This window comes from Diospyros lotus, chromosome 6 (genome assembly GCF_014633365.1).
Source record: "Diospyros lotus cultivar Yz01 chromosome 6, ASM1463336v1, whole genome shotgun sequence".
Classification (NCBI taxonomy): domain Eukaryota; kingdom Viridiplantae; phylum Streptophyta; class Magnoliopsida; order Ericales; family Ebenaceae; genus Diospyros; species Diospyros lotus.
Genome location: NC_068343.1, coordinates 9,652,808 through 9,939,197, shown reverse-complemented (window position 1 = coordinate 9,939,197; position 286,390 = coordinate 9,652,808). Strand labels below are relative to the sequence as shown.

At 36.7% G+C, this 286,390-nt stretch overlaps 26 protein-coding genes and 2 non-coding genes across 50 annotated transcripts; 13 read left to right on the top strand and 15 right to left on the bottom strand.

The window, feature by feature from the left end:
• Positions 1-12,498: 12,498 nt before the first annotated feature.
• On the top strand, positions 12,499-15,404 carry LOC127803165 (S-adenosyl-L-methionine:benzoic acid/salicylic acid carboxyl methyltransferase 3-like). The gene is made up of 4 exons (XM_052339218.1): positions 12,499-12,646; positions 13,823-14,227; positions 14,424-14,678; positions 14,764-15,404. Exons 1-4 carry the CDS (start codon positions 12,572-12,574, stop codon positions 15,127-15,129), a joined length of 1,101 nt encoding a protein of 366 aa, XP_052195178.1. The 5' UTR covers positions 12,499-12,571; the 3' UTR covers positions 15,130-15,404.
• Positions 15,405-24,615: 9,211 nt separating this feature from the next.
• On the top strand, positions 24,616-27,886 carry LOC127804969 (probable methyltransferase TCM_000336). Its single transcript, XM_052342100.1, has 4 exons — positions 24,616-24,844; positions 24,958-25,362; positions 25,530-25,802; positions 25,958-27,886. Exons 1-4 carry the CDS (start codon positions 24,770-24,772, stop codon positions 26,306-26,308), a joined length of 1,104 nt encoding a protein of 367 aa, XP_052198060.1. The 5' UTR covers positions 24,616-24,769; the 3' UTR covers positions 26,309-27,886.
• A 2,264-nt stretch (positions 27,887-30,150) lies between these two features.
• LOC127803741 (uncharacterized) lies at positions 30,151-30,888 on the bottom strand. The gene has a single exon (XM_052340181.1). It carries the CDS (start codon positions 30,886-30,888, stop codon positions 30,151-30,153), a length of 738 nt encoding a protein of 245 aa, XP_052196141.1.
• Positions 30,889-35,663: 4,775 nt separating this feature from the next.
• On the top strand, positions 35,664-40,661 carry LOC127805043 (lipid phosphate phosphatase epsilon 2, chloroplastic). Of its 2 annotated transcripts, XR_008023805.1 has the most exons (5): positions 35,664-36,149; positions 37,360-37,585; positions 38,810-38,883; positions 39,363-39,917; positions 40,008-40,661. XR_008023805.1 is itself a non-coding variant. In XM_052342217.1 (4 exons), exons 1-4 carry the CDS (start codon positions 35,847-35,849, stop codon positions 39,588-39,590), a joined length of 831 nt encoding a protein of 276 aa, XP_052198177.1. In that variant the 5' UTR covers positions 35,664-35,846; the 3' UTR covers positions 39,591-40,661. The 2 variants fall into 2 exon arrangements, 1 of the variants encoding a protein (XP_052198177.1); XM_052342217.1 differs by having other exon boundaries at positions 39,363-40,661.
• On the bottom strand, positions 40,135-42,217 carry LOC127805042 (mannan endo-1,4-beta-mannosidase 7). Its single transcript, XM_052342216.1, has 5 exons — positions 41,891-42,217; positions 41,592-41,786; positions 41,395-41,517; positions 40,990-41,195; positions 40,135-40,898 (listed from the first exon to the last, which is right to left on the bottom strand). The coding sequence occupies exons 1-5, from the start codon at positions 42,215-42,217 to the stop codon at positions 40,442-40,444; spliced, it is 1,308 nt and encodes a 435-aa protein (XP_052198176.1). The 3' UTR covers positions 40,135-40,441.
• LOC127805041 (uncharacterized) lies at positions 42,118-70,560 on the bottom strand. 11 transcript variants are annotated; one of them, XR_008023799.1, is made up of 6 exons: positions 70,412-70,560; positions 68,781-69,526; positions 67,837-68,265; positions 44,574-45,133; positions 44,331-44,428; positions 43,636-44,255 (listed from the first exon to the last, which is right to left on the bottom strand). XR_008023799.1 is itself a non-coding variant. In XM_052342214.1 (5 exons), coding segments are annotated over exons 2-5 (1,212 nt in total). In that variant the 5' UTR covers positions 69,523-69,526; positions 70,412-70,560; the 3' UTR covers positions 42,118-42,482. The 11 variants fall into 11 exon arrangements, 3 of the variants coding, with proteins under 3 accessions (XP_052198174.1, XP_052198172.1, XP_052198173.1); XR_008023800.1 differs by having other exon boundaries at positions 43,636-44,245; XR_008023798.1 differs by having other exon boundaries at positions 44,372-44,428.
• On the top strand, positions 45,837-45,966 carry LOC127805424 (U11 spliceosomal RNA). The gene has a single exon (XR_008024150.1). It is a non-coding gene; the product is annotated as a U11 spliceosomal RNA (small nuclear RNA).
• Positions 70,561-72,770: 2,210 nt separating the features above from the next.
• Positions 72,771-73,402, bottom strand: LOC127803304 (uncharacterized). Its single transcript, XM_052339429.1, has one exon. It carries the CDS (start codon positions 73,355-73,357, stop codon positions 73,004-73,006), a length of 354 nt encoding a protein of 117 aa, XP_052195389.1. The 5' UTR covers positions 73,358-73,402; the 3' UTR covers positions 72,771-73,003.
• A 933-nt stretch (positions 73,403-74,335) lies between these two features.
• LOC127803174 (pentatricopeptide repeat-containing protein At5g66500, mitochondrial) lies at positions 74,336-77,290 on the bottom strand. Of its 2 annotated transcripts, none has more exons than XM_052339231.1 (2): positions 75,112-77,289; positions 74,336-74,994 (listed from the first exon to the last, which is right to left on the bottom strand). In XM_052339231.1, exons 1-2 carry the CDS (start codon positions 76,725-76,727, stop codon positions 74,979-74,981), a joined length of 1,632 nt encoding a protein of 543 aa, XP_052195191.1. In that variant the 5' UTR covers positions 76,728-77,289; the 3' UTR covers positions 74,336-74,978. The 2 variants fall into 2 exon arrangements, with proteins under 2 accessions (XP_052195191.1, XP_052195190.1); XM_052339230.1 differs by having other exon boundaries at positions 74,343-74,498; positions 75,112-77,290.
• Positions 77,291-87,227: 9,937 nt separating this feature from the next.
• LOC127804809 (dihydroflavonol 4-reductase-like) lies at positions 87,228-89,461 on the top strand. Of its 2 annotated transcripts, none has more exons than XR_008023745.1 (5): positions 87,228-87,665; positions 87,755-87,952; positions 88,049-88,208; positions 88,625-88,872; positions 89,020-89,163. XR_008023745.1 is itself a non-coding variant. In XM_052341834.1 (5 exons), exons 1-5 carry the CDS (start codon positions 87,369-87,371, stop codon positions 89,219-89,221), a joined length of 1,050 nt encoding a protein of 349 aa, XP_052197794.1. In that variant the 5' UTR covers positions 87,231-87,368; the 3' UTR covers positions 89,222-89,461. The 2 variants fall into 2 exon arrangements, 1 of the variants encoding a protein (XP_052197794.1); XM_052341834.1 differs by having other exon boundaries at positions 87,231-87,665; positions 88,625-88,817; positions 89,020-89,461.
• Positions 89,462-89,610: 149 nt separating this feature from the next.
• Positions 89,611-92,544, top strand: LOC127804808 (dihydroflavonol 4-reductase-like). Its single transcript, XM_052341833.1, has 6 exons — positions 89,611-90,311; positions 90,798-90,967; positions 91,331-91,525; positions 91,600-91,759; positions 91,837-92,038; positions 92,130-92,544. The coding sequence occupies exons 1-6, from the start codon at positions 90,188-90,190 to the stop codon at positions 92,332-92,334; spliced, it is 1,056 nt and encodes a 351-aa protein (XP_052197793.1). The 5' UTR covers positions 89,611-90,187; the 3' UTR covers positions 92,335-92,544.
• A 472-nt stretch (positions 92,545-93,016) lies between these two features.
• LOC127804807 (auxilin-like protein 1) lies at positions 93,017-107,615 on the bottom strand. Of its 2 annotated transcripts, XR_008023744.1 has the most exons (9): positions 107,076-107,615; positions 99,335-102,857; positions 99,185-99,251; positions 98,843-98,913; positions 98,672-98,737; positions 98,499-98,588; positions 96,415-96,591; positions 94,253-94,489; positions 93,017-93,614 (listed from the first exon to the last, which is right to left on the bottom strand). XR_008023744.1 is itself a non-coding variant. In XM_052341832.1 (8 exons), exons 1-8 carry the CDS (start codon positions 107,435-107,437, stop codon positions 94,454-94,456), a joined length of 4,392 nt encoding a protein of 1,463 aa, XP_052197792.1. In that variant the 5' UTR covers positions 107,438-107,615; the 3' UTR covers positions 93,017-94,453. The 2 variants fall into 2 exon arrangements, 1 of the variants encoding a protein (XP_052197792.1); XM_052341832.1 differs by having other exon boundaries at positions 93,017-94,489.
• Positions 107,616-111,191: 3,576 nt separating this feature from the next.
• LOC127804886 (gamma carbonic anhydrase 1, mitochondrial-like) lies at positions 111,192-119,239 on the bottom strand. The gene is made up of 5 exons (XM_052341970.1): positions 118,969-119,239; positions 115,761-115,904; positions 112,408-112,533; positions 112,157-112,308; positions 111,192-111,786 (listed from the first exon to the last, which is right to left on the bottom strand). The coding sequence occupies exons 1-5, from the start codon at positions 119,081-119,083 to the stop codon at positions 111,508-111,510; spliced, it is 816 nt and encodes a 271-aa protein (XP_052197930.1). The 5' UTR covers positions 119,084-119,239; the 3' UTR covers positions 111,192-111,507.
• A 621-nt stretch (positions 119,240-119,860) lies between these two features.
• LOC127804708 (soluble inorganic pyrophosphatase) lies at positions 119,861-131,608 on the bottom strand. 4 transcript variants are annotated; one of them, XM_052341657.1, is made up of 10 exons: positions 131,442-131,513; positions 131,030-131,093; positions 126,995-127,144; positions 125,975-126,003; positions 125,447-125,512; positions 121,404-121,511; positions 121,239-121,304; positions 120,515-120,635; positions 120,217-120,298; positions 119,861-120,105 (listed from the first exon to the last, which is right to left on the bottom strand). In XM_052341657.1, the coding sequence occupies exons 3-10, from the start codon at positions 127,125-127,127 to the stop codon at positions 120,063-120,065; spliced, it is 648 nt and encodes a 215-aa protein (XP_052197617.1). In that variant the 5' UTR covers positions 127,128-127,144; positions 131,030-131,093; positions 131,442-131,513; the 3' UTR covers positions 119,861-120,062. The 4 variants fall into 4 exon arrangements, with proteins under 4 accessions (XP_052197617.1, XP_052197615.1, XP_052197619.1 ...); XM_052341655.1 differs by lacking the exon at positions 131,030-131,093 and having other exon boundaries at positions 131,442-131,608; XM_052341659.1 differs by lacking the exon at positions 131,030-131,093 and having other exon boundaries at positions 131,420-131,498.
• A 5,079-nt stretch (positions 131,609-136,687) lies between these two features.
• On the top strand, positions 136,688-139,283 carry LOC127804103 (protein RER1B). Its single transcript, XM_052340835.1, has 4 exons — positions 136,688-136,979; positions 137,362-137,715; positions 138,521-138,701; positions 138,860-139,283. The coding sequence occupies exons 2-4, from the start codon at positions 137,369-137,371 to the stop codon at positions 138,908-138,910; spliced, it is 579 nt and encodes a 192-aa protein (XP_052196795.1). The 5' UTR covers positions 136,688-136,979; positions 137,362-137,368; the 3' UTR covers positions 138,911-139,283.
• A 3,759-nt stretch (positions 139,284-143,042) lies between these two features.
• On the bottom strand, positions 143,043-151,958 carry LOC127804952 (uncharacterized). The gene is made up of 11 exons (XM_052342072.1): positions 150,067-151,958; positions 149,762-149,872; positions 149,632-149,664; positions 147,461-147,638; positions 147,199-147,380; positions 145,798-145,934; positions 145,581-145,676; positions 145,010-145,079; positions 144,511-144,585; positions 144,396-144,441; positions 143,043-143,661 (listed from the first exon to the last, which is right to left on the bottom strand). Exons 1-11 carry the CDS (start codon positions 151,486-151,488, stop codon positions 143,597-143,599), a joined length of 2,415 nt encoding a protein of 804 aa, XP_052198032.1. The 5' UTR covers positions 151,489-151,958; the 3' UTR covers positions 143,043-143,596.
• Positions 151,959-158,174: 6,216 nt separating this feature from the next.
• On the bottom strand, positions 158,175-164,030 carry LOC127803257 (pheophytinase, chloroplastic). The gene is made up of 7 exons (XM_052339357.1): positions 163,772-164,030; positions 163,582-163,683; positions 163,034-163,172; positions 162,323-162,493; positions 159,878-160,118; positions 159,163-159,254; positions 158,175-158,639 (listed from the first exon to the last, which is right to left on the bottom strand). Exons 1-7 carry the CDS (start codon positions 163,869-163,871, stop codon positions 158,366-158,368), a joined length of 1,119 nt encoding a protein of 372 aa, XP_052195317.1. The 5' UTR covers positions 163,872-164,030; the 3' UTR covers positions 158,175-158,365.
• A 282-nt stretch (positions 164,031-164,312) lies between these two features.
• Positions 164,313-172,766, top strand: LOC127803256 (uncharacterized). Its single transcript, XM_052339356.1, has 4 exons — positions 164,313-165,204; positions 165,515-165,617; positions 171,908-172,107; positions 172,300-172,766. The coding sequence occupies exons 1-4, from the start codon at positions 164,576-164,578 to the stop codon at positions 172,571-172,573; spliced, it is 1,206 nt and encodes a 401-aa protein (XP_052195316.1). The 5' UTR covers positions 164,313-164,575; the 3' UTR covers positions 172,574-172,766.
• A 539-nt stretch (positions 172,767-173,305) lies between these two features.
• On the top strand, positions 173,306-176,934 carry LOC127803260 (phosphopantetheine adenylyltransferase). Of its 2 annotated transcripts, none has more exons than XM_052339361.1 (6): positions 173,306-173,493; positions 173,581-173,655; positions 173,755-173,814; positions 175,995-176,089; positions 176,233-176,324; positions 176,430-176,934. In XM_052339361.1, the coding sequence occupies exons 1-6, from the start codon at positions 173,374-173,376 to the stop codon at positions 176,432-176,434; spliced, it is 447 nt and encodes a 148-aa protein (XP_052195321.1). In that variant the 5' UTR covers positions 173,306-173,373; the 3' UTR covers positions 176,435-176,934. The 2 variants fall into 2 exon arrangements, with proteins under 2 accessions (XP_052195321.1, XP_052195320.1); XM_052339360.1 differs by having other exon boundaries at positions 173,309-173,493; positions 176,233-176,302.
• A 3,745-nt stretch (positions 176,935-180,679) lies between these two features.
• LOC127803259 (syntaxin-112) lies at positions 180,680-182,635 on the top strand. The gene is given in 3 exon segments (XM_052339359.1): positions 180,680-181,255; positions 181,341-181,617; positions 181,620-182,635. Coding segments are annotated over 2 exon segments (894 nt in total). The 5' UTR covers positions 180,680-181,255; positions 181,341-181,520; the 3' UTR covers positions 182,417-182,635.
• A 148-nt stretch (positions 182,636-182,783) lies between these two features.
• On the bottom strand, positions 182,784-196,765 carry LOC127803258 (putative glucose-6-phosphate 1-epimerase). The gene is made up of 10 exons (XM_052339358.1): positions 196,598-196,765; positions 196,311-196,445; positions 195,474-195,584; positions 195,093-195,144; positions 194,348-194,485; positions 188,749-188,847; positions 188,342-188,439; positions 183,494-183,601; positions 183,320-183,401; positions 182,784-183,067 (listed from the first exon to the last, which is right to left on the bottom strand). Exons 1-10 carry the CDS (start codon positions 196,675-196,677, stop codon positions 183,002-183,004), a joined length of 969 nt encoding a protein of 322 aa, XP_052195318.1. The 5' UTR covers positions 196,678-196,765; the 3' UTR covers positions 182,784-183,001.
• Positions 196,766-197,416: 651 nt separating this feature from the next.
• LOC127804110 (laccase-11-like) lies at positions 197,417-200,597 on the bottom strand. Its single transcript, XM_052340846.1, has 6 exons — positions 200,417-200,597; positions 200,094-200,245; positions 199,157-199,401; positions 198,930-199,061; positions 197,878-198,801; positions 197,417-197,775 (listed from the first exon to the last, which is right to left on the bottom strand). Exons 1-6 carry the CDS (start codon positions 200,528-200,530, stop codon positions 197,645-197,647), a joined length of 1,698 nt encoding a protein of 565 aa, XP_052196806.1. The 5' UTR covers positions 200,531-200,597; the 3' UTR covers positions 197,417-197,644.
• Positions 200,598-204,879: 4,282 nt separating this feature from the next.
• LOC127804111 (tubby-like F-box protein 5) lies at positions 204,880-208,088 on the top strand. The gene is made up of 5 exons (XM_052340847.1): positions 204,880-205,195; positions 205,774-206,167; positions 206,350-206,437; positions 206,938-207,067; positions 207,158-208,088. Exons 2-5 carry the CDS (start codon positions 205,817-205,819, stop codon positions 207,828-207,830), a joined length of 1,242 nt encoding a protein of 413 aa, XP_052196807.1. The 5' UTR covers positions 204,880-205,195; positions 205,774-205,816; the 3' UTR covers positions 207,831-208,088.
• A 2,679-nt stretch (positions 208,089-210,767) lies between these two features.
• On the bottom strand, positions 210,768-214,514 carry LOC127803018 (anaphase-promoting complex subunit 10). The gene is made up of 6 exons (XM_052339003.1): positions 214,199-214,514; positions 214,046-214,106; positions 213,853-213,945; positions 213,289-213,359; positions 211,289-211,393; positions 210,768-211,189 (listed from the first exon to the last, which is right to left on the bottom strand). The coding sequence occupies exons 1-6, from the start codon at positions 214,375-214,377 to the stop codon at positions 211,120-211,122; spliced, it is 579 nt and encodes a 192-aa protein (XP_052194963.1). The 5' UTR covers positions 214,378-214,514; the 3' UTR covers positions 210,768-211,119.
• Positions 214,501-214,574, bottom strand: TRNAN-GUU (transfer RNA asparagine (anticodon GUU)). The gene has a single exon. It is a non-coding gene; the product is annotated as a tRNA-Asn (tRNA).
• A 380-nt stretch (positions 214,575-214,954) lies between these two features.
• Positions 214,955-243,114, bottom strand: LOC127804829 (U-box domain-containing protein 5). Of its 5 annotated transcripts, XM_052341864.1 has the most exons (7): positions 242,743-243,114; positions 225,880-225,960; positions 219,375-219,560; positions 218,134-218,241; positions 216,786-217,942; positions 215,858-216,133; positions 215,540-215,727 (listed from the first exon to the last, which is right to left on the bottom strand). In XM_052341864.1, the coding sequence occupies exons 2-7, from the start codon at positions 225,934-225,936 to the stop codon at positions 215,685-215,687; spliced, it is 1,827 nt and encodes a 608-aa protein (XP_052197824.1). In that variant the 5' UTR covers positions 225,937-225,960; positions 242,743-243,114; the 3' UTR covers positions 215,540-215,684. The 5 variants fall into 5 exon arrangements, with proteins under 5 accessions (XP_052197820.1, XP_052197822.1, XP_052197823.1 ...); XM_052341860.1 differs by having other exon boundaries at positions 214,955-216,133; positions 242,743-243,105; XM_052341862.1 differs by lacking the exon at positions 242,743-243,114 and adding an exon at positions 233,959-234,111 and having other exon boundaries at positions 214,955-216,133.
• A 22,975-nt stretch (positions 243,115-266,089) lies between these two features.
• On the top strand, positions 266,090-267,804 carry LOC127804278 (protein RADIALIS-like 5). The gene is made up of 2 exons (XM_052341115.1): positions 266,090-266,615; positions 267,512-267,804. Exon 1 carries the CDS (start codon positions 266,341-266,343, stop codon positions 266,578-266,580), a length of 240 nt encoding a protein of 79 aa, XP_052197075.1. The 5' UTR covers positions 266,090-266,340; the 3' UTR covers positions 266,581-266,615; positions 267,512-267,804.
• Positions 267,805-272,924: 5,120 nt separating this feature from the next.
• LOC127804846 (uncharacterized) lies at positions 272,925-282,081 on the top strand. The gene is made up of 8 exons (XM_052341891.1): positions 272,925-273,362; positions 273,452-273,547; positions 277,171-277,281; positions 277,789-278,098; positions 278,427-278,517; positions 279,712-280,051; positions 280,473-280,621; positions 281,229-282,081. Exons 1-8 carry the CDS (start codon positions 273,078-273,080, stop codon positions 281,737-281,739), a joined length of 1,893 nt encoding a protein of 630 aa, XP_052197851.1. The 5' UTR covers positions 272,925-273,077; the 3' UTR covers positions 281,740-282,081.
• The last annotated feature ends 4,309 nt before the right edge of the window (positions 282,082-286,390 follow it).

Below are 286,390 nucleotides of genomic sequence, written 5' to 3'. Positions count from 1 at the left end.
GCAGAAAGCGAAGAGACGAAAGAATCGTTGGTTGGGAAAGACAAATCAGTCGAATAAACAATTGGTTGTTGCTACTGAAAAAGAAGACTGACGATCACAGGCATCACCGACTGATTGTCAATCTTCTCATGTTAATTGACCTTTTACTTCGTCTTCCCACTCAACAATGCCTTTGATCATCTATCTCATTTAAAATAAGTCTAAGATTTTTGCAACACCAACTGCTGCCATCGTCGCTCATTCGCATCTTCTTTTGCCGCCGATAACCTTGGTTGCCAATTATCCATCGATTATATGCAACATGAAACTTTGTCTTCATCAGTTGCTCAACATGCTCATTGCACATTGTATCTTCATGCTTGTCGCAAATAGCAAGCCGAAGGCTTATTGCGGTCGTCATCAAAGAAGAAGAAGGACCGTGATGGAGACGGACGGTTGGAGGTATCATCGATTGACCATTAGTCTTCTCCCATCGATTGATCTCTTGCACGTGAGTGAGAGGTAATTTGGGCATTTTATAGTGCGTGTATTGCACGTTTTTACTAAAGTGTGCAATTGACATGAAAATATATAATTTAAGGGTGTAATTGAATAACAAAAAAAAATAAATTACTGTAAAAAAAACATAAAAAAGTATAAAGACAAAAATATATATTTTCTATAAAATCCCCTAAACAGCAATTAAACTTCTCAAATCTTACAGTACCCAACGCTTCTCTACATTGGTCCTATCCCGAAAAATACAATGGATAAGGATGGAATCTTCTAAACTCTAATTAAACTTCTCAAATCCTACAATACCTAGGGCTTCTCTACATTGGTCATGTCCCAAAAAAATATAGTAGATAGGGATGGAATCTCTTAAACTCTATTTAAACTTCTCAAATCCTACAGTATATATAGGGCTTCTCTATCTATATTGGTCCTGTCCCAAAAAAAATACAATGGGTAGGGCTGGAATCTCCTAAACTTTAATTAAACTTCTCAAATTTTACAGTGCGTAGACTTCTCTATATTGATTCTATGTTGAAAAAATACAATGGGTAAGGATAAAATCCCCTAAACTTTAATTAAACTTCTCAAATCCTAGAATTCCTAGGGCTTTTCTACATTGGTCCTGTTCCGAAAAAATACAATTGTTGGGGATGGAATCCCCTAAACTTTAATTAAACTTCTCAAATCCTACGGTACTTAGGGCTTCTCTACATTGGTCATGTCCCGAAAAGATACAATGGGTAGTGATGGAATCCCTAAACTCTAATTAAACTTCTCAAATCCTATAGGATCTAGGGCTTCTCCTCATTGGTCCTGTCAGGATGGATGAATTAATAATATAGATAATGTTAATTATTATTTTAAAGTAGTAGTTTAAATAATTTAAACTTATTATATTTTATTTTTAATTTCAAACATTTTCTATTGATTGGCAGTGTTATAATAAATGCATTTGTTTTAGCACAATTAAATAAAAAGAATTAATTCAAAATAAGATATAATAAATATACATTATCTGAAAAATTAGTATAAATAATTAGTATTACCCTTATATGGGTAACATTAAAAGAGTCTCTTATCGGCATTTGTTAAGTAATTATAAATGTATTTTATTTTTTAAATATGTATTTGTTATATTTTCTTTATTACTAAAGCTTTATTTGGTATAATTTAAGGTGAAACATAAGTTTAAATTTATGAGAATTTTTTAAAAGCCAGCTTTTGAAAAGTCTTTTTAAGTGTTTAGTTTATTAATGCAAAAAATTGCTCTTTTATCAGTTTAGAAACCAAAAACTCAATAAGAAAATATTAATAAAAGCCAAAAAAATGGACTAAACTTTCAAAATAAAAAAACTTTCGAAAATTATACCAAACACGGGTTCTTTTTATGGTTGACGATACATAAAACAACCAAAAAGCCCATACTAAATAAAACATAAAAATAGATATAATAAATACATTTTAAATATGGTGCATTTACATTAAATTCCTTTTAAATACATTTTAAACATTTTCAATAATTATAAGACGGGTATTAATTTTAGTAGACGACAAATTAAATACATACGAAATTTTTTAAAAGAATGATAAAAAAGTATAGTCAAATATATTAAAATAATTTTTTTATTAATGAGAAAGAATTTTTAGGATGATTGTCTTTATGCGGCTTTTTATGTTCATGTTCTTAATTACGTTAGAGAAGATAAATAATAAGTTAGGTCTTTAATTTTTGTGCAAGTAAAAATTGAACTTACAATTCATTAAATTAATATCGATATATTATTTATTCAGTTACTCTATCTATATCTTAGAGGTAACGAGAAATAATTCTTACTTTGGAGAGAATGAGTCCATTGAAATAGGAGACTTGGGGCAGTGTCACATCTATTTTTATTTTTATTTATCACAAGGGTACAATTTAATTTAATAATAATAAAATATTAAAATATGACTCTCAAAAGGTGTTAAGAGTCTTTAGGTCAAAAAAGGAAACTTGGTGCGAGTAATTATTCTATCAAAAGTATACGAGTTTTCTTACAATATAATGATTAACTACTGAAGGGAAAGGAACATAAAAGAAATTTAATTCATTATTATAGAAACTCTTCCAACAACCATTTGATCTGAGAAATCCAAAATAGGGGTATTTTGGTCTTTTTATTATACAGCTAAATATAAAAAATAAATAAAAAATCATCAACGATGATGATTCAGGCTTTTTATATATACGACAGACGGAATTGATAGCGTCCATGAAAGTCGCCTGAAAGAAACGGAAAACATATTTTCCAGCCACCCCACCACCAAGTCTGAAAGCATCTCTGGCACTATTCTCGTGTCACATAGGAGAAATTTTTTGTTCACTTCAACGTGTGAAACATCAAATTCGTACAAAAAGTATTTTTTTAAAAATATTCTATAAATAATTGTTTAATTAATATTAATTTATTTATTTAACTTAAAATATTATTATTAAAAATAATTAGTCACATTTTATAAAAAAAATTAAAATTACTCTCATAATTTTTTTATATTCTATTTTTAATTTAAATTAATAAAAATATTATTACTTTTCATTATATTATTAAATTTTTACATTAAAAATATTATATTTCTATTAAGTAATTATTGAAATAAAATTTTTTTATATACAGAAACAGAGTTACTTCATTTTATATTAACATGATTTTTATAATATATATTAAATATTTTAAAATATATTCAATATTATACTAATTTTATAGATCTTAAAAAAAATATTTTCATCGGTATATATTTTTTATAATAATTTAATTTATATTTCTAATTATTAATCAAAACATATAAATATAATAAAAGTAATAAACAATATAAAATGAATAATTTATTTTGAAGTGATAGTAAGAAGGGAAAAATTGAAAAAAAAAATTTTAAAAATACTATTCATCAACTTCAAATTTGGTGATTGAAGTTTATACGCCAAATTAGTATATTTATTGGAGTGTAAAAATAACTCTAAATTGGTGTCGGGCGCCAAATTTGGTGTTCCATTGAAGATGCTTTGAGACCTGATTAGCTCACGGAAATGACAAGCCACCCACGCAACCGTGGTGGCTTTGTCAACAATGAAATTTTTGAACAAATATACGAAATGCTTCTTAGATCTAATCCTTTTATCTCTTATATTTTGATTAACGATAAATCTATTTGGATAGAATCTATCCTGATAGAAAGACATTTAATGCTTGTTTTATATTATTTTATAATATTTTAATTATATTAAACAAAATAGAAAGACAATTTTAACCTTTAAAAATTCTAACTCTTCACTCGTTTAAAATTTCTGCCTAAAATTTCTGCCCAATTTATTAAAGTTGCACATTTCCAAAGCAAAAAAAATTAGTTATGAAAATGAATAATGACAATCACGACACTTAGGTGGCAGCACACCATTGACTGTAATCAATGTATTCTCTTTGCATTCTTCTTCTATTTTATTTCATTCATGGATTATTTTACTTTGTCCGAATTAATTGACGCATGGAATGACTAAAGACATCAAATAATAAAAATATCTTCATCTTAAAATTATCAACTTGCCTCGAATTAAACTGGTAGACTTCATCATAGATGAAGTCCGCCTAGCATCAGCTAGCATATGCAGCCCGCCAGCAGACTGCGTCTGCTGGCGGGCTGCATCTAAATCCGCTGGAGGATGCAGCCCGTCAGCGGACTGCATCCGCCAGCATATGCAGCCGGCCAGCGGACTATGTTGGGCTACATATGCATGCATATGCAGCATATGTAGCCCAACATTTCTATAGAATCCAAAGTCAAGTCTCTAAACGACCATTTCTATAGAATCCAAAGTCACTAACATCATTTCTTGCCCTAGGTCAGTCCAAAAACCCTCGAAAATGGCCCCCAAAACTCGATTACAATGGCCAAACTCTTGGCCACTTTCAGCCATGATTCCGACCATTTCACTTCTTTTTGTCGGCCATGGATCGGTCCAACCCAATCCCTGAGGTCCCTTAACCCTTTTCCTCGAGCCTCTCATAGCCGAAAGTAGTGGTCAAAGGCAAACAAGGTGGCTAGTCGACCATGACAGTTTCCTCATTGTAAGGTTTTGCAAAATTACACTTTGATCCCCTTACAAATTTTCATTTTCATTTTGGTCCTTTCCTTGAAGCCCCTAAAGTTCCCAATAGTTCCATTTCAACCCTCAAGCTCTAAACTTTTCATTCTATCTCCGAAAATTTAGGAATAACGTCATTTCGACTTCCCTCGGGCAAAATTAAAAAATTATACTTAGGCTTCAATCTACATTTTGACCATAAACCTCTTCATTTCAACCAGAAACCACTGAAGTATTGTTTTACATACTAAATATGAACTTCCTTGGAGTTCCGTTGATTTCCTGGAAGTCAATTACAACAATTCGATTTTTTCAGACCGAATCACAATTGTACCAAAAATTGTTTATGATCAAATTTCTTTTGATGCCATAAATCATGCATTGATACGTTTGTTAATACCATATCATTTTCCTTAGATATCTCGGCTCCAGGGCACTTCCTGCAGTTGATTCGATTGCTCATAACTGTACCAAAATTACCTTATAACCTTAATTTACCTAAAAATTACATTTTTGCCCCAAGATAAATTACTCCGAGTTCTTTAAAAATTCTTGGATATTACAAGGAATATGGATGGCAACATAAGAAGTTAATCAACTAATTTATTGTGTATTTCTTTTTTAGCTGGGATGGTCTTGACTAGATATATTTTATAAAGAAAGTGTCAACACTTGTATTGGATACTGTCCATATTAGTTCATATGGACCACAACCAAGATGGTTGTGTTTTTGGAATACAATGGATATGAAATACTTCTTTTTTTTGTAACACTTTTATTTGATGCTGTTTGTATTGGTTTATGAATACATTACATATGAAATACATTATTTGTATTGGTTTTATGAAATTTATGAAATATATTAGAGAAGAAGAATGTAAAATAATATGAAATAGAAAATGACTTAGCTAAGTAATTTAGCACCAAATCCTTTAAAATACATTAAAGTTAAGTAGAACAAAGTTGAAAATATTTTTAAAGTTTTGTTGTTTCCAACTACAACATTTTTAATACAAAAACAACAACAGTTACAACTATCACCAATATTGTACAACAACCAAAACCACTCATTTTCCCTTCTAACTCTTTTACACGGTTCTTCATTACTTGCATTTCAACCTTTGTGTCAACAATTAGAGCTCGTAGATATTCCATTTCCATCTTTAAGTCTTTCTTATTTTCATTATTCTTCTTCCTTTCTATGTCCATTTCTTCATTTAACTCTTCAATCTCTATAACAATAGACTTCATACGCTCTCCTTCGAGGTTTTCATCTTCCAACCATCTCCAATATCCACAAGCATCCACCTAAATAGCCATAGGAAACCATTTACACAACTTACAACTTTCAAACCAACTAAAACCATTCAATCACTTCACACCAACCTTCCAATATGAGCAACAGACAAACCTCTTTCTCAAATTCTTCTTACTTCATGATATGTAAACATTGATTGTTGTACTATGTTTGCACAATGGAGTCTTCAAAGGTGAGGAATTGCATTGTGATGCTGAATTCATAGTGTCCTAAAACATGACCAAAACAAAAACAAAAAATGTGATTCATAACATATGTAACCGAGAATGTGAACTTATGAACTCAAATCTTTATCAAGTTGTCAATCACAGAAAACGTTCAAACGTCTACTTTTCACTCCAAATGCAAAATCAAGAAAACAGTCCACTTAAAATTTGTTAAGTTATCCAGGAAAATAAAAGAAAAGAAAATTAAAAAAATTATTGAAACCCTCAAAGTTGCTCATTTCAACAAGATTTTTGTTTCCCCATAAAACATTAATCGGATAAGAAAGAAATGGTGGAGAAGGAAAATCAAAGAAGAAGGCTTACGATTTCATTTAGGAAAAAGACTGAGGTCGAATGCTGGAGAAAAAAGACAAACGCTAGAGAAGAAGAAAGGACGAGCGTTGAAAAAAAAGGACGAACGCTCGAGAAGATAACTTATAAAGGAACAACATCGTTTGAGGACTTTAAAAAGATATATTCAGCCTGCGATGTCATTTTACTTCATAACGTGGCAACTTCTTTCTTATTTAACATGATTTGAAACTAACATAACAAAACCGTTTACTCGCATTTAAAATTCTATTCAATCATGGAATTTTGAATTGTGACTAAAGAGGGTATTGTTGGTAAATAAAATATTAAATGACATAATTATTCTAACATTAATAATTAAAATAACAAAAAAAAGACAATTTTATATGGATAGATTCTATCCAAATAGCAAGGTCATTTGATTAATTAATTAATAAACATGAAGGCACCGCAAGCTTGTACTTGGAAACTGGGGCACGCAATGAGGTGACCTCACATGCTGGACGTTGGGTTGAGTAAGAAGAGTAGTTCATTGAATCCTTAATTTTAGTGAGCTCATAATTAATGGGGGCGGCAACAATCCCCATTTTGTCCGCTATTTGCATCCATCCTCATCGTGTTTCATGATGCACCTCTGTTTTTCTTCCACAAAATTAGGTCAAGCAAGCAAGGGGCAACCGCGTATATAGAAAGAGATTCACTTTTTATTGAAGCATTTGGATTTATTGAAGCAAAAGACAAAACAAACTACAAGTAATTCTAGAAAAAATATTTGTTTTCAATTTTTTAAAATAGTGAAAATGTATTTACTTGGATAATTTTAAAAATATATCTTTTTAAAAAATATAAAAAAATTAAAAATAACAAAAAATCATTTTATCTGCTTTCATTACAAATAAATTTAAAATTTTCAAAATGTGAAAAAAGCTACAAATAAAAAGAACTCATTTTTAACAATTTTAAAATAAACACTCAAAATATAAAACTGAAAATAAATTTAAAGTAAAAACTAAAAGTTGAAATACGAAGAGAATAATCCCTAAGGGCCTGTTATCTTTTACTGTTTTCAATCCGTTTTCAGTTTTTAATTTTTCAAAACACTAAAAACGTGTTATTTTTAAAAACATATTTTCGAAAACAATAAAAAAATTTGTAAAGAAAATCCAAAACAATATTTGTTGTTTTGAGTGTTTTAAGTGAAAACACACTTAAAACACAAAAACACGAAAAATGCACATAGCCCCCCAACTCTCCAATCTCGCATATCTCTTATCTCTCTCTCTCTCTTCGTCCCCTATCTTTTTTCTCTCTCTCAAGCCTCGGGCAAACACCGCAACTGCTCATGCCATTTTCTCTGTCACTGCCCCTCTCTCTTCTAGGCTCACTCTTTTCCTTGTTGGCCATCGTAGCGCCTGCCACTGCCATCGTCTACGTTATTCGCCTATGTTGCCACACGCCGTTATCTCTTCCAAATCCGTCACGCCTGGCCGTTCTCTCTTCCAGATCCACCATCCACGCCCACCACCGCCCGCCATGCCCAGATCCGTCATCGTTCGTCGTTTCTTTCTCTTGCCTTTATGTCATTTTTTTCTTCTTTCTTTTGCCGTTTCTTTCATCTACCATCGCCATCTCTCCACACCCAAATGGTTCTTTGCTTTAATTTTTTTAATTATATTTTTAAAATTTTAGATAAATCAATATTTTGTTATTTTATGATTTATAATTTTTTTTAATATTTATGTTATAGTTAATATAATAGTTGAGTTAAATTAAAAATAATTTTAGAAAGTATTTTGTAGTTTTAATGTATTATATATGGTTAGATTATCAGTTATCTCTTATATTATATTTTAATTTTTTTGAATTAAATTTATAATTTATTAATAAATATTTACAACTTTGAATCAAATTTATTAAAAATATATTATAAAATAAATTTTCTCAAAATTTCAAAACAAACGCGTTTTCTAATTTTCTGTTTTAAGAAAAAGTTTTTCAAAATGACCAAAAAAAATGTATTTTTTAAAATCTCAAAACAAACACTCAAAATACAAAAATTAAAATAAATTTAAAATTCAAAACTCAAAATTAAAATACAAAAAGAACACCACCTAAGGTTCAATAGTTGTACTTGTCTGACAAATTTTAAAAATATTTTTTATTTAATTTAATTAGCAATTTTTATGTTATAGTTAAGTTTGATTTTTATCATGGAGTGTTAGTTAATTATAATTTTTTTTTTTTTTTGTGTTACTAGTTAATTGATAGTGTCTTTAAATGACAGTTAAAATTATTTTTTAATAGATTATGGGCAAGTTTATTAAGAGAAATACGACATTGAGAAAGACATCTCTAGGAAAAATCAATTCCATAATCAGAGCTGTAATAGTGAGAGGAATGATTTCTTCGTCATCGCATACATTAATAAAGCGACTGGGATCGATTTGCATCTATTTGGAGATAAAATGAGATTTTCTTTAAGTTTAATTAAGAATTGATATATTAAGGTCAATGATTATAATTTTTATTTTCTCAAATCATAAATTGCCGTCACTTTACCCCCACTTAAGAATAAATTTGAAGTTTTTATTTTAATTCATTTATAATAAAATATTATAATAACAAATTAGTTAAAAAAAATTATGCCAATTGCACGTATCACTTATGAGAAGTTGATTATATTACATATATGTAATAAAGTACGTAATATATGTAATAATTGCATTACTTAATTTGTGGCTTCACAATTAATATGAGAATTATTCTTAAAAGAAGTGTATCTTCATATTTAGGGTCGAATCTAAGAATTTAAAATGTAAAAATTAAAAATTAAGAACTCAACATTGGTGATCTGAATGTGAAAGAAGAGAGAGAGAATGAAAATGATTTGATGAGTTTGAGTAGAGATGGCAAAATGGGCTTGGCCCGACAGGCTGGCCCGTTAGGGCCCGACCCGGCACCGGGCTAGGACCAGCATTTTGCTGGCCCATTTAAGGCCGGGCCGATTTGGCCCGGGCTGTTTGGCCCGCTAATCGGCCACACAACCCCCTCCTCCCAAATAGCCCTCTCCCGCACCCAGCTCACCGGTCGCCGCCCTCGTCCTCGCCCTCATCTCGCCCTCGCCTGCGCCCCTAGCTCTCGCCCTCGTTCGCCCGCGCCCCTCGCTCTCAGTCTCTGGGCTGGCCCATTTGGCCCGTTTGGCCCGCGGGCCCGTGTAGGGCCGGGCTAGGGCCAACAATCTGCTGGCCCGTTTTTAAGCCGACCAATTTGGCCCGGCCTGCTTGGCCCGCGGGCCACTTAGTGGCGGGCCAGGCCGGCCCGTATGCCATCTCTAAGTTTGAGTATTGGGTTAATATATTTGAATTGAAACTTAAAACATACGAGCTAATTAAAAAAAAAAAAAAGTATGAATTGATAATTTAAAAATTAAAAAAAATAATTTACATGAGTTTGAATTGAGAACGACACGTGCTGAAATTCAATTCAATTCAATTCTCTTGAGATTCGCCCCTTTTCACACTTAAATTAGTTGAACATTTAATAATATTAAATAAAACATGATTTAAATTATACCATTCTATATAGAGATATATAAATCATGCTAGATGTACAATTATTTTGTACATTTTGAGCTACATAAAAGAATATTATGATCAAAATATTCTGCGCCTCACGCGTCTCTATGCGTCTCATGAAAGACTTTTTTGTCATTAGTATACTTTTATGTAATCTAAGGTGTACATAAAGATGTATCAATAGTATTTTTTTGAGATATATATACTATTTTTATTCTATTTAATGTTTACAGGATCGAATTTAATTTCAGCCAGGCGATGGATTGGGATTCAACGTTGGAGAGTCCACACGTTAACTTGACGCCATTCCATGGACACAACTTTTTTGTGGCCTTTTCCTTTTTATATTTTAGAAAAATATTTAAAAAATTATATAAATTCTTCATATTATTTTATGTCAGGAATTATTATATTATTAATTAATTATAAGATTTTTTTTTCTGTAAAAATTCTATCATCAACTCCTCGATTTCTGGTATTTTAATAGATCGATCATTGCTATTAAATTTAATTAAATTGTGTTTGAATAAGATGCTTTGATTAAAGATGGATAAATTTTATTTTACAAGTTAAAATTTAAAATGTTTGAATTTAAACGTAATCTTAAATTTATTGAATTTGAAAAATGACACAATGGCCGGTGCTGCAGATCACGTGTGGCTCCCTTGAATTTGAAAAGCTACGTACATCAGATGCTGGGCTGGTGGGCCCAATATTATTTATATCCGTTGCATTCGACAGTGTCTGACAGATAATATGTGGTCAAGTCAAATTGGTTTGGGTGAGATGATTGGATGCAATATTTAACTTTTTGTTTTAAAATGATTAAGCTTAGATATTTTACAGTTCCATCAGATTCAAAATGGCCGAATCATAGTCATATTTTATCTATTACATACATACATGGTATCAAAACAAAAGCTTTGTGACTTCCAGGGTGTCTGGCTTACCGATTAAGCGATTCATACAGCTTATAAGTGGGGGAGGTTTTTTACAAATTAAGACTATTTATATATAACCTGCGTTGGTTGATTAATTTATCACCTTCTTCTCTTCATTTTTGTTAATTTTCAATTCTACCTTTATTCTTTTTCAACTTTTGCCTCTCGTCGCATGTCGCCCCAACTTTTTTGCCCTCCACCATTAGTCATTGCCCTTGCCCCTACCAGCTGTTGCCCCTATCGTTCCCATCTACTTCAACTTTTCTTCCGTCGCCCCATCGATAGTTATTCGTCATTGTCCCCAGTCTCGTCTTCTTTTTCTGTTTGTGTCTCCATCGCCCGCTGTGTGTATGTATATATATATAATAATATATATTATTGTTATATATAAGATATATAATGCATATACTAATATTTTATTAATATATTTTTAATAATTATGTATAATTTATCAACATTTAATGATAAAATTTTACATCATGCAACATTATGTTTATTTTAGTCTTTTTGTCGAGTTCTAATAGTTTATTAGTTTTCACAAACCAAACACATAATTATATATTAACTAATAGCTTAAAAGTATATTTATTCAAACACATTATCGACTTAAACGCTATATAATTTTTATGCTAAAAATTAACTAGCTTAAAAGCTCAAATAAAAAAAGGCAGCCAAACAACCTTTTCATTAGTTAAAAGAGTGTTGTACAATCATAACTCATAAATATTTGAGTACGTTTGTTAAAATTTGTAAGATAAGATTAAAATATTTTTTAAAATTAAGATATAAAATGATTAATATAAGACTGTAAAATATTTTAATATTTTTATAAAATTATTTTTTAATTTTTTAAAAATACACTAAAAGATATATGCATAATTTTTTTTATATCTATAAGATTCAAAATATGTTTATCTTCTTGAGGGACAAAGAGATAAACATATCTAAGAAATGTCATATAAGAAGTTATGTGACTTTTTTTTAAGGATTATCAGATAAATTTAACAAATATATTGAAAAAGAAAAAAATTTAAAATATTTTTTATATCTTATATTTTTTATTTATATCTTAGTTAACAAACACTATCTTGATAAAACTAAAAGTCGATATAATACAACCCACAAACAATGCATATACGGATGAATGTGTTTATTTTTGGACGATAGGCTTTTCCAATATATAAAAATTATCTAATAAAAATATTATTAGTTTAAAATCCCTCAATTAAAATCAAAATTTTAAAAATTTAAAAAAACTTATACACTTAAATATTATCCAAAACATTATTAGTTTAGCTCTCCAAATTAACTTAATTTCATGGGAAAGCTTAAGTGGAAAATGAATGGAATGAGAAGGCAATCCAATGGTGGTTACTTCAGAGAAGGTTTACGTCACTTAGAACGTCACCCTAAGACGTCATTTATTTATTATACGGACACTATTATTAAGCACAATATATATAAAATGGGCTCAACAACCATACGTACGTGGACTTGAGAGTTTCGGCTATAAATAGGTGGCAATATTTCATAACCAAGCATATATCATCAGCAAAGCAAATACCAGTGACAGAGAGAGAGAGAGAGAGAGAGAGAGAGAGAGAGAGATGGAGGTTGCTCAAGTGCTTCACATGAACGGAGGAAATGGAGAAGTTAGTTACGCAACCAATTCACTGGTTCAGGTATACATACGTACATTAATGCATTCTTCCTTCTTAATATCTATCTGTACAAAACAATATTAATATTGACATGAAGATCATATCACTCGCGTCACGCACCGGCACCGCGCGCGTTGTTGATGCATGGAGCCTCGATCGACTATCTCGACTATGATCTTCTTCTTCTTCTTCTTCTTCACAGTAAATTTAAGCTAGCTTAATGGTTATTGCAGGCAGTTATATATAGGTGGACTCTTCCTTAATTTCATTCATGGCTGTCAATTCCTAGCTAGCCAAACGACGTAAAGATTAAATCCAGAACACCCAGACAAAAGAAACTGATCAAATATTTAAACAGCAACAGCAACTAATTAATTAATTTCTTGTTTCTTTATTATATATATATATATATATATATATGCACAGCTACAAATTAATTAACTTATTGATCCAACCGACCGAACGTCATCTTCTGGAAACAGGTTAATTTTAAGTGTCGGAGCTAGTGATAGAAATCGCGCGTACGTTGTCGTTATTTGACTTGCATTTATTTATTTATTTATTTATTACATATACACATAGCATTAGCTAATGAATCATGTTAGGTGTACACCCTTTTTGTACATCTTAAGCTATATAAGGGAGTATTATGACCAAAATACCCTACGCCTCACGCGCCTATATACGCTTTATGAGGAATTTTTTTATCATAATACTCTCTTATGTAGCGCAAGATGTACAAAATAAGTATACCAATAACATTTTCCTTAGCTAATAGCTAGCTCTTTCCATTTATTATTCTATGCATGCACCCGTCAGGGTCGGGTGTTAGTGGTATCTATGTTTAACTCACAAAATTTAGTAATAATAAAGAATTAATGTATTATTCTAAGTTTCGAATTTATGGTTTTTAATTGACAATCATGAAAGAAATGAGATAATAAATAATATATACATGCAGAAAAAATGAGAGAATTTCAATTAATTTATTCATAATCTCCATATAATATAAAGTGGCATAGCCTTATATATATAGCTATATATCCACAACAACTATTTACTGTGTAATTATTATTATTTAAATATATTATTAATAACGGTTATCACTGTAAAATCAACTGTGATTTTCTGCTCTCTCCTAATTCTTCTCTTCATTTTTTGGGTGGACATGCGTACTTTTTGGGGTGGGTTGCGCAGAGAATGGCGATTTCAGTGACAAAGCCAATAACAGACGAAGCCATGGTTGAGCTCTGCAGCGGAATCGCCGAGAAGACTCTCTCCATCGCAGACCTGGGTTGCTCTTCTGGACCAAACACTCTAATGGTGGTCTCTGAACTTGTGGAAACCGCTGTCAAGAGCTGCAATAAACTGGACAAAAAGACCCCAGAATTTCAACTCTACTTGAATGATCTCCCCGGCAACGATTTCAACTCCATTTTCAAGTCTCTGCCCAAATTCCAAACCAAATTGAAAAAGAAAACGGGGCTCGGCTTTAGCTCATGTTTCCTGACTGCAGTCCCTGGTTCATTCTATGGCAGGCTCTTCCCAACCAAGAGTCTCCATTTTGTCCACTCTTCCTACAGTCTCATGTGGCTTTCTCAGGTGCTGCTAGCTAATTAACTTTTGTTTTCTTCTTTCATAATCTGGAAAATTAAACATAATTAAAGACAATTTTTTGTAATAATAATAATAATACTCAGAAATATGTTTTTCTAGCTAGGTTAAAAAACCAAAGAAGAAAAAATAATAATTATGGAAGGCTAACAGCTGACTTGACATTGTTTGTTTTGTTAATCAGGTCCCCAAGGGAATAGAAAACAACAAAGGCAACATTTATATGTCAGAAACTAGCCCGGCCAACGTTCTCCCAGCGTACCATAGGCAATTTCAGAGAGACTTTTCGCTGTTTTTGAAGTGTCGTTCGGAGGAACTGGTCCCCGGCGGCCGTATGGTTTTAACCATTTTAGGAAGGAAAAGCGATGATCGTTCAAGCAAAGAGTGTTGTAAGATCTGGGACCTTCTGGCCATGGCCCTCAATGAAATGGTTGCAGAGGTACAACTTAATTAATATTCAATATGGCTCTAATTAAACAGCCGGCACTAAATTAGACTTATCAATAATGAACTGAGAAATGCAGGGGCTGATAGAAGAAGAGAAGATGGATTCATTCAACATCCCTCAATACTCACCGTCGCCGGCAGAAGTGAAAAGCGAGGTGGAAAAGGACGGCTCATTCACCATCAACCACTTGGAGGTTTCGACCGTCAGCTGGTTCGCTTGTGGGGCCAAACTCTACGGCCTCTCCGACGGCGATGAGTCCGAACGCGGAGGCTACAACGTGGCCAAGTGCATGCGAGCCGTGGCGGAGGGCTTGCTGGCCAGCCACTTCGGCGACGCCATCATCGACGAGGCGTTCCAGAGGTACCGGAAAAACCTCGTCGATTGTATGGCCAAGGAGACGACGGAGTTTTACAACGTCACTGTTTCCTTGACAAGGAAATAGAGAATTATATATACATATATGTATGTGGAGGTTATTTAGGTACGTTAAATGGCTTTCTGTGCTTGTTTGGTCGGAAGATATGTATGGCCATAAATAAAGGGGTGAGAAATGAAAAGAACAAATTGAAACAGCGATTTGAGATAAAGTTAGTGAATCTATATATATGTTCTTCAGATAATTTGTACGCAACTTGTCGGCGCTTGCTATTTAAGTAAGTTGATACAAATTGCCCCATATATCTCCTTAATTCGGAAGTCTCCTGACTAGATTTTCTATGTTTCTTGTGCCTTACTAGTTGGTAATATTTCGACATGCATCATAGACTATGAACAGTATACAATCAGTGACACAACTTGTGAGATTATAATAAAGTGTTTTTGTTGATTAGCTATATAAACCATCAATTAAAGTGCTCACCATTAATTAATATTGTATGGGTAAGTAAGCAATTAAACATTCCTTAATTATTCTTTCTTATATAAACTACTGTCAATCCAATAATATATATATATATATAGTCTTATCAAAATTTCAAACCTTTTGAGTTTGATCAATTACTATATATAGAGATCTGATCATTTAATCTTTATCTCCTTCAACTAAATAGATGTATACTATATATATGCATTTCAGATCAAAAGGCTCGTTGTGGCATTTTCAACCAATAAATGCCGTTTTTGTTTGCTCGAGCTTAGTTTGCATTATATATTTAATTTCTCTTAATTAATTTGTTGTCATAATAACTTGATAGAGAAAGACTTTAATTTGCGGTATAAATTTTTTCAAATATATATATTATTTCATTTGTTTTCTTTATGATTTTAGATTGCATTTCAATATTAATCAATTACAAATCAGTAAACCATATCAAATATAGAGAGCAAAGAAAGTCTAACATAAGTTGCAAAAAAAAAAAAAAATTAAAGATTTCAAGACATCTGCCTTTCCACTTTCATTTGTTACTAGCTAGTATCTTGTAATTAGTACAGCCAAAATCCTCACAATTTGTTCATTTAATATGAAATCCATAAGACCTTAATTTTGGTATTTCGATAAAAATTCATAGAAATGATCATTGGGCCAAACGGTAAATCAAGCTGGCACCCCCAGTGAAGCTGGCAACTATATTTTAATTGAATTACAACCATGACTTCGTTTCTGGGCTCGATCAGCCCATGAGACAGAGCCCCCCAACAGGAGGAAGCTTGCTTTTTGTTGAGTTTCATGCATCAAGGCCAGAAAATTAATTAAAATGACATTTTGAAAGTTTTGTATGCCGTACATACAAAGCCAATAACTCCTATTAATTATTTGATAATTGAGTTTGAAATTTAGGGTGTGTTTGATTCAAAAAGGATGGAAAATAAATTTTTTTTTTAATTTCATGAAAAACAATTCTCACCTCCCCTAATTGCAATTTTCTATGAAAAATGGGTCAAAATATGCTTTAATGTGTTGTATCATAAATAAATTTCATGAAAAATATTAAGCAATCAAACATACAAGTATGAAATTTTTTTTATTGATGTGACATTTTTCATGAAAAATAATTCCAATCAAACACACCCTTAATGTCTTACATTCACTTTATGATACTATTTATTATATTATATATATTGTATGAAATAAATTTGGTACGTAATAGAGATTGCTAATGGGAAACATTACTTTTTTTTTCCTTGTAATTTTAAAATTAATTCTAAACAATATTACTTTTATCTTAGTCACATGTTGTACTACTATATGTGATAGAGCGGTGTGTTTCAATCACTAGAGAAGATACTTTTATTAGCATGTGAATATTTATAGAGATAAATATTGAATAGGGTCACTATAATTATGAATACTCTTAGATTTGTATTGTTGTAATGAAAGAGTATTATTAACGTTATAAAAAGTCTATCGACTTAAGAATGTTGCAAAATATATATATATATATATATAGGCTTGATCATCTTATTAACGGATGATGCCTAGCTAATAGATGGTAATACCCAGACATATCGGGTATATAATAAGAATATAAGATTAGTAGTCATTCAATAAGGGTTTCATCACTCTTTTGTATTAATAATTAAGAGATAATATTTATGTTTGTGTTTTTTGGATTTTAGAAAAATCTGGACGGTCAATTTGTAATTTTTTTTTGAAAATATTATTTTGTATATAGTAAATATATATAATAAATATTTTTTATTTTTAAAATTATTTTATTATTTAAAATATCTTAATAGAGACACGCATATAAATTTGGGAATAACAATGATTGCATTGATAATATATCACATCAACTGTATGGAATCTCATGTTAAAGTTTTTAATCCTTTATTATTAAAATTATAAATTTGTTAATAAACATGATTAATGTAAATACGATTAACACATGAACTAATTATTTGAAATAAAGGATTATAGCCCAGTGGGTCCCATACTATATATATATATATATATGCCATACCTTACGTTTATATATATAAATCCTCATAGCAATGATCAATTACGTACTTACTGGACACACAAGGTTATTAATTCCTAATTAAGCTGTCAGGGCAAAGCAAGAAGCAATCTATCGATTTTAGAATAGACTGCATGTGATGGGAGTTATTGCGTGCATGTGAAGGTTTGGAGAATTTTGCGCTTAAGATAACTCTATAATTGATTCGTGTCTTTATATATAGACAGAACTAATCATGGAATTCAAAATGAATTCTTTCACATTTTTTTTTTTTACAAAACCAAGTTTTAAGCATAAGACATTTGATGTCATGTTGAAACAAATGTAGAGTCTTGAAAACTAATTTCCTAGTGGCTTAATATATATATATATATATATATATATGTGGAAAGCATACTAACTAGTACCTACGTACATCTATATATATATGACGTGGATAAAAAAGCACAACAGAGTAAGTTGACAAATCAAACTAATTAATTTTGATTCTAATAAACTGATGATCATTCCAGCAATGAATGCTGTAAGCTCTGGAAACTTATGGCCATGGCTCTCAGTGAAATGGTTGCATGCAGAGGTGAGGTGCTAACTATCAATTAAACCCATATATAGTAGTACGTATATATCTCATGATCAATATTGTTATATACTTCTATATATGTGATTTGTTTACTCTTAATTAACTAACGGCTGGCATGGAGCAGGGACTGGTAGTAGAAGAAGAGAAAGTGGATTCCTTCAACTTCAACTAATTCCCTCAATTCTTCAACCCATCGTCCCCGCCGGAAATAAAATATATAGGAGGTTGGAATGGTGGACGACTCCTCCATCATCAGCCGCGCTTGGATCGGAGGACTACGTACCTTCGGAAGCCAATTCATTTCTGCGGCCTCTCCCACGAGCGAGGAAGAGTTCGATCGCGGAAGCTACGACTTGGTCAAGTGCATGCATATGCGATCCATGGAGGAGCCTTTTTCTGGCCAGCCACTTCGGAGACCGAGTGTTCCATTCCATACGTGGAGTCGCACATCAACTTGGGACTTAGCCTTATTAGGGTTATCAAGTGTTAAATCTAGTGTGTGCCTGCAGGGGACTATATATATTTTTAAAACTAAATATTAAATTAATCATAAAAGGCAGAATTCGAGAGAGAGATAATGAATTAATGTTTGCAATTTTAAATGTTAATTGTATTTGTTTTTTTAAAAGTAATTTTATTTATTTTTATTTATCCTGTTGATTCACTGTAGAAGTAGAAGCTTTAAATTATTGGTTCGGCAAAAATTCAAGTGTAGTGTTGTATTTCCCTATAACATCTTAATTTGGGTATTTTATTAGGCCAAACAGTTGATCAAGCCTTTGGTGCTGGAAGATCGGCCCGGTATCTGAAGAAACAATTGGACTTCATCTCTAGGCTCAGCTCATGACCAACAAAGCTACACCCATTGCCATTCCATTGAATTGAATTGGACTTATTCAACAATGGAAGCCCAACAATCTAAGATGTTTTTGGAGCAATTTTTCGTGTTTTAAAAATTTTAAATGTATTTGTGATGGAAATAGTATAAATATTTTTTTTTATTATTTTGAGTTTTTTTTACAATTTTTTTTTGTTTTCAAAAATACGTTTTGAAAAAATAAAAGTAAACATGTTTTTATTATTTTAAAAAATTAAAAATTAAAAGTAACCTAAAAACAATAAAAAGTATAGAGTCTAATATATTTAGGAGACGTTTGTTAAAATGAGCAAGATAAGAGGTATCAAGATAAACTTGAAATGCATTCCGGATCAAGATATGGAATGATCAAGATAAGGTTGGAAAACATTCTAAGATTTCTATTAGAATATTTGTTAAATTTTTTGGAATCCATTGATAATTGTATTTTTTCTTTTTATGTGTTTGTTAAAAAGTAAACATTTTTTCTTTTTATTATTAATATGAATTGTCAAAAAAATAAAAATAAGAAATAAAAATAATATTTTATTTTCTAAATTCATGTTAAAAAATAAATTTAAAAGGAGTTGAAAAGTAGAAATAATTATTATTAGAATTACAATAATTCAACCTAGATAATTAAAAATGGCCAAAACATATTTTAATAATAGATAATAAAATATAAAATTAAATAAAATAATTTAAAAATTGGTGAAATGAATTATATTAATTAATAAAATATATATAGAGAGAGAAATTTAAATTTTAAAAATCAATGAAATGAATAATATCATTTAAATTTTAAAATATATTAAATAATATTAATTATAAGACATAAATAAATATATTTTTTAATAAATTTAAATATTTAAAATGCATTAACTATCCTATAAGGGGCATATAAGTAATTGAGCCTTATCTTGAAAGAGTGGGAGAGGTCGGATAAATTTATCTTGAAAGAAGGGAATAAGAGATCACGTGAGATTTTTTCGAAAATGGTCAAACAAATTTAACAAACACGTTGGAAAAACAAACATCTAAAATGCTTCTCATATATGACATTTTCTTCCTCTTATCTTGATTAACAAACACTCCCTTAGCATTTTTTAGTGTTTGCACGTGAATTATGGTCAGCAATATTTCATAGAAAAACATTTTTCATCAAATTCATCCAAAACAAACTTACAAATTTAATGCTATTAAGTTATTTTTCTAAAACTTCCTATTTAAAATTGTGTCTCAGCCAGCCAGTCTAAGTAATCACGACTCACTTGCAAAAATATTATAGGTCTAAGAATAAACAAGTTCAAAAGATAAATGAGGAAACCACGAAGGATTGGGAGACCATCTCGTTTATGTCCTCAACATAGCTTTTGAATGTGATTTTGGTCGAAGTATCTCAACTCACTTCTAAAATTGCTGATTTAAAATTTAGAATAAATAATTTCAAAAAATGCGAATACTCTCCCTTTTGTTGGCGTCAATCTCTACAAATATAGATGCCTTCCCACTCCAAAACATTTTACACAAGTTATCTAAGTATTTATCTGTTTTTTAGTTGAGATTGATTTAGATATTAGAGGGCCAATGCAGGAGACACTTTCTGTCCATAACTATTTTCTATATCTTGTAGTCTCTTACGAACCTATAGTCTCTAACAAAAGACTAAAAAACTTTCAACGGTTATAAATTTATTTTGTATTTTGACAAGTGTTATGAGTATTTTTTGGACCACATTTTTTATGGGTTAGATTCGACCCATCAGGCCGGACCAATCTCCTGAAGCCCAACAGGTCCAAGGTCAAGGTTGTCAAAGCAAGGTTGTACGTCGCTGAGACCCGAACTCAGACCGCAGAACCAAGCGAGTTTCCAGCGGTACTTTCAGCTCACATCACAAAAAGACCGTGGAATAATCGGAGACGACACCCACTATCTTATTTAAGGCAAACCAGACCTTTGATAATGCGGAATCCATTCCCGATTTTATGAAATTGATAAAGACATCTTGTCTCTATAATATTATCATCTTATTTTGAATTTTATGAAAATTGTAAACACCCCACACTATAAATAGGGGTCAAAGACAATAGTATAAAAGATGTACAATAATGATATACTGTTATTCTGTCGAAAAAATTAGAGAACAGTCGTGAACTAGGTATCATTCTGGTCAAACCACGTAAAAATTTTCTTGTATGCGATTTATTATTAGTTTATTCTCTTTGCATTTGTGTTCATTCTCATATTACGGGCCTACGAATCACGGTCGACCAACTTCGAACGTCGATAACAATAATATTAAAAAATATATATAAAAATAAGAGTTGGCTTCAAATGATTTTGGGGAAAAAAAATAAATTCTCAATCTGAATATGGGAAAATTAATTAAGAATAATTTGTATGCAAAACAATTTTTTAGGGAATACTTTCAAGAATAAATTTATAATATTATTTCTTAAAACTTATTAAAAATTGAAGTTGGTGATTTAAAGAGAGAAACCCACGAGCCATGTCAGCATCGCTAAGAGTGGGATAAAGAGCAATAGAGAAATTAGAATCCAATTTTGGTCTCAATCCATATATAAGGCGCGTAAGAACAATATATTATAAATATTCCATCTAATTAAAGACCCAATGATATCCTAATTAATATATATATATACATATGGACTGGATATAGAAGGAAGGAACGAACGTGTTTTGTACGTAGCCGTCATAATCACATTAAAAGCAATAACACTAAGTGGATGAACGTTAATAATCACTCACGTAACCTTAGTGTCGACATTCAAAAAATATGAATTAATGTTCATGAATCTCATAATTAATGCATCATCATCATCAACAGAGTAATTAAAGATATATACGCAGCAGCACATCATCATCATCATCATCAAATTAATTACACAAGATATAAGTGCTAATTAAAATTAATATATATATATATTTATGTTTTTGAAAATTAATGAATACTTAATACTTTATTATGCTGCTGCTGCTGTTTTATTTATTTATTTATTTATTATTATTATTTAATTTAATTGAAATCTTATATGCAAGCGCATATATAAGATATATAGAAAAATCCATCCGTCATGGTATTAATTAAGCAACCACTACTGAGACGTGTTTGTGAATTTCTTCTGTAATGAAGTGTCATTAATCAAGAAGAAGCTAAGCCAATACTAATCGATATATATGCACGTAAATGCATTGGGGGGTCAAAAGTAACTAAACATGTCATGTGCTGAATACACGAGGACAGCAATTAAGATACATAAATACATACATACATACATATATATACTCCAATTAATTAATTAATTAATGGGTATTATAATTTATTTCCAGATTTCAATATTCTCCACTAAAACCAACAGACACCCACACAATGCACCAAATGATTTAAGAAAAGAAGATGTAGTTTTTTTTTTTTTTATGTTTCATATAATAATAATATTATTATTATTATTTTAATTCAGATGTATGCATATATATTATATATATATAGTGAGGTTTCCATTTTGGGAGAGTTTTTCTTTCTTTTTCATTTTTGTGGTTTCTGTTCTGTTTGATTGAGAGAGTGGCGTGAAGTGTAGAGATCGAGCTTTAGTATCTTTTATAAATAATGGAGCAGTATGCCATCCATCATCATCACGCGTGCTTCAGCGAACCACCTACCTGCCTGCCTGCCTGCTTTGCCTACTCCTCCACCCCCATATACATATATGTATTTATTTATATATATATATATATTTATTTATTTGGGGTTGGGGGGACGTCTAACTGGGTTGCGATGTTGCCAACCTCACTCACTCACTCACTTCAATCCCAAATTAATTATAATTAAATACTCTCTTCTCTTTGATATATATATATATATATTTAGGATCTTAAATTAATTAATTAGCTAGAAGATGGTTTGAGATCGATGTCAAATTCAATTTAGAAATATATTTTAAATAATTATTCTTGGCGACCTTAATTTAATCACTAATTAACATAACATGTTATTAAATTTGATTAGTTTGAGACACTAGTTTTTGTTTCACTGAAACTGGCTGCACTGTTTGCTGTTTGAGAGGGGCGGGTGGGGGTTGAGACTTGAGAGGGAATTAATAAAATATTGATTACAAATTGTCAACGGCTGGCTTGGCCGCCTCCTGGTTTTCGACACGTAGCCAAATTTATGCACGATTGAAGTGGGTGGGGGGAAGGGGAGGAAGGAAGGAAACTACAGTCCGCAGGAGAGAGAGAGAGAGAGAGAGAGAGAGAGCAGAGGAGAATAATAATAATAATAATAATAATTAAGAGCAAAAGAAGTGAAGTCTCCTTTAAAAGCAAGCAATTGCAAGGTGGTGCAGCACAGCAGCTACGGGGCAGGGGCACCGGGAGACAAGGACCATCATTATTCTCACGTTTAAAGTAAAGACTAAAGAGCAAAGCAATCCGGCCAATTCCAAAGGGGCAGAGATGAGAATAAAGTAGTTGCTAAGTTCAAGTCTAAATGAGAAAATAAAAATTTCTGGATTAAAAAGGTGTAGTCTGTAGATGAAAGAAAAATGTATTTCTCTCTCTCTCTCTCTCTCATTCACTCGGGGACAGATATGGGAACATATTTAATATCATTAAGGGGGGACGCACGGGAGCTGCTCTGAATGTGGTGAAGTGGGTAATTAAATAGGGTTAGGGTTAATGTGCTCCTCTTCGTGCGATCTAAGCTCGATGCCAGTAGTAGAAGACCACCAACGAGCTCTCTGCTCTCTGTCCCTTGCCTATGTGGTAGGGAATTAGTCATAACATATAGGCGTGAGTGGGGAGGCCACAGAAGAGGGAAAAGCAGAGGGAGTAGTACACTGTATACAGGACAGCCAGGCAAGCCAGCCTTATCCTCATTTTGACTGCCCAAACAAGAGAGCAGGGAGCATTTTAGGCCCCCAAAAGTAGGAGTCGGCCGAAACAAAACCGTACGAGTGGGCGTAGGCGTAGGCGTGGGCGTGGGTGTGGGTGTGGTCGTGGTCCTGATGTGATGACTCAAATAAAGATTGGATAATGGGCACGGAACGGATGGCCCCTCCCTCCAATGCATCCATCCATCAATCCCCGTCCCCTAGCAAATAAATGGAGAGTGGAGTCCAATCCCATTATTCATTATTCATTGTTTGCTTCATCTCATCTCCCTCCAACTCTCTAATCCCCGCCCACGTCCACAACTCAATACTCCATTCAATTTCATCATCTCATTATTTTTTTAGTACTTCATGTATTTGTACATTCTTCACAAAGAATTTTAAAATTGACATTTCTTTAATGCTTGACTTGCTGATTTGAAAATAGAGATCACTAATTCTAATCACAGAGAGAGAGAGAGAGAGAGAGAGAGAGAATTGGCAGACATGAACAATTGGGAGTATACGTAGTAGCTACCTACTATTAGCTAATTAAATTAGTGGGTGCTCTCTCAACTTGTGTCCGAACATGGCAAAGTTAGTCTCCTCCTCCTCCTCATCAACTTGGCCTCTATTCTTGATTGTTGGACAACAATAATGACAGATTCTAGCTAGCTACCAAAAATGCATTCTCATCAGCCTTTGACCCTCCCTCAAAAGCCAAAGCCAAGACGGAGACAAAAAAGTTAGCAACAAAAAGCAGAGTGCATGCAGCACAAGAGAGAAGACCGGACCGTCCGTCAGTGCCTATAAAAGGCGATATCCCAACAACTTCCCCCCCAACAATTCATTCATTCACCATGGATGTCGACAAAGTTTTCCACATGACCGGCGGTGTCGGCGATACTAGCTATGCCAGAAACTCTTCCCTTCAGGTCTCCATCCCTCCCTCTCAAAACTTAAACCAACATACCCCCCACAATCCAACTAATTAATTATCGTCCTCTTCTTAATTAAACATTTCTTATCATTTAATTCATTTTTGCAGAAAAAGGGTTCCGATATGGTGAAGAACATAACCCTGCAGACACTCCAAGAGCTTTATCTGGCTACTGCTCCCAAGAGCTTGGGCATTGCTGACCTGGGTTGCTCCTCCGGCGGCAACTCGTTTGCTATCCTAAGAGAAATGGTGGACGCCATTGAAGAGGCCAGTCGAAAGGTCTTGCTGTCGGTGCCGGAGTTCCGGGTTTACCTCAACGATCTCCCCACTAACGACTTCAATTCGATTTTCAAGGCCGTGCCAGAGTTTTACAGGCAGCTCCGGCAAGGAAGAAGAGACGGCGGTCCCTCTATATACGTTGCAGGCTATCCGGGCACTTTCTACGGCAGGCTGTTTCCTAGCGAGTGCTTGCACTTCATCTACTCTTCTTACAGTCTACACTGGCTTTCTAGGGTAATTAACCTTCGTCAACTTCACCAAGAATACATACATATATATATATATATAAACCAAAAACTAACTTCACGGATCAAACTACGCATAACATGAATTCAAGCTCGTAATTTGTATGGTTCTTATAACTAGTACCACATCTAAGTGTTTTTTACTAAGTTTTTCAGATTCCGACGGCTCTTTACGATGAGCAAGGCAGTTCAATTAACAAAGGAGGCATTTACATCTCTGAATCCAGCCCCCCGGCGGTTTCGAAAGCATACTTCCGGCAATTCCAAGACGATTTCTCGTTGTTCCTTGGATCGCGTTCTCAAGAGCTCGTTGCCGGAGGCCGAATGGTGCTGATCTTCCTGGGAAGGATCGGTGCAAGCCATGCCGATAAAGGCAACTCCTTTTTGTGGGAGCTTCTCTCTCGATCCTTCGCCATCTTGGTCTCTCAGGTGGAGGAAACGAGACCTATATATATGAATAGTAATATATATATATATATAATATACCAAACATTTTTTCCATAGCTTTTGGATGTGAGTGAGGTCCAACTTATTATTCATATTTATGTATGAACTTATTTTCACGAAATTCATTGTTTTTGCAGGGAGAAGTGGAGAAGGAGAAGGTGGACTCCTACGAAGTTCACTTCTACGCAGCAAGCAAAGACGAAATAGAAGAGCAAGTGAAGAGAGAGGGTTCATTCGAAATGGAGAGGCTTGAAACGTTCGAAATAGGCGAGGAAGTGGAGGCGGATGGGGGTAATAAGATCCTCAGCTACGGGACGGTGGTGGCAAGGACGGTGAGGGCGATCCAGGAATCCATGATAAGGCACCATTTCGGAGAAGGAATATCGCTGGACTGCTTGTTCAAGCACTACGCAAGGCTGGTGGATGAAGAAATGGCCAAGCATGAGATAAGACCCATCACTTGTTTTCTCATTCTCAGGAAAATATAAAAAAAATAAAAAAATAAAAAAATAGATTAATTAATTCGTTAATTAATTAATGTGATAGATTCAGAGAAGAGAACCCAAAACAAGTACGTATTTATTATTAACTTGGCAGCGAGATGATGATGATGATGATGATGATGATGATGATCACTACTCCGTGTGTGTGTGTGTGTTTGTGTGTGTGTGTGTATACATATATATATGTTGTTAGTTTGATGCTCAGCTGGTCATCGCTTTGTCAATGGAAGTTTGCTTGTTGAGAAATGTGCCAAAAGCCCAAAGCAGCCGCAGTTGACCAGGGCCCGAGGCCCAAGACTTGCGCGGCCTGCTGGATTCACCCGAGTGCAAAGATTCTATACGAGACTTTCAAATTGGACTGGTCATTGAAGTGGCGATTTTACCAATTTACATGGATTTGGAAGTTCAAAATTAGACTATATTAAGTTAACTTTTAAATAGTACTTATATTTTTTTAAATATAATAAATGCATGTATTTAAACACCCACAAGTTCTGTTTATGTTTTCTTCATAAGGATTAACTCACGCATTTATTTTTAGAAGTCAGGGACAATTTAACACTTTTGAATGAAATTTCAAATTAACCAATGTATTTGGTTTTAGTTTTACCAGTTCATGAAAAAACAAGCCAATTTTAACTCGTTTGTATACATTCTCAGTCCCTTCGCCTCTATTGACTAGGTTGCTTTGGGTGGAGGGTTAGTCTTGTAATCCTTTGCTCGGCTCTAGTGAGCTAGCGTTAGTCTTGGCATCTGTGCTTGGTGCATGCTCTCTTCCGGGGCAATCTTCTTCTTGGTGGTTGTCAATGCTTTGGTCGTCATCTACTAAAAAATGAACACAAAATGATATAATTTTTTTAAAATTTTAATTTAATGTACAACAAAGATAGAGAACATGGCAAGAGTACTTGATTTTGAAGGAGTGGAGAGTGAGGACAAAGCAAACTGAGCGTGGCAATGTGTTGGGTGTAGCCGTTGCCAATGCTTTTGTGCAGAAAAAGAAGTGGATTTTGATTTCTACCGCTGGAAAAGCTTGATGTGCCGTCAGTTACAGCGCTGTCCATCAAACCACCAAGCCTACCTAACCCTAATTCTAACCAAACTGGATAAGAGCTCTATTTTATTTTATTTTTTGGTCATATTCACTCGCTTGTGTGTATGGCGATCTATAGATAGATACATGTTGGTTATTATATATAATCATAACAAGGCCCCTTGCCGTCTTCTTCTTCCTTGTCTCCTCCCTTCAACATGGGGGACCCTTCCCCTGCACTCAATCTGTCATTTGTCTCCTTCCACTTTCTTACACTTGTACTTGTCCTCAATCTTTGTCCAGTGTTTTTTTTTTAAATAAAAATTAAGAGAAGAGAGCATTATAAGGATTTTTCAGTTTTCTCCTACAAAAATATATTTTAATTGATTTACTGGGTTATCTTTATTGTTGTGAGATCATATATAGAGATAAATATTAATGTTGAATTTTATATTAATACTGTCTGTAATGTGTGAAATACGATGCTAATAAAAAGTGGTATTTTGAATGTATTGGCACATAATTTGTATATGGAAGTTCTGGTAGTATTAATCAATATAACAATATTACCTATTGCCTCATCCTCTCATGATATAGACTTTTGTTCAAAGCTTTCAGAAATTGAGGCGACCGAGAAATGTGTGAACTATGGCAGGCGTAGGTAGAACTCTCTCTTTTCTCTCTGGCAGTGTCGTGCTCTTTGTTCCCATAGATATAATTGAGCACATCTTGACAAAGTCCTCAGTAGCATTCTGGGTGTAGCCAGAAAGATAGTCTCCTTGAACTTGGAAACATATGCAAAACTCCAATACAACACTGTCTCAAGCATCATTATGCGTTAGCTTTTGAGGGCTGATATTTGCTAAGATTTCAAGTAAAGATGTACCCACAAGCTCATGTCATAGAAAAATTGTGACCCGTAAATTGGAAGGGATGGCTTGCATTTTCGAACAAATTAGATGAAGAATGGGGGAGCCTATAGTAGCCAATTCGGTTGGATTTCATTGCGATGGTGGAGAAAAATTGGAAATGGGTATATATACATATATGTATATATATACATATATATTAAAAATGTTATTTGTACAATCATTTTCACTCCATCGTACATTTCATTCAATCAAAATATACTTTTCTCTTAAAGAAGAAAGGCCCAATCAATGGATAAGAGCAGGCAGCCGAGATTGGGATAAACCGAAGTGTGTGTGCCTCCGAGAACAAAAAGCATCGTCTTTCGGCACACACCACAAGGCGTGCCATTAGAGACACATAACCATTCTTGGGTGCACATGTGAGAGACAGAGAACGCAAAAGAGAATTAAAAGCTAAAGGAAGACCCAAAGTGATTGAAAGTCTGCCTTTAGAGAGCCCATTATTGATACTTTTTTAGCATCCCATTAGACAGCTAAATTGCTTCAAAATTCCCATTTGTCATTGGTAGTGGAATTAGTAATCATTGCGCGAACAACAACAGTAGGGAGGAAACAAAAAGAAAGAAAGTTGAGCACGAAATCTTCTCTCTCTCTCTCTCTCTCTCTGTTTGTAGAAAAGTAAAAGGTGCTTTTCTTTTCTTAAGATTAGGGGAGGTATAGTAAAAAGTGAAGGAGACAATGGTGTAATTATAGGATAAATTATTATTAACCGTACTTTCAAACAGAGAGGTGGGCTGCTTTAGCCTAATTAATTTAGATGGGTTGATGGGCTCTCTTGTGAAAATCATGGTGTGACAGGTTTGTTATCAGTCGCTTGGGGGTCTAGAAAATTAATGGGATTCTTCTATAATGATGAATGAATCTTTCTCTGTTATAAGTCAATGATGCCTGTAAAAAGAGAAAACATAGCAGTAGAAAGAGGTCGATTAGCCCTGAAATGATGGTTTAACTTCCCATTCCTTCTTACAGAGGTTTCATGATTAGTGTCATTTCCAATTAATTAGACCCACTTTCTTTTCTTTTCTTTTTGGTTGTTATTTCAGAAGAAAATCCTTCCATGCCTGAAATAATTGAACTTCAACTTGTTCTAAAATCTCAGGTCTTAACGTGGCACCAGAAATGAGGTGAGCCACGTATCCGAAAGTAGACATATATATATCAAAGTATGGGCAAGCAAGCTATAAGAGTACTGGGTAGACAAATTGATCACATCATGTTGGAATCATGAGCTTGTATTTGAAATAGCAATGGTGGAAAAGCATATTCAGGCTGCTTGTCACTTCCACTCCAAATTTGGAATACATTCCATTTTCCTCTTTTCCATCACATAGCACACAGCCAAGCCAAGAACAAAGCCATAATGTGAATGAGAGATCATGTCAGCTGTTCCAGTAGTGAAGCACTGAGAATTGACAGTCCAATTGAGCGTGTGAGCGAGGTTCCATCATCCATGATCAACAACATTAATAATTAGTCCTTTTCAATTAATGCTCTGGCGCATCTATATATATTATATATCCAACTAAAATAAACTCATCGATGGGCAGAAGAATGAATGAAGAAGAACTTAATTATTATAGTTTGGAGGAGAATTTTAGGGAAAAGTATGTATAATAAAATTGAGTTTGAAGATGGAAACACAACCATTAACTCTAGATCATCATCTTAATTCTTTCTAACACAATATTGGTTACTGGCAAGAGAGTTTAGTACTGCATGTGCATGGCATTAATTAACATTTTATAATTAAGATAGAAAGGAAAAGGAAAGGAAAGGAGAGAACAAGAGAGAGAAATTAAAACTAACTGAAAATCCAGTTCTCGCTTCTCTCTACTCTGCAGGTTTTTGTTATTTACTTTTTATTAACAGGTAACAATGGCCAGCTTCTCCTCTTGGTGAAACTTGACTTGCTTGGCAATGAATTCTTCTACTGCACGCTGGAATTCCTCACTGCTCAATTGGTCCACCAAACACACCGTTTCCGGTGGAAGCTGGCCGCAACCTACAACTTTCCGGCATTTCTCGGTCTCCGACCGGCGGAGCTTTGCTCTAAGCTTCTCCGGAATCTCTCTCTTCAGGCTCTCCGACTGGCTCCTCCGATAAGGTTTCCCATCCGAAACCTTTGCAGCGACAACCGCGACGTGGTTGCTATCAAGAGTGACGGTGTTTACTTCAGAAATGACTTCTTTTTCCTGGTACACGATCTGCTCCGGTTCCGGAACCGGAGGAACCTTTAGCGGTCCATAGATGTCTTCGCTCTCTCTGTTCTTGATCAGTTCCTCGTAGAGATCGATATCGGCATTGTTGTCAGTGGGAGTTTGGCCCGATAACTTACCGGACTTGAAGAGGAGAGTTAAGACGATGGCGTTTCCGACTAAGAAGATGAAGAGCGGGCTAACGACGACCGCGAAGAGTTGCTGGAAAAACAGGCCGGAGATTCTGACGGCGAAAGGCAGTCGAGCCGAAATCCATGAGAGAAGTACAAGACCCAGGCAGATCTCGACGAAGCGAAACAGTTTGGCGACAGTCTGGAGGCGATTGTACCTTAGCATGGCCTTCGCCTTCTCCGCCGTCACATTATCGAAGTCGAAAGCGTTCATTCTCTGGAGAGAGAGAGAGAGAGAGAGAGGAGAAACTTGAAATCGTAGATCGAGGACTGATTTTCAGGGAAAGTTGAGGCAAAAGAAGGGAAATTCTGAGCGTCGTGATAGAGAAAGAATGGAGAGAGAGGGAGGGGTTTGAGGAAAGTACAGTAAAAGCAGCTGAGTGGAGCTGTGGCCTGAGACTGAGAGTGTCTTGGCAGAACTGAACTGAGAGTCGTCACCTCCTCCTGCTGGCTGGCCCCTTTTTATAGAGGGGACCGACCGTATGGGATCCCAAATTCCACCTGTTCGTGGACAGTATGACGATGTAATTTTGAATTTGATTTGTGTATTATAATTATTTGACTGATTTTTTAAACAAATTACATTAACCATAAATCACATGACAAATAATCATTTAAATAAATAAGTAACCAAATATATATATATATATATATAGTTCTAAACAAATAATAATCTTAATTTGGATGGTGAAGTGATCAAAATTGAAATGCTATCTCTCCAGTCAGTCTCCAACATGGATGGAGGGATACCAACTATAATAAGTAACCATTGAGTTGACTGACATTAAACTCATATATTTGAAATATATATCATGTGTTCAATACAATTATTAAAGTGGTATTTTTAATGTTATTTTTTCTAGTAAATTAAATATTTGTCCAACCACTTGACTTGGCGGCCGACTAGAGGAAATATTAATTTAAATATTTAAATAAATAATATTATGCAAAAAGAAATTAACTTCTATGTAATTAAAATGTGTTTCTTTATATATATATATATATATATTAATTCACAATGGTTAATAAGTAAAAGAAATGGTGGTTGGTTGTGATTTGATTTATACAATTAGAATATATAATAATAATAATAATTAATATACTAACACGTACGTACGTCACTAGCATTCTATATATTAATACATATACTTGTGTTGGGTATGAAAATTTTGTCAAAGTTGTAATATATATATATATATGTAGCTAGGGGATGAGCTAGCTAGCTAGCTAGCAAGGCCGGAGATCAGCCAAGAAGATTCATTCATTCATTAAATTAAATTAATACTTGGGCATAAGAAAGCCAGCAAAAAAACTTAAAAAAGACTAAACTAACATCGATCGTAGCTAGAAATTAACCCTTTCCAAGCCAATCATATATATATATATATGTATAGAAGTCTACAAAATTAATCAATCAGGTAGGTACGGTCACAAGGGTTAAATAACTTATCTCTATCTTCTCTAGCTAGTGCAAGTTTAATTTGCAACTTATCTCTTGGTGCAATCATTGGACTTTTCTGCACAATATATATATATATAATCAACTGTGAAACGGCCTCCTTCCATAGTAGCCATGCATGGTGTGTGTATATATACATAAATCATCCAATATTCCCTTCATCTTTCTTTCATTTCATGTACAAAGTAAACTCATTCTTATTCATTTACTGTACCAAAAAATTCATCTACATGTACAGCTCTTTCTTTCTCTCTCTCTCTCTCTCTCTCAATTAATTGCATGTTGTTTTGATATCGTTCCTTCCATGCATCATGCATGCCTTCCGTTTGTGCTTAATCATGATTATAATAATTAATCAAACTTACTTACCCAAAACGTACATAAAAATATAATCGACCTTAATAATTATGATCGATATAACAATTAATAATGTACATAAATTGTTGGTAATAAATGAAAGCATGCCATGGATGGACTAAGTGAATGTTCCAATTTATGGGATATATAGTTTGGTCATGCGCATGGTTTCACCAAGTAGAAATTAAATTGAGAAATATTTAAGGGCAGGCAGAGATGTGTAGAGCTAGCTAGCGGATATGAAAGGATATACAGTTAAATAAATAAAGGTTGCGTTTGCGTAGACATCAAGGCCTCAGCTAGCCCACCAGGCCTTTCCCACCCACTCCTCACACTCAATTAATTACAATAAATAAATTAATACATATCTTTCTGTAATTTCCTTTATGGTATTTTATTTTTTAACTAATAATAATATCTAATAATAATAATAAACCCTAGCTAGCATCATCGTTTTTCTTATAATTAAAAATAATTTCTTAAAGAAAATGACACAAAATTTTACCACTGTTAACTGTGATATCATCTCAATATATATTAATTGTGCGTATAATAATATATACGAAATTATAAAGTTTGTTTGTTCCTACAGCGTGACATTAAGGTTATGTTTGGCAGTCCCAACAAAAAGTTTATAAAAGGAATGAATTGCGGAATTTAATTAACTCCATGTTTACGAGGAAGTAGAAGACAATTGATCAATTCCTCCCTTTATTTGAGAGCTACAAATGAAAATAAAAAAGAGTTATAGAATATATTTTTTAAAATTAAATTAAAATAAACTGATAAAAATTTAAAAGAATGAGAGGCCGGGAGACAAAGGGAATTGTCTTGGTCACCCCTCCCCTCTAATCCTTAATAAATTCCTTCCCTTCCGAAGAAATTATTTTGCATTGTCCTTTCTTTCTTGCTTTTCCCCCTCTCAGTCCAAACACAGCCTAACCATATATATATATATATATATAGTCTCCTCTCCTAAAAAGTAAGTAGATGATATCATATGGGCTACGGCTTGACAGGACTTTGGTAGTCTGTGCTGTTGAACAAGTGGGACTCCTTGCTGTCGGCGCAGCGTCAAGTCTTTCGTCTTGCCCGTACTACGTGCACCCTTTGTTTCCGGCCGGGACCCCCACTCGGTTGCTCTTGAACCCCCTGTGCTTGCTTCAGATTTTAAACATCTGTCCTTGAGGCAAGCATCACTTCCTCATCTGTGTATGCATGCATGTACGTTCACTCACGTGCCGTAAACCCTAGCGCTGAGTTTGAAATTAGGCCTTTTTTTGTGAGAGAGGAATTTTTGAAAATTCTCCATCTCCCTGGGTAATTAATGTTAATGCTTTCTTTCTACAGGAAGGAATGAATGAAGCAGTTAGTTCTTCGGGAAACAGGCGTAATCCAGCCAAATTTAGTAGCCATTAGGGCCTGGCTTTTTTTTTTTTTTTTTTCCCGACCTCTGCGAAGAGAAGGAAGGGAAGGAATCATGACGAAATAACTAGGAATGGGCTCCATCCATTTGTCCCATGATTTCTGCGCCCGTCCTCACTCGCGCGCGCTGCTTTATTCTCCCAAAACCAGTATGCAACGAAACGAATTTCATTGTTTGGATAATCCGATACAATAATAATAATAATAATAATAATAATAATAGTGGTGGGATTCCTGAAAAGATTGCTCTAATGGAGGAAAATGGCTCTCCTCTGGAATCTGCAATCACTGCCCACTTGTGCTGATACTGCTGCTGCTGGATAAATCATATTAATTTCATTCACTCTCTCTTCTTGTCTTTCTTATTCTTTGTTTTTAAGGCGATGATCATTCAACTTTCTTGGCTGTAAAGTACGTGGGGGAAGAATATTTGAAAAGGCCTTTATGGGTGCTTAGTCATAGAGACAGCATTAAGTAAACACCCCCCTCATGCATTGAGCATTTGCTTCATTTTCATGGATTCTGCCCTATATATCGCTTTATATGAAAAATAGGGCAATGATCCACTCTATATGTGTAGTTTTTTTTCTTTCTTTTCTTTTTGGATTCGAGATTTTTTATTATAAGTTTTTTTTTTTTTAAATAATTATTGTTAAATAATTGTGTACAATTATTATCTGAAGAAGTAGAATGTGACGTGATCTCTCAATCTGTTCTATCCACTTATAAAAGGAATAAAGGTGTGCTTATATTTTAAGAACAATTATTTGTTAGGCACAACATTTTATGTACCCACCTGATGCTTCATCGGCTAATTGATGCGAGACATAACACATCACCATGGAATCAACATTTAATTTCAAACGATGCAAACATTGGCATATATTCCAAAACTAGCTTCTCTATTGACAGCATGGAGCACAAAATCTTGGCGAAAATTTCATTTCAACTTTAACCAAGTAAAGTAAGCAAGCACGTGCCCAAGCCAATTTTGGTTTAGTTTGGTTTTGGTTTTTTGATTGGATAGGTACTACGGATGGGCCGTAAAATGTGCTTCGGCCTGCCTAACTGGCCCTTATATGGGCCTTCTCCTAGAGTTTTGGGCCGTCACTGACCCATTAAGTACAGTAATACATTATTATAAACTTTTGCATATGAAGTGACTAATTAATGATGTATAATAGAAAATTATGTGTCAAATTAAATATATTACCACTTTCTTTTGGAAAAACTCAGCCAAGCCCAACCCAACAGTTACTCTATTAGTATTGGTTTTGGCTGATTTAAAACATCAGATTCGTACTGTCATTACAAATTCTTATGTTTGCTTGTGTCGCACACACTGCTAAGTCTGCCATCCAACCAATAGATTTAATTAAACCCACTACTTGTTCTGTAAGATTGTCTTTGTCGAATCTTTGTTCTAATATTATTCCGAAATTGTAGTTTCTCTAAAGGGTAATAGGCGAATATATATAGAGCATATTTAGATGATGTGGTTTTCGCAAGATTAGACATTTAATTAAAATAAAATAAAAAAAAAGCAGATTAACAAGGCTAGGCATCTATCTACTTGACCGTGTTCCCCATTATTTTTGTTACAAAATGTGGTCTTCTCATGGCAGTATAATGAATGATTAGTTAAACTTATCCCAAGTTCGAGCTTTGAAACATATGGACGCTACAAATACGTCGCAGCCAAGCTACCACCGAATGATTAGTAACACGTGTCTAAGCTTTATCCCAAAGTTCTCAACATATGGCCGGATTCCAAGGTTTGAGCTTGCGAGAGGCGGTTGAGATGCTAACTTTGGAGTTTTCTAAGCTTAAATATTGGCTTAACGAAATTATTATTGATTTGATTATCAGAATCCCACGTGCCCCCACGACGATAACCTTTTGATTGTGGCATTGACGCAAAAGGGAAGAAAATGTCAGCCATTTTCTACAAACCCACCGCTACTTTCACTTTCACTTGCCTTCCCAGTCTCAAATCTCCGAAACCCTTTTCCGGTTCCCGGTTTCCCTCCTCAAAGTTGGGTTATCGTGGTGAATTTGTTTCCCAGAGAGCTCTCAGAAATGCCATGAATGGGTTGATTCCAACCGGTGCTTTCGGGAGCAGTGGTGGCGACGAAGGTGGTAGGGCCTTTGAACAGGAAGCTTTGGCTCAAGGGTCTTCCGATTTTCGCCCAAATTTTGGTGCTTCTGGGCTCGAATCCACACTCAATCGTCTGGTTAGCATCATCTGTTCTCAATACCTATAAAATGTATCTTGAGAGTTCCACTGCATGGACGAAAGGTTAAGTTAATGAATTTGGATAACTAGATTCAAATTTGGGTTTTATGCGGCTTAAATTATCCAGTTCCAGTTTCAAGGTCTGAAAATTTAGTTTCTTTTTCGCTTAACTAGTCATATTTCAGAACAAGAAAACCCAAATTAGAAACAAACTGAGAAACTGTAGTCCATTGCCGTACAACTAACCAGAAGAAGAGTCTTCTATATCTATATCTGAAGGCCTGGTTTTTGTGTATATGAACATGTGCATACAACGATGAATGTTTGTCTTGGAAGGCTAACTTGAATTCTAGACATTGGAGAGCTGGAATTCATGATGGTGGTGGAAAGGCCTTTCCTTGTTCAATTGAAAATTTCTCTGAAAAACAGCAGAGCAAACTTGTTTGTCTTGCCTTTCTTTTGGTTCAATAGGATTGCCTAATTGTGGCCATTGTTTGCAATTCTAGTAGTCACTAGAAGTTGGTGTATCTTTACACAGCACAAACATCAAATGAAGTAGTCTTGATCATATGTTTTGTGCAGTGCCAATATGAAATGTTCCTATTCCATAATCTTGCTTGTAATTCAAGGTGGAGGAAGTCAGATTATTCTGTTCATTCCTGTTCTTTGTTGAGTCCAAGCACCATTCAAGAAACTCCTCATTTTCTTTCACTTTGGTGATGTTGCGATAGTGTTGACTCTGGTTTTCACCCTCAGTTAAATCCTTTCTGTCTTCAGCCTTTCAATTTTGTTTCCTAATGAAGGCCTTAGTAATTCAATAAAAGAATGAAACAGCATTCTTCATGGTATCTAAGTTTTATCCTTTTTTTTTTTTGTTTACAAAAATGTGTTTCCCACGTACTCGGATTAAGACTTGATATGTTGTTGTTATTGTTGTTTACAAAATGTGTTTGGCATTTATTGTTATTTTCACTTTCATTTATAGTAGTTCTTTTCATCAGCTGTCCATTGTGTCTTTGGATCTTGGTTAGTGTTTCAAACTCAAAACATTGTTTACAAGTATAATTGTGCTTAATTTGGTCAGAACATGGACTTAAGTTCTGCAAAGTTGGGTTTTGCCTTGTAAGAAATATACATCAATATTTCCATCTGTATCTGAGTTTGATGTCTTTTCTTTGATATTTAAGGCTTTACTCTGTTGGTTGCAGAGCAAGTGGCTTGTGACGGCACTTTTCAGTGCAATTGTACTCTGGAGGCATGATGCTGAAGCTTTATGGGCTGCTATGGGCTCTGTTATAAATGTTGGGCTCTCAACCATACTGAAGCAGATACTAAACCAAGAGCGTCCCGTTTCTACATTGAGATCTGATCCTGGAATGCCATCTTCACATGCACAATCCATATTCTTTACTGTCATATTTACTGTCATGTCAAGTAATTTCTTCCTCAGCCCCTCTCATGGATGATCTTAAAATTGAACATTATTTACCTTCTAAAGATAAACTACTAATTCAGTTTTTATGGACTTCAGCCTCTAGTTGTTTCATTTCCCTAATTTTGGTTTGGCTTAGTGAAGGAAAAATATCTCTTGATTCCATAAGATATGTGTCACGTTCTGCTTCTTTATGTGTATTGTTCTGCTTCTTCAATTTTTTGTTATAATTGGTTACTTGTTTTTTTTTTTTAGCCTCAAATTGCTACTGCCATCTTCAAAACAGCATAGTTTTAAGTTTAGTATGTTCAATACCATTCCTGAGAAGTTTTCAGTATGGTACATTCCGAACCAGTTTCAAGATTTTATAGTTGTAGGAAGTTAGTAGGACTACTCTGATTAAATTTTTTAATGCTTCTTCCCTGGCATGCTCATATTCCAGACTTGCCAAATCAGCTACTGTAGGCTAGTAATAGTTTCTCATCAAGAATGGAAAAGAAAAAGGAGGGGCAAAAAAGATCAGGAATAGGTTCTGACATTTGATGGAATTTAAATATACAATTATGAGAAAGCAGTGTTTGAGATCCTTTCTATTTCCTCTCTTTCTTTTTTGCCATCTGATCTAGTAGGGTAAGATTTCAGACTCTGGGATTCAAAATCTTCAATTATTATAAACATAGAACTTCACATGGTGCTTCTTTTTCTCCTATTTTCATTTTAGTAGCTTCTGGAACAAAATATGTTGTTGCCACATGTATTACTAGAATTTTCATTTTAGGATTAGTTAATGACGCCATTTTTTTTTGGGTATAATCAGAATGTTTCACCTAGAGATTCAATTTTCCCATTTTCTGGATTTGTCTCGTCCCCCCTTTCTCAAGAGCAGATAAAATGATTACTTCTAGAAGACTCTGCCTTTCTGAATAGTATGTGACACATAAATGGAATGATTTGACACATGGAACATCCAAACAAAGACATCCTTAACGCATTTGCACTTCCTTCCCAGTGTACTCTACTTATTCTTCCTCATTTTGTGCTTGCATTTGCCTAGTTTGTAGAGAGATGAATAATTATGGGGCAGGGAGTGGGATGCAAGTCAGTTTTCCAATTTCTAGTAGATGGTTGTTTTCTTCTTGCAGCTGCCTGTAGTAGTGATACCAATGATCTATCTAGCCTTCCTCTAGTTTAGATTTGTAATTCCTCTTTTGGCATGGCTGTTGCAGTGTTTCAATGGCTTGGAGCTAGCGTCCTTTCAGTAACTCTTAGTGGCCTTGCTTTTGCATTCGGCTCATATCTGGTAAGTATCATGGAAAGATAGTTTTAATAATGAGATACCCTTGAAAGTAAGTTGTATTTGGCTTTCTCATCACATAATCTGTTAAATATACCTGCAAAATAGACTTGTGAAGAAGACACTTACCAAAAACTATGTCCCGCTTCAGGACACCATTATAAGGCAAAAATTAGCTTGGACACTGGAACTCGTCTTCATGTAAATACAAACAAAGTTGTTTAGTACTTCAGATTAGTTTTATAAGCTACCCTATTTTTCAGTCAAATATTACAAGTTTATCCATCTTCTAATTAAAATCATTAGCCGGTTTCAACCGAGTCAAGTAGCTTACTTCTCTGTCCTGTCAGAAGTTCAATAACCTTTTGCAGTACTCATAAGATGAGAAAGCCGATTGCCTTTAACCGGAAATGGATGTAGACATAACTAATAACATATAAAAGGTTACTTACAACATTTTTATTCCCTTCTGTGTTTTCTTTCAGTCATGGCTGCGAGTTTCACAGCAACTTCATACAATCAGCCAAGTGGCCGTGGGTGCCATGTTAGGATCTGTGTTCTCATTTTTGTGGCTTTGGTTATGGGATGCAGTTGTGCTCAAGGCATTTATCTCCTATTTGTGGGTTCGAATTATCGTGGTATTTGGTGCAGCCGGATTTTGCTTGGGATTTCTTATATACACAATCCGGCACTGGGTTATTGACAGAAGATGATCATAGTCGTATACATTGACTACTCTTTTAGATGAGTTGCTTTCTTGTTTCTTTGTTAATCTGTATACAGCACCCTAATTCTTTTGCAGGATCAGTATTATTTGAAATAAAGTTTACATTTCACTGTCTGCAAGGGTGTGAAAATGCCATCTGCAGCCATGTCGTGCACAGTAAACTAGTGGCTAATCAAAACTCTTCCTTTACAAAGTTTACATGGTGGGAGAAGGAACTCGAAGTCCTTGATACAAGTGCTGTTTTTCTTAGTCATTAAATGACGGTTGAAGTCTAAAAAGGGTGTCCCAAATGCAGGGTTTCTGCTTTCCAAATGTGAGGGTTGTATATGTGCTCAGCTCTCTCTTCGCTTTTATGTAGAGAGCTTATTTTCGCAATTTAAATGTGTGACCTTTTCGATCACAGAGAGCATCCTTGCTATTACCACATAGGCAAGAAGAAGTGCTAGGCTGGTGGTTTTTATTCTACCTGGATTTCAAGTTGGGGACATGTTTGGAAGGAAAATGAAAGGAAAAGAAAGGGAGACGTATGATGAATAAAGTTGCTTGGTCATGCCTTTGTTTAATTTATCATAACATGTTGAATGGCCATATTTCACTACTATTTTAGTAAAGCAGACACATTCATCATCTTCAACAAGCACATTACAGGACTCAGATTAAGCAAGAATTTTGCTTAATGCAGTTGTCCTAATTAAGCACTCATGACTTACCCTCCTGGATGAAACCATTACTCATCTCTAGAAGAGAAACCATTATCTAAAAACCTTAACAAACAAATACCCTTATAACACGAACACATTAACTCAACTTTGGCAAGCTCTCCAAGTCTTCATCTTCCTAGTTCCCAATCCTCTTCCCCTTGTGCCTGGCCCGCCACTGAGCCCTTCTGCTAGCCCTGGCCCTCTTCCACCTCTGTATGTTCCTCAGCCGGGCGAAAATTTTCCGGATTTGGTACAGCTTGTGGGACTGTTTGGCTATGACATTTGCAGTTGAAGTGTCTTGGCTGAGGACTATCTCATAGCCATCCCGGAAGGAGTCCATCCCTCCGGCCAGGAGCTGCCAAAACAGGCCTCCGGCAGCTGCACCGCCGTGCTTGGCCGAGAAGTATATTTTGTAGTAGACAGTGCTGAACAGAAGGTCCCTCTGGTAGGTACTAAAGCCCGGATCTTTCCGGGACTTTCCAAACTCTGTTAGAAGCAATGGCTTCTGAAGAATTTGCCGGGCATCTTGAATGTGGGTGTTGAGCCAATTGTCCAGGAAAGCAAGCTGGGATTGATCATTTGAATTGGATAGCCTGATCATGCAAAATTGCAAATGAACCATCAAAACAATATTGGGAAAATTAACTCTTCAAAGCAGCTGCTAAATAGTTTCAAGTGGCTTACCATTGATCAGGGTAGGAGTGGACAGTAGCAAAATCAATTCCAGGGATGCGATTGTTGGCAATGAAATCTGTTCCTATATTATAACCCGAAGGATTTAGTCCTTTCTTTTGAGGTGTGGCTTGTCCATAAAATCCTTCCAGACCAGCTTCCAGCAAGTGATTTCTGTCTATGGACTTCACAAAAGAAGCCATTTCTGCTATCCAGGCCTACCAGACAAAGCAGCCACCGGTACAGTTTAGCATGGATTCATTGCACCATATATGTGAAAACAAAGGCTGAAGGCAGATTACTAAAATGGTCAAAATAATCATCCATTTGTATCCAACTATAGTGATAATAGTTAGATCTGAAGAAGTGAAGGGAGAAGTTAAAGAGTCACCATGTATAGTTGAATGTGAGACAAACCTGAATGGTTCGTCCTGATGGATCTGAAGTGCATCTGGGCTCATTCATAAGCTCCCAGGCCATGATTGTGGGGTCATTCTTGTAGACAACTCCAGTGATGGCGTTGTACCTGTTGAGAACTGTCTGCCAAATGACAAAACACGGTAATCAAAACCCAAATGAGAAATAGTAGCAGAGAATATGTTTTGTTGCTTTACCTTGACATGATCCTTGTAAAACCCTTTAACAAGAGGGTTTCTGAAGAAATCATCATCAGATGTGAGATACTGCCCTCGGCTTCTAGCCCAATTCACATACTGTTGTTTGCCCCCAAAGTTCTCATAGTTGTTCACTAAACTCAACACAAGCTTAATCCCATACCTTCTGGCCTCTGCTATCACAAAATCCAACCCCTTCAAACCCAGAAAATAATTGAAGGCAAAATGGTCAGGAAAATTCAAAAACAAAGCAAACTAATTGGTGGGTTAGAGAGAGAGAGAGAGGCAATTAAGGAGACCTTGAACATTTGTTCATTGTAAGAACCGGGAGAGTACTGGAGAGGCCTGTATCCACCATCACTGAAGGCCCAAGTTCTTGCAATAGAGAGGCCATGGCTTGAAGCTTCTCTGAACACATCTGAGACTTTGCTTCTCTGAGATGGGTCAGAAGCCTGATACATCAACCAGTAGGCATTGAAGCCATTGGCATAGTAGGGATTTCCATTCAACAGGAAATGCACCCCTCTGGTTCTGATGAAGCCATCTCCTCCCTGAGCTTGAACATGGCACCATTCTTGCTGGGTCAAGAAATTTAGAAGGAAAAATGCCAAGACCCACTGCTTCATCTCTCTCTCTCTCTCCCTGACAATGCAAAGAAAGGTATATTTTGGGAAGTGGGAGAGGAAGAAAGAGATTATAAAACCGAGAAGGGGAAGGTGGGTCACTATAATTTAAGGCATTGTCATTTAGTCAGAAAATGAAGTATGTGTCCCAATTTAACTGCCAAAAAGGGGGAGAGAGAGAGAGATTGCAGGAGCAACTGTCGTAGATAGAAGAGAAAAGATGGAGAGAGAGAGAGAGAGAGTCATATGAAAATGGAACCAAATCCCATCTGCAGGGCACCAAACAATCTGAATGTAAATGCTTCTTACCTAATTCTCCTTTTAAGATTAGTATAATGCGTTACATGAATTTATAAATAGAAATTCTTAATATAAATATCATTTTAACGTGTCCGGTTATAAAAATCTGGTAATTGAAAATTTCCGTTAATTGCAATGGAGAGGACCGCTTAATCAGCTAACCTGTGTTGGTCAACAAGAGAAACGAAGCTCGTGGGTGGGGTTGAAAGTGCCATAGCAGCCATAAAAGCGTTTTAAGTGGGAGTAGAAATTGGAAAGAAACGAAAGAAGCGAATAATTAAATGACAAGAGAAGAAAAAAGAGGAGTGAAGGGGTCTCCTTTTCACCACTCTGGCCCCAACCCATAATAATAGGTATTGCATGGTCGCAGCCAGCCCTTACCCGTTACCCAATCCAAATATAATCCCTATTCATTCATTCATTCATTTATTTATTTATTTATTTATACTAAGCCCTTCATTCAGAACAGGACATTCGTTTCTCAACAGGATGCAATGAACTTTTTTATGTCCGTGCGTGTTCAACTTCAACCATAATGCATAGGCAATTCTTTTCATTATGATGATGATGATTTTATACATATATAAAGAAAAAATTATCGTATTCGTTAACCACAATAATAACGTGCCAGTAAAAAGATATAATAATTTTATTATATGCCACAATATATTTGATAATGGTTATTATTATCACATTCACAGTCGCAAGTTTCTGATAGAGTAGAATCCACAGGCAAAATTACTTAAATAGCCTTACCTGGCTGGCTACGGTATGTGTACTAGGAAGACAAGGGTGCATGAAAGTGTGGATTGCGGGCCAAGTACCCATGTGATTTTGCCATCCGCCTCGTAAATTAGAATCTGCCCCCCACGCCGCTCATTATCTCTTTGGGCCCCCAAGGCTAGGCCCACCCGATTTGTCTTCCTCGGACACTGTTATTTTGTCTCATTTTTCTCCTTTTTCTTGCCGATACATGTGCCGCCAATTAAGTATTGAATGTAATTAATTTATCTACTCAAGCCAATTAATTTATACTTAAAAAAGGAGCTAATTGAACTTCTTCAGCATAATAAAAATAGTTACATCACGTAAATACATATTTTTAACGCACTTGCCAGCACTACTTGCAACTTTTTGTTCATTTAACATTTTTATTGGATATTGAAAATTACAAAAATATATGTACAATAACTAGTACAGACCCGCCGGGTGGTCCACAAATTTTCTTACAGGATCTTCTTAGGTTCAAATAAAAAAGGAGAAAAAAAATGGATAATTACGAAACGATCTAGTCTTATCCAAAATAGCTGACGAAAAGCAACCATAAACTTGAAGACATGCGGCATGGCGTGTATGGTCCAATCTCTATCTCTAATATTACAAGGAAGCAAAGCCCCACACGAAACCCTTTGTTTAGGGCCGTGCGTGTGTCGGCAAGGCCCATGGACTGTCAACAAGATGACGAACTGTCCCATCGCTAAATGGATTAGCCCCGACATCCCAATCTCACTTAGAATCAAGCAACAACTGAGGTGGCATATAATAAAGAGTTAAAAAAATAGCAACCACCAAGCTATTAGACTAATTCCATTAGCAAGTCAAAAATTGAATTAACAAGTATCGGCAAGCTTTTCGCTAGGCTTCACCCACACCAATCAAGATCACATAGTGAGTTTGAAAGGTAAAAATTCCATAGGCCTACCGCTTGTACTGGTCCATCACCATGTGCACCTACACAATCCTACCCCAAGCAGGTAAGTCATAAGTGCATAGTTATGACAATCTTTCATGACAGTTTTTGTTCTATCAAGCTTACTTGCAGTAAAAAATTTGCTCCACCATTCGATCTCAACATACCTGGAAGCATATTATTAGTAGGTCAGCTTCCAGGACAGAGATATGGACCCCACTGACCTGTGTCAAACAAAGAAGCACAAATCCAAACTTTGGGGTCAAGAAGATTTTACAGTAGTAACAACCCCCATGTTCGGGGGATTTCCCAGCAAGCTAATGAGAAAAAAGATACAGATTGCATTCTCCTACAAGTAGTATTCCAAACCTGTTCCATGGTTACGATGGCAGAGCATTCGCAGCACATGTCCAGCTGGCCTGAATTTGCTAGAAACTTGGAATTGTTCCTTGTGCCCCCTTCAATTGCCTATAGTCTCAACATCACAGGAGCACAAGAAAAAGCCTGATTTTCATGCAAAAAAATCAATCAAATGTATGATGCATTCATCACCTCATTCCCGTTTGGCAGCTCAAGGCACTACCATAATTATTATCATTATGGAACTATACATCCTGGGAGGTAGCAACTATGCAACCCTCAAGAAAGTAATATATCGGGGTATCCACAAGATGGCATATTCAACCTCTTGCATTCTTATTTTGCTTCATTGTGTTGCATTCAGCAGTCTACTTGATCATCAGCAATTCATCAATCGGCTGCATGGTCATGCTCAGGAATGATGGATTTGTTGGTACAAGATGACCCTCTTCCAGTTGAAAGGTAAGACCATGCCAAGGCACCTGTTCCAAGTGTAATTGCAGCAGCAATTGAACCCCAAAGCCACCTCTGCCTTCTCTTCCTCCTTTGCCTAAGACGCCGTGACATTTCTACTCCAGCCAAAAATAAGGAAAATTAGAGCTGCCAACTGCATGCCAGTCACAAATTGAAGGCAAGCACATCCGTAAACATGTAGCAAACAGTTGGATGGAAGAGCAGAAGTATTTTTAGGCAGAAAATGCAGAAAGGAATGGCAATTTCCCTTCAGTTTTTCTCACCACCTAATGCAATCTGTATACATCACGGTCAATAATAACTAGGAAAAGTTGAAGTAAAGCCAATTGTTAGTCGTCCTAACAAACTTCTTTTCGTTTGCTCTGCACAGATTCCCCACTAAAACCAATACCATAAAGTTTAGTAGTCAGTGTGTTCTGCTGCTAGTGGAAACAACTTAGTCCATGAGCATTCCCGCTATTAGACTAAGAAACCACATTGAAAATAAGAACACACTGAACACTTGAGATTTTATGAAAATTATAAGGAGTACTCCTTAGTCTTTACATTTCAGAAATACATTGACCACACGGATGTTGAAAAATAAGTGTAGTTACTAATGTATTTAATTAGAATAGCAGATATTTTCAATCAAGTTAAAAGGACCAAATTTGTCTTTAATAAACCAAGGGCATCAATCAATCCCAACTCTCCTGACGTTCTTTGAAAATAGAGTACTCTTCACATTTCAAAAATTTATTAAAAAAAATGGGTTGTCATAGAAACCAGAAAAGAGGGTTTCAACTTATGCTGTGTTTTAAAAAGGGTCGGTTGGCTAAATATGCCACATCCGCACTCGCTAGGCGGGTGCTGTATGGCTATCAAGACATATGGCTGACATAATTTGTGGACACTTCTACAGGGTTGGCTCGCTTTGGCCAACCCTCCATTCCATCTAAAATTCTAAAAAACTTATGCTGTGTTTTTCAACCAGGAAAAATCCAAGATATGTGATACAAACAATTTTACAGTAATCTGAGTATGGGCATGCCTGCCTAATAATACTCCTTTTTGGCTGTACCATCCAAACCCAAAACCCATTTCAAAGTTTTTGGTTTTATAAAGCAGAGTTCAAAGATTTATTGTTGCTCTATGCTCTTCAATCCAGGCAAAGCTGCCTCTTGTACCACCATCCGTTGCTTCTTCCCAAACTCCATCTCTTTAAGCAGTTGAGGCTTAGGCTGCTTGTACCTTTTTGGTTAAGTAGTTACAACCGAAAGGAGGAGCCTATAAAAGGGCTACGTGTAAGAGGATGGGAATTGTGTGTGAAAATATACAAATTCTTTCCCTCTTTTCACTCTCAGAATTCTCCATCCCAATTCTACTTCTCTTCTCAGTCCTTATAATTCTAGAATTGGCCTAAGTCTCAGATTGGAGGTTTGACATTCTGGTATCAGAGCTGGAGATCCTGGGCGGCAGAGTTGTGGTTGGTGCAGATTGAAGGTGCCAATCGGATCGCTGCTAATTGCGAACAGTGGTCGGGATTGCGAGTCACCATCAGTCTGTAGGAGAAGTGATCAGCGGGACGAAGGTGAAGGCCACGGGGATAACAGAGTGATGGCAGAAGGAACTCATTTGAAGCAGCTGGAGATGAGGATGGAAGCACTAGAGTTTGGGATCTCAGACGCATGCAGCGGTGACCTAGGGAAGGGAGGATCTGGCTGCATCTCGGGAAAGCATGCAACGAGAATTGGAGAGGCACTGAGAGGCGATGGAGCAAAATGGCCAGTGGATTAACAGTACGGTCAACATGCTGTCCTCACTGCCTCATTTCAGGTTACCCCGTGAATTCCCTCCCCGAGCAGTTTCTGATTCGATCCTGCCCAGCTAGGGCATTCTCCCTAGGCCTACTAGAGTTCCAGAGGATGAATTGCAAGATGATGATCAAGTGGTTCAGGTAAGAGGATTTACTCCTCACACTCCTAATCACACACCGATGTCCGGTTGGAGATACCTCTATTTGACAAATCCAAGCCTAGATGGTGGATCTGTTGATGTGAGATTTTTTCAATTCTATAATGTAGCTGAAGGATGGGGAATCAACTTGGCAGCAGCCTATCTAAATGATATGGCTGATTCGTGGTACAAATGATGGGTTAAAATGAAGGGAATTGAGGCGGGGTGGTCTGAATTCGCAGAGGAGTTATGTGAACGCTTTGGAGAAAGGAACATGTCTAATGTGATTGAGGAATTTAACAAACTAAGGCAGGAGGGATCGGTGATTGATTATCAGGACAGATTTGAGGACCTTAGGGCCTTAATGTGGAGCTCTCAGCCAGCCCTAACTGAGCACTATTTTGTGTCAAGCTTTATTAGTGGCCTGAAGGACAAACTAAGATTGATGGTTAAAATGATGATGCTGGCAATCGTGAGGCAAGTGGTGAAGAAGGTGAGATTGCACGAGCTTACCTTAGAGGCCATATTTAGGAAGAACAAGGCCATGACTAAACCAGGCCCTATCACCAATCAATCAACAAGAGGTAACTCGTGGGTGACAGTTACATGGACTGCTCGTGGGTGACAGTTACATGGATGGCTCAGGTTTCCCTAAGACAAGTACTAATCCTAACACAACCAAGAGCCCCACAGTGGAGCTGAGGAGGCAATCGGGGTTTTATGCTGTAAGTGCAGGGACGATATAGCCCTGGCCAGGGGCGGATGCATAGGGGGGCTTGGGACTGGGCTATGCTTAGGAGTTTATATATTTATATATATATATATATATTACTATTTATTATATATATTTTTACTATTTAATTGGGGCTGGCACGGGCTGAAGCCCGTGCCAGCCCCCCCCTACATCCGCCCCTGGCCCTGGCCATCAGTGTAAAGAGGCAGCTGCTGACGATGGAGGGCATGGATGAAGGAAAGGAAGGAGAACAAGAAGTCATGGATGAAGATACATGCAATACCCTGGAAGAAGAGCATGCGGACAAGGGAGGGCAGATCTCCTTCCATGCATTGAAGGGAGGCCCCCCTGGAAAAATTATCAAGGTGAAGGGACAAGCAGGTAAAAAGAGACTTATGGTATTGATTGATAGTGGTAACAGCCATAGCTTCTTAAATGAGGCAATTGCCACCGAGTTGAAGTGCAAGATGACGGCCACTCCACCTCTATCAGTGATGGTAGCTAATGGGAACAAGATGTACAACCACTATAAGTGTGCTGATTTTGAAGTGGCTAATGCAGGGGCAAGAGTTTACAGCTGATTTAAGGATCTTGGAGTTAGGAAGATGTGGTATTGTCCTGGGAGTAGATTAGATGAGGACGGTTAGCCCCCTAACATTTGATTTCAATAAGCTGGAAGTCATAGTGGAAATTGAGGGCAGGAAACTAACCCTGGTTGGCAACCTTGAAACAAGGGAATGTAAAATGATACCAGGCAAGAAGTTACAAAAGTTGTTGCAGAAGAACAGGGGCAGATTTCCCAGATGTTTTCCATCCAGGCCTCAGACCTAGAAGGAGAAGAAATCAGTGAAGTGAGACACACTTAGGGTGAGAATTCTATCCCCCTGCAGCCCTACACTGAGGTATCACACTTTGACGCTTTACAACTACTTTTGATAGAATTTAAGGATCTATTTGTTGAACCCACATCCCTGCCCCCTAACTGAGCCTTTGACCACTCAATTCATCTCAAACCAAACTTGGAACCTATAAAGATTAGATCATACCGATATCCTCCTATACAAAAGACAGATTGAAAGACAAGTCAAGCAAATGTTAGCCACTTCAATCATACAACCTAGCCAAAGCCCCTTCGCCTCACCAATTCTATTTGTAAAAAAAAAAAAAGAAAAAAAGAAAAAAAAAATGGCACCTAGTAGTTGTGTTGATTACTACCAACTTAATACCCTCACAATCAAAAACAAATTCCCTATCCCTATTATAGAAGACTTAATGGATGATCTCACCAGAGCCACCATCTTTTCCAAACTCGACCTTTGGTCAAGGTACCACCAAATTAGAATGAACCTTGCCGACATTTCTAAGACAACCTTTGGCACTAACCAAGGCCTATATTAATTCATTGTCATGCCATTTGGGCTCACCAATGCCCTAGCCACCCTTCAAGCCTTGACGAACCACCTCTTTACTCCTCATTTGAGAAAATTTATACTCGTTTTCTTTGATGGCGTACTCATCTATAGCCCAAACTTTGATCAGCACCAATCACACCTAAAGACAGCCTTCAAGATCCTTAAATCAAATCAATTGTTTGTTAAGCTGTCAAAGTGCACCTTTGCCAAGGGGGAGGTGGAGTGCTGGGGGCATGTGATTTCAATGGAAGGAGAGAGCACAAATCCAAAGAAGATATCAGCTATGATTGAGTGGCCAAGACACACCACAGTTAAGGAGCTAAGGGGATTCTTGGGGCTAACAGGGTATTACTGGAGATTTATCCAACATTATGGCATAATAATGCAAACCCCTGACAGAGCTGCTAAAGGACAGCTTTCATTGGAATCCTAAGGCAGAGGCAACCTTCCTAACATTGAAAAAGGCCGTGACTCAAGCTCCAGTCTTATCATTACCTGATTTTTCAAAAACATTTGTGGTGGAAATGGATGCGTGTGATAGTGGAGTGGGAGCGGTGTTAATGCAAGAGGGGAGGCCCTTGGCATACATTAGACAAGCCCTCGCCCCAAAGCATTTGGGATTGAGTGTATTGTTTAGTGTATATTGTTACTGCTAGGCTGTGACAATGGATGCTTTACTAATTCAGTGAGAATCAGGAAGTCGCAACCAGGAAGAAGCATAGAAGAATAGAGAGAAAGAGAGTTAGGGAGAGACGAGAGAAGGTTGAGAGAGAATCAGAATTTCCTTGATGATATTCGTTAATCCTCTCCAAGAGTGCCTTGGAGAGTATATACAATCTTGTCAAGGGCGGTGCCACAGCAGATCATACCCTTCCTTGCGGTTACAACAACCGTCTTTGTCCTATTCTAGCCCTTGCCCGTGTGCTCTCCATAGGCTAACCATTTTGGTAACAGAATTACAGCAGTAAAGTAATTACAGTGGTAAATGAAATAAGAAATGATAAAAGTTACAGCAAGGAAAAAATCAAAATTGCGGTAACTCCAGTCGCGACTTGTGACATATATGACAAGGAGTTACTCATGGTGCTGATAGCGGTGGACAAATGGAGGCACTACCTTGAGCTGAGCAGCCACTTCATTACCAAGATTCAAGATCGACCATGAAAGTCTTAGATTTTTGTTGCAGCAAAGACTACACTCAATTGCAAAGAAAGGGGGTTTCAAAGTTGTTGGGCTTGGATTAAACCATCCAATATTGGCAAGGAAAGGAAAATCTAGTAGCTGATGCTTTGTCAAGGAGAGAAGCAGGAGGATCCTGTCAGGCCATCACTGCCATAATTCCAGATTGGATGAAGGATATAAATGAGAGCTATGAAAAGACTGATTGGCTTAAAGACCTGCAAACCCAACTAGCTATCCAACCAGCTGGGAACCAGAGCTACACATTCTCAAATGGGTTAATCACATTCAGAGGAAGGCTGGTACTGGGTGATGACAGGCTGCCGAAAAACAAAATTCTACAATCCCTCCATGACTCCCTTAGGAGGACACTCAGGAATTAGGGCCACCTATTATAGGGTACGACAACTATTTTCCAGGCCAAGTCTAAAGAAAGATGTGATGGAATTCGTGCTGACATGTACCACTTGCCAATGTTGCAAGCATGAACAAGTGGCACACCTAGGCCTACTCCAACCCCTTGCCATCCCCGAGCAAGCCTGGGAGGGGGTTTTGATGGATTTCATAGAGGGGCTTCCAAAATCCAAGGGGAAAGATGTGATATTGGTGGTGGTGGACTGACTGACCAAGTTTGCCCACTTCGTAAGCCTAACTCACCCCTATACAGCTCGGGAGATAGCCAAACAGTTCTTGGATTCGGTAGTTAAGATCCATAGAGTCCCAAAGTTGGTTGTATTTGACCGAGACAAGATCTTTGCCAACAATTTCTGGCATTAGTTGTTGAAAAGCCTGGGAGTAGGCTGCATATGTCCACAACTTACCACCTCGAGACTAATGGCCAAACAAAAAGGTCAACCAATGCCTTGAAGCCTACCAAAGATGCATGTGCTTTGCCAAACCCAAGAGCTACAATAGGTGGCTATCTTTGGCACAATGGTGGTATTACTCTAGCTACCATAGTGCCATAAACGGGGCTCCATTTGAGGCCCTGTTTGGGTATAACACCCCCCCCCCCCCTAACTACCGCTATGACAAACTCACCAAGAGCCATGACAACAGTAGATGAGTACCTACAACAACGCGAGGAGGTCTTACAATTACTCAAGAAGGAATTCACTACTGCCCAAAACAAAATGAAGCAGATCATAGATGTTAAAGCATTTGCCTTAGATTAGTCTTGAGGCTCGAGAGAGAAAATAAACAGAAAAGGATACGAGTATCAAAGGGGTTTCTAGAAGACCGTTAGACTGTCAGTTACATGTTGTAACAATAATCGCCACATGTATAAGGCGGCTACCGATTCTGTCCTTGTAAGTTTGACCCTCTATGGTTTATAAATAGAGCGATGAAAGAGTGTTGGAGGTCTCATTCAATACACTGATTTTCATTCTATCTTGAGAGAAAGAGTATGTGTTGTGTATAAGAGAGGAAAGTGTGTACAGCTTTGTAATCTCCAAGATTAGACAGCTTGTGTATAGGGTTGTGTGAGAGTGCAATACATGTAATATGTTCTTGCGTTTTTCAAGATAGTGAAAAGAAAGACCCTCATCAATCTGGACGTAGGTTCTCCCAAAAAGAGATCCAAACCAAGATAAATCTCCTTTGTCTCGTGCGTACGTTGAATTCTGTGTTATTTCTTGTATCCTAAATTATGTCCTTTTTTTCGTGTGTGTGTGTGAGCGTGCAATTCTTGAGGGATATCCTAGAGTGTGTAAGTGTGGGAATTGTTTCAACAATATGGTATAAGAGCCTACCGTCTTTCACACTCAAGATTTCAAGAAAGACTCAAAGGGGGAGACTCAACTCAATCGGCAATCATGACCTCTACTTCATCCGCTTCTAGACATGACAGAGAAAAGTTTGACGGCCAAAACGACTTTTCCCTCTAGAAGATGAAGATGACTGCACTCCTCGGCAATCTTGGCCTTGAGGAGGCACTAGAGGGAGAAGCAAAAATGCCAAAGACTTACACGGCAGAACAAAAGGAGGAGATACTCAAGAAGGCGTATAACACTCTTATTCTCAGTCTTGAAGACAAAGTGTTTAGGAAGGTATCCAAGATGAAGATGGTTGCGGAGATATGACTCAACTTGGAGAGACTATACATGACGAAGTCCTTGTCCAACCGTCTCTATCTTAAGGCAAGATTTTTTACTTTTAAAATGCATGATAGTCAAAAGCTTCAAGATCACATAGATGAGTTTAACAAACTCTGCTTAGATCTTGAAAACATAGATGTTAAGTATGACGACGAAGACAAGGCATTGGTCTTGCTTCACTCCCTACTTATATCATATGAGACCTTTGTTGACATTCTAAAACATGGTAGAGATACCTTATCATTAGATGATGTAATAGGGGCCCTAAACTCTAGGGAATTGCATAACAAAGTAGAAGGAAAATCCTCTCTAGGAGATGCCTTAACTGCTAGATTTAGGAGTATTAAACAAGATCCTAGGGGAAGGGGTAAATCACGGTCTAGATCAAAAACTAGAAAGAACCCTATAAAATGCTATTATTGTCATGAAGAAGGCCATATTAAGAGGAATTGTCCCAAGAAAAATAAAGATCTTCATGATAGGGGTAATGCCGATGGTGGAGTTAGTGTGTGAATTTGGATATGACAGTGCCGATGCATTGGTTGTTTCAGAAAGAGCTGAGAGTGATGATTGGGTTATGGACTCTGGCTGCTCATACCATATGACCCTAAGAGAGAGTGGCTACAAAATTATCAAGAAGTAAATGGGGGAAATGTTTTGCTAGGCAATGACCATGAATGTAAGGTATTAAGGATTGGTGACATAAGATTAAAAATGTATGATGGATCATACAGAACCCTAACAGCAATAAGGCATGTCCTAGAACTTAAGAGAAACTTAATTTCTCTTGGTGAATTGGACCGGAATGGCCTTAACTTTAAGGGTGAGGCTGGAGTCTTGAAAATCACCAAAGGATCCTTAATGAGGGCAGTGCTGTAGAATGGTATATGCATTCTGCAAGCAACCACTTTGAGTGGGGAAGCTGTTATAGCAAGCAACAATGCCCAAATGCAGGCAAGGTTGTGGCATCTAAGGATGTCACACATTAGCGAGCAAGGGCTCAAGGAGCTCGCCAAGCAAGGCATTCTAGGTCATGGCCAGGTTGCAGGACTCTATAAATGTGAGTCCTGCATCTATGGCAAAACTATAAAAGTCAAGAAAGCAATTCATTCCTCAAAATCACCATTAGACTATATACACTCAGATTTGTGGGGACCATCTCAAACCCTAAGACATGGAGGCTCTAGGTATTTCCTATCAATTATTGATGACTACTCTAAAATGTTGTGGGTTTATGTCTTAAAGTCAAAAGATCATACCTTTGAGGCCTTTAGGACATGGAAGAAAATGGTAGAAAACCAAAAGGGGAGGACTATCAAAACCATTAGAACAAATAATGGGCTAGAATTCTGCAATAAAGAGTTCACTCAAATGTGCAAAGAGAGTGAGATAATTAGGCACTTAACTGCCCTAGGAAACCCTAAACAAAACGGATTGGCCGAAAGAATGAATAGAACATTATTGGAAAGAGTGAGATGCATGCTATTCCATGCAAATTTGTCCAAATCTTTTTGGAGGGAGACAGTATCAACTGCAGCTTATGTGATCAACAGATCACCATCAGCTACAATTGAGTTTCAAACGCCCTATGAAGGCGGACAAGTCATAAGCCAAGTTTAGAACACCTTCGGGTATTTGGTTGATTGGCCGATGCTCATGTGAAGCAAGGCAAGCTGGAACCTCGGGCTAACAAATGCTTATTTGTAGGATATCCCACCGAAGTCAAAGGTTACAAATTGTGGAACCTTGAGACTAAAGGGCCAAGAACTATTATCTCAAGAGATGTCACATTTGATGAAGACTCTATATCTAAGACAGTCAATATAGAGGACCAACAAGACTTAAAGAGAAAATCTAAGCCCATAGAGTTAGAGGTCCAAGGCATAGTGCCTGAAAATGTCCTAGAAGAACCTCATGATTAGGATTATGCACAATATGAGGAGAGAGGGGAAGAGAGTGATGCAGACTCTAGTTTAGGTGACCAGCTAGATACCTCAAGGTATAATGTGGCTAGAGATAGACAAAGGAGTCGTAGGCCACTTATAAGATACGAATTCTCAAACCTAGTGTCCTATGCCCTTACAAGTGCAACAAAAATGGTAGGAGAAGAGCCTCTTACATATGAGGAGGCAGTGACCTCTAAGGAGTCAAAAAGATGGAAAGAAGCCATGGAGTCTAAAATAGAGTCCTTGAGAAAGAACCAGACCTGGATTCTGGTTGAAAAACCTCAAGGGCAGCAAGTAGTAGGATGTAAGTGGCTTTATAAGATAAAATAAGGGGCTAAAAGTAACCCTAAACCTAGGTATAAGGCTAGGTTGGTGGCTAGGGGTTTTACTCAAGTCCCAAGTATAGACTTCAATGAGGTTTTCCCACCTGTGGTGAGACACACCTCAATTCGAGTGTTACTTGCCATAACAGCCCACTTAAATCTAAAACTAGAACAAATGGTTGTAATCATAGCTTTTCTTCAAGGAGACCTAGATGAGAGGATACTAATGGAACAACCTAAAGGTTTTGAATCTTAAGAGGAAAGGTGGAGAAGGTATGCTTGCTTAAGAAATCACTTTATGGGCTTAAGCAATCTGCAAGGCAATGGTATAGGAAATTTGATATGGTTATGGTAAACCAAAGGTATATTAGAAGTTCCTATGATTACTGTGTTTATTTTAAACATATCTCACCTAGTATCTCAATTTATCTACTCCTTTATGTGGATGACATGCTCATAACAAGTCAATCTGATTAAGAAATTCACCAACTAAAGCTGAAATTAAAGTCAGAATTTGAGATAAATGAACTAGGGGAGGCAAAGAAAATTCTAGGGATTGAAATCACTCGAACTAAACAGCAAATAAAATTGTACTTATCTCCAAAATCCTATCTAGAAAAGCTAATAAAAAGGTTTGGAATGGCAGATGCTAAGGCAATGAATGTGGCATTTGCCTCTCATTTTAAGTTATCCTCGGATCAATCAACTAAGGATGAAGAGAGTATGAAAGAAATGGATAATATTCCTTGTTGATATGTTTGCCTCAAGTCATCCTAGAAGATCAGTGAAGTCAACAGTGGATTTATCGGTTAGAATGCAATTAGACAGTTAAGAAAATACCTGAATGTTATTAGTACAAGTTTAGGGGTTAAACTGTAATTGTAATATCCCAATCGGTTGGGATGTTCGCCTTCTTCTATTATAAATAGAGGGCAAGGGGGTAGCTGAGAGAGTCACACACAAGAGAGTCTCATTCCTATTGTAACGAGCATTATTCTATTCTGAGAGAGAAAGGCTAGTGATTGTGAGGTAGCTTGTAATCTTGAGGGAACGAGGGCTTGATGTACTCAGGAATAGAAGGGAGGAAACTGGTTGTATGCTGATCGCACAAACGGAATAACAAAGCTGCTCAAGGGGTGTTTTGACTACTAGATGTAGGGTTGCAATTCTTGCAATCCAAACAAGGATAAATTGGTGTCTTATGGTTTGATCTTTCTGGTTTATATCTTGTATTGTGATTTCTTTACTTTCTGTTTGGTTGATATACGGTTACTTATTAATCCGAGAGCGTGAAAGAGTATTCGAGAGCGTGAAAGAGTATTTGAGAGAGGTTAAGTTATCTAAATGTGCTTAAACTGGTAAGTCTAACTCAACAATTTGGTATCAGAGCCATACCCTAGGATCAAGAAAAGCTTTCTTTTCCATTTCTTTTTATCTTTCTTTTGCAATAATATCAAGAATGGCTTCGACAAAATATGATATAGAAAAATTCGATGGCCAAAATGATTTCGGTCTTTGGAGGATTAAAATGAAAGCTCTACTAGGGAATCTAGGACTAGAAGAAGCTTTAAATGAAGAGAAGTCAATACCCAATACACTTACGGAAGAACAAAAAATAGATATAAGAAAACATAGGCAAGAAATCAATAAAAATGCATTCAATACTTTCATTTTAAGTCTAGGAGACAAGGTGCTTCGGGAAGTCTCTAAGACGACTACAGCGAAAGCTCTTTGGAAGAGACTAGAAACCTTATACTTGACCAAAACCCTATCTACCCAATTATTCTTGAAAACCAAGTTCTTCTCATTTAAAATGGGAGATGGTCAGAAATTGCATGACCACATAGATGAATATAACAAATTATGTGTAGATCTTGAAAACATAGATATTAAATACAATGATGAGGACAAAGCTCTAGTCCTTTTACATTCATTACCTAAATCGTATGAAACATTTGTTGATATCCTAAAACATGGAAGAGACAAGTTGTCTTTAGAAGATGCTGTAGGAGCCTTAAATTCCAAGGAATTACAACAGAAGGTTGAAGGCAAGAATTCCATGGGTGATGCCTTTGCAATTAGGTCAAGACCAGAGAAGAAGGATCAAAGATCTAAGGGTAGGTCAAGGTCAAAATCTAAATCAAATAAAAAACCTATCAAATGTTTTTTATGTCATGAAAAAGGTCACATCAAACTCAATTGTCCTAAGAGAAAAGGGGAATTTCAGGGTAAAAAGAATGCTGAGATATCATCTTCAATATGTGAATTTGATTATGACAGTGCTGATGCACTGGTTGCATCCAATATTGAGGATAAACAAGTTTGGGTGTTAGATTCTGGTTGTTCTTTTCATATGACTTCACATAGGGATTGGTTCCTAAGTTATAAGGATATCAATAGTGGTAAAGTGTTGTTAGGGAATAACCATGAATGTAAAATCGAAGGGATTGGGGATGTTAAAATAAAAATGCATGATGGGACAGTGAGAATACTGTCAGCAGTAAGGTATGTTTCAGACTTAAAAAGAAATCTAATATCTCTTGGAGAATTAGATAAAAATGACTACTCCCGTAGAGGAGTTGATGGAGTCCTTATGGTATCTAAAGGCTTTCTTATATGCATGAAGGAAACTCTTCAAAATGGCATATATGTACTGCAAGCATCCACAGTTGGTGGAGAACTCGCAGTAGGAGAGAATAAATCCTATGAACATACTAGGTTATGGCATTATAGGATGGCTCACATTAGTGAGCAAGGGCTTAAGGAATTATCTAAACAAGGGATTGTAGATGCTGGAAATATTACATCATTAGATAAATGCGAAACATGCATTTTTGGAAAATCAGCTAAAGTGAAATTCTCTTGAAAGGCTATCCACTCCACTAAAGCCCCTTTAGAATACATACATTCTGATCTGTGGGGCCCTTCCCAGACCCCATCTCATGGTGGAGCTAGGTATTTCTTATCAATAATTGATGATTTTTTTAGAATGGTTTGGGTTTATGCATTGAAATCAAAGGATAAAACTTTTGAAACATTTAAAACTTGGAAAACTATGATAGAAAATCAGAAAGATAGCAAAATTAAAATCATTAGGACTGATAATGGATTGGAATTTTGCAACAAGGATTTTACCCATCTATGTAATCAAAATGGTATCCTTAGACATCTTTCGGTCCCAGGTAATCCCAAACAAAATGGTCTAGCTGAAAGAATGAATAGAACCCTATTAGAGAGGGTAAGGTGTCTGATAATTCATGCTAGATTGCCTAAATCTTTTTGGGCTGAAGCAGTTTCTACCGTAGCCTATGTAATAAATAGGTCCTCATCCACAGCTATAAAGCTTAAAACCCACTTTGAAATGTGGACAGGTCATAAATCTAATATAGACCATGTAAGGGTGTTTGGATGTATTGTTTATGCTCACACTAAGCAAGGTAAGTTACACCCAAGAGCTATTAGGTGTCTATTTATAGGATATCCAGAAGGGTTAAGGGATACAAATTGTGGAGCCTAGATCCTAATATGCCTAAGACCTTTGTAGAGATGTCACATTTAATGAAGGGTCTACTACAAAAGATTTTGAAGAAAAAGGTAAAATCAAAGGATGCAGAAAAACCCAAGTCAGTCGATGTAGAACAGCTAGAAGAATCCAGTGATCAAGGCTTAGGAGACTCTCTAGATCAGGGGTTAGAACATTTAGAGGATTATGATGAATCCTCTTATAGACAGCAGGAGGAAAATGAAGCATCCTCCTCTGGGGACCAAGAGGATTATGAAGAATCCTCTAGCTCAGATAATTTCCCTGATCCAGAGAGGTATAATGTTGCTAGGGATAGACAAATGAGGGTTTCAAGACCTCCTGTGAGATATGGATATTCTTATTTGGTGTCTTATGCACTGTCAAGTGCAACTGCTGAATAGGGGAAGAACCCCTATCATATGATGAAGCAGTTAACTCAAAGGATTCTCAGAAATGGCAGGAAGCCATGAAATATGAGATGGACTCTCTTAAAAGGAATAAGACTTGGATACTTGTAGATAAACCCATAGGAAAAAGGGTGGTTAGCTGTAAGTGGTTCTTTAAGATTAAGGAAAGTGCTAGAAAAGAAGATAAGCCTAGGTATAAGGCTAGTGGCTAGAGGGTTTTCCCAAGTGCCCAGTGTAGACTTTAACGAGGTTTTCTCACCTAGGTATATAGCTTAAAACAGTCACCTAGGCAATGGTATAAGAAGTTTGATTCCTTTATGTTGTCTCAAGGTTTTAAGAGAAGCTCCTATGATAGTTGTGTGTATTTTAAACGCATGCCAAGAAATACATCCATATTCCTTCTCCTATATGTAGATGATGTGCTGATTGCTAGCCAATCAGCCATAGAAATTGAGAATCTTAAGCTGAGATTAAAATCAGTGTTTGAGATGAAAAAATTAGGAGAAGCCAAGAAAATACCAGGCATAGAAATCAGAAGGAATAGACAGAAAAGGCAGCTGTCTTTATCTCAGAAATCTTACCTAAGCAAACTGGTCAGGAAATTTAATATGTGTAATGCAAAGGATGTTTCAGTTCCTTTTGCACAACATTTTAAGTTATCCCATGAGCAGTCCCCTAAAGATGAAATAGACATTAAGAAGATGAGTAAGATCCCTTACTCTAATGCAGTTGGGAGCCTATTGTACAGCATGGTCTGTACAAGACCGGACCTAGCTCATGCTATGAGTGTTTTTAGCAGGTTTATGGCCAATCCGGGTAAGGTCCATTGGAATGCTGTCAAATGGACCTTTAGGTATGTTAAAGGATCCCTAGGTATGACTTTGGCTTATGGTGGAGTTAATATGGAAGGTAATCCCTGCATTTTTGGATTCTTAGATGCAGATTTTGCAACTGATATGGATAAAAGAAGATCCTCAACAGGCTATGTTTTTCAACTTTGGGGTTCTACTATTAGCTGGAAAACTAACCTTCAACCGATGGTGGCCTTATCCACCACCAAAGCTGAGTATATTGCATTGACAAAAGCAATTAAAGAGGGTCTTTGGCTTAAATGTATTATTAGTGAACTCCAAGGCATAGATGTCAAAATTACATCATTGTTTGAGGCTTTTACACATTTATATTTGTGAATGATTAGTTGTTTGGCAGATCCAAGAAGAGAGCAAATTGATGGAGCTGGATTCTAGAAGATAATCATGCAAAAATGGTGGAGATTTGTTGGGTTTTTGCATGGAGTCTAGAAGATGAAGATAATAGAACCTGTTAGAAGAATGAGTGTGCGGCTGGATTTTTTCTAAGTTAGATTAGTTAACTTAGATGTTATATTATGAAGGATATTTTAATCTTTGTATAGGCAAAATAGTTAGTCTTGTAATTACCACCCCTATGGTTTATAAATAGGAGGCGGAGGGCTGAAAATCGGGCATAACATCATTCACTCTTCAAATTGTTTCTCTGGATACAAGTGAGATTGCCGAGAGAGAAAAAGGCTTAGAGGGAAAGTTTGTCTTTGTATTCTCTTGTGAGAGGGCAGTGAACTTGTGTGAGAGAGAGAAGGAGAGTTCTTGTAATCTTGTTCATCGATTTCTAGTGGATTTTGCTCTCGGGATCAAGTCTAGATGTAGGATTGCATATTGCAATCCGAACTAGGATAAATCAACGCCTACTGCTTGGTTTGATTGCTCTTTTACTTTAATTTATTTGTTGTTTTTCATTTCTAGTTTTATATAATTTGTTGTGGGTTGATTTCCGGGTGAGGAGTGGTGAGAGATTGGCAAACTAGAGTATTGAATTGAGTTTCTAAGAGCTCCTAATCCTAACAAAGAAAATAATAATTCAGCAAAAGTTGTGGGAGATGAGAATGCAGCAGGTATGTTTACCAAAGTTGTTCCTAAATCTAAATTACTGCATTGTTTAAAGATTCTTACTGTTTGTTATGTTTGAGTGGTCAAGTATGTCAAGCATTCCCGGAGTGTGCAGGACCTATTATCGAGTGGAGGAAACTCAAGGCAAATGGTGGAGTATTGTTGATATGTTTGCCTCCAGTCATCCTAGAAGATCAGTGAAATCGACAGTGGATTGATCGGTTAGAAAGTAATTAGACAGTTAGGAAAATACCTAAATGTTATTAGTATAAGTTTTGGGGGTTAAACTGTAATTGTAATATCCCAGTCGGTTATATTGGGATGTTCGCCTTCTTCTATTATAAATAGAGGGCAAAGGGGTAGCCGAGAGAGTCACGCACAAGAAAGTCTCATTCCTATTGTAATGAGCATCATTCTGTTCCAAGAGAGAAAGGCTAGTGATTGTGAGGTAGCTTTGTAATCTTGAGGGAACGAGGGCTTGATGTACTCAGGAATAGGAGGGAGGAAACTGGTTGTATGCTGATTGCACAAACGGATTAACAAAGCTGCTCAAAGGGTGTTTTGACTGCTGGATGTAGGGTTGCAATTCTTGCAATCCGAACCAGGATAAATCGGTGTCTTATGGTTTGATCTTTCTGGTTTATATCTTGTATTGTGATTTATTTACTTTCTGTTTGGTTGATATATGGTTACTTATTAATCCGAGAGTGTGAAAGAGTATTTGAGAGAGGTTAATTCATCTAAATGCGCTTAAACTGGTAAGTCTAACTCAACATTCCCTTTTCTAGTGCTGTGAGGAGTTTAATGTATAGCATGGTGTGCACAAGACCTGATTTGGCTCATGCAATGAGTGTAGTGAGAAGATTCATGGCAAATCTGAGCAAAGCACACTGGAATGTTGTTAAGTGGGTGTTTAGGTATTTAAGAGGCTCTTATAGCACAGTTTTGTCTTATGGTGGAGCAAATATGGGAGAACTAGCAAGCATCCTAGGGTATTTGGATGTTGATTATACTACTGATTTAGATAGAAGAAGATCCACAACCAGGTATGTATTTAAGTTGTGGAATTCTACTATCAGTTGAAAATCAAGTCTCCAACATGTGGTGGCTTTATCTACAACTAAGACAGAATATATAGCAGCATCTGAAGCTATAAAAGAGGCTATGTGGTTAAAAGGCCTAATCAATGAGCTCCTAGGGATTGTAGTAGATGCCACTCTGATGTGTGATAATCAAAGCGCCATTCACTTGTCTAAGAACCAAACATACCATGAAACGACAAAACACATAGATGTGCGACACCACTTTATTAGGGAAATAATAGAGAAACAAGATGTAAAGATAACTAAAGTTGCAGGTGATGAGAATGTGGCTTGACATGTTCACAAAGGTTGTACCTATTGCAAAGCTAAAGTATTGGATAAAGCTACTGCAGGTAGTTCAAGATGCTGAATAAAGAAGAGCTTGGCGAGAATAGAAGGGTGCAGGTATCTGTCCTAAGGAAGCCTAATCAAATGCAAATGGGTGGAGAATTTGTTAAAGCATTTGCCTTAGATTAGTCTTGAGGCTCGGGAGAAAAAAGAAACAGAAAAAGATGCAGGTATCAAAGGGTTTCTAGAAGACCGTTAGACTGTCAATTACATATTGTAACGGTAACCGCCACATGTATAAGGTAGCTATCGATTCTGTCCTTGTAAGTTTGCCCTCTACGGTTTATAAATAGAGGGTCAGGGATCTCATTCAATACATTGATTTTCATTCTATCTTGAGAGAAAGAGTATGTGTTGTGTATTTGAGAGGAAAGTGTGTATAGCTTTGTAATCTCCAAGATTAGACAGCTTGTGTATAGGGTTGTGTGAGAGTGTAGTACATGTAATTTGTTCATGTGTTTTTCAAGATAGTGAAGAGAAAGACCCTTATCAGTCTAGACGTAGGTTCTCCCAAAAGGAGATCCGAACCAGGATAAATCTCCTTTGTCTCGTGTGTGTGTGTTGAATTCTTTGTTGTTTCTTGTTTCCTAAATTTTGTCCTTTTTTTTTTTGTGTGAGTGAGCGTGCAATTCTTGAGGGATATCCTAGAGTGTGTAAGGGAGGGAATTGTTTCAACAGCAAACAATAGGAGGAGCGACAAGGCCTTCAATGAGGGAGACATGGTCTTTCTAAGGGTGAAAAGATTCCTACAACATTCTTTTTCGGCCACCCCCGCATCTAAGCTAAGCCCTAAATACTTTGGACCATTTCCTATAGTGGCCAAGGTAGGGAAGGTAGCTTACAAATTGCAATTGCTGGAGGGAGTACCAACTAACATGGCATTCCATGTGTCATTGCTCAAAAAGTTAGTGGAACCAGATGCAACCATCAGTCCACACCTTCCATAAGTGGAAGAAGATATAGAAGTGGAAGTCGAGCCCCAGGCCATTGTGGATAAGAGAGTGATCTACCAAGATATTGTTCCCCTCACACAAGTCCTAGTACAGTGGACTCACCTACATCCAAACAACACAACATGGGAATACTTACCGGACTTACTAAAGCAATTCCCGCGAGTAGCCCAACCACTATCCTTTCTTAGGGATAAGAAAGCTTCCAAGGGGAGGGGATTGTGACAATCCTAGGGGTATATGGGGTATATTTGTAATTGGGATCCTATAGGATAAGTTTTTGTACTAAGAGGTTGAGGACTTAGGCTGCTTGTACCTTTTCGGTTAAGTAGTTACAACTAAAAGGAGGAGCCTATAAAAGGGCTGTGTGTAAGAGGATGGGAATTGTGTGAAAATATACAAATTCTTTCCCACTCTTTTTCCTCTCAGAATTCTTCCTCCTTTCAAATTCTCCCTCCCAATTCTACTTCTCTTCTCGGTCCTTATAATTCCAGAATTGGCCTAAGTCTTAGATCGGAGACTTGACATAGCGGAAGTCTTACTAAATTTTTATTTGTCTATTATGTGCATTGATACCACACAATCAAAAGATAATATAAGAAGTTTAATTTATTAAATGTACAATACATATGAGCCACATCATATGCCATTTCAAAGTAGACCCCATATAGTTTAAAAGTGTATTTGAATGTCACTGTGGTTTTCTTCTTTTCCGTAGACCCCACTCATAGTTTTCAAAGGCATGCACAAGCATGAGGCACAGCTCTATCCACCTCATTGAGGCGCTACCTAGGAGCATGAGGTGCATTCCTTGTATGTGTAAGTGTATTAAAAGCCTATTTCTTGTCCATTTCTCATCTTAGATCTTATATCTTGTTGATTTGATCGCATATTCTTGCATATTGGTCAAAGGCAAACCTAGCGGTGTAAGCCGGAGGTTAGCTGGATCTCCCACTCATCTGGATCCTTAGGAGATGATGTTCACTCGCTAGAGAACTACTCATGTCTACGTTCTGCTTCATTTTTGTTTCTTTCTTCTAATTTCTTCGCAATTTAGAAGAAACTAATTTTGTGTTATAATTGTTTTTCACTCTGTGTTCTACTCTTTTTTTTTTTTCCTTCTAATTTCAGTTGTAATTTAGAAGAAATTAATTGCTAAGAAACAAATGTATTCATTGTGTGATCTACTATTTTTTTTTTTTTTGTCTTCTTTTTTTTTTTTTTGGCAATTTTAAAGAAGCTAATTGTTTTTTTGTAACTTTTAGTGTTGTGTGGTCTGTTGTAATTTTTTTTTTCTTTTTTCTAATTGCAAAAGAAATTAGAATAAACTAATTGTTTTCTGCAACGTATTCTACTATAATTTTTTCCTTCCTTTAATCTCTTTTGCAGTTAGAAGAAACTACTTGCAAAAAGAAACTAATTGTTTTTTTGCAGCACTATCAGTTGTGATTACAGAGTTGGTGACTTGACATTTATGATTTTGAGTTTGCATCTGTCTCCTTATAGGTATATATTGAAAAGAATTGTGTATAAGTATTTTATAAACATTTTAAAAAATGTATACCTCATGTGCCCGAGGCTCACGCTTCACCTTGTGCCTAGAGCCTAGGCCCCAAGCACTAATTCATGCCACAGTGCACCTTGTGCCCTTGACAACTATGGCCCCACTCCATTAACTCAAAAGCTCCCATAGAGTCCCTATGGTTTTACTTTAAATTCCACTCAATATGTGTGGTTTTAACCATTTTACACAGACCCCCTATGAGTTACTTTAATTTTTCATAATGCAAATCTAACATCAAAGACGACTTGCTATTGACTTAACGGAAAGGGATTTGTGCAAACAAAGGGAAAACCACAGAGACCTTCAAAGAAATTTTTAAACTTTATGGATTCTTCTTGCAAATGGCCCAAACCATAGGGGGTCTAAGTGCAATTTACCTTTTGAAACTAGTTAAAACAGAAAAAATCAAAACATGATTCACATCCATCTTCTGCCAACAGTCTAAATGAAACTGCTTTATATATATATATATATATATATTGTTAGAATTTGTATTAGTATAGCTGTTAGTTACTGTAAAGGGCAGATTTGTCTGTTAGGAAATGTTTTTTATTCTTATGTTTTATGTGTTTAGAATATAATGGAAATATCTTTTAGGTTATTTCCGATTAAGCCTTGTATTTCCTTTTATTGCATTTCAGTCCTTAAGTAGTAACTGTCTCTATCTTTTATAAATAGTGGCGGATAGGTTCTGTTGAAGGTAGGAGAGAATCCTTCTATTGTATTCGCACATAGGAGTTGGCGAATTGAGAGAGAGCTAGCGCTTGGTCCTTGTTTTCGTTGAGAGAGGCTATTGATTATTAGCCTAAGTGTGTGCGAGGAAGAGATTAGAGAGGAAGAGCTGTATTCTTGTTTCTTTGATAGTAGATTCTGTCGGCATCATCTGGCAGTCTAGATGTAGGGCAACTTCTTGCCCGAACCAGGATAAGTCTTCTTGTTCTTTACTGTTGTTGCTTGTTATTCTGATCTGTTTTACATTTCTTTTGTTTCTATCTCTATCGAGTAAGTGTTTGGGTGTGAGAGAGTGTTTAATTGTGTGAGGAATCAGATCTGAGACTCAACATATATATATATATATATATATAGACAAACACAAATTATGAAACAACAAACTCATAATTTTGATACCTTGGCCTAGTGGCAAAAAAACAAGAACATGTTTCGTGCTTTTCTATAGATATTAAGGTGTTGAACCACAAAAGGGTGAAGCTGACAACCAATACAATGGAGATGTGTGCATGTTTCAAGGATTTGTTAGATGCAGAGGATCACCATCAATAAATTAGTACTTCAGACAATTCAAGCCATTCCTGTGTAAAAACCATTGGCTCATCCACAACAAACTACACAAATCCACCAATGCAAGATGAGGCCAATGATGATTAAATTGTGTACAACTTACTTACTAGTTATAAACATTTGTCAAAATTTTGAAAATAACAATAAATTGAGATATTATTCATTTATAAGCCTTGTCACCTTGTGTTAGATAGGTGTATTTTTTTAAATTATGTAGATTATACTTGTAGGATTTATTGTAACCCTTCATTTGTTAACATATTAAAACAATACAAATGACATGAGTAACTGCACACTACATAGATTTTTAGTGTATTATAAGAAAATTAGAATAATTTTTCAATTTTTATAAAAAATAAAAACAAATGGGCTAAGGTAGCCCGTTAGGCCTGTCAAGCCTATGGGTTGCGCTGGGTCAACTCCCTTCCAAAATGGGCATTGCTTTTATAGTGCGGGTTGCCCATTTGACACCTCTATTTAAAGCTAGAAGGGAAGTTTTATTAGACAACTCTGAAGCCATCTTTGTCCCATGGATCAGAATGTGGACCATTAAATATCAACATGTGCAAAATATGATAAAACTAAAATGAGGATGTTATAGTGGATGTGCGACCATCTAGGAAAATATAAAATAAGAAACAAGATTATACATAATAAAGTTGGATTGATGCCTAGTGAAGATAAAATGAGGGAGGTGCAATTAAAATGGTTGGGACATATGAGAAGAAGAAAGATATACACACTTGTGAAGCGAGTAGATGAAATGAAAAGAGTTTGTAACAAAAGGAGAAGGAAAAAAGAAAAGAAAAAAACAATGGTGGAAACTCTTAAACATGATTTAGGGGATATAATGGCCTTACAGAAAATATGGACATGAATAGAGATAAGAGGACCAGAATTAAAGTAGTCAACCCCACCTAGAGGGATCAAGGCTTGTGATTGTTGTGGTGGTTTTTAACTCGCGATAGCTAATGAATAAAAAATTTCAAGTTTGGGGCACACAGTATAAAGAAACATAAATTCATTTCAAAGTGAAAAGATTCACATACCACACAAAAAAGAAGAAGAGAGAGAGAGCAAATCAAAAGAAAAATTTGCTACATGAAATGACTTCCACAAGTATTAAAGAGTTCATAAAGATTTAACTTCATGGTATAACTTCATGGTATAAGTATCATGTGGTAATATATATTATATATGTAGCTATAATATTTTTATGTTTTTTGCATGTTATACATACCACACAGGGAAGAGCCAGGAATTTGTGTCCAGGAGGTCACCTGATAACATATAATGGTAATTTTAATATTATAGAGGTTATTAAGGGTACCCCCATTGGATAAAGGTCTGATAATTTACGCAACTTCATTACAAAAAATTATAAACCAAATTCATAATGAAGTTAAATTATAACAAGAAAAGTGAACAAAGAAACTTTCTACTCTCAACAAATGTGCATAACCAAAGCATGTGTTGCAAATATCTAATTCATATGAATGAAAACTACCATACTAATTTAAAATGGTTGTTTCCCAATAATGTAAATTAAAGTCATATGCAACTTTTTAGCATATATGAAATGAACTTAAAATATCAGAAATAAGGATCTGTGTTAATTCTCTTACTTCCTTCTATACCTGAAGAAAAAACTGTCCACAACACAAATGATTCCATTTGCTAAAAAGCTTTTCCACTTTGATCCTATATTTGAGCTTCTTGTAATTCAGAAATGAAATCAACAAGCTTAATCACTTCAAATGTGTCTTTGAATCTTTGAAATGATTTTTGTCAACAACACCCTATCAGACTTGTATGCAAATACATTATTTGGGACTGGCCACTCCATAATATTTTCAAGTATTTAACAAAGAAACAAGAGAAAATTATTTGTCATTTGAGCTTTTCAAACAAGCAGTCCAAAGATTTCAGCATGACAAATCCCCTCTCAACAATATGTAGCTTACTCAAAATACCAAAGGCCATCATGCATCTGACTATTTATAAACTGAAATATAGCTCGTCAATGAGGAATGAAAGGAGCTGGGATAAAGATTGAAAGGAAAGAAACCTTACCTATAGCTTCCTGGTTCCTCTGGGACATCTCCCTATTCACCACCTCATAGTAATGCAATCTGTCCCATAAACGAGCAATCTCAAAGTTCTTTGACTCCATCAGAGCTTCCATTTCCATCTCAGCCTCAGCCTTAGCAATACCCCTCCCAATGGAATTTGACACAAACCTCACGATATGGAGTTGGCGGCACAGCTCTTCTGCAGGATCCATGCTTGGTTGCTCATCAGTAGCAGCGGGGTCTGCAGGAAGAGTCAATCCTACAAGAGATAACTGCTGCCTAATCCTCAGCCACTGGTTTTGCATATTATGTAGAACTTCTTCTGCTTTCTTCCGCTTTTCTATCTCCATCAACAAATTCAGCCTTATTTCACGCAATTCAGCATTAACATCATGCGGAGGCAGCTGAAATCCACTGTCAGAGGATAACTCTACAGCAAACAAGAGCAGGTAAGCCACCAATATTGTACTAAAGTGTGTGTGTGTGTGTGTAATCATGACAAACAAATTCTGCATGAAAAATTAGGTAGTCAATCATAATTACAATACCTAAAATTTTATGCAAGTTAAAAACGGAAAAAAAGAAAGCTATATTTGAAAGGTATGCCCCAATATTAGACAGTTAATTCTAGGCAAATCCAATTTGGCAATAAATGATTTAGACCAAACACCAATGCATGTGCCTGACAAGTACTATATCTTCATTGACAAGGTAAAACTTCTGATAGGCCATAACTAAAAAAGTTAAAATAAAATAAAATGAAACAAAGATAGCACATGAGCATAATTAATCATATTCAACAAAACAAATACCTGAAGAAATGATATAGAGTATTTAAACTCTAGATAATAGGATATATATACATAATAAGTAAAGAATAAGTTAAATGCAAACATACATAAACACACACACACACATATATATATAGGAAGAGAAAGCAAGTACCTTCCCAAGCATCAAAAAACTCAGCTACAGGTGTACTTTGACACAGAGACATGTCCAGCCCACCATTGCTCTCAGCCTCAATATGGCTCTTAGCACTCATTGACTCTTGCGGCTCAAGAAAATCTTCAAGCTCAGCACCTCCCTCCAAACTGAATTCGACAGCCTCTATTGGACTAGTTTGCACGGTCAAAGCATTTTGTGTAGCAAAACTTCGGCTCAAGTTGCTGCTTCCAACTTCTCCATTGCCAATAGCATTTACATGATCCACTTCAACAGGGCTAGTAACAGCAGGACTAATATCCTTGACCAAGTCAGCAGCCTCCTTTTCTGCAGTGTTTGCATTTTCATTTCCTTTATTTTCCTCTAGAGCTTTCTTCCGAGCACCAACATCATCCTCAGAGAAACGTTTGAGAAGGCGTGGCCCACGACGCTTGTGATTGATGATGTAAGGTGAGGGGGGAAAGGAGGATGGAGAATCAGGGAGCGGTGTTGACTCAGGGGTGGCATAGAGTGCTGGCGTTATCTGAGTCCAGTGATGTTTCTTATCTATTGTTGTTGTTGATGTACTATTTCTCCTCTCAAGCTTTGAATTGGAAGTATTTATTCCCTCATCTGTATTTGTACTAGGCATATCGTTTCTCCTCGGCAGCCTAGAATCGGAAATATTCTTCTTAGTCATCATGGATTTTGAAGTCCCTGGTTCAATCAACCTATCCAAAGCTATTGCTGTGAATGTCGGCATGACTCTGCGCCATCAAACAAATCTAACTAATTTTTAAAGTGCAACCAACTTAATCACCCTTAGTGGCAAATCACATGCAGTAAACAAAACATGACAAGCACAACAAATTAAGCTCTGCAAAAAGTTACAGAAGAAAGAAAATAAACAATAACTTGTTTGTCCCTAAAATCGAGAATTTACTAATTGAATTAGCTCATTTATTCATGGAAGGGAAAATTTGAAGGAAGTCAAAAGGCCATAGATTTTTTTTTTAAAAGAAAAATAAAATAAAAAGTAAGCCTAGAAATTATGATCATGATTTGATGATCGACAAACTAGAGCTTTTGTAACTGATCCTATCTAATGGGATTAAGGTTTTGTTGCTGCTGCTGTTGTTGCTATAAACTTTTCATGCTTAGTACTTTCTACAACAACATTATACAAGCCTTTGTTGCATAGGAATTCAACAAAATATTTCAACATGCGCTGACATTAATCTTGAATTAACTCTTGCAAGTAACTGAGAACCTGCACATAAAACTCGATTTGAATTCTTGACATAAAGAAATCAAGCAAAAAGAAAGCTAGAGCACGGGAAGTAGAAAGAAGAGTAAATAAACAAAAGGCGTGGAAAGGAAGGTATGAAAATCCAAATTGGAATCTCCGAAAGGACTGCAGACTTTACTTCGATCCGAATTCAAAACCCCAGCGGCACCCCACGTTAAAGGAAGATCCTAACGAGCTCTTTTATCCATCAGAGGAACATATTCATGAGCTAACAAACCAATTCGAATCTCAATCGTCCGGGGAACCCCGAACGAATCCATCGAAACGAACAAATTCACGAGAGAAACAGGAAGACACAGTCAGGGTGAAGATCGAAAGGAATGGACAATCCACACGAGCTCACCTTTGGGCGTGAAGGAAGATGGAGTGGAAACCCTAAGCTGCGAAAGGATCAGGAGACGGATGAACGGAATTCGCGGGAAGCGGGCATCGTGGTGGTTTCGTTGGCGTTGGCGTTGGCGATAATTCTGAGATTCGGGAGGGTTTCGTTTTGTTTCTTCTTTTCGTCTTCTCCAAGACCCTTGGAAGAGGAAAGACGCACGCAGCCCATCCCAGGTGCTTTCTAACGTCACGCCATGGGCTCTCGATCTCTCTGGCTGTGATGGGGGCCACCTTTATCACCGCAGCCCAATTATCTGTTGCGTCTATTTTCTATTTTCTATTTTCTATTACGAGAGCGGTTTACCTGTTAATATAATATATATGTATATATATAACTTGGGTAATTTTATTAATTAATTAATAATAAATACTTCAACATTCATTCAATCAATCAATATAATTGGTTAATATTTTAGAATGAGATTCAACTTGGTTGATTAAGTCCAATTTAGGTTGAGTTTGATCTTTATTTTAAAATTATTATATTCAAATTTTGACTAAAACTTAAAATGCTGTTAGCGTTATTCTTGAGCTTTTTAATTGTCAAAATTATTAAGCTATTAAAATGCAGTTGAAGCAATCAAATATTCTACTTCAACTACACCTATTTTGTTGGTGCAAAGAGGATGGGTATTTGTTGGTTAACCATTTCATTCTTTCAAAGAACGTGTACTATATTTTATTTTTAACTTTTAAAATTAAGAATTGTAAACTTTCAATTTTAGTTTTTGTTTTTATTTTTATTTTTTTTTGTTAAAAAAATAAAAATTAAGTAGATTGTTCAATAATAATATTGTTACTTTCAAAATTTTGAAAAATAAAAATTTAAACAAGTTGTTTTGTGTAAAATGAGATTAAATCGAGAGTTAGAAATAAGTTGAATAATACATAACAATTGAATCTTGATTTATTAGTTAAGCTTAGAGATGACAAATGAGTTGACATGCACCACCTAAAATTTATAATATTATTTATGATAGTAATTATCTTAAAAATTAGAGTATGATTAATTTATAAGAAATTATGCTCTTATCGGTTGATGATAATACATAATGTTTTGAAATTTTAATCAATCAATAAAATTACTTTATAAATTAAAAATAAAATACATATAACCTAAAAATATATTTATTACAACTAAATTATTATTTTTAATACAATAATTAATATTAAAAAAATAAAGTTGGACGCGGAGGAGCATGATATGTTATGGTATGGATGAGCAGTGTGATTGTTAAGAAAAGCATAAAAGGCGAGCAACCAATTGCAAAAGTACCGAGTCTATTGAGCTATATAATAATTTTAAAATAAAGATTTAAAATTACTTTTAGTCTAGATTCAGGCATATATTTAAATCATAAAAAATTTAAAATTTCACAAAAAAAAAAAAATTCTGAAATATAAATCTTATAGATCATGAAGCGAAAACAAAAAGTTTACTTTAAATTATCTAATAATAATCACAATACCAACCACGCTTTATCTTAAATAGATACAAAAATTCATTTTTTCACTATTGGAGTTATTGTCTAAGTAGTAGGTGACATTGGTGAACTCAAAGTATTAAATTTGAGTTTCATGAGTCTCAATTATGAACAAGGGCAAGAAGGATACGATTGTGTGTTTACATCCAAATAAATAGAATCTTTTTTTTTTATATATATTATAAATAGAGTGTTTACAGTGTATAATAATCATTATTTAGATTAGTCAAGATTGAATAGTTTTTAATTTTTTTTTTTTTTTTTTTTTTTTGCAAAACCATTATAGCGATAGGGTTTTATGATTTGTTTATAGAAAACTGCAACTAATAGATTATCCTTTGTGATGTGATTATGGACTTAAACATTGAAGACAAATCACATTAAATTTGTGTGTCACTTTATTTTAAATTTTGTGTGTGATGTGTGTGCCATAGATAATCAAGAGAATTATGTGGTTGAATCCATCAATCCCTCATGGCTCACAATTCTTTTCAGAATTCATGAGGTAAGGCAACACCTAGGTGTCACCTACAAATCTAATAACACTATTAATCCCTTGATGCCTCAAAACAAAACATTGCATAGCCACATTAAAATTGGTATATCGTTAGGGCATATTTGCCCGGAGCAAGCGAACGAAAAGTATTATTTGATTGAGATGATCAATGTTGGGCTACCATTTGATTGAGATTCTTTATTTCCTTTAAGCTAGCTTCAACAAACGAAGCCCCTGCTATGCTTAACATCTCTGATACTTGGGGGAATTAGAGATCCCATCTTCTTCATCCAGACACTTGAAATTAAGATAGTTCATTAGGTTAAAACTCAAGGTTCAAATTAAAATAAAATATTATGCGTCTCTGTGATTGAAGTAATTTTCAGAATCGATTTGATTTCAAACATTTCAATCTACATACCCAGCGTAGCCATGATTGTTCTAGCTGTCAACCAGAGTTGATTACTGTCCAGATTGGTAACACGAAACGAACAACAAATTCTTAAGTTAAACATCCACTTTATTGGCCAATTTTAATGCAACAACTAACACACAGTGCAAAATTCAAAATCCTTCAAGCGTAGTACATTACAGGCGCATTTGAATTCACGTCCCACGATCCCCCTTCCTTCAAGTACTCCATGTACCTCGCAAATTCCGGCTTCGCTGTCGCCGCCTTCTTCCGCCGCTTGTCCACAAACAGGCTGAACAGCGGGTGGATCTTGCTCACCTTCTTCGCCTGCTTCGCCGGAGAGTTGGCCGGAGCTTTGGGCTGATCTCGAGTTGATTTTCTAAGTGAACCGAGAAATTTAGCCGGCGAGCTCGTGACCCTCTTCAACTTCGCCTCCAAAACAGCAGCCGACGACGGCTCCTCGCCCAGCCGCTCGTACCCCCTGCTGCTTGCTCTTCTGCTCAAAGCCCTCAACATGTCTGCTTATGCCTCTGCAAAGCCGGCCCGCAATTTAACTTGCAATTGATCTTTCGAGGTCCCTTCATATGTTCCGATGGCTTATCTTGGATTTGACTGCTTTGATTTGTCTTCTTGCGTATTTTTTTTTTTTTAAAACTGTTTAATGGCAACTTATTCTTCATGTGTGGTTGAATTGGTCGTTTGAAGGATTCCCAAAGCAACCCGGCCTTATAAAACAATTAGGTTCATGGACTTTTCTTGTTTGACTTCTTGGCGCGAACTCAGCAGCCGCGTGTTATTATCAACCGTTCAAGAAGAATATATATCAGCCTTCTATCAACTAAATGGGTACTAGCACGCTGTGTTGCATTATATTACACAATAACCGTCTGAAACCAACCACGTAAAATATCACCAGTACTAAATAAATGTTTTAACTAATTCTGACCAGAATTTTAGATTTCTCCAGCCACTGGTATCATCATAGGTAAATGTTTGGGAGGACTATCCAATACTTAATTAAGGGAGAAGAATGCTAGAGTTTAGTGAGAGAATTAATTAATAGTCTCTACTTAATAAGAGCTTATACAATAACGGTGACTTGATCATTGTACGAGTTTTTGATTCTTGAATCTCCGAATGATCATTACCTATTCAAGTTATGATATATATTGATTGTCCTATCCCATATTTATGAATTATGATTATTTTTTATTAATTTGTTATAATAAATGTTAGTTTTCTTATTTTATATTTAAAAATTATGATTCTGTTATGATAAATGTTGATTCTTTTTTCATATTCATGAATTATGATTCTCGAGATTACAGCCCTTGTATGATTTCTCGTCGCTCGTGTTATCAATTTTAATAGAGAAAGTAAATCGTATGTAGAAATTTTATCTCAATTAAACTCACAACTTAGTGAATCTCAATTTATCATGATCAAATAACTTGACTTGTGTCATAAATTATGATTCTCTCGAATTAGTTTAGTATTCATTAAATATTTATCTGACGCTTGACGACGGCCTATGAACGCTTGCACCTCTCCCCTTTGGGTGTAAAGTCTACGCGAGTGCTTTGGCAGATTGATTAACAGACCGTCTGCCACATTTCAGCATTGTCAACGAAATAGGTAGACCACGTGTTGCATTATCCTAAACAATAAACAGAGAGAGAATTCAGACGTTTCAATTATGTACACGTGTTGCATTAAATAATGAAGGGCCGCCAAAGACTGCCGATCCCCCATCTAGAAACGTATGAAATCCGGTACTACGGTCGTGGTTGTGCCATGGACCACAATTTGTCTCTCGTTTGGTTCTTTAGTGATCATCGGAAAATTTAAGGAATAGGCACAAATGGGCGAGGACTATGGAGTTAAAGAGCATGGGACCGAAGTTTGTGATAATTTGTCAGACCACCAGCGTCAGTTATAAACTTATAATTGCCCCATGCATGCCATGATCCAACTCGGCGCCATCTGTCTGGTGCTTGGGGATGTTACGTGCCGCTACCTACCTACCATTTGGCTGTTCGCCTTCCCTTCTGATCACGTGGCGGCGGATGACCAATTGCCCAAGCTAGATGAATTAGTTTGTTGATCATTGGTTGGGGATAGTAGGCCACCCACTTGACTAAAAGGAAAGTGAACTGTAGACAATAATCAAAATTACAGTCCAACACTTTATTTGAAGATATTATCATTCATCGAATTAACACAAATAACACATTCTACAAGAATTGAAGTCAAATGAACAGTTAGTTCACCTTAATAGACCGTTGCGATTTTTGTTGGGGCTGGACAGAGTCACCCAGCTATTCCCCGCTTCCTTAGCAATTCCCCTGTCTTTCATGATGGTTCTCAACATATCAACAGAATCCCACCTTCCAATAGCTGCATACAGATTTGATAATGCTACATAATGTGAAGGGTTATTAGGTTCCAACTCAAAGAGCTGCTTTGCAGCAAGTTCGCCTCTTGCCACATCCCGGTTTAGTCGGCAAGCATTCAGTAATGCTGCCCACACTGCTGATGTAGGCTTGACACTATTCTTGACCATGTTATGGAAGAGATACCATGCTTCTTCTATTTGTCCAGTCCGGCCCATTATATCGATGAAACAGGCATAATGCTCTGGACCTGGGCTAACACCGTACTTATCCTGGGACACGGCAAAACAGTCTCGGGCTTGCTCCACAAAACCCGAATGCCCACACGCAGATAAAACAGCAAGTAACGTCAATGAATTAGGCAAAACATTGTTCCCCTCTTCCCCCATTTTGTTGAACAGCTCGAGAGCTTCATTTCCATCCCCATGGCTTCCATGAGCATCTATCATGCTTGTCCAAGAAATTACATCTTTACAAGGGATTTGATCAAAAAGCAAACGGGCATTCGAAATCTTCCCGCATTTTGCATACATGTCCAGCAATACATTGCATAACTGGGTGTCTGAGACAAGGCCCCACCGGATGGCCACCCCATGTATCTGCCTCCCAATCCATAGATCCGAGTTCTCAGAGCAAGCCGCAAGGATGCTAGTAAGCGCAATTATGTTCGGTTTCATGGTACTCATGATGGACATAGCTGCATCATACTTGCGATTTTGGACACACCCAGAAATCAACGAATTACGAATCACATCATCTCCTTGGCAATTCAAATTTCTATAGACTTTAATTGCTTCATCCGCATAACCAACAGTTGAGTAAAAGTCAATCAGAGCAGTGCTCAAAACAACCAAATCACGGCCTATTACAATCACAAGAGCGTGAACTTGCTTACCCTGTTGAAAGGCATTCAAAAAGGTACAAGCTTTAAGCATGGAACACAATGTGAACTCACTGAATTCCACTCTTTCCTTCCTCATTGCCTCGAATACTCCAAGTGCCTTAACAGGGAAGCCATGCAGCAGAAAGGCAGATAACATGGCGTTCCAGGCAACCACATCCTTGAAACCAATCTCATCAAAGACCCGAACCGAGTCACCCAATTGGCCATACTTGGAGTACATGTCAACTAGGGCAGTTTTGGTTATAATCCCTGAATCCAAGCCTAATTTGATCATCAGAGCATGGACTTGCCGGCCGCGGTTGGAGTCTGGAAGAGCCGAACAAGCCCCCAAGACCGGCGTAAACGTATAGGCAGTGAGGTCGGAACGCATGCGGTGAATGTCCACAAACAAATCCCACGCTGCGAGAGGATCGTCGTTGCGAAAATACGAGGCGAGACGGGAATTCAGAGAATAGAGGTCTCTCTGGGACGTTTCCTCGAACAGGTGGTGAGCGTGGACACAGCAGCATTGCCGCTTCACCGTGGCGGCGTCGTTCAAGATACGGTTGAGAACTCTTTTGGCGGGTAGAAAACGACCAAATGGGGACATCAACTGCGAGTATCTGAATGCGGTAAAGCAAACTTTTGTGCTAAGAAACAGAGGAAAAAGAAGAGACGAACCGTTTCATTTTACTGTTCGTTGGTCCAGACCAAGCAACGGAAGAACAAACTTCTTCTTCATACGAATCGTGCTTCTGCTAAAACGCAGGCCATAAAGCGACGCCAACACTACCAAGTTAAACTTCAACTTGAACTAAAAGTGAAAGCCAATCAAAGTTATGGTACAGATGTCGGCACGACAACCGCAATCTCTCATGATGAAGAGGCGCCGCGTCCGTGCTCACTGCTCAGTAGATGTTACTGTAAGAAAGGATGCTTGGCTGCATGACGGTGAGTCCTCAAGAATCGACTCGAATTGGCTGCAACCCTCCTCTCCTGTAACCTCTCGCATGTCGAACTTTTGTGGATGCCTAAAGGATTATTAGAGATTTATGTGAAACCACTTCGATACTTTTTAAGTTGAAGTTGTGACTAAATACAAAAGAGAAAATCGAGCAAAGAAATTGATGCTGGTGAACAAGGCAACATTAAATTGCTTAACCCCCCCCACCCCATCTAAATCGTGATCTTTCCAAATAAATTATCAATTACAGTTTGATAATTTTAAAAACAATCCTGGTGGTTTTATTTGAATTTTAGGTTTCAATAACTGACAAAATCAACTAACTGCCTGAATAAAATTAAGATTTCATTATAAAAATTTATTGTAAGATCAGGTGTTTACTACCACATCAAAATATTAAAAAGTTATTAGTCCCAATATTTTTCACAACAACTACTCATTGCAGTACAATTCAACCATAACTCAAACCAAACTTGGTCTACGCTCAACACATACATGCAACCTATTAAGGCAATCCGATATAAACAATTATCAATAAACGCATGCACACAACAAACATAATAATAATACATAAATAAGCAACACAATACACGCAATAAACAAATAAACCCCCAGAAAAAAAAAATGTAAAATATACCCGCTGGCAAGAGACCTAGCCTCTGCCGATAGGGGACCCAATCATTGCTGGCAGCACAAGCAACAGACCAAACGAGGTGTTGAAGGTTGAAACTTTTGCTGTTGATGGTCAAATGTAATGACTACTATTTTGGTTTGAAGTCTAGATTAATTTGTGAAAAATTGTTGGACAATTCTTCTAGAATGATGTGTCGCTTGTGGAAAAGCAGAAAATCAAGTTAAATTAGGTTGTGTTGTTATAAATTTTAAGGAAGCAAGTTTTGTGCTTTATGATCATGTATGTATATAGTTGTTCTTGATAAATGAAAGAAATGTTTTTTTTGCCTCCTTAGGAAGTTTCATGTCCTTGAGGCAAAGGATGATTCAGTTATCTCAAAAATCCTATCATGAGAAACTCATTAGAAAGTTTCATATGCTTCAGGTAAAGGAAGTTAATGTTCTATTTGCTTAGCATTTGAAGTTATCCCACATTCAATCACGATGTGATGAAAAGAGCATGATAAAATATTTGCTCAGTATTTTTTTTATTCTTATATATAGAGATTTGTACAAACAAGTATTATGATGAAATTTTCTAAATGATTTTTTCAAATATTAGTTTTGAACTATTGGATAAATGAAGCAAAACATTTTCAAAGGCAAAAAATCATGCATGCTCTTTGTAGATTGATGTTTTTGTTTTTGACATGATTTTAATGATGAAATTCAATTGTATTTTATGATGAAAATATTTTATTAATTTTCATTCACTTAGTGCTCTAAATTTCTTTTATATGATTTATTAAGAACTAAACTTAATTTCATCATACAATTAAATGTCAATTTTTTTTTATAAATTTCTTGATTACAATTGAAATATTATGTTTTTATTTGATCAAAATTGTTGGATGAAAATTAAATTCAATGCCAAAATATTTTGTAATAAAATTCTTATGGAATTTTGGAATATTGTGTTTGTTTTTTTATGCAAAAATGTTGATTGAAATTTTTCTTGTTCTGTCGACTAATTTCAAGCAATCTGTTGACAAACAGAATGCTAGTTTTTGATATTTTGTCTTGATTTGTCGATTAACTCATTTAATTTGTCGACTAACTCATTCTCATATGTTGACAGTTTATCTCTGACAGCTTTCAACAGCTAGTTTTTCATTCTCTAACTGCTACAAACGACTAATTTTCACTTGAAGTTCTTGAGATGCTTATAAATACAAATCAAGAATGATCTTGAAGAATAGAATGGATGAAAATGAAGAGATTTGAGCTTACATTTTATACTCATTTGTATTTACATTGATTTAGCTTCATTTTTCTCTCTTTAAGGTTTTGATTTTAATTTATATCAATTCATTCAAGTCTTGTTTGTATTTTGAGAGATCTTGTAACTAAGAGATTTATCTCTGAGATTCTTACTTATTATACAATTCTTGTATTTTCTAGATTTGATAACTACATGACTTATTTGTCTAAATAGGAAGTTTGTATTTTCTTAGCCTATTGCTAGAAGGCCTATTCATAGTGATAGAAGGATTTTTAGTAAATTGGTTTAAAATCCTTAGTGAGGAGATAAGGTAGTGGATTAGGTTTGGTTTAAATCGAACCACTATAAATCTTTTGTGTCATTTATTTTTCTTGCTTTATATTATTTAAGTTTTGCATTTATCATTTTATATGTTTTATGCTTTAAATCCCTAAAACCTCATTTTGATCAAAAAAAATTTAAGTTCTATCATATTTTTTTTTAAATTACTCAATTCACCCCTCTTCTTGGATGTGTGCTATACCATTTCAAACCTATCAAATTTAGCCCATGCTATGAGTATGGCTAGCAGGTTTATGATTAATATGGGAAAAAACCATTGGACAATCGTTAAGTGAATATTTAGGTATTTAAAAAGAAGAATCAATATGGCATTAGTTTATGGTGGAGTTAATTTAGATGTAAAGTCTAATATTCAAGGGTTCATTGATGCTGATTATGCAGCAGGTATAGATAAGAAAAGATCCTCTATAAGATATGTGTTTAAGCTATGAAATTCAACCATTAACTAGAAAATCAATTTACAATTTGTAGCGACTCTCTTCACCATTGAGGCTGAGTATATAACTGTTATTGAAGCGATAAAAGAAGTCTTATGGTTGAAGGGTATAGTAGGTGAACTCTTAGGGAAAAATATTAAAGCTTCTTTAATGTGTGATAGCCAAAGTACTATACACTTATCTAAGAATCAAACTCACAATGAGAGAACTGAGCATATTGATGCGAGATATCATTTTATTAGGGAGATACTTGAAAAAAAAAAGAAGCAGGCCTAATAAAGGTGGTTGGTGAGGATAATGTAGCTGATATATTCACTAAAACAGTGCCTATGGCAAAATTATACCATTGTTTAAGACTCTTCCAGGTTATACTATGTAAATGATTAGTTTTATGCAGGTTCAGATGATGAGCAGCTTGATGAGGGTAGGTTTCACGCAGCAACTCAAGCAAAATGGTGAAAAATTGTTATTCAAGTTTTGCATTGAGTGGCTGAAAATTCTAGAAAGACTCGTATATATTTAGTTTATATATGGTAGTGACAAATTAAGAAATAAAAGGCTAATATGTAAATTTAAAGTGAGGGGTAGATAGGGTATTTATCCAAGTATTCTCTCATTGTAACTAGAGATGGCAAAATGGACCTGGCCCGACGGGCTGGCCCGTTGGGGCTCGGCCCGGGACCGGGCTAGGGCTAGCAGTTTGCTGGCCCATTTAAGGCCGAGCCGATTTATCCCGGCCCGTTTGGCTTGGCGGGCCAAATGGTGGCGGGCCAGGCTGGCCCACTTGGCCCGCCGGCCCGTTAATCGCCCACAAAACCCCCCACCCTCAGCCTCGCCTCTCGCCCTCGCCCTAACCCTCTGCCTCGCCCTCGCCCTCACCCTCGTCTTGCCCTTTGTCATCCTCGCCCTCTGTCGCCCTCGCCCTCGCCCTCTGCCTCGCCCTCACCCTCGTCTCGCCCTCTGTCATCCTCGCCCTCCCCTCGTCTCGCCTTCTGTCATCCTCGCTCTCGCCCTGGCCCGCACCCCTCGCTCTCGCCCTCGCCCTTGCTCGCCCTCGCCCTCGCCCTCGCCCGCGCCCTTGTTTCGCCCTCGCCCCTCGCCCTGGCCCGCGCCCCTCGCTTTTGCCCTCCAGAAATTATGGTATCAAACAAAAAAAAAAATTGGGCGGGCCCGTGGCGGGCCGGGCTAGGGCCAGCAATCTGTTGGCCCGTTTTTAAGCGGGCCACTTGGTGGCGGGCCGGCCCGTTTGCCATCTCTAATTGTAACTCACACCCTTATGTTTATAAATAAAAGGCGTGGGGTAGTCTGTCAAGGGCCTAATAGACTGATCATACTCATTGATTGTAAGAGTTGTAATGTTAGAGAAAAGATAGAGGATATATCTTTGTAATCTTGCAGTGAGGGTTCTTGATTTTTCAGTAAGAATTGTAGAGTGTGTGAGTGATTGATTTTTATATACTGATTTCATCAAGTTTCTAGTGGATTGCTCTCTCTATGAAGGCTAAATGTAGGATTAATTTCAATGAGTCCGAACCAAGATAAATTTCAATGTATATTGTGGTATGATTGCTTTAACCCTATTTTTTTGTCAATATTTTATATTTTATTTATGCTGTATGGTTGAATCGGTGAAAAAGTACATCAAGAGTGTTCAAATTTGTTGGTTTATTAGATAAATTCATAGACCGACCATAGTGCTCCCAATTATAACAAATAATAATTATATATGATTTAACAATTACTACTATTGATTAATTTCTTTCTTTTTATTATTTTTTTTATAGAAATTGGGAACCAGTCTCTATTATTGTTAATGAGAATCTTTGTTAAAGATTGAAAGTTAAAGTTTGTGAATGGATTAGTTGTTGTTGCTTGTTTTTTGTTTATTGGTTTGATTTGGACTTGTAATTTTGATTTGTAACTTTGTTATTTGTTGGTTTGATTGGAGTTGTAATTTGGATTTGTAAGTTTATATTTTGTTTGTTAGTTGTTAGTTTGGTTGAATGTTTAATTTTATATTTGTAATTACGTTTATAATTATTACTGTATCTTGTATGTTTTATATGTATATTTTTTTTATTGTTAAATATTTAATATTGTTTATAGTTTATTTAAGTCCATTAAACTGATTTTTTTTATTGAAATTTATTTAGTTTAAAAAATTCAGTTCAATAATTCAAAACTAATAAATAACTACTTTAAATGACCAAAACGGAGCAAACCAAGAATGGTTGGTTTGAGCGGTTATTAACTAAGGTTGGATTGAATTTGATATAAGAATTTCATAATAAATGTGGTTGAATTGATTATATCCCATAATCGATCCAAATCAAACCGCAAACACCCCTAGCCGCGACAGCGGCACGCGGGGCAGGCAGCAGAAACCCACGGTGGCATGAAGTGCTGCAGCCTACAGGGTAGGGGAGGGTCGACGGCGGCAACTTACCGAGCGTTAGGCGAGGGGAAACGGCAATAACGACAAGCAGGCAAGCGAGGGGAGAGGTTCAGGCGACGTCGATAGCGAGCTCACAGGCAGGTGAGGTGACTGTCTACTTCTAATGGCAACAGAGGCTGACAGCAGCGGCAGGCTGCAGCAAGAAGATGGATGCAGTGGCGGATCCACTGTGGGGGCAGCTGCCCCCACTGCCCAGTCAATTTTTTTAAAAAATTTATTATATTTATTTTGAGTATAAATTTTTGCCCCCAATTAATCTTTTGGTTTAAAAAAATTTGAAGGGTTAGATTATTATGATAATTTTACTTATAATTTCAATTCACCCTAAATATCCTCTCTGTTCTCTAACCATTCCTTTATTTCTAATTTTTACGGTCTGCATTTTATCTTTTCTTTGTCTCTCAATTTTTTTTAACATTTTTTTTATCTCTCAAATTTTGTTAACAAGTTAGGGAGTATTGAAGTTGTGTTTTTATTTTTTTTTAGTTTTAGTAAATATTTTTTCTTAACTATGTATAAAATTCCTTCTTAGTTTTTTTTTTTTTTGATATTTTGATAACTTTAAAGTAAATTAAAAGTGATTTAATTTATTTTTCTAATTTTAATTTGTTGATGTGTTTAATATGATATTTTAAACTTATATTATAATATTTATTTTATATTTTTTATTATCATGATTTGCTCCGATACTTAAATATTCTAACTCCGTTGGTGTATGAGATGAAAATAGCAAAGGGCTCTCCCAGAGGCACAGTTGAGTGGCAAATGAAAGAGTTGTAAAGTTATACTGGAGATGATCAATGTAGGATCGATTTCTGAGGAGGTAAATCTGTATTTTTTTTAGAGTGATTCTTAATAAGTGTCACTAGACGCAATTTCAAATCCTAATAATTCATATATATCTCTGATTTACTTTTCTCGTGATAATCTTGGAGTGAGTTGAATGAGTACTTGATTGATAATGCGTTATTAAAAAAAAATAACAAGGGGCGATAAACCCACGAGGTGACTCATCGACGAAGATGGGTGAGAGGGAGATTGAAAGAAAGAGGGACTGGGTTTAGTATTTCTGAAAAAGTGCAAGAGAAACTGAAAAGTGAAAAGAAAGGAAGAGAAATTATCAATTTTCAAATTTTAATAATATATTATATACTATATGTTGTTTATTTATTAACAACTAATAATATTATATTCATTATAATTAATCATTTTTTTTATCTTAAGCAGGTCTCAAGATAAAAATTGATTGAAGTTTAGGAGTGAATTAGGGGATCTGATCCGAATTTGAGCATTCCGAGAGAAAAAAAGAAAAGTAATTTGTCCTACACCAGAGTTCTCCCTTTCCTCCTCCACTCACCCTCCCTGGCTTTGGATCTCAGGATTGTTGATATCCTGCGTTTTCTTATGCGTGTTTGATTGGAAGTGTGAAATTTGAGTTAAAAAAATAAAATTTTAGAAATTGAAAATTTAAGTTATTTGATTGATATAATTTTTTTAAAAAAAATAATGTTATTTTTTATCTTTTGATATTTGATTGATAATATTTTTTATAAAATTTGATCATTTTTTTGATATTTCATGTTTGATAGGCATTATTTTTTATAAAAAAATGACACATTTTTTATGAAATTTAATGGTGAAAATATATTAAAAAATATTAAATTCTGTATAAAAAATCAAAATAATAACATATTTTAGGCTAACTAAATCATTTTCACAAAAAAATGAAGCCACAAAATTAAAAAAAAAATTATTTTTCAAACTTATTAATTGTACAGTGCAAAAATCAGGGGCCATCTCTCACAAAAATCAAGTACAGCACAATCAAGGGCTTTCTCTCGCTCAAGCACCTGGGCCATCTCTCACAAAAAATCAAATACAGCACAATCAAGGGCTTTCTCTTGCTAAGCACCTATTGCCAGTTGTCGCCCATCCGCTACCTTTCTCCCTCTCTTGCTTCGCTTGTTGTTGGTTGCAGGTTGCCTGCCTGCCTGCCTGTCTCTCGTTCTCACTCGCTTCGGCCTCTTTGCCTCTATTGAACGACTAGGATTGTCGCTGACTCGCTCTCCTCAATCTTTACTCATTCACCCTCATCAGTCGCTACTCGTTCAGTCGTTCTTTCTTTTGTTTGGCTTCGTCGCTTGCCGGCATTGCTTTGGCCTCGCCTCGCTCAATTGCTCTCAGCGACACTGCCTTGGCCTTGGCCTCGCTCTCGTCGCCTTGCCAGTTGCCCCATTGCTCTCAGTTGTCGTTTGCCCTCGCCAATTCTCCCATTGGTCTCTCTCTTGTTGGTGGGTTGGCTATTTCAATTACCAAGAAAATTGCACCTCCTTCCCCCCCCCCCCTCCCTCTTTAAAGGAACTAGTGGATCATCCATGCGATGCATGGATATCGTAAAAAAAAAAATCATTAAAGCGAAACTTGTATAATTTAGTAGTTACAATAAATGAAAATTACAATAAAGAAGTAAAAAATAAACAAAATAATCGTGTTACAATCATGAAAATACAACAAAAGAATTACAAATTTTGAAAAATTTCCTTAAATACATTCAAGGGTAAACGAACAATAAAAAACACATAACTCTATCCCGAAACTATGTAAAAAATAAACCTAAATTAACATGTAACACAATAAGCAATGCGTAAAAAAAAATATAAAAATTACATGATAACAGGAAAAAAGAATAAACGATAACCAATCTCTTTATTTTAAAATATGCATTCAAGGGTAGACGTTTTTTTTTTTTTAATTTTCACGTGTATTTGTCTCATACATGCATACCAAACGAACCCTCAAGGCCTAATTTTTCCTAGTTGCATCCATATCACTCACTTGACAGAATAAGTGGTGTTATGTTACACCAGAAAACCAAACTGGATAAAAAATATGGTTAAAATTTACTAAATAAAAGTAAAGAAGAAGAGAATTTAAGAAGAAGAATTGAGAAAGGAAAAGAGAGGAAATAGAAGTGTTGAACGGGAATGAAGAGGAAGAAGAGAGAGAGATATTTGTTTTATTTTATTATTTTTTCTTCCTTCAAATTCTCCTATTTCTCTCAATTTATCAAATCACATGTCAACATTAAGTTTTCCTTTTTTTCCCACGTTTTGCCACACAATCCGAATCTTACTTAACATAATTTTCAAAACACAAATTTAATTTATATTTAATTTCCCCAAGTTCAACATATAACACATCTTTAGAGAAGATCAATCGGAAAAAGTAGAATTAAATAAATGACAATAATCAATTAAGTTGAAAAATAAAATTATGACATTTAAAATTATAAAAAATAAATTTAAATTAATTAAACTACATAAAATAAAGATAATTTAAATAATTAATTAATTATATAAATGATAATAATCAAATTTTAAAATTAATTATATATCCATGACTTTACATATTTCTCCTAACAATCAATTACCACATTTAAATGCCTTTCTCCCCCCCCCTCCCTCTTTAAAGGAATTTTGTTTCAATAATTTGAAGAAAAAACACATCACATGACCATAAATGAGAAAATGAGTTGTTTGGAAAAAAATAATAATTGTCAAACAGTGCATAAGTGAAAAATTGAATGGGAAAAAGGCATTTTCCTTGAAAAGAAGGAGCTATCAAACGGGGCTTAGGTTTCTTTTGTTTTAAGAAAAAAGTATTTTTTTAGAAAAAATATTTTTTTTTATTTTCTAGTATTTGAGAACAAAAAATTACACAAAAATAACGAAAAACTTAACTTAAAACTAACACACAGAAAAATGACTTTCCATTTACTAAAAAGGAATTCATTTTTCCATACCCTAAAACACCCCTCTTGATTTCCCTTTTCCGAAAGCCCATCAATCAGTTCCTTTTTGGGCTCCTTGCCATCATTTCTATTTGCCATTATCACTTGGTCGCTATCTAACCCCGTCACAAGCTCTCTCTTCAGCGCTCTTTCTCTTCCATCACAACAAACATTCAAATCCTTAAATTATAACCAAACAATAGAAAATACATTTTAGCAAACAAAAGTTTAGAAAATTATTTTCTTTAAAAACTGTTTCCTCTCAAAAAAAAAAAAAAAAAACGCCTGGAGCCTCAATTTCTCTTTGATATTTCTTGGTCTTGATGCCATCTTGAGTAAGGTTTTGGTATTCTAGTTGTTATGCCACTTCTTGGCTTGGTGTTGTGCGTTTGGTTAAGTCAATATCGTTACATTAAGGCAGGCAGCTCGTGAATTGTGGTTTGCATTAACATTAATAGGCAAAATCAAGTGAAGTGGAGTGGGGGGGGGGGGAAAGAAGAATAGAGCCCAGAAATGAGGATGGAAGCAGTCAGACAGCGGAGTAGGCGTAGGGAATAAAACATTATTTACAACATATGTGCATCTATCTGTTTGTTAAAAATAAGAAATACTAATAAAAGTCTTATTATCCTTTTTTAGAATTAAAAAAAGTTTTAAAAGTCAGCATCATTTATTATTATTAGCATTAATAATTACTATTAATTAATTCTATAAAATTAAGAGTAATGACACTTTGATCAAATCACATTATTCTAATAAAAATGAAAAATGCTATTGGTACATCATTCTGTACGCCTTGAATTACGTACACAATGATGTACTAATGTCTATAAAATTGTGTAGCTCAAGGTGTACATAATGATGTACCAATAGCATTTTTCATGAATCATGCTAAATGTACATTATTTTTGTACATTTTGAGTTACATAAAAGAGTATTATGACCAAAATACCTCTCGCCTCCATGCGCTTCACGTGTCTCTATGCGTCTCATGAGAGACATTTTTATTATTGATATACATTTATATAATCTAAGATGTATATAAAAATATACTAATAATAATTTTTCTTAGTTGAATAATAACGCACGGGATTCCATTCCTCCTACCATTCTTCCAAATTCCATCCACCTAAATCAGATGGCGAAGGAGTTGAGCACGTGCCTCCCAAACTCCGCCTATGTATAATCTTGTACGGAGCCTGGACTCCCCCAAACACGCCTTTAAAGCCAAGCTTCAACACACCACCCACCCACCCAATCTACGGAGCCTGGACTCCCCCAAACACGCCCCTTTAAAGCCAAGCTTCAACACACCACCCACCCAGCCATCCCTCCATCCATCCGCCGTTCAAGTCAGTCATATCCAGCCATGAAGAACGATGCGCCGCCAATGACCCCCGTCTGCGTCACCGGCGCAGCCGGCTTCATCGGGTCCTGGCTGGTGATGAGGCTGCTGGAGCGGGGCTACACTGTCCGCGCCACCGTCCGCGATCCGGGCAACAGCAAGAAGGTCAAGCACCTGCTGGACCTGCCCAAAGCCGACACCAACCTCACGCTCTGGAAGGCCGATCTCAATGAAGAAGGCAGCTTTGACGAGGCCATTGCAGGCTGCGCTGGGGTCTTTCATGTCGCCACGCCCATGGACTTCGAGTCCAAGGATCCCGAGGTACACTCACTTCCAGCTGCTACCACTCGACCATCACTTTATTAGACGAGGAATGCAGTAATTAATTAATTTGGGGTTTGTGGTTGCAGAATGAGGTGATTAAGCCCACCATCAATGGAGTTCTGGGCATCATAAGATCGTGCACGAAAGCGAAGACGGTGAAGAGGCTGGTCTTCACATCGTCGGCTGGAACGGTGAACGTTCATGGGAAGCAGCAGCTAAGCGTCTACGATGAAACCAACTGGAGTGACTTGGATTTCATCTACTCCAAGAAGATGACTGGCTGGGTTCGTTATTTCACTCTTCTTCTTCTTCTTCAACTCCCTTTTTACTTAAAAATCTGTCAAACATCATTGATCAGATACCTCTCTCTGTTTCTGCAGATGTACTTTGTCTCAAAAACATTGGCAGAGAAGGCAGCCTGGGAGGCAGCTAAAGAAAACAACATCAATTTCATCAGTATCATCCCACCGTTAGTGGTTGGCCCTTTCATTATGCCGACTTTCCCACCCAGCCTTGTTACTGCACTCTCTCCCATCACTGGTATATATTTATTTATATATCTGTATCCTTCTCCGTCATCACCATTACTACAAGATAATATATCAAATCCCATGTAAATTAATTGTTAGCCTCATTAGGTCGGATTACACACAAGACACAAATTAAATAATAAAAATTAATGTGTATATTCATAAATCTCACAATAATGGGGAGAAATGTTAAGAGGATTGCTATTTGCTAATAGTACAGTTTCTGCGTGAGCAAATTTGAGACCATCTTGATACCTATTTATAAACAAGAAGTCTCTTAATTCTGTCTTTATTCCTACTCAAAATTAATTGGGTTTTATATGAGAGATTCTATTATACTAAGTTTGAATCGTAAAATGAGTTTGTATTGTTTTTTTACGTTAGTTATACTGCTTTTTGAAACCAACATTGGGTGGCTCCTGGCAGGAAATCAAGCTCACTACTCGATCATAAAGCAAGGCCAGTTTGTGCACCTCGACGATCTCTGTGAAGCCCACATGTTCTTGTATGAGCATCCTGAAGCAGAGGGCAGATACATTTGCTCTCCCTACGATGCTACCATCTATGATTTGGCTAAAATGATGAGAGAGAAATGGCCTGAATACAATGTCCCCTCTGAGTAAGCCCCTCTCTCTCTCTCTCTCTCTCTCTCTCTCTCTCAATGTCCCCTCTGAGTAAGCCTCTCTTTCTCTCTCCCACAACTCAGATTCAGTTCCATATCACTATTACTAACGGGAAGGTCTTATTAGTCGCATTTAGATAGCACTGTTTATGTTCGGGTGAGGACTCGGGGTGTTGACAATGCGGTATGGGTGTTGCAGGTTTGAGGGGATTGACAAGAACTTGCCAAGTGTGACGTTCTCGTCGAAGAAGCTGACAAGAATGGGATTCAAGTTCAAGTACAGCTTGGAGGACATGTTCAAAGGAGCCATTGACACCTGCAGGGAGAAGGGATTACTTCCCTACTCCTTTGAAACCCCTGCCGATGACCATTCCTCCCAAAGCCCTGCCACTGGCACCTAGATTTTAAATAATTCACCAAATAAAAAAGCTAGCTTAAGCAATTATCCTCTTTTTTTCTTTCTCTTTTCCTGTTTTTGACAATTGGCTTTAAGCAATTGTCTACTTAAATGGGCTCTTTTTTAATGTTTTCAAAAGAATAATTAAGTGGATGATGTGCTCCCGCTGTGATTAAAGGAAGAGCCCTGTCAATGTTTTCTGCATTCCACTATTGAAAGTACAACAGGATCATCAACTTCTCAACTGAAATTGTTGTGGAAATGAATTCCATTTTGAGGGAAAAGTTCATTTTCTATCTTGGAAGGAGGAGGGGACAGCTCCAGATACAGAAAATGAGAAGTTATAATTGCTAGATTTGCCCAGAAAGGGAAGGAAATGGAACCAATTAACTTCCTATAATTTAGAAATTTATGTTGCCCCCGTTGCAGAAATTATTAAGGTAATCAAGGAATGAAATGATTTCAGGTTTCAATTGCGACAATTGCAGTTGCAGTAGAATGCCCTATTGGAAAATCACCAAATCGGGTCCATAATTAATCACATGGCAAATCAAAGTCTTGCGTTCCAGAGAAACTGCAACGCCATTCCCCTGTTCCTATCATTCTTACATCAACTTCTCTAGATGGTGAATAATAATGGATGCATTGAGCATTTGTGGGCAAACATTCATATGATTCAATCCTAAGTAATCTCCTATTCTTCGAGATTGAATAAATTATTCGGCCTCAAGAAGACCCGGATGTTGCAAATTTGTCATGAACAGTGACCAAATCCCACGGGACACAAACATGGCAATTCAGCCCTAACCGGAAACCATCCGCCCTGTTGGTTTTTTTTATATAATGCAACCTCAAGGAACCGTAGAAGAATCATCACTTCACCTAATACCATCCCCATTTCCAGCCCCAAATTCTATCAATCTTTGTTCAGAATATTCTCACCTTCAAACTTTAGCTCTAGCCTTTAGCCATGGAAGTTTCTCCACCGCCGGCCACCGTATGCGTCACCGGAGCTTCCGGGTTCATGGGCTCGTGGCTCGTCATGAGGCTTCTTCAACGCGGCTATACTGTCCGCGCAACCGTTCGCGAACCAGGTACACAAACCAGTTTTAGTTCCAATCCATTAACGGGAAGAATTCAAGCAGGATCAAAGGGAAGAAGAATTAGATGAGGAGAACAATTCTTGTTAGTTATTGTGCGGAGCCTAATTATTTATTTTTAGGGCATATTGCCCCCTATGCTATGCAGAGCAGAGTGCGGATTGACCTTTGCTGTGAAGTTGACGTGTGGGGGTTGTAGCGGGCGGAGCTTTTTAGACGAAATTTTATAATAAAAATAATTTTAAATTTTCACATATTATTTTTTATTATCTTAATTTTTTATTTATATTAGAATGATTTTTAGAAAATGGGGCATTCTCTTATAATTTCTAATTTAGTTATAATGAAGGTATCTCTCACATTAAAAGTGGACCACTATAAATTTTGTGTGTTGTTTATGGTTATTTTGATTATTTTTTATTATTTAAAATTACTAGTTTAATCCTAATAATTTTATGATGATCTTTCGTTTAATATTAGGGAACATGAAGAAGGTGAAGCCGCTGGTGGAGTTGCCAAATGCCGACACCAACTTGACGCTGTGGAAGGCGGATCTGGGCGAAGACGGGAGCTTCGATGAGGCCATCGAAGGTTGCTCCGGCGTGTTTCATGTGGCCACGCCCATGGGCTTCGACTCAAAGGACCCTGAGGTTGGAGAAATTATTTTGTGAGCATTCAAAGCACCACAAACGTTGATGAATGATGATCCAAACCAAAAAAGATATGACATTTTACTGATAAGGTTAAATTTGTAGATCATTACTACCCATGACCAGTGGTAAAACAAAATGGAACACACCCGTGTCAAAGCCACCTGCAGAAATGGACTACATTCATCTTTCACTTTGATTGGCTTCTAACATCAACATCATACGCACAACCATTGAGATTATTGCTATGTTTTCTAAAGAAAACAAATTCAAGGAATATCAACTGTTTTTTAGGAGCATTTGATCGTTTGGGGTATCTTTCTTTCTAAAAGGCTAAACTTGGTTCTGGTTTTGAATTGCCAGAAAGAGGTGATTGATCCGGCAATTAACGGAGCATTGAGCATCATCAGATCATGTGCCAAGGCCAGAACAGTGAAGAGGCTGGTCTTCACCTCTTCCGCCGGAACCGTCGACGTTCAGGAGCCCGGCAAACCGGTCTACGACGAGACCGACTGGAGCGACCTGGACTTCATCCATGCCCGAAAGATGACTGGCTGGGTTGGTCTAGGCTGAATTTACCCTTATCACTAATACGTAACAGCAACTCATTGGCTATCTCGGTCTCTATGCAGATGTACTTTGTGTCGAAAATGCTGGCTGAGAAAGCAGCCTCGGAAGCCGCGAAAGACAGCAAAATTGAATTCATCAGCATCGTTCCAACATTGGTTGTTGGACCTTTTATAATTCCAACTTTCCCACCAAGCCTCATCACTGCTCTCTCGCCCATCACTGGTTTTTGTTTCTCCATTACTATCAGCTTTAATTCTCAGATTCAGGGCTGAGCTTCCACTAACATATGTTTGCTGCAGGTGGTGCAGGAAATGAGGGTCACTTGTCGATCATCAAGCAAGGCCAGTTCGTGCACATAGACGATCTCTGTGAAGCTCACATCTTCTTGTATGAGCATCCTGAAGCAGAGGGCAGATACATTTGCTCTTCCCATGAAGCAACCATCTATGATTTGGCTGAAATGATGAGGGTGAACTGGCCTGAATACAATGTCCCAGCTGAGTAAGCTTCCCTCTCTTATATTTGTTGATCCATTAAGCCCACAGAGAAACGAATTGACCTTGGGTTCGCTTGATTCAATATGACTAAGCAGGTTTAAGGGGATTGAGAAGAACTTGTCAATTGTGACATTCTCGTCGAAGAAGTTGACAGGAATGGGGTTTGAATTTAAGTACAGTTTGGAGGAGATGTTCAGAGGAGCCATTGATAGTTGCAGAGAAAAAGGGCTGTTACCCCACTCTTCTGAAACTTCTGCTGAATGTCATTCCTCTGAAAGCCCTGCCACTGGCAAGATCTAAAAGTGCACGAAAAAAAAAAAAAAACCTTGGAGGATTCAGTGTAGTAATTTTCAATTTTAAAATGCTTAATTGCTTATATGGAATGTTGGATCTGATTTTATTTCTCTTTCATGAACAGTCATTTTTATACATTATGCTGAAAATGGGAGTAAATAAGAGTGCTGTAAAACCCATTGCCTAAATTCTATATAGTGCTTCTTTCCCTCTTATATCCACCAAAATCAAATCATTATGGATAGTGCCCTTTTCTTCTCTCAAGTGATGCGAATTGTTTAACTAGTTTTACAATTAAAATGCAACGGGTAAAAAGGTTTCACCCCTTTTAACCACCAAATCACCAATTCAAACAATTATGAAAACTAAAATTATAGTATCAATTTTCTTATAATTCATCAAGATGAATAAATCAATTCACTTAATTAAAAATGTTTTTTTTCTAATTAAATGAAAATGAACGTAGAAATACTAAGTTATCTCATATCGAATCTAATATTTTGATTTTTTTCTAAATTTTATACTTCTTTATCATGTATATAAAATGAAACCGTGATTTATACTACATAAATTATTTTTTTTAAATTTTAATATAAATAAAATTGTTATTAAGAATAAAAATATCAATAGAAAGTAAAAAGGGTTTAGACCACCAAATAAAAAAAAAATCTTTTGAATTAAAAAATAAAATAAAAAAGAATAGGCATGTCAAAGAGATCTAAGGGAAAACGCACAAAACCAAGAGAATTTTGTTATCTGCTCTTTCAAACCAACAAAAAGATATTAAAGATGATTATTTGAAATCAGACATGAAAAAATGTAAAAACTGTACACTGATCAACAAGAAATACTCATTTCATTTGCTTAATATTCAACATATGTAAGTCTAAAGTCCATGGGTTATCTATGTAACAAGAGAAAGCTTAACCCCCCTTGTAACAGATTGTGTAATCAGGAAAAATGATTCATCACTTCTTCTATGATTCAACTGCAAGCTTATATATATACAGGATATGTTGATGTCAGAAAGAAAATTATAAAGAAAGCTAACCATCTAACTAATTTGTTAACTAATTAATTACAGACATTAGCTAACTAATTTCTTCCAGCTCAGCTTTCTGTTACCACTCCCTCTCAGGGTGTGCACATACGTCAAGAATGCTCATCTTGCTCAACCATAATTGAACTGAGCCAGATGTAGATGTAGAGCTTTTGTGAGAATGCCTCCCAGTTGCTGATCTGTCTTCAAATGCATTGGCTTGATTATTCCAGACATGACCTCTTCCCTGATAAAATGGCAATCCAATTCTATATGTTTGGTCCTTCCATGAAATATGGGATTTCTGGAAATGTGTAAATGCTGATACATTTTCACAAAACAACTCTACCAGATCACGATGATCAATATTAAAATCTTTCAACAAAAACAAAAGCCACACCCTAAACCCATCAGGCCTAGATTCACAGCTTCTAAGTGCCATCTATGAAGCCTACAATATTTTCTACTAAATTTTAATGACAATATCATTACCCCTTCATCCTTAAACCACATGACAGACTAAGCCAAGCATACAAAGAGAAGCTGCTCATAAAAGAACTTCAACTTGAGACCTCTTTTTTTTCAAAACATGTCAAACTCTCATGGCTGCCACCCTATTGGTAAGCAATGTCTTGTTTCGAGACAACCTTAAAATGCACGTGCTCAAATTCTAGGAGACAAGAAACAGGAATGGAAAAGCATGTTGACCACCAGATTGAGATTCCCAAATGCAGTGGTGAGTAAATGACGGAATTCACCTCAAACTGTTCATTCCTCCAGCAAAATATTATGGATGGACTGAGATCTAAACATAGTAAATCATCAAAGATTTTTTGATCTGTTAAGGTTGTGGCAGTAATGAGGTCAAAGAGTAGACTTTCTCACCCTTTCACCTGTCCCTTTCCCGCCAAGTCCTCTCAAAGCTTAAGCCTTAAGCTTTACAACATGACCAATTCAGAACTGGAAGAAGGAACTACAAGATTTCTAGCTGATTTAGTGTTATTTACTTGAACAATCAATTACACGATTTGCTGTGTAACTACATAACTACAATTGTGCAGCCTTTGCCGGACAAGTAAAGTCCAACTACCGCTCCTCTGAGTTGAACTTGTTCCACGCTTCCTGTACGGATACATTAGAGAAGAAAGAAATAATTACTACAGAATTCTTGAGTAACAAAATAATATATTGCATTGAACCAAACGTTCTGGAAAACAGGAAATAAAACATGGGGCAGCACAACTGCGAAACAATATTGATACTGCAATCTGTTTGGATGTAACTTGAGTAAAACAAAGCCCATCAGACAATGAACTTAATCTAGTGGCCAAGTGGGATTGCTCCACTCTTCCTGACAGGACACTAATCCCCCTCCCCCTTTTCTTTCACATATTTCAATATCAAGTTATCCCCCAAAAGATATCCATTTTGATGTCTTGGATCAATTGTTTAAAAAGAATGCAAGTACCAAGTATGTTACTCATAGAATCAAAGCAGAATGATTAAAGTGAAGAAGTGCATCCAGCATTTTATGTGATTGTAAAATCTCTTTAAAACAAAAAAGAAAGTTATCATACGGTTATAAGGTTTTTTTTATTGTATTGCTCAAAATGTTGGCAACATGTGCAATATATGAAGATGGCTAAGATGAGAACGTTACTGTGAATAAGTGGCCATTCAAAAAAAATAAAACAAAAAAACGATAGAAGCACCTGTGAGGGGAGTAGATAAAATAGAGAAATTTGTAGCAAAACAAGAAGAGGAACAAAGAAAACTTAGTGGGAAATCATTAGACACGACAAAGATATAATGGCCTTACTGACGATACAACTGTTAAGATTTGCAGTAGTTAGTATCAGTTTCAGTGGAGGAGTTTCAAATAGAGTTAGAAATATGGTTGTATTTTATGTTTTAATGAGTTAAAATGTAATGGAACTAATATCCTTGGAATTAGTTCCGGAAGTCCTTCTATTTCTTTTTATTTGTCATTTTGTCCCTGGTTTGTAACTGCCTCTATTAGTTGGATAGGGTCTTCTCTCGGAACTCAGCATTCATTCTATTCTTTTGTATTCACACACAGGAGTTAGAGAATTGAGAGAGAGCTAGTGCTCGGTCCTTGTATTCTCAGGAGAGAGACTATTGATTCTTAGTCTAAGTGTGTGCGAGAGAGATCAGAGAGGGAGTGTTGTATTCTTGATTCATCTCTAGTGGATTCTGTCGGCAGCTTCTGGCAGTCTGGATGTAGGGCAAATTCTTGCCCGAACCAGGATAAGTCTTCCTGTTCTTATTTCTGTTATTGTTGTTATTTGTTCTGTTCACATTTCTTTTGGTTGCTATTACTATCGGGTAAGGTTTTGGGTGTCAGAGAGTGTTTATTATTGTGAGGAAAAACGATTCAAGACTCAATAACAACCATGGATAGAGATGATTGAAAAAGTATAAAATTCATGTAATTGACACCACCAAGTGGGACTAAGGCTTGTGATTGTGGTCGTAGGTGCCAATACAACAAATCATGATCAATTGAAGTAAGAATCAGCTTTTTACTAGTTGGATTTTTTTGTGCCAAAACTAGGATTCATGTGCACAAGGCATTTGATCAAATTAATATCATGCCGCTGCATTTCTTAAACATGGTCTCAGCTTTCAGCAAGCACAGAACACGCCATCTGACACTAGTAAAAGGACAGAAGCATTCTATATCAAATTAGCATGAGAAAAGAGGCATCTAATACAAGCCGGAGTAACATCTCAATTATCAAGGCTATTGTTATTGCAAATAACCAACAAAATATCAATAATAGATATGGAGAACAAAAGCTTTAGGATATCTTAATAATAGCATATTAAACCTTTATCCCTAATGAGTTCTAGTTTGCATGTCATTCCTATCTATGGCCTTCCTTACCTTCTGTAAGGCCCTTCTAAGTTGTTATAGACACAGAAAGAACATTATTAATTCAACTCTATAGCATGGAATCATTTCGCTCATTCTCCTAAAACATTAACCATTTCAAATTGGTCAAAGAAAGGTTAGTGAGACACACCTTAAGAAGATCAAAAACTTTTTCGCATATGTATTTTTGCTGAATACTTGCACCCCGTTGTTGTAATTTATCAGGATGAACACATAGGGTGGCTTTCCTGTAAGCTTTCTTAACAGCTGCGGAAGTTATAACTTCAGTTAATGGAATTGGCTGCCACCCACTATCATGCCCAAGGATCTGGGAATAAAAACATATAATTTAGAGTTCAAAGTAATACAAAATATAAGCAAATCATTCAGTCCAACGAAATGAAAATGAGTATGAATATTCTAAAACTGAACTGTGATGATAGAACTACACATATGATCAAGGCAAGTAAAAGAAACACAACACATGCTTCTACAAAATCTGGGTCAGAAATCATCAAGAGAAATCAATTGTATTGATATAGAAAATACACTACACAAAGTTCTATGTATCAGTTTCCAGTCAACAGGCATGAAGAAGACAATCTGATCAGCAGCAACATCCACACTCTGGCCAATAATTAATGTAGATGAAGTAAGGCATACAAAAGTAAATTCAATTTCTTCTTCATTTCTTCATACTGAAAGCCCCTATGGCTAAGTACTCAAGATAAGCAAATATTAATATATTGAAGAAATTGACTAAGTTCTAAGGCAGTAGTGGAAATATGTAGCACTCCAGGATGTCTATCAACTAGCTTAACAGCACCTATGCTAGAGTTGGTCCTTCCCCCGGGGTGTTGAGAAGTGCAATGCTAAGATGACAAGAACCAATAAAGGAGTCAATACAAATACTACTAGTCTCTTTCAGGAATTGGTAATGCATCACCAAATCAACACAAAAAGTCAGATCCATCAGTCTACTAACACAAACAACATCCATAGACAAGTTCATGTAGTAGCTTCATGATGCAGAATAAAGTGGCTAAGATATTCGGAGTTGGGAATCCTTATCAAGTAGTTTACTTGATAAGGATGAAGCAGTTGAAAGAATTGGGTTTATTGGACAAGGACAAGATATTTGATGTTAAGAATCCTTATCTAGCATCTTATGTAATCATCATCATCATTACAAGCCTAAATCCCAAAGGGTGGGTTCAGCATATAGAGTATCTTGTTTGAAAATAATATTATTCAGTTGATATTATAATAATTGAAATCCATAAAATGGGGAAACCTTTTTCGCTTTTATCTTATTAAGTTCATGTTGTCTTATCTTGTAAATTTTATATTAGATATCTTGTTAGTTCCGTTAGCCTTATCTTTAGAATTGAAGTCTATATATAGGCATTCAAAGTGAACAATCCAAGATCAATAAAATAGTGCATCTTTCTTTGAATATAATTCTTTGGTTTCTCTAGTGGAATTCAAACTTAGTTAACATGAGTTCTGCTTTCACAACTACCAGTACTTTTTATTTTATTGCTAAATTTCAACTTCATTTGAAGAAGAGGAAATACCAGTACACCAAACAATTACACAGGAACTGTAAAGCTAAATCATCCCAATTTGCATATCTTTTATTACAGATTTTCAAAATTTCTTGGGGTTAAGAAATTAAAACAGAATAGCAGTTTTTCTAGGATAAAGAGACAAGGCATGTGCTGCTCTATTGCTCTTCTTATAAGCATGATGAATAGACCATAGAGGTTTTTACTTAGAAAGGCCTTAATGTCGGCAATTCTGCTTGAGATCAGCCACGATATTATTGAATATCTCTTGCTGATAGCTAACTGTGAGCAAAGAGTGATTCAAAAAAGTGAATTCTAAATGATAAAGGCTGCCCACAACTTCCAGTACTTCATTACTAAGAGACCTCTCAAGAAATTACATTTTCATTATTTGCAAGTTAGTGGGGTTATGAGGTAAAGGGTCTGAGGAAGGTCAGAAAGTTGTTTAACATCTTCCCTCACCCCCTCAACATAGTGAAGACATTTCCTAGTTTTGAACTTATGATGAAAAGATTGAAATGCAGCAACCTTTCACTTGCCCCAAGGTATTTCATCTTTGCAATTGAGTGTGTGTAACAGCTTAAAACATCTTAATATGAAACAACAATATATATCACAAGTACAAGCATAGCAATTCTAAAGGAGTGAGTTTTTTTTTTTTTCGTACATATTGCAAGGTTGAAAGCAATGCACGGAGGTTCCCTTCTTTCCCACTTGACCATCTCCTCACCTCAGCATCAAGCATTTCAGCCAATCTCTGCATACATGTGTTGCTATGAACAATAGAAATAAAATGCCAGTTGGTAGTTCTCAAAATTAGAATATAGACAAGATCTTTACATTTCTTTCTGCTTGCTCTCTTTGAGCAAGAAGATCACGCATGTTCTTCTCTGCTAGAGCTCTTGCCTGAAAAAGCAAGAAGAATAGCTCATCAAGGAAAAATGTTAGAAACTGATAAATTTCCAATTCTATGCAGGTCTGAAAGACAAAATGTAAAACCAATGCACATACCGCACGTTCAGCAGTTCTCCGATGCCTCTCTAACCTAGCCTTACACCTCTGAGGTGATTCACCTTCAACTCCTACAAATTTCTCAAGAGTCAAAAGAAATTTTCACACAGAAAACACATGTATATCTTTACTATGCATAAACATTTTGATTGGTCTCAGTTAAGGAAAAAAAAATATATCTTTACTATAAGTAGTAGAAAGCCATTGAATGTGATGAAAAGTAGAATTAGTGTATAAAAAATCGACATTGCACAGACAAAAGTTACTGGTGTCCTGCATCAGGAATGAGTCATGAAAGATTAACACAGCAAGCTACTGTCTGTTGTCAGAAGTATCACATACCACCATGAACTGCAGAGTAGGAATAAATGGACACACCAGCAGACCCAACACCCTGAGTTTGCATGTCCTGCAAAAAAAGCCATTTATCATCCAGTTAAAGTGCTGTCAGACATGCACTGCATGAATTATGTCAGTGAAGGGAATACTCACAGAAACTGAAGAGGTTTGTCTCATTCCACCGTTCTTGTAAGAACCAGATGACTTATCAGCAATTGGTCTTTCAACACGTTCTCGTGCCTCAAAAGTGGCCTTCTCAGCCATTGCTTTTTGGAAGGCACGTTCTCGGGCCTCTGCAGTAGCTCTTTCTACTGCAGCACGCTCTGCCCTGAGCCTGGCCTCCGTAGAAGCCTTCTCAGCTAAAGACCTCTCTCTAGCCTCTGCAGATGCTTTTTCTAATCTTTCTCGGGCCTCTGTCATTGCTCGTTGTCTAACTTCAGCAGTTGCTCTCTCCACCGCAACCCTTTCTGCTCTCTCACGGGCTTCAGCAAATGCCCTATCACGAGCTTCAAGAGTTGCTCTATCAACAGCCATTCGGTCCTTCTCCCTTTCCCTCTCCCTTTCCCTTTCTTCCTCCAGCTTTCGCAGGCGGTCCATTTCCAGCTCTCTTTCTCTTTTTATCCTTTCTCTCTCTCTCTCTTCTGGTGCGAGGATTTCAGTCATATTCTTCTCTTTTCTTTCAGTGTTTTGTCTAGTGCTAACCTTCTGAACTGTGCTTTGTGCATTTCTTTTTCCATCAAAGACAGTTGGCTGATCAGTTCCCGTGTTCCTTTCTCTTTCATTCAACTCCCTTACCACTTGTGAAGGCATGAATTTGTCTTTCCCTTCTTCCTTGTCAAATATCACTTGATCCTCCTTGACATTAGTCCCCCTCTCTCCTAGTTCATTAGTTAGAACATTTGGCCTCCCAGGATTAGAGGAAATGGTAGGAGTCCTTCTATCTCTGTCCACCTGTGGCTCTCCAATTTCAACAGCTTCCAGTTTAGCCTCGCTATGTGTGGGTTCAGTCCTCAGGGTGTTATCCTCTTCAAATAAGAAGGCCTCACCTTCGGTCTTTTTCACTTTCATGCTTACTTTGTCATGTCTGCTGGTTACTAGTCCTGGTTGTAGGTTCTCGAGGTCATTCAGCATACAATCATTATCAGGTGCCTTAAAAGTCTTGTGCACAAAAGCTCCTCGATCAGATTTTAGTTTCCTTTCATTTTCATCCCTCTCATTTTTCTCATTGTCTTTCCTTTCTTTCTTAAGTTCTTCCGAATAGCCTACATCTTCAATCTTCTTCTGAGCTTCTTTACTCTTATTAAACTCTTCAGATCTTTTCTCAATTTCCTTCTGCCTGATAGCCTCTTTTGATCTCTTCCCACTCTCTTCTCTTTCATAAGCTTCCTGCAGTGGTTTCTTATTTTGTTCTTGTTCCCAGGTCTCTTTAAGTCTACTCTCATTTACTTGCCTTTTACAAGCACCATTTAGTGTTTCCTCATTTTCTTCTCTTTCATGACCCTCTTTCTGTTCATTAACATTTTCTCCCTGCTGAAGAGTACTACTCAAATTCTTCTCAATCTCTTCCCATTTACGATCCTCTGCAATCCTATTCTGATTTTCATCTCTTTCATGGGCCAGTTTTAGTCTTTTATCATTCTCTTCCTGCTTTAGAGTAATTTCCAGCATCTTTCCATGCACTTCCCAATCATCATTCTCAATATCCATTTTTAGTTCCTTCTTATTCTCTTCCTGCCCAAGAGGCTCCTTAAGCCTCTTCTCATTCTCTTCTCTTGCACGCACCTCTTTAAGTCTCTTCTCGTTCTCTTCTCTCTCTTGTGCCTCTTTAAGCCTTTTCTCATTCTCTTCTCTTTCACATGCCTCTTTAAGTCTCTTCTCATTCTCTTCTCTTTCACATGCCTCTTTAAGTCTCCTCTCATTCTCTTCTCTTTCATGTATCTCTTTAAGTCTCTTCTCCTCTTTTCTTTCATAAGCTTCACGTTGTTGCTTCTCCTTTTCTTCTTGGTCCAGGGCTTTCTTTAGTCTTTTCTCAGTTTCTGCTTGCTCAATAGCCGCTTTGCGACTTTTCTCATATCTTTCCCTCTCAAGAGTTTCTTTCAGTCTACTTTCATTTTCTTCTCTGTCACGAGCATCCTTGTGTCTTTTGCCATCTATTTGTTCTTTAGCCTCCTCTAATTCAACTTCCATTACATTGTCTTTCTGCTGAACTTCTGCCAGGTTATCACTCTCTTCACATTTATAAGCTTCAGCTACTAAGTCCTCAAAGTTTTCATGCTGCTGGGCCATTCTTGTCTTCTTTCCATTCTTTTCCAGTTTACAAACCTCTTGCTTCACTTTCACATTTTCTTGATGCTCCCCTAGCCTGCTCGACTCTTCATTTCCTTTGGGCCTTCTCTTGTTTTCATCATGCTCGCAAGCCTCCATATCAGATTTTATTTCACCATCCTCCTTTCCTTGCTGTCGAGATGCTGCAGTCACTTTTCTCTCTTCATTTCCTCTGGGTGACCTTCTATCGTGAAAGTTTGTATTTTGCACTAAAAATGTTCGATCTTTTGCTTGCTCAAAGATCTTTCTTGGTCCATTTGTTTCAACTACTTCATAAAATTCTGCAGCTTCCACCCATGCAACAGTTGCATTAGTTTTATTAAATTCTTGAGATGAGATATGCTCCTTTCCAAGCTTTTTATTTTCAGATGTTTTAACCTCATTTATATGTTCTTCCCTTTTACTTGAATCTGAAATAACTTCTGGTTTCTTCATTGTTTTCTGTCTTTCCTCCGAGGTAAAAGTTCTCAGTCCACTATGATCTCTTTCACAGGTTCCATGCACTTTCTCATCTTCAAAAGAGTTGGAAACTTCAAGTGCCTTGCCTGCTTTTCCCTCCTTTTCTTTTGCATTATTACTCAAACACACATCTGTATGATTTTGAAGAGACTCCTTCTTTCTCTCCATCAATTCTTTTGCACTTCTTAGCTTTACTTGAGCTTTCTCCATTGCATCTTTAACTGCTGCGGCAGAGACAGCAGCAGAAGAGCTTGCATCTACCTCTACATCAAAGAAAGGTGGGGAGCTATCACCGGCCGTCTCTCCAAATGCAAAACTTTTAGAAGCTTTGAGCTTTGATTTTTCTCTGTAAGGAACTCCATCTTTCACTCCTAAAGCAGGTGGTGGCCGCGCAGGTGGTGGCAATTGTGAAGGCTGAGTCCTTAGGTTGATATCAGATATGGTTACAAATGCTTCATTCTTATAAGAAGCTGGTTTGCCAGATCCCATAGATTGGATTTCAGGTCCCTGGGTCTGCATTCCAAAACTACTGTTTGAAGGGTGTGACATAGTTTTCCTTAGTCGCTTTCCTTCTGCTAGTTCCCCACTAAAATTCACAGTTGGATTTCGATCAGAAGTTACTTGAGATTGTGTATTCTTATCCTTCATTGTCTCTGAAGGAGTTTCATTAACAATATAAGTGAATCCAGGGACAGCATGCAGTTGAGTTACATGGGCCACCCTGTTTGACATATCTTCCTTGCTTCTTTCACTAGACTTGTTATATGAGACATTGAACTGCTTAGTGCCATTACATGACTGATAGGATTCCTCATTTGACAAGCTTCCATTCCTTTCTGAACAAGCAGAAGGGTCAGACTCATCTGACAAAGATTCACTCTGAGCTGGAGTCCTATGTAGGAAAAAAGAAAAAAGGCATTGTATCTTTAAAATTGAAATAATTATAAATCTCCTTTGTTTAAACAAATATGCACCCAATAAAATATAATATGTTAGGTAGGAGCAGGTGGCAGCAGAAGCATCAGTGTTACAGTAGTCCAGTGACATATAAACACATAAATGTATATGCATTGGTAAACATACGTGGTTAAATTAGTATAGGATAAGAAAACGAGGAACTGCAGATAAAAAACATAGCTCAACTGAAACATTTACCAATCTCATATCACAAGTAAAAAAAACCTTTGTCATAAGTTACTTCCTAAAACATGATATACTAATTCATCAGTTACTTTTGGCCCCATTTATTAAAATTGTACCATTCTTCTTCACACTACATTGCTTTTGATGAAATATCAATTTTCTCTATGAATCCTTTGCATTTGTGGGGAAGACCACTAAATCTTCACAAACCTGAGTATTTAATCCTTTATCTCCAATCTTTAATTGGAGTTGCTTTGATTAATTTCATGGAAAACAAATAGTTTGCCTATACAATTAGAGAGCTCCAGGTTTGAGCTTCCAATAGCAGGTGGGCATCAATTGACATGACGACTTAATCATGATTCTGCCCAAGCACTGTCCTAATGTCCACTGGACAGACAGGCTCTTGTTGAGAGATCTATTATTGACTTGATCATACACAAGGCATTCACATATAAATTAAAATTGCAGATTGTTCATGGAGAGTGATCTTAAGTGATAGTGTAATATTTTCGGGTACATAGAAGAACAAGACACAATATAAAATACCCTTAGTCTCCAAAAACGAAGACATGAATATGACAAAACCAACATAATACTGTCTTTATCTTTCTTTTTCTACTCAAAATTGCAAAATACCAGATGAAGTTCCTAAAGTATCATGTATATGAAGACATACACAATTACTTGTTAGTTATTGAAAAAAGGCATATTCCAATTGCTCAGTTTCCTTCTACATTTTTTAATCATTTTGGTTATTTCACAGGTAAAAAGGGTAGAAGCTGACTCAAGGGTATCTTGTAAGAGAATAGGCACGAGAAAACACCATTTTTTGCCTTTTAGCAGACTTGGCCAGATTTATAGCCCACTAGGAAATCGTTGGCAAGCATCATAGGTTCCCCAAACCCCCCCTCCCCCCCCCCCCCCCCCACAAAAAAAAAAAAAAAAACCCTTAAAACTAACTTTATGGCACAAGATTCCCAACGTTAGCAGGGCTAAGAATCAAACTCACAACTTCGGGCTTGCAAGAAGATGTTTCGAACTCTCATATCACTAAGCTACCACCTTGAGTGGTTACATTTTTTAATATTTGTTACTATATTCTTTTCCTAGATTAAAAGTCATGCATTGCATGATGGACTTCACGTTGGTCATCCATATAGACCTTTTACAAATATTTGAAAATATGTGAAGGTGGATGAGTAGCATTTTCAAAAGGTTACATTATTTGTATTAAAAGAATCAAGTAGCAAACAGCCAAAAATTGTTGTCAACATATCCAATAAGTGTGAGACCTTACTTACAGAGCTGCAAAAACTTGTTATTTGTAAAATAAAGGTTATTGCTTGTTATTGTTGTTCTTGATAATATTGGGAGTTCACATGAAAACAAGGGAATTAGAAGTGGTTGTTAGAACAGTCAACTGTAGAGTCAACTAAACTACAACAGGTGCCTGATGGGAGCAACTATAAACAAAACAGACAAATATTGACAGCCACAGGATCACTCAACTAAAGCCTTTGACTAATCACCAGCCATTTGAAAGAATTAGGGTTAGGGAATGCACTCCGGCTAAGTTTGATTATGGGAAAAATTTAATATGAAATTTTTTCAGCAGGACACCAAATTCAACTGTATATTTTGAGTGAAAATCAAATTAAGTAGAAAAAACACATTCCAGAGCACAAGGTGTACTACCGAGACAGTAGAAGCAGTATTAACTCATACTGACTACACACTCAAGGAAGGTAGAAGGAATGTATTAAGTCATACTGACTACACATTTAACAAGGAATGTACAAGGAATATATGTGTTTTTATAATAAAGAATTCCCAAAATAGGGTGCATGGGAGAATGTCAAGGAAAAAATATAATCTAGTTCCTTCCATTTTAGTAGCAAGAGTACCCTCTGACTTTCCACTTATGAAAACTACAAGTGATTTAAAATGAGAAGACTTGGAAACATAAGATGTTACACAAAAAGATGGAACGCTTTTCCCGAAATTGAAAAGGCAAGAAAAAGAAGAAAATAAGTATGCAAGGTGGCTAAAGGGGAAAAAGTGAAGAAAAAGGACTAAAATGTTCATCCTAGGGATACGTGAACCATGCAAAAATTAGAATTTTTGTACTTATGCATATTAATGTTTTAGGAAATGAAGAAATGAAAAAACATATTGGAAAATTGATGGTCATTGGATCCAAATAGATGGGTGAGATTGAATCTCTTGGATTGTGGTGATGGAACTAATTTTTATTTTTAGAGAATTATGTCAATCAAAGGTAGAATGAATCAAATGCACTTGGGAAAATAGAGACCCTTGGATTTAAGACCAAATGGGAAAATTGGATTGCAGAAAAAAATTGATTACAGGGATTTTCTGGATGATTGGTGGCCAGACTGTTGGCTTAACCAGCAACTGAGGCATCTAGAACATAAAAACCAATGACTGGGGAGACATCAGTCAACTTAAGGGGTGACTGAGGGACCCAGATTTCCCAGAGCTGTGACTGAGATTTAACTAGACACCTCCTTATCTAGGACCAGTGTCCAAAGATGATCGACGGAAGCTAATATAAGCGATTGGAAGACCAATTTTAAGGTCCAGTAACCTGATGAATGACCAATCAATCAAACAGGCAACTGAATGGATCAACTGATACCATACAGAAGCCTCATTCTCAGAATTTGAACTAGGACATCCCAAGAGCCAGGTCATCACAATAAGTGTCATTTAAATGTCAAGAGGCATTTTAATTACAAGAAGCCCAAAAGGTTTCAAACCATCTTTAGGAACATTTTTCTCAAAGCCTAACAAAAAGAAAGTGTCTAGCCCATCTCTCTCTAACCTCAGAATTTAAGATTAGACATTGTACCAATACTCCTTCATAACTCAGAAAGTCAACTCTTATGTTAAGTAAATAGTTCTCAAAACCTTCAAGAACTTTTGAGGTTTGCCAGATACATATGAATTTCTTAGCTCTAAATTGTTCACACACAACATTTAGAATTTTAGGGTTAAGAACCAAAGACTAAAGAATTGAGATGTTAGTGGATGATATCTTGCAGAACATCTAACATTTGCTCTATATAGAAGCCTTTTTCTCTTGTTTAAGCAATTGTCCTCGACCATGACACCAACATCATACTAGCATACCTACTTATAACTCAAATCTTAAGACAATGTATCAAGCAAAACCTATTAATTCCTGTTATTAGTTATTTTACAAGAAAAAGAAAACCAGATGGCATTATATGAGAGAGAAATCGATACCCTAAAAGTGTGAAAAAGCAATCATCCAGAAAAAAGCAGCCAGCCAACATTACTCCCTCAATCTAATAACATAAGATCTTTTGCCTTCAAAGGCCTATTACCAGCACGAATGACCAAATCAAACATAAAAGAGAGGGATGATATACCCGATATCTAGAGACTCCTTGCAGAACAAAATTTAGCCACAAATTTAAGAAATAATAGCTTAAAAGAGCTGGAACAAAATAAAATCATTCTATGCCCTATTTCAAGAATGTTACAGAAACTGGACCAATCAGTTTCTTTTGGAGCGCCAACTTGCATATAAATATCCTAACATTTCGAGCATATTCATTTTACAAGACAGAAAATCAATTCTCCAATGTTTCATCATATTTGGAAACTTCATAAAGCTCAACCTAGAAAATCCCCTATTGAAACAGCCCGCTTGAGAAACCATTAACTTCCAATTCCCAACCAGCTCAAACATCTTTGAAACCCCAAATTGGAGCCTTAAGGTTTCCTCACAAACATCAGCACACAAATACGTAAATCTTTGCTCCGATGGAACCAGGTTGGACAGACTAACTACTTACGACTTAGAATTCCAAAAAAAAAGAAAAAAAAAAACAAAGAGGAAGAAGCAAACACAAAGATGGAATCATTCTCTGCACAGTTTCAGCATAAAATGAAGAAATAAAACGGAAAAGCAAACCATGCTTCGTCGGAGGAATCGTAGGTAGCCTTGGACTGGTAGAGCAATTCCTCGAACGGAACAGCGAAATCCAGACCGTCAAAGCTGCCGAACACTTCGGAGTAGTCGAAGTGGGAGCTCCGGACATCGAAGGAAAAGACGGCGGCGTCGACCGGAGGCAGATCCAGCACCGGAATAGACGAGGAGCCCCGGGAGGCGTGAAAGCCGCCGAAAATCTCGGCGTAGTCCTCGAGCCGTGGGGAGAGAGTGGGGACTCCGAACTTGGGCGGGCCGCCGAAGACGTCGTCGTACGCGGTCTTGGCCGCCCCGAAGCCATTGCCATTGTATGTTTTCTTGGAAAGGGAGTGCGAGAGATTCTCCATGGAGACGGAGCGCTTCGACTTCTTCTTCTAGGGTTTCAGCAGGCCCCTCCTCCTCTACCGGCGGTTTCGCTTTCTCTTTCACTTTCTCTGTCTACTACACAGTGCAGAGAGAGTTATTTGCAGAAAGGACAGAGGAGTATGGGGAGAGAGATAGAGAGGGAGAGGGCGGGGGGGCAAAATGGGAAAGGAGTGGAAATTAATTTCCCAAAATGACCGAAGAGGACATTTCCACTTTGGAATTTGTATTTGTATTTATGCCGTGCCACCTCGAAAATTAAAACGTGTTGTTGTCATTAAGCGTTGCGCTTTGTCCTGATGTCTACTTGTCTTCGCTCTCCTAATTAATATTATTATTATTACTATACCTTTTTTTTGTGAGTGTTCTTTTTCTATATATGTTTCTTCGGAAACATTAAAATTAAAATAAAAATTAGTTGAGAGAATTTATCATATGATTAAGCTCACGCCTCTTCCGGTGGGCTCTCCTTTTGATTGGCCATCCTCCTCTCGTAAACGTGCCACGTCAACAACTCACTTATTAGAATTGTCAATCTTCAGTCCCACCAACGGTTGAGCAGTCCTACTCCATTTAATTTATGAATTTATTTAACTGTTAAACCCAAATCTATCCATATTTAACAAGATTATTATTATATTTTAAAAGGTAAGGGTAATTATTGTTATTTTTAGAATAGTGATTAAAGTGTGCTATAAGTGTATGATGTCTGATGTTTTCTAATTAAGTTCTTGCATTAATTAGTCAGCTTTTTATTTTTTTTTTAAATTGAAATAGGTGAATAGTGATTTTATTTACAAATTATACCAATTAATTTTTCTTAGTATTTAGAAGTTGCATCGATCAAATCATCTCTTCTCATTAGTAGTTTTTGAAATGTGAAAATAAGAGCAACCAATATATAATAATTTATTCTAAAATAGTATCATCACGTCACATGACACATGAAGGGGATTGAATTGAATTACTTTGCATGCATGAGAAAGAAGCCCTTTTGCTGCAGGAGAGAGAGACAAGTAAGTACTACTGTGTCAGCATCTCCTCTGTTTTATGGCGCCAAGAATAACCCACCTTTGTCCACTACGCCACCACTGCTGGTTTGATAGATGGGAACTATATATATTATTCCAAGCTTAACTAGTTTAGTTAGTTAGGTGAGAGAGTGGCATATAGCAATGGAGTTTCTCTCGAAACTCGGAAGCCCATTATTGTAAAAGAACGATGAAGAAGACGAGCAGGTGGACGAAGAGAGACAGAGAGAGAGAGAGAGTGGTTACCGTTGTTGTTTGAAGCAATGGATGGAGCAAATTGAAGGCTAATCGTCAATCAATATATTGCTCATGTGCTTGGTAGGGTCGCTCAAGTAGATGGGGGGCTAAGAAAGAAACAGAGGGGGCCAATGATTTGAACATGCCTGTCACTCTCTTTGTTGGATCCAACTCAGTTTCTTTCTTTCTTTCTTTCTTTCTTTCGGTTCATCTCCCCCATTAGTCACCGACCAATTTCGCCCCATATATCTCAACAAATAATTTGAGCCCAAACCATTTGGTAAAAATATCTCAGGGCAAGTTTTGAGTCTACCGGATGAGTGCTTTATGTTTATTTAATGCATGCATAAGGAATAGTGGTTATACATAACATGGACATTAAAATTTTATAAATATATTCTGTATGTTGATGCAGGTGTTTGAATCTGTGAGTTTTGTATGTTGCATGTTAAAAGGCAATGTGGGTAAATCTCTCAGCACACAATCTAATCATGGAAAATCTCTTGAAATGCTTTTGAAAATTGAACCATTGTCGGCCGGGCAAAGGTAGGTAATCTTAATTAGGAAGCTAGATCTCAAACAAGAGATGAACCAGAAGATTCAGGACCAATTCATGTGTATGGCTCAGCAGTATCTTGATAATAATAATAAGAATGTACAGCAACTTTGGGAATATAATTATTAAAGCAATAAATATTTGGGAAAGGAAAGAAAAGATAAGATAGAAACGTCTTTCTCGGTATCCAAACAGTTGATTTTGGGCAAACAAATCACACACACATAGAGCATCTCCTTTTTAAGGCTACATGTAAAGAAATGGCAGTCTCCCTTTTCAAGCCTTGAATCCATTAATTAATAGATTATTAATCGATCGGCAGCGGAAAAAGACAAGATTCAAGTTCATGCAAAGCTTTTGATTCTTCTTCTTTCTCTTTTCCTCAGGCTCAGAGAGTGTGAGTGAGTGAGAGCAAAGAGGCCCAGTTCACCTTCTCATATTATCACCTCCTGGCCAGTGGGCATCAGGCCACATCATCACCTTGCACAATTGAAGAATGATACTGTTACAGACACTTTTACGTAGAAAGAAAACATCGCTACAGTAACAGTAGTGATATTGCAGTAACCCTTTTATATTTATAGATTTTTTTTTTCGATAAATTATTTATTGATATAAAACCATTAATGGATTGCATTAAAAAGGGTTTCCAGACACAAGACTCTGCTTCTTGAAGACATAATCTTTTTTTCGTTATATATATATATATATATATATATAAAGAATGAAGAACAGTATGATGGGTCCCTGGTGCTGGCCACTTTATGCAAAGTCGCATCTTGAAAATTGAAAAATCCCAAAGACTCACTCACATATACATCATTCATTCATTCCAGCGTTCAATCGAGTTGTTTAATTAATCGTGTATTTTACGAATCAGTACAGACTGCATACATAATATACTACTATTATTATTATTGAGAATTAATTATACAACTTGGGATATGATTGCAAGAATATAAATGCCACATCAGCGCGCATGCGGCCACCAGAACCAATGCTATTGGTCCAAAATCATTGTGATTGCTGATTGCTAATTAATTAATTAATTAATAGGAGTTTCAATTAATAAAAAATAAAACTGCAATTAAGTCCCTGTATTTGTTTTTATATCTATTCATAAACATTTATAATTATCAACATCATTCATTCAACATTTTATTATATAAAACAAATCTGTAAATATATATCACTTTTCTTTTACATGTATGTTATGGTACTTAATAGCTCTTTTAGTCATATACCTATAGTGGATGAGTTATTAACTTCTGACAAAAATGTTTTTGAATATAGTCTTTATTTGGGGTTTTATTGTAAAGATGATTGATTGATGCATGGTTGGAAACGGATTAGTGGGGAAGCACCTTCTCCAAATGAAATGAATTTCAACAAGTCTTCTCAAAGCAAATCACTATTTTATTTGATTTTATTTATTTTTCATTTGTCATCCAAATTTTCAAATATAACAATTGATTTGATCCAAATAAAGTACTTTCCCCATTTCATATATGCATATCAGCTCTCTCTCGAAGACATGCGCGTTTTGCCACTAATAAGCAGCTTAATGTAATGTCCTGCCCCTTGGGTCAACTCACAGGAACTGTACTCCCATGTCATGTGCATATCAGCTCTCGAAGACGTGCGCGCTTTGCCACTAATAATAAGCAGCTTAATGCAATGTCCTGCCCCTTGGATCAACTCACAGGAACAGTACTCTAGACTAGAGTTGGAAGACAATTTTATTATAGTTTTCACGTTCTCAATTGCTTTATTTGTAATAATTTATTTATTAGCTAAAAACTTGTACATCGCGATTGGATTCAAGAAACAAGAATGAAAAGTTGGATACAACGTGGGCTTATCAGATAAATATTGTTAATACAGTGGAGAAGAAGAAGAAATGAAAGGGATCTAAATCTCCGAAAGGAACCAATGCCGCATTCTTATTTCCAGCAAAACACAGGCAGAGTAACTAAATCTAATTAAAGGTTCCCGGATGGCCAAAAACATCTGATCTCTGAGCATTGCACTAATTTCTCAAGAAACAAACAGAAACCGAAACCAGATCTCCTCTAAGTTAATCAAAGAGGATAACAGAGCCATATGCCAGAAGAGCATAAAAATTATTAGAAATAAAAGGTAGCCATTCTCCATAAATCCGCACATAACAAGAAAATGTTCTTTAACATCAAAGCCCAATAGGAGATCCCTTGCCGGGAAAATCTGGCTTTTAAGTGGCCTTGGGTGCTTTGTCTGGTTGGATATTATCCGGAAGTATGAGCTCAGGAGGTGTTTCCCGAACAACACCCAACATTGAATCGTAATCCTCATCCCGACGAGCAAACTTCTTGCGCAGCACCTTCTCCAACTCAATCTCGTCAAAGCTCTTCGCATTTTCAGCTGCATGAACCTGCGCTAAGTTGACGTAGTTTGTGGCTGATTGGGATATGAAGGCAATCTCATCTTCTGTTAGCTTCCTGAGAAACCTTGCCGGATTACCTCCCCAAACCTGTGTTCATCATTTGTCAATTAACCAAGTTTTTCAATGTGAAATATAACACACAAGTATATTATCCTGCATCTTCATTTAGTACTACCAGCATAAAAACCATTTTTCACAGTTGGGAGACCCGAATTCCAGTCATTTTAATGTGAACCATCGAACAGAAGGGGTGATAGCTGATTGAACCCTCTTTTCATGGTATTTTTCCTTGATAAAGAAGGCAAGGTAACAAAAGTTTCTACATTTGAAGTATCAAAGCCATGAAAATTATTTTGCATGATATGGAAACGAAGTATTTCTCATGATTCTACAATAACACAGGAGGGAAAAAAAAAAAAAAAAAGAGAATACCCAAATTTAAGAACTGCTTACAGACCTCTCCGCAGGGGATCCTTGTATTCTGTCTTACAAGGGCGCCTGCAGCAACCATGGCATTTTTCTCAACCACCACTCCGTCAAGCAAGGTGGCACCCATACCAACAAATGCCTCATCCTCAACAGTACATCCGTGTAACACAGCACTATGACCTGTCCAGTCCAACTTGGAAATTTAATGCAAGATGCAAAGTTGAAAACCACAACAAAACTAGGTCTATATCTATCAAAACTTGAATTACTGTCACCCACCTACTGTAACATTGTCACCAATAATAGTAGGCAAAACCTTCCCTGCTAGATTAGATTTGGCTACATGAACAAGGGAATTATCCTGAATATTTGTTCCAGAACCAACGCTGATGCTGTTTACATCACCTAGGTACAAGAAAAGGCAACATGTAAACAAAACATTGTAATGCAAACTTGTCATTTTCTGGGCAGAAGTAGACTAAATCAGCTGGGGGAAAATATATATATACAACATATAACCGTGCAAGGGCTATTATCGATTAAATTCAAGAAATATGTCAGTACACCACAATTTCGTCAAACATACTAAAGAAGACAAATAGACTAAGATGGCTGAAACACATCACCCAGTAAATGGTTCATATAGCAGTGAAACGATCAAATAGTCTTGTCCAACCAAGTCTGCTCTGTCAGAGTACCACCTCTTATGACACCCACTACCACCACATCAATTTACCATCATACAATCTCCCAGCCCACAAGAGAGGTTTAACCCCCCAAATCCTCACTACCTTGAGAATACAACTCACTGGCTCCAACATTTTCAAGCTACCATCACATCTACCACTAATTAGCTACTACACTTCCCATTTGGACAACCACCAAATTCTAGTATGATATTTCAGAACTTTCAGTACCCAGCACCATAAGCACCCTTTCACCAATGCCCCAGTCTTGGCACCAAAATAAATTTGGAAAAAAAAAAAAACTCACTATGTTATCCAAATTTTAAGCTTACATGGAGTTGATATAACACCACAAAAGATAGATAAATTATTAACTAACAAACAGTGATTCCCCTTATCCAGACAGATTAAAATCCTAAAGCAAATTTGTCAAAAGCAGATGACTCATTCGTTTGACTACCATCAAAGGATTGCCTAATGGTTTCACTCTGCTTCCCCTTTTATGCCACTGAAATGCTTCCACTAATTCAAAGAACTTCATCACAATTAGTCTCATCCTCTTGTTGGCAGCTTCATGATTCTTAGCAATCAAAGTACAAGACCTCCCACATCGAATGTTGCAATTATGGTGGACCTATAGCCAATTGGATTTGGAGGTATCGTCCAATATTACTGGAAAAGTCTAATACCTCAGTAAATATATGAATTGGTACACATTCTGAAACATGATATACTTTATTCCAAAATGATTCCAATATCTCTTTTTTATTTATACAATGAACTGAAATCTAGGAAGCATGTTTTGCCAAGACACAAATTATAGAAATTAGATATCATCTTGCAAAAATGGGTTTTTTCATGATCAATTTGGAAAACAAAAAAAACTGCATTCAATTATACTATTGGTTTGCTTTTTTACTGAAAAATATATTACCGGATGACTATAAAAGGAAATTGCTTAGACATACCCTAAATTTTAATTCCACAATCTACCACATCAAGGACACATGATATACCACATGCCCTTCTTGTAGAAAGTTCTACAAATTGGAATGATCAAATACAAGGAAACACAGGTCTTAAGGCAACAGGCAGTTTCTCAGCAACATCACAGCAAATAGGGGTAGGATTTCTCCCACTTCAGCAAGTCCTTTACATGCTCAAGCTCATTCTTCTTTATTTGCAAGATATCCTCACTACTTTATAGTCATAGTAAAATTCATGTAGTCAGCTCAATTTTCTGTTTACATTATAAAATCAATAGCTGGAGGAGATGAGAAACCAAAGCCTTACAAAACCATCTTTTTAAGAAAGTAAAATTAAAATCATCTCATCATGGACATTAACTAACCTATTTCTTCCCTGCTTATTTTCTCTCATTGTTTAGTAACTATATTTTTCTTGAAAAGTATACTTCAATGGATCTGGACTTGTGAAATATACAAGTATGAAGGAGCATGCAATAAGCTCACCAGCCAAAATGTAGGAAAATCAACCAGTCATGTATTGAATAAGGTCATCTGTATCACATTAAAAGGCATTGCAACTATAACTTCAAACATGTTGCTTGGGCTCACAGCACTAATGAAATAGGAAAAATTGGTTTTGCATAATGTTATGCAGAAAAAAATGGGACTACTGATTTTGCATGATGGAATAATAGAAATAAGAAATTCGCTATTGAGCTTCAGCAGCATGCTATTTAGGATTTCAAACAAGAAAAATATACAAAATGTGAGGATCATCCACTCAATTGGATGCGTATTAGATGAGGTTGTGTTCTAGCTAGATATGACCAATGGCTGGAGTCACTGAAAATCTATATACACATGTAGATATAGCACGAAAACCGACTGTCTCATCATCATCAAAGTTCATTATATATGCTTTGTTCATAACTTTGTTCACTAGAGAGCTAAGGACTATGAAAGGTCATATGGCAGCTTATACTTTACAATAGAGCCTTGAAAGCAATTTTAGAAATTTCAATTACAACTACAACTGTTAAAAGTTGTCTAGAGTATAGGATAAGAAAATCTGTGAAAGCAGTGTATTTTGAGGGCCAATGAAGTATTAAATAGAAGTTTATTTCCCAATCATGTAATTAGTAATAGTCGGGGGGTTAAATTGTAAATATCTAATAGTCTTCATTGGGATATCCGCCCACTATTATAAATAAAGGGCAAGGGGATAGCCGAGAGAGGCAGATTTTCTCATTCTATTGTATCAAGCGGACATTCATTTAGAGAGAAAAGCTAGTGAGCAAGACAGCTTTGTACTCTTGGAGAATGAGTGTTGGATGTACTCGGGAATAAGAGAAATTACTCAAGCTGTTGTACTGATCGTTCTTGGTAATAAAGAAGGCTGCTCGGTGGTGGTTTCAAGGATGGATGTAGTGTCATTTACGTGGCATGAATCAGGATAAAAACCGGTGTCTCCTCATGTGGTTTGATTGTCTTTCTTGTTTTGTTTTATGCCTTTAAATTCTGTTATTTATTATCTGATGTGTTGTGATCTGTTGGCCGGTGAGTTGTGAGTGATTGTGAGGGGTGTTTGATTGGTTTCTTGAAGGACTACAAGGCTGCCAGTGCTCCCAATTATAACTCTATTTGTAGCAGTATCTTTTGGCAAAATCTTTATTGAAAAAAAAAATTCTTAAATAGTTCAACTCTGAAGATCTTACTGCTGTCAGAACCTAAGAAGTCCACCAGTAACCTAAATAGAGGAACCATATCTTGCTTAGTTTACATTTTGCTGCTGGAGACATAGTGCTAACAAAGACACAATCAGTATAAAACCCTAGCATTGCAGAATTAGAAAATTGGAAGTATGCATCATATAGTTCAGTTCATCGTTAGGAGAAACAAATAAAATAAAACAAGGAACTAAACAGCTGAATTGAGTTTCAGGAAGGAAAAACAAAATTTGATCCAAGCTACACCTTACCTCGCAAAACACATCCATACCAAATGGATGAACCTCTTCCAACCTGAACATCTCCAATAACAGAAGCACTAGGGGCCACAAATGCATCCTTATCAACCATAGGAGCCTTGTCAAATATGTTCATCAATGTTCGATGCCTAGACACTGAGCAATAAAATTAGAAGAATACATATGAGCAGGTTACAAAAATGTTATATGAGTAGTTCAGTCCATTAAATGAAACAAACAGATCTCCAGAGAAAAAAAAAAAATCATTCAAGAGAATGCACATTATAGTAAAAACTGGCAAGAGAGTAGCAACCTAATGATTGACAAATTGGTTAAAATGCAGTTAAAATGTCAAATAGCATGCAGTAATGGTCAACCCTTTCCTAGAACCAATCAGTGAGTCAACTATAAAGAACAAATGATTGACCAAAGGGATTGACCTGTTGACAGAACTTACTGAAGACTATTAACAAGCATGTGAAGACTTCCGTTCATTTATGTAAAAATTGCTGACAACACCCAACCAGTAAAGGCTATGAACTATGCAATTTGCTCATCATGCCAGTAAGGCATGACTACAATAGACTCTATTGCAATTTCTTGTAGTAGTGTCATGGGAACACATGCCTGTTAGAAGCAAAGCGTGACAATATCAGTCCATTACTCCTATGATTTGTGTCTGTCAAGGATGAAGTTAAACCCTGCCTTAATGAGTCTGAAATATTTGCAGATGACATTATCTTATAGAAACAATTCCTAAACTAAAACAAGAATGCCTTCTCCAAGTTGAATTGGCCTCATGGCACCTAAATCCCCCTTCAAGTGACATCCCAAGACAAATCTCTACCTCAAGCCACCAAGTTAGCAAATCCTACAATTCCTGGTTTTCTTTCATGATGGTATTCTTTATCACACTATCTTGCCTCCAAGAACCAAGCTTTCTAACACCTCCTTGTCCTAAGAAAATCATCTGTACAAGGCATGTTCCAGAGCATCATCAAAATACCCATATTACACAAGCATTCCCATGACTCAGTTTCAATAACCTCCAAACTAATGCTATTGTAAAACACTCCATCTTAGGTGCCCTAATATGGTTCAAACATGTTGAACCATACATTACTGCATCACATGACAATGGAATCTTATGCCCATCCCTAAAAAATAGAAATAATCCTCTTTAGTTGTATCATTAAAATTAAGGTGTTAAAAACACAAAAGTATATTAGCAAAAAGACTTAGAAATTAAAATTGTTGGTGCCAAGCCCACATGAAGGAGGGGGATGCACTAGATAGTTAACAGCCAATGTAGAACTTATCAGATCAAAAATTTACCACATAGCAGGATAAAGGCTTGATATGTTGTTGTCTATGTTCCACTACTATTGGGAAAATAGTTGTATCACAAAAATTAAGGTAACCCATACATTTATAATGGTAGAAAGATTTAGAATTCACAATGGTCAGAATGATGGTGAGAAAATGCAAAAAGTGAAGGACTGAATGACACAGGAACGTGAATCCTGCAGGCACCCCAGCGTGTCAGAACATCACTTTGCATAAGATGCAATTTACCCGCCATGATTTTACACAAATTGGTATAAAAGCAAGTGTCTATTGAACCACTTGCAAGATACAATAAAGTGACAAACGCTAGCACTACCGGTGTCCTACTACATCTCCAATTCTGCAAGTTCCACAAAATATAGACATCCTATTTTCAATGGTAAATGTAGTTCCTATGAGATGAAAATATGAAATAGAGGAATTTGATTCCATGATTAGAGTGCTTCAAATTGAAGAAAGTGCTTCAGTGCTAGAATTTCAGTTGTTAGGACAACAAATTTAATTCATAACGGAACACTTCTACTTCATTAAGTTATCTGAAATGGCTTGAACCAGCATTCTGTTTGTAGGTCTGATATCTTTTCACAGCATTGGAGCCCCTTCAAACAAAGGTTTTCACTTTTTGTTTTCCAATAATTTCACAATTTAATAATTTGGATTGCATCCCTTCATTAATTGTCAGAGTCTCAGCTTGACAGAGGGTAAATTCTCCTTGGTGAAGAGAATTAGGGTTGGCTTTGAGAGAGAATGAGAGAGAGAAAAACAGAGAGAGAGGGAGAGAATTGAGGGAGAGAGAAATTAAGAGAGGGAATAGACTGTAAATTCATCAAAGTATTCCTCAATAGTTCTTTATTAAGAGGGAAAGCCCTTATATAGGCCCATCTCCAACTGTTACAACCGCTTACTATCTTGGCTCCTACTGTTACAACTTCTAACAGCTTCCTGTTATAACCCAACAGCCTATTGTTACACTTCTAACTACTTAATAACCGTAAGGGTCCTGACATAATTTGAGTGGTGATGTCGATTACCTATACCCTTTATAAACAAGAAAGATTTCCAGCATTTATGTCTCTTTGTTCAAATAGACCAAACCTTTACACTGCCCATCATGTCACCACAACATCCAGTTGAATATCATGCTGTTTCATACAAACAGATATAGCTAAGAGGCCAAGCAACAAATTGGTCTGTAGAATGGGTAATACTTTTTAACCCAAAAATATTTTCCTCCACATATAATAGAGACTTCTCTTCAAAGAGTTACTTGTGTTATTATTTTAAAGTTATTTAGTCAATAAATTGGACCATTTTCAAACATTCTTTCACCAAAAAGTACAAAAATCTTTTCAAAATATCAACAAAACTAATTCATTAAAATTCATCATTGCATAAATGTGAATTAGTTTCATCAAGATGTAAACCAATTTTTAAATCTCAATCATATGTGGGGGCAAGATACAGTTAATTGCGCAAAGTTTTTGTCTTGAGACAAGAGACAGGCAATAGAATTCATTCTGTTCCGTGAGGACCAGTCAATAGCTTCGTCTAATAACCACTCAGTCCAACAATTTTTGCATACAACGACCATATTTATAGACGCGAAAAATTGTCACACACATTCACACTCGGACAACCGGTGGAAGTAAGCACGAGTTTCAAAAATGGAGCGCGAGGATAGAGGATTCCATCACAAGCAAACTCCAAACTAACACGATTAAGCATCAAAACCATGATTCTAGTTGTTACAATAACAACCCTAACATATCCACAGACCACGTGATAGACGACATTTGTTCCGAATATGGATTTGTAGGGCACAAAATGGATTTGAGGCCACGAGGATCTGAGAATAGGGGAAGAGAAAACATACGTTGTTCTTGGAAGTAGTAGTTGCCCTGGAGGCGGCTGCCGAGGCGATCGATGGCTTGACCGGTCTCGCGGATCCAGAATCCGACCGTGTAGATTGCTCTTCCTAGCGTGCCCATCTTCCTCTTTTTGTTTAACCAATTCTTCTTCTCAAAATCGAACTGTGACTTTCGGAGGCACAACGAGCGAGAGAGAGGCGCTGTATTTAGGTGTGGAAACGAAGCAGCACCCGGGGCTACCAGAAGAAGTGCCGTAGAAAGTAGAAATGTGCGGCCTGGTTCACCTACAGTGCTTTTTCCTACATAGCCTGAAATCCTCCAATGAACTTTTGCCACGCGCCATCGCAGGAAGTTTTTCCCTTTCTCTATTTTTTTTCCCTTAAATCTTTTTGGCATTTCTTGTGAAAGAAAATTCAATATAAAAATTATGATTTGAGTACTATCGAGCTAATGCTATATAAAAATTATGATTTAAATTTGACCACATCGGATTTCTTTTCAGATTTGCATTCTCATGAAATCAAAACCCATGCTCATATGAATTTGTTCTAATGAAATTAATTTGTAAAAATTTATTAAATTTTTTCAAAGTTACTTTTACCTTTCTTTTTAAATGGCATTAATAATGATAAATTTAAAAATATTACCTTACACGCCCAATTTCTTGTAATCTTTTCATAAAAAAAATTCTAAGTCAAAAATGATTTAGCCTGGTTGCCCCCTCTTCGCCTCTTTTTGAGTGTTCGTTTTCAATTGTCATTTTCAATTTTTTGTGGAACCCATTTAACAATTTATATTAGTTCTCATGTGAAAATAATATAGTAAATTCGTGAATACTCAAAACCTTTAAAGAAAAAATAAATAATTAACTCAGTTTCGATAAAGTCAACCAAAAAAAAAAAAAAAATACTACATCTGAAACTATATTTTTAAGATGTGATATCAGGAGTGTGATACACAAGCTTATTAGAATTAGATGGCCAATTCGGTATAGAAGTTCAGACAGGCTCGTGTGTTTCTCAGCATTGCTTATACAATTAGTACTAGGCAACAACTTTAGCAAAGACTTTGGATGCAGTGGTCTTTCAAGTAAGACCAGTCACTGCCTCAAGCTCTCAACAATGTAGGACGCATACAGATCCCTGCAACATGAAGCATGCATGTAACAGAAAATAAATGAATTATGGACGAAAACCAAGGTTCAAATGTCAGTACAGAAAAAGAACAATCCCAAGGAAGCCGAAAACACTCACATGGAATACTTGATAGCTTCAATGGCAGCCTCTGCAGGCAAGAAGTTTTCCACAGCAACAGACTTGTTCTCATTCTTTTTGTCTATCATTCACGAGTCAAGGTGGTGTTAAACGCTTATAACAGATGAAAGACCATAAAAGTTGTGTTTTTCTTTCGACCAATTATTACAGTAATTTGCATCGTATATCAATTACCATGCATGCTTTCACAGTCAAGCGATATAGAGAATTGCTAAAAAGAAAAGAATTATGAGCACAAAACAATGGATGATCCCCCCTGTCCGGGTTAAAAGGATACAATCCTCAAAGAAACGTCGGATCTCAGCAAGGCGATGTGGAGGAAGATCGTTGATGTCCTTGTAGTGGCGGAATTCAGGGTCATCAGCACATACTGCTATTATCTTGTCATCCTTCTCTCCCTACAGATTGGTTGTTTTTAAATTGAGTAATTATCATTCAGAAACATATCAAATGAACCCCACCACCCCCCCCCAAAAAAAAAAAAAAAAAATAGTAGAGAAAAGAAAATAAAGCCGAAACTTCAACAGTTTGTGCGATGTTCAAAACATCAGAAACTTTGCGTTGAGCTCCTGTGAATACTGTCGCTATAATCAATATCCTACTCTTCATCCTATTGGATCATAATTGAAGGCATAACATGATTTTTCAAGTTTCTACAGTGAGAGAACAATGGACGCGGGCATTTCAGTACCCCCAAAATGAAAAAGATACAGGAGATAACTGATGGATATGTATAGTGAATTTAGGTAACACCCAATTTATCCTGTAAATCGGAATCTCAGTGCAAAAGAGTTTGGTGCAACTTTAAACAAGAAATAATTCTCTGGACCTCGGGGCAACAAATGGTACTAGCACATGGCCCCATAACCTAATGAAAGGCTAAACTTCTGCACCTTTTATGCCAAACTTCCAGATCCCAAACAACAGCTTCAAGAAGCATTAGTCTTTACTCAATCAACCAAATAGGACAAAAATAAAGCAAAGCATATGAAAGCCTTCACCTGATCAATCATAGGCATCAATCCAATAGCACGAGCACGGAGGAAAGACCCAGGCAGTACAGGTTCCTATGCAACATGGAAAATTGAAAATGTCAAAGTCTATTAGTTTAGCAGTCTCCGGTGCATCTTTGGCTTTAACCATCAGATGTACAGGAAAGAAGCTACCTGCATCAGTATCAGAACATCCATGGGATCACTATCCTCACAAATGGTTCTTGGGATGAAGCCGTAGTTGTGGGGATAAACAACTGATGAGTATAGAACTCGATCAACCTATGTGAACAAATAGAGTTCATTAATTTAAAAATATAATTGATTTTACTCCTGTTTCCTTTTCGGTACTCACTCCTCTCCCTCTCCCGCACAATTGCAATTGGTGATGGGAGATGTGGGGGGTAGAGGTTTCAATTTCAAAACAAGATGACAAATTTTTCAACCTATGCACTTGAGAAATAAAATGACAAACTTAAATGTGTGGTTGTAATAATTATACTGTATGGTTGCACATTATGATTGAGAAAGAAAACAGAAATATAAACAATAAACATTTAATATACATATTTCTCTACATGACTGTAAAAGCTGTAGCTTGATGATTGAATCATCAAGGCACAGAAAAGTGTGAGAAAATCTGTGGTTGTCTGTACATATTTATTTTAAATGATTTGTATTTTCATTGTTGCATTTCCCCTTAGAAGGAAATAAATACTAAGAAGATGGATATCATATGTTAGCGAAAAATCAATGATGTCGAGATGTTAAATAGTTGGTTCAGTGGATAGAGTTTCTTTTGTTGGATCACATGATCACAAGTACAAATAACCTCTGCACCACCTTGGTACTGAGCCAAATCGTGTGGGAGGTACATGGATTAGTGCCAAATGTCACATACCATAAAATGAAGACATGTCACTTTTAATTATTGTCCAGGATAACAAACGGTTGAAGTCCATCAATTTACCATTTTTTTTCTTCAAATTCACCAATTCATGCATAAGAGTGGGGTTCACCTGACTAACCAGGTGAATTAGGTTACAAAGGGCCAAAGTCATCAAATAGCGTGAACCATACAGATACATACAAAGCATGAAGTTTATTAATAAATCCCCACAAGTGCATAGGATGGATGATATGCTGGAGGTTCAACAAGAGAATAATAAAGCAGGTAAGAGGCACCAACACTACCATCATGCCCAGGTAAAAGAAATAGACCAACTAAAGGGGAAGAGGGAATGAAGGAGGAGAGTTTTCCAAGATCCAGAGCCGGCCCAACCAATCTAGGGGCTCTAGGTGAAAAAAATTATCAAGGCCTTCTTAAGAGTATTAATTTTTTATAAAAAAATAAATAATATATTTCTTTACTAAAAAATTTTATCATTTCATTGAATTAAAAAAAAAGTTGAAGTTCAATCAACTACAAAATCTGATAATTTCTTAATGATAGTGAATTTTTAACTAAAATATAATATCTCAGAGATTAAAAAATGCTAAACAACCTATTACAATAAACAAAGAAAAAATAAAATTAATTTTTTCTTGAAACTCTAAGAAGGTTAGTGCAACTCGAATAAAAAACTATACATTCTTGATTTTCCTATAGAAGAAAACAAAATAAGGCATTAAACTGATAACATTAAAAAGGTAAAGTTCACCAATAATGAACAAATTTTATTCCACAAATATGCCTTGAACTATACTTAGTTTTATGTAAAATTAATTTTTCTTGCTTTTTGAAATACAAAATCGTTGATTAAATCTCCATAATTAAGTTTATCTAATAAACCATGTTCAATGGATAATATAGCTAATCTATTTAATATTTCTTGTGACATAGTTGACTTCAAATATGACTTTATCAATTTCAATTTTGAAATTTTTTTTACAGCACAAGCCATTGAAACTAGAATTGTGAATTATTCTATAAGCAACAATATATGTATTTGGAAAATAATAAACTATTTTGATGTAGTGAAGAATTTTCAATGTACCATTTTTTTCCTTTTAAAAAGTTTCTCTCAACACTCTTAATTCTAAAAATAAATCTAAACCATTTATATCAGAAAGTCCATCAAATTTAAGAACATTTTTAAGATTCAAACAATATCCTTTTAAAACATCTTCATCCATTGATTTTAATTTCTTAAAATTGCATAGAAATTTTTCATATATTCCAAATTACTCAAACTTATTTCGAAGTGAAGAAATGACTTGATCAATTGTGTACATAAAATAATCAACTTTAAAGGATTTTTCAACAGATTTTGTTTTATCATCATTGATATTTTTATCAAATTGTATTTTGTATTTAATTTTTTAATAAAATATTTATTATTAAAAAATAAAAAATATATAAATAACAAATTTTTAAAATTTGGGGCCCTCCTAATTTGGGGGCCCCAGGCGGCCGCCTAGCTGGCCTTACTATAGGGCCGGCTCTGCCAAGATCTAATGTGTGTACAAGTAGTAGTAGATGTAAAGAATTGGTGTAGGAGAAGCATAACCGTTAGGGGATGCCCAATGGATGTGATTATAGACCTGGTATTATTGGACTTCATTCAGGGAAGCAGTTAGGCCTCATTTGCAAAGGCAAAGCAACCAACAATGGTAACTTCCAAGTGATGACAATGTCTGGGAATGTCTCTTTATTGGTGCAACAGACCCCAAGGAAGTGTGGCCTACACAAGTTGAAGCCTGTCTATATTCTTACTACCATGCCAACCTTGAAGAATATTGCTTCTTTACAAGCCCCAGGTTCAACTCGAAACTTCCCAGTAATTGTACAAGGAACACAATGCCCACATTTCCAAAAGAATAAACCTTAATCCAATTTGAACTTTCAACAGGAAGTATATTTCCATAACAGAATGACGAAATAAGTATGTTCAGGTCTATCTTAATGCATCTGCCTGCTTATCTGACAGATATCAATATATAGCACACAAAGTCATGTTAGTAAATCTACTTTGACAGGACCCCGCTCTTGTTTAATCCATTTTTCTTTTTTGACCTGTGTCTTAGGCAGTCTAAAATATGAAATAAAATTTAGACAATGAAGCCAAGCCAAAACCAAAACCCTCTGGGATTCACTCCAACACATCGCAGTTTGCATGTAATTTGTCACATTCCGCCCCAATTTTGCACAATGGAGGTTTGGATTAGGCAAAACCCTTCTTGGTGTTGTATATTATGTAAAGTGTGTAGAATTGTGTAGAATGCCCCCGAGAATTCTAGAATGTTCCAAGATATCCCGAAACGTCCCAGAATGTTCCAGAAGACTCTAGAAATGTGTAGACTAGCCTAGAAAGGTCTAGATTAGTCTAGAGTAGTTTGGAAGGTTCTAGAATACCATGAAACCTGATAAAGTTGTGTAGAATATTCTAGAATATAGTAGAGGTGGGAGAAGCTAGGAGCAATAACCACCATAGGATCAAATTGATTTCCGCCGTCCATTGAGGAGGTGGAAGGCTATAAATAAGAGTAGGGATTCATTTGTCGATAGGAAGCCAAATCAAAAGCCTACTAAAGCATTCTTTAAAGCAATAGAAGTTCTTTGTTTCCATGCTTCCTTTCAAGTGTTGATCCTTTGTTTCCACATTCCCTCTTACCTTCTAAAGTTCTTTAGCTATCTTTATAGCTTGTTTGGAGGATAGGCTGACTTGGTTGTGACTAAGTGCCGCACAGTCGCTGGTAAAAAGTCCAAGCCCGTGACAAATTTCAGGTGATATTGATAGACAAAACAATATAATGAAACCATCAGAGCCCCACTCAATCTCATTACATTCTGCATGTAATGTTTGATGAAATTGATATAGGTAACATAATTGAATTAGCAAGCAGAGTGGATTTTCCAATTGCAGTAGAATTTTCATACAACACACACACAATTAGGAAAGTTGACCACTGTGAACTTCTTTGTGAAACCAAGAGAATATCCATATTCAATTAGCCAAGGAAAATATTGTGTGAACATCCGTGTGTGATGACAATGCAATTGAACTCTACACCAGTCAAGAGCATTGCAAGCGTTTCCGTATCTAGAAATATAGATCCTAGGTTGTCACCAAAAGAAAAATCTACTTCCTAAAGATATGGCCCATAAATCTTAGGGAACTAACCATGCCAGACATCAAATTATCTTGTATTATGATGATATATCTTGAAATAAATCTGAAGATTGAAGGAAAACAGGAAAAGAGGAATAACCATACTTTGATCAGGCCACTTGTCTTGTCAAGCTCATACTTAACTTTGCTTCCTTTTCCAATTTCAACCACCTGCCAGATAAAGTTTTATAAATATTTAAGAGCTAATGTACAACCTATGATGGGCATGGTACAGTCTCACTTTGCAACAGATCATATCATAACAATTCCTCATTGTTGCGTCAGCAACAAGATGTATATCTCCCCAGGTAGGGCAACTAAAATGGGCTCCTGTTGAGTCCATTTCTTTGTAGAATAGTCTTTCCACACACACAAACAATAACAGAAAACAAAGACAGCAGCGACTTTAGTAGCAACAAAGTTCAAACACCCCCCCCCCCCCCCCCTCCCAAAAAAAAAAACACAAAAAACAAACAGCCTCAACAAGACCATTATGCTGACAAATTATCATGTACGAGCACAGAACTGCATCCCATCATGGCGCAGGTTCATTTTAAGCAAAATATTACATGTCCTACAAAACATCTTCCAAAAGTTTACAGTACACAGAAGTAACGGAAAGCAAAAACTTACACAGTTGAAAACTGCTGGTGCGCCTGGGCCTGCAAAAAACACGGACCACAAACAAACATATCTTTGAGATCCCACACTGATAAAAAACAAACTTGACTAGGCAGCAGAAGTATAAAACAGTGGACATCACTGTTTACAGACACGACTCCATAAAAACCAGACATTTATTTAAACTAGAGTGTAAAGGAAAAAGACTTCCATGTGCAGAAATAATATTGCTGTGATTTTATTTATTTTTTATCTTAAGAACTTATTTTGTAAAAAAAATGTGTTTGTGAGAATAATTTTAATTGATCTAAAAATAATTTTATTTTTTTACTTCTACTTCTCCTCCACAACAAAAACTCCAAATTACTACTTCTTCTCCAACAACAACAATTCATGAGCCTTGATCTCACACTAGTTGGGGTTGAATACATGAATTTTAAACCACCATCCATCTCTATCCATAGCCATATCTACTATAAGGCCATTATATCCTATGTCATATTTAAGGGTTTCCTATCAAATTTTGGTCTTCATTTCCCTCTTTTGCGACAAACTTTCACCATTTCATCCACTCACCTTGCAGATGCATCTTTCGGTTTTTTCTCAAATATCTAAACCATCTTAATTGTAACTCTCGCATCTTATCCTCAATAGACACCACTTTAATCATACAGTACATATGATTTTGTTTTTTATTTTGTCTTTTCTTATATAACTACACATTCAACATAATATCTTCATATCAGTTATGCTCAAACTGTACAATGATGTTTAACTGCCAAACATTTTGCTTCTACTCCACAGAAGGAAAAAAAAAAAAAGAAAAGTTTTTGCAGTCATATATAAACGCTCACAAAAAATAACTAAAGAAAAACAGTTTTACATTAAAGTGATCTTCTGTCAACCCCGGCACAGCCAAATAGGCCAATAGTAAGTTATAGAAACTGTCAAAGTGACATTAACATAACATTGCATTATTGGTAGGACAAATATTGATAAAAAAGAAAAACATATGAGCACATTAAGTCATACCAATTTCTAGGTCATGCCAAGGATGAGCAGCAATAGATCTTTGGGACATTGATGAGAGGATTCTTTCATTAAGGGCTACAGGAGCATAAGAAAACCCAGAATTTCTTTCACTTCTGTCTCCAATGTTGGCCATGGTAGCTCACAGAGTAGCTATAAGCAACAAGGTTTATCATCATAAAATTATTGAGATCACAAAAACAAAAATACAATCAACTCTAATAAACAACAATCTTAGTTTCTTTCCTCTTTTCTTTTCTTTGACAGGTGACATAATGAAAAACAAACTCTTTTTCATAATCAGAATGCAAAACTAAGTAATTAAACAACATAGCATAGGGTACATAATTGTGTTGGTGAAAGAAAAATTAAGGTAACTGCTCTTCATAATTGCAAACAAGCATAACGTATAAGTCAAAAGCAGCGGATAGTCATCCTCTGACTCAGTTCACTGTCATATGAAACACCCTAAGAAGAGAAAGCAAGGAGTTTTGGACCAGAATATTATTATTAAACAAAATCACAAATTAATGCTCAACAAAAGCTATTTTCCAATCTAATGACTTTGTCACGTAATATGCCACGCAGGAGAAAGACTTTGAGTAAACAATTAAAACCATAATCACAGTGCAGTGGGATTGAAATGCTAAGTCTCAGGTTCTTGCTAGCTTTACAACCCTTTATTTTTTTAGTCAAATGGTTCTTTTATGTTCCATCACTATTGAATAAAAAAGGAGAAATAAAGATTCCTGAAAGAGTCTACTTTTGCTACTTTGCTTGAATCATAGATGCTCATTCTTGGCACTCGCTAAGTGGAAACTGCGAAGTCAAAAAATAGAGAACAATGATCTTACCACCTCTGTTTACAAGAAATAGGTTAAAAGTGCTTTAAATTCAGTGCTATATACAAACTGAAGCCCAGAAGTTGGCACTCTGAGATTGATAGTGTCATTCACTTCAAGTGCAGATGCGTGCATGATGGCCAAATTTTCATTAACAACATGGTCCAATCTTCCAAGGTGAATAATTGATTCATCACAAACTGAAGCCCAGAAGTTGGCACTCTGAGATTGATAGTGTCATTCACTTCAAGTGCAGATGCGTGCATGATGGCCAAATTTTCATTAACAACATGGTCCAATCTTCCAAAGTGAATAATTGATTCATCACAAACCTCCATGGAGTTTGATAACATTGTTACACTGCAATAACAATGAGATTGCCCACACTCACCTCAAGGGTGAGAAGAGTGTTAAATTGTTAATCACCATCTCATCTAAAAGTTTAAGTTGTTAGATAAAGGATTAACTTTATCTTATTTTTATTATATTATCATTTTTATTCTCAACGCGCCCCCTTACATGTGGTCAGACTTCACTACATAATTGGTCCAAATACATGTAACTGTTGAAGTAGTAAGTCAGTAGTGAGGTTTGAATTCAAGATCTTTGTCTAGTCTAATATCATGTTAAATTGTTAACCACCGCTATCTCATCTAAAAGCTTAAGCAGCTAGATAGAGGATTAACTTTAAATTTTTAATTTTATATTGTCATTTTAACTTTCAACAAAGAGCTATCCCATAAGCCAGCTCACCTAGTAAATATAAGTCTATTTAATTACAAATCGAACCTACATAACCTCAGTACAGGGAACTTTCTGCACCAACCTCATAGAGATAATGGGAATGAGTTTCCTAACATTCTCCTAAGCAAGGTGCAGGGCTACGACAGAGGCATAATCTATAATGGAAATAACCATGATAAAACTTTCACCGAAGACAATGTAAGAGACTCTTGTTGGTTCACAAGTTTTTCTTCTTGGTTGAAGTTAAGAGAAAAATTTTGCAAAATGAAGAGATAGCAAGACAGGTAAAAAAAGCAAAGAAGAACTCCCCGGTTGATCGTACAACGTGCCAATATGAACTTAATGACCTTGGTCTTTTGATAAGCAAATGAGCTACTTGCATCCCAATTTGTTTCTTGATGTAAGGTGGGACTTGATCTACAAAGATCTAGGATATCAACACCAAAGATCAAACGAGACATCCTTTGGGTGCAATACTCCGAGCTGTCTTGCCACTTATTCCATAAGTCAAAGCCCCAATGCGAAGATGGTCGCTTTGGCATTGCAATAATGTGCAGAGGCACAAGTGGGACCTATTGCCCTATCACATAAGAGTAGACTACATAGAAGATGAGGTCCAATATGTTATATTCTTAGGCTTAATACATATTTTAGTCCCTGAACTAATCAAAAAAATGGCTTTAAGGATATCAACTAAATTGTTCTCACTATTCATCCCTGGACAAAATAATTTATACACTTTTAGTCTCTGACTTAACCGACGTTAACCGAAACGTTAACTTTGCCTCGTCACGCTGTCACGTCACCAACACGTCACTCCTCAGCACTGCCACGTCACCACCGCTTAATGCATTTTTTAGTCCCTGGACTAATAAAAAAAATGGTTTTAAGGATATCAACTAAATTGTGCTCACTATTCATCCCTGAACAAAATAATTTTATACACTTTTAGTCCCCGACTTAACTGATGTTAACTGAGACGTTAACTTTGCCTCGTCACCCTGCCACGTCACTGCCTTGTCACTCTGCCACGTCACTACCACGTCACTCATAATATCCACGTCTCCTATCCATATTTTTATTAAAAAAAAGAAAAACAACTTCAACACACACCCAGCCATGGCTGCTGGCGGCCATAGGGAGTCATTTTTCCCCCTTCTCCCTCTCTCCTTGTTTTGGACCACTCTTGCCTCTGCACCCGTCGTCGATTCAGCCATTGCCGGTCGCCTCGGGGAACGGTTAGGACCAAGGTTCTGGGGTTCCCCGACCCCCAACAGCTGATGGCCATGGCAGCCAATCGCTCGACCGCTAGGGTCCCGGTCCCAACCACGGCTGGGTTGAGGAACCCAGCCTCCTCATGGCCGTGGTTGGGGAGCCCAACTGTGGAGACATTGTTGTTGTTTTTTTTTTTTTTTTATAAAAATATGGACAATAGACGTGGATATTATGAGTGACGTGATAGTGATGTGGTAGCGTGACAAGCCAAAATTAACGTCTCAGTTAACATCGGTTAAGTCAGGGATTAAAAGTGTATAATTTTTTTTTGTCCAGGGATGAATAGTGAGCACAATTTAGTTGATATCCTTAAAGCCATTTTTTTGATCAGTCTAGGGACTACAAAATGCATTAAGCCGTGGTGACGTAACAGTGCTGAGGAGTGACGTGGCAGTGTGACGAGGCAAAGTTAACGTCTCAGTTAACATCGATTAAGTCAGGGACTAAAAGTATATAAATTATTTTGTTTAGGGATGAATAGTGAACACAATTTAGTTGATATCCTTAAAGTCATTTTTTTTATTAATTCAGGGACTAAAATATGTATTAACTAAAACTGGTATATGTAATATTATGTTGGGGTTTGGAAATCCTAGCATGTCAAAGTAATGGCAAGAACCTTCTAGTTTAGCCTGTATGCTTGTATCTCGTGAAATATTCCTTACAAGATCTTTATACATAAACTCCATCAGAGTTATACTGATGTGATGGAGTGGCACCTTTTAAAATATGAGTCAAAGCTGAAAGTGTTCTGTATTGCAATGAAGTCGACTCATTTCATACAATAATTCTCCACAAAATTCTGTGTGGAATTAGCATCTCAATAAGCATTAGATAGATAACACAGTTTTTTTAAAGGCTTTTGAAGGCTATTTCTCTTTCCTTCTTTTCTCCTTTGATGGAGCTCGTCCTTAAGATGTTTAGTTTATTTATTCTATGTGGCATACATATGCAAAATTAGCCTATATTGAGAAATGTTTTTAGGAGAGCACTAGTTTGAGGGAACAAATTATATACCAAACAATATTTTTGTGAAATACTTATTAAAGGAGTAATTACGATAAAAAAAAAATGTAGTTAAACCAAACAATTATTATCGGGAGAGAAAAATAGAGATAAGAAATAAATCCAAAAACTAGAAACCGGACTAAAAACTAAACAGTGTAACACAAAAAACGTGTAGATGCAATTTTGGCCTGAAAATGAAAGAAAGCCAGCAATTGCCAGATCCAACTCTATCTCTGAACAATAATTTGGCATTTCATTACGCAACAAGTTAGACGAAAGACACGCAGTAATATTCCAAAGAAAACAAGCAGCCGCATGACCAGCAAGCACCGCGAAACTAGAAGAACGAAACGTAACTTCACATATGAACTCAACAGAAGAAGCTAAGGAATCTCAAATGGATAAGAGGTACCGGGAAAGGACTTAAAAGTTTCGTTTACCGATACTGGCAATAACATAAGCAAAGCAATTACAATCTCCTCTCCCGAACATATACAGAAATTTTAAGCACATACAGTTCCTGGAGACTGAGAGAGGAAAGAGAAAGGCAGACATTTACAGTGAGACGCTGCAATGCAAACCTGAGGCTTGGATGAGCGTTCAGAGGCCGAGCGACGGAGAGAAGAAATGTGTTTTTTCTTCTCTGTCTCTGCATTTGAAGGGAGAATCGTTAGGTGGACGGAAGTGGACGGGTGGCGTCACCCGATCGTCTCTGAGGCAACAGGGGCCGTTGGATGCGAATCCAGGACTCAATCGAACGGTCGAAGAGAATCCCATGTGTCAGGAATTATGTTGGGCCTTGTAAAGCGGGGAGCTTCTAGCAGTGAAGGCTCGTGCGTGCAAGATATTGTGAGTTTGGGGTTACGGTAACCCAGCCTAACTCACATGTTAAGGCCATTTTTTCTTATTTTTATAAGATCATCCTTGGCTCTAAGTATCTTCTTTTCTTATTTTTTCTTATTTTTTTAGGGTAACCCAACCAAATCACATAAGTTCGATTTTGTAAACTTTAGGAGTAAAAAAAAGTAATTTTAGATCTCTCTCTTCTCATTTTATTTCTCTTTTCTCTCTCTCTTCTTCATATCGTCGCCTCATTATTGCGATGAGGCAACGATGTAAGCAGGTAGACAAGGTAGCAATAAGACAACGATCGATGACGAGAGAAACAAGAGAGATAAATAAAGTAAATAGAAAAGAAGACTCAAAATGACTTTTCACTCAAATTACCCTTATCACAATCCACTTTTGAGAAATTCTATTTGCAGCCAATTTTTTACTATTCGCAGCCATAATTAAAATAAATTTAACAATTACTCTTCACACCCACTATTATTACTTGTTGCAGCCACCTATATTCCAAAATTACCCTCATATATCTCATACATCACGCCGTCCCTTTCTTTATAGCCACTTGTCGCCGTCCCCTTCTCTACAGCATTTGTTGCTTCTCTGCAATCCCCACTTGCCGTCGTCGCCTTCCCTACAGCCACGTCTCTCTACTATGCGCTTGGTGATAACACAGGTAATTTTTACACCTTGGAGGCTAGAAAAGGAAAGGTTCGATGGGCAAAGGTGGTGGCCACCTGGATTCAAATCGGTCACCGCCATCGAATCGGAGGTAGCATGGCCTTCGAACTGGGTTTAGAGGCGACCTATGCCTCCGAAACTTGGATTTCGGAGGCTTGGGCTACTTCCGAAACTTGAGTTTCGGAAACGGCCTGCTCCTCCGAACTCTAGGTTTCAGAGGCGTTGGCCGCCTCCGAACCCTAGAATTCGAGGGCTTGGGCTGTTTCTGAAACCTGGGTTTCGAAAATGGCCCGCGCCTCCGAACCCCAAGTTTCGGAGGTAGCCCATGCCTCCGAACCCTGGAGTTCGGAGGTGCTGGGAGTCTCCGAAATCTGTAGTTTGGAGGCTCTCAATTTCTATTTTATATATTATATAATATATTACACATTTCAATTTGCACGGACGCTCAACTATTTTAATTTGCAGTTAAATTAATATAATACTATAATATGTATATAATACATATATATTATGATAATAATAATAATAATATTATTAAGATTGTTACCTTCGAACTCTGGAGTTCGGAGGTGCTAGGAGTCTCCAAACTCTAGAGTTCGGAGGCTCCTAAAATATATAATATATTATATTATATAATATAAGTTTTCGTTCTATATTTCGTTTTATATATTATATAATATAATATGTAAGTGCTGATTTATAATTATTGATAAAAATTTATTAAATCTATATTGCGTGCCATGCTTATAATTGTTAAAGGGACAAATTTATCTATTTATAATGGCAAATAATTCAAATGAATAATGACTTTTTTTTTAAATCTGTGTATTTGCATTTTATTTTTCTTATTTCTTCTTTTTATACTTCTCATTTCATTCACAAGTAAGATGAATTATAGGTTTTTTTCTAATAATCACAGATTTTGAACTCTTTATTACAATAACAATTCCATTTTCTTTTCCAACTTTCTTAGTTCATCCAATCAGTATTTCTCTATTATCAAAAAGTTAATAGAAGAAAACATTTAGATATATTTTTTCTCTAAATAAAATAATAATTTTAAGAAATTTATTAAAAAATTATCATACCTCACTAGTAGTGAACTGTTAAATAATATCAAATAATTGGTGAATTGCAAAATCAATTTTTTTGAGATATAAGAAAAAATGAATAAAATAAAATACCAATTAAAAATCTAAAAACCCAACTTCCTGAACCCTGGGATTCGAAAATACATGCATTTCTTGAATTCTGGAATTTGGAAAATCCACTAATACTACAATATTTACTTACACACTAATTCGAAAAATCAGGGATTCTTTGAAGTTTCCAACTTCCCAAACCCTTAGAAACACACAATAATACATACAAGATTTAGATTTACTTGTGTGTGATGTTATTTTTTTGAGTAGTTGTTATCTTCTTCGTCAAACTCTCCCCAATTGGTTGTAAACATTTGAGTGTAGTAATCTATGACTAACTTCGACTTGCTGATATTCTGAGAGAAATGGGCTGAGTAATGATGGGTGTGAAACAAGAGGAATTAGTGATCTTGAAAAGAAAATAAATTTTCAATTTTTGATGGTGAGTATGAACTAATAAGTAATTGTGACAGACGACGGGTAAGAGAAAATTACAGAGTTTGCCGGTAGAAGAAAATACGATGTCAGGTGGTTGCTTAACGTAGGTGGTTGAGTATTGAAGATGAAGGGTAAAATTAAATTTTTTCTTGAGGTTATTTGAGGTATATTGAAAAGTGGCTGCAGCGAGTAAAATCGTGGCTGCGAATAGAATTTACCTCCACTTTTATGATGTGAAATGTCAGTTGTGCCCTCATGTTAAGTTTATACTTCATTTTTATTATATGATTTAATTAGATTTTGATTTAGTTCTTGAGATGGAATAAAAGTTTTTAAAGCTTAATGTCAATCTCGAATTTAGAATTAAAATTTTACAAAAAAAATATAAAATTATTTTAAAAAATTATTATACAAATTTAGGTTTTTATTTATCATGGTAAAATAACAGACTGAATACTTAAAATTAACCTTATTTGAATTTATTAATGGTATTTTGCTTATGGAATTAGAGGTGCTCATTATCTGAGTACAGCTGAAATTCTGAACTGGATGGATTATTTTCGATTACTTTTGTCTTAAATTTTTATTAAATTCAGTCCAATTTAGTGTTTCTTTCGGAAGGCAGTCCAATTTAGTGAAGATATGATAAAAAAAAATATTCTTATATTTTTTAACTAAAATATATCAAATATATGTTTTTTTTTTAAAATACAATTGAGTTTGAAATTTTTCATGAAATTGTCATTACCATAAAAGTTGAAATTTATTACAACAATCAATTAAAATTTGCTAAAAATCTAATTTAACTAAAATTATAAATAAGAACAATATTTGCATATACTCAACGATGCGAAGAATAAGTAAAATCAGTCTAGACTACATTTAAAATTACAATTTGGACACTGCGATTTTGATTATCCTTTTTTTCACCATCGCTTTTCTATTCCTCCTATTTGGCTAGGGTTTTCTCTTTATGTTTTTTGGATCATAGGTCCACTACTATCATTGCCATATGTTGAAGCTCAAAGAGGATTCTAGATGAAGAGGAATTTTGACGAGTGGTAAGAGGCGGATGTCGAATGGAAGAAAATGATGGGAAAGATGAAAATAATAATAGAAAATGAGGAAGAGGGTTTTGGCACAATGGCAACTAGTAAAGGTAGAGTAAAATAAGATATAAAGGATGATGAAGAAAATAAGAGAAAAAGAATAAGAGAAACAAGGTTTATGCATGGTGGCGCCGACATGAAGCTTGTCGAATAAGAGGAATAGGGTTCTGGCTACAACTGAACCCTTTTCCTCTTTTCTCTTCCTCATTATCTTCTTTTATTCAACATTCGCTGCCTATCGCCATTCCAACTCCTTTTTTCCAAGTTCATCGTTGTCCTAGCTCTCTTCCTCCAAAACCTTATTTGAGCTTCAATGAAAAGCAATGGTAATGACGAATCTATCGTTCAAAAATTAAAAGGAGAAAAGAAAACCCTCAACCAAACAAAAGAAAAAGAAAGGGCAATGGCAACAGAAGAGAACAACCAAAGTGGTATTGTTTTTGTTGTCTAACCCATAATTTTAAAGAAAATTCTATATACAGCCACGCATTTTGCTTTCCACAACAACTATTCATAATTACTCATCACAACAACACTTAATTATTCTTTGTAACCAATATTTTTTTCAAAATACCCTCTAACTTATTACCATTGCACAATAGCAAAAAATCAAACAAACAAAAGGCAAAATTGAACGACAACAATGAATGGAGAAGAAGATGACGACAACTTTCATAGTGGTTGCTGAAAATTCAAATGGATTTTTGACAGGCGTGACCCACATGGAGAAAAAGACGACGACAACAACCACCATAAAGGCCATCAACGACTCAAATGAATCTCCAATGGGCGTGACCCACATGGAGAAGACGATGATAACAACAGCCACTATAATGACTAAAATGGATCTTTGGCGGCGACCGTGACTAATGCGTCCCAATCTTGACACTATGAACATGTCTGAATCCCATGGCTCAAACACGTTTGCGCGTTCTCAAACCCCAGGGTTTGGACATGTCCATCGCGAATTATAAGATTTGGTTGTTGTGAAAAAATTAAATATGAGGGGCGACCGTGTTCGTTGTAGCCACTGCCAGAGGTTTGTTCGAGTCACCTAGATTTGGTGACATTGTCTATGCGACACCAAATCTCGATTGGTGCCTCCTATGGTACCTTTTCGGTCAGTGTTGTCTATGTGACACCAAATCTTAGCGTTGCCTAGCAATGCCTATCGGAGTTTCCGGCAACCCCGTAAAGCCCAGACCAAAACTCCTTCTAGTGTCACCTGATTTTTCTTTCTTCAATAATTTTTTGTTCTGGTTATTTTTTATTTACTGACAGCATTGCAAGTAGCATGCCAAATTTTAGAGTTCGGGAGTTTTGTTTTCTCCCAAACTCTAAATAAAACTTCCAAACTTTAGAATTTGAGAGTTTTATTTTCTCTTGAATTTTAAAGTTTAGGGAGATGGAGTGATATAAGGTAGTTGTATATTTAGAAGAATAAAAAAGAATTTTAACTTTATGATAATTTTGTCATATTTAATTTTAGTAGAAAGTGATTGTGGAGAGTAAAAGGCATAGTTACAAATAGAATTTCTCTAATTTTAAGTACAATTCAAACTGATTTTAGTTAATCTCGTAGACCCTTGTTACAACTCGCGATAGCATGCACGTTGCACTTTAACATGACACAGAGGGTATTTGGTAGCGTCCTAAGTGTCTCAAGTTCCAAACGCAATCATGTCGAATAATGTGAAATTTTATATTAAAATTCTTCATTTGATTGAATTTTAGTTGGATTCGATTCGATTGATAGGACAAACTCTTTTTTTCTCGGCAAGCATTGCAAGTAACCTTGATATCACGCTTCGAATCGAAGCGCCGGAATTCTGTACTCAGACGTCTTCCTCTTCCGCTTCGCCGTCTTACTGTCTCCAACGCCGCCGCCAAACACCAGTATCTGGTACGGACACATGCGGTTCCACTTCTCATTTTTCCGATATTTCTCTTCCCAATTTGCATTTTGATTATCGGGTTGGTCAAAGCCCTCATTTGCTCGACCATCAATGTCGCTTCCGAGTCCGAGACCCATAAAATTTCCAATATTTCATAGAAAAACACGTAAATTAAACTTCACTCCTTGCTGTTAGTTCTTCCATTATTATGTTAACTGTTTTCATTTCTAATTTTAGTGTTAGGGTTCGTCTTACAATTTTATTCTGTTGAAGATCTTGCGTTTCTGTCTTTTCAATGATCACTGATCAGGTCAAGAACAAAGTGTGTGAATCTTTTGTTAATTGTTTCTTACTTTGTTATGTTTTTTTATTCTACGTTCGCATCAATAGAGCGAATATGGAAGGAACAGGAGGCGATGGTCCAGCAATGGCACCGTTTTCGAAATGGAGAAAGGATTTCTCGGTGGCGTTTCAGTACTATCTGGAGCGGTTCACTCCTCATACGCTCCAAAGGTGGTTGGGGACACTGGTGGTTGCTTTGATCTATGTGTTGAGAGTGTATTATGTTCGAGGGTTCTATGTCGTGTCCTATGCTCTTGGGATATACTTGTTGAACCTCCTGATTGGGTTTCTGTCGCCAAAGATTGACCCCGAGCTTGAAGCTACTGATGGGGCCTCTTTGCCCACTAAAGACTCTGATGAATTCAAGCCATTTATTCGCCGCCTCCCTGAGTTTAGGTTTTGGTAATAAGCGCTTCCCCCTTAATTCAATTGTTACATATAGTTTTATGCTGCTTAAAGGTCTGCATTATGAGTTCTTCATGCACAAAGCACCCATTGTGATAGTTCTTTCTGTCTGTCACCGTCTAATGGCCTCTCTAAGTTAGTGGCTTGGATTCCTCTTGCTGTTAATAGTGCAGCATTTGGTCTGTCATATATGAAAATTACTATTGGCGCATATGCCAGTTGTTTCCTTGAAGACTAGCATTAGAATATAGAACACAGTTGATTTAGGTAAGTGATTCCAGTGATGAACATATTTATAGAACTTTGCTCTTGGGTTTTTAGTACTGCCTACTTTAATACCTCCACACTACGCTTGAAAAGGCAGTGATTAACCTTAGAGTTAGATTTCCTTAGATCAAGCCTCGTGCACTTCAACTAGAAATGGTGTCAAAGCATTCGGCTTTGACTAGTGAAGATTTGCTGATTAGCAGCTTCATTGCATGTTTCTTTACCTGCATGGGAGATCACAAGCTTTGCGTGGCTTCTAGCTCAGATAAAGGGGCTAATACATTTATTCTACTAATTGCAATGACCCTGTTAATTGCTTCAACCTGATGGGGAAGGTTTTGGCGGCCTCAATGACCAAGTAGTTAAGCTCTGTGTTGCCTTCTTAACTTGCAGAATGACAATGGGAGGGAGAACTGTTGCTTGATGTCATTTATAACCGTTTTGACTTTGTATAAGCAAAACTTCTTAACATTGTGAACCTTTTAGTTTGCTTAGATTATATAAATATGTCTTTATGATTCATTTTCTTTTTTAGGTATTCCATCACCAAGGCTTTCATAGTGGCATATATTTTGACCTTCTTTTCTGTGCTGGACGTACCTGTTTTCTGGCCCATACTTTTATGTTATTGGATTGTTCTGTTCGCCCTCACGACGAAGCGTCAAATTCTACACATGATTAGATACAAATATATTCCCTTTGATATTGGAAAGCAGGTGAGTGATTACAAGTGTTATTTCAGTCTCTGCCTGCCATTGCTAGCTTTTGCATCATTGTGTTTGTGTGTGGTTGGTCGGGGCATGTTAACCCTTTTCATATGATATCTTACCACTTATTCTAATGAATACATCTTCTACTTTTGTTATTGTGGCAGAGGTATGGTGGCAATAAGTTTTCTAGAAGCGGCAGTTCTCCTAGAGACTGAAGCTCCATATCCCTATTCTGAACAGTCCCGAAGAAGAAACTCTCATTCTTTTTCTTTCGGTGAGTAGAAACTCAAAAGACTTTGACAAACTTAGCAGGAAACATACGATGTATCTAGATATTGTAGCAGGATAGAGAATTGCTATGACCCACGTCACTGATATTCCAGATTTCTTGTTAGCTTTAGCTGAATTGCCTTTGCCAGAATTGATCTAGTCTGAACATTCTAGATGTCATATGATATTGCAAAATTTATGACACCTTTGATAGATGTAGTCTGAGGATTGTAAGCATCATGTGCTATTGCAGCAACCTATTGCTTGCCTGTCACCGGGATTTCACAGCAGGACCCGGGTTGAACTTAAGGCCCCGTTTTTTTTCGTTTTTTTTAACTCAGATCTTCCCATAGTCGCCATTGGAGAAAAGAATCAATGTGGCGAATGTCAAACAGAACTTTTACATTTAAATCCCAATTAGAATGATCATCATTCAGGGGGGAAATGCTACGGCGCCAAAGGCATGAATTTTACTTAAAAAGATGTTTTGTATGACACCATTTGCATTGTAAAAAGTGCCGATGGCATTGGGTACTAACATCATCCTTGTTATGCTATTTTAGTTTTTTATCTTTTAATATTGTAATTATGTTTGGAACCTGAACCAGGTTGTTTTGAAACTCTTTTCTTCCCAAGATGCGACACTCGAGCTCATCTAAGTTGTTTGTCAATATGCAGGTTAACTTCATTGTAATTATGTTTCATGATCAGTCCCAAAAACATAGTTGTAATACATATATAATGTAATGGAGGAGTTTCGAAGTTTTGCTCAATTAGTTTATCTCTACAAGAGGCTGTTTGGCTTATCATTTTTAAAAGTAGTTTATAAACTCTTTGACTTTTAAGTTGTGTAAAACTTAAAAGTTGGGTAGTGTTTAATTTGATAATGTATTTGAATAAATGTGCTTAAAAGTTGGATAGTTATGTATTTGGTTTGAAAGAGTTGATAAATTATTAGAATTTGACAAAAATATGAAAATAGATATATTGTTGAATAATACAAATAAAATTTATAAAATATATATTTTTTAATAAAAATATTAAATATATTAATTTAATATACATTATTATATATATATATACACAATGAATGAAGAAGAAAATAGAGACGACGACAATGGAGGACGGCGCTAGACGATGGGCGATGACGAACATGGAGGCAGTCGGAGATAGTTTGGGGAAGGTGGTGATAATAGAAAATAGAGAGATAAAAAAGGATAGATATTGAAAATATGTATTTTGTTTGAGGATAAATCAATAAATTACTTGGTCAATGTAAGAAGTTTTTAAGAGCTTGTTTGAAAAAAATTGGGGAGAAGTGTATCTCAAACATTATTAAAATAGTTTATAAATTTGATAACATTTAAGTTCTTAAATATTATCAAATGCATAAAAAAGTAAATAAATTAATTTAATAATTTGTAAGTTGTCAAATTGATAAGCCAAACACCCTCAAGGTTAAATCTTGAAGAGTGGCAATCATTGATTTAAGAATTGATATACATTGCATACATGTTGTGACTCTTGTAACTCAAACTTTGATTATTTCTATGTTCTTTTTATTTCGGTATCAATCAAGCTAAACTTTGGGATTTGTGAAAATGATGGAGATACAAAACCCTTACCGAGAAAAAAAAAAACACACACACACCCACACCCACGCCCACGCCTCTAGTGGTTCATTCATTATTTCAATCACATTTCCAAATTTAAAGATGTTAGATGATATAAACATATACCATAAAACATATGATCATGATCATTATCTTTTGCATGTAATGAAAGACCTTTTGTGAAAGAAATTTAAGAGTAGAAAATGTATTTTGTTCCATCTCTAGTTTTATCTTTATTTTTATGTTTCTAATTTTATAAAAAAAATAAAAAAATGTGTTCATTTTTATTAAATATAAAATTAATTTTAAGACAATAAAAAATGAGATAATATGTTCAAAATCATGTAAAAAAAAAGATGTGGAGATTGACGGTAAAGAGAGAGATGAATAGTTAGGGTGACTTAATAAAGAGAAGAGTTGTCACTATCATAGTAGTAGAGAGAGGCGCAATGATGCTATTAAAGATTGAAGATGGCAAGAAAAGAGAAAGAAGGTGAGTAAGAAGAAAGCGGTGTTTGTTGTCACAGTGGCAAAGGATATTATCACAATAACAAAGATTAAGAGAGCAAAAGAAAGATTAGTTGTACTCCCAGTGATAGAGAGTGATTGGGAAGGGAAGAGGAATGTGGGGGGGGGTGTATGGGTGCAAATGAAACATTAGAAAAAATAGAAGAAAAAGATATTGAGTCAAAGTGAGGCTTAAATTAAAAAAATATATATTTTTCTTAGAGAATATTTTTATTATATTTTCTAAGATTTAATACAATTTAAAAAATAAAAAATTATTTTCTATTCTCAAATTAAAAAAAAAATAAACACAATTTTTAATTTTCAAAATATTTTCTAAAAACATACTATAGTTTTTCACATGTAAACAGATCCTAAAATTTCAATTACGGAAATTAAGACTTATATTCAAAAAAGGATTAATAGTAAATAAAAAAAAAAGTGTTCAAATGATTTTTTTTTTCAATTAGAAAACATAAAATCTTAGTCTCTCAATTTTTAAAATTTATACTTGTTACATGCTATTCTCGTATCACTTCTTATGGGCCAAGCTCAATTCAATGGGCTGGCTCAATCGCCCAGAACCCAGAATAACGTAGACGACCTCGTCAAAGAAAGTCCATAAATCACCAAAATCCGAAGCTCATAAAGCAAGCATCCTGCGAGCTTTCAACGATCGTCTGACAAGCTCTCAGGAAAACCCTTAGTTCGCTGGACCGCCTAGGTCGCTGACCTAAAACCACCAGCTTGAATAAGTGGTAAATTGCTGAGAAGTCAGAGGTAGAGACTATTCACTTTATTTGCAACAGCCCATGACACTCGTAATGAGGATCTCACTCCTGATTTTGTGTAGACGATAATGATTGTTTGTTCCCCATTATGTAATCATTGTATTTCTATATGTTATCTAAATTGTAAAGGCCCCTCAGTATAAATAAGAATTATAGATATCATGAGGGACATGGACAGAGAGAATAATCAGATACCGCCATTCTGAGAAAATAATCAGAATGTAGTCGTAAAGTAGGTATTGTTCTGGCCGAACAACATAAAAAATTCTGGTGTTGACTCACGTCTGAAGCCTTTGTATTCTTCTACTTGACACTTTAGATTTACTCATCGCGGCCCAAAACGAATCAGGATCGGCTAAAATTGAACGTCGACAATACTAATTGTTTTAAAAAAATCCTAAAAGATGTTTTTAGTTGTTTTCTTCATAAAAATAAGATAATTTCCCCTTGTTTTCTATATAATAAACATAGGATTTCAACTCAACCAAAATCAATGTTAATTTTTGTTTACAATCAGATCAACATAAATAGTAAAAAAGTGAATTTTAAAATTTATTAATAACAGTTATAATATAGAAATATCTAAAATATCAATAAATAGCGAAACTGATCTGATGTAAATAATTTATTATACTACAATATTATAATTATAAAAATTAATTAATAATCTACAATATAATAATACGAATATCAAAACATCATTATCATAAACAGTAAAATACTAATGGGTAATAAAATTCACTTATGATAAATATTTAAAATATTAATAACAATAATATCAATATTCTACAATTTATAAAATTTAAAAAAAATCATAAAAATCACAATTAATATTATTAATGATTATAACTGATATTAAATTTGTATTATTAAAATTATTTCTTCATTATTTTAATATAAAAATATTACTTATAAATTATCATCACTAAAAATAACAATATCATATTATTGTATTGAAAACATTAGTTTAATAATTGAAATAATAATGATGATGATGTAAATATTATATTATTATAAACAATACATTGCATTATACAACAATTGAAAACATGTTTTAGAACACCTTTTTAATTTATTTTTTTTTTAGTTTTCAAGATAAGAAATTAATTTTTATATTTAACAATTGATGGCATTTTTAATTTTTTTTGTGGAAAAAGAATTAGGGATGAAATAGAAAATTGAAGATGATGAATAAGAAAATGTTTTTATTTGTAACTTTCCCTTAGTCATCTCATCTGTGGTGGTCATTGAATGAAACGGGCAGCCTTTTGCTGCTTGCTTCAAAGCAGAAACTTGAAATGATAACAAATACCAATTCTTGGTTAGCAGCTTGAAATTGGATTTAGCATCTAAAAACTGCAACTTCTCATCTTCACTCAGAGAACCTCTGTCTGTGTCGCGAAGGCAGAAATAGCAGATTTCCATTCTAGATAGAAGGATAGTCTTTGAGCTGGTAGTAATTTTGAAGATAGGGCAAACTTGCCTTATTTGTTTGAGGAAGAAGATGTGGATGTTTTCATGACCCAAAATTGACAAGCAAAAGTTGCAGTTTTGCGGCCATGACATGTCAATATGATCTGCTAGGATGAGAAAGCATTATTTCCCTCGTTTTTTTGGGTTGTTTTTAAATCAAAACAACTGCCATAACAACATCTTTATCAACAAAAACTATTAGAGATAGGCTGCAATCATATATATATTTTCAGCAAGCCGTTGCAAACTATGAGTGGTTCTGTAGATTGCTGATGTTCTTCCTATGTATGCCCATGAATTTCGCAACAAATTCTGCACCAAGCAAAACAATGAAGAGTTTAGAGTCAGCAACTGCATCTCTGTAGTTCGTATTCCATGCTACACTAATGCATCTTTACTGGCACGCATAACAGTCCACAAACCACTCGCACCAAGTAAGAATACAGAAATTTGGGCGGGCTCGCCCCAGGGAAATTTGAACCTTGGTTGCAAGGGATGCCATTATAGCGTCTTACCACCAGGCCAGCCCTTGGGGGTAGATTTCAAAGCTTCCATTAAATGCAAAACGTGATCTAGATTCAGCAAGCTTCAGTTGTTTATCAGTTGCATGAAAGAGGGACCCTGTTTCTCCATCTTTATTTACTAACATACCGTTCTACAGATAGCAATTTCTTCAAGGACAAAGAAATTGATGAATCAAAAATTTGTTCTACACATCCATCTCATTATCTACTTTGTCACCACCAATGAAGTTTCACATATTTACATGAACTACACTCCCAAGCACAAGACTCAACTCAGCATGCAACAACAGACGGATAGATTTTCAGAGAAACTTCCCTCCAATGACCCCCTAATTATGACAAGTCTACAACGCTTTTATCAGGTTTTTTTCTCTATGTTGGCATGTATATGAAGATGTTCCAACAACGTCCATAGTCAGCATTGTCTAACTAAATTATTGGTGAAGTGCTGCAAATTCATCTATAGAATGTTGAATGATTGTGCACATGTAATAATAACTGAGTACTTATGTCTCATATTACCTTCGAGCTTCAGCAATGCGCTTGTTCCAGCTGGGAGCCTCTTATCCTGTAGACAGAACCTGAATTAATTCTCTTTTGAAACAAAATAAGATAGCCAGAGAAGAATATAACTTACATAGTACCCATGCCAAAAGTAAAGTTCTCTTTTCGAACTAGCTTCAACTCCCTTAAGAAACTGTTCCACAAGCTTCTGCATGATGGAAAAGATAAGAAAATTATTTCAAAATTATAAAGGCCATTTCCAGATGTCTCCACATCTGACTGGTTCATTGACATTTTGCATGGCATGAGAGCACAAAGACTGGTCACCTTAAATCAAGTCAGTTATGATGATAAAAGCCATCTCATAATTAACGTTAAGAGTTCTGGAATATTCATTTTAAGGAAACAAAAGCATGATGCATCAAAGATGATGCTTCTATTTTCTTAATTCATGCATTTTAGGTAATAAATTTTCAGTTTACTGCTGGTCCCAAGATGAGATAAAAAAGGAGGGTTGTGTTAGGTAAACTCTGATAGCTAGTGTAAAACTCCTCAAATCAAACATCATGAATTCTAGACAAACAAGCCAACCTAATGGGATTAGGGCTTAACCCAAGAGGTCATACACATACCTGCAGAATCAGTTTGGGGTGAACAAAATCCATGAGAAGTTTTTGAATCCTTCCCCGTACTGCAAAAAATCTGGCAGAAGCAAGACACGTTATGTTAAACCTGATTTTCATTACAGGCATTTCAAGGATTTTGTTTGAAACAAATTTAATACTTCTTTCTTTTCTCCTAAGTTAATTTTCCAATTCCATAATCCAAGTTAAAGATTTGGAAACTCCCACAAAATTTTCTCAAAAAGTTCAAAATCAATATGGATTGCTTTCTGCAGCCTTAATTAAAAAAAACAAACACTTTTAATGGAATACCTAAGGTTATGGGTGTTAAGAGACCAGACATTCTTGCATTCACACTAGTGAAATGAAGACCTATATGATCTACTGTTGAAAGCGAACAAGTTTAAAACATTTTTTTTTTATAAGAAACAAAATGCATGGTGAGAGATCATTGCTTTAACTTCAACCTCATGGAATTCCTTCTTCCTCTTTTTTTCATTTTCTGGTTCTTTGGTGCATTAACAAAAGTAATTAACCTTTATGGTGTGGCAAAGATAGAAAACAAATAAAGCCAGACTACCTCTTATGTGATGGATCAGCTAGAATTTCTGCGGCAAGTTCCTCTAAGACCTCTTCCCATCCAAGTGGAATTGGTTGCTCTTCAACAAAGGGATAGCTGTAGAGGCATTATACAGAGTAAGGAGAAATATAATCAACTCAACTGAGCTTTCTCCTTGTAAGTGGAAATATATATTCAGAAGCAGAAATACAGATGATCATTTATTCAAAGACTGTACTTGTGTGCTTTGCATGCTTCAAGAGCCATAATTGCTTTTCTTAGATTATGCTTTGACTTGGAAGCAATCTTAGCAGCAAAACTCGTTGGTAGGTCAAAGTCTTCCTTCCTAGCTATCTGACCAAGAACCTCCATGATCTGTGAAAGATTCATAAGAAAGTTCAGGAACAATGAAAAGCTTTGACCCCAGAAAGTTCACCCACCGCAAAAAGTAAATCACCACCCTTGTAATATCATCTTAATGGCAGGAGAAGGATGCTTTATTTATTTATTTATTTTCATTGAAATCAACTAATACGTGTAACTGGGAACTCCTGAATTTGCTTTGACCATTATTTCCATTGTAAGGATAAAACTGAAACTCTGAGGTCTATTAGAATTACTGCATAAATTTCTGTCACTGTTCCAAGCTTATTAATGGCAATCTAGGCAAATTTGTATGTCATATATAATATCATGTAACATTAACATCATATTAAAAAGATGGGCTGCTAATTGAACCTCAGTACAATGTACATTCATTTCAAGGACCATGCTCTCTTTCAAAATCAAGCCTTCTCCATTTCACTTAAATACTGTTACTTTATCCATAAAAAGGAATCCCTAGTTCACGAGGCTCCCTAGTTATGAGGGCTGGGGGAGGGTTGCTTTTGTATACACCCTTACTGTTGCTTTTAAAAAGAGGCTGTTTCTCCAACAGTGATGAACCAGGAAAGCAAAACAACAACATGAACGTGCTGCACATAGTGCCTGGGAACCAAAAACAACTTCTATTTTTATAGAGTTGTAGTATCTGGATTACTTGCTGAAAATTTTACAAGATGTTCTCGAGGTGAAAATCAAGACTTCAAGATACCCATCCAAAAGAATTTGGAACAGAAAAAACAAGAAATGAATATCCAAAAATAAACTGACTATTTATACCATCTTAAACAAACTCACCAGAATTTCTCCCTGGAAATGTTTTAAGAAATGAATGGATTGACTACAGGTTTGCGTCTGTGTTTGATTCATCTAATTCCCATATTCTACAACAGGAAGTAGTGAATTATCAAGTATCCAATTTCTCCTTTAGTGGCATGAATTGTCAATTCAAAATAATTGAACCCATCTTAAATCATTAAACACAGAAGATACTAAGCATTACAGGAAACTTCTATTGAACTAGGAATCCGTCATTGTTTCAATTTTGGACATTGTCAAGGAAGATGTCTGAAGAGAAAGTTACGCAAATAGTGAATGATGACACTTGCCTGATTCACAATTAGGTTCCCAGATCTATGACTGCTCACCATACACATCATAAAGAAAAGTGGAAAGAAGAGAATAATGGTGTCCATTAAGAGGGTATCTACATATACAACCATGAATCTGATCCTCAAGATCAAAAGAGTATACTTACTTCATGAGTCACAGGAGGATCAACCTTAATAATTTTGCAACAGTTTCTAACTGGTTCAAGAATGTTCAGATCATCTTCACAGCAGAGTATGAGTTTGCAAGAATCTGTGTAACAGTCCATGATCCATTTTATCAAGTGTTGAATGTTCTCAGCAGCTTTATCAACCTCATAAAGAACCATTACTGTAAACAAAAAACTAAAACATGTAAACAATTATGACCTTGGTGACACTGCTTAAAAAAAACCGTTTTAGCAAGAAAACCTTTATAATCTGCTTCGGGATTTGCACTACTGATTTCAGTGGTAATGGCATAGCTGCTGCTTATTTGCTTGACCAAAGCCATTAGTGCATATCTAGCATTAGGTTCCAAGTATACATTCAGCTCCACATGATGAGAACTGGAGGTTACAGAAACAGCTACTTCCACTGGTCTTGTTTCCTGTCAGAAAATTGAAAAGGACACGTATTTGGTTTAGGTAGGGATGTCAATACGGGTTGGCGGGTCGTGATCGTGTCGTGTTGAGACACACGTATAACACGTATTAGGCTAACCCGAACACGACCCGTTTAATAATCGTGTCAAATTCCTTAAACCCGAACACGGCATGTTTATTAAACGTATAACACGACACGACCCGTTTAACTAAACGTGTCGTGTCACTTGTTAACCTGTTTTAACTCGTTTAATTTAAACGGGTCGTGCTGTGTCACTTGTTAAACGTATTATTTAGTTTTAAATTTGTTATTTCGTGTATTATCGTGTTAACATGTTCAGATCAACCCACAAACCCTTTTAATTAAACGTGTCATTTCGTATATAATCGTGTTAACGTGTTTGAGTCAACCCATTAATACGTTTAATTAAATGGGTCATTATGTGTCTAAACGGGTTAGACGGGTTGACCCGCCTAAGACACAAAAATAATCATGTCATAAGCGGGTTGACTTGTTTATGACCCAAACCCGATTAACCCCAACCCTAACCTGCTTAACTCCGTGTCATGTCGTGTCCAAAATTGCCAACCCTAGGTTCAGGCATGATGCAGGGAAAATTCGATATCACATATAACCTTTGATGTCCACAATAATAGACTCCAATTTGCCCCAGACATAAAGAAACCCAAAGTTTCATACTAATACATTAAACAATAAGCCCAATATCAATTGGTTGATAAATTGGATAGGTAAAGGGTAAGTGGAATTTGGTAAGTGTCTTTATATCATTTTCTAGACAATAATAATAATTTTTTTGTTCTTTCCTCTAATAAGCTCAAGAACCCAAACTGATGAAAAACCAGTCAGCACAAAACGGATAGATCAACAAAATGAACAAAAATGTGAAATTGGTCCCAGAAATGAATGCTATTTTTTGTATCCACACAGAAAAGTCACTTGGTGTAATAATTTATTTTCCAAACACAAAAACAGGCTGTGACTCAGTTGGCAAATCAGTATGCTTGTCTCTGATGGATTGACAGAAATTCCATGCTTTTGTTGGATTTTAGTGCAATATCAGTGTTGTGAAACTTACCAGACTGGCCTATCAGACCATTTTAACTGTACCCAACTGTACCAGTCACCAGCCTGGTCTAGGCGTCCAGAAAAATACCAGTCAGTTGAACCAAACCAGCTGATTCAACCAGATTATTGTTTCTTTCTTTCTCAATTCTTTTCATTTTTCTAGATCTAAGTTATAATTATTTATTTATTTTTAAACCCAAAAGAACATAGGATATAATGGCCTTACAAAAGATATGGCCATGGATAGAAATGGTTGGAGATCTAAAATTCACGTAGTTCACCTAATGGGATTAAGTCTTGTATTTGTTGTTGTAAAATCCAATATGACCTTTGATTGTAAACCCTTTCTCCTTCCCAGTTCAACTTACTGACCTTACATTGGTGCATATAAAATGTTTGCTGGACAAGTTCATCTACTTGTCTTTGGCATACACATTATCCAGAAGATGCCAAGCACAAGAATAATTCAGGAAAGGTAGCAGGGAACAAAAAGTTATAAAGTTATTCTGAATCTTTTGATCACATATACATCTGGATCATTCAGGGGCAACTGCATGCATAGTCCCCTAAACATGTCCGTGTGTATTAGGAAGGAAACCTTTTCAGGGCTCATGGTCAAATCACTCATAGAGAAAGTTACTTCTAAATGCGAACAAATGAATTACATTGCTAACCCCACATTACGCGAGGAACATCCATTGAACTGAATATGTGGTAGTAATGTAACACACAGGAAAACATCCCACAAGAATATATAAAATTTCATGATTGTTTGTATCAATCAATTAAAAAAATTGAGAGAAAGTATGTAAGTTTAGTAAATTTGAGAACATGTTCTTGTTATATCATCTTCTTGGTATTGTGTTAGTAGACCATGAATATTGTGAAAACTTTGTCAGAGTTTGATATACCTGAATATGAAAGTGTCCTAAGTCGTGAGAGATCTGCAAAAAGTTTATCAAAGTCTGGTCAGGCTTAAAATGGGATTGCAGGTAGATTTTTTTTTTCTTAACATACTGCATTTGATATAAAGATACATACATCTGAAGCAGGTTCTCCAAAAATTTCACGTAGAAGAGCCTTTATTAGTGACTTTTTGCCAGATCCAGAAGGTCCTCCGAGCAGAATGTGTGGACATACTCCTTCGGACACCTAAAGATGCAATAAAAATGGAAATCATGAGAAAACTACGGATATGGGAAATAAATTCTTATGAAAAAATTATCAGAAAACTTTAATCAGTTCTGTATATTTTAAGGGGTGTCAGTTAAATAGTAAAAGTTGATTCCAGTTGTCCTAACGAATCAATCAGAAAAGCAATGCATGCGTTAAATATACACCCTTACAAGTTGCTTGAGTACTTGAGCTTCTTGTCTGTGGCAAGTGAATCCATTAAGCGAAGCAGGCTGATGTTTATCAGCCCAGAACTGTCTCAGTCCTTCAACTACAAATGCCTTCTCAATCATAGAAGCTTCGTCAAATTCTTTAGTTTTTTCTGGTGATTTTAACGTCCTGCACGATCCTTTCTTTAGACAGGAAAACCATGCTTCTGACTGACTCTTCTTTCTGTTTGTCACAAATTTTCCAAAGCTTGCACTACTCCTCCCACTGATGGCACTGAATCTACCACTACTGCTGCTAATCTTATCACTAGTCTGCCTGCTTGCAGCAGAGCTGGAGATTGTTTGAGTTAAAACAGTACTGGATGAATTCCTCTGGTAGCTATGACCAAAATTACCATTTGTTTTGTTTTGTTGATGAGAAGTGGGATCTCTTCCAGTAAACTTTTGAGGCTTTGAATTAAATCTGCTCTCAGCAAAATCCTTCTTTGGGAAGACAATCTTCTGCATCGTCATTGTCAAGTTTGCATAATCACGAGAAAAGAAAATATCACCCTGTGAAATGGAGTCCGTGCTTTCGAAATCTGGACCTCCAGTTAATGGAACTCTAGAAATCTTTGCATCGGCAACCATTTCATTGAGTTCACCAACTGAAGGAGTATTTCTATGAGAAGCCTTCCTGTCTTTCAGAGACATGCTTCCTGGCAGTGGAGAGGGTGTCCTATAACCATTTTGTTGTGTATGACCAGATCTAATTTGTTGATCATTCTCTCTTGATCTAGGTCTTGGAGCAGAAAGAGACCTATGGCTATAGTTTGATTTCCCACTCGCCCTACTTACTTCGTTAACCTTCCTTTCCCGAATGCTGACATTTTTGTCATCCTGCATGCGGTTCTGTTTTGCGTTTGAACTTATTGAATCATTCTGGCCCCAGTTAAGTTCATCTCCTGCAGGTTTGTATGGAGAAATATGCCTGCGACCCTCTAACTTTGAAAAGGGGCTAACATTTCTTCTAGAATCTGAAGCAAGTTCAGGTGAAAGAGGGTTACCATTTCCAGGGAAACCAGAAACCGGTGAAGGAGAGCGAACATTACCATCATCTCTACGCGGTTTATAAGGAGATTTACTGTGCCTCCTCCGAGGGGGACTGGATCTCAAAGGTTCAGTGGGAGAGGAAGTTTCACCGTCGAAAAACCTCGCAGAGTGTCTCCGGCTAAGTCTCAAAGGGCTTATAGTTCTGCCTTGATCCGGATTCAAATTAAACCCTTCTAACCCAATATCTCCATTCCTTCGATTGAAATCGCGCCAGCGACTTTCATGCTGCTCAGTCTCCGTGTCAGATGGCTCGTAACCGCTCTTCCTCTGAATTGCAGCCAAGGATTGAGGCTGAGATGACCTGCTATACCGTGTTGAACTAGAACTCTCCATTAAATTAAACCCTCTCAAGCCGAGCCCCAAAGACAATAGTATCAATGCGCAGCCTGGTTGGGAATTAAATCAAACACCATACAAGCACCAAAACCTCCAATGAAGGCTCGTTCCCCCCAATGTAGGAGAGCAACTCAAACATATTGACGGCCATAGAATATGAAAACTACTAAGGCCTACGGCAGAAGCAGGGAATACACGCATAGTAAGAAGAAAAAGCTTAATATATCCAAGAAAGCGATGTCCACTAAGCGAAGGCATCGATGAAGACGATGAGGCTGTCGGGAGCTGCGGAAGCGCAAGCCAAGAGCCAGCGGATTTGTAACAACAAAAGTTTGTTCGTCCAAGGGCTGTGAATTCCATGCTCTGCATTGACGTCGACGTTGATGTCGCGTTTGGCTGTCTCTCTCTCTCTTCTCACATCTTTGCCGGGACATATCCAAAGTATGTTTCTGCCCGCGCTCTTTGGATAGCCATTCGCCTGGGAACATGAGTTTAATAGACATGGCCACGGTTCATGAACCGCCGGTTTCGATTCATGAACCGTCGGTTTCGGTTCAAGAAATCTTTGAACCTGAACCGAACCGCCCAAGGGCGGTTTGGGACGGTTCGGTTCCGGTTCCGGTTCGTGCCGGTTCGGTCAACGGTTTGGACCGGTTCGGTCAACGGTTCCGGTTCCGGTTCAAACCGAATTTTTTTAATTTTTTTTAAATATTGTTGTATTCAATTTTGGTCCTTGTTCCGTTGTTCGGTTCGGTTTGGTTTCGATTTTTAATTGTTAAATGTAATTGTAAATATAAATATTCTCAACCATATTTTTAATAAAAAAACACTACTAAAAATTGAAGAAATATAAGTAATAATTTCATTAAAAATAATTAAAACAACTAAACAAGTATGTAATACAAGTAATTAATTTTTACAAATGTGAAAAATAAAAAATAAAAAATAGAATTAGACTTAATTTCATTAAAAAATAATTACAACAAAAATGTAATACAAGTAATTAATTTTTACAAATGTGAAAAAAAATAAAATATGGACTTGGATCCTACGCATCTTCATTGGAGTCGGAAGTCGCCGTTGTTGAACCATCATTAACCCATTCGTCAGATGATGATGAATGGATAAGTTCTTCTTGACGTCGCATGTTAGCTCTTTCCCAATCATCGAGGCAAACTTGAGTTTCCAATGATTCTGGAGCCAATCTTGATCTTCTTTCGTCCAAAATGTTGCCTCCACTACTGAATGTTTGTTCAACGGCTACAGTTGAAGCTGGAACTGCAAGAAGTTGACTTGCAATAATTGCAAGAGTTGGAAATGTCTCCTTGTGCCTTTTCCACTACTCCAAAATTTCAAAATTTAAACCTGTATCATCACCAAACTCAAAAATTGTGGTTAGATAAGTTTCGAGCTCCGAATGTGAGCTCGATCTAGGTTTTTTCCTCCTTTGATCTAAAAATTTATGACCCCATTTCATTGGTTGGGAGGAAGAGGAATGCGGAGCCATGGATGGAAATGATTCTTCACTACTAGGAGCAATAACATATGCTTCATATAATTGATTGCATAAAGTTCTAACCTTAGAAATTATAATATTCACATCAATTTCTTCATTATTTTCTAATTCTAACAACGAATAATAGTTAGACAAACACTCAATTAAACCATCAAATTTACACCTAGGATCAAATACCATAGTAACAAGAAAAATTTCAGGAATAAATTGATAATAACGTAACCATTTTTCTCTCATTTCTAAAACAGCATGACAAATTTCTTCAACATTAATTCCTTCCATTAATACACCGGCCACATTCATTGCTTCTATTAAAAATTGATGTGAAGTTGGTTTATAAACACTACTAAGTGTATGAGTAGCATCATTAAAAATTCGTAAAATATTCAAAATTGAACTACAAACATTCCACATAGTTGGAAAAATAGGATATTGTGGAATATAATTTGCTGCAAAAGAACACAATAAATCTTTATATTCAAAAGATTGATTAAGTAATTTAAAAGTTGAGTTCCAACGAGTAGGGACATCTTTTGAAAAACGTTTTGGGGTTTGACCATTGGAGGTGCAAAAATGTGCCCATGCTTTTGTAGTTCGAGGGTGTACCCAAATATAAGAAATAACATTTCTAATTGGATCTAAATAAGAATTAAGTGACTTAATACCATCTTGAACACATAAATTTAAAACATGACATGCACATCTAACATGAAAAAATCTTCCACCAAAATTTGGTTGGCAAATTCTTTTCAATTCATTAATAGAAGCAGTATTAGCCGATGCATTATCAAAAGAAATTGAAAAAATTCTATTAACTAATCTATATTCTTGTAAAATTTGTTGAATTAATCTACAAATATTTTCAGCATTATGACTTTCATCAAAACATCGATACGCAAGAATTCTTTTTTGTAAAACATAATTTTCATCAACCCAATGACAAGTAATACCCATATATGAATGAGTTTGCCAATGATCACTCCAAATATCACTACAAATAGAAACATTAATATTATTGTTTTGAAAATATGTTATCAATTCAATTTTTGAGTTTTTAAACAATTTTAACAAATTCCTTTTCAAAGTATTTCTAGGAATTGATTTAAAACTAGGATTAACAAAGTTTTGACAAAATCGAGTAAAACCTAATTTTTCACCAAAACTAAAAGATAAATGATCAATTGCTACCATTTCAGCTAAACCAGACCTACAATTAGCTTCATTATAATGAAATAATTGAGGAGAGTTTGAAGAGGTAGCAAACCCGGATATTTGTGTTTGATCGCGGCTCAATCCAACCTTGAGCGGGTGCTTTGTTTGCAAATGTCGGGCGAAAGTACCATATCCACCTCCTTGCTTGAATTTGTATACCTGATTACAATAATTACAAGATACATCAAATTTACCATCTCCTTTTGGTGTTTTCTTGAAATGAATATTAAAAATATCAGAAGTAGAAATTTTTCCACCTCCCTTTTGTTGAGTTTCACTCTCTTGTGTTTGAAAATTTTGAGCTTCAAACTCAACATTTTCAACATTTCTACCTTCACTTGCCATTTTTTTGAAAAAAGTATGATAATAAAAAAATATAATAATGATAAAATAATATAGTAACAAGTAATAAATAATTAACAATATAATTGAATAAATTGATAAATAACAAAATGAGAAGATTGAAGAAATTGAAATTAAAATATTAAATGAGAGACAAAATTGAGAGAATAATAGTTTGAGACTTGAGAGAGAGAGAGAGAGAGAGAGAGAGAGTGTGAAAAATGAGTGGGGGAGGGAGGGGTATATATAGATAGGAATTATAAAATTTAAAAAAAATAAAAAAAAATTGGCTGGGGGTGGCAGCCAACGGTCCAATTTTGGACCGTTGGGGGAGGGAGCACCGGGGGGGGGGGCGCACGGCCGCACGGGGGGGGGGCCACGGGGGAGGGGGGGCAACGGTCCGGTTCCGGTTCTCCGGAACCTTGAACCGGAACCGGACCGAATTTCGTCGGTTCGATCCGGTTCCGGTTCGGCCGGTTCCGGGTCCGGTTCCGGCCGGTCCGGTTCCGGTTCGAACCGCCGGTCCGGTTCAATTTTGGCCATGTCTAATGAGTTACATGACATCATGTCCTTTTTAAAAAAAAAAATAACAAAAAATAAATAAATAATATCATAATTTAAAAAAAAGAATGAATAATATCATTTTTTTCTTTTTTTAACATGAGTTATATATTTTTTTATTTAAAAAAGAATGGGGTGCAACTTAACGAGAGTCAAGAACCATATTAGATGAGTATTTTACTCATTTAATCAATCAATTAAAAAAAATTAAAATATAATTAGGGTTAATCTACAATTCTATATGTATTAAATAGGTCAAATGCATATTTTTTCTTTTAAGTTTTTATAATTTTTTTTGTGAAATTTTAAATTTTTAGAGATTTCAAATGTGTTACTGAATTTATAAAATCACTATATTTATTTAAATATCTGTAACACAAGCGCTATAATTAAGCGTTTAAGAGACAAATATCGATTAACGAAATCAAATAACCAACAATGGACTTTAAAAACTTAGAACTGATAATGGACTTTTGAGAATTAGTGATGGACTTCTAAGAAATAAAGGAAGTCGACAGTTTCAACATTGACATAGGCACTGACGTCGTCGTCAATCTCATTTATAAGTTTCACCTTAACAACTTCTCTTCCGTTGTCACGATAGACACCATAGTCTGTTCTATCAAGCAACGCAAAGCTTGCGGTGGAGTCATGAAGAGACCCACGCTATTTGTCTTCCTCTTCTCTATAACTTAACTCCAAAACAATCAGTTTCCATTATTTTTTCGGGCACTACTTTCGTGACTTTACCAAAATTCTTCTTTCACCCAATTCTCCAATGGTTTGGGACCCCACTTTGCTGTTGTCGTCAACTCTGCGATACTTCGCTTTCGACCCTATCAACTCCCCTAGTTTTGGATGAAATCCATTCCATTCTTTTTGTTAGTCAACGATTCAAGAACATGAAGGGGTTTGAAGCGATGCTGGTGCTGATACTAGTGCTGTTCTTTGCTACTTTTCTTTCATCAGCTTGAAGCATAGTAATTTAAAGCAATTTGGAGTAGAAAAGCAGGGATTTGAATCAACTTATTTCATTTGACCTTTTGTTTTTGTCGGCCAATTTATGCCTTTTAGGCGCCCAAAGATTGTGGGTAAGATTGTGGGTGTTGTAGGTGTTTAAATGTAGTGATTTTGTAAGTTTAGTGGCATATTTGAAATTTTGAAGAGTTTAAAGCCTCACAAGAAAAAAAATATAAAAGTTTAAGGGCAAAAATATGTTTTATTTAGAAATAAAAATATGCTTTTGGCCATATTAAATAATACCATTTTAGTATAATTTATTTAGAAATAAAAATAAGTCAATAAGTGAGTCTTATTAAAATTACAATAATTATGAAAAAATTATATTTTGAGTCATAAAAATAAAATTTATTTGAATATTTACTAAAATAAGCCTTGATTACTTATTTAAAATTGAAATAAGTTTAACAAATTCATATTTAAAAAATACAGGCATAAGATATATTTTGAACATTTATTAAATGAATATGCAAATAGGAATATTTATTAAATGAACATTTATTAGGAATATTTTGAACATTCCTAATTTTATTACCAGTACTCAGTGATTCTACTATATTAAATAGACCAACAATCAACAACACCTTCTCATTGTAATACCAGTTTTTGAGGGTTCCTTCTTGCCCTTGCTCTTATTTTCTTTCTTGATTTCCAGTTTTATGTATCAGTTGGCTGATGCAAAACATACGCACAAATGATGAAAACTGCAAATTGGCACATACCGAATGGCAAATCTTCGTTTGGCTAATGCACAACGGCCCCAGGTCCATGAGATCTAGATCTTAAATGTTCTGACCCATACCCGGACCACTGATAGGCTTAGGAAAAACAACAATAAGCAAGAATACAGATGACACACATTAGTTTGCTAACAAGGAAAGGGTATACTAGAACTCAACAGAGATTGCAATATTTATGGTATCAAGTATCAACTCAGATATCTGAGTTCTTAAAATGGTGGGAAACTTGGAGGACTTATGTTCAATGTCCAACTGCAGTAACACATCACAAACTAACAGTAACAGTTCATGGCTCATTGTTAATTTGTTACTAAACAAATTGTGGAAATTCTGGCTATGATCTCAGACAAACTGATTGAGGTGCTCATCGATGGTGTTGTAGTCAGTCGACTTCTACAAACTAAAGGGTCGATCTCATAGTTTGTGAAAACAGTGGCTGACCAAAAATATAATGCTTAAAGGCATTGGTGAGTCCGCAGAAATGAGTGAAACACGAAAAGAATGTGAAATATGAACTATCTGAACCAGTTTTTTCCCCTAGAAAGTCATTTTGCATAAAAACAAGTCTGTACATGTCTACATGACTCTAAGATGGACTTTCCGATTAGCTAAAAAGACCTTAAACCAAGGAACTGAACCTTGGATGTTCTTGAGTAGTTGATCCTCCAGAATGCATGTCTTCTCAAGGGTGTTACCAAACTTTTTCTCCCATAAAATGACCATTTCATGGAAAGGACAAGATGTTCGTAATAATTCGATCCAAATTTATATCTAAAATTAATAATAGATCTATTCACTATTATGAACTATTGTTAGTCTACTCATTACCATGAACTATTATGAATTTGATGCACTATATCATTTTGTAAGAATTATTTGTCAAACTCATTTGTGGGTATATTTTTTTCCTAATGAAAATGACTAATGACTTCTTAAAAATCTTTCATTAAATATTTAATAGTTTTGACTTAACCATTAAATTTGACTTTGCATTAGTGGGATAATTCTTTAGTTTTCTTCATTTTTTTTTTACTTACCCAAAAGTAAAAATTTGGGTGACTTAAAGACACAACATGCTACTTTTAAATTGGTTAAGTCAACATATGGCAACATATTTTAGAAAGCTAAAAGGCCCCTTTGTTAGGCGTGGGAGTCTGAGAAAGCATTATCAACTCCTCTACTCTCCAACTTGTGAATCTTATGATAGACAATCACCAAAACAATCAAAGACACACTACTCAAACTGAAGACCCCAAGTCTTCACACAAGGGTAATTCATTCTCACATCGATCAAGACACCAAAAGCACCATCAATTTTATATTTTCATGAATATACAAGGTTGTTTGTGTGGCATGCATCTTCCTCCATAACACATCATTCAAAAGGATATGACGTTCTATAATAAAATAATAGACAATTGATTACAAGAAAAAAACCTATTTAGATCTCACCAATTAAGATATATATGAAATTGGTACTTGTTCACACAGTCTGTAGAGAGGAGGCAGAGGTCACAGTTGACAACCAATCTAGTAAAGCCTTATTGACAAGGTCTGGAACTTCATCATGCGGGCAATGGCCTGCCTGTAGGTTAACAATGGATGTGTTTGGGTAAAACTCTTTGATCCGAATGGCCTTGGCAGGACCCACCCAAGGGTCTAAATCACCCCAAAGCAACAAAAGAGGGCAAGTGAGTTCGCTCAAGACACTGTCAAGTGTGTACTGGCTCTGATTCAACATGAATCTTGACATTAATCTGCAGATATGTACCGTAAACACAAAAGCAATTAAAAATTCAGAAGAAATATTGTACAGGTCCAAAGGCTGTTTGGCCTTGAACAGAAGAGGAGAAAATTAAATTTGTCAATTATCTGAGGATCAGGAAATCCGATCAGTAGTTCTTATGGGGAATTGCAATAAGGCTAATTCAGTGCCAGCAATGTTCTCCTAGATTGACTTCATTTTAAGATGAATGATTGCAATATATGGCTAATTCAGTGGGATCCCAAACATCCCCTAAGTCAATTACTTAACATTTAAGGATAGTAGGATACTGTAGATAAAATGATCCCCCCCCCCTTCCCCAATTGCACAAAGAGAACCAAAGGAAGATCTATACTGCATAACTGGCAGATATCCGGCTTTCTCCCATTGTAGAGGAAAATACAGTTTGACTTACTATAGGTAAGTTTTTTAACTAAAAACTTCTTGATGCTCATTCAGAAGCAAATAGAGTAGGTCTAATTTCAGGTGGAACAAAGCTACGCGAACATTCATACCTGTAATAAACTTCTCCAGCATTGGGATCATCTGCTGGCCTGGTAATTGATTCCACAAGATAGTCATCCACATTAGAGGCATTTATATATACCTGAAATTTAAATTAATGTTTGTCAGTTCTCTCTGATCATTAAGCCATTCATGTTTGTATAAAACAAATGCTCATTTTGTGCCTTTAAGAGCTCAACTAAATATAAGATAATTTTCACTTGGATTGGAGAAGGAATAAACAATCCCCTACTATGCCTATGACAGGCAAGCATTAAACCTATACAATTTTATTAGTTCCACTATAGTTAATATCCAAGAATCCAATGTCCAGACTCGCTGATCCACTACCATAGACCTATTACCTGAATATAAGAGAAAATTAGAAGAGCATAGCAGCCCTAACTATCGTTTGAAAGGGATAAATATACCATCATCCATCTTGGAAGGACCACTGGAGCTTGGCTTACACAGAATGGTGACTGGTCAGCTGACTGAATCTGCTACAGCTTTCTGAGATACTAACGGTTCTCCCTCTATTTATCCTCTATTTAGGTTCACATAATCATTACCCAGGAATGCTATGTAAGGGGGAACAAAACTAGTCAAAAACAGTTTTGCTTACACTTGCAGAGATCTTTTACAAGCTTCTCAGCCTTTAAAACCTCAAAATTGACAAAAAATAAGAAAGTAGGAAAAGATATTCAAGTTCAATTAAGGACATACACTCTTCAGAACAGATTTAATACGAGATGGCTGCTTGGCTTGCCAGAATAAAGCTCCAAGAACTATACGCTGGAAAAGAGTCTTCAGTGGCTTTAGAATAAACTTCTGTAAGCCTGTTTCTTCTGACTCATTCCTTTCAGCATTTGCATTTCCAAATTGTCCTGCAGAGTTCAATAATACAACACCAGCCACTTGTTCAGGCAACCCAGCTGCTGTCACCAAAGCCGTAAATCCTCCAAGGCTGAAAATACTCACGGTTCAGTGGCTACCAATTAACATAATGTCAAAATATAATTTCATTAAAAAAAAGAGTTTTTTTTTTGACTTCCTATGTCAAGGAGTGCTATGCTATTTTGCTGGACCAATGTTACAACCATGCACTTAGCCTGTACTGAAAGTAAGATGCAAAATGGCAAAGGTTTTGCATATGTACAATCTCTTGACATATACCAGAGAAGAAAAAAATAGCACCAATTAATAATATCCTGTGAAATCCAATTGACTAGGTTCACACTTTTAGCCACAAGAGAAAAGCCAATAACCATCATCTTGGATAGTGCTCCAAAGCACCTATACTTTGACCCCCCTTTTTCTGCTTTATCTTCTCATTAAGAATGATGATATGTTTTATCTGAACCAGCTTTAACATCTTCAATTAAGAAGGACTAAAATCAGTCATGGGAAAGGCATGGAGTAGGTGGGACAACAACAGGGCCGGTAAAATATAATCTGCAGAAAGCACTTTTGCTCTTTTGGCTGGGCAATAATCTGGTTGCTACCTTCAGACTGACCCATTTGAACATAAATGAGTCTCCAGGCCTTTTATCTTTCTGGATTACTTTAAACTGCATAGACACAAATGGAAGCCCCTATGGTTTGTGTTTCATTGTTGTCTTGTCACACCATCATATCATAATATACAAGCATTTACTCAAATCAAATTAGTACGAGTTTAATGATTATGTGAATTTCTTCCAAATCAGCTTGTAGAAAGATATATTAATAAGTAAAACAAAACCAAGATATTGAAAATAAAATAACAGATAGAGAAACCAAGCCAAAAAAATAATAAGAGATAGAAACAAAATAGAATTTAAAATAAAAGGACGAAGAAGATATTGAAAAAATGAAGAAATTAATAAGTAAAACAAAACCATAGCATACCTTAATTATGCCCAATAACGTTAAATGTATTTCACTGGTCACTTAGTTGGATGAGCCTTTTTTTTTTTTTTTTTGCCGGGGGGGGGGGGGGGGGGGGGGGGGGGGTTGACTTGACAAGGATCAAACCTTTGCGAAGTGATTCATAAAGAAGCCCAAGCCCCTCTTACCAATTTATAAGAATCCTCTTCTTGCTAAATTTATTCATTTTTTTTCTTTAGCTTTTCTTGATAGTAGAGCAATGTTCACTAGTTCCATACTTTTTGGGTTTTATAAAACCTTCAAGTTGTAGTTCTAGGTTAGTTTCTATGGCCATAATAAAATTTTCATACCTAAATGAGCACAGACATGGTCCCATAAATGAAATCTTATCAAGGAGATGAATATCATAAATCCGTTTTTTTTCAGGCACACAACACTTGGAATAAGCAATAAGCCTTTGTGCATCTTGGGAATTCAGAAACAGTGAAGACTACTTATTTCCTCATTATTTAAGTGATTCAAACTTAAAAGTGGAAAGTGATCGAAAGATATTAGATCTATGTTAGACTCGAACCATATTTCATATCAGACACATAAACACCTGCTTAGGAAAAAGTTCATGTTATTACAGGAAAGTTTCAAATTCGGTCACCTGTGGGTGGGGATTCAAGCCATGTGTAATAGCACACTTAGAGAGAGTTATCCAACAGATGAAGTTTTGAAAAATTGATCACCAAACTGTGATTTATTCTCATACTCTTGCATAGATACCACCTGTTTCCAATCTTTTCTAGCAGGAAACATACAACCCGTGATAACCAAATTAAAAGATAAGAGTTGGGAGTACTGTTTTTTGCATGGATGCTTCACCTAGGCTTTTGCAGAGTACTCCTATTGTGAAATATGCTTTTTTCCTACAGAAAATTTCCAAATCACTTAGTTTATTCTCCATTAAATTGGGAGATATGAGCCTATTTCCTGCCCAAAAATTTGGTTAGCAGTTGTGAGAGGATATTTATTTATTCTGGCCACAACAATACATCCAGTCACCAAAACATGGTAGGCGCATCAGACTATACAGAAAAAGTTGAAAGAAAATACACATAGATGTTGGTTTTAGGGGTTGCAAAAGATCCTCCTTTTTATTTATTTAGAAAATTGAATAGACAATTAACAAAAAAAAGAAAAAAAAGAAAAATTGAATAGACAATAAAAACTTGTTAAAATCACAATCACCATCAATCGAACTTAAAAATTACACTGCAGGGATGACAAAATGAAGATTAACCGACTACTGCTGACCTGTTTCCAACTAAAATTGCTGGTTCTTTCACTATCTCCTTTAGGAAATCAGCGACCTGGTCTCGCCACACCAAGGCATCATACTCAATAATTGCCTTTTCACTCCAGCCAAAGCCTAGTAAGTCTACAGCATAAACCTTGTATTTTTTAGCCAACTCTGGTATGTTGTACCTAAACAAAAATATAGAAAGAGAGAAAACTTCAGAATGAAGTTTTAGGCAACAGGACTTGTATCAAATCTAATTTAACAGCACCAAGATAGACAATGGCAGAGAGCATGTAAACCCCAACTAGAGGTTATTCAGATTAACAGAGAAAATTTAAAGGGGTTACTCACTCAAGAAAAAGAAAAATAAAAAATAAAAAATAAAAAATAAAAAATAAAAAATAAAAAATAAAAAATAAAAATAAATTGAAGGCTTCTCTGCCTAAACAAAGTTTTGTTATAAATTACATAATCGAACAGTTGTTCTGGTCTCTTAAACAATCAGAAAGAACAGAATTGCTTGGATAGCATATGATGAATTAACTCTTACAACAAAATCAGTATAATAAATATCAGACCGGAATCTTACGGGATATCAGACATCAGTGCATGCAAATGATAAATGATGGTCTAGGATAATGGAAGAGCTTGCAATGGCAGATTCATTAATTATTATTGGAATATGAAAACACGGGCGCAAGCATGTGACAGAGGGGGGATTTAACCTCCAATGAAATGCAGAAGCACCAAAGCCATGAATTAGAACAATTGGAAATCCTTCGCCTTGTTCTACATAGTGTACTTTATGACCCCTCCATGTCCAGAAATTATAGCCTTCTGGCTTGAATGGTAATCTCTCCAAACCTATAACGTAATCATATTTCAACCAAGGAAAATTTTAGTAAGCAATTCCATCAAAAACTTACCAAAGCTGCTTTATCATAAAGTACAAATAATAAAAAACAATATTGAGCTGCATCAACACATATAATGCAGAACGCCAGCTAATAGAAAGCTCCAAAATGGAGAAGAAGAAGAAAGTATTTTACATTTAATTCCAGTCTTTCTCATTCCATTCAATTACTAATTACTCACTCTCTCCCAAATAAAGGCCTATGAGACATAAAGTTTTCACCCAACTAAATTATGTCTTAGAAGGTAAACTCCACCAACAGTACTTTCACTGAAAAAGAAGAAGAAAAAAATTCCACGTACTACATTAACATATATGTAAGAGAGAACACGTGTTGTCCGGCTAAGTGGTGAAACTAACCTTGAGAAGGTTCAGCCACTACGGGTGAGGTCGTGAGTGAAGCTCCAGCAGTGACAATTCCTTTGAGCGCGAAACCCCTCCTATTTAATTCGCATTTGTTTCCTTTGAATTGAGAAAGAGAAGGTAGTTACAACGAAAACTTTCAACCCGACAAATATTTAAAGAAAAGCCTGAAAAATTTAAAGCTTACGGTGATGATGAATTTTCACAGGCTTGATGACCCTGTTACTGACGGTGTTGAACAAGCCTGCTCTCGCTGAATGCGATACTGTTGTAAAGGCAGGCGACATCGGAGAAACCAACCGCAAACCCTAGAACGGTTGTTGGAAACTTGGAGGGGCAAGCGGAGCGTGAAAATAGAAGATGATTCGCTTTCCACACTTGAAATTGGAGCCAGGTTTGTTTGTGTGCGTGCGTGCGTCTTTGTGGTTGTCGCAGACTTTGGCCTGGTGGCGGCATCCCAGCCATATGACGTTTGGTTCCCGGGAAAATTCCGTTTTAAAAGGATTGCCCAATGTCGGTTAGTTGCGTCTTTTTTCTTTCTCTATTAAAAAACAGAAAGAAAGGGTAGGGAGCCCCCAGTTAGTAATTTACAATATATATATATATATATATGATTATTAAAATATAAATAATTAAAAATAATATAATTAATACAGAGTAAAATAGAGCGGACATGGGCATAAAAAGTAAAAAGTAAAAAAGCCTCTCCACTCTCCAGTTATATAGAAGGTCAGCGGCCGGCAATCAGTGTTCGCTCTGAGCATGTCTTTTGGTAGCGGCTGGATGGCCTAAAAGCCGCGAAATTCTTTCTTGTCTTCCTCGATCCTCGCTTCCTCTGCCTTCCTTCTGATCTTCTCAAATAGCCAACCGCACCTTCTACAATGCACTGGCCTTCCCATATCGTTCATTCCGATTGATTTCAATGTTCCCAAGAATGGCCATGAATCGACGCGAATAGCAGCAGCGCACCGCTTTCCTTTTCCTCTACCACATGGAGGCTTCGGCCAGAATCTTCAATTCCTCCGCGCTCAATCGCCATTTCTCCAGTCCCGTTCTTCTCAGAGCTCGCCCACTCAAACGCCACGGCGTCTTCCCCGTCCTTCCCCCGTGCCGGCAAATCACAGTCCGTCCCAAACCTTTCTCAATCCGTTGCTCCACTCGCTTTATCGCCCCGCCCTTTCCTCCAAGTTCGGGCCCCCTAGGGTTCTTCCAGTCCCTCTCCGCATACCAGTCCACTGATTATTCTTTCAGCAAAAACTTCGATCCCATCGTTTCCGATTCCAAGGAAAAATACTTAAAGTGGAATTTCGCTTCAGAGCTCGGAGATTCAGGGCTTTTCGGCGAAAGGGGGCCTGCTGTGACGGTGGTGTTGTTGGGATGGCTGGGAGCGAAGCCGAAACATTTGAAGAGATATGCCGAGCTGTACACTTCGAGAGGCATTCATGCTGTGACGTTCGTTGCGCCGGTGGCGGACGTGCTTTCGTTTGATTTGGGGAGGAAATTGCAGGAGAGGATATCGGCATTGGCGGCCGAGCTAGGTTCATGGTTGTCTGAGACCGAGACCGATGGGAGAGACCGCTTCTTGCTTTTCCACACCTTCAGCAATACCGGCTGGCTTGCGTAGGTTGATCAGCTGTTGCATGATCTCGTAAATATTTGGAGTCTGATTGATGAAATTTTCTCTGATTATCAATTCCAGTACTGCCATGCATGCTTGATTGCGCTAAAATGCTGATGAAACATCTTTCAAAGCTATTTCTCAAATTTCATTTTCTTTTGAGGGCGTAAAATGAAAATGTCTAGAATTTGAGATGATATGTTAGGAAGTAATCTAGTATTCAGGCTTGGTGATCTAACATATGGTTGCAATTTGACTTGTGGGTTACTATTTGTTTTTATTAATGGCATTTCATTTTTGTTGTTTATGCAGCTATGGAGCCATTCTTGAGAATTTGCAACATAGACAAGACTTACTGATGAAGATCAAAGGCTGCGTTGTTGATTCTGGAGGGGACCCAGATATAAATCCTAAGGTTTTGAAATCATGTTTTATTAGCATGAAAGTTCAATATTGTATGTTGAGGATTTGTTGATATCTTGTAGCTTGCTTAAATAAGAAGTTTGTTGCAAAATCCTTTGCTTTATTTACCGTGGATATCACATTTTCCTTTTCTCGTTTCAGCAGTTACACATTGTCCATACATGAATTTATGGCGATTTTGCTTCTGACCAATGGCTCCATAGTAGTTTCCTGTCATTGGCTTTGAACATGCAGTTTTATATTTTTTGTTATTCAGGAATCTGTTTTCCTTTTTTGTTTGGTTGGGTACCATTCAGTCTTGGATGAGCTTTGAGTTCAATATACTATCCAATTGAATATTAGTATCGTTTTTCTAACCCCTGCTTTTAACTTTACAGCTCTTTTATGAGCTCCCGCTCCCACCCCCACCCCCCTGGCAGCTGCCAAAAAATAAAATAAGCGCAACCTGAAGGAAAGATAGAAAAGATCATTAGACATGCATGTTTGATTTAGCTGGACCTGTCCTCGCCAGGGGATAAATTGAGCTATACCCCTATTCCATATTGAATACTTGTTAGTTTATAATCTGTAAAAAACATGTAAAGCCACAACACCAACAACATACCAAGCCTTTATCCCACTAGGTGAGGTTGGCAATCTGTAAAATACATGTGATTTATTTATCAAATGAGGAGGAAAAAGAAAAGAAAGTGAATTACCATTATTAAATACCTTTAATGTTTGGTAGTTTTAAGCAAGTTTTGTTATGTAGGCTCATTTTTCCAGCTGAGTTAAATATCTACAAGCTGATTCCTACATGTATGGTGAAGTAGTGTTGCTTTCAGACACTTAGCCCTTTTCTTGTTTGATCTTTCATAGTTCATGTCATATTTTTTTGCCACCTGTATTGTGGTTCAAAAAGTTAGCTTTATTTTCTCCCCATTTGTTAGGAATTTCCTTCTACTTGCTCCTCAAAAAGGAAAAATGCAATTTTCTGTTACTTCTGTTGCCATGGGGTGGGGTGGGTGGTCGAAAAAAGATGACAGGGAAAAGGACAAAGAGCAAAAAGTTTGAAGGAAACTTGGGCATATCTATCTATTGTAACCACCCAAAAAAATGCAAAACAGGCAAGAGTAACCTAAAAAGTGTTGTGCCTTATGCATGAAAAGGGACACGGTGGAAAATGTGAAATATTGGAGAAATTGAAGGAGATGGTGAGCGTGGGTTCTTAAGCAATTTATAAATACCAACTGATGGAAGGTCTTCAAAAATACGAGATTTGATAGTGTGAGGAGGAAAGAAGCACTAAGATGTTAGGGTTTGTGGCATTCAGGAATGAGAGAGAGAGAGAGAGAGAGAGAGAGAGAGAGTTCAAGGTGTGATGCGGTCATCGATCAAGACCCGGCCAAGGCTTACCCGACCCAAACTGGGCAGCCCATAACTGGCCCAAACAGTAGTGTCGAACAATAGCGTCGAAATAGTAGCGAAACTTCGTAAGTTTTAAGATTCTACTTGTTTTAGGATTCTACTTTATGTTTGATTAGGGTTTTATTTCTATTAGGATTCTAGTTGGATTTTGTTTACAAGTATTAGATGGATTAACCAAACTCTATAAATATACCTAGAAGTTAGGGGTTGTAATCAGTTTTTTTATTCAATAAATTCCAGCAAACCAATTCGGTTTTTTCCAGCAAGCAGATTTGGTTCTTGCGTCTAGTTGAGAGTCCAACTTTGGTTGTTGAAGTTTGTTCTCTCAAAAGTATTGAAACTTATTGTTTCAAGGGTTTCTTTGTGTGTTTTCTTTACACGCGTTATACGCTGCGTCAGGTGGTATTAGAGTGGTTAATCAACCAATCAGATGGCCAATCTTGAAGGTAACAGTAGCAACCAGCCTCGTGACGGTGATCAGGGGTTGTTCGTAGTTTGGAGAGCAATCAAAGAACAACGGGAAGTAACTCGTACAATCCAGCAGCAATTGAAGCAAATTAGCAACCAATTGAGCGCTTTACTACGAGTTGATGATGACAGAAACCTGAATAATGGGGTGAATCAAGTCGGAGCGGGAAGACCGCCCATTAATCATGTCTTTGTTAATTTTAGAAGATCAATGATTGAAGATAGCAATAAAGAGGATGATCTTAGTTGAGCAATAGCCTGGTGGAGGAGGGGTCAGGAGGAATGGGCATCAGCCTAACCATTGGGGTAGTGATGAGTATAAACTAAAGGTTGATATTCCTACCTTTAGTAGAGATCTTGATATCGAGGGGTTCCTTGATTGAATCACTGAGGTTGACTGATTTTTTGAATATATGGAGATCCCAGATGAACAACAAGTCAAGTTAGTGGCTTATAGATTGAAGGGAGGTGCATATGTTTGGTGGGAGCGATTGAGAGAGATGAGATTGAGGGAAGGTCGGCACCTAGTTCAAACATGGAGACGAATGAAGCAATTGTTAAGAGGTAGGTTTTTACCCCTTGATTATGAACAATACATGTTTGAAGCCTATTAAAGATGTGTGCAGGGAATGAAGAGTGTGAATGAATATACCTTTGAGTTTTTGAGATTAGCGGAGAGAAACCAATTGTTAGAAAGTGACAATCAATAAGCAGTTTGTTACTTGAATGGATTGAAGCCTACTATTCGTGATAAAATTAGGGTTTAGATGATTCTGAGTGTGCAAGAAGCAAGGAACTTAGCGTTAAAGACTGAGTTAATGTTGAGTGAGAGAGCCTGTAATAACAACTATCGCTAGTATAGCGAGAATGAAAATAAACAAGCAGCTTTTGATAGAGGCAAGTCGGTTCAGGGAATGCAACCTTTCAATCCTCCTAATATAGTCAACCCTAATAAGGCTACAACGAGGGGAAACACTCGAGGTACTACTTCTAATATTCCAAAATCCAATAACCCTTATGCAAAGCATGTTCTCTTAAAGTGTTTCAAGTGCAATAAGGTTGGACATCAGTCGGTTCAGGGAATGCAACCTTTCAATCCACTTAATATAGTCAATCCTAATAAGGCTACAACGAGGGGAAACACTCAAGGTACTACTTCTAATATTTTAAAATCCAATAACCCTTATGCAAAGTCTGTGCTCTTAAAGTGTTTCAAGTGCAATGAGGTTGGACATCGGTCTAGTGATTACCCAAGGAGAAAATCAGTTAATATTATAGAAAGGAAGGAGGAAGATGTTGCTAAAGAGGAAGCATATTGCAAGCCTGATAGGGAGGATGACGAAGAAGAGTATGACCATGAAGCGTATACATGTGTAGTAAGGAAGCTAATGCTATCTCAAAAGAATGAAGATATTACTCAGCGGCATAAGTTTTTTTACACGAGGTGTACGGTGAAAGGAAAGATTTTTGAGCTGAAAATTGATAGTGAAAGCTAGGAGAACATTATAGGAAGAGATGTGGTGGAAAAGTTGTAGCTGACCCATAAAAAGCATCCAAACCCTTACATGATTGGATGGTTTAAAGAAGTTGGTGGCATACGTGTGGATGAACGTTGCAGTGTGCCTTTCTCTATTGGTAAGTACTCTGACGAAGTCTATTGTGATATTGTTGATATGGATGCTTGTCATATTTTATTTGGGAGACCTTGGCAATTTGATGTGGATGCTAAGCACTCGGGTAGGAAGAACACGTATCAGTTTGAGAAAGAGGGTGTGCGTTATACTTTGTTACCCATAGTGGAAAAGAACCAAACCAAAGCTTCTAAAGTGGAGGGGCGGAATTTTCTTACCATTACGCATAAGCACACTGAGTTTGTGAGGGAGTGTAGGGATACCTGAGAGGTTCACTTGTTGGTTGTAAAGGGGGAGAGTGTGAGTGAGCCACTAAAGGTGCATCAAATTCCAATGGAGGTACAGGGATTGTTGGAGAAATTTCATGACGTGGTTCCTGAGGAGTTTGCCTACAACAACGCTGTGCATAGTTTTAACAAAAAGATCACAATTTTCCATCATATACACGAAAGTTCCTAATCATGCATTGGATTTGGTGAAGTTGCCAAAGGTACCAAGTTTTAGTGTTGTCGCTAGTGACTTAGCTGGCCAAGTGCAACCGGTTCAAGAGGATGTCAAGCAAAAGTTGCACAAGGCAAATGAGAAGTACGATGTGGCAGTTGATAAGCATAGGAAGTACAAGGTATTTGAGGTTGGAGATGAAGTCACGGTATTCTTGAAGAAGGAAATGATTTCAGCAAGAAAGCATAACAAGCTCAAACTGAAGAAGTATGGTCCTTACAAGGTTACAAATAAGATCAACGACAATGCTTATGTTGTGGATTTACCTAATCATATGGGTATTTTCAAAACTTTTAATGTTGCTGATCTTTCTTTGTATTTGTTGGATGTTGTGTTGTCATACCCGAATCATAATTCGAGGACGAATTCTTCTCAAGTGGAGGTGAATGATGTGATCACCAATCAAAACCTCGGCCCAAGGCAGACCTGACCCAAACCGGGCAGCTCAGAATCGGCCCAAATAGTAGTGCCAGAATAGTAGCGAAACTTTATAAGTTTTAGAATTATACTTCATGTGTGATTAGAGTTTTATTTCTATTAAGATTCTAGTTGGATTTTGTTTACAAGTATTAGATGGATTAGTCAAACTCTATAAATATACCTAGAAACTAGGGGTTGTAATCAATTTTTTTATTTAATAAGTTCCATAAAACCAGTTCGATTTTTTCTAGTAAGCAGCTTCGGTTCTTGCGCCTAGTTGAGAGCTCAGTTTTGGTTGTTAAAGTTTGTTCTCTTAAGGGTATTGAAACTTATTGTTTTAAGGGTTTCTTTGTTTGTTTTCTTTACACACACACTACACATTGCGTCATGGTTGAAGAAGCATGAAAGGAAGATTACGAAAAAAATCTGAGCAGAAGCTTGTCAGAGTTTTTTTTTTTTTTTGCCGACAATGAGTAGTTAGGACTAAAGCAAGCATTCATATCCTAAACTCAATTTTCTTTCCATTTCTCTGACTAATCTAGACCTTGGAAACCTCTGTCAGCTGCAGTGGAGAACTAGAAGCGCCTTCAACCTCACTCCAGTCATCATCCGACTGCCCTTGGTGGCAATCATAGAAGCTCTCACCTTCCACCATGATGGTCATTAAGGCCTGTGATGCAAAACCTGATTTTGGGCACAGGGAAGACAGGTTTGCTTTAAATCCATGACCCAAGCCGATTTGATCCAGGACTAGGTCTGACCCCCCAAGTTTCTATTATTTACTCTTCTCCCAGGATTCCAAAAATGACAATAAGGCCCTTAAGTTGCTGAAAATGACAGATATACCCTTGGGTTGTTTTTAGGCTGTATTTTAGTGAGATTGAAGTTATATTGACACAGGATTATCATGCTAATTCAGATTGAGGATTTATTATTAGATTATATCAGTTGATATATGTGTTATGTAAAATTGTTGATATGAAATATTATGTTCTCAGTTCTTATTTGGATACTATATTACATCTTGAAATTGTGAAACTAACGTGAGAACATGAGTTGAGAATTGTAGTACTAAGAATAATGGAAATATAATCTATGGTGTTAACATGTTTATGCAGCATGAATGGATTACTGCAGTGAAGTCTAGGGGATAGTTCCAAGCGTTGTGAGTGACCTCATGACGACTGGCAGATAGAATCCAACCTATTAATGTGGCACAAAAATGATTATAGTTTCTGAAAGGTTTAGGAGGTGAGGCCAAGTTTAGAGTTGGATTCAAATCAAGGGAGGGTCAGTGGACTCGTTAGTGGCATTCCTTTTCTTTATGCTTTAGTTGACATGAAAATTTTGAGGATATTATGGTTATTATATATCATTGTTGGGTTTTTGATGATATTGTGATGGATGGTTTTAGGCTCTCTGTTCGTTAAGTTTCAGCTTGGGTTCATGGTTTGCCGTACCACCCTGAGAGGGGGTGGGACAATCTGTAACAGGTGTTAGCAGAGCCGTCTGTTGTTCAGTCTAGTTTAAGTCATGCAATTGAAATACTGATGAGGCCATGACTAGGCGCATATTGGTACTTCAAAATTGTTGCCTGGTGGATGGTATCTTTTTGAGAGAGTAGGAATTCCCTTTTTTGCCAAAACTCTCAAAAATCTTTTGTATTCTTGTAATCTGAGTGCATTTTTGAACATGGATCAATTGATGTTCCTTTAAGCATGAATTGATTTTAACTTAATTTCATTGTTAATTAGATCGTCAATGTCTTGACTCTTGATATATTTGTCTATTGACTTCTTGTGTCTAATCCTCAAGGAGGGTTGTTATTTATCAATACACCTTCACCCTTTTGCAGGTCTGGGCAGCTGGATTTACTGCTGCCCTGCTGAAAAAGCGCGGCTCATCGGTATATCCTTCTGCAGAGGCTGAGGAAGGAATGGAAAGCGAGGCAAGGCTCTCCAAAAGACAAGGAGGGCCCCTATCAGTTGAAATCATGCTTTTGCTAGTATTTGAGAAGCTTTTCTCCTTTCTTCTGAACTTGCCTGATGTAAATGAGTAAGTAATCCTCTACAAGGCCCTACCATCTCTCCTCTTATGATTTTTTAGAGATCGTAGTTAATATTTTTGGTTCCCTAAAACTCCTGACTGTTTAGCTATTCTGGAAAGTGATGACAGGAAGTGTAGGCTAGGCTAGGCTGGCAATGATAGCGGATAATGTATGTATGTTTGCATGTTTCTCCCTGACAGGAGGTTGACAAATATTATCTGTACCCTCCGGAAAAACCAGCCTCCTTGTCCTCAGCTTTACCTCTACAGTACAGCCGACAAAGTGATTCCATGGCAGTCGGTGGAGTCGTTCATCGAGGAGCAGAGGAGGATGGGAAGAGAAGCGCGGTCTTCTAACCTGGGCTCGTCCCCTCATGTGGACCATTACAGGACTTTCCCTGACATGTACTCATCACTAGTCCAGAATTTCTTGAGAGAGTGCTTGGCCATGGAAGGAAAACTGCTGCAAAACTGAGAGAGTGAGTGAGAGAGAGAGAGAGAGAGATTAACTTGTTACCCTTGAACTGCTTTCGGGACTCAAAGAGAGATTAACTTGTTATCCTTGAACTGCGTTCGGGACTCAAACATGGATGGAAATGGAGTACTTGCTATATAAATTGTGAGCAGAGAATGAATTGTAATGGCTGAATCATTTTGGATGGGCTCAATTGATGAGAATGGATTCCAGAGAATGAACTGCTTTCCTTCAGATGCCATTTTCAAGTGCATTATTAAGCAATGACTACTACTAGCCTACTACTACTAATACTAATACATACATTATCTCGTAATTTAAAAGAGTGGCCCAGAAACTAGATATATATAGGTGAATTTTGATGCATAAATAATTAAATAAATAAATATTATATATGTATACACATATTTCCGGTTTTGGTGCCGAACCGGGTCAAGTAATAAGAGCGGCTAATGAAGCTTCCACGCACAGGACTGACACCAAGCCAAGTATGTATTGTATGTATGTATGTATGTATGGTTGGTAGGTATTGTAATAAAAATCTCTTTTTCTTACTTAATCTCATAAATCATAACCGTACATTTGGCACCCCTGTCCAGGTTCAGTGTACCGGCGCCCGCTCTTCGTTTTTATTAGTGCACCCTCCTCGTCCTCGTGTTTTACGTGTCAAAATAAATAGAATAATTAAATCAAATAATATGTCAGCGTCCAATTAAAGCAAGCCATAAGAGAGTCAATATTATTAATAGAGCTTCAGATTCACCAGAATCACAACCCTTTCCCTTTTCTCTAACGGGTCAATGGCGAAATCGGAGGATTCAGCCCCAGATCCCAAGGTTTCCCCACCAAATACGTACGGAGCCGTTGTCATCGGAGGCACCTTCGACCGGTTGCACGACGGCCATCGCCGTTTCCTCAAGGTCTCTCTCTCATTTTCTCTCTCTACCCAGGACCGAAATTTTGTTTTACCTCTGTGAAATGTGACCCATTGGCCTGAGTTCATGTAGGCGGCGGCAGCAGATTTCGCAAGGGATCGCATTGTAGTTGGAGTCTGTGATGGACCTATGTTGACCAACAAGAAGGTAGACGCAGGAAATAGCTTAGGGTGAATTTTGGTATTATATGCTTCTTTACAGTTTAAATTTGGGTACTGATTTGATGCTTCTTGCCATCTTTTGAAGTATTCTGAGCTCATTCAGCCAATTGAAAGAAGAATGGAAAACGTGCAAGATTACATCAAGGTGTGTTGCCATTATATATGAGAAGGAATCCCTCCCTCATTTCCTATTTTCAGTTGCTGTGTTTATGGTTTGTTTGTTTAGCTGAGATGTATGTTGGGTTTGAAATTGTTATTCAATTCTCTTTTAATCTATTTCTAGAAAGAACAGAAGGGGATGTGGTATATATATATATTTATATTGCATGAAAATTGAAGAGAATATTGACTGGTATGAACGTGGCTAAGAGCATCTCCAATTTGGTGTCAAAATGCACTCCAACGAATACATCAATTTGGTGTTGGGCAGAAACTTCAATCACCAAATTTGCTTTTTGGTTTTATTTTCAATTTTGCCCCTCTTGCTATAACTTTAAACTAAATTATTCTCTTTATATCCTTTATTACTTTTATTATATTTGTATATTTTGATTAATAATTAAAAATATAAATTAAATTGTTATAAAAAATATATACCGATAGAAATATTTTATTAAGATATATAAAATGAGTATAATATTAAATATATTTTAAAATATTTAATATATATTATAAATACCATGTTAATATAAAATGAACTAACTTTGTTTATGTATATGAAAGTCTTTTATTTCAATAATTACTTAATAGAAAGAAAATATTCTTAATACAAAAACTCAATAATATAATAAAAAGTAATAAAATTTCCATTAACTTAAATTAAAAATACATGATGAAAATAGAAAAAAAAAGTTTAAAATAAAAAAACAACAACATGGCTTAAAAATAAAATGCTTTCTATACTTAATTCTAAACTACCATTTAAAAATTTGAAAGGTCATCCTAATTTCCTCCATAACCACCAAAATACTAGCCAAATGAATTTGACACTCCACTTCCTCCTTGAAATTGTTGCTCATGGGCCCCCTTTTCACAAATTCTCATTTGTTCACTTTGAATAGCATCACGTACCATTGGATTTTTTATGGAATCCGCATCCCTCTGAAAAATTTTATTCTCTTCACGTCGTTCTCGCAACTCTATTTTTTTGGCCTCATTTTGAGCTCGTAGCAGTTGGATTTCACAATTCCTTTGCATTAGAGCTTGCGTTTCTTGCATATATGTTTGGCTTTGCTTTAAACATATCCATAATTTGTTGATTTTCTTGTTTCATGGATCTAAAAAATTGCATCATCTTGTCACCTTATTTTTTTTTTTTTTTCATTTTTTCTTTCTTGTTCCCAATATGTCGCTCAATTGAATCATTCTTGTCATTAATATCATTATTTTTCTCTTGACTTTCGAAATCCGCATTTAAATCAAAACAAAATGACGATACTCTTTCAGACTGTGATGCTCCAGAATCTGATTGTGACGCTTCTTTGCCTTCATTTCTCTTTCGACAGCCTAGAGTTTGTGTGCTAAACATATTAGAATATTTCTCAATATCTTTAAGCAGTGGTCACACGTGCTCAAATTTGAATCCTTTACTATAATTTGGATCTTGTGCTAGTAGGGCTTTAGCTTGAATTAACTGAACAATGCAACCAAAAATTGAAGTTGTCAAAAATGAGATCGAAATAGGAGTAAAATAAATTTCATAAAACATTTATAACTCAAATTTAGAAAATACTTACGATATCTTGTTCCGAAGCACCACTTGGATGCAAATTTTTAATTTGTCGAATGCATCCTCTCAACTTGCTAATTGCTACATTGATTACTTGCATTCGCGATGTTAGAGATCTTCTAGGTCAAACCCGAGTAATATGCACTGCTAATGCCTTGTGATATTCAGTCTCTATGCAAGATCAAAATTGAATACTAGATTGGTTTGTACCTATAATTGGATTTTGAGAAACATCAAGATATACATGGCATAGGAGTTGGTCTTCCTCATTTGAATATGAAGTGCTTTGTAGAGACATTTTTGTGAAAATATTTATCTAGTGGCAGGAATTGAAAAAGAGAGATATTTAGAGACATTTTGATAAAGAATGAGCCATTCTTTATAGATTAAGTAATTTTTTATAGAATATTCTTTAAAGATGTCTTTTACACCAATTTGGTGTTGAGGAATTTGGTGTAAACTACTAGTTGACACCAAAATTGTGTCAAATTTGGTGCCCAACATTGGAGATGCTCTAAAAGAACATTGATCATCAAACTATCATTTGGTTTAGTGACGGCATCAATATTTCCTTTTTCCGGCAAATGTTTCTTCAGTCTATCAAGCCGCAGTTGCTAGTGCAAGTTGAGCCTATTACAGACCCTTATGGTCCTTCAATCGTTGATGAGAATTTGGAGGCTATTGTTGTCAGGTTGTTTCCTAACAAACTCTTAATGCTTTGTTTCTTTCCTTTGGGTGGTGATGCAGTGTAGAGTTTTATTTTTTGTGTGTGTCCATCTTTGCATTCTTTCTGTATTTTTTTAATAGTTTACCTGATCGAATTTGTTGGTATAGCAAGGAGACTTTACCAGGTGGACTTTCGGTCAATAAAAGGAGAGCGGAGAGAGGCCTTTCACAGCTAAAGGTTTGTCTTCTGGCTGATACGTGTATGTGTCTTTTTTAACCATGAAATTTTCTGAGGAACTTTTGTAGGGGAACCAAACTGCTTATAATCACAAAGATAGTCCCTCATTACCAATTCTCTGGTGCAGATTGAAGTTGTAGATCTGGTTTCTGAAGAGTCTACAGGTGATAAGTTGAGCTCCACCACATTGAGGAGGCTTGAAGCTGAGAAGCTCCAGGACCTTCCACTGTGATAGCGATATAAATATTGGACTCTTGACAAAATTCAGAAGTGGCGGTGTTTATTGTAAGGGGTTGCTGCTTCTGTATTATATGAGGAGAAAGAAAGAGGTCCGTAGCTGTAAGATGGTGCAATTAGTGAGAAAGTGTTACATGCCCAACTGGAATGAAGCATTTCCACATGACAGCTCCTTGAGTTTTCAGCACAAGGAATTGGAAATAAAAGCATACATATTTTTCAGCTTAATTTGTTGTCTCCTACTAAGGGATCATTATAGTTAGCGAGCTTTACATGTCTACTTTATTATCTGTTCTCATTTTCCTTAATTTGCCTGTGTTCTCTAATCTGTCTGATTTAAATGGTCAACTAAATGTCAGTATCATAAATTCTAGCAAAATTGATTTTTTCCCCAAGCATTTTGCCAATACATCGATTATTTTGTTTGGGGTTAATTTTTCATACTATTTACTACTTGTATCCATTTACCCTTCATGCCCCCTCTACCCCTGTTAAAGAAAGGGCTAAATTACCAATAAATACCGAACTTCCTGTGTTTTCAAATTTAGACTCACCTGTTATTTATTTATTTTTTCAATGAGGAGATCGAAACTTATTATTTAGTTTCAATTGTAGACTACCATTTTCTGCTGTTATTATTTACCATTTATTGCTGACGTGGGAAGGGCTTGGAGCCTACAATTTGGACTGGTGGCAAGAAATTTACCCATTGATCAAAATTGTGTGTGTTTTGCCACCTCATTATTTGCTTAGGTGGTAAGTTCTTGCCACCTCGTGGACCAAATCATCTAACATAGCTTGCCATCTCAGCTATTAATGGTAAATAATAATGACTATAAATGGTAGTCTACCATTGAAACTAAATAATAAGTTAGATGTCCCTATTGAAAAAATTAAAAGCTGAGTCTAGTTTTGTCTAGTCATGAATCAATTTATGTAACTTTTCTTTTGGTGTATTAATCTCACATTTTCTTGCTTACTCTCATGATCTCATCATAATTCTTTCCTCTGGTTCCAACATAAAGCATCATCTAAACCATATATGATGTTACTTGTAAGAAAAATGTAGTTGAGTAAATTGTTTTTAGAAAAAAAAAAAAAATGCAGTGGTTTTTGAGTACAGGCACTGTGTGCTGGAGGGTTTTTCGTGTTTCTTATTTCATCTTTAATATTTAAGGAGCCTAATTTGGCAACTTTTTGGTGAATTTGTGCCCATGCTCGCATGAGAGTTCACATTTTTAATTTGTATTTCTTTTGTTGTCATAAATGAAAAAGCATAATTCTTGCTGTGGTTATGACATTGTTAAATCAACTAAAGGAGTACAAAACCATCACCTGTGCCAAGGTAAGAGCTGTATCAGTTCCCTTTATGGTTAAGGTTACTTTTTGACACTAGTGCTGTCTTCTGACTATTCTCATGACATCAAATGAGGTAGCTAGCTGACATTAGAAATGCATAGCAACAGTTTGAGAAGGGAGATGTTTCAGAGTGGTAGTCATAGTTTGGTTCAAATGCCTGCTGAGTTATATCTGTGCCATTGCAACAGCTGCATGGATCTTGTTTTTTTCATTTATTACCAATTCCCATAATATTAGGTGGTGTTCTCTTTGTGTTTCAGTTTTATATTTTGAGTTTTGAATTCATTTTGAGTTTGTGTTTTGAGTGTCTGTTTTAAGATTTTTGAAAATGAGTTCTTTTTGTCATTTTGAAAAACTATTTCTCAAAACAAAAAACTAGAAAACGCGTTTACTTTGAAATTTTAAAAACGATTTCTTTTTTATTATTATGATATTTTATTTAATGAATTTAATTTAAAATAAATTATAAACATTTATTAGTAAATTATAAATTTAATTCAAATATTTTAAATTATAAAATAAAATTTAAATAAAATAAAAAAAAAAAATTAACAATCTTAAAAATATCATTAAAAAAATTAATACAAACAAAACATATCACATATTCAATTTAATATTTAAATAAAATAAAACAAAAAAAATAAATAACAAAAAAAAAAAAAAACCAGAGAAGTGCAACCCATCTTCTTTCGTCTTCCATCTAGGGTTATGTGTAGCCCATCTTCCGCCGTCGCCACTTCTTCCTTTCACCGTCTACTGCCCCTATTTCTCCTCATCATCATGGTCGATCGCACCATCTCCTTCCTCACCCATCATCGTGGCGGCCAACTTTCTCATCATCATTGATTGCCCCATCTCTTCCTCAACTAGTTGGCTATGGTAGTTAATGGCAAGCGAGGAGGAGTCGATGATAGTGGTGGCAGGCGAAGAGGAGTCGATGATAGTGATGGCGGGCAAAAAAGAGTCGACGACAATGGTGGCGGGCGAGAAGCAGTCGGTGACAATGGTGGAAAATGAAGGAGAAGAGAGGAGATGAGAGAGAGAGAGAGAGAGAGAGAGAGAGTTGCCTTGCGAGTGCGAGAATGGGTTTGGGGGTCGGTTGGGGGAGTGGGGGGGGGGGGGGGAAGGTTCCGTGTTTTCGGATTGTTTTCTGTTTTCAGTGAGTTTTCACTAAAAACACCCGTTTTGGGTTTCCTTTGTAAAAAATTTAGTTGTTTTTAAAACACGTTTTTGAAAATAATAAATAGAACATGTTTTCAGTGTTTTGAAAAATTAAAAACAGAAAACGGTCCTAAAACGCCAAAGAGAACAAGCCCTTAGCGTTCCTTTCTTTCTTCGTTTGTGCAACTTATGGGTGGACTTATCCTGGAAATAATGCTAATGTTAACTACAGGACAGTATTGTTAAGGAAAATATATTCATTCCGAGAGATGCAGCGAACAGGATTGTTGCTGTGTGAGTCATGGATGTTAATTTATTTATCAATATTATTCTTCCTTATTTTTGGTCCTTGGAGACAATAACTGTAAGACTGTGAAAGCTGTGAAACTTTGTAATCTGCAGTTAATTGTGCCGTCCCATTGAGGTTTAATGACTTTAGAATCTACATTCCAATTGTCAAGTAGAGTGATAATTTCTGCAGTCTTTGCAACTGAGTGAAGTTCTCTTGCCTTGGTTCATGGATTGTGCCCGTAATGTTCAGTCATAAACCATTTCTGACTGAATGACAGTAAAATTCTGTAAGGAATGTTTCAGGTTGGTTTGTTTCTCATATTTAGGGCTCCAGTTCTCATTGTTGTCTTGTTAAGCAGGAAAAAGAATAAAGACAGAAAAGAGAATCAAGTATGGAACAGATTATCGGTCTTAAATGGCAGAGATAATGCATTCATGTGACTGGCCTAAGCAAAACAAGCTACTAAAAATTTGTGTTTATGAAAATGATTGGTGATCATCCAATAGTTATTGAACCTCTTTTAGCAGTTTCTTTTGGTTCAGGATTAGTATTTCTTTTGGTTCAGTTGCTATATTGGAGCTGCTGTCCTTTCAAAGTTTGCCATGCTTAGAGATGTAAATGGGGTTTCAATTAATCCTATTTATATATATATATATATATATCTTATTTTTACTTTAAATAAGGTCCAGCGACCGCCCATCTCCATCTTTGGCCCTGCCTGCATGTTGAAGAATGCAAGCTCTATCATTCTGTGCAAGTAAGTGATAAATGTTGTATCGTGGTCTGACTGGACTGCACTACTTTATATTGCCTCAGTTCTGTTCTATTCTGTTGATTTTCTTTTAACCTTAAAGAAGATTTCAACGAAATAGGTGGTCCCTTCATCAAGCAAGGATGGATGGATGCTTTTTTCAGTTCTTTTAAACTACACGTCCTATTGTATTTCGATTACTGAGGGAGGTTGACTCAGTATTATAAAGTGAATTTTATTTAACTACATTGTTTATTTTTTATATTAACTATTTCTTTGTTGTGTAAGTATATAGAAGGGTAGGGGTTATCCATGGATGGAATGTGGGTGGTTGGTTTAACAGTACGTGTAATTTTAATATAATCTTTCAAGTACTAGAGATAATTATTATAATTTTTGAATTGTGAAGAATATGCTATGCTTTGTGTTGTTTATACTAAAACTTCTTGTGGTGATGTGTGGTATATTTTCACATTCTTCAAGAAAGATTTATTTGAGTTAAAATAAATTATACGTCCCAAAGTTTAATTAAAATAGATAATATTTCTCTCTCACACACTTTTTTAAAAATTATAGTAAATATTATTTTTACATTAAATTTCTTAATGATCATTCCAAGTGAAGAAGTGAAGGTATTGTAAATTTTAAAACGTCGAATATACATATGTATTATAATTTAGTAAAATATTAGAGGATGCAAAGTAAAATTTATCTTTGTTTTTATAAAATAAAACCAGTCAAAAAATTCATTCTAATGAAAATCAAGCAATCAATTGAGTGTGTTTCAAATCTCCCACTCAAAATTTGAAACAATGCTGGCTGGCTGGCTGGGTGCCACGTCCTTGTAGTCGTTTTCCGTTATAAAACCCGCCGACTTCAGCGGCGAAAGAAATTTTAAGTTTAACGGCTACTAGAGGATGAACACAAAGTTTGAAATATTTGAATCCGACGAGTCGCATCTCTTAGCCATTTCTTTAACTGCCTGAAGCAGAGTTTCTTTCTTATCCCCAAAACTCCGTTTCCGGCGCCGATCATTCATCATCTTCACAACCCAGAACCAGAAGCAGATAAAGAAAGTTGTCAAAGAATTCCCCACTTTTCACAATCTGATTTTGCCTTTTGATTCTCATTAACCATCTCCGCGAGTTTCAAGGTCAGGCCATTGCTTCTTCCTTTACCTTTCTTGAATTCTTGACGTTCTCTTTACACTTTTTACTCTTTGATTTTGGACTTCTCAGCAGTAAACTTCAAGGAAAACCAGAAGAACCCAACCCAAGAATCGGGCCTTCAATTTCATTCTCCAGTAAAGGGTACACTAGTTTCACAAAATTTCTATCTTCCCATACACATAGCTTACCAGTTTTATTTGATTGTTTTCGAGTTATTTGCAGGTGGGGCATACAGAGGCTTTTCCAAAGATGAATGATCTGATGACAAAGTCCTTTCTAAGTTATGTGGAATTGAAGAAACAGTCTGGGGTCGATCCCGAGTCCGAGAAGGACATAGAGAAAGGCCAACTCAGCCACGGGATGAGGCAACCCTGTCTCATTTCTTCCAAGAAGTCGATGCCATCAAGTCTGAAATGGAGGGGATCACTAGTCTCCTCTCTGATCTTCAAAACCTAAATGAAGAGACAAAGTCCACTCACAGTGCTAAGGTTCTTTGCGGGCTAAGAGATAGGATGGATTCAGATATGGTCGCTGTGCTTCGCAAGGCCAGGATTGTCAAGGCCAGGCTAGAAGTTATCGATAAATCAAATGCTGATAATCGTAGGGTATCTGTGGCATTTCGAGAAGGAAGCTCGGTTGATCGAACGAGGATTTCTATCACCAATGGCCTGAGAATGAAGCTCAAGGGCTTGATGATAGAATTTCACTCTTTGAGAGAGAGAATAGTGTCTGATCACAAAGAGTATCTGAGGATGAGATACTACAATGCAACCGGTGAGATACCAAATGAGGAAGTGATCGAAAAGATGATTTCAGGAAATGGGAAAGTTGAAGTACTTGAGAAGAGGACAGAGCTGAGTTTGGAGAATAAACAGAGGCATGAAGCTGTGATGGACATACAGAGGAGTTTGAATAATCTACATCAGGTTTTTCTTGATATGGCTGTTCTGGTGGAGACTCAAGGCGAAAAGATCGATGATATCGAGCAGAATGTGGCTAATGCAGGAAGCTTCGTCAGTGGTGGAACTAACAGTCTTTTCCATGCCCAGCAGATGAAGAAGAAGCGCAAGAAGTGGGTGTATTGGGTTTGGGCTGCGGTGATGATCATATTGCTGGTATGCTTAGTTGCAATGTTGTCTTCTTGAAATGAATGGCAATGGAATGGTTTTTAGATTATCTTTTTGGGGATTGTAGTTTCAAGTTTGGTCGTCCCTCCCATAGCGAGCTTCTCTGAGCTCACGAATTCGTACTGCTAACTCTTTCAACAACTGTTTCATTTCAATTTTGATTCATCTTTGAGGGCATTTCTAAAAATATTGTGAAATGCTTAGCAAAAATAGATTTCACCATGCTATCTCTTTCTGCTGCTAAATACATGTTTCTGCAATGGATCCTCATATGATTTTACACACGGAGATTTAGGTAGTCATTGCAGTTGGGTTCATAGATAATTAGGAGCCACACACACAACCTAACTTAGTGTTATCAAATGGTGGAAAACTGCCACCAGCATTATTCTCAATATAATTAGTGTTGTTTTTATAACCATTAACTAATTATTACCATAATTCTTACATAAATACACAGCCGTGCATTTCTTTAACAAAAAAGCACAATATTATTAGAACCGGCAACTACACTTGCATTGTCACCAACTCCTCGAAGAATAGGGGGTCACAAACGAGAGATGAAAGGGAAAATCCTATACTTGCTTTGGAGGTTGGGCTACTTCAGGCAATAGATAGATGCTGAGTGGCAGTCCAAGACTGTTCAGGCTGTAGCTCGACCTTACTAATCTGCGATGAACATAGGAAACACATCATCAGCATCTTCAGATAAATTTATGGACAAGATTTTACGCACTAGATAAAGCCTCTGAAAACTGTTTGATCAACAAAATGACCACTAGGCTTAGATGGCAGATGAGATAAGGAAGAAGCCATATGATATGACTCACTTATGAAGTATCCAGCAAAAATCTACTGATTGTACTTTATACATAGATGCATTAGGATATGGCAAGGAGTATCATTAGTCAAGTCCAGTACCTTAGCATTTTCAACACAAACGAAGTCTTTGTAGCATGCTTCCATCTGCAGATGTGGGTTCCACAGGACAGCATCTGTCCAACTGCATGAACAAGAAGGATATAAATCCTAATAGGTAAATGCAGAAAATTACGCCAATAGAAAGAGGTCGTATAAGGTTTCCCAATTACTTACTTTTGATTTCGGATGGATATCTTATCTCCCAAACCATTGTCAAGGAGTAACTCGTTAGGGGCTTCAAGATAAAGGCAATCTACAAATCCAGGAAAAGTAACCACTTCCCTGATTTGCAAAGACCAACAGTTAGGAGCAAGTATATAACACTTGGAAAAGTGCAATAATAACAGTTTGCTACAAAATATAGTTTAAAAAATTTAATGATTTCAGCAAAATCCTAAAATGGCTCATGTAATTCTCATGTTTTCACAATTATCTTGAAGACAGAATGTGCTTGGATGCAGCATTTCATTATCATGCATTGCATTGATGCATAAGCATTCCAATAGCATGGAAATAAATGTGCTCAGATGCAGTATTTCAGTAAAATGCATTGTATTGCAGCATATAGCACTCCAGTAGCTTGTATTTGCATGCTAATTACTATGTTTTCATGATACTAATAAAAGTGGAATACAAAAAAGCGCAATGTTAGGGAATGAATAAAAAATCAATTCTTTAAGAGTAGGAAAAAGCGCAATTCTTTCATGGGTCAGAAAGATGTGTGTCCAACCAATAAAAAATCAAACACATGAGATATTTGTGAGAAATGTTAGGGAATGAATCAAGTGATAAAAAAAAAAAAAAAAAAAATGGGAACAAAACTGCACACACACACAACAAAATTTACGTAGCTCAGCAAGGAATGCCGATGTCTATGGACACACTAGGTGTTTTTCACATATGCATGAGGTACACTGCTGTGCTAACTGCATCTACCCAAAATGCTTTTGGCAATCCAGAGTGTATTCTCATGCTCCTTGCTCACTCGTTCAAGGTTCTGTTCATTTGCTCAACGACACTGTTTTGTTCTAGTGTTCTAGGAACCGTTGTGATCATTCTGATCTTGTTTTCTGAACAAAATGACTTGAACTCTTGGTTGTCGTACTCCCCGCCATTGTCCAACCTCAGACACTTGATTTTTAGACTAGTCTGATTCTCAACTTCAGCCTTCCACCTTTTAAAAGTAGCAAACACATCAGATTTATTTTTCAGAAAATAAACCCATACTTTCCTGGTGGAATCGTCAAATGAAGGTGATATAATAGTGTCTCCAAGGGAATTCAAGGGGCTGGTCCCCATACATCTATATGCACCAATTCCAATTTTTCTGTGTTTGATGTCCTTCTGACCTTTGAGAAACTAACTCTTTTCTACTCCCCATAGATGCAGTCTTCACATACACTGATATCAATAGACTCTAAGCTTGGCAATTTCCCCTTTAATACTAATAGCTTCATTCCCACTCATGTGCCCAAGCTCTCAGTGCCACAGCGTCAAATCACCACAGTCAGTCTCTACTACTATGTCCTTCCTTTCTATAGTCGTGTACAGAGTTCCCACCTTACTGCCTCGTGCCACAACCATATTTCCCTCTGTTATCTTCCATGATTTACTTTCGAATACTGTTGTGTATCCATCATTGTCAATTTGACTCATGAAGATCAGATTCCTCTTGAGGCGTGGAATGTATCTGACATTCTGCAATTTCCATTGCATTCCGTGGGCAGTCTTTATGTGAACTTCACCCTTCCCCTCAATGTCCAAAGGTTCATTATCTGCAGGGTAGACCTTTTCGTACTTCCCAACAACAAAGTTATGTAATAACTCTTCGCATGGAGTAGAGTGAAACAACACACCTAAATCCTGATACCAGGATTCAATAGGACTGTCTACCACACAGCAAATTAGGGCATCGACAACTTCTTCAGAGGTTATATTTGCTGACTCATTATCTTGGTGTTGATTTCTTCTTTTCTTCTTCTTGGGAGCCTTACATTGACTCATGAAGTGGCCCTTCTTATCGCAATTCCAGCAAGTGATATCTTTGCAATTCTGAGACTGACCCTTTCCCTTTGACTTCGATATGTCATGGCCCTGTTTCTGATCTCAATGTCCAAAGGCTCATTATTTGCAAGATAGACCTTTCCGAACTTCCCAACAACATAGTCATGCAATAACTCTTTGCATGGAGTAGAGTGAAATGACACGCCTGAGTCCAAAATCTAGGATTCAATAGGACTGTCCACGCAACAAATTAGGGCATCAACAACTTCTTCAGAGGTTATATTTGCTGACTCGTTATCTTGGTGTTGATTCTTCTTTTTCTTCTTCTTCTGAGCCTTACACTGACTCATTTAGTGGCCCTTATCGCAATTCTGGCAAGTGATATCGTTGCGATTCTTAGAGTGACCCTTTCCCTTTAACTTTGATCTGCCATGGCCCTGATTTTGATCTCATTGATCTCTCCTTCCTCTGCTTTCGGTACCCAAATCAGAACTCGAAGATTCACTTGACTCTTTTCTGCGAATGTCCTCACTAAGAATCAAATCTTGAACATCATCTAGCCTCAACTTGGTACTTTCTGACGAACTGCTCACTGCAATCACCATTGTAGACCAACTTTCTGGTAGGGACAATAATAGAACCAGTGCTTTGACTTCATCATCGAACGTGATCTCCACCAAACTCAATTGTGTTATAATCATGTTAAACTCGTTGATGTAATATGTAACTGATGCACCTTCTCCCATCCTCAGATTGAATAATCGATGCATCAAGTAAATTATGTTTGAGGCAGATGGCTTTTCGTACATATTTGATAACGTCTTCATCAAATCTGTTGTGGTCTTCTCGTTAATGATGTTGAACGTTGTGTACCATACCAATGTCAACCAAATCACGCCAAATGCCTAGAGATCTAACATATTCCAATCCTCTAGCTTCATCCCCTCTGTCTTCTTGCCCAACAATGGTTCGTACAACTTCTTTTGGTACAAATAATCTTTTATTTGCATCTTCCAAAACTCAAAGTCTCTACCATTGAATTTTTTTCTCTGCTAATGAGGCTCTGATACTAGTTGTTAGGGAACAAATCAAGTGATTAAAAAAAAAACTGGAACAACATTGCACGCGCACACACACACAAGACAAAATTTACGTGATTTGGCAAAGAATGCCTATGTCAGCTGCACGCACTAGATGTTTTTCACAATTTTGAGAATATTACAATTACAAGAATTATGCCCACATATTTATAGACGAAAACTAGGGCAAAATAAAACTCCTAATTCAAACAGGATTCCTAATCTATTTAGCCCTTGATCCCTGCCCGCTGACTGGGCAGCAGGACCCCCATGCCAGCTCTGCTTAGGTGTCATAAATCGAATTAAGCTCCACATCTCCAACAAGACATACTATCTGATGTTTTAAAGTACCATAGGTTGGCACTTGTCCTCATATTCATAAAATAATTTACATAGGAGATCACATTATTGTGCCGGATTGTAAGGTGGTTGTTGATCACATTATGTCAAAAACATCCTGAACAAACCTATGAACAGAATAATATTTAAGCTACATCCTCAATAGTTTCTTGGTAAAGAAGGCCAAATGTACCAAAAAATGCCAATATAGTCTTGATGTTCTGATTTATTCTAAAGTTTTAATTTTATCGATTCACCTGCTAATCTTTTAAACCTATTACAATGTTGTGCTGCCATTTACTCTCCATTCAAGCCCCAAATATTAGCCATGTGAGAGCTCATAAATTTTTATTGCCAGTATGGCAATTAAGTGAATGGTCTAACAAATAAACAAAAGATGTGGCATGAGAAAAAAAAGGAACGAAAGGGAAATAGGGAACCCCACACCGGTTATGAAAGAAGGGGGTTGAGCTATCTTTTCTCTATTCCTTTACTTTTCTCTCACCATATCATTGTTTTGACATAGCATTATTTGTTTCTTCAAAAACAAAATGAGGGGAAAAACAAGAAAAAGAAAGAAACGCATGAATTCCAGAAAGAAATAAACAAAAAGTACCTTTTCCCAAGGGATTGTGTGAGGATAGTATCAAATTCTTTTTTGGCAAGGCCTTGATTATACTCTTCTAGAACTAGGCTCTGCCAGGGTTTTGCAGGAGGCTCAAAGAATGTGCCCGTGGTTAACCAACACATATAAGCTATGCTTGTACTAAGGTGCTTCTAAAACCTAGCATCATAGACTTGTACAATACCATCCCCTACAAAGTAAATCTCAGTGCCCAAAACTTGGTAGGAGACTAGGAGTAAGGGGGCGTACACATGTGGTGCTTGGGAAAAGTAACAATGGGAGTGGCAAAGGGAGGCTAGTTTGGCGGGAATGGCAGCAAGGGTTTAGAGGACCAGGTAGGCAGCGAGGAATGATTGAGCCATTTGCTATTGAGATGCTGATCCGGAAACTGCATGTACCACCACTGATGGCATTGTGCTTTGGAGGCTTCTTGACATTTGGTGGTGGCAGTGCTGGTGCAGGTGGTTGAGTAGAGATGTCAATGCTCAAGTAATAAATATAATTTTTTTGTAAAATCTTACAATGATTTGCTTCAAACACCAATATATTGTCAAAAAAATGGGATCACTCAACACTTTGCCTCAATCATCAATGGTGGAATCCTCCCTGTTATGGTTTAGCAGCCAATGGTCTGTGACGACCCAGTTCCTCTAACCTTCCCTGTTCCCCTCTTTTTTTTCACTGGTTCTTTTTTCCTTTTTCCTCATGCCACACTATCTATTTAATTGCCACGTATCCACTTATTTTTGATATGAGCAATAAAAACACGCTCTCATGTGACTAACATCAGGGGCTTGATTTTAACAAATGGCAACATAGCATTGTAATAGGTTTGAAATTTTAGGCAGTGAATTGATAAAATTAGAACTTCAAAAGAAATCTGAACATCAGACCAATGTACAGCATGTTTTGGATCATTTGACAGGTAAACAATTACCATTTCTCTGACAAGAGTTGCATGATTTTAAGATATACCTTTCCTCCTTTCCCTCAATTGGATTTTTAGGATCTGGGTCTTTGTTCATTGTTCTGCAACCTTTTAAACCTCTCACAGATGCCCCTGTTACAGAAGCCTGCATGACAGCAATAGACCCATACCAATAAAATTCTGCAAAAAGTTTTTAGAACATTTAACTGAATTAAGTTGTGCATAATTATATTTTAAAGATTAAAATGTCGAAAAAGAACATAGTGGATATTTCCAGATTATATCTTAATAGAATGAAAATCTGCAACTAAACCTTTTAGTTCAGAGATTGAAAATCTAAATTTTATTACTTACTAGCTGACCCCACAATCACATAGTGGGATAAAGGCTTAGTATTTTGTTGATATAATAGTTGGTAAATGGATTTTCCAAGCATGGAATAAAGACAACTTACTCGGAAGTATGTGTGCAGAGCAGTAGTAAATGAAAATGGCTTGTTATCAGTATTTGTAACCACTAGTTCCGTAGAAAGACTCTTTTCATCAAGACTGACCTGTAAAAAGAAGTGAAAGATAGAACTATGAGTCATACACTAAGCAATGAAAGGCTCCATGAGGATATCTAAATTATAATGTGAACAAATGACGAACCAATGATGAAGGGAACTTACTCGAGTACCAAACAAAGCTACTCAAGTAGTATCAGAATTTAAGAGTCTACTCGAGTAAACAACAAACATTACTTGATTAAATGGAAGCTGTACTTTATTTCTGCGACTATGAGAGATATATATACACATGACTATACAAAATATCTCCTGAAATATAGGAACATTATCTCCTGAAAAATAGGAAAATCTATCTCCTAAAGTATAGATACAGATTTACAGGATTGAATTTTAAACTGTTGGAGTTTCTGTTGTTATCTTAATTGCCTTATCTCCTTATCTCTTAACAGCCTTATCACTTCATCCCTTAAATTTCTTTCATCTCTTCTATCCTCTTATTTTTTGCCATAAGGGAGAAAACCGGGAATTCCTTTTAATATTTCCGACACTCCCCCTTAAGCTGGTGAATAGATATCAATCATTCCCAATTTGCTCACACACAAATCATTCCTTATCTCTTAACAGCCTTATCACTTCATCCCTTAAATTTCTTTCATCTCTTCTATCATCTTATTTTTTGCCATAAGGGAGAAAACCTGGGAATTCCTTTTAATATTTCCGACACTCCCCCTTAAGCTGGTGAATAGATATCAATCATTCTCAATTTACTCACACACAAATCAAAACTTGGTTTAGACAAAGCCTTTGTAAGAACATCTACTTCTCGAGACTTGGTAGAGACATAGAAAAGAGTGATAACCCCAATTTCTATTTCAAACTTGATAAAATTTCTGTCAATTCTCACATGCTTCATCCTGTCATGTTAAGCTGGGTTGTGGACTATACTTATTACTGATTTACTATCACTAAACAGCTCCATAGGACCAGTTACAGGTAGATTTAAATTAGACATCAACCTCTGTATCTAGATAAGTTCACACATTCCTTGTGCTATGGTTCTGTATTCAGCTTCTACACTATTGTGGACTACTACAGATTGCTTTTTACTTCTCCAGGTAATTAGATTCCCCCCAAACTTTAGTGTAATATCTAGTTATAGACTTGCTATCTTCATAGCTCTTGCTCAATCTGCATATGAGTACCCAATTATATCCATGTCCTTTGTTTTCTTGAATAGTAACCCTTTACCTACATATCTCAAAATTTGTTTCACTGCATCCAAGTGTCTTTTAGTGGGAGCATGCATAAACTAACTAACAATACTCGCACTAAAAGCAATGTCAGGTCTAGTTAGAGACAAATAGATTAGTTTGCCTACAAAATGCTGATATCTATTCCGATCCACTGGTGGACTCCTCAACTACTTTCTGCTTCCAATTTCATTCCAAGGGTGTTCTAGCTGGTCTACACCCAAGCTTGCCTATTTCTTTAACTAGATCTAGGGTGTATTTTCTTTATAAAATAAAGATTCCTCTTCTACTTCTTGCAATTTTCATGCCTAGGAAATATTTGAGGGCTCTTAGATCTTTCACTTTGAAAATGGCCTGCAGTTTCTTCTTGAGATTCTCAATTTCTAGTTCATCATCCCCTGTAATTAACATAACATCGGCATAAACAATAAGAATTGATTGTTTTCCAAACTTGCTTCTTTTCACAAATAGAGTGTAATCCGCTTGCCCTTGTTTATAGCTGCATTGTTTCATTACAGTATTAAACCAAGTGAACCATGCCTTGGAGATTGTTTTAAGCCTTAAAGAGACTTTTTAAGTTTACATACCTTGACAAAACCTTCCTGAACCTCAAATCTAGGTAGAGACTTCATATACACCTCCTCCTCTAATGCGCCATTCAAGAATGCATTTTTGATATTTAGCTAGTGTAATTTCCAATCCAAATTTGCAGCAATAGACAACAACACTCTAATAGAATTCAACTTTGCCACTGGGGTGAATGTCTCCTCATAGTCAATCACATATGTTTGAGTGAAACCTTGTGCCACAAACCTTTGCTTTGTACCTTTCAACTGTGCTATTTGGTTTGTACTTAACCGTGAAAATCCATTTGCTACTAATTGCCTTTTTTCCTTTAGGCAATTGTATAATTTCCCGAGTTTCATTATCATTTAGTGCTCTTATCTCTTCTAAGATAGCCTCCTTCCATTTAGGGTCTTGGAGAGCCCCATGAATATCTTTTGGCACTCGAATTGCATCAACTTTAGTAATAAACGCCCAGAAATCTCTTGATAACTTGTAATATGTAAGATAGTTTGAAATTGGATGCTTAGTACAAGTTCTTACCTTTTTCCTTATAGCAATTGGAAGATCCAAACCATCTACTCCATCATCATTTTCAACACAAGTCGCTGCCGCCTCCTCTTCCTCCTTTTGAGAATTCGTTATAGGAGAATCTTCCATCAGCTCGGATTCATAACTCTGTTTGGGAGCTCGTGGTCTCCTAGAGTATACCAAGACTGGTTTCAGATCTATGTACAACTCTCCCCCTTGACCTAAGACTCGAGTGGAGGAAGTAGTAGTAGGCTCAATTTGAGGCAACTCCTTGGGTAAGGTTACAGGTACAGAAATAGTTGGATTCCAATGTTTGTCTCATTGATTATCATGCTCCCCATGGAGAGAAACTTTGGGATAGAAGGCTTGATGTTCATCAAAGGAAACATCACATGAGACAAAAATTTTGAGAGATGTTTTCCAAATCAGAATACATCTCCCTTACAGCATCCCAGATAGCTTTTGAAGTTTGATAAAAGAGGTACAATCGCCCAATCTTTGGCTCAATTGAATTGATGAGCCATGCCATTGAAAGTAAAGTAAGATCACTACGGGGTAAACAACGTAGTTCAAAAATTTTGAACCTTATCTTGATTTTAGTGATTGGATCAACGTCGAAATCAAATCATTCACATACAAAATAAAATAAATCTAACATTTAGATTTTCGAGTCGTTTGCGGATCCGAGCCATTTAAGCGTCTGGCCTCTAACTCATGATACACGGCACGCGTCCGTTGGTGAGGAGAGTGGAATGGGAGTGCTAGCTCATTCTCCGTTTCACGGCTTGTGTATGGACGGAAAGAACCTCCTCATTTCGAATTGATGCGGAAAGGAAACAGGGGAGAGTGAATGGCAATTTTTCAACTATTGAAAAATACAAAAAAAACATTCGTTAATTTAGGCAACCCATAAAGAGATATTTATAGAAGAGCAAAGCCTCCCAGGGTTTCTTAAACCCTAATGGATACGGGGCAGCCCATTTATCCTAGTCTAACTAGTAATTAATTAAATGGCCTAAATTTAATAATAAGTTTAAATAAAATATTTGGTCCAAATCTAATTTGGCTCAAATATAATATTTAATTTAATATTTAACTCAAATCTAATTTAGCTCAAATATTAATTTAATCCCAAATATTTTATTTCCTATTTGTCACTCCAACAAATAGAAAATTATTAAATTAGAAATTCCTTTCTAATTTAATCAATTGTCATTTTAGGAAATTCTTTGCTCTACGACGACCTCTCGTCATATCGACGTTATTACATCCATTTGTTCTTTTTTCGTGAGAACCTACGACGGCACAACTTTTTGCCAAAGTGTCCCACTTAAGCATACGTCCGCTCTCTTGGTTTAAGCCAGGAACCATACCTTTTGCATATGACTTATTAGGCTTCTGAATATGTTGGCAATGTGTCGGTATGAACACATAAGACAAGATTGGCCTCTAACAATGTGTCATGCCTACCTAATTATTCAGAAGGATTCATAATCCGTAAACAATCTTTCACGAGCATGGTTACCGTATAATTCGATCATCTCATCAATGTATCTTCTGTGATCTCAAGTTTGGCGATGTGTTGCTTGATTACGATCACATGAGTTTTCTTTGATCATCCGAATATCCCCACTTAATAGAAAGTGAATCAATAACTCCTTATTGATCTCTTTCACCATGACCATGGATTTAAAGTGAATATCCATCGAATGCGCCTTAGATACATCATCCTCGATCAAGTGATAGATGAGTCTCATCTTGGTTACGCACTCATCTCCATAAGCCTCATGATATGCCCAACGATCGCCCACGTGCAGCCTTTGTTTAAGGCCCATTGAAATGATGTCAAAGCATACTGATCTTCTTATGAGATGATCGTGACAACCTCGGGTCCAAGGATTTACACCCATTTCGTATGAGAATTCCAACAAGATATAATTAAAATGGATTCTCATGGTGAGTCATGTCCAATGACATGTTATCTAACATTGGTCAGCTATGTACTTGTCTAGGCATCCCCATACCTATGGGTGTGAGACCTCTATTGCTATCACATAGCAAAAACATAGTACATATAAGTTTTACCGCAATTGTTAATGTCCATTCTTGATATTGCTACGACTTGGGACATTTAATGATATCTAGAAACTATGATGAATCATCACACATCTTTATAAATTAATCACAATATACATCATATGAACTTCTATCTAATTTCATCAAGTCATTACAATAATAATAAGAAATTAATAGAACGACTTATTGTGAAATTGAATAACTCCTTATTTAATAATAAATATGATTGCAATTGTCAGTGTATAACATGCAATCTACACTAACAGCCATTACGATAGAATTCTCTGCCTCCCAAGTGCTATAAGTTGTTGAATCTGCTTTAGGCATAGCTGTTGCTCCTGTCAAGTATCCCATCTTGCCTCTGCCCTTGATCACCAGTAAAATAGATTGGTACCATTCTCGAAAGGTACTTCCATTCGGCCTATGTAAAGTGATTTGGACCGAGAAATTTTCTAAGTGAGAGGGAACAAAAGATGATTGAAGGTTTGAAACAGTTGGAACCATAGAAGATTCACTATAGATGAATTTGGCATCGAGCTTGCCATTGATCATCACTAATTGCCAGTGGAACGTCCGGCTTTGATACCATGAACAAATTATGAACCAAAGATGAAGGGAACTTACTCGAGTACCAAACAAAGTTACTCAAGTAGTATCAAAATTTAAGAGAGTCTACTTGAGTAAATAACAAACATTACTTGATTAAATGGAAGTTGTACTTTATTTTTGCGACTATGAGAGATATATATAGATACAGATTTATAGATTTGAATTAGGAATTTTAAACTGCTGGAGTTGTTGTTACCATAATTGCCTTATCTCCTTATCTCCTAACAGCCTTATCACTTCATCCCTTAAATTTCTCTCATCTCTTTTATCCTCTTATTTTTGGCCATAAGAGAGAAAACCAGGAATTCCTTTAATGATATGCATACAACAAAAAGATAAACGAACTTTATGGTGCAGAAAATACGAGTCACAAAGACATTTGCCAAAGCTCTCTCAAAATGATGAATCATGAAACTGCATTAACTTGTAGGTTTAATTGATCAGATGACATATCGTTAACATCTCCTTATGGAATAAATTTTTCTATGTGTATAGGAAATGAATCAATAGCTAACCTTATATATAGCTTGAAAGCTGAAATCCCACATAGAATGACTGTAAGGACTATCCTTCAGCTCTAGAGTAACAACTGGCTTTCCTTCCAGGTCTTGAGAATCAACAAAAGACCAGTTCACGTTCCTTGCAAATCCATGCTGTAAAACACAAGTAGTTCCAATATCAAAATCAATTTAAACAACACACAACTGGTAAAATCTATTAGTACTCAGTGGGTCTTGTATGCCATGATGTGGACAAGAAACTGAAGACAACATTACTTTTCAGCATTGATACTCTTTATGGTCTACCATAAACAAGATGGATTTTTAGAGTCAATAGGTTGGATCCAGTGGCAGCAACAGACCCACTTTTTGGTAAAGGATCCACGTGATAGGCCTATCTTGTCAAGTTTCACTTGCCAAAGCTAGATTCAGGTTTGAGAGTATTGATAATGCCTATCTCACTATTTCCTATTCAACTGGCTAGCACATTCAAGATGAAAACAAATGCAAAAAGTGGATAAATGAAAGGCCAGATTCAGGTTTGCCTAGAGGAAAAAGAAAAAAGAAGAAGCCAGATTCAGGTTTAAACATATTGATAATGCCTATCCAACTATTTCCTACTCAACTGGCTAGCACATTCAAGATGTGGACAAATGCAAAAAGTGCAGAAATGAAAAGATGTGCACAAATGCAAAAAGTGCAGAAATGAAAAGCCGTTGGAGTTCTCTTGTAGTTATATGAATAATGAAGAGAGACATACCTGCTGCATTAGGCCAGGTCCAAACTGTGGGAAACAATGTGGAACACCTCCACTATCACGATAGAGACACATGCATGCATACAGTCAGTATACCAAGCGAACCAAACTCCAGCAAAGAACAGGATCTAAAGTACATGCTTTAAATTAAAGAACACAGAATTTTCAGATCTATAAAACTAGTCGCATCTGAATAAATTATTTGCATCTTGATCCCACCAAAGTAAGGCTTGTAGAATCTATATTACTGAGTGGGAACAACTTCCACTATTGAAATAGATGGCATTACATTAATCAGTATGCATTTCTCAAACAAGTTATCTAATTGGAGAAAACTAGTAAGGAAGGTAACAAATTTAATTTTGGATGGTGGCAGGAAACAACCTGATTGGTTTCTGCCCATTAAATACAGCATCTGGACGAACAAAAAGGAGATCTTTATTGGAAACTTTCCAAGATGTAATGCAACCTCCAAATAAATATAATTCAGCCTCACTGCAACCAAGACCCAGAATTAGACATGGATTATATTCTAGGGTCTTACTGGGACTTTTACCAATTAATTTTCATGTGCAATATAAATTGTTTCAATTGTTTTATTTTTATCATGCAAGAGTTAGTTCATGATTGCAATCCCTCATTCATGAACAAATTAAGAACAAAGTTGAAATTTGCCACTTAATGGCAGCAAAAGCCTTTTTAATATAAAATAATCTAGCAGTTGCATTATAAGAAAAACTTGGAGACAGGAACAACATGGCTGTTCTGGAGATAAGGCAATGAATAGAAAGCTAGAATTCATGTAGCCAACCCCGAATAGTGTGATAAAAGCTCCGTTTGTTGTGGTTGACATGTTGTACAAAACATCATGGCTTCACTAGTCCATCCGAATTCGATTGAACAAAGTAGAAGTGAGCAATGTAAAGGAATTAGGATTGCTCAACACGTGAAAGACCATCATCTAATTTCAAGGGACTATCATTCAAGAACTTGAAAGACACAAACACAAAATTAGCACTCTCCATTGCAAAGGACACAGGGCAAAATGATTTCCACGAAGAACAGAAACCAATTCACCATTCAAAATAGGATTTCCTTAAAACTTAATTAGAATAGATAGCCTCTTCTATTATCACGATCCACGGAACTTCCGCAATTAAACACACAAATAGGTGCATGCCCATAATCTAGGAACAAATGAGGCAAGAAATTAGTATGTACCTGCCACGAGGCGAAGTGAGGACGACTTTTTGCAAATTCCCCTCCCCTTGTGTAAGTCGCACTCCGAGACCAGAAGAAGTCTCTTTCTTCAAACTCGCAAAAGCCATTACCGATTGTTTTCTGCAACAGCCAAAACTACGAACAAAAAAAAAGATAGTCAGTCGCCATCGCGGTTAGCAAAATTGCATTAGATATGGTTAGGAATCAGAAATATTCAACTGGTTAAAGATTTGTCTGAAATTTGACTAGGTAATCAGAGGATCGATGGAGAGAGCATCGGAACTCACCGATTGATTCGCCGAATGTCCGAAGGTGAAGATTTGACAGCAGGGACAGACCATTTCATGGACACTCTCGCCATCTCCATGATTGATTGGTGGTGGGAAGTGGGAACCACACTAGCAATGCCTGCCCAACACTCCTTCGGTTTACTGCCGCCAATCTGTTAAATATAGCTTTGGATATCTCGCGATCTTTGATATATCCTCTTCCAAATTCGGATATTCTTTTTGCTTGATTATTTTACAATAACAGGCGCATTTTACATGAACAAGCCTTTTACGGGTCTAATGACATCTTATTAGACTCCTATAATAATGGATAATGTTATACGGACGGTTATACAGACGAACACAGCGACAAATGCATTGGCAAATTCAGGTTAAATTATAAGTTAATCCTCACCAAAAATTACAAGGATACCCTGGACAGATTTTCAGCCTCGCCCAATTTGTGGCGAGGATAGAGGCTAAAAATTAACTTAAAATTGAAATCCAAGTTATCGCGAGATTTTAGTGTCAAAATCTCGCTATAACCTAGGTTTATCAATACGTTTGTCGCTGTCGTACGTCCTTGTAACATTATCTTATAATAATAGTATTAGTCTTTTCAGCCTTTAAACCGAAAGAACCATAATCGTGAGAACTTAAAAAAAAAAAAAAAAAGTCTTGAGACTTAGTAAGATTTGAACTCAGTATTCTGAGCTCACCAATACTGCTTATCATGTATTGCTACAATGCCACTTTATGATATTTCTATTAATTGCTTAGCGCTCCCTTTTCGTTAACCCATTCATTTTTTCTTCAGTTATGCATTAACTGGCCTGAAAGAGCATTCGAAGGAAACACAACAGAGGTTAAAACAATTCATTAGAACTTATATTGTGGATTATATATATATATATATATATATACACTTTGATTCCAAAGATGGATATATCTTTTATCTTCGGTTGTCACTCGTACACTTTTTTTCACTTCTCTTCCATTAAGAATCTCATGAAACCTCTTGCTACTTTTGCAAGAAGCACAAGGAAACTGTTCTTTAGCCAGCAGCTAGCATGGAGGAAGATCTTTGGGCGGAGGCAATACGGTTTGATCCGATTCTGGTCCGTCTTCTACCACCAATGCCGTTTTCAGCCCCCAACTTGTGTGGAGTTCCAGGTGACAGTGCAAGAACCAAACCCCTGTACATTGAATTCGCAGAAATTAAGGTATCAAATCACCGGAAGCATGAATGGTAGCGACTGCAGGCTCTCATTGATAGCCAAAAAAAACATGAGTTTTACCTGGATTATCAGCTCTGAACCGAATTGTAGTCCAGCCACCGGTGGGAATCCCGACTGTATTTCTCTCGGGAGGATCGATCAAGTTGTACTTGGCGGGGTCCTTTGCAGGATCAAAGTTGCCAACCCCAGTTCCAACAACAAAGAAGTTATAGCCATGAAGATGGAAGGGATGTGACTCAACTATGAGAAGATTGGTATCTTGCAAAACCAACTCAACGTTGGAGTTGTAGGCAATCTTCGTAAGGCTTGTTCCTCGGGAAGTTTTCAGATTTGCCGTGAGCGGCACACCAGTGTAGTTAAAAGGTGTGGAAGGCTGGTCCGGAAAATCAGTTCCAAAAACTCCCTTGATCTTGTGGTAATGAGCTTGAAGAAGCCCAACCTTTGGCATCACAAAGGAGATATTGTTCAGAGAAGCCGTTAAGCGGGTTCCATTCACGCACGTTGGGCAAGGATTTCTCCCCAAACCGATGGTGTAGAAGAGGCTGCGATCGATTTTCAAGGGAACTTTGGCTGGAAACTCTGGAGAGTTCAGGCTCCGGAGCTTCTCGTTGTATGCTAATGCGAATGCAGTGTCGTTTGGCGCGGGCAGCTGGGGGAGAAGAGGAAGAACAGTTTCTGGGATGCCTTTGTAGTGCAGAATAGCGGTTGCGGTTTTGTTGTCGATTGCGATTGGCACGTCCATAAAAGGCCTGGCAGCCATGAAGTATCTGCTCGGCGCCTGGTTGGCTTGAACCAGAACGTTTGTTGTCTGGCCTGGTCCGATCAACAAGGCCCGAGTGGTGAATGGCTTTGTATAGACAGCATCAATCTCCACCACCGTCATGTTGTGGCCGGCGATAGCGAAGAAGAGCTCGTCGTTGAGGGCTGCGTTGATTATTCTCAAGAGATACGTCTTCCCTGATTCAACCTCCATGGCAAAAGTATCTAAAACAAGAGAATGGAGAGTGTGGGTAATTTGCTCTGATGTCACTTCACTTGCAACGGGACAGAAACAAACACAGAAATAAATTCTGTAACAAGCTCGCAAAAGATCAATGGGATAAACATCTTACGTTTCTCAGAACAAGTTGAAACAAGAGTCCCTGGCTTTCCATTGATCGTGTGCGCGTCTGACACATTCGGGGGCAAGCCCAAGCTGTCTCCTTGCCTTTCAACTTCTTCAACATCCGCATTCCACCATTCTCCTGGACAAAACAACAAGCAGTTCGTAGGCAGGCATATTTTTCACCGATTCAAAGCACAGAAATTTCAGAATTGATATCTTGGGTTCGAAGCTTACCTAACAAGATTTCTTCTTCCCTGTCTGGCTGTGGGAAAGGAAAAAGGGTTCCTTGTTTGGGCATTATGACAATGGCGCCATAGACAGTCGCTCGGAGCCAAAGGATATGTGCATGCCACCAAAGAGTTCCCCTTTGTCCTGTGACTTTGAAGTCATAAATGTAGCTATTGCCGGTCTGGACCGGACATTGTGTTATATATGCCGGTCCGTCGGCCCATCCATTTCGATATTGCTTCACCCCATGCCTACAAAATATTATGGTATATTCGTACAATAAAAGAAAAAACCTCAGTTCATACTAATAAAAATATTGTTACCACATATTATCTTGTATAAATTTTTTGTGTAAGAATTTATTAACCTTAGTTTTCTTTAGAAAAATGCTCCATGCATTTTTGTATTATGAAATCATGTTAATAAAATATTTTTCTAAAATGCTCTTTATGTATCTTGTTTAAAAAATAAAAGTTAATTATGTTAACAAGATTTGAGCTCGTCACTTTTAAATAATAATAAATTTTTAAAATAATTTTATTACTATACCAAAACTTATTTTATTTAAAAATTTGTTTGCCTAAAAAGTTAAAATTTAAACAGTTATTTCATACATCACCTAAGGAACTTTCACTTAGACAATACTCATGGGGACGAGCCACCCATTAGTGTTTATAAAACACACCCCAAAAGGTATGGGTTTTTTTATATTTACTTTTTGAGAAAAAGAAATTGTCATAACATTTGACATTTTGGTTTAATTTTAAAATTTTGAGTTTTTATATGCTTTTTTTTTTCTTAAACACGTATTTTTAGAAGAATATATATAAGTCGAGGACTCAAAATATTAAAATTAAATAAAACATATATATATATATATATGACTCAAACCATAAAAGGTTAGAGGCCGGAATTGCCTTATTGTCCATAAAATTTTTCTTACCAATGGATGGATATATTGTACTGGGAATGATTGGTAACATTCACAATGACCCTATCGCCCTCTCTAGCATAGATAGTTGGCCCTGGAAACCTGCCATTCACAGTTACAATGGCCTTTGCACGGCACAGCCTACTCACATTGCTCACTTGGACCTGTATGTATAACATAAATGGAGAAACCAATTAAAAGAAGCATAATTAATTAGGATGAAGTAATTAATTAAGCCATTTATATATATATATATATACATAGAGAGAGAGAGAGAGAGAGAGAGAGAGAGAGAGAGACAGAGAGATAAAGCTCTTCTCCCATGAATAACTCACATCAAAGTGGTACTTCTTTATTGGAGACTTATCTGGAACGGGAAGCAACCCATGAAAGCCAATGAAAACAAAGCTTATGCAGCCTAAAAGGAGGAAATACCGATAAGCTGCCATCAATTAATTTCTCTCTGTTCAGGTGGAAGCTTTTGAGTTCTGATGATATGGGTATATGAGGGATATGGGTATATGAGGGCATTGAAGTGGTGATCAGTGAATGGTATATTTATATGAAAAATGATCCCAAAAGGCAAAGCTAAAGAAGCAGTCTGTGGTTTAAAGCTTGTAAGCAAAATACTGATGGAGACATAAAGCGCATTGACAAATTTAGAGGCTTGGGAAAACCAACTCAAGCCTTGAAGAGCTTATTTTTGAGTCAAGGAAAAGGAATAATCCACCCATTTTGTTTCACTACTTTCAAAGTGTTCATTTGTTAGCTTACGTACCTTGGTGTGGTAGAAGCCAGCTTACAAAGAGAACTTACTTCTAAGGTTTTGTGGCTTTCTTTTGCGGGTTCATAACTTCTTGGTTGTTTGATTTGCAAGCCTCATGTGCTTGTAAGGAAATTTTCTCCATCTTCTACTCTAAAATTCACTGGTCCCATGAATTAATTCTTATAATTATAATAAATAAATAAAATTTATTTATGATGGCATTTCGAATATTAGAATTAAAATTCTTATGGATAATTTATATCCTTTTTGCAGAACTCTCGAAAAAATTTTCAAATGTCAAACTTATCATATTTGCATTTTATTCGAGATCTCTTAATTAAGAAAAAATTTACATAATAGATTTTAAGATTTTATAGTCTCCTGGAACTTGTTACAGTTTTAAAGAGACTGTAAAAATCTCTTGAAACTACCATACGAACAGTATGGTCTCTCGAATACCTGTTCATTCTCTAAGAGACCTGTTTGAGAGACCATATTCTCCTGAGTTCGATAATTCTAATTTTTTTTCTTATTTTTTAATCTTTTAGTAGATTTTTTTTCACGATATATTAATTCTAATATAATACACAAGCAACGTGATATTTAAAAATGAATTTTATCATACTTTTGAAACTTCATATGATTTTTAAGGGGCTAAATTAGAATTGACAAGAGTAAAATTACTTATAACATACATATATATAAAATTGAGAATGAAAAGATGTTAAAATATATTTGTAAAAACAAGAAATAAAGGAGCCTAAAATACGGAAGCGAAGTGTGTAAACGGGCCATAATTAATTAAAGAAACTCCACATAGAGCAGGCCCATAATTCCATCAAACAAGAAGAAGCAAACAAGAGAGACTAATGGTGGCAATGGCATAATATATAGATGACAAGATGCGGAAGGAAGGGATTTTGCCTTGCTATCTGCCTAACAATTTATATCGCATACCTTTCATCATCATCATCATCATCATCAGGAGATAAGGCTCCCTCTATGCCATTTGTGCCGATTCATTCCGTTGGATTGGACAATTGCAGTGATACTGATACGGTGATAGATACCACCACACACTGTGCATGGAGGCTTCCTTGCGGTTGCGGCCGGCTGGCTGGCTAGTTAGTCTTCTCCTTCTTAGTCTTCCTTTCGTTTTCCCCTTTAATCGTCAACGTCAATGGCTGCTGTAAATCATGCCAAAAATAGTTGAGTTTACCTAGGACTCTCGCCAGCTATTAGATCATTGGTTTGACTCAAATATAATATTAATGTTAAATTATTTATTCTATTATATATTATTAAAGGAGATATCCTCAAGTTGTCAGTTTTAGATGTGATTTGTAAACCCTAAACCCTCCCCCCTCCCCCATCATCAATTAATGATTTTCTTTTTAAGTTAAAGCTGTTAATATTAGACTATGCCTGTGCCCTATATGCCTATGCTTGTCTTTTAAGCCAAAGCATATAACATTTTATTATATATATATATCCCCTGTAGGACCCAATTATATTTTAAAGATATCATATGCGTCTTTTGTGATGATGTTAATTATAAGAAATGTGACACTTAATACAACCAATATTATATTGCTTTAGGATAAATTATATGATTGCCATAAAGAGTTATTTATAAAAGTCAAAATACAAATAAATTTATATAAGATATAAATATAAATTTAAGAAATAAAAATATAATAATATATAATTGAGAGAGAGCTAACTCAAAATATGTTATTCTCAATAGAATTTAAAATATATATATATATATAACGTATTAACACGAAAGGATGGTGGCATGTAAGGAAATGATTAATCAAATGCTTATAGATGAAAAAGAAATGGATTTTCAAAGTGGAGTATGGATTTATAAGAATGAGTAGTGGTGGTGGTGGTGGTGGTAGTTATCTGCGCATGGACACATGGGGTGGGCATGGAGTTGTCTGAAATGACTCACTGGCCGAGACGATGCTTCCTCCGAGCATGCCCTTGGGCAGTGGCGGTCGCCTGTCAAACTCGGCTGCTTGGCAATTGGCAATTGGCATCAGCATCGCCAAAACAGCAACGGAGAGATGGAAGTTAAACCACCAAAAAAAAAAAAGTGTAATAATAATAATATAAAAACTGGAATATAATACCTAATAAACTAAATTTATCCCATTATTATTATCTAGTAAATGCTTTAACTTGTGTATTATTTTAATTTATGATCATTAAATCACAATAAAATAGGAATAATAATTTCGTTTTTTTTTTTTGTATTTATAATAATTAGATTTAGAGAGAGTGGATAATAATTAAAGAAAAAAGAAAAAAGAAAAAGAGGGGGGTTGGCTCCTGCGGTGGAGCTGTCGAAGGTGACACCATTTTTACACAAACAATGAGAGAGACCCGTGTGGTCAGCATCATTCCACAACTACTAGGACTAGGCGAATAGTCGATGGTCGATGATCGATGATGGAGTCTGTCTGTCCGGACTTCTTCGCCAATAATAATAATAATTATTATTACTATTAAAAACAAAATGATCCAGCTCATGCCCCCGCTCCCTATCTGTCTTGGAAAAGCAAATTGTGGGTGGGTTCCACACCACACACACCCACCCAATTGATTTAATTTAATTTCTTATAGTTTTTGACGTGCAACTGTCTTTGTTTACCCGCCCCTTGATTTCATTGACATTTAAATGACAATCATATATATATATGGTCTATAGTTAAAAGATACAAAAATTATGTAACCATGCAATACTAACTTCATCAAATCTTTACGCTTATTCAGAATTAACAGTTCCTAGGGGTCCATTCTTATTAACTACAGCAGCAAATTAGATGCTAACGTCAAGTGCATTTAAAGTTGATGTGTCATTACTTAAATTACTAAAATATCCCTTATGTGTGCTAGTAATCTCGTTCATCACGTGAATTACCCGAGAGACTGACACGTGACAAGTCTACAATGCGGAGTGAAGAACAATCCTATATGAAAAGTTAAAGAACACGCGACAACGCTTGCAGAGTGATTCGGAATAAAGTTCGAAAAATTTAGAGCAGACCACGAGACCAATTTTAGGTTGATCGAGGTCCTCTTGAGTTATGCTCGCTCATCTCGAGTTTTATCTCAAGTACCCCATAACGGACTTGACTATAAAAAGTAGGGGTTCTCATCAAGTATAACAGATCTCCAGTTTTTATATTTTCTATTAGTCACATTTGCTCTACTAATTTGAGTGTCGAAGTCTACTCCCTAAGGATCTTAGCCCTTTCACTCTGTTGTATTGCAAGTTGTATTCTTAGGCCTGATATAGCAAAATTCGAAGCTCTACTCCCAAGGTCCATTCCTCGAGCTCGAGGCAGCAATGTGTTGGTCGGTCTCAAACACTGTCACCAAAAAGATGTTTTTATTCTAAAGTTTTCAATTAACCTAATTAAAAAGAAAAAAATATTTATCTAATTCAAGAATGTATTTTTTCATATATTTTATATATATAGCTACTAGGGATGGAGACGTGTGCAAATTTATGTTTCATTTCTTTATAAATTACAATTATTATGAGGATGAAAGAGATGTAATGTTTGGCTAGCACAATAGGAATAGGAGTAGGTTGATAAACTAAGATGTAGCTCTAATTTTGAAAAATTGTATAATACTGGTGAGTATAAGTACATTATATATTATATATTATTATAAAGAATATAATAATAGTTCATAAATAAGAATTTTTGTGAGAAAAAAAAAAGAATTTTTCAAAAAAGACATTTAATACCTTAACCTTACATTTTTGTTGCAGATATTTAACTAATTAAATTCATAGTTTGGTTGGTTAAGTTCCGTGGAGTGAGTATCATTGGAGCCACGTGTGCTGCTGATGAGATGGGCACTGTCAGGTGCAAGTTAGCATGTTCTTGAGCAGGAAGAGCCAGGCTCCACGTCCACGTCAGAATATGAAAACCAGATTTAAAATATTTAAATTTTATTTATTTCACCCAGATTTACGACAATAATAAATAGGAAAGGCAGCCCCCCACCCCCCATCTTCATTTCCGCTTTAAAGGCGCAAGGGGCCGTGAAAATTGGGGTGGGTATGGGGGAAAAGGAGAGCACTCGATTCCAGCTCTGCTGTGCTGTGCTGTGCACTCTCACCTGAAACCCTAGTTCCTGACCGGAGATTGCCACCGGGAAGTAGCGATGACGAGATCTGGTGCGCTCAGATAGACGGTCTCCGAGAGCATGGTCCGTGTTTCCCCGATCTGACCTCTTCCGCGTCCGATCCGGACGTTCCGGAGCCGTCTCGCGGATTTCTGGAGCTCTCTTTCGCCAATCGACTCGTTCTGTGAATATTGTACAGGTTTTGCGCCAAATCATCCTTTCGCCTGATCCTGCCTTTTGTTTTTTAGTTTCATTGTTGATTTCTGATCAGATCGCGGTGCTAGAATGACACGAGGGAGTGAATGGATTTGAATTTTCTGGATCTGAAGGTTTTCTGTGGTAGAGATTATTTCTGCTTGCTGAAATTTGTGCGGATCCTTGTGCATTTTTAGGCTTAAATCGACTTCATGTTCGCCTTTAAGCTTTGCACATTTTTTTTAATAAGTTCCTTGAACCATAGCTTAGGGGTGATTGAACTGATTTGGAACATAGACGAGGTAAATTACGCAGGATTGTGAAAGTTGAAGTTCTCATCTTTTTCTTTTTCTTTTTTTTTTCTGCCGTATTTTTATAGGACGTTTATAGAGACGCTATTTTTTTATTTTTTTTGAAATGCCACAGTTCTCCAATTTTTTTGAATGTGGATTTGGTTTATCTTTCTTCAAGTGGGTCTTATTTGCAGCTTTATTCTTGGCAATATTATTTTTGAGATTTTTCCTGGTTGGATAACGCCCCACACAAAGCTCGCATTTATATTTCCTTTCGACATGGTTGCAGCTGAAATATTTCGAAGAAAAGGTGGATTTTATGTTCAGTAGAGATGTCCTTCAAAAGTTTCGTACGTGAGATAAGGGAGATAAAAGATGGCATTGGGAGCATATCCAAACGAGGGGTGGAAGGCAAGCACTGGCGTAGTCGGACCCGATCTCACATTGCCCCCGATGTGGCCCCCCCTTTTTTACCAGTTGAACAAGGACAGTGGGCTAACTTACCTCCAGAGTTGCTTTTGGACATAATCCGAAGGGTTGAAGAGAGTGAAACATCCTGGCCTGCAAGAACGGTAGTTGTTTTTTGTGCATCAGTTTGCAAATCATGGAGGGATATTACAAAGGAGATTGTCAAGACTCCAGAGGAATGTGGGAGACTCACCTTTCCCATTTCACTGAAACAGGTAATTCTTGCCTATCAATTTCTTGTTACTTGTTTTGATAATATAGTGTTATAACTGGCGTTGCTAATGATAGTAAAAGATTATATTTATAGTGGTTATGGTAATATTAAATAGCTAAATGCTATTCATATTGATTTATTTACTGATACAACTGGCTTATTTCACTTCTTCTTGCTATTTAGCCGGGGCCACGGGATGCTCCAATTCAGTGCTTTATTAAAAGGGACAGAGCAACTTCCATATATCGTCTCTACTTTGGCCTGACCCCCTGTAAGTCAAATCCTCATATTTATTTCTCGATTATACTATATGCTTCAGCTTCTCTTGAATTACCAAAATAAAGGACCTATGGATTTTCTTTCCAATTCATGTTCCAAATAATTGATACTCAGGATTCAGGAAGTTGACCTATAATTTCTTGCTCTCAGGCTTTAACTTATGGATTGTCAGCATAGAGGAACTTTGTTCCAACAAAAATTCAAACCGGTTGACTAATTAGCCATATATGCACACTGCATGGATGTTTCATAAATAACTGGAGGAAATTTATAGCAAATTAGATGTTATTTGTGAATTAAGTGGTTGTGGGCTATGTTGCATAAATAAAAAAAATATGTATCTTGGTCTTAAATTCTTGGAAAGGTATTGATAAACAAGGTTCTTTGTTATTTTTTTCTTTCCCCTATTTTGGGTAAAGAATTTTAAATGTTAATGAGATAAAAACTTTGCCAGCCTGTGTGAATTTCACTGATGAATCTAGTTATTGACAGCTGAGAAAGAGAATGATAAACTGTTGTTGGCTGCAAAAAAGGTCAGAAGGGCAACAAGCACAGACTTTTTGATATCTCTGGTAGCCGATGACTTTTCTAGAGCCAGCAATACCTATGTTGGAAAATTAAGGCAAGTTTTGGCCATTGCCCATGCTAGGCATCCTGATTGGATGAGTTGCTTTTCTGAGCCTTACTAATATAGTGTTGAATTCTTTTCCAGGTCTAATTTTCTGGGCACCAAGTTTACCGTCTATGACAGCCAGCCTCTAACTGATGCTGCAGTTCAACAGAATGGGAGGTCAAGTCGAAGATTTCATGCCAAACAAGTATCTCCAAGGGTGCCTGCATGTAGCTACAGTATTGCCACCATTACTTATGAGCTCAATGTCCTGCGAACAAGAGGACCTAGGAGAATGCATTGTGTCATGCATTCAGTTCCAGTCTCTTCCATTCAGGAGGGGGGCACTGCACCTACACCGACATCATTTCCGCACTCCCTAGATGAGAAAATTTTTCCCCCACTGGAGTCAAAAGGAAAGGAGCCGATTACAGATTTCAGTTCCTCAAATCTTGGAGTGTCTGCAGAATCTGCGCCAGTCTCTGTGGAGCCTCTGATTCTTAAAAACAAGGCTCCTCGATGGCATGAGCAGTTACAGTGTTGGTGCCTAAATTTTAAAGGGCGGGTTACGGTGGCTTCGGTCAAGAATTTCCAGCTTGTGGCAGCTATTGATCCATCTCACAATGTGCCAGCTGCAGAGCAAGAAAAAGTTATTCTACAATTTGGAAAGATCGGCAAGGACATCTTCACCATGGATTATCGGTACCCACTCTCTGCCTTCCAAGCCTTCGCAATATGTTTGAGCAGCTTTGACACAAAACCGGCCTGTGAATGATCATCTATCTGTAGTGAAACATTTTTCTCCATCTTGCTAAGTTGCTCCTGCAAGTCTGAACTACGTTCTCTACATGGAAGCTCATCGGCCGTGGCTGACCACACTCAGCTTTTAGTTTTCTTTTCTAGTGGGCATAGATGTTCAGCTGTGGAGGATACATTTTCTGGCTAGTTTGGTCGTCCTTTCGACATTTGGGGACTTAATGTATGAAGATCAACTACATATATATATATATATATATGCACTTGCATTTCGTTTCTTGCGACTCTTCTTAAGTGTTGTATGTTAGATTGGCGCAAGCGAAGTAGATATATATATATATATATATGTCTTCATGCATTCAAGTGTTGAAGGCAGTTTAGACATTAAAAATCCAGGGACTTTACTAACTGTTTAAATTATTCTATACTAGTAGGGGCCTGCTCGCCTGGAGGTCTTTTAGCTGGTTAACTTCCAGTAAATCTTAGGAACAGTCTTATTAAGTTCCTGACTTACGGGTCGTTTGGTGGGGGATTGCAAATTGGTATTACCAGTCAGAATTGTATCATGTTTGATAGAGCAGACACTGGAATTAGCTAATCCCATGCCGCCCCACAACCCACAAGTGCAACAGGAATAACCATTTTTCATTTTTGGACAAAAATACTCCCGATATGTAAGCCTTCATCCACTCTCTCCTCTTTCCTTTTCTCTTCTCTTTCTCTCTCTGCTATGCGATCTTCTCTACAAGACTCACCATAAATAGTATTATTTAATTTCATCCTAATACTATTTTATTTAGAAACTAAATTCTCGGTGGGCATTGAAAGCCAGCCGTCCAAGTTATTATTGGGCAGAATAGTTTGTGATGGTCCTTTTTTTTTTTTTTTTTTTGCTGGGCCCCCTGCATTATAACGGATTTCTATACCCTACCTACACTAGGGTTCTCTCTTTCTATGGATCTGGGATTGGGAGAATTAATCAAAAATTAACTAAGAGGAGAGTACAAACTCTTTTAACTCTAAAAGGGACGGAAGGAATAGCGTTGAATTAGTAGAGAAAGGATGTATGATCATCATCATCTATCTATCGTCTATCATCTATGTAGATGGCAATGGTCCGTTGGGTGGTGTTTGGGGGCAACCTTGTTTTCTGGGAATTTGTCAATTTCGTATCTCGATGAACTTGTTGGTCTTGTGTTCGTGCATGCACGTGGTGTGGTAACAACACGCTATTATTAGGCCAGTAAAAACACACTTCGCAATGTTGCATTTGCTCTGTCCCCCCCCCCCCCCAACATTTTCTGAAACTAAAACATGCAGCTTTCTCCAACACAACCTATATATTTACTAAACTTTTAGGTTTGTTTCACTTTTATATTAGGTCATATCAAATCGATTTTAATTGGATTTTAAAAAAAATAAACTTAAAATTTAACAAATTATTATATAAAACCAAACTAATCTAATACAATAAAACTTGAATTTGCTCAATTTTGATTACATTTAATAATTCAATAATTTTAAATTTTTATTCTATATATTTTAAGAAAATAATACGAATACTAAACAAAAAAAAAAACTTGCTCTAAATTTTAAATCAAAATATTTTTATTTTTTATTTTTTGTGATTTAGCACTTTTGTTTAGACACTTTCTATTATTTATCTTTAACTAAATTAATTCTTGTATTTTAATAAAATTACCAACATGCCTTTTCTTATATTATTTGGAGCCCACCAGAATGGTTCCACTAGGGGTTCCAGCATCAAAACTCACGTGGGTTTCGGCTGTAGTCAACGACGATTGAAACCAGCAAGTTTCGAGTGGTGAAGTCTTTTTTTTTTTTTTTCAATTAAAGAAAAATTAGATTACTTTTATATTAATTACACTTTAATTAATATTATTAATAGCAGATGGGGCATTTCTGAAAATTTTATTAAAGTATAATGACTAATTCAACTAAAAAAACACACACACAAATATATATATATATATATAAAGAAAAGTGACAATAAAATTATTATACCATCAATTTACCTAAACTCGAAAATTAAAATTAAAAATAAAAATTTCGATTCACGTGAGCTAATTAGGAACCATCCAATTGGCCGAAATGTCCTCGTAATTTGATGGATATTTCATTGTGGACTCTGAATCCCTTGGATCTACCAAGATTCGAGACCAAATAGGCTATACGAGAGCACCAAAGTTATGAAATTTCTAAAATATCCAAATTGCATTAAAAATGTGTTTAGGGCATAAATGGAATGAAATAGATAAAATAAAATACAATAATAATACAGAAATGGAATATAAACACTTAATTTCATTTTTTACTTATTTCTGTCCAAATTTCGTTTTTCATCTCTAAATTGGGAAAGAACGGAAATAACAGGCAAATTTGTTTTTTTTTTTATGACAAAATTAATTTTTAAGAATTTAAATTTATCCTTAATAACATTTTATCTTTTTATTAAAATGATAAAAGATTAAAGGTCAAATAAATCACTATATTTTAATTTCATGACCAAATTAGTCACTATGTTTTAAAAGGAAACAACTAAATCACTCTATATTAAAAAAACACAAATTACAATTGTATAAACTTCTTCAAACTTAAATTTAAGAGGCATAAGTGATTATGTAAAATTATTTTAACTAGGATAAAAATTAATGTTATTAATAAAATTAAAATATTATTTAACAGAAAACATTTATCATAATAACTAATGTGACCCCCCCCCCCTAAAAATAATGACTCATTTGACACTTTTTACAGTAAAATGACCAATTTGACCCTAATTTTTAAAATACCATAACTTATTTGAATATTTCTAAAGTACAATAATCAATTTAGCACAAAAATTAAAATACAGTAATTTATTTAACAATTCGTCCAATAATAATCAATTGTTGTTTAATATTCTTCTCACCCATTTATTTCTACACTCCTCCCAAACAAATGAAAACATTTTTCATTGCTTTCCACTTTGATTGTCTCAAATTAGGAGAAATATTTTACATTCATTACACTCATTTTCAATCCATTACTAAATCTCTCCCATACAAAGCCAAATCCTAAAGAACACATACAATTACAACAAACTAAGATTCATCAGCCAACATCCCCAGGGCCCCAGGGGACGACCTACAATACTTTCGGCAGCTTTAGGTCAATGGATTGGAAAAACAAGCAAACTATAAACTGAGGAAACAAAGAAAGCTGCTTCTGATAGAAAGGGATAATAGGGTGATCCCAACCTGTCTCGTGCAGCAGAATGTGGCTCAAAAACTGACATCTTTCACTCCTCATCTCACGGTAGAGTATGTAACGAATTCCCTTGATGTGAAGTGGAAGGGCTGGTGTGGAATAGGGTTCCTGCAACATAGCTTAGATCAATGAGATTGATGAAGAAAATAGGATTTCCTTCGGGACAAAAAATAAAAATAAGAAAAAGAGGGTAGGATTCGAACGCACGGTCGAGGCCCATAAACTTTAATCTGTCGCACGTGGGTGTCTCTTCCATTAAGATGATTTGACAACACGGCTATTTGCAACATGAAAGTATTCACGAACGTTTCCCTGCCAATTGCCAAAAGAACAGTTCAGTGCATAAGATCACTGATATGGACACACAGTAACACTTAATACATGGGCATTTTCTCAGGAAAATAAAGACTTCTCCACGGCTTGAAATGGGACACATTATATGGTTATGAATCCCCACCCAAATGGGAACAAAAATGTGGTTAATTGTTTTCTGAGGATGCGCTTGAGCAATAGAAAAGAACAGAGAAGAATTCTCCATTGATTCATATCCTTTTGAATGGTGGGCATTCTTTTCCGTATCCATCAAGGTAAATAAGTAATCTTTCAGCTATTTACTTAAAAAAGGAAAAGGAAAAAAAAAAAGGAAAACTCTCACCAGAGATTATGAGAAGCACCAGTACAATTAAAAGTCAGCATATTAAGTGAAATATATGACCTTATCAAACATAAAAAAGAAAAATATATGAGAAAAAAAAACAGTAAGATTATTTAATTCAACAAAAAAGCAGATATTAAATGAGAGGAAAAAAGAAATGCAATTTTCTTCATTGATCAAAAAGCAGTAGGCATAAGCGAGTTTACTTTTAAAAAGTTTGTACTTCTAATCCTAAATAAAAAAACATGAGCTTTTTTATTTTCTTTTTCTCTATTTTTTAAATATACATTAAGTAATAAGACTAGAATGACATCTATTAAAAAAAATATGCACGACAAATTTAAGATGGTTTTGAATATGAGAGATGAATGATAATAGGCATGCCTACCAAAAGAATAGATGGAATGGAAGAAATTTGTCACAACAAAGGTAGGGGAAGACAATGAAAACTTAGTACGGAACTCTTAAACATAACATAGTAGGATATAATAATCGTCCAAAAAAATATGGTCATGAATAGAGATGATTAGTGAATTATTATAATCTATATAGTCAACACCCCCTACTGAATAGATTCAAGAAGTCATTTTATAAATACTACCCATTGAGAATTTCCCGCCCCACTTGTACCAGGGAGGCTACTAACTATTAGAAGGTAGGCCTCACACCCCATTTCGAAACTGTGTTATAAAATCCATATGGTACCCGTAGGTACGTATAATACCAAAGCAATTATAGAACAAAAAGTAGGAAATTCTGTTTCCCAATTTTTTCTTCATTTTTGGCTCTTAATCTCTCACAACCTTACAACTCAATCCTTTTTGTATCTGAGTACCTATTTTGTTCAATATTTGAGTATCTATTTATTAGCTTTATTTTATTTCTTTCTATCTGATTTACAATTTGCTTCTGTGATTTTGCATTACAAACAACATATCACGCCCTTATCCTACTATATGGGTTGACCACATGAATTCTAGCTCTCTAATCAAATTTAATTCTTCAATAAAAATGATGAATAATATTTCATAGGTACCTGAAAGTGATTCAGATTATTTTATTTTATTTTGTAGTATTTCTTGTTAATTTATTAGAGGTTAATGTATCTAAAACTGTACCTTTATTTTCCAGTACTGTAGAAATAACCAGACCAATACCCTGTCTGATGCAATATTTATAGCTACAGAGTCTAGTGTGCCTACTAAAATGAAAGGCAAGACAAAAGGATTCCATCTTCTCTTGCCATCCAGATCAAAACTAGAGCATGTCAAGCACGATGTTAGGGAAAAGCTCCATAACCCATTACACATCAAATGAATTAAAATTGGCACTTGACCAATGCTTTTGCTGAGGGGTTGTCTAGCTTCATATCCCAAATAAGATGCATGCTAGCAAGTAGGTATGAAGAAGGAACTATCCAAGACAACAAAATAGAATGTAGCAAACCAATTTGTTAAAAATAATATAATGATCACCAGAAAGAATTAATCAATAAAAATTGAGCAGAAATGAAGACAGCTAAAAATGTGAAACTATAGCCAAAATTACTTACCGAGGATCATTTCCAGATAATGATATGTACACCCAACCAGTAGGCTTGACAAGTTCCACAGATTTGATCTCCTGGATGCATTTGCAAGGGCAGAACCAAACTGAACTCTATCAAGCACACTTCATACAAAATTAAAACATCAGCATTTATATGCATGCTTTCATGCTCCGAGTATTTTGCTCTGTTTGGGGTTGTGGATGAAATGCTTTCAGTTTGAATTAATAAATTTATAGTTTGTGAATGTGTAACAAGTCAATTCAGGATATTCGTAGGCACAGCACATAACAATGTATATTAATTTCCAAATTTTAGGTAAATAAATTCAAGTTGAAATGAGTGAACTTGTATTTCTACTCCGAAAAGACAGTCTAGGTTTTTGAGTTGTTTCATTTCTACCACCGATGGCACGAACAGTTTTCAATTAATACAAAGCCAATCTAAAATTGGACAGTACGCTACATCGGTACAGCCAAAGCAGCCCTAGACGTTCAAGTTAGATAATTGCAGGAAAACAGCGCCGTTGCAATTGTTGACAATAATCAAAAGTTGTGGACGTGAAGTCACCTTCAAATTATGGAATCCGTCGCCAGCACGAATGGAGATCTTACTAGGCGTGTAGCTCTCGTCAAGTTTGAAATCCACGTACAGAACCACTAACTGAGGAACACCAGAACTTACCGATTCTCGAAATCAACAAACTTCAAAGAACATAGCAAAACATAGATAGAGAAGAGACAATTGAACTCAATATTCATACTTGAAGCTTCACTTTCTTCTGGAATTGGACATTGACCAGATGAGGCTGCGCGCCGTCAGATCTGAACCAAAAACGAAACGCAGTGAAGGTATTCGACAATATACCTAGCACACACAAGTGGTATATATACATGTGAGAGAGAGGAGAAAGTACTGCCAGTAGGTGTCGAGATTGTCGTCGCGGAGGGCGGAGACGCCATTTCCGGGCTTGCAAGAACTGACGCTCCAGGCGGCCTTCTTGGCCATCTCGCGGAGGTCGTCGTCTACCACCAGCTGTAGCTGCCCCCCGATCAGCTTCCCTTCTTCCTCTCCCTCCGACGACTCCGTAGCCATTTTTCTCCACCCCGATGGATCCGAAGATAATCTCCCTCCCCTTCGCTCTCTCCTTGGGGCAGAAATAGAAATAGAAATAGAAATAGGAATATGATGATTGATTGGGCGGAAAAAGATGAAACCCGCTAGAGGAAGGGGTTGAACCTTCGACCTTGTGGTTAACAGCCACACGCTCTAACCAACTGAGCTACTCCAGCCTTGGGATCCTAGCCTTCATCACAATTTATTTGTAATATTATAAAGGATTCTCACACTCGCACTCACACCAGGTCGCAGTTGAATTCTTTTAAGTTTTGATAATTATAAAAAAATTCGTTTTAAGTATATAAATAGTTAAGGATATCCAAATTTTAAATTTTGAACAATAAAAGTGATATAATCTCTCTCTCTCTCTCTATATTTTTTTTATTCGTTTGGAGTGTTCGAATTTTGCTCGACTAATCTCCAAGAGCAAGTGATCTTCCCTCTTAATGCACTTCCCGATTGAATCTGAATGCAGATATAATCTATATACACCCAGAACTGAACATTCAGTGTAATTTATATAGAACTTAAACCTTTCAACAAGTCTCCACACTGATGATATAATCTCTATATTTATATCATACCAAACTACGAAACAAGTGTAAGTAATTATATACATCAATTCATCTCTAAAGTTCATGTATGGTTAATCAAACCTACATCAGAGTAAAAGCTGGCGAGAAGAAGAAGAAGAAGCAAACAACCCCACTGGCAAGCTAGCTTTGCCGTGGAATTGATGTTGTTTTCCAGATAAGAAGAATAAACAGCCTATATTAGAGTAATAACCTAGTTGGCAGGAAGAACCATTAAGCACATAACCGCTCGCCCTTGGTACTACTGCTGTATTAGCTTTCCGGTGATAAAAATCTACGGTGGCTGGAGATGCTGAGACTGATACCTGAGCAAACTCCAGGTTGCCACCACGGTAAAGTTGCGGTGGCCACAACCTCTGAGAAAAAAGGACATCTTGAGTTTCATTTCATTTCTTCTTCGTCAGCGCCGTCTTGAGAATATCTTCATCCCGAAAATTCCAGATGCTTTGGAAGATGATTTCTTCTTGTTGTAGTGGTTGTTAGTGTCTTTTGGTTGGAACGCGTCAGATCCCAAGCATTTTTCCTCGTGATCATAGTCAACGTCTCGCAAGATCCGAAGCAATTCCATTGCACTTGCCTTGCCTCTCTCATTCCCGGTTGTTTTTATGCTATTGAGGACGGGGATTGCAACCTCTTCCATGACCAAATGGCAGTATTGAATACGGTGAGAACATAACGAAATGAGAACTGCTACTGCATGCTCTTGGGCTTCAGGGCTGCCGGTTTCAAGCACCTTAGCAATGGAAGCGATGCATCCATCAGTTTCAGCAATAGAAGCCCTGGCATCTTCACTATAGCACAAATTTTTCAAAATGGATATGCAATATTCGGCAAAAGCAGGATCTTCAAAAAACGGCACCAACCTAGGAATGAACTCTGATGGTACAAAGAGGGATCGGATTTCTCTGCTTGAGGATAAGTTACACAGTATTCTAATGGCTGGTCCATGGAATTCTCGAATTTCTGTTTCGAGCATGTTTAAGACTGAATAAGGTGCTCCTGATGCAGTAATTTTAGGTATACAACGTCCCTGACAAGACAACACCTCCATTATTGCAAGAGCTTCTTCAGCTACTTCAGAATTGAGCAATAATGCTAATAGAGAATATGATTCTTCATGTAGAGGTGGTTCACTGCTTCTGCAAGAAGAAAGCAAAGGTATATAAAATGGAGAAGAAAAGTAGTCCCATATGATAAATGTCAAAACAATGTGTGCCGTCTCAATATGCAAGTGCCATAACCAACAATGGAGATGACGGAGAGTGGCAAAACAGTATAGATAAACAAAAGTTCCATGATTTTTTTTTTTTTTTTGTTTTGCTGAGTAATAAGGTCCATGATTCAAAGTATCATTTATACAGGCGCACAAAATAATAGCTTTTTTGAGTATAATAGTCAAAGGACTTGACTATGGAGAAGCAAAAATCACTCTATTAACTGAAGAAAACCTTTATATTAACAAGTAAAATGAAGACCTTCCCAAACCTATAGTTCTCAACTAAGACGAAATCTGGTCATATTCAAATTGAGTCGATATTTTGAACATCTACAAAACTGTGCACTTCATTTCAAGTCAAACAGCCCTGACACGATGGAGATCATAATTCACAAATAAATACAGATCCATTACCTACCAACTAGAACTGAATGCCTATCTACGATCAAGGACGCAACTGAGTTCCAGTTTTTTGAGCCTTTAAGGTAAGGGAGCCAGTTGTATGCAACTATAATAACTGACTGAAAAAAAAAAAAAAAAAAACTAGTAATAACTGACAAAGAAGCACAATGTACCTGTACATGCTCACCAACTCCAACAATAACCAAATTCCACTTCTCTGAGCCTTTACATCATGCAGGTCATGTGCGTGCTTCAAAAATTGAATAAGTGGTTCAACAAAGTTCTCCAAAGACTTGGCGTTAGAAGCATGATCACAGTGTTCCAGATACCACTTGGCATCATCAACTGCTTCACATTGAGATTCCCAAGGAAGTTCATCAAGATTGTTTAAGGAACACTTGCTCCTTTCATGCGTCTTTGGACAAGATTGAATTCTCCGATACCTGTCCTTGGTCTGCACTGACACCAAGTCTGAGCTATCCGTGATCTTAACATGTGAGGAATCTGAATTGGTACTATCTAACGATCCAAGTGATATATTGCTCAAATCTATAGGAAGACGCAAGTTATTCATAGAATTGCTCAAGCTAGCAATGGATGTGAAAGAGGTTTCTAATGAGTGAACTGCTGTTGAACGGATGCATGGGTCTGGAATGGTGACCCCATTATCCCTGCACCACTTTGAAATGAGGTCCTTCATGCCAACATTTGGTGTCAATGACAAGTGAAGTAGCTTTTGTTTAGTCTTTGGACATGTATCATGACCTTCATCAAACCACTTCTGTATCCACATCCTTTCAAATGTTTGTCCAGAATCAATGACAACAGGATCATACATCAATCCTGAAGATATGGGGCACTTGAATTCCTCAGGTGGTACACATCTACTCAACATGTCCATTTTGACCTCGTCAGGTCCATGCTCTGCACAAGATTCCACAGAAGATGCATTATAAGAGCTTGAAACTGAAAAGGATTCCTCGTGCTGCACATAGGAATTCTCTGCTTGCTCCCTCACAATTAATGATCCATGCCGCTCCAAAAGGCTCACAAGGAACAGTAAGATCTGCCTTTTTGGAAGATCACCACCACCAATTTTAACAAGGAGCTTTTTAATAGCCCGTTTCTCTATCAACAGATCCTTTTGAGTTGTAATTTGAAGCCTCAAAGCTGCAAACCTAATAGCCTCAATTGCAGATTCTTCTGTTGCATCTGCAGGTCTTGAAGATGCATACTGCTGGAGGAGCTCTCGCAAGGCCTTTCCTGCAGCCTCTTCTGATGAATCCAAGCTAAATATTGCACCCCTAATATCAGAAATTATGCGAGAGATCTGCACAAATGACAGGAAATCACCAACCATACCACAAACGTCTTACCCTGTACTCTTCAATTAAAAAAATCATACAGATACTTTTTGTGTCACTACTTGTTCATTTATCTCCACCCTGCTATCTCCCCGACGAGAAAATATAGAAAGGCAAACAGAAAAAGAGCATCTCAAATCAACATGCTATGACTAACCTCTGCAGCCAACATTACTGGAACATTACTTTCAATCTGGCTTAAACTTTGCCCCAGTAAGTTCCTTGATTTTAAACATCTTGAAAGTATTGCATCCCCTGTTATTGCCTGAAAATATTATGGACGCAGTATCAAGATTAACATGCTTATTTAAAGAATAATGATGTATCCTTATATGATAGTGATACAGGAATAATCTATTGCATTTAACAAAATATATTTCACCACAGATGCAGTTGAACGTAAGGGCAAAACAATGGTCATCCACACAGATAGACGGTGTCAATCTCCCTATATCTAGTCTCTTTTAACTCTTGCATGTTTTCTCTTCTGCAAGAATTGCAACTGTTTATTTTCCTTACGGACTTACGGTCTTCACAAAGGCTGAAAGCATTATGTTTATCCTTATTTCAGCCCCCTATCTTTTTTCTTTCAACTTCTTTTTTTCTTTTTTGTGTTTAGAACAAAACTATCAGATATTCAGAATTATTATGATGTACACATCTACAATATTTAAAATAAATAACTAAATCACAAAGTGCTCAGCCTCAAGAAGCACGTATGTTGAAGAAGAAAATAAGTAAACCCTTTGCTATGCTATAGGAAGTTTATGCGGCTTAAGCAACAGGCACCACCTATTTCAGCAAAGGCACACGACTTCAACACTACATATAGCTGTTGGCCTCTGGTCTTCCTTTCAGGCCTTTCCTTTATTTTGAGGGAATGAATTAACCATTGTATCTACTTTCCTTTTAATCATAGATGGGGTTACAACAATCACAAGCTTTAATCCCACCAAGTGAAGCTAGCTACATGATTTTAGATCTCCAACCATCTCTATGCACAGCCATATCCACTCTAAGGTCCTCATACCTATATCATGTTTAAGAGTTCCCCACCAAGTTTTCTTTGGTCTTTCTCTCCATCTTTTTCTACAAACTTCCTCCATTTCATCCACTTGCCTCACAGGTGCATTTATTGGTTTTCCTCTCACATGTCCAAACCAACTTAATTATGACTGCTGCATCTTATCTGCAATAGGAGCCACTCTAACCTTATTACATGTGATCTCATTTTTATTTTGGTCTTTCTTGTATGGCAGCACCAGACAATGCATTCAGGAGTTGCCTTTGCAACTTTGAGATTTGTTTAAAAAGATCATCTTAAATGGTTAATAATAATAATCAGTTGAAACTACTTAATATATCAATGATCTTGTTGTCAAAGTATTCAGTACATACCAAGTAAAGCTTACTGGACTCGCTACAGTGCTGAAATAGTAAATGGGCTTTCTCAATTCCTTTATTCAACAAGCAAAGTGGCTGTATTCCGGATGAGCACCGAGGACGACACACTTCTATATCCGGAAATATCTTTAAAATTCTATCAACCAATATCATTAATCTTGTGCACATCAAACGATGCACCTGTAATCAGAGAAACAAGTGATGAGATGTCCTATCTGACAAAAGAGTAAACTGATACATTCAAAAATAAAATGAAATAAATATTTCAGAGTGAAATCACTTGAAGAATATGTTATAGGACTTGTGAAACTTTCCCAGTAAAAACACTGTTGTATGCCATTTTGCTTTGAATTACACAATCATACTTCAGTCTCAAATTGAAGACATTGTGACTCCACGGACAACACGTCTATCTTCTCGACTCAATAGATAGCACAGCCCTTTATCACAATTTTTTTCTAGACAATTTGCCTAGTCTCTGGGGTATCAAAAGCCCTCCAAGAGACAGCATTTGTCTAAATTTCATCTTCTTGGAACTTTTTCTGATAAATAAATGGTAGAACTATTGATAGGGATATTTTGATATTTTGATTTTAACAATAAGATTTAGATTAGGTTTTATCTTGTTCTGTTTTGATTTATTATAGTTATTTAGATAATAGAATTTCTTTGAATTTTATTTGATTTAGGGATCACATAGAGTTATATTTAATTTTAGAGACTATAATCATATTTTGATTAGTTGTTACCTTTAGAAAGGTTATCTTTAACTGCCTATAAATAGGCAACATAATGTAACTTTTTATTTAGTTTTGGATGATTGATTAATATGATTCCCTCCCTCCCTCCTCCTCCCCCCCACCCCCCAAGCTTTTCTCTTCTTTTTGGTTCTCCCTCTTGGCTTCTTCTTCTTCTTAATAATTTGTTAGGCCACCAATACGACAAACATACCAAAGGCGTAACAAGGATCAAGGGAATATGGGTGACACAGCGAAGGGGGGTAACGGCCAGCATGTGTGTCAGGGGTAGAATAGGCACTTGGCTGGTTTGTGTAACAAACCAGTATGTGCATGGGCTGAGGGATAACAACCTATAAAAAGGAGGTTAGAAGGGAGAGAAGGGGGGAAGAATTTGGAGTTTCTAGTAGGAGAGTCCTGGGCCTCTCGAATGCCCAGTTTTGTTGCTTATTTCCATTGTTTCTCCTTGTAATTGAGAGTTGCAATATAGCAGAAAACTCACCTAATTCTCTGGAAAATCCTACCTATTGTGTTGAATCTCATCAATTTGGTATCAGAGCATTCGTCGATCACCATGGTGAACTTAACCGAGAGGGTAGGGGACCTGGAGGAGAAGGTAGACACGATGAGGAGCGAGATTCAAACAATAAACCGCAACGTAGCAGAAATGTTCGAACAGTTCGCCATCCTGCGAACAAGGTGGGACGAACAGGAACGAGAGAGGAAGGCTAAGGCCCATGGGGGTGGATGGCCAACGGAATTTACCCCAGATTCCGAAGTGACCCCGGGGGGAGGCATGAACCAAGGAATGGAGGGGGGCATGAGTGCTGCATGGCGTCAGGAAGGGAGAGGTCAGCGACTAGAAATGCCAACCTTCGTGGGAGACAACCCGGACGACTGGATTTTCAGGGCGGAGAGGTATTTCTCGATCAACCAGTTGTCCGATGATGAGAAGATCGAGTCCGCCGCGTTGTGCTTCGAGGCAGGGGCCCTCGCTTGGTTCCAGTGGGAGTCTAAGCGCAGGGGGATCCGCAGTTGGGAAGGGCTTAAGCAGAGAATTCTCAACCGATTCCGTTCAACTCAAGAGGGGTCGCTAGAGGAGAGGTTCTTGGCTCTACGACAAGATGGTGATGTCAAGGATTACCGGCTGAGGTTCGAGACTTTGGCCGCTCCAGTGTCAGACATCTCCGAGGCGTTCTTGGAAGGCCATTTCATCAACGGCCTTAAGCCAGAAATCAAGGCGGAGATCAGGGTGCTGCAACCTCGGGGGTTGGATCGGATCATGATGATGGCGCAGTGTATCGAGGATAAAAATGCAGCCATACTCAGCTGCAGTAGGGCGTTCATACCAACGAGGAGCAATTTTCCTACCCACTCTACAGCCAACGTTGTTCGAACCCTTCCCATACAATCAAGAAGCCCGACTCCTCATTCGAGAGTCTTTGGTCAGGTGAGCAACAAGCTGCCAGCGGCTAGTAGTGGCAGCAATGGCTCTTTTAAACGACTCAGTGAGGCTGAGTGGAAAGCCAAAAGGGAAAAGGGATTATGCTTTCGTTGTGATGAGAAATATTCAGTTGGCCACAGGTGTAAGAACAAGGAGCTGCATGTTATGATGATTTACGATGAAGAAAGGGAAGAGGAAGGAGCCGAGGTGGAAACAGGAGATGGAAGAGAAGAAGAAGAGGAAGTTGGGCATAGCAGTGAGGTCATCGAACTCTCCATGAATTCAGTGGTGGGGTTGACAACACCGCAAACAATGAAGCTACATGGGGATATAGAAGGGCAACCAGTGGTAGTACTTATTGATGGAGGGGCAACGCACAACTTTATAGCTGCAGAACTGGTGCAGCGGTTGGGGTTGCCAAGAACAGAAACTACCGGTTATGGGGTGATCATGGGGACAGGAATGGCGGTGCAAGGGGCTGGTATTTGCAAGGGGGTGAAATTGCACCTGCAAAACTTACAAATCGTGGAGGATTTTCTGCCCTTGGAATTGGGTAGTTCTGATGTAATCCTTGGGATGAAGTGGCTGGCAGCAGTGGGGAAGATGAGAGTGGATTGGAAGGCTTTGACTATGAAGTTTCAGATTGGGGGATTGGCTGTAACCTTGCAAGGGGATCCCAGCTTGAGCAAAAGCTTGGTATCCTTGAAGGCTATGATGAAGGCCTTCAAGGAGAATGGAGAAGGAATGTTGCTTGAACTTGGGATGCTGGCAGCTGAATACCATGACAGTCAGGTAGAGGTTCCATTATTCCTAAAGGAGGTGTTAGCCGAGTTTGAGGAGGTGTTCACAACACCTGAAGGGCTGCCTCCTTCCAGAAAAAAGGATCATGCAATCAACCTACTACCAGGCACAGTACCGGTTAGTGTGCGGCCCTATCGTTATCCTTATCTACAGAAAAACGAGATTGAGAAGATGGTAGGAGAGATGCTAGTGGCGGGGATTATACAACCAAGTTCCAGCCCTTTCTCTAGCCCGGTCCTGCTTGTCAAGAAGAAGGATGGCGGGTGGCGCTTTTGTGTGGATTATAGGGCTTTGAATAAGGTGACCGTGTCGGACAAGTTTCCAATTCCAGTGATTGAGGAGTTGTTGGATGAGCTTCATGGGGCCAAGGTTTTTTCCAAACTCGACCTTAAATCTGGATATCATCAAATTCGCATTAGAGCCGAGGACATCCCAAAGACTGCCTTCCGGACGCATGAAGCCCATTACGAGTTCCTTGTAATGCCTTTTGGGCTGACTAACGCGCCAGCCACGTTCCAGTCGCTGATGAATGATATCTTCAGGGAGCACATGAGGCGTTTTGTGTTAGTTTTTTTTTATGACATACTGGTTTTCAGCAAGGATTTTGAATAGCATGCACAACACTTATGTTGTGTTCTGGAAGTGCTGGCAGCTAACCAACTATTTGCAAATAGGAAGAAGTGTTTGTTTGGACAACTGGAAATTGAGTACTTAGGCCACATTATATCACAGCAAGGGGTTTCAGCTGATTGTAGCAAGATAAAAGCTATGTTAGATTGGCCCACTCCCACCACATTGAAGGAGTTGCGTGGTTCCCTTGGTCTCACGGGATACTATCGACGTTTTGTTAAGGACTATGGCAGGTTAGCATGGCCTCTCACGGAGCGACTTCGAAAGAACAATTTTTTCTGGGATGAAGCAGCTGAGCAAGCTTTCCAACGGCTCAAAGCTGCCATGGTATCATTGCCTGTTTTGGCTTTGCCGAACTTTGACAAACCATTTGTGGTTGAGACGGATGCGTCTGGACATGGTATGGGGGCAGTTTTAATGCAAGATCATACACCTATTGCCTATTTCAGTCATGCCTTTAATCAGTTGGGGAAGAGGAAATCAGTTTATGAGAGAGAATTGATGGACATTGTATTTGCGGTGCAAAAGTGGCGGCATTATTTGTTGGGACAGAAGTTTGTGGTCAGGACCGACCAAAAGAGCCTCAAATTCCTGATGGAGCAAAGGTTGGTTAGCCCAGAATATCAGAAGTGGATGCTCAAGTTAATGGGGTTTCAATTCGAAATTCAATATAGGCCGGGAATGGAAAACAAGGCAGCAGATGGATTGTCCCGCATCAGCCACTCTGCTGCCCTCTTAACATTAACCGTTCCCCAGGTTCTCCAACTTGATCAGCTGGCTCGGGAAGTAGAAGCAAATGAGTGGTTGCAAGGGGTGGTCAAGGATCTCCAGCTTGATCCTACTTCCAGGCCCCATTTCCAGTTGGTGGACAGCCACCTCCTCTACAAGGGTAGACTGTACCTACCGAAGGGCTCTTCTTTCATTCCATTGCTTTTACATGAGGGACATGATGGGAAGGTAGGAGGGCACTCGGGATTCTTGAAATCCTACAAGCGGATTGCAGCCAGTGTATATTGGCCAGGTATGAAGAGGGACATCCACAGGTATGTGAGTCTTTGTGTTGTATGCCAATAGAACAAGGTACTAGCCCTGAAGCCGGGAGGGCTCTTGCAGCCCCTTCCTATCCCAAACCAAATTTGGAATGACATTGCTATGGACTTTATCGAAGGCTTACCAAGGTCGAGCAAAATGGACTCGATTTTGGTGGTAGTAGATAGACTCAGTAAGTATGGGCATTTCATCGGGCTTAAACACCCTTTTATAGCTGGAGAGGTGGCAGGAATCTTCATCAAGGAAGTGGTACGGCTTCATGGTTTACCCCGATCCATTGTATCCGATCGAGACAAGATCTTCATGAGCAAATTTTGGGAAGAGTTGTTCCGCCTCCAAGGCACCAGGCTCCACCGCAGCACAGCTTATCATCCACAAACGGATGGACAAACGGAGGTGCTGAATAGGACATTGGAGACATACCTATGCTGTTTTGCTTCCTCTAAACCGAAAGCTTGGTTTGTGTGGCTGCCTTGGGCTGAACTTTGGTACAACACTTCGTACCACACAACCTCAAGAATTACACCATTCCAGGCTGTTTATGGGCGCGAACCACCAGCAATATTGAGGGTTGAAGTGGGTTCCACTCCTGTTTCAGTAGTGGAGCAACAACTAGTTGAAAGAGATCACATTTTGGAGGAACTTAAGGCACAACTATTAAGGGCTCAAGCAGTAATGAAGAAGGGGGCTGATATGAAAAGAAGAGCAATGAAGTTTAAGGTTGGGGACTTAGTTTACTTGAAATTAAGACCCTACCGGCGAAAGACATTGGCTGGTCGTTCCAATGAGAAGTTGGCTCCTCGATTCTATGGTCCCTTTGAAGTGGAAAAGGAAATTGGGCCTGTAGCTTACCAGTTAAAGCTGCCTCCACACTGCAACATCCACCCAGTCTTCCATGTGTCCCAGCTACGAGAAGCCAAAGGTGCGTTGCAAGCCACTAGGGAAATTCCTAATCAATTAAGTGCAGAATTGGAAATGTTGGTTGAACCAGAGGCAGTGCTGGGGGTCAGGCCTGGAACAGGAAGTAATGTTCGGGGAATGGATGTCCTACTCCAGTGGAAGGGGTTACCTCCTTTGGAAGCCACTTGGGAGCCTTATAGCCTCATTCAGCAACAATTTCCCTCTTTCCACCTTGAGGACAATGTGAAAGTTGGGGAGGGGAGTAATGTTAGGCCACCAATACGACAAACATACCAAAGGCGTAACAAGGATCAAGGGAATATGGGTGACACAGCGAAGGGGAGTAACGGCCAGCATGTGCGTCAGGGGTAGAATAGGCACTTGGCTGGTTTGTGTAACAAACCAACATGTGCATGGGCTGAGGGATAACAACCTATAAAAAGGAGGTTAGAAGGGAGAGAAGGGGAGAAGAATTTGGAGTTTCTGGTAGGAGAGTCCTGGGCCTCTCGAATGCCCAGTTTTGTTGCTTATTTCCATTGTTTCTCCTTGTAATTGAGAGTTGCAATATAGCAGAAAACTCACCTAATTCTCTGGAAAATCCTACCTACTGTGTTGAATCTCATCATAATTCTCTGTTGTTAACTTTCTGTGATTCATCGCTGTCCTGCATCAAATCGTCTTATTTCGTTTTCCCTGCTCAGGGACCTGATATCTTTCTAACTGGATGTGTGAGGCTGTGGATTCACCAGTAGTGGTAAAATGATTTATCATTATCCATCTATACTCTACTTTCATTGGCCTAATAAAACTGCAATTAGACTTATCACTCTTTTGGATCTGCACTCTTGCTGTATAGGTAATGCGAACATCAATACATCCAAATGGCAAGAATTCAAACATAAATATAAAAAGGTACTACCAGCACATATATGCATACCTTTATGTCACGAGGCGATGGCACTGTTTCTATAACACCAGTGACATCAGTCCCCATCCCATAAAAACAAATACCTTATCCCTGTATTAAAAGAAATAATCAAAAGTCAACATTATGCATTTATTGTACATCGAAGTGATTCCATAATATGACATTACCTATGTGCACATAACCGTGTGAATGTGTTTTATCAAAACTCATTGAACCGTGTAATAAGATAAGGATGAAAAATTGAAATTTGAGGACAATATAACACATAACCTGACTATAACCAAAGGACTTGATCCCCATAATAATGCAGTAATCTTCCATTTGGCAAGTAGTAACAACAAGACAAATAATACACTTAGGTTTAGACTTGGCCTTTTGTTTTGACACCGTTTTGGGTGTAACATACATATTTAATTGTGCTGTATCTTGATCATATGAAATCAATCAATTAACAAAGTTTTGAGCCATTAATTTTAAGCTTAATATCCAAGCATATGCCAAGGACTGCAATAGTGAACACTCATACTGCTAAAACAGCTCATGAAAAGGCTTCACTCCCTTGTTACTGTCATCACGAGGGGATTTGAAGGCCAGGATTGCCAAAATTATTTGAGTGAGCATTAAGGACTTTAAAGGTATCTAACAAGTGCAAATTGTCATTGCCAAAAATATTCTAGGAAGCTTCCCATCTTCTTGCAGGCTTCTCACCCAGCCAGTCTGCAGACCTCTTCTTTTTAAAATGACATGTTAGATATAGTTTTTGGATAATACATAAATTCTCTTGCACTAAAATGACCAAAATAAACTCTGCCTAAGAATTGAGTGATCCCTCAACATTTTTAGTGTTAAAGGCATTCCTCCTATTTACAGTCAATCCCAAGTTTGGATAAAGGGGGATGGTTGTGTTTGGTTAGTAAGAACTAACGTAAAGATGTTTTTGAAACTTACATTATTAATTCCAGACAAAAAAACTAGGCGTAGAAGGATAAAGGCTTGTAATTGTTGTAGAATGGCCACAAGACCTACGAAACACCATATTAAATTTGACTCTCACATCTAGAGAGGGTTCTTTGTAGTTCCTCAAGCAGTTTTTCCATTCAAGATAAATTCTCTGTCACAGCTGAATGTGGGTCCATCTTGTGGGTAATTGAGATAATAATGCCCAGGCTAATGTTGTAGCAAATTAAGCAAGGGCAATGGGTATTATGGAGGCAATCAAGCATGGAAGTTGGTCAATTTATCAAAATGAATTGGGATTAAAATAATTATAATTGTGTTATATAACATCACACGCGGTCACCCAAAAGTGTTAGCTGAAATCAACTCTTGGTTCCTAAAACTAAGCAATATAACTAAAAGCTCCTCAATAAACTACTAGCATGGGTTTAGATCATAACAAACTCCCTTTTTTTTTTCATTGATGAGAATCCCCAGCAACTATCCTTTGTATGTGCATTGAGTAAACTTATTGGGCATGTGCAACAGCCCACAGACTAGGTACGCACTAGGTAAGCGGCAATATTGGCCTCCTCCACAACTAGAGGTCAAACGTCCATGAAGATGAGGGCAACCTGTAGAACTTTTAATAAAATTGTAAACAGTATGTAAAATACCTGAATTGCAGCGGAATAATCGAAACTGATTTGTCTAACGACCTCCATGGAAAAAAATTATAAAAACTTTCTTATTCGTCCACTCCTTGTTCATCCAAATCTTGAATGGTGATGCCGAAAATAGTATATGAGCGATCAGAAACTAATTCTAATTGTTGTGTATTTTTCATTGTCTTCTATGCCTATTTATATATATCACACAAATGTAAATAGACATATCTCTTTAGGAATTTGAATCTAATTCAAATTCCAATCACTTATCCCATCATATTGTTAAAATTCAAATACGAATGAATTTGAAACAAATTCAAATTCTAAATAATTATCTTATCATTAGGGAACTTATCCCAATGTAACCACAATTCTAACAATCTCCCACTCGGGTACATGGGATAATACTCAAGTCATCTCCTCATACAGGATGTCAAGGAGTGCGGACTTGATGATAATGATAAGAGTATTATATCAAACAATCACCAATGCCAACATAGTATTGCTGCAAAAAGAAATAAACGAGAGCAATGTCATCTATGCCTTAGATAATACATAACACATCTATCAAATGCTTCCAATCTCTTGAGAGTAACTCTAAACAGCATTTGATCATCAATTGAAATTCTTGTCCGGACTATAAGTTGCAAAACTTACATGATGTGGTATAAATTATCTTTCCTAAAATTCGAATCAATCCACCTCTTGGTTCAACCACTTGCCCAGTCATAGCCCACCTAACTGCTTTCTTGCTAACCAATTGGGTGGCATGCTAAAGTAGTGTAATTGAACCTCAACTTCATGAAACAATTTTATGTAAGAAGACATATGTGAATAGGGTCCCACACAATGACAACGAGAGAACAATCTTATCACTTCCCTATAGCGGTCGAATAAGCGCATGCTATATAATGTGCATGCTACGATGGAGCTCCCACTAATCAAGGATGTCACACTCAAAACACCATACAGATGTCAGCCCAGTTATCACATAGGCACTAGCCTAAGTCACTCCACTCATGAATGCTCATATCCCACTATTCTCAGGCTTAATATGGAATTCAGAATATATCCGTATTCGACTTCTTCAAATAAGACTCATCTTAGCCTTACTAAGGCAACAATAACGACCTTGAATGCCCCTCATGTATCAAGGCACTTACACTGACCACATAAGTCCAATAATAAGTTGTCTCGTCCTACACACCACACAGGTGTCAGGGCGATCGTCCGTGTGAGAGGACTGATCCAAGCCTGGTGACATTCATGAACATGTGCAACTATTTCAATGTTTTCCATATCAATAACACAACGTCATATAATGAAAACAGAAAGAAGATAACAAATATCCATAAAAAAATATAACAAATATCTATCAGCATAAAACAATATGAATGTCGTAAACAGTAATCAAGTGTAGAATTCAAATTCTATGTAACCCCATATGCGTCACATGGGATTCAAATACATTCCGACTAAGTGGCTTTGTCAATGGGTCAGCCAACATTTCAACGCTAAGAATATAACTCAAGATAACTTCCTTATCCCTGATTCATCCTCTAATGTAGTGATATCTTCTTCTTATGTACTTTTCTCTATCATGGAATTTGGGGTTGTGTGCGAACTGCATCACAGCCATGTTGTCGATACGGATCTCAACAGATTCATCAACCTGAGCTGTTACCCTGAGTTCTTGAAGAAAAACACTAAGCTAGGATGCATGTCTTCCAGCTTCTGAGCTGGCCACATACTCTACTTCGATGGTTGACTGAGCTAGCCTCATGATTCTCTTGCCAACTTTCCATTACTTTGGTATCTACTTACTAACCCAACGGCGAAACAAATATCAGGACGAGTACACTTCATTAGGTACATGAGACTCCCAACAGTACTGACGTATGTTTTTTTTTTTTTTTCCATTAGTTTCTTTTCTTCTTTTGTTTTAAGGCACTGACTAGTACTTAAGATGCAACCCTTATCAACTGAAGTATCAACAGGTTTTAAGTTATCCATATTAAACCATTCAAGGATCTTATGAAGGTAAGTCTCTTGAGACAAACTCAAAAGCCTCCTTGAGCAATCCCTCGAGATCTTAACTTCGATGATATAACTCGCTTCCCCTAAATCCTTCATCTCAAAGACAGAGGATAGTCATTCCTTAATGGTGTTAATCATCTCCAAGTTGTTTCCAACCAATAAGATGTCATCTACATATAAGGACAAAATCAATAACCCATCTCTTATCCGTTGGACATATACACAATGGTCTTCCTCCATCATGGTCAAACCAATGGAGGAGGTGACGGCTCTATTGAACCGTAGATACCATTGTCTAGACAATTACTTGAGACCGTATATGGATCGTTTGAGACAGCACACTTTTCCCTCCTGCCCTTCAGTAACAAAACTGATGGGTTGATCCATGTATATCTCCTCGTCTAGTTCTCCATTGGGAAATGTTAGTCTTAATATCCATCTAGTGTAGCTCAAGATCTAAATGAGCAACGATGGCTAGAATCACACGAATAGTCAAATCTCACCACATGAGAGAATGTCTCCAAGAAATTCACACCCTCCATTTGGGTGTAGCCCTTCGCAACCAACCGGACCTTATACTTGTCGATTGATCTATCAACTCAACGTTTGACTTTCAAGACCCATTTGTTGCCAATCACCTTTCTATTTAGTGGAAGATCAACAAGTTCTCACACCTTATTCTTATCCATCGAGTCCATTTCCTCTTTCATAGCGATCAACCATTGATCTCAGTTTAGGGAGGTTAAGACTTCTTCATAAGAAGTCAGCTCAGTGCCATCCAACATGGCACACATAAGTACCCTTCCCTCAATATCATTGAAATGACGATGAGGGATAAGCCCACGTTGAATGAGTTGAATTACTTGAGTCTCTAAAGTACTGTTTATGGGTTCACTCCCACTAACTACAAGAATTCTCCCACTGACTAAAGACACTTTCTCTTGTAACTCATACAATTGGGAGTTCTTATCAACTTCACCAATTCTTGGGAACTCATCCTCAAAAAACTCTACATCCCGAGATTTTATCTCAGTCAAACCCCCACTAGGATGTTCACCATACATGATGTATTCTTTTGAACCTGTAGGATATCGAATGAACACCTTCTTGCTAACTCTTGGTCTAAGTTTGTCATACTTGTGGGACGTGTTATGAACATATCCAGTTGACCCCCAAGGCCGCAAGTGATCCAAGTTTGGGCTTCTACCAGTCCATAACTCATAAGGGATAGAAGGCATGAACTTGTTTGGAACACAGTTAAGAATGTAGACTGCAGTCAACAACGCATGTAACACCCCACTTTTCCCAGGGCATTAGATAACGTAAAATTTCGGGGATATATTTTTTTCTAACATAAACTCCACACAAATCATTCCCCAACGATCTCATTATACCTTCTCAACATATCAAAGTAAGAATTAATAAGCTAAGACAGGTAAATCATCATAAATGCGAAAGCTAGATCGAAACCTCAAACGGTACATAATCGAACCATTTTATTCATAACATAAAAAATGTACTATCATCAAACATGACATCATCAAGATATACATCATAATCAAAAGATATGCTACGAACCACCTACTAATCTTCGTCACTCCTCGGTAATCCCTTTTCCCTTCGCACCGTTGTTTTCACTTGGAACATTTGAATATTCCAGGGACAAAATCCAAAATTAGATGTTGAATCATCAAAGTGAGAGTTCAAAACATTTTTATGAATGAATGCAAGACATGAAACAAAACTGGCATATCCCTTGACATGTCCCAAGCCAAGAGAATCCTACACAGCACTTAACCCTAACCAGGGAAAATGCAATCTCTCTAAAGGCAACACAACCACATTGGCATAACACCGTTCTAGCTTAAGAGGGGCAACATCAATGCATGAACCCGGGAATCACCCCATCATCATTACGTTCCCACTCAGAAGCATTCCAAACCACGTCAACACAAGTCCTGGCCACATGATGATCAACACTATTCTTGGGAATCCACGTCCACCTCGAAAACAATACTACCGTTCAAAGGCCTCGGGGTGGTGTCAACTCGCAGCCCTGCCACTTGTCGACTCGCAAGGGTGGTGTCCACTCTCAGGCCCCGTTACAAGTGAGCATTAATCCTTGACACGCTTCGCTAGTGCTATCACTCAAGTGCCACATCACAAGTTGACATCTCACATCTTACATGAATAACACAAAAACATGCCAATGCCACATACCATGAATCGATGCATCATATAAAACAACATTTCATGTACATAATTTATCACACAAAATTTAATGTACAAGAATAAACATTTTAGGATGAAACTCCCATATGAAAACAATCATAACAGATTAAACTGTTCACATGCAATCAAATCATTTGCATGAACTAAATCAAGTTTAGGAATAACCAAAACCAAGTTTTATGTAGGTAGGAACACTCACAAGTTAAAACATTTGTAATAAGCTAAAACCAAGTGTTGGATCGAACCACTCACCACGAACGTACTCAGAACGCCTCAATTTCCGTGCAAATCCTCAAGTCTTTTTTGCAGAATTCTTCCCTCTTTCTCAAGAACAAGATCCTCCCCTTTGTTTCCCTCAATTTGGGAGAGATTCTACTCAAAGATGTTGGAATGGTTTGTGATTAACCTAGGCCCTTATTTATAGATTTCTCTAACCAACCACATGTTGCCACCTCAAGAGAGTCATTATGCATCATTATGAGGCCTTAACTTAGCTTTCAAGAAATCTAATAGTTGCTTGCCACGTGTCCTTGAGGGTAAGATTTTGGAGACTTTGAGGCTAAGCAAACTTCTATAGCCAATCACGCGTTGCTACCTTGCGAGATCATCATAAGTCTTATCCGCCACCTCAAGAGAGTCATTATGCATCATTATGAGTGCTTGTCACATGTCCCTAGCTAGGAGACTAAACAAACTTGGAGGCTAAGTCTTGGACTCCAAAATGATTCAAAGGTGGATTTAATGATGTTTGAAATCCAAAACTCGATTGAAATGTAAACTCACGTACACACATTCTCAGCTATTTACACATTTGTCCTGCCACCTAATGCTTTGATTTGTATATCTCATCATGACTTCTAATGGTTAGTTGGCCCAATTCGTTACCCTAATAATCCAGTCGCGAAGTTTCAAGAATTACACTTTAACTCAAACTTTTTAGGTAATTGCATTTAGACCCTTTTCAACTGGGTCCCAGAGCCAATTTTTAATTGCATTTTAGTCCCTGGAGAAAGGATTAATTATGCTAATATCCCTGATTTTTAGGTAAATTACATTTTTACCCGAGCCTCAATAATTACGATTTTGCCCCTGGCTCAGAAACTGAATTTTTGTCTACAGACTTCCAGAATCCCTTAAAATATCCTATTTCCTCAAGTATCTAAGTCTAAAAATATCGAGTATTACATCATTTATGATCATTCAATTTTCCAAACTGAAATTAGTTGTACCGAAAAATTGTCTCTATTTCGATTACTTTCAGTGTCATAAATCTCATCTCAAGACACTCGTTAATAACATACTTTTTTCCTTAGATATTCACATTCCAGGGTACTCCCTTCCATCGATTCAGCAATTACTTAACTAAATTCTCAACCTGATTTCTAATTCCATGAATTTACTTAACACTACGAAATATGGGGTATTACAACGCATTTCCCCAGAAACTAATCAGGAGATTCGCCTGCGCCAGCATCGATCTAACCATTTCCAACAAAGTCCTATTCCGACGTTCTATAACACCATTTCGTTGTGGAATGCCAGGAATTGTTAGGTGTCGAACTATACATTTTTCCTCACATAAACTTCTAAATTGATCAAAAAGATATTCACGACCTCTATCAGTTGGAAAGAGTTTTTAAGCTCTTCTCCATCTGATTTTCAACCTCATGCAAAAAACATTTAAAGCTTCTGGTTATGAGAAATTAAGTACACATAACCAAAACGTGAATAATCGTCTATGAAGGTAATAAAGTATAATGCACCATGACGTGCCCTCACATTCATAGGACCACATATTTTGGAGTGTACTAACTCCAAATGACAAGATGCACAAGAAACCTTACCAAAAGGTTTCCTCTAGGCCTTACCGGCTAAGCAAGACTCACACACAGTGAGTCTCACTTTACTAAGAGATCCCAATAGACCTTCTCGCGCCAGCTTTGCCATCTTTTCTTGGCACACATGGCCAAGTCTTTTGTGTCATAAATCACAATCAACATTTATAATAGAAGAAATGGAAGAAACTAAAGCAATAGAATGGTTATCATAAACATGATCCAAATTAAGTTTGAAAAAACCATCCACTAAGAAACCACTACCAAAGAATGTATCATCCAAATAGATGTTTACGCTAGTATCACAGAAAAGAAAAGAATAACCTTGTCCTAATAAACACGCTACAGATAATAGATTACACCGAACTCCAAGAACATACATAACGTCATTCAGGAGTAGACTCTTGTCATTCTTCATCTTAAGCTGGAACGAACCAACTCCAAGAACTTCCTCTTGTGTGTCATTCCCAAGCATGATATACTGAGTCCCCGCTGGCACCCGATGATAATCCACAAACCTTTCTTTCTCAACGCTTATATGTCGTGTTGCTCCTGTATCCACAATCCACTCAAGATGTGAGTATGCAACCAATGCATGCGAGCAAACGTGAATCAAAGGGGAATAAAAAGAGGAATGTACCTTTTTTGGCTCTAAACAATCCCGAGCGAAGTGACCCTTCTTCTTACAATTGTAGCATTTTAGTTTGGACAAGTCTTTCTTTCCACATGCCCTTCTCTTGGCCTTGTCAATCTTAGGTGTAGGGCCTAATGCTTGACAGATCTTAAGAGATCTGATTGAATTATTCCTAGACTTCTGGGTAGAATTCTATAGAATAAGAGAAAAATAGAGACGCGGGAGAGATTCCGAGAGAGAGAGAAGTAAAGAATTAAGAGGGAAATTGTGAGAATGAATTTCAATTCAATATTCAGATGCTTCACAATGCGGGCGGGCATAGATTTTATACCCTCACGCCGCTTACAACCATTCCCGCGCAATCAAAGCACATGCCTAACTAACTTCTGTTTTATTCTCTCCTCCACTTGCATTCTACATTTACGTAATCACCCTTTTAAGCATTGTTGGAACATAACAATACCCTTCCCTTGAGATATTTCTTATCCTCAAGAAATGGTTAAGAGGCTGACTGCTCGTGGAAACTGTGTTAGAAGGTCCGGAAGATACTCCCATGTGCTATCTTCTTTGTGTTTGTTGGCCCATTGCACCAGCACTTGTGGGATAGGTGCTCCCTGTCGATAAATCACCTGTTTTTCCAAAATGGCAACTGAGTCAGATGTTGCATTGGGTTCACCCGCGTTCATAGGGAGTTGAGGGTCCACCGGCTGCCCCCCTATGGCTTTCTTCAAGAGTGACACATGGAAAACCGGATGTATCAGTGTGCCCTCAGGTAGCTGGAGTTTGTAGGCCACTCTGCCAATTTTGCTTAGAATAGGAAAAGGGCCAAAATACCTTGGACTCAGTTTGGAGATGGGTCCTTTAGCTAGGGATTTTAAATGAGGGCCTTTTAATTTCAAGTAGACTTCTTCACCTACTGCAAATTCCCTATCACTCCTTCCTTGGTCAACCAGCTGCTTCATGCGGTTTCGGGCCATGGCTAGGTCCTTTCTTAGCTGTTGGAGGACCAGCTGTCTCTGTTGTAAATGTTCATCCACTGCTGCTATGCTAGTAGATTCAGGTAATGCTGGTAATAGAGGTGGTCGATAGCCAAAAAGAGCCTCAAAAGGGGACATTTTGATGGTACTATGGTGGCTGGAATTATACCACCATTGCGCCACTGATAGCCATTTGTGCCAGCTTTTTGGATTCACAAAGCACAAACATCGAAGATAGGTCTCCAAACATTGGTTGACCCTTTCCGTTTGCCCATCTGTTTGAGGATGATAGGCAGTGGAGAGGTTCAATTTAGCTCCTAAGGATTTCCACAAGGTTTGCCAGAGAAGACTGGTAAATATCTTGTCCCGATCAAATATTATGGTCTTTGGGACACCATGCAACTTCACCACCTGGTCTAATAAGATGCGAGCCACTTCTTGGGCAGTGTAGGGATGAGTTAGGCTGAGAAAGTGGCCGAATTTTGTGAATCTGTCCACTACCACAAGGATGCAGTCTCTTCCTTCCGACTTGGGCAACCCTTCTATAAAATCCATCGATATACTCTCCCATGCCTGGTTGGGTATGGGAAGTGGTTGTAATAATCCTGGATAGGCTACTGTCTCATGCTTGCATTTCTTACATACATCACAAGCTAATACAAACTTCATCACTTCATCTTTCAGTTTAGGCCAACAAAATAATTGTCTTACCTTGTGATAGGTATTATGTACTCTCGAGTGTCCCCCCATGGGAGATTCATGCAAGGCCTGGAATATCCTCTTCAACTCCTCACTGTCCCCTATTAAGAGTCGACCTTTATACCTGATCAACCCATTCTCGTAGGTATATCCCAGTTTACTCCCTAGCGTCACAATCAGTTGCTCTATAATACTCCTGAGCCGATCATCCCCTTCATAACTCCTCGTGATCTCCTCACACCAAGCAGGTATTACTGCAGTAATAGCGGTTGTCGAACCTTCCTCCATGCATCGGGACAACGCATCTGCTGTGATGTTTTCCTTGCCCTTTCGGTACTGAATGGCATAGTCTAGCCCCATAAGCTTGGTCATCCCTTTCTTTTGTAAATGAGTGTGGAGTCTTTGCTACAATAGAAATTTCAAGCTTTCGTGGTCTGTTTTAATGATGAAACGCTTCCCTTCCAAGTAATGTCTCCACTTATCCACCGCAAATAATACTGCCAGCAACTCCTTTTCGTAAATGCTAAGACCTGCATGCCTGGGGCCTAGGGACTGACTTATAAAAGCAATAAGTCTCCAGTCCTGCATAAGGACAGCCCCAATCCCTACTCCACTTACGTCAGTTTCCACCACGAATGGTTTGTCAAAATCAGGGAGACTTAGCACCGGTGCTTCACTGATCGACTTCTTAAGCAGCTTAAACGCTTCTTCAGCCTCTTGATTCCATACAAAGCTGTCTTTCTTAAGTAAAGCCGTCAAGGGTTTGTTGATTCCTCCATACCCCTTGACAAATCTTCGATAGTAGCTCGTTAGGCCTAGAAATCCCCTCAAGGCCTTAAGGGAAGTAGGCTTAGGCCAATTATGCATTGCTGCCACTTTGTTGGGGTCGGTGCTCACCCCCTGCCCCGATATGATATAACCCAAATACTCCACCTGATTTTGGGCGAAAGCACACTTTGACCTCTTAATATACAATCCATTGAATTTGAGAATCTCAAGGGTAATCCTCAGGTAGTTGAGGTGAAGGTCAAAGGTGGGACTATACACCAAAATGTCATCAAAGAAAACGAGTATAAAATTCCGTAGGTGGGGTTCAAAAATCTGGTTCATGAGTGATTGGAAAGTGGCTGGGGCGTTTGTTAGGCCGAATGGCATTACAAGAAATTCGTAATGACCATGATGGGTTCGGAAGGCGGTCTTATGTATGTCAAGGGGATTCATCCGGATTTGATGGTAGTCAGACCTTAGGTCAAGCTTAGTGAAGATGGTGGCATGCTTCAATTCATCTAACAAGTCATCAATGAGGGGAATTGAGAATTTGTCTTTGATAGTAGTTTCATTTAATTGGCGGTAATCAATGCAAAACCGCCATGTCCCATCCTTTTTTTTAACTAATAATACAGGTGAAGCGAAGGGGCTATGGCTTGGTCTTATGAAGGATTTTTGAAGCATTTCCCTAACCATATCTTCTATTACTGTTTTTTGGTTAGGGGGGTATCAGTAGGCACGCACATTAATTGGCTCGGTGTTGGGTTTTAGGTGTATGGTGTGGTCTACAGGTCGGGATGGAGGTAGGCAGTTCGATTCAGCAAACAGATTCTCAAACTCAGTAAGTAGTATATTAAGAAGGTCAGTTTGGTGTACCTCGAGCTTAGTTTGAGGAAGGGCACTAACCACCAACCTGATCTCTCCTTCTGCCTCAGGTTCCTCAGTCGCTCTGTCAGTAACTTGGATTGAGAACAGCTGGGCTACTTGATTCATCTTCTGTTTTAACAGCTTCTGTAATCTCCTTCCTGCTATCATTTTGCAAACTCCCCATTCCTTGCTGCCCGTGAGTGTCATCGGTTTCCCTGCCTCTCAAACTTCACCTCCATCTTGTTGAAATCGAAGCAAATTGGGCTGACCTGCTTCATCCAGTCCACCCCTAACACTACATCACAACCTCCCAATTTAAGAAGTCTCAAATCAGCTTCAAACTCTTCTCCTTGCATCTCCCAACAGAATCCAACGCATGCTGATTTGCTGATTACCTTACTACCATTTGCTACCGTTACGGATAACGGCTGAGTCTGGATCAAGGGGCACTTTAGCTTTTTGGCAGTTATTTCATCTAATAAATTGTGAGTGCTCCTACTGTCGATAAGGATCATCAACCTACTATCTTCTACTCTTCCCTCCACCTTTATAATTTTGCTATTTGTCAGCCCCTTCAGGGCGTGCAAGGAAATCTCTCTGTTTCCCTCCTCCTCCTCTTCTTGCAGTTGCGGTTCTTCCCCCTCTGCTTCCGCCATTTCCTCTTCTTCCCCTTCTAGGAGCAGGAGTTGCTTTCTACACTGGTGGCCTGGGAAATATTTCTCTCCACACTTGAAACAGAGGTTGGCTTGTCTCCTCTGTTCCATAGTCTTTTCATATTGGTTAGTAGGGGCAGGTAGGGCCAAATTCTTACCCCCCAACGTTCCTCTTCCAACCTCCCTGCCATAGTTCCTCCCGGGAGGTTGGCTTCCTTGAGCCATTCCTCTTGCCACCATCCGTTGTTTCTTCATTAGCGCCTCTACTGTCTGCTCCTGTAGCCTAGCGCTATCAGCCGCATGTTTCAGGGTTCCTGGCCGTAGCACCTTCACCATTAGCCTTAGCTCCTCGTTTAGGCCGCTTTAGAAGCTTGAGACAAAGTAAGCTTCCATCAGGTAGGGGTTGTGATTGAGCATTAAGGCTTTGAGTTCCTCAAACCGCAACTGGTAGTCCAACACCGTTCCTACCTGTTTGAGTTTGTTAAACTCCTCTACCAGATCAGATAGGCCTCAATCCCCAAACCTCTCACACAGCTCCTCCGCAAATTCCTCCCACTGGCACTCTTCTCTGATTTTAGACCATCCCTGGTACCATGCGTCTCCCGCATCATTAAGATACGCTGCCGCCACCGTTACCTTCTGTCTCTCGGCTATCCCATACCATTCAAACACTCGTTCACATCTTCTGATCCACCAACGTGGGTTGAGCCCATCGAACAACGGAATTTCCAACCGAGGTAGGGGCATACCTGATTGGTTGTGACCAGCTTGATTCTCAGGTCACCTTCTTCACCCCAATCCATCACTATCCTCGCCTCCATCAGAGGTTTCTAGGGGCCTTTGGTTCGTGCCCCGACCTTGCACCATCGGCTCCACTCGCCCAGGCAGTATGGGCTCCATTCTCTCTCTCGGGGGAAACTCAGGTGAGAGATTCATCTGGTTTTGCCTTGCGAACATCACCACGAACGTCTGCATTTGTTCCCTTAGCTGGACTCCCAAGTCATCACGGATCTGTGCGACCGTTGCCTCCAATTTCCGATCAACTGCCAGAATGGCCTCATGATTCCAGTTAGATCCCAATTCCAATTGATCCACTCGGCCCTGGAGATCATTCATCGTGGATCCAAACTGTTGCACTTGCGTTTCCAAACTCTTCATTCTAGTACCGTCTGCCATCGTCACCACAACCCAAGAGTTTGCTCTAATACCAAATTGACAGATCTTAAGAGATCTGATCGAATTATTCGTAGAATTCTGGGTAGAATTCTATAGAATAAGAGAAAAATAGAGACGTGGGAGAGATTCCGAGAGAGAGAGAGAAGTAAAGAATTAAGAGGGAAATTGTGAGAATGAATTTCAATTCAATATTTAGATGCTTCACAATGCGGGCGGGCGTAGATTTTATACCCTCACGCCGCTTACAACCATTCCCGCGCAATCAGAGCACATGCCTGACTAACTTCTGTTTTATTCTCTCCTCCACTTGCATTCTACATTTACGTAATCACCCTTCTAAGCATTGCTGGAACATAACAATGCCCTCGATCCTTGTCTCTTACATTTGGACCCAAAGCCCTCACGCCTATCAACCTTGGCTACAAAAGCCGCCACGCAATTCACTTCGATGCGCTCCGCCTCAAGCTCCAAGTGACATGAAATATCATCAAAAGTTTTGATATTTTCGCTATGTGTCATAAGGAGCTTCATCTGAGACCACTTAGGGTCAGGCAAGGATCTGATCACCCCTAGGAGTTGATGCTCATCAGTAAGCGCTACTCCCACACTCTAAAAATCTCTGATGAGTGAACCCATCACTCTCAAATGCTTAGTCATGTTGTGCGTCCTTGACATATTGTTGAAATTTTAATTGTAAAGCACGAAACTTTTTTGCAGATGTATGACCAAAAGTGATCTTCAGCTTTTGCCACATTTCCATGACAATCTGGCAAGGCTAAAATCGACCCATGAGGTCAGTCAGCATGCTAACTAGCATCGCAAGGCGAGAATAACGGTCCCTCTCAAGCCATTTATCATAGGCCCATTGTGTTGCCAAGGAAACATTTTCCCCTTGCGGCACAAGTTGTGAAGTCTCCAAAACGTCCCATACTTTCTCCATCTAAACCAGATACTAAATCTACTTCTCCCATGTGAAGTAGTTGGATCCATCCAACTTTTCTATCCTGATCATGCACTGAACTGGGACAATAAAAGACATTCAATGCACATGTTCAAGGCAAACAATTAAATCAAACATTTAGCTATGCATTTCGGGATCAATAGATCACTAGGCTTTAAAGTCATCACCCATGATGCACAACTAAAATGCTATGACTCAATTGCTTATGTGAAACTAATTCACAAAATCCAACAATACATTAGGATCCACACAAGACCCAAGATCGGTACTAAACCGAAATTAATTATCAATAAGCAAATAAAATTAAATATTTGTAGACAACAAATAATTAATTAAGTTAATTTCTATTGAGCAAAAATATGCCACATCACATCTATTTATAATTTTAGACTCAAAATTAAATTTATTAATTTATGATCTAAAAGAATAATCCAAACAATTATTGTGATAAAATTAAAACACATAATAAATATCATGAAAACATCACATGAAATACTAATGTATTCCAGAATTGGATATTCTAAAAAATAATTCTGAATTTTTTTTAATATCAAAATGAGTTTATTATTTAATTTATAATTTTAGACTCAAAATTAAATTAATTAATTCATCGCCCAAAAATATAATTCAAATAATAATTAAATAAAAAACCCATGACCCAATACAAAATTGAAACTCAAATAATTTTAATTAAAAACTGATCTAACTTGTTAATAAAACAAATGACCCAAATCAAAGCCCCAGCCCAATTGAACAAATCAATTGGCGCAGTTTCAGATCCTCTCATGAATCTCTTAATGGATCAGGTCAACCCAATCCAGATCCGACCTAACGGATCGACCCAGCACTAAGTGGGTCAAATAACCCACATCAGTTTAGGTTTTCTGTGCCTCTGCGCCGCCGCCGCCGCCTTCTTTTCCTCTCATCGCCGGCCGCCACTCTGATCTCCCTCAACATCATCGCCGGCGGCTCTAGCCGCCGTCTTGCTTCCACAGAGGCAGCCGATCGATGACCCATATCGAAGAACAGAAGACAGAGGCATCGGTTACGTCGGCCTCTCAATGGCGAGATTCAACCCATGGGCGAGAACAAGGCCACAGCGAACCCATGCCGATGAATCGATCCAACCCATGTCAAGCACCAAGCTTGAAACGTCGGCTATGGCAGAAAACGGCAGAGGACCGCGACCCCATGCTCGCTAGCAACTCGAACGGACCTCCCACTTGGCTGTGACAAACGCGGCCGCCGGGGACGGCCTCAGCCATCGAGCGTGACGAACGCGGCCGCCCGCGACAGCGCCTCAGCCATCGCGAGGACGACCTACGAGCAGCAAGCCCAGCGGCTATGACGAACATGCCTGCCGGCGACTGCCTCAGTCATGTCTATATCGCAACGGGCAGATAGAAAATAATTTTACGTGTAAAAACAATCACGAGTTATAAAAATAAAAATAAACAAAACTCTAATATTACTGTAAAACTCTTAATAAAATTATAAATAATATGTAAAATACTTGAATTACAGTAAAATAATTAAAACTAATTTATTTAACAATTTTCATAGAAGAAAATTATAAAAATTTTCTTATTCATTCATCTTTTGTTTGTTTAAAACTTGAATAATGATACCGAAAACAGTATATAAATAATTAAAAATTAATTTTAATTATTATGTATTTTTTATTATCTTCTATACCTATTTATATATATTACATAAATATAGACAGACATATTTTTTAAGAATTTTAAATTTAATTCAAATTTCAATCAGTTATCTAAGAATTCATTCACATTCTAAATACTTATCTAAGAATTTATATCATTATCTTCACACAAATATTTTTATGCCATTTTTAGTTCTTTTCTCATTTATATATATATATATATATATATTGTTCACTTCAGGCACAAAAATGTGTAAGATTCACTCTAGTTAAAGCTAACTTGATTTAAGAAAGGCACCGGCAACAACTTGATGTCCAAATAGTAGGATAAAGGCTCTTAGCTTCTCTAGGTTACTCAGAAACATCACAGATATATGTACTATTATCTATCTCTCACCAATCATTCAACAAACTGCCCCAGCATGAAATCAAAACACTCACAAATGAAATGTTAAGACAGGAATTCTCTCTCTCTCTCTCACTCTGTTTCCATATGGGATGTATAAGAAAAAATTGTGATTCCTCTTCCCTTCTGTTGAATTCCTCAAAGATCTCTCTCTCTCTCTCCCCCACTATGCTTTTGCCCTTGAGAAACCGAATTCCCTAATAATTTTATTTGAGAAAAATGGCATGCTTATTCGAAATATAGTCAATCAATTATGTCCCACATGAAAGAAGGCCTAATTCTTCTGGATTAAAACAAGAAATTAAGCATGACTGGCAAAAGAAAAGGAAAAGCTCAAGGAACCAAGATTTAAATACTTACCCGGGGAAGTGAAACCAGACCAGCGACGAGAAGCCACAAGAATTGGACAAAAACCTTATGGAACACCAAGCAAAATCCAAGCCTTGGCGGAATCTTTCGGGTTTCTTTCCAGTAAATGAGAAAACAATGATTCAACAGGAACCTCGCATGCGACCAATATTCGCATCGCAGCACATAATCTTTCTTCGCCGAGCGAACAGAGACGACCGGTTCCGTTGACAAGTCAGACCTCGGGTCGCCTAACGCTTCAGGCGAAAGAGCTGAATAACACAAACGAGTACAAGAATGGAGAAAAAGGAATATGAAAGAGAAAAAAATGGGCCACAAACAAACAGGGCGCAAAGCAACTTGGATATACAAGTAGCTTTCACTTTTGGAAACACGAGCAAATAGATACTGCTGATGACCAAGTAACCAATAGGAGCAAAAAGTCGATCATAAATGAAAGATAAATTGATATCTTGTATAAAGGGAGATAAAATGGGCGACTTTTGGGTTCAATGGGGGCGACTCTTGCGTGGTTGATAACGAAGGTGAAGTCTAGAATACGTCAACGTGCTACAAGAAACGAGAAGAAGATCACAAAGCTGTCCCCTTCGCATGTCAAAAAGAGTCGTTCTACATATCTAGACGAATCCACTTAGCAACTCACAGAAAGGGATAAAAAAAAGACGATTTTATCTTCATTCATTTTGTAAATTTATAAAGTAGGTCACTGCCCCTTTTCTCTGGTGTGTCTCCTCTGTCATGGCCGCCACCTTGCCTCTCTGTCATGGCTGTCTTGCCTCGCCCTCGTTGACAATCACTATCGATAGTCGATGCAGTAACTGTCGGCGAGGGCGAGGCGAGACGGCCATGACAAAGAAGCGAGGCGAGACAGCGACCATGGCAGGGGGACACACCAGAGCAGGGGGGAATCCATGGGAGGGGAGGGAGAAAGCAAGGCGTGGGAACAAAATTGACTTTTTGCCTTCTTTCGATAAATTCGTCGAGATCTATTATTAAGCCAAACCCAAGTGTGGTCCATACGTGTTTCTTTGTAGCCCAGCTCGATTTCTCACTGTTATATGAGGGCTCTTTGATATCCTAATTGATAGATTGGCTCATTCGTCTTTTTGAAAACCCTACTTTTGATGCATGAAGAGAGACATACTCTCATGAATCCCTTCTTTTGATCGATCAGCTTATTGTCGGTAAAATCTACTTGTATTGCATAATCTCTATTGTAATTACGCCTGAGGCGTGAGTGATTATGATGAAGAGACTATTTTTACATGTAATTCTTAGTGTTTGAATAATTTGTACTTGTTTTCAAATTTTTTATTTTCTTTGTAATATTGTATTTCTTGAGTTTTTGTTATAAATCAATATAATCTATTGTAATCGATAAAGTTTTTAATAGATTGACTAAGGGTGGAGTCTATGTCGTGAATAAGATAACACATAAATCCTATATTTTTGTGTTCTTTATATTTTTGATTTATCTTTCGCAATTTTACGCGTTATTGTGATTTGGCCGAGAGTAACTTGTGTAAGAAATCAACATCTTTGTTCCATTTTGGCTTTTTTATTTCGTAGGCATCTCTCAGCTTCTACTCTACTCGTCATTGCAGCAAGAAGTCAAGTCAATACCATTAGAAGCAACTTGAGGGCAACCCAGAGAGGGGGAGCTGGGAAGGTGGAGGTGGCGTGTGGGGCGTGGGACCCAATGGCGCCACCCGTTGCCACCCCGCGTCTGGCAACAGAGCTCGGGGCTGACCAACAGAAACCATGAATGCAAAAAAGTTGGATTTTAAAAAAATGATAAAGCGAAAGTGAGATGAAGGACCCCAAGAAGCTAAAATCAAACTAAATCAATTTTGTAGTAATATTTATCTCCTCAAATGAACTATATATTTTATGCTACAAATGATAGGATTATGTATGCGGATATGGACGTAATAGGCAGCGAGCCTTTCTCTCTAAACAAACTTCTATTCTATTCTATTCTATTCTTTCCTTTGCAATTGGTTGGCCCAGAGAAAAGTTCAAGGTTTAAAAGGGGGGGGGGAGCATCGCGTGCACGATGCGAGCTCAAGAAGAAAGAAGACACAAGAGAATACAGCTTCGCCTTCCGCCACGTTACTAAGTTGAAAGCATCAATCATTTCTTTGGGGTGGTCATGTCTGGTCCAACAAATATCATATACTTTCCTAAAATTTAATTCAAGTTTATTGCAAGGGTGGGTGGGTGGGTAAGCCAAAACAAAAAAAGTAAGGGTGTTTGTTGTATTTAAAAAAGAGCATCGACGTCTCAAAGTTTAAGTTTTTATTATTTTGTCTTTTTTGTTGACATATATTTTTGTAACACTTCGCATCGAGCGGTAAAAAGGTTCAGAATAACTTATTTTGATGGGTCTATACGAACTTTTCATGGGATCACCCATCCTTGAATTACCCCAGGTCAAGCACACTTAACTTGAGAGTTCTTTACCTGCATTTAGCTCAAAAAATATCCAGTTAGTATTGTATTATTTCTTACTTATTCTCGATATATACTACATTCCTTTGGGCTGTTGGGGTATTACACACATCGTGTTATCATGGGCCCACAACTACGGGTTAGCTCATAGCTATCGCCCTTCGACGACCAAGAGTCCCACCGCACTTGTGAGCCTCTTAGTCACCCTCTGAGCAGTCACCCTTTGGGCAACCGAGGTGGTACTAACTCGGTGCTAACGCACCACCGCCAGAGCCTCCCCCTAAGTGTGGTGGCGCTCGTGGGCACAGACCGTCTCAGGGGTGACAAAGGATAGTTCGGCCAAAGGGATTCCCACAGATAGCGTCAAATGTTGATACATATTTTTGTAACACTCCATCGAGCGATAAGAAAGACTAGGACAACTTTCTCTAATGGGTCTACGCGAACTTTTCAGAGTAGTCACCCATTTTTGGATTACCCTAAATCATACACGCTTAACTTAGGAGTTCTTAATTAATAATTATTTTGTCAAACAAATTATGGGTTTAACGAGGAATAAAATAAATCCACAATGATTATGTGTTTTAAGTTTTTTCACAACTCGCTCGTGTTTTTTATTACTGAATTTGATAAAAAAAATCAAAAAATTTATTCATCGACTGATGAACATTCACATAAAAAAAAAAAAACATTGATTAATTGTATAACTGACGTGGTATAAGCATTGTATTTAATAATTTCACTAGATAATTAATTAATGAGATGTTATAAATTATTCAAACGTAGAGATAGCAGCCATAAAATAGAAGAATGTTTTCACTTTTCACTAACCCACCCACCCACCCACCCCTTATTATTTAACGAGTTTATAAACAATTCATTGGCACGTCAATGTTTGTAAGAAAGACAGCCATCATCCCCCACCACGAAAGTGAGGCGTATCAACCTAATTTTGATTTTGTAGCTGATGATTGATGCCCTCGATTACTTTGACCAACTTAAACTTATTTGACCCAACTAGAAGAAATAATAATAAGTTAAGAAAGGGACAAACAAACATATATATGTGTGTGTATATCAACCTGTATTTTATTTTTACCACAAATTATATATGTTTTTTAACAAATGAGAAGATTAGTCCGAGCCTTGGATAATTGGACTGGGTTTATATACGGTCGCCCGCCCGCCCAATTTGAATAGAACATCCATTAGAGTCTTTTCTAAATCACGTGAATACAGAAGCCCGTGACCCATTAGAGTCTTTTCTAAATCCATGTGCTTGTGGGACGATTGTGTTAAAAGCAAAGGACTCCGTGATATTTTTAAATGTGTAATGTTATTTTAAAATTTTATTGATTAAAAGTGGTTTATAAAATTTAATTTTGGACTATTGAGTGTTAAATCGTCATAGAATTAATGTGTAGAGACATAATTTATATTTTTAAATTGATGAGGGATCAATTTAAAAATATTAAAATATGTTAAATGTTTTATTTAGTTATATATAATGGATCGTAATCCCCAATTACAATGAAGTTTTTTTCTTATCTCTCTGCATCCTTATCAACAGAAATAAACAATAATAATAATAATAATAATAATCTCAAGAAGTACGTATCAATTAGAAGATCATAACTCGTTTGATCAATTATAACAATAGATTCAGATACATTTCTGTTATCCTCATTTTTCATCTTCTCTTTAAACCAAGATGGAAATCTAAAATCATGTATAAGTCATTATATTTGGATATAATTATGATCTATGCATGTTGTTTTAAGTTTCGGTAATTTCTACAAGTGATATCAAAGTCTTCCCATGCTTGATTTATAGAGAATTTATGAATTTTAAAAATTTTGGGAATTAATTTTAGGTTTTAGAAATTCTGAATTTTTGAGTTATTTGACCTTCTTTCATGTAATTGATATGATATTTGGTGTTTTAATACATGTTTTCACATAATTACCATATACCTACTGTTTTCAGTCAATTATAATTGCTTTTGAGATGAATTTTATTCTGTTGTTCATTATCATTTTCGTTCGAAAAAAAATATATATTTATATCAAGTTTGCAGATAGTTTTCTACCTTTACTTGCTCAATTCCTGGTGTGACCGCACCATCCTTAAATGGTGCAACTGTAAGGCAACACTTGGGCCGCACCAAAGATTAGTGCGACTACACTTCAGAAGTTATTTTTAAATTTTTTTTTCCTCCGAATTACTATAATAAGGAATAGATTAAGGAATTAATTATAATTTAAATACATAATATATCATATTATTACTTATGGTTGTCTAATATTCTAAATAGGCTAATTGACACAACATGTCACCAAAGTGACCTATCTTGTGGAGATTAGTTTATTGGGAATAATTAGATAGTTGTGTATGTATTTATCCATGCAGGTATTAGCCGGCCCAAAAGAAGGTTAATATTTGGTAGAATTGCATACACACTTGTGGTGGTAAACATATGACAATTATCAGGTTTTTATGTGAACAGCAAGTCAATCCAAATATGGGCTTGTTATTTGATAGGAGTTATTGCCAATGTTTGATCACTACAACAAGAATACCATTTACAATTAATATTATTGTCCAAAGACTTGATATTAATGTTGTGTTCGGTATCTTGAGATGAGGCTTACTATTATTTGAATTTATTGATCATTAATTATGGATATTAATGTGAGCATGGTTTTTATTTGGTTATTCCATTCACTGTACAACTACAATATCTGCCAACATAAATTCAATTCTCATATTGAATATGACAAATTTCAAGGATTAGAAGGAGAACATATCGATTGTTCTTGGCTGCATGGATCTAGAACTTACGGCTAGGATTGAGCAACTTGCTCCTCTTACGGATGAAAGTTCACCTAATGACATGAGGAACTTTGAGAAGTACATATCGATTATTTTTTATATGTACAAGTTTCTATACTTGTCATTGATCAAGAAAGAAGTCAGAAACCTCAATAAGACAATGTTGAACAATCTCCCATTCAAAATAAAGTAATTATTCTAAAATAACAAAATCAACAACCTCAAGAACTAAGGAGATTCACGAGAAAAAGAAGAAGTGTTATCCTAGATGATTATATATTATTTCTCTAAGAACATGAGGAAGATATTGGAATGGTGGACAATGATCCAATCAATTTCCATCATGTCATGCAGGGTTCTAACTCTCAAAAGTGGATTGATGCCTGAATGAAGAGTACAAGTCTATGCAAGACAATAAAATTTGGGATCTTTGTCCCATTACCAAAAAGTATGAAAACCATTGATTGTAAATAGATATTTAAAACCAAGAGGGATTCAAAATGTAATGTGGAAAGATATAAGGCTCGTCTTGTAAGTAAAGACTTTACCCAAAAGAAGGGTATCGACTTCAAATAGACTTTCTCTCTAATTTCTACAAAAGACTCTTTTAGAACTATTATAACGTTTATTACACATTTGATCTCGACTTACATCAGATGGATGTTAAGACAACATTTTTCAATGGCAACATTGATTAAACGATTTATATGGTGCAACTAGAAAATTTTATGTCCGGAGACCCAAAGAATATGATTTGCAAATTAAAGAAATACATCTATGAGTTCAAACAAGCTTCCCGTCAATGGTACCATAAATTTTATCAAGTAATTATCTCGTTTGGTTTTGAGGTAAATGCTATGAAAGATTGTGTGTATCACAAGTTCAATGGGAGTAAGCATATTTTCCTAGTTTTGTATGTTGATAACATATTGCTTGCCACTAATAATATAGGCATATTGCACGAAATCAAGAGATTTCTATCAAACAATTTTGAGATGAAAGATCTTGGCCATGCCTATTTTGTATTAGGAATTCAGATAAACTAAGACCGCTCTCTAGATACTCTTAGATTATCACAAAAGAGCTATATAAATAATGTGCTTAAAAGATTTGGCATGTAGGATTGTAAACCAGGTGACACCTCTGTTGCTTAGGGAGACAAACTTAGTCTCGATCAGTGACCTAAGAATGACCTTGAAGTTAAGGAAATGTAGAAGATTCCCTATGCGTTAACTATTGGGAGTCTAATGTATGCTCAAGTTTGTACACGTCTGAACATAGCATTTATTATTGGAATGCTAGGTAGATATTTAAACAACCCTAACATGGATTATTGGAAAATAGTCAAACGGGTTATGAGTGTAACACCCCCGCCTTACGCGGGCGCATCACTATAAGGGAATCATCGGGAATCTTTTTTTTTTCAAGTCTGTCACACGCGGCGCCATGAGAACAATCTTCACATGCAGATGAAACACTCGTCGCATACAATGGCCGGCGCCCGCGATGATTTCAAGAGCAATCTTTACATGTAGGTAAAAATTCCGAGAACCCCAGTCTTACTCATTTAATTAACAAGATCAAAAGACTTAAAACTAAACGAGATATGATATAACACAGCGGAATAAATATATCAAACTGTCGTGGCCTACCACGATTTTCATACAAGTCAATCCTACGTCGAGATACGTATTACAAAGCTATAAAATGATAACAACAGTATCATACAACCGTTCGTACATATATCAAAATAACTTCTGACATCATCACAAGGGTACATCGACTATCAACTAAACATCGATGGCCCCACCGGCCATTTCTTCGACCTCACAGCAGTCTCTGGCTGGAACGATGAATGTTCCAGGGGCATAACCCAGGTTAGATGATAAAACATCTAAGTAATGGCATGAAACAGTTTACACAATGCATGAACAATATACGAGCATGACAAATACAAACAAACGACAACATGCAACACGTTTATATTGAGAAATCTCCCTGGCATACTCAACCTCCCGTGGAAAAACACATTCTACACACCGTTGGGGTTGACCTTGCCGCGACATACTTAATCTCTCGAGTGCCCTACCGTCTTATGTTGAGTTACATAGATCTTATCATATGCGCAGCGGAAATTAAAATTTAATTTGGAGGTATCCCGTTTTTCAGAAATTATGGTTTAATAAAACGAAGGCATAAACGAAAAATACCTCTTTGATGAAATCTTATTTCACCGTTAGATTTCCCGCCGTATAATCCTCCAAGTGTAGGATGCCGAGTCGGTCCACCCGAAATCACTTCTATTCAAGAATATCAAAGAGAGAAGATAAGTAGAAGAAATTTTTCACAAAAATTTCTAACTTACCTCTTGGATTCAAGAACACTTCTCCAAAATTCTCTCTACATTCAAGTGAATCAAGAAGACACTTATAAGAGAAAATAAGAGTTTGGAGCTATTTATAGTTCCAATTAAAAACTATTCTTCATTAAATGGATTGGGCTTCTCAAGCCCATTCCATTTAATGCAATTGGACCAAGCCCAATCCAATGGAATTTATTTGAATCCAATAGTGCCATTGGGCCAAGCCTAATGTACTAGCAAAAGGCCCAACCCAATCTATGATTAAATAATTACATTCATAATATAATTATTTAATTATTCTTATTTATCCAATAAATAAATGCACTATAATTAGTAATTATAAAATTACTAATTTATTTATTTTCTCTTTGAAAGTAATTTCTTTTTGGGTGGGACTTTCTGGGTCCACAAATAAATTGGCAACAAGAATAATCAACAATTAATTCTCGTAAATCATGAGTGACATCTAGCAATATATCATGATTACCCAATTTATTGTGAAGCGGGTATTGTGAACCTTTTACTACGTTATCATACAATACGGTCCTTCTATCATCCTATATCCCGACAAGATATGAGATCATGGTCAGTAGGTCGAATCTCTTAATCTTGTCATATGACCAAATCCAAAATCAATCTTGACAAATTATGACACAACCCGTATGGAACAAATTCCATCGTCATATTACCTCGGCCAAGGATTTATCGTCAAGTGATTACTGGATCGCATAGGATATCCTCCTCATAAATCTCGAGGTGATAGATTCCATGTCTAATGCACACATACCTCATGTATCACTGAATCAGGCACATAGATACGTATGATTATCCTTGATTAGAACAACCACATGATATCGTTGATATCCTAATCCACCAATACACAGATATCCATGTCATCTCAGGTCTAAGGACTAGTTGTAAAATCGCAGCTAACATTAAATCATTGACCCGTGAGAAATAACCCATGTGATTTAATGTTAACAGTCCCGTTCAGTGAACTCGTTCTTGTAACGAGCACCCACTTATCTTCCTTCTATAGCTCATACAGAATGGCACGAGACTCACCAACCTTATCTTTCAGTATCTCATACTGAAACAAGGAGGAAGACAATGTGCTGGCCTTTACGAGTTGCTATCATCCATGATAGGAATTCTATGGCCGGAACATGTTTATAGTATAACAAATTGTGGATTATCCGTAACTCGTATTCTTAACACTTAAGAATGGTATCCACTTCTTATTATACTAATGGATATATGTTTTATAATTTAAACCATATTGCAATTTAAATAAAAACATAAACTTGCCATTTAAATAATATTTAAAGAATTACAAGATCGAGTCCCTTTGTGTCACTGGAACTGGTCTTTAGGGCTCATATCTAACAATCTCCCACTAGCACTAAGACCATTCAGTGTGGTATCTCATACCCCACCTATCTAGATGAAAATCTAGTTGCTTCTGGTTCATGGCCTTAGTCAGTGGATCTGCTGCATTCTGTGATGTATCTATTCTCTGCACATTGACATCTCCTCTACCAATGATCTCTCTAATGAGATGGAAGCGTCTTTCAATATGTTTGGACTTCTGGTGAGACCTCGGTTCCTTAGCTTGCGCTATGGCTCCATTGTTGTCGCAAAACAAGGGGACGGCAGACTTTATAGAAGGAACCACTCCAAGTTCTGTCACAAACTTTTTGACCCAGACTGCTTCCTTTGCAGCATCCGATGCTGCAATATACTCGGCTTCTGTTGTAGAATCGGCAGTCGTATCCTGTTTGGAACTCTTCCAACTGAATACTCCTCCGTTGCAGGTAAACACATATCCAGAGATAGACTTTCTATCATCAACATCTGATTGAAAATCAGAATCTGTGTAACCCTCCACTTTCAGTTCTCCTTCACCATAAGTAAGGATCAAATCCTTAGTTCTTTTCAAATATTTAAGGATATTCTTAACGGCAATCCAGTGTTGCTCACCTGGATTAGACTGATATCTGCTTGTAACACTTACAGCATGAGCAATATCAGGCCTAGTACATAGCATTGCATACATTAGGCTTCCTATTGCTGAAGCATAAGGAATCCTAGACATGCGTTCTCTCTCTTCTTGTGTCTTGGGGCACATATCACGAGAGAGGTAGATTCCATGTCTAAAGGGCAACAGTCCTCTTTTGGAATCTTCCATGTTGAACCTCTTCAACACTCTTTCTATGTACTTATTTTGGGAGAGTCCTATCAATCTCTTGGTTCTATCTCTATAGATCCGTATACCGAGAATATAGGCTACTTCTCCCAAATCTTTCATGGAGAACTTACTTGACAACCAGACCTTTATTTTTGACAACAACCCTACATCATTCCCAATGAGTAAGATATCATCTACATATAAGACCAAAAATGCTATTGCACTCCCACTAGCCTTTTTATAAACACAGGGTTCATCAACGTTTTGTATGAAACCAAACGATTTGACTTCATCATCAAAACGAATGTTCCAACTTCTGGATGCTTGCTTAAGACCATAAATGGATCTCTTAAGCTTGCATACCTTCCCTGCGTTAACTTTAGGTGTGAAGCCTTCAGGTTGTTCCATATAGATTTCCTGATCTATATAACCATTTAAGAAGGCTGTTTTCACATCCATTTGCCAAATCTCATAGTCATAATGAGCAGCAATGGCTAGTAAAATTCTAATGGATTTAAGCATGACGACTGGAGAAAAGGTTTCTTCATAGTCAATCCCTTGTCTTTGTCGATAACCTTTTGCCACAAGTCTTGCTTTATAGGTCTCTACCTTTCCATCTGAACCTATCTTCTTCTTGAAGACCCATTTACATCCAATAGGTACTATACCTTCTGGTGGATCTACAAGAGTCCAGACTTGGTTCTCATACATGGAATCCATTTCAGATTTCATGGCTTCTAGCCATCTTTTCGAGTCGATATCTGATATCGCCTCTTGGTAAGTGGTAGGATCATCTGAGTGATCATTATCTCCTACAAAGAACAACTCTTGTTCATTTAGAAAACCATATCTCTCAGGTTGATGGGGTATCCTCTCACTTCTTCTAATGGGACGTGCAACACTCGACCGTGGCTCCTCAATTGGTACTTGGACATCTCGTGGCATAGTTTCAGGCTCGGTGAACCCTTCACCAAGTTCTATTTTCCTTTCATTGCCTCTTTCTTGAATAAACTCTTTTTCAAGAAAAATGGCATTCCTGCTTACAACTACTTGTTGCAGTTCAGGAATATAGAACTCATATCCTAAGGTATCTTTAGGATAACCCACGAAACTACCCTTTAAAGATCGTGTCTCAAGTTTCTCTGATTTAAGCTTTTTCACAAAAGCTGTACATCCCCAAATCTTAACATGTTTAAGACTGGGCTTCCTATCAAACCATATCTCATGTGGTGTTGTAGGAACTGACTTGGAAGAAACTCTGTTTAAGATATATATTGCAGTAAGAAGGGCGTGTCCCCATAGAAACAAAGGTAAGTCTGTACAACTTAACATACTTCGAACCATATCTAATAAAGTCCGATTCCTCCTTTCTGAAACTCCATTCAGTTGAGGCGTTCCTGGTGGGGTCCGTTGTGAAATAATACCTGAGACTTTAAGAAAATCTTCAAACTCGTTACTAAGATACTCACCTCCACGATCTGATCGTAAGGCCTTTATCTTTTTACCAGTTTGATTTTCTACTTCAGCTTTAAAATCTTTGAACATTTCAAAAGATTCAGATTTATGTCTCATGAGATAAACATATCCATATCTAGACATATCATCTGTAAAAGTTATAAAGTATTGATAACCTCCTCGGGCTATTACATTAATAGGCCCACACACATCCGAATGTATAAGTCCTAACAATTCTGTGACCCTTATACCTTGCCCAGTAAAAGGCAATTTGGTCATCTTTCCAAGGATACAAGATTCACAAGTTGGATATGGTTCAGAACCTAATGGACCCAAAAGCCCATCTTTCTCCAACTTAGTGATTCTGTCATCCCCTATATGACCCAATCTGTAATGCCACAGAATTTTAGAATTTGGGTTATCACGTGGTCTCTTATTATTATTTGATACATGCAGATGCTCACTATTATCAACAGTCACATTCAAAATGTAAAGACTATTGACAAAATTACCAGTAGCAATCAATTTATTTCTAAAATAAATTTCACAAACATTATTCTTAAAAGAAAATTCATAATTTTCTTTCACCAATACAGGAATAGAAATAATGTTCTTAAAAGCTCCAGGTACACATAAACAATTGTTTAAAATTAAACTATGTTCATGTGATAAAATTAAAGATACAGTGCCGATAGCTGTGGCTGCAACTCTTGCCCCATTTGCTACCTTTAGCACAATCTCATTATCTGCAAGCCTTCTACTTTGTTCCAGATCCTGTATAGATGCACAAACATGAGTTGTCGCTCCAGAATCTAGAATCCATAAAGTAGAAGAGTAAGCAATGGAAAAATACTCATGAACTATCATCATACCTGTCGCTTCCTTCTTCAAGGAACTAAGGTAATCTTTACAGTTCATTTTCCAATGTCCCTCTTTGCCACAATGGAAACATTTTCCTTTGGCAACAGTTTTTCCCTTCTTCTTTTCAATCACTTTAGTTGCTTGGGTGGCCTTCTTTTTACCTTTCCCCTTTCTAGTCTTACTAGTAGAGGACACAGCCATCACAGTGCCTGTTTTCATGGTACTCTGGGCCGTTATTAGCATGTTCATAAGTTCCGCCGGGGTACACTCAATCTTGTTCATATAGAAGTTTGAAATAAAACCCCCATACGAATCTGGCAAAGACTGAAGAATTGCATCTATTTGAAGATATTGATGCATTGGAGCATCTAATTCATTCAGTTTATCCATCCAGGAGATCATTTTGAGAACATGGTCTCCAACTGATCCTCCAGCAGACATCTTTGCTCGAAAGATTGATTTAGATATCTCATATCTAGCACTTCGACTTCGCTCACCATACAACTCTTGTAAACGAGCAATAATCGAATACGCATTTGGCATCTTATTATGCTGCCGCTGTAACTCTTGACTCATAGTAAGCAAGATGTAACTCTTAGCAACAAGATCATCATCTTGCCACTTATTGAGTGTATCTTGTTCCTCCTGAGTAATATGTTCAACAGTTGGCTCAGGGATAGGCGTTTCCAAGATATATGTGATTTTTTCCAAGTTTGTAATCAATTTCAAATTTAGAAGCCAGTCGTTGAAATTTGGTCCAGTTAGCCGGTTTGCGTCAACAAATTTAGAAAGTGCATTTAGTGAAGCCATTTGATATATCTGCAGAAAATAAGTAGATTATTAGATATCTTGTTTTCTTAACTATCTGATTTTGGTCTTTAAATCAAACAGTACCTCCCACTGAGTTTTTCAAATTCCTTACTCCCATTTGAAGAAAAAAAGCAAATTCACATTGGCATGAATTCTAGTGGGTATTTGGATTCTTATTAATTTTATTACTCCTCACATAATAGATTCTTGAAATAATAAATTCAATAAGTGGACAACGCTTGTCCAGTACATCTTATGTACGGCCCAAATATTTTGTTTCGGCTCCCAGTCCAATGTACCTCACATAATAGTTTCTTGGCAATTGAACATAGTTAAATCATACCATCACGCTGACAAGTCTGCACAGTTGAATATCGATTGCCTCACATAATAGATTCTTGGGTCACGATATTTGTGCATCCCCATCTCATCAAATGTTTTAAATAGAAATTAAAGTATTTTAATCAATGTGCAACCCCTATGTATCCATAGCCGATCAACACACAAATTAAAAAGCCCCAATTTCTACCGTGATGGAGAGCCCCGATTAGATTGTCTTAACTCTTAAGGTCCAACCGGTTACAATTTAATTTTATAAATATGGGAGATTTTTTAATTAATTGGTCTCACTTTTCACATGCAACGTTTTAACATACATCAACTATGTAAATAAACATTGCATAAAATTAGTCGATATGGTCATGGACTCAATCATGCATTCTAAGCGCAATTCCAGCCATTGGAATTGTGCGGTGCATTCGTGGGTGAATAAATAAGGAAACGCCTATAACTATTACAAACATAACCCTTTCACATAGGGTCTTCATTTCCTTGATTATTTTGCCATCAATGACTTCACTCCAAGCCGTGCCTCGATTGATGTGAATCCATTGCTTTTACAATTTACTATAAACTACTTTTACAATAAAATTAAAACAATAAATAATTATTTTACAACCGTCATGAAAAAGACGGCTACCTTCGGCACGCAGGCCGTTAAATAAAATAATCCATACATCCACATCACACATACATCATCCATGTAGTGTCCTAAGTCCATGACCATTACCGATATGCAACAAGGCATCCACAACATGCTATTAACAATTAAAAGCATATTATAAGCAATCATATGATTATTGGACAATTGTATAACTAATTATACATTGGTATTTTTTTTAAATAATAAAATAAATAAATAAAATAATAATAACAATTATTATTATTTATTTTATTCATTATTATTATTATTTTAAATAAAACAAATAAATAAAACAAATAATAATAACAATTATTATTATTTATTTTATTCATTATCATTATTATTTTAAATAAAACAAATAAATAAAACAAATAATAATAACAATTATTATTATTTATTCTATTTTTATTTTTAAATAATAAAACAAATAAATAAAACAAATAATAATAACAATTATTATTATTTATTTTATTATTATTATTTTTATTTAAAACAATTAAAAAATAATAATAAATAAATAAATCTGCCAATGGCAGACAGAGGGGGGGGCCAGCCCCCACTGCGCGCACAGTGCGCGCGCATTCCGCGCGGTGGTGCGCGGGCGGGGCCCGCGCACCTGCCCGCGCGGCGCGGGCTAGCCCCGCGCCTTGCGCGCATGGGCGCGCATCTGGGCGCGCCCATGCGCGCCCAGCGCGCCCAACGCTCGCGTCTGGGCGCGCTGGGGCGCGCCCAGCACGCACCCAGCGTGCTGGTTGCCCCCCGGGATGCACCCGGTACTGCCCGTCCGTCCCGAAACAAATTTCGATACTTCCAGCTACGCCAAAACTGATTCCAGCACTGTCTAACAGTGTTAAATCAGTTTTAAAACGCTGCCGGCATGCAACTCTTCTTCGGATCTCATCCAAAATTGTTTTATTTTTCAAAATACCAATTCAATGTCCAATAATCACATGAATAAAACCATAAAACTGAAAAACGATGGCTCTGATACCACTGTTGAGTTACATAGATCTTATCATATGCGCAGCGGAAATTAAAATTTAATTTGGAGGTATCCCGTTTTTCAGAAATTATGGTTTAATAAAACGAAGGCATAAACGAAAAATACCTCTTTGATGAAATCTTATTTCACCGTTAGATTTCCCGCCGTATAATCCTCCAAGTGTAGGATGCCGAGTCGGTCCACCCGAAATCACTTCTATTCAAGAATATCAAAGAGAGAAGATAAGTAGAAGAAATTTTTCACAAAAATTTCTAACTTACCTCTTGGATTCAAGAACACTTCTCCAAAATTCTCTTTACATTCAAGTGAATCAAGAAGACACTTATAAGAGAAAATAAGAGTTTGGAGCTATTTATAGTTCCAATTAAAAACTATTCTTCATTAAATGGATTGGGCTTCTCAAGCCCATTCCATTTAATGCAATTGGACCAAGCCCAATCCAATGGAATTTATTTGAATCCAATAGTGCCATTGGGCCAAGCCTAATGTACTAGCAAAAGGCCCAACCCAATCTATGATTAAATAATTACATTCATAATATAATTATTTAATTATTCTTATTTATCCAATAAATAAATGCACTATAATTAGTAATTATAAAATTACTAATTTATTTATTTTCTCTTTGAAAGTAATTTCTTTTTGGGTGGGACTTTCTGGGTCCACAAATAAATTGGCAACAAGAATAATCAACAATTAATTCTCGTAAATCATGAGTGACATCTAGCAATATATCATGATTACCCAATTTATTGTGAAGCGGGTATTGTGAACCTTTTACTACGTTATCATACAATACGGTCCTTCTATCATCCTATATCCCGACAAGATATGAGATCATGGTCAGTAGGTCGAATCTCTTAATCTTGTCATATGACCAAATCCAAAATCAATCTTGACAAATTATGACACAACCCGTATGGAACAAATTCCATCGTCATATTACCTCGGCCAAGGATTTATCGTCAAGTGATTACTGGATCGCATAGGATATCCTCCTCATAAATCTCGAGGTGATAGATTCCATGTCTAATGCACACATACCTCATGTATCACTGAATCAGGCACATAGATACGTATGATTATCCTTGATTAGAACAACCACATGATATCGTTGATATCCTAATCCACCAATACACAGATATCCATGTCATCTCAGGTCTAAGGACTAGTTGTAAAATCGCAGCTAACATTAAATCATTGACCCGTGAGAAATAACCCATGTGATTTAATGTTAACAGTCCCGTTCAGTGAACTCGTTCTTGTAACGAGCACCCACTTATCTTCCTTCTATAGCTCATACAGAATGGCACGAGACTCACCAACCTTATCTTTCAGTATCTCATACTGAAACAAGGAGGAAGACAATGTGCTGGCCTTTACGAGTTGCTATCATCCATGATAGGAATTCTATGGCCAGGAACATGTTTATAGTATAACAAATTGTGGATTATCCGTAACTCGTATTCTTAACACTTAAGAATGGTATCCACTTCTTATTATACTAATGGATATATGTTTTATAATTTAAACCATATTGCAATTTAAATAAAAACATAAACTTGCCATTTAAATAATATTTAAAGAATTACAAGATCGAGTCCCTTTGTGTCACTGGAACTGGTCTTTAGGGCTCATATCTAACATCTTACTCGTTCATTTGGATTAACCTTGTCCCATTCTTAAGAAGACCCAATCCCGTTCCATACGGACCCAACAACGACACGAAAGTCGACACCCCGATGATATGAAATACACGCCATGCACCGACTTGTTTTAAAAGTAAAAACAGTTGATGCAATATATCACATGTTCAATATGCAAGTGATGCCGTAATGTACATAAGTGAAACGTCTTTATAAACAACTCAAGTTTAGGAGGGTATAACCGCTCATTAGAACTGGTCCGTTCATGTGTATCCTAAGCTTAGGAGGGTAAAACCGCTCACCAGAACCCACTATACACACACCAAAACACATACAGGACAAGGTAAAGCTAGAATCAAACCACTCATCTTAATTCAGAAAAGTCTAATTTTTGCCTCGAAAAACGTGTCACACCTCAAAATTCGTGTAATCCTTCTTCCAACAACCCAATTGACTCCTATTTCACCATTAAGACCTTAGGAATTAATATTTCTATTTTTCCTCAATTTTCTCTATTTTTATTTATTTTTCAAACATTTCTACCTCTCAAAAAATCATAATAAATGCCAAACACCTAGTTTTTCCAAATATTTGTACATAAACCATCCTAAAATAATTTTATAAAAATTATAAAATAAAAATCAGGGAAAACCTGGACTTCACGCGCCCTCACGCGCAGGCGCGTGGGTGCGGCTGGGGTCCACCCGTGCACACGCGCAACTGGTTTTTTTCGGTCGTCTTCTCCGGCGACGATGACCGATGCTCGATCTAATTGTAGGGCCTTGAAGCTCTTGGAGAGGCGACCTCAATGGCACCCTCGCATGACCAAAACAGTCGTCAGAAAATGCCTTAAAAGGCGATTGCAGGCCGCGGTCTGGCGAAGCCCGATTTTCTGGCCAACCCCTTAAAACCCCACTTATCTTATACCAAAAGCCTCCAAATTTACCAAAAAATATCCTCACAACCAAGGATCAAAAGCCCCTTATCCCTTAAGCTCGATTCAAGCAAAAACATGAGAAATTTTGGCCGTTTTTGTTCTTGAAACCCTCGGCCTCCACCCCATTTTATACTCGATCTCGACCCAAATTTCCACCACCAATCGATTGCTCTTATCCCCTTAACCCTAGATATAGCCTCCAAACCAATTAAACAACCCCAAATCACGAGCTACAACCCTCGAAAGATTCGGCCAAATCGAAAATCCCATCCGCCATTAAACCCGATCACACCTCACCATTTTCCGGCCAATGGCAGCTCCTATCGACCTCATCATCGCCTAGAGACTACCCTAGAGTCTCCGGGCGACCTTCCCGACGCCTCAGAGGCGGCCAGTCGGTTTCCCACTTTGCAAATTTTCAGAATTTGCAGTTTTGCCCCTTTATAAATTTTAATTTCATTTTCTCTCTATCTAAGGCACCCCTAGACTTCTTGTTAATTCCTTGACTGCCCACAAGTTCTATATTTTCCATTTTCCTTTGAAATTTCTGAAAAATTCATCGTTTCGACCTCCCTCGGGTAGTTTATAAAATCTGCACTTTTGCCCGGATGTCCCTAATCACGCATTTTCGTCCTCAAACCTTCGAAAATCTCTTGATTTTGTCGAGTATTGCTTATTTGGATAATTTTACCTTCATTGGCTTGCTTGACATAGTCCATCACCTTTCGTTTATGTTTTGAGTATTGCATTTTGGCCGAAACTATTATAAATTTCATTTTGACCCCGTAATTTTTGAAAATGCTCTTAATATCAAATACTGGGTATTATAATGAGGTACTTATAAAGAACAAAAGATTACATGCTCACATATATGAGATTTGATCAGTTGGAAATCATAGGGTATTCCGACTTCGATTATGCTAGATGCCAAGATAGTAAGAGATCCACTTTAGGCTACATTTATCTGTTAGCTAGAGGAGTGCCAAGCAAACACTCATAGCATTTTCCACCATGGCAGTAGAATTTGTGGCATGTTATGAGGCATTCAACCACGGAATATGGCTATAGAATTTTGTCATTGGGTTGCGCATTTTGGATAGTATAAAAATATCGCTTAAGTTATATTGTGAAAATAAATCAATAGTTATGTATTCTAATAACAACATGAGCTCATCTAAGTCTAAGCATATTGATATAAAGTTTCTAGTTGTGAAGGAAAAAGTGCAGAGTGGATAGATTTTCATAGAGCATATTTGAACAAACTCCATGATTGTGGATCCGCTTACTAAAGAATTACCACCCAAGGTTTTTCATGAGCACACTGTTCATATGGGTGTTGTATTGTGTGAGGATGTCATGTTCTAGTAAGAGTTTATATTCTCATTGCTTTATGTTTGGTTTTGGAAACATTCATGTATTTGGATATTTTCTATAAAGTACTCAGTTCATTTCACTTTGTTATATTATGTTCAATATCGATCTCACTAAGAAATAAAATAAGACCAGTTGGAAATAGACATATTTGGATCACATCACATGTCATTTTCATGCTACACATTCATGATTGATTTATGTCATTTGGTTGTATTGGTATATGTGACCATTGATGGATTTAGTTACGCTAAATGTGACGAAGATTGCTTTGATTCTATATCAATATGATTAATGGACGAGATTGTTCGAAAATTACCCTTAATGGTGATAACAAATTTTTTGGAGCTCATAAGGTTGTGCATATTCGCAAGGTTACATATGTGGGCCCAGTGGAAGATTGTCGAAAATAAAGGATTCGACATGTCATGTAAGGCCACAAATGTATTTTTAAATATACAATACTATCTTAAAGTTTAGCTAATTAAAAGTGATCTATAAAGTTTAATTTTGGGCTATTAGATATTAAATTGTCGTGGAATTAATGTGTAGAGACATCATTTGTATTTCTAATTTGATGAGAGGCCAATTTAAAAATATTGAAAGATGTTAACTACTTGATTCAGTTATACATAATGAGTCATGGTTTCTAATTGGACGAGAGTTTTTTCCTATATCTCTGCATCCCTATCAATGGAGATAAAAAAAAAAAAAAAAAATTATAGGTACTACATATCAATTGGGAGATCATAATCTGTTTGATCAATCACAACAATAGATTCAGGTACGCTTTCACTATCTTCATTTCTTCATCTTCTCTTTGAATCAAGATAAAAATTTAAAATCATGTTTAAATAATTATATTTGGATATAATTGTGGTCTATGCATGTTATTTGAAGTTTTGATAATTTCTACATTATGTAATTGTTTTTGGCAACAGACAATCACACATTGAGATTTGGGAATAGAAAAGAGTGGGCAAATTGAATTGGTCCAAGTCCAGGGACATTGTGGCCCAGCTCAAAAAGTTAGGCAATCAAGCCCCTTAATTGCATATAAGAAGATATACTCCCAAAACATTGCAACAACAACCTTAATTCAGTTGCTTCTCATTTAGTTTGTACAATAAAACCACATTCACCAACAATTATAACAGTAACGGCACTATGAACCCCCCCCCTCCAAAAAAAAAAACTCAAAGTTACACAATGTTTGCATTATCGTGTCACTTAACAGAATTATCTTTTCTACTAAACTAATGCCATGTTGTGAAAGAAATATTTCAAAATAGTAAGATGGGGAAAATCCAATATATTTACAAAAACAAATGCTGTCAAGATCTAATCATACAAACCATCGGTTTCGTTATCCCGGTAAGAATTTGAATTGAAAAAAAAGGATTTTGTCAATTTTAACACAAGAAATAATGTACTAAAACTAACTATAAGTACACACACAAGAAATAGTGTACTAAGACCGACTATAAGCGCATGCGCACTCCCCCCCCCCCCCCCCCCGTCCCCCCGGCGCACGCGCGCACACTCTCACACACACACACACACACACACACACACATATATATATATATATCACCCACCAAGAAATAACAGACCATCATTTGGATAATTTGGTAATTTTGTAGAGCTATTAACAGAGCACGAATGTAATATTTCACATTTTTGTGTCTGGTAATCACAACTGTGAAAGCTCCGGTCCATCCCCATAGCCAATTTGCAAGAGTGATCAAAATGCTGAGTCATTGAACTGATTCCCTCGTTATCCTCCATATGGCATCCAAAACTTGTCTCTCCTTTCCCAGCAATAATTTAACCTATCAGCCCCAACCAACTAGAGTCACAGACCTGTTATCACTTCAAGTGTCCTTCTACACGCACACATACACATATCAGCTTAAGCAACAGAAACTGGTGGGCACAACACAAGAATCTCATATCTAGCTTATCCTTGGAATCAGATCTGGAAGACTCAACTCCTTCATGAGCATATCAGTTTTGAAAATTTATTTTGTCCAGTTGTTCTTTTCCGAAAGGTTCCGCTTCAATGGATCCCTTACTAATGATAGATTGTGATTGTGATTGTGATTGTGCATGGACCATGTATAACTAGTGCACTTCTCACTCCCCAAAGCTATTCAGCCTTGGAAATTGTAGTTTTATTCCTTGTGAACCCATAAACAAGCAATAAGAGTAATTAAGCTCAAATAATCAAAACCCAAAAGTAGAAACAAGCAAACTAATAGTCTGTAATTCAGTGACAAAAAGGATTCCAAGGTCATCACAACCCTACATGAAGAGTTAAAACGATAAGGATTCCAAGTACGAATAGAAATAAAGGACCACCACAAAATAGAATCCTTCCGTGTTTCTGTCTCATCCAATGATTATAGACCACTATTTTATATTTAAACGAGTATATTATATTTATATTTTAACCATAAGCTTGCTAAGAGATTTACACAAATACGCTAAGTGAAGTTTCAGAGGATGAGATTTAGTCATCAAAACCTTGAGCACTTCAATATGAAAAATGGAACAAAATAGAGCACCTGCTGTCAATCAAGATCTCACCAGTTCAAGCTAGAGTTCAAAAAGAAGTGATATTATACCAACAAATACGGCATCTTGTTGTACCTTAAGAGGCATTTAACAATCACGGCTTCTATCTGTTGAAAACAGGACACTATGCTGTACCTTATTTGCTACTTTAATCAACAGAATTTCATAATCAGTGAATATAGAAAATGCTGGCTACCACTTGTAAAGGTTGGCACCAACAGTCAACTTGCCTGTAAGTTAATGAGGTTGAAATACACCAAGATTTGATGTCAACTTGAGAAAACAAGATTCCAGGAAGCTACTTACTTTCCAGCAAGAAATCTGGTCCGTGTTTTGTTGGAATAATAGCAAATGGAAGAATCAACAATCAACACCCCACAGTCCCAGTGAACCATCACCTAAAAGATTTTCAAAGGTGTGGATGCACCAAGACCAAGAACATTAGCATCTTCCACTAAACATCTATGACTACATTGCTAAAAGATGAGAGGAACCATATATATCTTACATGGAGTACAATTCGTACAGTTTAGATTTATAAACAGAAGGCATTGAACCAACTGTTTAGCCATTAGATATTCAAGCCATATTCAGGGCAGAGAAAAAAGTAATAATGAACAAAGATTGTGAGTTCTACTGAACTGAAATCATAGGGTCATGATGTTAGAACTCCAATGATTAAGCTATTATAATTATGGTATCCCCATCCTCTTTGATGCCTTACACGGGCATGGTTTTGTCATTCAAGGAGTCCTTAAATCATAACCATTTGCCTCATTCAACTCTTATTATATGTATCAAAAGAACAGAGTCTCCAGTTTTTGTGAAAAAAACTACTTATAAAGATACCAGCTGGCTTGACATATCATAGAAGACCATGAAGGCGTCGGTTACATCTGGCTTCTAAGATGAAAGTTCTTTGCTTTTCATTAATTTCCCAAACTTTGGTATAGTTTTGATCAGTTGTTGACAAATTTATAATCTATAGCACTGGCAAATGATAAAGTCAACCTTCGATCAATATGATACTGGATGGCTATCTATCCAGAAGTTCTAAAGCATTAATTACTTTACATTGTTCTTGTTCTAAAGCTGCTGGTGATATGGTCATTCTTATTGCTTTCATTCTAAAATTGTTAACCAACATCAATATTCAGAATTAGCTAAAGAAGCTAGTGGTGCCAGATGATCGTCTTTGAGTAGACAAATATGCCCCCCTGAATGGTAGATGATATGTGATGCACAACCATGAACCAACATGACATTCTGAACTGATCTTACAAGTTACAACCCTTAATTACTGAAAAAAAAAAGTTTGTGGCTTCGTTAATCAAAAGAAAGTTTTTCATTGTGTGGGAGCCAACTGCAAACCTTGACGTGCTATTATTCCCAATTGTTGCTGCATCTCCTAATTAAGATGCATAAACGCAACCACAAATCTTCGTCAAAGTTTGAATAATTTAAAAATATATTAGGCCAAAACTAAGATAAAAGAAGACAAAACATAATGAAAGGTCAAAAGGAAAAAATCTTCAATCCTCATCAGAATGCAAAAGGAGATAAGAGAATAAAGTACATCTCTAGCCATTAGATGCTGGTTCTCTATCCCACTAGCTAGTAACTTGCCTAAGAAATTCAATAACATGGATACACTGCCAACAAATAAATTTCAAGTGATCAAAAGCTGTGACATAATCATGGTTCTGATATTGATTCCTATCTTTCATGTGTTGCTTGCTGAACTGATCAATTTTGTCGTTCCTAAGAGGGATGACTTTGTTGAACTCTCTGCACAAGAAATATTCGCCAACTAGTCGAGCCCCACTGCCTTTTTCCCCTGCTTATAAGTAGCTGCCTTGGTGACATCTTTCGCATGCCATCCCACGACTTCAACTTATCTTCGCCAACTAGAACAACCTTTCTTTCCCCTTCTTTGGCTTTCTTTTCTTTTTCTTTTTTTCTCTTTTGCAATTTAGCTTGGTCACTCTTCCATTTCCATTTGAGGTTCCAACCTTGCTCCTCACTAGTCTAATTTCTTCATCACCACAAAACTTGACCTCTGTCATCCTCAAGCTTAGTTGGATAAGTGCATTTAAGAACTTGGATACACACTAATGGCATCCAACTCCTTCTCTTCTTCACTTAGCTATAGCTCCTCTTGGACTCCAAAGCAGAACAAACTATTTGAGAAGGCTCTGGCTATATATGATAAGGACACTCCTGACCGCTGGCAGAAAGTTTCTAGGGCAGTGGGTGGAAAATCGGCTGAGGAAGTGAAAAGACACTATGAGCTCCTAGTAGAGGATCTAAGGCACATTGAATCAGGAAGTGTCCCCATTCCTAATTACAAATAATCTGGAAACTAAGGCAGTGAATATTCAGATCAGAGGTAATGCACTATCTGCTTCTTACCTAGTAACTAGCTAAACATCACTTTGCTACTAGATTTTCATTTACCAGCTTTGCCCAGAATTCCTAGTCCTACCTTTGCTCTCCACTATTCCACCTATAGCCAGCCATGAACCTAACAGTGTTCAGTTACTATCATGTAATTTTAATGTTTTTCTTTCTAAGCGCATTCTCAGTGCACAAGGATGCCTATTTTGCAAGGTTCAAGGGAGAGCTGTATTTGTACGCAGCATTCCCTTTGTTTTTTGTGAACAAGTTGTTTCCACAACTCAATCCAAATAATAAATGGCATCTAGGTTAGATCCTAACCATCTTCAGTAATCACTTTGGAACTAAATGTTTGATGCAGCAGCATGAGATACGCCCATGAAGTCTGGAATGCCTTTTAATGTGGTCCACCGATTGCTATCCATTAGGCACAGGTTCCCTTTAACAAAATGTTTGACTTCATTCATTTGAAAAGCCAATGCCCAACAACAGACCTTGGGCTTCTTATCTTGTCCAAGTGAGATTTAATCCTCTCCTTTGCAGTGGATAACATGTTTGTGGTTCCATCCCATTCTTTTAAATTCTATTCCTAACAATTCCCATGTCAGGTCCAAAGCATTGGCCTTTTTTTTCCTGATTTGAACATAGATCCTTTCCCATGCCCAACTCAACGTCTTATTCCCTTTTCTTTGTTCCTTTCTAGCCTTTATTCGCCTATCACTTGCCGTGTCTTTGCTTGGGGTTGTGCTTTTCTAGTCTATAATTTGGTGCTATTGTCAGCATTGCCATCTTTAGCTGATAATCTCATCCACCCTTTGCATGTTCTATCATTATTTTATGAGAAAAATCTGATTTCTTTTTTCTTTTATTTAACATTTTATTAAACAGGTTGATTACGTACCTAAAAGGGAACTGGATTTCAAGTCAAACCCAGCATCAAATGCATAAAAGGCATCAACCAACAGTACTGGAAACAAATAAATCAGACCTTTCTCTCAAGCCTCGCTCACTTACTGCATCACTATATAACTCTATATGTATACTGTATTCCCCAAGAAGATTGTATTGTATTGTATTGTATTGTATTGTATTGTTGTTTTCACTTTTTTTCCCCTCTGTAATCTAAGACTGGCGCTACTGTAATTGAATTTCTGGAATCAATGACTCAGTATCTACGCATTTGCACAATCAACTCACTCTCTCTATTTGCTAAAGAATTTGGCTTTGAATGCTGAGGTAATTATATGTATATGGTAGAACCACAAGATGCAAATGAGAGTGTAAATTATATATCTATTCTATTATATAAGCAAATATATATACGCGCACACAAATAGATAATGCAGATGAAGTAACGTACAGAAATGGCCTTTGATGTCATACCTATCATAGGGTTTTCTTCCATGATTGAGAGAGGATAAGTTCACATCCATGAGTTCATTGAGCAGTTGCAGAATTTGACCACCATGGATCCATTGCTGTTCAAAAACTATAAAATGGAAAATACCATCCGTGTAAAATATTCATAAAAAATAACATTTAGATATGCTAAACTAGAATTACATAAAAATAGCCTCTTCAACTTATTAAGATCTTATCAAGGTAAATTGTCAAAAAAAATAAAAAAAAATCAACTTTTACTGTTTTATCAACTGTGGGCTCAATTTTAAATTTTATCAATACTAGCTAGCATTTAACTTTTCATTTGCTAACAACATTACCCTGTGACATCCAAATTGTAGTTAAATAAATTTTATTATTAGTTTATGTTGGCAAATGAGGTGGCAAGTGTTGCCACCTCATCTCCCTCCAATTTGCTAACAACATTTGGAGGAATTGTGTAAATATCTAGTGAAGAAATAGTACAGGTGGGATGAAATTGAACGGGAGGGACCACAAAACTTTGGGAAGAAAGTTGAAGTTAGGGTTTCTCACATTGGGGACCACGAACTCTACCGGAGAAAGGAAGGGCTTTTGGAGCATATTGGTCTGCTCCAACGACGTGGAAGGAAGAAGGAATATCAAGACTCACAACCAAGAAGGAATATGACAATGAATATCCAGGTTGTAGGGACACCCTGGTCAGTCATCTAAGGGCATTTGGGTTGTCTTTTATTGTATTCACAAAAACTATGGCTGTCTTTTTTTTCCCTCAACATATTTCATTCGATCGGTTCAATATAGCAAAACGTGCCAGTTTTTGGCTTGCCAATATATGTAAATCAATTTATAGCAATGTCTTCCATTGCGTTTTCGTTATGCTTCTGTGTAAGGTTAATTTGAATTGATCACAGTTGTTAATGCCAAATGAGTATATTCTATATTAAATGGTCCAAAGAGTGTTATTAGTCGCTACAATTGAACAGGAGACTAAAATGTTAAGGGTCACATTGTTCATACAGAAAGGTTCATATAACCCTTTTATAGACGCGATATATCGCGATTTGTTTACCCCTTTCTCTCTCTCCCTCCATTTCTTGCCACCCGCCTCGCCCTCGCCTACAATCTCACCGCTTCCCGCCTCCTCTCGCCACCTCGCCTTTGCGCTTTGCTACCTTGCCTCCTCACCGCTGCAATCTCCAGCAACTGGCAACCACCCAAACCAACTGAGGTGTAGCAGGCAGCGGCGAGGTGTAGAGGGGAGCGCGAGAGAGAGACAGAGGAGAGGAGAGTAGAGGCGATGCGAGAGAGAGAATGTGTGTTAGGTTGAACAAATTAGGGATAATTTGGTCATTTCATAATTCTGTAAAGCTATCTATACACTCCATTCTATACAAATAGCTTTATCCAAATGTTAAACACTCGAGCTAGACCCAAGTACACAATCCATTATTTATTAGTATATTTCTGGTTTTGAAATTGTTACCAACAATTTTCATGTTCGTTCTTTTTTTTTCTTTTAAATTGCTCCAGTTAACATTGTAAAGGAAATATACTGACATATAAACAAATTTTCACACTGATATGGAATTAGTGACTTGAGTAGTTTGTATTGAAAAACTTAGCCCATGTTCTTTTTATTGTTTTTAAACTGTTTTTAGTTTTTGAAAATAGTAAAAATGTGTTTATTTTTATATTTTTAAAAACGTATTTTTAAAAATAAAAAAAATATAAAAAAATTAAAATAACAAAAAATTGTTTTGACTATTTTTATCATAAACACATTCAAAATTTCAAAAATGCTACAAACAAAAAGAACATGTTTTCAACAATTTCAAAACAAACATTCAAACACAAAAAATTAAAAATGAAATAAAAACAAAAAATTGAAACATGAAAAGAACAACTTTTTAAACAAAACACTAGTGTAGAAAAACCGCACTACCTAAACCCATCATTGCACAACTTAAACATAAGCAACCACAAATTCTAAGTTATCTATCCTAAAAGAAAAATATAATTTTTTATTTTTATTATTTTACGAATCAATCTTCATAAAATCTACCACAACCATTGCTAGGAATGTTGCAAGCAACCCATCAAGCATGATGAAACACATATTAACTATATGTTTTTCCTTCAATACCTCGTAATTTAGATGATTAAGTTCATTTTCCAATTTAAGGATGTCTTTTTCCTCCTCAAAGCCTTGTCCTTAGCATGCCTCAACTTATCAACTAAACTATGGAAAATTCACATTTATCGTCCTAGTCATTGTCTTGTCACTACAAAAAAAGAAGAAGCTAATTGTGAAAATTTCAAGATTCAAAAAGCAAGATAATATTTTAACAACCTTATTTGTTCTACAAAAATAAAGAATACAAGCACTAAGCACCTTCCAAAGTTTGTAGTGATAACTCCCTTTAGGGTTGTTTGTACACTAGGATGTGTTCAAACAAGCCATTACATGATGACATAACATTTTTGATGATGTTCGAAAATATATAAAATTACACATAAAAGAAAGCATCAAGTCATTAGAACCATAGAGCTTAAACACTCGCTTAATTCACAATTTGACTTTGAATGCCTAGTTATCACAAAGAATCCAAACAAATTGTACTCCTAAATTACCTAGAGTTAAGCAAAGCAAGAGAGCCTAATTCATGTAGAAGATGGATGGCAAAGTATTCCCCAAGACAAGATATGAATAATCTTCGCAAAACATAGTCAAGTAGGGGAAGTTTTTGAAGTACTTATCTGCCAAGTCCTCCTCCAAAGGCAATTCCAATAGGATGAGCTCAATAAGAGGCAATTCCTATGATCTAGGAAACAAATAAATCCAAGCCTAACATGGAGAAACACAAGATAGACATTCCAAGTCTTCTTGATGTCATGTGTCCTAATCTTCATAAGATGAGATATTCCACTCTTATATGATAATTCCAATCCAATTCATTCCCAAATTTATGAAACTAGGTGGAATCAGCTAATCCTTTGCGACATGGGAAGAGCCGGCTAATTCTCATTGTGATCCCTCATCATGAAACTCAACCAAAAATGAATAAAAAGACCTCGATAGGTGAGTCAAAGGTATAATATTTTATACTACTCTTTCAAGCCTATAAGTTATCTTCATAATTCTTCTACGCTACTCTAGAATCATATGCTAACTTAAGCATCAGAGTGCATTATCCCAGCTACGCCCCAAGACAATTACTCCTGTTTTTATGGTGCAAGAAATCCAAGTTCAGATTAGTTTGAGATATGGTTTGAGTCTCTTGGGAAGTCTTATAAATTCAATTGATGATTGGTTCCATGTCAACAATTTTACTTTTGAATTGATCGAAAATGAAGTAAACAGACTCCTTTCATCTCATTGCTTTCTTGAGATGTTATGTTAATCCAATAAATTCCAAATCCAGGTATATATAAATGCCAAAAGTTAATTCAATTGTACCTTTTGACATTTATACTAACATTTTCAATGCTAAACTAAACTAAACATAAACATGAGATCAATCTCAAGAGGGATATGGTTATAGCAAATTACATATGAGATAAATCTTAAGCATAAATAATGACTAATTATAGGGGTAAATAATTCTTTTGAACAACATACTTTCTTCTTGTTCTATGAAAACATTAACCTACTAAGAAAAATGGAGTGAAATAAATAACGAAATAACCAAACATTGACTTGCAAAGAAAAGTGAAAATTAAAATATATGAATAAAAAAATGTAAGATTGTGAAGACAATATGAGACAAGAATCCACAAGAAGCCTCGTGTCTACACTCCAACAAAAAGAATATATACTAAATTCTTAACAAATTGAAAGTAGTAGTAACTGACATCAACTAGAAAAGAAACCATGTTGCCTAAGCAATAAGCAAGCCAAATTCCCATGCTATGGGGACAGGGAGGAGAGCTCAGAGCATTCTCATTTATGTTTTCTATAGATGATAGAAGATATTTGTTAAAATGACTTCAATGGCTACCAAACTAGATATGTGATAAATTGAGACACACCCAAGAAAACCAACCTTCTTCTTGCAAATTAGAGTCCAACAAGTCATTCTTCTTCTCACACAAAAAAGTAAAAAAATAAAAGTATTCCAGATAAAATTACTTTTCATTATATTTGTTAAATTTGTTTTAAAAAAAAAATTATATAACTTCTTATCTTGAATGTTCTAGATAAATTTATTTCACTTCATTCAAATACATTATCTTAAACATTACCGATAAATTATCTCAACATAATTTTATTTTATTTATTTTAACAAATGCTACCTAAAAATTGTCGGTCACATTGATGGAAAAATTGGAGAGAAATGAGGCCCACACAGACTAATTAAAAATTATTTAATTATAATTTGAATGTGACACAAACCATTTAACAGATTTATGTTGCTAATTGAAACAAAAAAAAGAGGTTAAATATTAGTATTATTAAAATTTAAAGTTAGTTCACCGTTGATAAAGCAGTTAAAAGTTGAGTTTTTTTTATAATTTATCTTTTAAAAAAGAGAGTTTATTACGGTTTCATCTAATAATGAAGTGGAATTCTAGTGGATTATTAACAATTTAAATGCATTATATTTTAAATAATAATTTAATAAGGTGAAGTAAACCTATTAAATGTAATTTAAGATTAATAAGATTAATATTATTGGCGTCGCTAATAAGTTATTAACAACGCGACAAAATGTAATTTCAGTTTGCCTTCAATAGTCACGTGACAAAATTAATTTCATTGTAGATATATATATATATATATCAGTGGGCCTGTCCAACGATGAAGCCCAAAATAAAGAGCTAATAACTCGCGGCCCAAACTCAGAAAGCCCGAATCAAGTGTTACCCACCGCGCAAGAAAGGCAAACGGTGGTGAGGACCCCCCCCCACCCCCCCCGCCCCGAGTTGACTCAATGGAACATTTAAACCCTAGAGACTTTCAGGCTGGCTTGAGTTTGATAGCAGGGTTTAAGCGCGCGCCAGGAAGAAAAGCCTCCATTTCACGGTATCCACAAGCTCGATGCCCTCCTGAAATCGCACCTTGAAAGCGTCCATGGCCGGTTCAAGGCTGTCCTCCTTAGCGGCGGTGGCGGCCGCCGCAGCCACGGCTGCTTCCTTACCGGCATTGTCTAACCGCGCGTACGCTGATTCTCCTTTCCGCTTCTCCCCTTTTTCTTCTCCTTCTCCTTCTCCTTCTCCGCCCGCGCCACAATCAGAATCTTCGCATGAGAAGGCTTCGCCGGCCGCTGACGAGCCCAGGGGCGGGTTCGATCCGGAATCGCTGGAGAGGGGTGCCAAAGCTCTCCGAGAAATCAACAGTTCTCCGCATGCCAAGCAGGTGATCTTACCCCCGCCTTCCCAAATAAAAATGAATTTCTCATGGATTATTATATATGAGTTATTATACATGTTTTTATATTAAAAAAGGTGTTCGAAGTGATGAGAAAGCAGGAGCAGAATCGGCTTGCTGAGTTGGCGGCAGAGAAAGCGCATTATGAAGCCATTCAATCTCAAGCTGACATTGTGAGTTACACAGTTCAAATTTTGAGATTTTTGCTGCTGTGCTTCCCTTATTTACATAAAATTGAACTTTTTAGTGTTAGAAGTTGCTAGAGGCAACAAAAAACTTCCAACTGTAAGATTGATTATGGAAAGGACCAAAATTTCTATTGTGTTTTGAGATATCCTTTTGAGATTTCCGTTGGGGCTTTAGCTATGGTCATCTGCTCTATATATAAATAATGCAAAAGAAAAGTTGGAACGGAGGGTCATATGGTGTAAACACTTGAAGGTATGAATGCGGGCTTTTGTTTCTGTCAACATTTTGATTGTAGGCTTCATCTTTAACAACAATGAGAAGAAAGCTAAGATTAAATCTTAATTCAAATTTCTCTCTACTGTAAATTTTTGCAAAATTGAGCAATGTCATCCTTTTTAGATTAGATGTTACAATATGAGGCCTTGTGTATGTGTATGGATAACCTGTCAATTCGATATTGGGGCTATTCAGTATGTCATTTTTAAGAAGTTATGAAAATTGATTTGAGGTTCCAAACTATCACCCTTTATTTAGGTTTTTGTCAGTGTTGAAAATAGAATTGTATTTCAATTTATGGGAGTATAAGATTTGTTGTTGATTTTGACCAAAGTTAGACATCTTAGACAGATCTTAATGGAAGTGAAAAACCATGAACTTAAAATTTGTTAGTTTTAGAATATGTTTGTGTATAACAAGAATGGGCCAAAGAGGAGATGAAAATAGGAAATAAACAAACTTATGAAAACCTGTACCAACATTCTGTTGATAAAAATAAGTTAGTACAGATCCTATAATGTATCTAGTGATAGGAAGCGCTAGGAAGGTGTTAGAAAGTTAAATTCATGTGGCATAAAGCCTTCACATCAGTGTTATTAAAAGTGCGCCTAGGCGCAAGGCGCACCTTTGGGGCCTGGAATGCTCCCAGGTGGGCGCAGACCAGCCAGGCACCCCTAGGCCCACCAGGCCCTCAGGCGCAGCCTTGGGCTTAGGCGCACCTGGCTTTTTTTTTATAACTATTTTTACTGTTTAAGTGTTTATTGTTGTATTTTTTTAATAGAATCCTAATAGGAAAAAGAAACTTTTCAGATTCCAATTCCAATTATAACTAAATACTAAATAAACAATAAATAAATAAAAAAAAGAAGAGCTGACAGCCAATAAAAAAAGAAAGAAATCTGAAGAGACTGTCAAATCAAAGAGATTCTCAGCTCTCCCTTCTTCAAACGGGACATCTCCTCCTTCAAACTTATTGCATTTGTAAGTGTTTATTGTTTAATTTTTAATAGAATCCTAATAGGAAAAAGAAACTCTTCAGATTCCAATTCCAATTCCAATTATAACTAAGTACATAAATAAACAATAAATCAAAAGAAAAAAAAAACAAAATATGAACTGACAGCCAATAAAAAAGAAAGAAATCTGAAGAGACTATCAAACCAAAGAGACTCTAATGATGAAAATATGGAAATGTTTGATCTTGATGATGAGGATGATTTTTATATTATTTAAAATTCATAATTAGTTAATCTTAATTAGGATCTAAGACCCATAAATTGTTTAAAATTTAATTTAAGTTGACTTAAAGACTTTTTTTGCAAAGTTTTTTTAACTTTCGTGATGCTTATGTGCTGGTTGCTGAAATATAATGGGATGTACTTTGCTGAAATTTACAGGTATTTAACTTATTTTAATATATTTTTTAGTTAGTGTATGTTGAATTTTTTAATTTTTTTAATAACATGTTTGTGAATATATTATTAGGAGTAAGGACTTATTTTATACCTTATTCTTCAACTAAGACATATTTTTCTTTTTTTTTTTTAGTTAGCATGCACCTAGTTTCACTAGTTGTGTGTCTTGTCTTGCGCCTCTGGCTCTAACATCCTTGTGCGCCATGGGCTCTTAATAACACTGCTTCAAATGCCAAAATAATAATAATAATAATAATCATCATCATAATAATAATAATAATTATTATTATTATTATAATAAATAAATGAAGCCTTCAAATCCAAGGATTTATGCTTTGAAATCAATTTTTATTTTGATGCTGCTCTTTTGTTTTTCTCTACCGGTGGGGCTCATCATTTTACTAAACTAAGCAAAATGCATTTTCTATTAGGCAATTTATTATTAGGCATCTAAGATGGATACACATATAGGCCAAAAAAGGTGGAGCCAATGCACAAGGGTCCCACATTCCAGGCTCATGTCCAGGTTAATCGTACCCAGAATTACTGTTGCTTAGCAAATAGGTTTTTCTTAACTTGAACTTGTGACCTTCAGGTCCCAATGCAGCAATCTTATTGTTACACCAAAGCTCTCCTTTGGATACACATAGGGATGCAAATACAAAAATTTTGGAAAAATGACTGTTCAAGCATGTCTTGAATACAAGGAGATATTATACTGATATTGTATTTCTATATATTTTTTACTATTTTATGAAAAATTTAGAAACCACAAAAAATACTGGAGAAAATACAGATTCATTTCAGTTCATAAATTTAAGCCTCATTTATCACAAGTAATACTATCTATTATATATGTGCATTTTGTATTACAAGTACATAAAGCTTGTAAGTGCAATAGGTAATAAAGTAGTCATAAAGAATAGATTAAGTCAAAAGCAATGCAAAAAATTTGAAAGAAGCAAAAAATAAAAGAAATAAAAATAAATAAATAAAAAGGGAAAAAAGGGAAAAGAATTCTGAGCCCAAGTTTGACCAAGTCATTGTTACACAGGTTTTTTTTATCATTTTTTTTGGTTTTTTATAACTATTGGACATGCTGTGTATGTATCACACATTCGTGTGTGGCAAGTATACATGTATAGCACATGTGAAGTGCTTATACAATACCATTCACTCTCAATATAGGAATAATCCTTCATGTGATTACCCAAGCAATTAAACCTAGTTTCTTATAAGATTTTTTCTGTTCTCATATTTTTCTTATATCTTTGGCCTAATGATCGATGAACTTCTAAACATGTCTAGGTAAAGGTGCCTTGGTGAATGCTAATTGTAGATGACATTCTCTTGGTGGATAAGCAGCGTGAATAATAAGCTTGAAATATGGAGGAACACTCTAGAAGATTTTAAATTCAATAGATTGAAAACCAAATATAAAATTATATGTGTTAACTATATATTGGATTGACTTGAAGATCAAGTTATCCCCAGAAAAGATCAATTTAAATACTTGGATCTATTCTTCAAAAATATGGAGAAGTTAATGAGAATTTACTCATAGAATTAAGATATGACGGTTAAAATAGAATAGTATGCTTGGTGTTTTTTTGTATAATAAAATTTTGTCAAAAGTAAAAGAAATTTTTTATCAGATTGCTATATGATCAACCTTGTATGGCATGGAATGTGAAGCACTGTGCTAAGGCACGAACATGTGCAGAATATGAGTTTTGTTGTACAGCGAGTTAGAATTCATATAGCTGACCGTACCTAGTGGAATTAAGGCTTGATATGTTGTTGTTTCTCAAATTTTGCTACTTATTTTTTCTTTTATCCTTTTGTATATTTGTAACCTATCCTTTTGATTTAATTCCCCTTTTTGTGGTTCTTATTTCAAATATCTGCATTGTCAGGACAAGCAGCAGAAAATGGCTGAGGAGCAAAGGAATTTATTACAGCAACAATCACAGGCAAAGGCACAAATGTTGCGATATGAAGATGAGTTGGCTAGGAAAAGAATGCAGGTGAAATTAGCCCTTCTAGTGCCTTTTTGTTCATTTGCCAATGGTTGTGGAACTTTACTAAGATCCCGACTTCATCCCCTGCAAATTGTTGTTGGAGTTATTGGCTTTAAGAAAATGACACTTGTTGCCCCAAATATTAATATGTACCTTTATCTGAGATTCAGACAACTTACATGTACATTTCATTCCTCTTTGTTTTTGCTTTATTTTCCTTTTTCATTCACTTTTCTTTTTTAGAATGCCTAATATATATTATTGTCTCCGTAAAAGTTCAAATATTAGTGTAAACAGTAGTAAGTAGTAATATAACAAGGTATTAGAAGTACTGGATTCATTTCTTGTTCTGTATATTTATTCAACCTTATTCATGTGATTGTGCTCAATTTTTCAATACTAGTGCGCCTTAAACTTGGTTTGTTCATATCCAACCATGTGATTGAGCACGAAGGTGGTCTTAGAGAAAGCTTCATATGTTAAGCATTTAAACTTATTATGTTGCGTTTTCAGACGGACCATGAATCTCAGAGACGGCATAATGCTGAGTTGGTTAGGATGCAAGAGGAGTCCTCCATACGGAAAGAACAGGCAAGGAGGGTGACTGAAGAACAGATCCAAGCTCAACAACGTCAGACGGAGAAAGAGAAAGCTGAAATAGAACGTGAAACCATAAGAGTAAAGGCCATGGCTGAGGCCGAAGGTCGGGCTCATGAAGCAAAATTGACCGAGGACCATAACAGAAGAATGCTTTTAGAACGGATGAATGGCGAAAGAGAAAAGTGGCTTGCAGCCATCAATACAACTTTTAGTCACATTGAAGGTGTGAAATAAATAATTATGGGTTATTATTCTATTAGATTTTGTCACAAGCCTAACAAGTTTGTTCTGAAGTATGTATGGCAATTTGGTTGAATTGTGTTGTAGTTTATTTACTATTATATTATTTATGTATGTGAATAACATCCAGATGGTATATTATATCTTTATTTTTAATTCATTGAACTTTTGCTTAGCTTTGTCATTGGCTACTAATGATATCATCTTGGCTGCATATCATATTATTTGACATAAATTATTTTTCTCTTGTCATTATCATCTGCCTAAAACATATCTTCTTAATATGGGTATTTCTTGACCATGATATGCAGGGGGTTTCAGGGTTTTGTTAAATGACAGGAGTAAATTACTTATGACTGTTGGTGGAGCTACTGCCTTAGCTGCAGGAGTATATACTACAAGGTCTGGCCATGCTGTACTCTTTGCATTTTTGTTTGTGAAACACTTTTAGGTTAAGGGAAAATTATGTGAGGCACCCCTGAGGTTCTATATAAATACACGAAGTACCTCTCGCTTTCAGAAATTACATTGGCTACTCTTATTGTTCAAAAGGTATATTAGATTAGCCCTTGAGGTTAGATTAATGTTACCCAGGGTACTTTCAAAGTTTTAAACAATTACACGAATTTCTTAACTATTTTTTAACTGAGGGGAGGTTAGTGTAATTTCTAGAATGTGGGGGAGTACCCATAGTAATTTAGTGAAACTTAAGTGTGGCAAGTGTATTTACCCTTAATGACTGGCTTACTGAGGGTTATTTGTGACCACATTATTATTTGTTCAAATGTACAACACATCTTGTTGCATTATCAGCCAAATATGTGAGGAGACCATCATATCCTGATCCCAGGTAGCTATGGATTTATCTTGCTCGCCTTGAACCCTTGTTTTTCTATAAGTCCCTCTGAATCTCTGATCTGATTTATTGATTAACTGCACTTATCAACTTTATGAAGAAATGATATAGCCCTACTGATAAATCCATAGTGAGATTGTGCCTGATGAAATTTAGCTTCACAAGTATCTGTACAAACTAACAGTGTCATTTGATAAAAGGGAGATCTGATATCATCTGGATGTGTATGTTGTAAGTTTTTTTTAATGTTTATATATTTAATTATTTATTTTTGGGGTTGGGAGGGTGGAGAGAGATCATGATTCCTTTTCCTCTTTATCTTTGTCTACAATGTTGACAATGCAGCAACTTATATGGTAATGCCTTCTCTTTTCTGTGTTTTAATATCCATCCAAATTTTGGTGGTGAATAAAGCAAAGAGAACTTTAATTTATCTCGCATCCCCACTCATCTAAACGGAAGGCTTCTCCTTCGTTTGGATATTTATGCAATTATCTTCTGTTGAAAAACAAAAAAAGTTGCACTAGAATCATGCTCTGTTTTTGCTCAGTCTTCCTAACACAATTCAATCATGTATTTGGTTTGTAGCTTATGATGTTGATCATTTCTATTCTGCTCACAACATGGCCAAAGGGAAGACATATTTTAGCCTCTATATTGGATTGCGCATTGGTTATGCTAATGATTGTGCAGTTAAGCAATCTAATTAAATTTGGTGTTTTCTCTTCATCTGGCTGCAGAGAAGGATCCAGAGTGATTTGGGGGTATGTCAACCGGATTCTGGGGCAACCATCACTGATTCGAGAATCATCCATTGCAAAATTCCCATGGTCGGGAATAGTTTCTCAAGGAGCTAACAAGTTGCTTAATTACAGTACAGCAGCAGGGGCAGCATCTGCTGGTAGTAAAACTAAATTTGGAAATATTGTCCTTCATCCTTCTTTGCAGAGAAGGATAGAGCACCTTGCTAGAGCTACAGCAAACACAAAGTCTCACGAGGCACCCTTTCGCAACATGCTGTTTTATGGCCCTCCCGGGACTGGTAAAACCATGGTTGCCAGAGAAATAGCTCGAAAATCGGTATGGTGGCAACTCTCTCTCTCTCTGAGGCAAGCCTCAATGTGTGCCACCAAGGGGGTTTGTTTGGTCAGTGGTAGATCCCAAAATGCAAAATTGTGCCAAGCAATAAGAAGAGAAAAATATTCCTTAAATGCTCACCCCCCCTCCCCCCCCCCCCCCCCCCCCCCCCCCCCACACACACACACACACACACAAATATCCGGTGATTTATGTTACTTTATCTGTAATTTAAGCATGATATATTTTAAAAAGGAACACTAACAATCGACTTAGCAGACACTATTGTCTTTGCTTCAATTAGCTTCAGTAGGAGGTTACTCTTTTCTTAGGACTTTTTAATTGTTCTGGTCTGTTTTCATGGGAATACTAGAGTTTATGCTTACTGGCTAGTTTCCTTTGGAATGTTGTTTTGTTTCTGCAGGGTTTGGATTATGCTATGATGACAGGAGGTGATGTTGCCCCATTGGGTCCGCAGGCTGTTACCAAAATTCATGAAATATTTGATTGGGCCAAAAAGTCAAAGAAAGGTTTGCTGCTTTTCATTGATGAAGCTGATGCTTTTCTCTGTGAGTAAGTAACTTTTATCCTTTAATGTTTATGTCAAGTTTCAATAATTTGCTTTTTAAGCAAGCTGTTAAATGCTGGGAAAGAAACCATTTAGTTCGTTTTGATTTAATGGCATCTTTGTGTATTTTGGTTTTTACTTTATGGTTAGAGTTGATATGAAATAGGTAAGTTAAGGCTCAATATTTCTTTCAGACCTATGTCATCAGAAAAATGTTGAAGAATTTTTATTATCCATAGCTGCATCTGCCCAAGAATGTTAGAAAGGGTCAGCTGTGAAGGAAAACTAGCCTGTATGCTACGTTGATTTTCTTATTGAATTTCAAGCTGATCTGCTACTTGACTGTTGCAAAAATTGGCTGTCCTATGTTCAAAATTAAGGAACGTTGACCGGTGCCTTTCTGTGGTACTGTTATATTGTGGTTGTTCGGTACCTATTGAATATGCATATACTAGTGTTTTAAATCTTTGACGCTATATGTTAGGACATGATTTCCATGAGCTAGTGTACGTACTGGCCTTCCAACGTGAACTCAAAATTTATTCATGTCTGTAAATTATTCATCCTTCTCCTAGCAGCCAAGTTAACAAATGTACAATTATTTCAATGCAGGCGTAACAGCAAGCACATGAGCGAGGCTCAACGAAGTGCTCTAAATGCATTGCTCTTTCGAACTGGAGACCAGTCGAGGGATGTAGTTCTCGTGCTTGCCACAAACAGACCAGGCGATCTGGACAGTGCTATAACTGACCGAATTGATGAAGTTATTGAGTTCCCTCTTCCCGGGGAGGAGGAGCGCTTCAAACTTCTGAAGCTCTACTTGAACAAGTACATGTCTGATGAAGGCGTTAACGAGTCCAAATTGGGCTCGCTCTTCAATAGAACCGCACAAAAAATAACCATAAAAGATCTGTCAGATGAAGTTCTCCGAGAGGCGGCCCAGAAGACAGAAGGCTTCTCGGGTCGAGAGATCGCAAAACTCATGGCCGGCGTTCAAGCAGCCGTCTACGGGCGCCCGGATTGTGTACTGGATTCTGGGCTGTTCAGGGAGATAGTCGACTACAAGGTTGCAGAGCATGAGCAGCGGATGAGATTGGCATCTGAGGGCGGTCAGACAGCTTAACACAGTGGAATTTGGCTGGGAAATTTTTGTTCCAGGTTTCCCAATTTTTGTTGTTTGTGAATTTTTCACGTTTGGTAGTATATTGATCTCTTCCACTTTCATGCAACAACTGGAAGCATATAAGGGCAGGTTGATGAGCAGTAATGGTGGGTGGGCGATACCCTGTGTAGGCTGTGTTGGCGAAGCTTTTGATGCGGGTTCAATAAAGTTACCTATGGCTGCGGATAAGATTTTGGCCATTGTCATTTTGTTGGATGTCTTACAGCTTTTCAAATTATTATACACTTAGAATCTTCATTCTATAGTTTTCCAAATTGCAGAGCATCTCCGATTTTTATTCTATAGTTTGATTGATAGCATTTCCCATTTTAATTGTTTGCTATACTTTTTTTTTTATAATAATTTTGCAAAGTAATATGCCTCATGTTCGATATATTCAAATGTTATACATGTTACTTAATATTTTATGTTACATAATAACGTTGGTCTTATCATATTAGAAGACTTAACTGATGTACTTTCTTTATTTTTCTTAACTATCCTGTCTTCATTATGCGATGTAAGTGCTTGTCAAAAATCATGGCTTTTAGGGTATTTATTTATCAACTTTTTTAAGCACGCATAATAGCGAAATTGCCACCATTATCATCATTTGAAAATCATAAAAGAAATTGAACATATATTATTTTGCTTCCGGTCCCCCAAACCATTCAAACAACAAAAGTTAGTTATGATACTTTCGGTACAGGTCAAGTAATTAGGTCACGATAAATTGAGATTTATATTAGTAGGTCATGAATTCGATTTTTGTCTTGTGCAATGAGGCAAAATTTTTATTTGTGATTTACTTTCTTTGTCGAAATAGAGGCCACGAGCAACGAAAAACTGCGTAAGAGTAGTAATTCCAACAAAAGTTAGTTATGATTTGTCGACGTTTAGAAATGGTCGATCGAGATTTGTCGGTTTGTACTGATTCAGTAATCACGAATATGAGAGGAATAAAACAATAACACCATCAACAAACAATACGCAAGAGTTTTTTTACGTGATTCGGTCGAAATGATGCATAGTTCACGACTGTTCTCTAATTATTTTGACAAAGTAACAATATGTATTTTTTATCATATTTGTACAATACCTTTTGATTCCCTATTTATAGTGTAGGATCTAAATAATTTACACAAAGTTTAAAGTAGTGAGGTCACATCATAAGGGACAATGTGTCATTATTATCTCCATAAAAGATGGAGTAAAAGTTCTGCATCATGTAGGGACTGACTTTCCACGAATAAGGACAAATAAATATAAGATCCGGTTATTCTGCTTTGTGGTCTTCTTTGCTAGTTGATCGGATTGACCAACGAGTTAGAGTCATTGCCAAGAACTTGCTTGCTATAGTGACCAGAGCTCGCGCTCTAGCAATTGTGTGATCTCACAGAGATGGCTTTGGCCTTGGGCTTATTGGGTTTCGAGAGGTCGGGTTTTATCATCGGACCATTTTCAGCCCATTACAGTCCTATCAATAGCCCAAGATGATCTAGAAAATGCCCGTAACATGAATCTAGACTAGACTAGCCTAGGATGTTTGTTTATTTATTTTTTTGGTAAATTATACTATTGATTTTTAAATTTTGTACTTCATGATAAATTGATCAATATTTTAAATTGTTATCACCATAAATAATAAATTTTAGTTATTTTTTTAATGTTTGTTAAAATTTATTAACAAAAATTGACATGACATATATTAATATAAACTATAAAATTATTTCATGTTAAAATTAAACTAAATTTTATAATTAAATAATTTTAAAATTTATATTTTAAGTTTCTCTTAATATAATAAAAATGAGAACATAAGTTAATTTTAATAAAAAAATAAAATTTAATAATAGCAGGGAAAAAAAGTCTAACAATTAATTTATTGTGAATTTGTAAAATTTAGAACTATAGTTATAATTAACCCTTTATTTTATTTTCCCAAAAACTTATATTTAGGCAGTCAGTCAAAATCCGAGAAAAACGAATACCACCACCAATATCAACGGAGGAACAGAGAATGAAACGGAAAATAGTAACGGAATTGGATCCCAGCTCCGCCCGCCCGAACACGTGCCCGGATCCAACGGCCTTGCCAACTACGCGTCTTGCTCCCCGGCCGTTTGAGGCCTTCGCGCGCAGATCAGCCGCAAATGCACCGACTTCTCCGTTCACCGACACCTTCACTTCACTATATAATCACAGTTTCTGTGCCTCTTATCAATCCATCATCTTCACCATCAAAATCAAAATCGATCTGAGTCTTATTTGGCAGTGGAGAGAGAGAGAGAGAGAGAGAGAGAGAGATGGGAAAGTACACGGCATTGTTGGTGCTTCTGGTGGTCGCATCGGCGGACTTGTTGCGGTGTTATGCGGACGAGCCGGTGGCTGATACCGTGAAGGGCGGAATGGATCAGGCGGCGGAGAGCGTGAAGGCCGGTGCGGAACACGCCAAGGACGGCGCGGCGGAGGCCATGCACGATGCCAAGGAAGCAACCAGCTCGTGGGCCGACTGGGCCGCCGACAAGATCTCCCAGTAAGCGCATACCTATATATATACCCTTATATAGAATAAAAAAAAAAAAAAAACTAATAAAAAGATGATTATTGATGATATCTGAATTGAATGGGCGATGTTTGTGGTGCAGTGGTTTTGGATTCAATCAGCAGCAGGCGGAGGAAGCTCCCGGCCAGAAGATGGAGTCCCCAACGCATCCCGCCGGCGGGAATTAATTAAAAAGAAGAGGCCGGGCAGCTGCTCTTCAAAGATTAACCAATTAATTATAATTAATGAATGGTTTAGGCGTTCGAATTAATAATTAAGGAGAGAGGAGAAGAATAATGTTCTTGTTTTTGGGACTCTATATCTATATATGTGTGCTGCAGGCTGCAGCCACGAGCACTGAGCGAGCAGCAGAGCTGCAGGTTTTATGACGACAATTAATTAATTCATGCCATGTTTCCTCCTCCTCCTTCTTCTTTTTCTTCTTCTTCTTTCTTTGTCCATTTATATATGTTTGTTTATTAATTAAACAAAATTGTAAACCTCTTTTAATAACTTTGTTCCACTTATAGAAATAAGTTCATTTATTATTCAAAATCCTTCTTTTTATCTCATCTCACATATTAAGTGTTCTTATTATTTATTTATAAACAAGCTTATTGAAGAGTTTATTTATTATTTATGAATAAACTTATTCTTAATTAAGAGATTTGACTTAACCAGTTGAACCTAAACAACTTTTATAATAAAAGCTCTACTTATAAATAAATTAATTAATTAATCTACCCATATTTGAATACAACTAATTTCAAGTTTCAACTTCATTTAACTTTTTAAAATTGATACTTAAAAGCACGTGATAGAATACATATTTTAACTCTTATATTTGTATATTTTTTTTATTTAAACATTAGAACTTTTTCTTATTTCAAAGAACTTGTAATTTTGACTCAATTGCATTTATAAATTTTTTATTATTTTAATTACATTCCTAAATTTATTATTTAAAATTACATAATTTAATAATATAATTAAAATAATAAAAAATACAATTAACTCTAAATTGCATACTTTCGCGACCATGCTTAACAAGTTCCCTAGCATTGGTGATATATATATATATATGATCCATTCACTCTCAAAGTAGAAATAACCTTCTTCGCCCTATTATCCAACCAATTAATTATCCACTAATTTATGCGGGTTTGATTGCACTTTTACTTTTTATGTTTTGTTCTTGTTTACAATTTTTGTTTTTTAAAAAAAAACAAACAAATTTATTTATTTAATTACCTATATTTTTAAAATTTTGAACATGTAAAAAAAAGTTATTTTTTCTTTAATTATTAAGGACGACGATAAATGAGTTAATTTAACTCAAGTAGAATTACCTTGTATATTGATCGAATTAGGTCAATGTACGTAGCAATTTGTAGAACTGAAAATGAAAACAAAAACTAATAGTATTAAGAAATAATATGTTCAAATTCTCAAATTAAAACTAAAAATTAAGAACTCTCCCGTACATAACGATGCACTTAAAAAGTTTTTGTAATTCTCATAGTTTGCTATCTCTAATTTCTACTAACAATGGGTGCATGTACCTACCCTCTAAACATATATAAACGTACGTATGTGATTATTTGAGTAAACAGCATATTAGTATTAGTATTAGTATTAGTATTAGCATTAGCATTAGCATTAGCATTTGTGTAATTAATTTATCAAGAATTCTATCAATTAATTTTGAGATGGGTAATGTTTTAATTGAAAAAAAGAGGGTAATTCATTCAGTAAACCCAATCAAATTGCTATTATTATTATTTTAAAAAAATATATATATATATATATATATCCTCCCACACACAACCATCGATCTCTGAACAACTTTTTCCCTAAAAACCCAATCAAATTGCCCGCCGCTACTTTGCGATGAAGACGTACTTAAAGAGAGGTAGGCATGCATTATTCCTTTTCAATTACGCGTAGAACACTCGAATCCTTGGTGGCCATGGCAAACAGAACAGAAGAGGGTCGCAACCATAGCAGTTGTCGACGACTCGAGCAGACTGCCAATGGCAGCGATAAACATGACTGCCCCATCACGAC

Coding starts and splice junctions, on each gene's coding strand:
- LOC127803174 (XM_052339230.1), bottom strand. CDS start 76,727: ATGTCCCCATTTGGTCGTTTTCTACCCGCCAAAAGAGTTCTCAACCGT. Junction 74,499..75,111: donor AATCGCAACGGTCTATTAAG/GTGAACTAACTG, acceptor TTTATTGTTTAG/GATAATGCAACACGTGGTCT.
- LOC127804278 (XM_052341115.1), top strand. CDS start 266,341: ATGGCATCCAACTCCTTCTCTTCTTCACTTAGCTATAGCTCCTCTTGG.
- LOC127803258 (XM_052339358.1), bottom strand. CDS start 196,677: ATGGAGATGGCGAGAGTGTCCATGAAATGGTCTGTCCCTGCTGTCAAA. Junction 194,486..195,092: donor GACCTGGCCTAATGCAGCAG/GTATGTCTCTCT, acceptor TGTGTTTTACAG/CATGGATTTGCAAGGAACGT. Junction 183,402..183,493: donor ATATCCATCCGAAATCAAAA/GTAAGTAATTGG, acceptor TTGTTCATGCAG/TTGGACAGATGCTGTCCTGT.
- LOC127804809 (XM_052341834.1), top strand. CDS start 87,369: ATGAAGAACGATGCGCCGCCAATGACCCCCGTCTGCGTCACCGGCGCA. Junction 87,666..87,754: donor TCGAGTCCAAGGATCCCGAG/GTACACTCACTT, acceptor TTGTGGTTGCAG/AATGAGGTGATTAAGCCCAC. Junction 88,209..88,624: donor TGCACTCTCTCCCATCACTG/GTATATATTTAT, acceptor GGCTCCTGGCAG/GAAATCAAGCTCACTACTCG.
- LOC127804103 (XM_052340835.1), top strand. CDS start 137,369: ATGGAAGGAACAGGAGGCGATGGTCCAGCAATGGCACCGTTTTCGAAA. Junction 137,716..138,520: donor CTCCCTGAGTTTAGGTTTTG/GTAATAAGCGCT, acceptor TTTCTTTTTTAG/GTATTCCATCACCAAGGCTT. Junction 138,702..138,859: donor CCTTTGATATTGGAAAGCAG/GTGAGTGATTAC, acceptor TTATTGTGGCAG/AGGTATGGTGGCAATAAGTT.
- LOC127804708 (XM_052341655.1), bottom strand. CDS start 127,127: ATGGCCAACATTGGAGACAGAAGTGAAAGAAATTCTGGGTTTTCTTAT. Junction 120,636..121,238: donor TGATGCCTATGATTGATCAG/GTGAAGGCTTTC, acceptor ACCAATCTGTAG/GGAGAGAAGGATGACAAGAT. Junction 120,299..120,514: donor CCGACGTTTCTTTGAGGATT/GTATCCTTTTAA, acceptor CGTGAATGATAG/ACAAAAAGAATGAGAACAAG.
- LOC127804846 (XM_052341891.1), top strand. CDS start 273,078: ATGGCCGGTTCAAGGCTGTCCTCCTTAGCGGCGGTGGCGGCCGCCGCA. Junction 278,099..278,426: donor AACTTTTAGTCACATTGAAG/GTGTGAAATAAA, acceptor CATGATATGCAG/GGGGTTTCAGGGTTTTGTTA. Junction 278,518..279,711: donor GCAGGAGTATATACTACAAG/GTCTGGCCATGC, acceptor ATCTGGCTGCAG/AGAAGGATCCAGAGTGATTT.
- LOC127803165 (XM_052339218.1), top strand. CDS start 12,572: ATGGAGGTTGCTCAAGTGCTTCACATGAACGGAGGAAATGGAGAAGTT. Junction 14,228..14,423: donor GTCTCATGTGGCTTTCTCAG/GTGCTGCTAGCT, acceptor TTTGTTAATCAG/GTCCCCAAGGGAATAGAAAA. Junction 14,679..14,763: donor TCAATGAAATGGTTGCAGAG/GTACAACTTAAT, acceptor TGAGAAATGCAG/GGGCTGATAGAAGAAGAGAA.
- LOC127804829 (XM_052341860.1), bottom strand. CDS start 225,936: ATGGGGACTGATGTCACTGGTGTTATAGAAACAGTGCCATCGCCTCGT. Junction 219,561..225,879: donor CATCGCCTCGTGACATAAAG/GTATGCATATAT, acceptor CTCTGATTACAG/GTGCATCGTTTGATGTGCAC. Junction 216,134..216,785: donor GAGTTGGTGAGCATGTACAG/GTACATTGTGCT, acceptor TTCTTCTTGCAG/AAGCAGTGAACCACCTCTAC.
- LOC127804111 (XM_052340847.1), top strand. CDS start 205,817: ATGTCCTTCAAAAGTTTCGTACGTGAGATAAGGGAGATAAAAGATGGC. Junction 206,168..206,349: donor TTCCCATTTCACTGAAACAG/GTAATTCTTGCC, acceptor CTTGCTATTTAG/CCGGGGCCACGGGATGCTCC. Junction 207,068..207,157: donor ACCTATGTTGGAAAATTAAG/GCAAGTTTTGGC, acceptor ATTCTTTTCCAG/GTCTAATTTTCTGGGCACCA.
- LOC127804952 (XM_052342072.1), bottom strand. CDS start 151,488: ATGGAGAGTTCTAGTTCAACACGGTATAGCAGGTCATCTCAGCCTCAA. Junction 149,873..150,066: donor CTCAAGTACTCAAGCAACTT/GTAAGGGTGTAT, acceptor TTGCATCTTTAG/GTGTCCGAAGGAGTATGTCC. Junction 147,639..149,631: donor TAGGACACTTTCATATTCAG/GTATATCAAACT, acceptor ATTTTCTGACAG/GAAACAAGACCAGTGGAAGT.
- LOC127805043 (XM_052342217.1), top strand. CDS start 35,847: ATGTCAGCCATTTTCTACAAACCCACCGCTACTTTCACTTTCACTTGC. Junction 36,150..37,359: donor AATCCACACTCAATCGTCTG/GTTAGCATCATC, acceptor TGTTGGTTGCAG/AGCAAGTGGCTTGTGACGGC. Junction 38,884..39,362: donor TTGCATTCGGCTCATATCTG/GTAAGTATCATG, acceptor GTTTTCTTTCAG/TCATGGCTGCGAGTTTCACA.
- LOC127803018 (XM_052339003.1), bottom strand. CDS start 214,377: ATGGCTACGGAGTCGTCGGAGGGAGAGGAAGAAGGGAAGCTGATCGGG. Junction 213,360..213,852: donor ACGGATTCCATAATTTGAAG/GTGACTTCACGT, acceptor AAATGCATCCAG/GAGATCAAATCTGTGGAACT. Junction 211,190..211,288: donor AAAGTTTATGGGCCTCGACC/GTGCGTTCGAAT, acceptor GCTATGTTGCAG/GAACCCTATTCCACACCAGC.
- LOC127805042 (XM_052342216.1), bottom strand. CDS start 42,217: ATGAAGCAGTGGGTCTTGGCATTTTTCCTTCTAAATTTCTTGACCCAG. Junction 41,518..41,591: donor TTTACAAGGATCATGTCAAG/GTAAAGCAACAA, acceptor GTCATTTGGCAG/ACAGTTCTCAACAGGTACAA. Junction 41,196..41,394: donor CATCAGGACGAACCATTCAG/GTTTGTCTCACA, acceptor TTTGTCTGGTAG/GCCTGGATAGCAGAAATGGC.
- LOC127804110 (XM_052340846.1), bottom strand. CDS start 200,530: ATGGCAGCTTATCGGTATTTCCTCCTTTTAGGCTGCATAAGCTTTGTT. Junction 199,402..200,093: donor TACAATATATCCATCCATTG/GTAAGAAAAATT, acceptor AATATTTTGTAG/GCATGGGGTGAAGCAATATC. Junction 199,062..199,156: donor GGAAGAAGAAATCTTGTTAG/GTAAGCTTCGAA, acceptor TGTTTTGTCCAG/GAGAATGGTGGAATGCGGAT.
- LOC127804969 (XM_052342100.1), top strand. CDS start 24,770: ATGGATGTCGACAAAGTTTTCCACATGACCGGCGGTGTCGGCGATACT. Junction 25,363..25,529: donor GTCTACACTGGCTTTCTAGG/GTAATTAACCTT, acceptor TAAGTTTTTCAG/ATTCCGACGGCTCTTTACGA. Junction 25,803..25,957: donor TCGCCATCTTGGTCTCTCAG/GTGGAGGAAACG, acceptor TTGTTTTTGCAG/GGAGAAGTGGAGAAGGAGAA.
- LOC127805041 (XM_052342212.1), bottom strand. CDS start 69,522: ATGCCGACATTCACAGCAATAGCTTTGGATAGGTTGATTGAACCAGGG. Junction 68,266..68,780: donor GTTTTTTGATGCTTGGGAAG/GTACTTGCTTTC, acceptor TGTTTGCTGTAG/AGTTATCCTCTGACAGTGGA. Junction 45,134..67,836: donor GAGGAACCAGGAAGCTATAG/GTAAGGTTTCTT, acceptor TGGCTGGAGTAG/AAATGTCACGGCGTCTTAGG.
- LOC127803741 (XM_052340181.1), bottom strand. CDS start 30,888: ATGAACGCTTTCGACTTCGATAATGTGACGGCGGAGAAGGCGAAGGCC.
- LOC127803260 (XM_052339360.1), top strand. CDS start 173,374: ATGGCGAAATCGGAGGATTCAGCCCCAGATCCCAAGGTTTCCCCACCA. Junction 173,494..173,580: donor GCCATCGCCGTTTCCTCAAG/GTCTCTCTCTCA, acceptor GAGTTCATGTAG/GCGGCGGCAGCAGATTTCGC. Junction 173,656..173,754: donor CTATGTTGACCAACAAGAAG/GTAGACGCAGGA, acceptor CATCTTTTGAAG/TATTCTGAGCTCATTCAGCC.
- LOC127804807 (XM_052341832.1), bottom strand. CDS start 107,437: ATGGAGAATCTCTCGCACTCCCTTTCCAAGAAAACATACAATGGCAAT. Junction 99,252..99,334: donor GACAAACCTCTTCAGTTTCT/GTGAGTATTCCC, acceptor CTTTTTTTGCAG/GACATGCAAACTCAGGGTGT. Junction 96,592..98,498: donor TGCTTTCAACCTTGCAATAT/GTACGAAAAAAA, acceptor TTTTATTCCCAG/ATCCTTGGGCATGATAGTGG.
- LOC127803256 (XM_052339356.1), top strand. CDS start 164,576: ATGGAGGCTTCGGCCAGAATCTTCAATTCCTCCGCGCTCAATCGCCAT. Junction 165,205..165,514: donor AGCAATACCGGCTGGCTTGC/GTAGGTTGATCA, acceptor TTGTTTATGCAG/CTATGGAGCCATTCTTGAGA. Junction 172,108..172,299: donor AACTTGCCTGATGTAAATGA/GTAAGTAATCCT, acceptor TCTCCCTGACAG/GAGGTTGACAAATATTATCT.
- LOC127803304 (XM_052339429.1), bottom strand. CDS start 73,357: ATGTTGAGGGCTTTGAGCAGAAGAGCAAGCAGCAGGGGGTACGAGCGG.
- LOC127804808 (XM_052341833.1), top strand. CDS start 90,188: ATGGAAGTTTCTCCACCGCCGGCCACCGTATGCGTCACCGGAGCTTCC. Junction 90,312..90,797: donor CGCAACCGTTCGCGAACCAG/GTACACAAACCA, acceptor GTTTAATATTAG/GGAACATGAAGAAGGTGAAG. Junction 92,039..92,129: donor GAATACAATGTCCCAGCTGA/GTAAGCTTCCCT, acceptor ATGACTAAGCAG/GTTTAAGGGGATTGAGAAGA.
- LOC127803257 (XM_052339357.1), bottom strand. CDS start 163,871: ATGTCGCCTGCCTTTACAACAGTATCGCATTCAGCGAGAGCAGGCTTG. Junction 163,684..163,771: donor TGTGAAAATTCATCATCACC/GTAAGCTTTAAA, acceptor CTCAATTCAAAG/GAAACAAATGCGAATTAAAT. Junction 158,640..159,162: donor GCTGGAGAAGTTTATTACAG/GTATGAATGTTC, acceptor ACATATCTGCAG/ATTAATGTCAAGATTCATGT.
- LOC127804886 (XM_052341970.1), bottom strand. CDS start 119,083: ATGGGCACGCTAGGAAGAGCAATCTACACGGTCGGATTCTGGATCCGC. Junction 115,905..118,968: donor CTACTACTTCCAAGAACAAC/GTATGTTTTCTC, acceptor TTTATTGCTCAG/TGTCTAGGCATCGAACATTG. Junction 112,534..115,760: donor GTATGGATGTGTTTTGCGAG/GTAAGGTGTAGC, acceptor TCTTGTACCTAG/GTGATGTAAACAGCATCAGC.